The 288358-nt window shown below is 41.2% G+C and overlaps 5 protein-coding genes and 1 long non-coding RNA gene across 8 annotated transcripts in view; 3 read left to right on the top strand and 3 right to left on the bottom strand.

Annotated features, from left to right (window-relative positions):
• slc67a1 (solute carrier family 67 member 1) overlaps positions 1 to 14118 on the bottom strand; it is a 20888-nt gene extending 6770 nt beyond the window's left edge. The window contains exons 1-5 of one of the 2 annotated variants that reach the window (XM_083550936.1): positions 13434 to 14118; positions 7846 to 7943; positions 7603 to 7748; positions 7355 to 7487; positions 1650 to 1759 (exon numbers count right to left, since the gene is read on the bottom strand). In XM_083550936.1, coding sequence (XP_083407062.1) covers positions 1650 to 1759; positions 7355 to 7487; positions 7603 to 7748; positions 7846 to 7943; positions 13434 to 13541 — 595 coding nt within the window. In that variant the 5' untranslated portion in view covers positions 13542 to 14118. The remainder of the gene's footprint in view (positions 1 to 1649; positions 1760 to 7354; positions 7488 to 7602; positions 7749 to 7845; positions 7944 to 13433) is intronic. The other variant, XM_083550935.1, reaches the window with a different exon arrangement.
• A 2272-nt stretch (positions 14119 to 16390) lies between these two features.
• Positions 16391 to 32510, bottom strand: vstm2b (V-set and transmembrane domain containing 2B). The gene is made up of 6 exons (XM_083550969.1): positions 31876 to 32510; positions 31392 to 31558; positions 30891 to 30920; positions 30136 to 30481; positions 16602 to 17543; positions 16391 to 16458 (listed from the first exon to the last, which is right to left on the bottom strand). Exons 1-5 carry the CDS (start codon positions 31934 to 31936, stop codon positions 17473 to 17475), a joined length of 675 nt encoding a protein of 224 aa, XP_083407095.1. The 5' UTR covers positions 31937 to 32510; the 3' UTR covers positions 16391 to 16458; positions 16602 to 17472.
• A 32931-nt stretch (positions 32511 to 65441) lies between these two features.
• LOC310731403 lies at positions 65442 to 202431 on the top strand. Its single transcript, XR_014535193.1, has 2 exons — positions 65442 to 65555; positions 202170 to 202431. It is a non-coding gene; the product is annotated as an uncharacterized lncRNA (long non-coding RNA).
• LOC310731373 (uncharacterized protein) lies at positions 76516 to 214169 on the top strand. Of its 2 annotated transcripts, XM_083550979.1 has the most exons (4): positions 76516 to 77147; positions 77324 to 77414; positions 213672 to 213805; positions 213894 to 214169. In XM_083550979.1, the coding sequence occupies exons 1-2, from the start codon at positions 76584 to 76586 to the stop codon at positions 77336 to 77338; spliced, it is 579 nt and encodes a 192-aa protein (XP_083407105.1). In that variant the 5' UTR covers positions 76516 to 76583; the 3' UTR covers positions 77339 to 77414; positions 213672 to 213805; positions 213894 to 214169. The 2 variants fall into 2 exon arrangements, with proteins under 2 accessions (XP_083407105.1, XP_083407106.1); XM_083550980.1 differs by lacking the exons at positions 213672 to 213805; positions 213894 to 214169 and adding an exon at positions 84840 to 85061.
• uqcrfs1 (ubiquinol-cytochrome c reductase, Rieske iron-sulfur polypeptide 1) lies at positions 187829 to 189877 on the bottom strand. The gene is made up of 2 exons (XM_083550960.1): positions 189576 to 189877; positions 187829 to 188530 (listed from the first exon to the last, which is right to left on the bottom strand). Exons 1-2 carry the CDS (start codon positions 189784 to 189786, stop codon positions 187920 to 187922), a joined length of 822 nt encoding a protein of 273 aa, XP_083407086.1. The 5' UTR covers positions 189787 to 189877; the 3' UTR covers positions 187829 to 187919.
• On the top strand, positions 209632 to 210195 carry LOC310731382 (uncharacterized protein). The gene is made up of 2 exons (XM_083550993.1): positions 209632 to 209940; positions 210003 to 210195. The coding sequence occupies exons 1-2, from the start codon at positions 209764 to 209766 to the stop codon at positions 210129 to 210131; spliced, it is 306 nt and encodes a 101-aa protein (XP_083407119.1). The 5' UTR covers positions 209632 to 209763; the 3' UTR covers positions 210132 to 210195.
• Positions 214170 to 288358: the final 74189 nt, after the last annotated feature.

Genomic DNA, 288358 nt, shown 5'->3' with positions numbered 1-288358 from the left:
CTTTGCTTGTTGTTAACTTTGTAAACTAGTTTACATCGGTGATATGTGAAAGCCAGAAAATGATACACCAGTGGTAGATTGAAAAAGCCATGCAATGAAAGGAAATAGGTTAATGGGCTCAAACTGCATGCAATAAGAACATAAATATTAAGCTTTTCTCTTAGTTGTTAGTCTTAGTTGCAGTAGTGTATGCATAGGTTGCAGTTTCTATCCAATCATATTTCAGCTTGTTGCCAGTGTTTTCAAAATCTGCGTTGATGCCTTTAAAATCAACAGTGCAAGTGCCTGCAGCATAGCAGGCATACAATAATGTCAGCATTTCCATGTCTTTTAATTGGATGGCCAGACAGGACAGTCGGAGTACGAAAACTGCACAAGCTGAGATATCTTGATTGAATACAATTAATAGATGTTTTTCATTTAAAAAATAACTGACAGAGGAGAAGAAATTGATTTGGTCACAGATACACTTACAAGGCAATTTTCAAAACAGACTTTGAAAACGTGGACATTGTGAGGTAAAGATTGCCAAAACAGTAGTTAAACTTTTTTATGAACCATTTATACTTTTGCATTTCCTTTTGCACAAAAACACCCAATTTGCCTTTCAAATAACCATAATGCACATAACATTTCACAAAAATACACAGAAAACCCATTTCAAAGGTGTAATTACTGATGAAAGGAGTCTTGTAGAATTGAGTTAACTGGGTTTCATGCTTTTGTAATGGCATTCACTGGCCACTAACTCCTACTACAGTGGAACCCGGTTATGTCGCCAAAAAGCATCGAGGTAACCGATGATCGAGATAAACAAAAATCAAAATGGCGGCAGTATATTAACGTGCTTGAAATTTCTTTATGCACATGATGTGCGTTAATAAATGAGAATGTGCATGCACGTGTTTTTGAAGTTTTTTTTTACACAACAGCGTTGCCGCGATTTGTTAGATGAAGGCATGCTATAAAAATACATACAGTACATGTTTATCTGTCAGGAATCCACCTGCCACGCCCCCTTCAGCCCCCTTCAGCGTGTCAGGTGTTTTCTCGGCCGCTTTCTCTGAAGCTCCCGGCTTCAATCGCGCACATATGGTGCTCGTTTATCATCATCACCAGCTCCTATTTAAACTTCCACACTCTCGCTTATGCGTTTCCCGGTACGTGTCTTCCCACCGGCACTCTCTCAACGGCTTCTCTTTTCTTCCCAAAGCCGCGCCGCGCCGCGCCCCTACTAACACTACAAACACTAGCACTAACTAACAGCAGAGATTCACCAGTATACAATACAACATCTGTAAGGTTTGATTTTTCCGCCACTTCCGCGAGTTCTTCTGCGGCTGCACCGAGATAACCGACGTTAAATGGCAAATGTTTCCCCCCTTGTGCTCGAGATATCAGGGTTCGGCGATATAAAAAAAGTCGACATAACCGATAAAAAATGCTTAGAAAAAGCGAGAATTTGGCGGTTCCACTTCAAAAACGTCGACTTAATGGGGTTGTCGAGTTAACCGAGGGCGAGATAACCGGGTTACACTGTATATACAATATGCTGTACATGGATTAACTTGTTAATGATTGTTCATAATTAAATTTAAGTGTTAACAATTTAAATTGTAAATACATAATAATAAAAAGATTTATCCTACTGTTGTTCATCTTTTTGTGCTGCCTTTTTGTGTGCTTAGGAATAAATTTCAACACCAGCAATAAATTGACAGCACTTCCCACAGAAGCAACGTATGCTGCAAACTTTTCCCTGCAAAACACACAAACATTCATAAAGAAATGCCTCCATTATCACAGCTAGTAAAATTAAAATGGACACAATGGGTTATGCATATACATATAGCATCTTACAAAAGTGATTACACCTGTCACATTTTAGCAACAATTTTATTATTATGCTCTCAAGGTACGTACTATAGAAATGCAAAGTGAATATACATTAGAGTAGTCAATGTGCATCTTGTATAGCAACAAAGTCACCGAAAATAACGCAACATACAGCTACTATTGTCAAAATAACTGGCCACACAAGTGAGAATATCCTAAGTCTCGGTCTAGTTAAACATGCTCCTGAGGTTCCAGTGACCACTGTTCCTGCCCCTCTCCCCTCCGTGGATCTTCCCACTTCGTCCAGGCCTGCCTCTGGATGGTGTTCTCTTCGATTGGAGGCCACTCTGTGCAGCTTGGGACGGTTTCTCATCAACGGGCACTTTGAGGATGGATTGGACTGTAGTTAATGTCAACAGTCTCCTACACTGACTCAGGACTACATTTTGCTTCTGATCACCATCACTGTACCCCGCAACATCGCCACAGTCGCCACCGGCTCGCTCATCAGGGACAAACTTTCTTATAAAGAACATATTCACTTTTAATCACCACATTATCTGTGTAAAGCTGCTTTGAGACAATGTCCATTGTTAAATGCGCTATACAAATAAAAATTAATTGAATTTAATTAAGTAAACATGTCAAAACTGTGTCCAAAGTGTCAATATATTGTGTGACCACCATTGTTATCTAGCGCTGCCTTCCTTCTGAGATTATGGCCATGCAAACCAACTTGCAGTTGCAGTGAGCGTCGTATGGTCTGAGCACTGACAAGCGGACCTTCCACTTCTGCAACCATCTAAAGCAATGAGGACCCAAATTCTTTGAGCGACCCTTGAAGAAGTCAAAGAAGTTGAGTCCTCGTGCTGGGCGTCAGGTACAGAAGCTAGCTTTAAAAAACAGACGCATGAGTGCAGTAGCTATACTTTTTATATTATGATACTGTATATATATATATATATATATATTTTTTTTTTTTTTTAATTTTATTTTTATTTTTTTTAATGCACAGACAATGTACAAAGGGCATTTTACCAATGCAGATTTCTTCTTGTCTTATGACTATAAAAGGGCATTCACGCCAGGCGAATATCACACTGGTGAGAAGGTTGTTTATTCTGCTTTTCCATAATACTGTTATGAGCTATGTGGTATATTCAGAACTGCAATATGTGCATTCACCATGTTGGATTTAATACCTACCAGCACCTAATGTCTTGACATTGAACCATGACTTTAGTCATGACAGTCTTTAGCCTGCTCTTTTCTAATGAAGTAAATAAGTTCATGTCTGTTACAGTATAGCCTACAGAAATATTGTTGGAATCCTTCTATCTACTTGACACACCTTACTCTCAGCTTCCACAGCTGGTGAAATGCTAAAGTTAAGACTTCCTGCATTGTTGTCCAGGACACACCAGGCTTACTCCTACTCAACTGTCTATACACTGAATGAGTTTGTGTACACCTTAGCCCCATTGGTAGATTATAGGTGTTTAGCACAGTGCTTAGTAACCACAAAATAAAATATGCTACACAAATTCTGCCAGATTATTTTACATTAGATTAAATTCAACTATATTGTCATTGCACAAGTTACGGTACAAGGCAAACGGAAGAGATGAGATGCAACATGCCTAACAGGTGGGCATGCAACAATACAGCTAGCAAATTTTCTAGTTAAGAAGAGGGACTGGTTGGCACCATACAACAGGAACTACCTGAGATTAATCAAGATACTGTTCAGCAGCAACAATTATAAATTACTCAAAAATAATCTATGAATGAAATCAATAAACTCTCTAATGCAGTCAAGCTTTGTTTTTTTTTTAGTTTTGTTTAAATCTCGTATATTTGAGAAAATGTATACAGGGCCTAATGAGCAAAGCTAGTGCTTTGGTAAAAAGTCTTATTAGGGGTGCAAAGCTATTTAACTTGTCCAGTTTGATATATTACAAGATATACTGTTATTACAGTTAATGTCTTGCAAATGAACTTGTCTTACTTCCTTAGCAGTTTAATCCCAATTTCTGTAAAACCACAAAGAAATGCTGCACATTTACAAGCCCCAATTCATGAAAAAAAAAATTAAGAAGTACATATTCACATTAAGTCCATGCTAGCCAACAGGATTGTCACTGGGTATGCCAACGCATGCAATGTAAAAAAAACTGCAGTAAAAAAAAATCCACATTCTGAAAGTGACATGCTGTTTTTTCATTAAAAAAAGTAAAATCCCAGATAAAACAATGAATTCTAAGTAATTTTGTTAGTTTCTAGAAAGTATAAACAGTATACAGTATACACTGAGTTAACAGCGTTCAGAGTCGACACTCAGGGTTTGAAATCACATCCTACACTCTCACTAATCCCTACATTAGTCTACTAGTATAGTCCACTTGACAGAGTGAATGAAAACAAACGAGTGATTTCAGACACTAATGGACACTGCTGTTTACAAGCAGAATCACTGAAAGAAAATAACAAGAAATAAAACTACAACTGACATACAGCCACTGCCTCAGACAAGATCAACTGAATAAAAACAATGATTAAACAACGCCAAAAAAAACAGATTACCAGCTTCAATGATTACAGTTTGACTTTATTTCTATCCTATATCTACAAAATATTATTTGAGACTTAACAAATGTTTATATTTGATTGAAAGTGTTTTTGACCTCACCATTTTGGAGATCAGTGGTTGGTTTAGATAGACTTGTGGCCTTTGACTCTTTAACATTAGTTTTTCTCAGGCTGTTGTAAAAGTGTTTGTAAAGCACATTTGCTATGCAAAGTCAAGAGAAATTGTAAATAAGTGGTTTTGTTTAACTATAGATGATAATGTCATCATCATCTAATTATCTTATTTAGTAATCTTATTATATTACTATTAACAAAAAAACTTTCATGCTGCAATGCATGCTGGGTGCCAGAATAGTAAAGAAAGACCAGCATGCATTGTGGCATGAACAAATCATGCGGAAATATGTTCTTTAGTTGCTTTTATTTTGGTGTTTGTTGTAAATTTTCAGTAGACTTATTGTTGATGTTTAAAGTTGATCTGGTTTTCCAAATTTGATTGTCACCGATGTTGAGACTTATACACTGATTATTTTCTCTGTCTGTGTGTGTTTAAGTTCTGTCATAGTTCAAAGCTTTTATTTGTATGTGGTGTGTATATTTTTCAGATAACTGCTGTAGTAACTGTGGTGTAATTTATGTGTATTGCAGTAACCAAAGAGCCAAATGTCAAGTTTCAAGAGCCCAACTACAGCAAGCACTAAACAAATTATATTGGTTTTTAAAAAAACACCTCAAACCTTAATTATAGCTTTGTACACATATGACAGAAATAAGTTCACGCTAGTATTAAATTAAACTTTTAATGCTGTTTTGGGGTGTTCAATCATCCTCTGCTGTGATTGTAAGAGATTTAATGTGTTGATGAAATTTTTGGCTTTGGCTATAAGTTGTGTTTCTCTGCCCTTGTTTCTTTATTCCTGCAGTAATTATGCTTGTTCACAGATGTTCAACACTAACACTCAATTATCATTTAATTAGTCACTTCATTATCTCATTAATATCACTGCTTCAGTGTTACTTTAACACTCTGTAGTGTGGACAAATAAATTCTCTTTTAAACCTGAGGATTTTGCTGTGGGATTAAAGGGGTTAAATGTGTAAAAAAAAAAAAAAAAAATAAATAAATAAATAAATAAATAAATAAATAAATAAATAAATACACACTCTGAAATGTCTTTTAAATCAATATTCTATACATTAGATTTATGGAAGCAAACTGTAAAAAGCAGTAGATTACTGGCAACCCTGCTAATAGTTTACCATAAAATCAAGAAAAAAAAGAGCAAAATACTGTAAAACCTAACAGTCAAATTCCTGTTGTGTGTTTTGTGGGTTAACATTGTGTAGAAGAGTAGAGCCTGTGTTCAAGTCAAGGACGGACAGAGGACTACTGATGTTATGCTGCAAGTTGCTTTATCTAAAAGCAGTATCTGTGTAGTTACTGATGCAGTGAGAGTCTTTTTGCTAATTTCAATCACACATGAATGTGCAAGAGATTTTGCTTGAATTTATGCTTTTAAAGATTTTGTATAATTCATCTTTTCTTTGTGCGCTTAAGTAAAATATGTTCTCAGTACTTATATACTTATTACTTTATATTATAAATATTAGTTTATAAACAAATGTCAATTGGCCAATTTAAATGCAGTTGGTTTCTGCAAATAAAATGAGTTTACTCCTAATTTTCCTATTTTATTTATTTATTTGTTTATTTTATTCACACATACGTGTGTGTGTGTGTGTGTGTGTGTGTGTGTGTGTGTGTGTGTGTGTGTGTGTGTGTGCGCGTGCGCGTGTGTGTGTATGTGCTTGTGTGTACCGCTCTCCCTCACTCTCGTCATTAAAACCCGAGCGAGCTGTACTTCGGCTTCCGCCTCCTGTTGCACTCGCACCCTGACATATACAAACAAATGTCAGTAATTTTGTATTACATTTAGTAAACCATTATTCAATTGAGTCTGGCTAATTTAAATAAATATTTGTGGTCTTTTTCTTATAATCAAATTAAAAAGATAATCAAATTCAAATTAATTGATAACTGAATTGATAATCCAAAATAAAATAAACAATACCTTCCACTCTAATCTTTAACTGATACTATATTATAAACACTATGTAATAATTAATAAATAAAAAAATATATATAAAACTATTCGCATCTGGTATCAGTTAGACATGCATTACCATGCACTGTAATAGGAATCACTTTACATCTGATCATTTATATGGTTACCTACCAATCATATGATTGCAGGAGAATGTAGAAAAAAATGCATATAAAGGTTAGGTAAGTTTAGTTAATGCTCACATAAGTTCAGAATCAGAATAGTGAGAAAATATAGCTTGAGATAGATGATGATGAGAAATAGATGAGAAATAGTATACAGGTCTTCCTTCACAAGAGGTGTGTAGTTTTGTCTGGGGTTTAAAATGTAACCTTTCCTGTAAATGAGTATAAACACCCTGCTCAAACAGTAATCACTTCCAAATAGAATTAAGTATTAACTGTAAATGTTCTGATCTATGAGATCTATATTTTAAATGATTTCTGCAATTTGATGGTTCATTTTCTTGTACATCATACCTTTGTAAGTAGAGGTTTATATTATTACAGGCACAAAGTAAAGACACCCTTACTCCATGTAATCTCTAATGAGAACTGCAGAGTTATGGTTGTGGACTCATGACAGGCTAACAATTTACGCTTTTTATGTACTCACTTCTAAGTCATGAGGAACAGCATCTTTTTTTAAAAATGGAGTAAAATGTAGGATATTATGTGGTAATATTAGTTGTAGTGCAGCAAAAGCTTCCAAAAAAGAAAATACTCTGATAAAGTAAAGATATTTGAAAAAATTTACTTAAGTACAGTTAGTTAGAAAACAAACTTTGTTATGCTCTACCTGTGAGTTTTGTATAAATAATTTACCCAAAGCGTGTGCTCAGAGTGCCTCCTAATGATGACCCCGCGATCATGCCAATACCAAAACAAAGACCGAGCTTTGCCAGGGCATCTGCTCGCTTGTTGTTCTCTGATAGGTCTGTGATAACCATCTGTGATCCTGGGCAGGAACAAAAAATGTACAACAGTGTTGCTGGGTTATGGAAATCAAACGTATTAAACATTAGCAGTAAGTTTATGTATAATTATTTATGTACTTATAATAGAAGGCTGACCTGGCATGGAATGCATGAACACAGCAGGTAGTTTGTGCAGAAAAAGTAACAAAGTACTATCTGCTGCTGCTAGCAGCAAAAAATAAATGACTGATGCTAAGCAGGACAGTGAAAGAGCAGCACGCGCTCCAAAAATATCTGCAAATCTGAGCAAGACACACATTATCAATATATCATCTATTATCAATACATTATATTTATCCATTCAGTTTTTAACTTAGAAACACATTAAGGAAACCTCACCTTCCAAACACAGGGCCCCCCAGGAGCTGCATCACACCTACACTTGTCTGTAGATATCCAAACCAGAGTGTGTCAAATCCCAGCTTTTTTGCCAAATACTTTCATATGCAATGAAAAATAAAAGTAAATCATATAATTATACCAAATAATCACTTTATTAAGTACATTTGTAAAATTTATTCAAAAGCAGCAGAAATTAGTAAAAGAAAAAATTACTTTGACAGGTAAAGATTGTTAGTATTAGATGGTTGTGTGATGGCAATATGTCTTAAAAAACGTCTTACTGCAAACCGCCTCTAGATAATTTAAATAAACAAAAACATCAGTGGATATAATTTCTGCGGAAAAGCCTCATGTTATCCACACTGTAAAAGAAGCAAAACAGCAAGTGAATTAATCTACCAATAAACCTCTATCAATCCATATTGATACTAGCTAGTGGTACTCTACATTAGCCTTCATTCGGTCCTGTTGGTATAATAGGCCAGTGCCTGGTAGTTTCTTGGAAATAGATGGTTACAAAATTATGGGACAAAAAATAAATAAATTATGAGAAGAAAATGTGAAAATAAAAAAAAAAGGCTTTTAATAAAACAATGTATCAATTAATCAAATAAGGAGCTACATAAAAAACACGCACCAGGACACTCTTTTATCAGCTAGTATTGGGGAAGTGCTAACTCAGAGGTTAAGGCTCTAGGGTTTGGGGGTTCAAGTAACAGTATTGACAAGCTGCCACTGTTGGACCCTTGAGCAAGGCCCTTAACTCACCACAGCATCATAACAAGCTGGGATATGTGAAGAAAGTTTTTTAATGTGTAAGTCAATGTATATGTGACAGGTAAAAGCCTCTCTTCTTTTTAACAAGACAATGTGTATATATATATATATATATATATATATATATATATATATATATATATATATATATATATATATATATATAATAGTTTATGCAGTATCACAATTCACATATTTTCTTGGCTGACATTGGCCAGTTGATATGTTTTAGTATTGTTGTGTATTCTTGCTGACTATCCATTACTTCCAGTTGGCAAATACAACACCCAGTAAATCATGTCAGTTTATTTTAAACTTGGTTAAGCCAAAACGTCCCTTAGGTCCTCTAGTCACTGGTTACAGTAATACCAATCCAAGGTAAATCATGCCAAGAAGGCAATCCTGTAGCATTCCAGATTCCTAAGGATTACCACATGGAGCTGAAGGGCCCTTGTTGATGGTGGTCAATGGCAAAGGAAAAGTACACAGAACAGATTCTTGAGTTTCTTTGGTCATCTTCTGACAGTAAACAAAAAGTGGGTCCAGTGTCACAAGTCTATATCCTTTAGGCCTAAATGGCCTAAAATGTGCCCTGTGCCTTCACCCTGTTGCATAAATGTATTGGTTATCTTGACAGAAAAAAATTGTTTTAGAATTAACTCAAGGCTATGCTCAACATAAGATTATTTGATGAGACCTACAGTGATTGGAGCAGTTGGTCCAGTTTCTTTGAAAAAAAATGTAATACAGTGGCTAAACACAATAATACACCCACATAGTATGTGTTTTTAGGTAACATAATTTTTAGCAATAATTGGTAAGGGTTTTAATAGAGTTTCCTTGAGAGGGACAGGACTCACTGCAAACCTGAAGCAGTATGCAATTGAAGGATTAAAAGTACAGTATCCGGGCTTCAGTGTGGGTACGGCCAGGCATGTCCCCAAATTAGCAAGACAGCCACAATTGCAGCCTTTTGTGTTGAATTCTCGTGTCTGTTTTCTCTACTTCGTTCTGGACATTTGTCACAATGCTGACAAGGTTCTACCAACTTTTCTTCAGTCAGCCTAACCCATGGAATGCTACCAATTTTCTATTTGTTTTGCACATAATTAAGTTCACTTAATCATTATTTTTAAATTGTTATATACCATTTTCACCTCTATTAACTGTGAACTCTATAATGGCATTATTTAGTTTAGGTTCCTTTTAATATCATTAAAACTTCATTTTTAACAGTGGCAAACAGACTTTTTTTTTTTTTTCTTCTTCCAAATACAGTGGTATAGTGGTGTGAAAAAGTGTTTGCCCCCTTCCTGATTCCTTATTTTTTTGCATGTTTTTCACATTTTAATTTTCCAGATTAAATCAAACCAATTTAAATATTAGTACAAAATAACACAAGTGAACACAACATGCAGTTTTTAAATGAAGGTTTTTATTATTGAGGGAAAACAAAATCCAAAACTACATGGCCCTGTGTGAAAAAGTCTTTGCCTCCCTTTTAAAACTGTGGTTGGGCCACCCTTAGCAGCAACAACTGCAATCAAGCATTTGCGATTACTTGCAATGAGTCTGTTACAGCGCTGAATGAACACATATCACAAACAGATGGCTGGACATCCTCCTTCAGGATTTTTTTGGTAAGAAAGAGAATTCATGGTTTTATTTATCACAGCAAGTCTTCCAGGTCCTGAAGCAGCAAAACAGCCCCACCCCAGAGGTCTTTTGTGACCTCGTAGATGAGTCTTCGCTGTGCTCTTGGGGTAATTTTGGTCAGCCTGCCACTCGTAGGAGGGGTTTCCACTGTTACATGTTTTTACTATATGTGAATAATAATTGTTTCTGACTTTCTTTGGCTCTCGGCATGCTGGCTAGCTTTTGAGGCTCTTTTGGTCTACTTCACTTTGTCAGGCAGGTCCTATTTAAGAAATGTCTTGATTGTAAACAGGTGTGGCAGTAATCAGGCCTGGGTGTGGCTAGAGAAATTGAACTCAGGTGTGATAAACCACAGTTTTAACAGTGGTTTTATCACTTTTTCACACCGTTTGGGATTTTGTTTTCCCTTAATATTAAAAACCATTATTTAAAAACTGCATGTTGTGTTTACTCGTGTTGTCTTTTACGAATATTTGAATTAGTTTGATGATCTGGAACTTTAAAGTGTGACAAACATGCAAAAAAAAAAAAGAAATCAGGAAGGGGCAAACACTTTTTTACACCATGCTGCATTTCAAGAATCTAAACAATGTATAATACTATTTTATAATACTATTCAGACACTGACAATATCAAATTTTTATTCAGACAATTCAGACACTGCTGTTAACAAAGAGAATCACTGAAAGAAAGAAGAAACAAAACTACATACAGTTAAAGTCTGAGATGAAATCAACTGAATTAAAAAAGGAATGAATAAACAACTTCAAAAACAGAATTACAACCTTCACTTATAGTTTGACTTGATTTCTTTATTTTTAATACAAAACATCCTTTGAGACTTAACAGGGGTTTATATTTTATTTAATTTTGACCTCACCATTTTTGAGAACAGTGGAGACCCTCGACTCTGTAATATTAGTTTTTCTATGGCAGTTGAAGCTATATTTGTAAAGCACATTTTTTATGTCAGAAAAAAAAAGTCTTGAGAAATTATACTGTGGTTGTTTTTGTTAACTACTGATTGTAAGATATTCATTACTTATTGAGCTTATTTTTGTAAATGTAATATGTAAAAGTAATATGATTTCAAGTTAATTTGCTGAACTATTAAAACTTTTAGAGCTACAGCAACATTTAGACACACAAATGTTAAGAATCAGCACATGAAACTCAAAAATGGGGATTATTTACAAACTATCATGCCACAATGCATGCTGGGTGCCAGAATAGCACAAAACATCTAACATACAGAACTTTTTCATAGTGATCAAAGTTGATCGGGTTTGTTATATATATTTATTTTATTTATTTTTTTTTTTTAAAAGGTCAAGATTTAATAGAAACATTAAAGCAAACACCGATCTCCATTATGGTGACTTCAAATGAAAGTACACCTAAACACCTAAAATCTCAATTAGAGCTTTTAATAAGTGAAGCTGGTGATGCTGGGGGTTGTTTATCATCCTCTGCTGAAATCCTGAGAGATTTAATGTGTTATTATTATCAGTTGATTTCATCTTTGTCTTTGTCTGTAAGTTGTGCTTCTCTGCTCTTGTTTCTCTTCCCTTCAGTGATCCTGCTTGTTCACAGATGTCCATCAAAGTTTAATCCTCATTTAATTAGTCACTTCATTATCTCATTACCTTCATCACTGCTTCAGTGTTACTTCAACATGTAATGTGAACACACAATGTGGACACACATTAGTGCTCTTTTTTAAATGTGTGAAATGAAAAACACAATATGAAATGTATTTTAACAATAATATAATGTAAGTGTCATTTACAGAAACAAACTGTGGAAAAAAAACAGTAAATTACTGGCAACCCTGCTGCCAATAGTTTACCATATAATAAAGAAAAAAACAAAAACAAACAGCAAAATACTGTAAAACCCAACAGTCAAATTCCTGTTGTGTGTTTTGTGGGTTACCATTGTGTAGGAGATTAGAGCCTGTGCTCAAGTCAAAGACGGACAGAGTAACTTTGCTGTATGTTGCTTTATATAAAGACAGTTACTGTGTAGTTTTTGATGCAGTGGGAAGCTCATCACTAACTAAAGAGCTCTGACTTGAATTGACACTTTTATTTATTTATTTTACTTTGTCATGGACTTAAATAAAATACATTTTGAGTACTAATATGCTCACATTATTTAAATATTAAAAATATTAATTTATAAGCAAGTGGCCAGTAACCAATTTAAGTGCAGTCAGTTTCTGCAAACAAAATGAATTAACTAGATCTGACAATATTTTACCGTTCATTTACAGGACAATTTATTACAATATAAAGTACTAGTTTAACCACACAGCTGCCAGTTTTTTACAGTAGATTTTATAGGATTCTCTTTACAATGCATTTTTGCGCGGCTGTAAAAATGCAAAGAAAGTCTAAATAAAAAAAACATTAAGAGATAAGCCAACAGCTACCCAAAGATACATTTTATCATTAAAAGTTGTCCTTGTGATGTTAGCAAACAATCAGAGTAGCTAAGTATGTTCAGGCACTGTTTTTTTAAATTAAATGCAACAAAATTATGAGATAAAAATCTTAAATTATATGGGTAATGTACTTCAGATGTCAGGGTTGAATAAAAAATAATGCTAAATATAATATAAATGTATTTGTAAACATTTATGATTTTATTTAGCTAATACATGAGTATCATGTAACTAATGCAACAATAATAATAATAATAATAATAATAATGTAATGAAAAACGGCACAGTGAAGTAACACTAACATCACTATTAGGGTGATTTTTGTCATTCAAACACACACCAAATCTCTACTCTGCAGATCTGCAGGTAATGAATGGCACAGTATTGCCACACACTCATACAGTCACTGATTTCGAAGTAACAAAAAATGTCATAGTCAAAGATATATCCTGAAAAAATATTGTAGTATTTATTCATGGCTAAGAGTAAAGGGACCTGCTGCTAATTTTTTAAGTTTAACTATTACTTTTGGCACAAATGAATTAATGAAATATATCAAATAAATGATACTACATTACAATTTCGTCCGTACATTAGTAATAACTCAGAAATAAGCGAAATGCACTGTGAACAATACCAGCATGCATTTATTTATACTGTATGTAGATTTTTTGCATTGTCAGTGTTTAAACCCGACGAGACCTACCGGTGTTATCGAGAACTGGAGGAAGAGCCACGTTACGTCCAAAGCAGCAATCAGGTATGTAACATATAAAACTTTCTGCACTTTTGCAGCTGGCGGTGGATCCATCATGTAAAGTTTCACGGTTCTCAGTCAGTAGGCTTTTTCACACGGTTTCCGTGGAAAATGACAACAAAACAATTCTGTTAGTCTTCTATTGTTTCAGAAACCTGGCTGTAACATGGAAATGTACTTAAATATAACGTGTAAATCGCCAAAAGAAAAAGGGAGACCATGCAGTGCAGGATCAGTACAGAGATCAGTTCCGAGATCCTGCAGTACAGACCGAAAGACTGGACTTTGCCCGAATCCCCACCAAAACCGCAGAAATCCCGCTGCACGCGGAGATCTGAAGTTGGGACACACGAGCTATGAAACGAGCTTACATAGTGTGTTGTGTTTCGTTGTTATTGTTTTATCGGAAAATATAGAAAATGAAATGATAATAAGAAAACCAATCGAAACTCTGCCTTTGCTTTTCTACCGCATTGTTTCGTTTTAAGTGAACCTCAGGATCCGACTCGCATATGTGGTTCTGGTAACCAGCTTTTTTTTTTTCTTCCTAAAACCATGAAAAATGATTGTATATTGTTATTTATAAGGTGTATATTAATTAATCGATTTCAGTCGCGGTTATTAAAATGAAAGTAAATACTGTTTACATAGTTTTAAAAAATAAATACATTTTTAAATGTTGTCTTGTCTTGTTTGAGAACGGAGTCAAATGATCTGACTCACTAAAAAGATCCGGAATTCACATCAGCTAGAGAGGTCGAATTTTACTTCCTAGAAGGAAATTTCCTTGTATGGACTCTTATTTTTTTCCACTCTCTGACGTAATTAGGGGGCATGCTCTGAGGGAAGGAGGTGTGGTGTGTGAGCATTACGTCATTTAACTAATCCTGTCGACTCAGTAACACCACAGAAACCTGCAGCACTATGTAGGGCCAAAGTGCATTTTCTTAAATAATGAAGGAACTTTATCTATCTATCTATCTATCTATCTATCTATCTATCTATCTATCTATCTATCTATCTATCTATCTATCTATCTATCTATCTATCTATCTATCTTCCCTTTTTTTCGCTGCTCCCGTTAGGGGTCACCACAGCGGATCATTTGTCTCCACACTACTCTGTCCTCTACATCTGCCTCTTTCAAACCAACTACCTGCATGTCTTCCTTCACCACATCAATAAAGCTCCTCTTTGGCCTTTCTCTTTTCCTCCTTCCTGGAGGCTCCATCCTCAGCATTCACCTACCGATATACTCCATGTCCCTCCTCTGCACATGTCCAAACCATCTCAATCGCGCCTCCCTCACCTTGTCTCCAAAATGTCCCACTTGCGCGGTCCCTCTAATAAACTAATTTCTAATCCTGTCCATCTTCGTCACTCCAAATGAAAATCTCAGAATCTTCAGCTCTGCTACCTGAAGCTCCACCTGCTGTCTTTTACTCAATGCCACACTCTCCATTACTTTGCACTGTTGACCCCAGTTACCCAAACTCATCCACCTTCACCACCTCTTCTCCCTGCAACCACACCACTCCACTGCCCTCCCTCTCATTCACACACATGTACTCTGTCTTATTCCTACTGACTTTCATTCCTCTTCCCTTCAGCACGTACCCCCACCTCTTCTCTACTTCTCTTTTTTTCTCATCTATCTGACGATCCCAGTTCTGTTTTGCCAACCTCTTTCTCCTTATGCTGAGAAAGCTCCTGCACTTCCTGATTCCACCATCACGTCTCTTTGTCTTCCTTTCTTTTTCCAGATGCCACGCCGAATACCTTTCTAGCTGTCTCCCTTATCACTTCTGCAGTAGTTGCCCAATCATCCAGCACCTCTTCACCACCACCGAGCCCGTCTGACCACTTCCCTGAATCTTACACTACAGTCTTCCTCCTTCAGTTTCCACCATCTTATTCTTTTTTCAGTCCTCACTCTCCTTCTCTTCTTCTTTACCTCCAAAACCATCCTACAGACCACCATCCGATGCTGTCTAGACACACTGTCCCCTGCCAACACCTTACAGTCTCCAATATCCTTTAGCTATGGAGGTGAAGAAGAAGAGGAGGAGGAGAGAAAAGAGGTCAGACAAGGGCACTGTGGTGCTGTATGAGAAGTTGTACACTAAAAGAGGAGAAAAGGATTTGTACTGAGTGGCCAGGCAAAGGGACCGAGGTGGGAAGTAAATAAAGGATGCAAAGTTTATTAGAGGGACATTGCATGTGGGACGTTTTGGAGACAGAGTAAGAGAGGCACGATTGAGATGGTTTGGACATGTGCAGAGGAGGGGTATGGGGTATTAAGTGTGTTACCACTAATTAAGTGTTTTTGTCTCTTTTGGTCTTGCGCTATGTCCTGATGTAAGTGTTTATTTACTGACTGCTGCATGTAATCTCTGTAATACAGCAAAATGCTAAATGTTTTTTGTTGTAGAGTAAAAAATTAGTGTAAAAGAAAGAATTAAGATGAAATGTTTAGTGAAACAAACAAAATCCTATTATATAGTTTATACATCTTTAAAGGATTTAGATCCTATGTACTGTAGCTATAAATAAAGGAAGAGTTTATTTATTAACAGAGATTGTGTGCTTAGATAAATATTTAAAACCACAAAGTGCAGTAGCATTAATAAAACAAGAAGAGATGGCAACCATAACATTTTATTGATACCATGTGATTACCCCACAACACAGTCATGTCTCCCATCAGTATCCTGCCTCTTCACTAAGAAATGAGAAACACACAGTCCATTTGAATTATATTAATGATGCATGAGTATGTGTGATTGACTTGTGATTGATTATGCCTGTGTGTGTTACGGGTGTAATAATTACTATCTGGTCAATATGTCAAGGATGCATGTGACACATAATGAATGATTATTGAATAAATAAATTTGTATTATTAATTTGTTATTACATAATTAATATTAATTTTATTAATAGAACAAAAGTCCCAGAGGTACCAGATTTTGTTCTGGCATGCTACATCACAAATTGAGTACTTTAGGTCTGATTCGTAATTTGCTGTATTTGATTTGAGCGAGGTGATGTGCTGATATAGCCAATCATATTTTTTTAATCTTATTTTAAAATATTGAAAACTTATAAAAAATATACACAATAACATTATTATAAAGAAACAACTTTATTTGAACTTTGTATTTGCAACATGGCACTTTTTAATAAATGAATGACTCGATTACCATCTTAATAAAAATAAATGTTATCAAAGACAAACATCAACGATGAACATGTGCATTTAATTATTTAAAAAAATAGCACAATTTATACGGAGTGAAAATAAAACCTGGTAAAACACACAAACGCACGGATGCGCGCGCACACACACACACACACACACACACACACACACTTAAATATACACACAAATACAAAGAATTACAGACACGCATTCAGACAGACAGACAGACAGACACACACACACACACACACACACACACACACACACACACACACACACACACACACACACACACACACACACACACACACACACACACACAGGAACGAACCCATGAGAAACTGATCAACAGCTCATGCAAAAATTAAACATCGAAACACTTTGTAGAATTGTACTAAGCAAAAATTAATTATTAAAACAATAAATAAAAAAGGCAATAAAAATACTCTAAATTACAATATAAGGGGGATTCATTTATTTAATAATGTGTGAGGTGCATTCATTCTGAGTGTTTGTGTTTTTGTTTGACATGGATGTGAGTGCTATTTCACCTAGACTCGCATGTGCATGTGTGGGTTTTTTTTTTTCATGCGTCTCATATGGTCCAATTATCATCAAACTAGTTAAATCCTGAAAAGTAAATTTTTTGTTTCTCTTTTCTTTAATGGTTAGCGTGCTAAAGCAGTAAACTGCTCTGAGTTATTTGTGTGTTTGTGTGTTTCTTGATGTCCTGGTGTTTATTAGATAAAGGATTGACATTTGTTTTTTGTTTGATGTCATTTTCATTCAGAAGAACGTGTAAAAGATCAGCAGCATGATGCCCATCAGCGGCTCCACGGTCACCATGGCAACGGAACCTAAACAAAATAGATACAAATAAACATTTTAAAGATTGATTGCACTGAAATTAGAGCTTACACATCATGCGATGTATCATACAGAAACCTGATATTCTGCTGTCCTACAGTCCTTTATCCAAGACCCTGCAACATTGTTTTTAAATCTGAGCTGATGATAAGAACAGGTTCAGGGATCACATTTTAGACAGCGATGCTAAAAATATACAAGATTACAAGATTGAGTACAAACACCGGCACTACTTTACAACTAGTTTTACTGAATTGACACAAACTGGCCATCACTATCTACTATATATCTCTTTACTACTCCCCCTCAGCTCAGTGACTACTCCCCCTCAGCTCAGTCACTACTCCCCCTCAGCTCAGTCACTACCCCCCTCAGCTCAGTGAGTACTCCCCCTCAGCTCAGTGACTACTCCCCTCAGCTCAGTGACAACTACTCCTTAGCTCAGTGACTACGCCCCTCAGCTCTGTGACTACTACCCCTCAGCTCAGTGACTACTACCCCTCAGCTCAGTGACTACTACCCCTCAGCTCAGTGACTACTACCCCTCAGCTCAGTGAGTACTCCCCCTCAGCTCAGTGACTACTCCCCTCAGCTCAGTGACAACTACCCCTCAGCTCAGTGACTACTACCCCTCAGCTCAGTGACTACTCCCCTCAGCTCAGTGACTACTTCCCTTCAGCTCAGTGACTACTTCCCTTCAGCTCAGTGACTACTCCCTCTCAGCTCAGTGACTACTCCCTCTCAGCTCAGTGACTACTCCCTCTCAGCTCAGTGACTACTCCCTCTCAGCTCAGTGACTACTTCCCTTCAGCTCAGTGACTACTCCCTCTCAGCTCAGTGACTACTCCCTCTCAGCTCAGTGACTACCCCCCTCAGCTCAGTGAGTACTTCCCCTCAGCTCAGTGACTACTCCCTCTTAGCTCAGTGACTACTCCCCTAGCTCAGTGACTACTCCCCCAGCTCAGTGACTACATTTACATTTACATTTACATTTGCGGCATTTAGCAGACGCCCTTATCCAGAGCGACGTACAAAAGTCTCTAGTAATGAATAAATCTACACTGGTACGCAAGATTACAAGCTTAATATAAATATAAGTATATATAAATAAATATAAATATAAATATAATATAATATAATGACTACTCCCCCTCAGCTCAGTGACTACTCCCCCTCAGCTCATCCAGTGTCATCATCCAGTGGTGCTGTTTTCTCAGTTCACCCCTGATAATTATACGCCTGTTTGATTTTCTTTGCAATGAATCATCTATTTTAAAACCCATGTGATTAGTGAAGAGAAACAGCCAATAAAAGCTCAAGAAGAACTCAAATTTATCTGCTCTCATGTGCTGCAAGTTTCCTGAATCCAGTTTCCTGTTCCTAATTATGATTATCCATCTATTTGTGTCAAAAAGTGAGCCCAATCACAATGCTTTAGTATGAAATCCCAGTTTCTAAAACCCATACACAGAAAAGAACACGATTCCTATCCATTCCAATCTTTTTGAACAATATAGGAACAGACACATAAGAGATCAAATGTGCTTTGGCAGAGAATCTCTTTAGGTGAGGATCTCTCAGTCACAACATGTAAAATATTAAAGTCTTTACTGAAGTGCTCCACCCAGAAGCCCACTATACTGATGTGCTCTTTTTTGATTGAGCTCTTCAGGTCAACAAAACACATTATTTGGCTTTGTGGATAAATCTTGTGCTTTAAATGCGAATATCTGTACAGCGCACACTTTATTATTAAGGATAACATACAGTCTTCTTCTTCTTTCGGGTTCTTCAATTAGGGGTCGCCACAGCGGATCATCCATCTCCATACACCTCTGTCCTTTACATCTGCCTCTTTTAACGCAACTACCTGCATGTCTTCCCTCACCACATCCATAACCCTTCTCCTTGGTCTCCCTCTTTTACTCCTTCCTGGTGGCTCCATCCTCAGCATTCTTCTACCGATATACCCCATGTCCCTCCTCTGAACATGTCCAAACCATCTTAATCTCTCCTCCCTCACCCTTCGAACACAAATCACTCCTGCCACTCTTCTCCACTCACTCCACCCTGCCTGCACTCTTTTCTTCACTTCTCTAACACACTCTCTATTACTTTGCACTGTTGACCCCCAGGTACCTGAACTCCTTCACCTTCTTCACCTCTTCTCCCTGCAACCACACCACTTCACTGCCCTCCCTCTCATTCACACACATGTACTCTGTCTTACTCCTGACTTTCATTCCACTTCTCTCCAGCGCATACCTCCAGCTCTCCAGGCTCTTCTCAACCTGCTTTCTACTCTCACCACAAATAACAATATCTTCCGCAAACATCATAGTCCATGGAGACTCCTGTCTGACCTCGTCCGTCAACCTGTCCATCACCACTGCAAACAGAAAAGGGCTCAAAACCGATCCTTGAGGCAGTCCAACTTCCACCTTGAACCAGTATGTCATTCCTAACTGCACACTTTACTGCTGTCACACTGTCCTTATACATGTCCTGCACCACCCTCACATACTTCTCTGACACACCAGACTTCCTCATACAATACTCCTGCCTAAATCCAATTAAAACTATTTCCCTCCGTCACTGTCACTATGTCATATTGTGATACAGTACCAGTGCATTATACAAAATGTAGCTAGCACAATAATTTTTTGTATGACAATATATTCACCAGCTTGTGAATCTCTGAATCTGTGAGCTCTGTAAACATAAATATAAATATAAAATATGATTTAGTAATTTGATAGGGTTGATGAAAATGGCTTAATATTTGGTATTAAAATACTTTAGCGTTTTGTAGTTTTTAAATAATATAAAATACTTTGTAAGGAGTCTACATGATGACACCATAAACATGTTGCCTCTGATTTGTACCTACTCAGTAGTTGCCCAGACTTGTTGGATTCAGTATAGAAAATTGATCCATATGGAAGAAGGTTGTCAAGGTAAGAAACATGCAAGCTGCCAGTTTTCAAATAGGTGTCCAGTGATCAAAAATAAATATTTAATTGCCTAATTAAAACCCTAATTGAAGTAGCTGTTTAGTAGGATCATGATTTTGCATACCATTGCATGATTGACTGCCTGACACATAATATTAGATTCATTATAAACAAACAAATGATTAATTAGTTACTATAAATACAGGTGCCGTCAGTTGTCTTCTTATAAATGACTGGTTTGACACTGAGTCAGTGTTGCTGATGTAAAGTAGCCCTTTGTTACCAAACATCAATTAACTAAATTAGGATACAATAAGTCATTCGCAAACTTGGCTGGTTACTATTATAGGGATTATGTTCTGTTTGGGAATATTGGTCTCTTAACTGGTTGCATACAGTATCTAACAAAAGTGAGTACACCCCTCAAATTTTCAGCAAACATTTGAGCATTTTCTCTTAAGGGACAATGCTATATAAATGAAACTTGTATATATAATTAGAGTAGTCAATGTGCAGCTTGTATAGCAGTACAGATTAACTGTCCTCTGAAAATAAAATACAGCCATTATTGTCAAAATAGCTGGCAACAAAAGTCAATATACCCCAAGTGATAACAGCTGTACATAGTTAAACCATGCAACGCCACATGTCCTATTCATCATTATTATGTTTTTGTCTGCTTGACAGGACCATACAAATGTGTGTATCTTGCATTAAAGCAGTTAAAATGTGGTGCTGTGAGAACAATTCTTTCATACTGACCACAGGATGTTCAATATGGTACCTTATTGCAAAGAACTTTGAGAAATTAAGAATTATAATTGTTGTTCTCCACAAAGATGCCTAGGCTATGAGAAGACCGGTAACCCCTGAACCTGAGTTACAGTACAGTGGCCAGGGTCATACAAAGGTTTTCTAAGACGGGTTCTACTCGGAACAGACCTCACAAGGTTCAATCAAAGAAGTTGCATCATTGTGCTGTGCGTCAGGTGCAAAAGCTGCTTCAAATAACAGACGTATGAGTGCTGCCAGCTTTGCTTTAGAATGGCAGAAGTGCAACAAGTTGCTTTGGTATTTGGTATTTTATTTTAAAATACATTTTGATGTATCTTTGCCCAACCATGTCTATAACTGAATGCAGGCTATAAAATAGTTCTGCATTTAACCAAGTTCCATTACATCTGTAGAGTGTGAAATAATCATCATGCAAAATACAACTGTTTTGTTGCTCTGGCTATATTTTCTGTGTGGAGAATACTGTACCCACCAGGACTGTACAGTGTTTTCCCAACAACAAACCATGGATCAACCCTGATATAAAGACTCTCCTTAAAGAGAAGAAGAGGGTTTTTAAATCGGGAAACAAGGAAGAGCTGAAAACTGTCCAGAGAGAACTGAGAAAGATCAGGGGGAAAAAGCATGCTACAGGACAAGGATGGAGGCTCAGCTGCATTAGAACAACGGCAGTGGTGTGTGGAAAGGGCATCACTGGTCATTAGGAGCTCTCAGACTGAGAGTGACCAGAAGTGGTTGAATGATATGAATCTATGCTTTATTAGCTATCTGCTATCTGAATTGCAGTCTAACCACTGTGGTGCATTACAGATTAAACTGTCAATATGATCACATATTAAGTCTATATGATCACATATATTTAAGTTTTTTTTTTTTGCAGTTGTCAATGCTGCATCAGCAAACAGCAGCACTAGATAAAATAGTTATGATCAAAACACATACTGTACACTCATAATACATAAGCTTTCTTATATAAATCATCTGTTTCACAATTCAATAATAATAATAATAATAATAATAATAATAATAACAATGCCGTTAAAAGTTTACACTGCAATTTTTTTTGCCCTGACCGGATATCTCAGCAGGAATCAGGAGATATTGCTGTTCAGATTGCGACCTTAACCTTTATGTCTTTTGGTGTGTGTGTGTGTGCAGTGATGTTAAAATCTTTTGTCTAGACATAATTCATTGACAAGTTTGGAGGGTTGGAGGGAGTAAGAATAGATTGAACACACCCTCACACAAATAGACATATCTATAGCTAAATACTTACAGTTTTAGATAAATACACATTCACCAGTGGCAGGCTGCCAGAGCCAGCAAAGGCCTAAACACTGAATTGCTTATGTTTTAATAAATTTTCTTTACCATTAATGTGTATTAAATTATTCCCAATAGTCTATTTTCGGCATTTTTCCGCTATTCGTGCATGTGTGCAAGACCGAGGAATATGTCCTTATTATTTTCTGATGCTCATTTCTAAGTTTATTTGACTAACCCGTAACGCTGTTGCCAAGAAAAAAAAATAATCACGAGTTTTGGAAACCTGTCTGTGCTTATATGATTTCTGTCGAGCTCTCCCTTCACCCAGACTCAACGCGTTACAATGGCTTGTATCTAAACTGTAGCCTACCAAGAAAGTCATTGTTTACTGTCTTCCTCCTTCCTTTCACAACTATTTCTCTTGAGAGTTTATCTTTTGGCATCGTCGTGAGTTTAAAAATCAATACCGATGGAAGTTTTTCTCCCGATGCCGTGCAGCTCAGAACACAGATGAGGTGCGTTTTTTCGTTTCCGTTCGGAAATTTAAATTGGTCTTATGTTATGTCGCTCAGTTTTTTAGCTTAAAGTTTGTGAAACCAGGAAAAACCCAGAAAAAAATCCATAAATTAGCCACTTTGTTGTTTAAGCTGCGGGGTTCAAAATGTGGGAAAAAAGTAGCGGCTTATAGTCCGAAAAATACGGTACATACAATCACATTTTTAAAAAGATGCTTTTTTCATGAAAAACTGGATGTTGTGAGGAAATTTCGGCCCACACAATTCAGGCTTTTTCATATATACATAAAAAATTTTCTTTCCTGTAGCATTTGCACAGAAACACAATTTGCCTTCATTTTAAATCGCCAAGAAAACTGTAATGGACAGAAAAAATACACAGAAAGGCACAATAAACCTAGGGTCATTTTATAAGCTTAATATTGAGGCTTCTGCTAGAGATGTATTTGGGTGGTGCAACTGTGGCTGTGTAACTGGTATAAAAGGTACTTTGACTAGATTTTTGTTTCGAGTTTCCCTTTTATTTATATATTTCTGTTAATGTTTTTTTTTATTTTTTTTCTAAAATTATTATTATTTTTTAATTAATGTTATAATTTCCATATGTGTATATTCATGCTGAAGTAATGAATTTCACGAAATTTCGTTTGAATCATTTTTGTTTAAATATCTAAAAATGTAGAGGAACTTTTCTTTGAGTACTTGTTTGGGGAGGGAGAGTCATCAGCGGGGCACATCCGGGGTTTTTCATCGTGCGTTTTGCGTTGGCCTCAGGTTCACTGCATGAGGCTGGTGGATGCATGCACTGTGCGGTCCTCCCTATAAACAACATTGAGTGTATCAGAGTGGGAGGAGCTGCTACCCCATTTTGAACTGATGATTTCTCCTTATCAACAGATTAAAAAATACCAGATCTCATCGCTAAGTGGTTGTGTGGTCCTTGTGGGTGAGGTTGTCCGTTCCAGACATGCTACAGCTGCACTGAAAGGAGACTTGTTGAATTGTGTTTATTGTGTTTCTTGCTTTAGTAAAAGCATTCATTCTCACTGTGTGATATATCTGTCTGTGATGCAGCACTGTTATATTGTGTTATACTGTGATGGTCTATATATCCTTAATGTCATAATGACATCAAAAAGTGGTGGACTGACTCATATAGGACACCAAACTAGTTGTAAAAAGCATGCCCCGCCACTGATATACACACACCTTAGTCTGAGTGCACCTAAATACACAGTTCCAGCTTAACATACACACATTCAGCTGAAACACTAACTTATCAGACACTAACTTATCAGTGGCTAGCATTTCACTTTTGTTCGCTTCAACCCCATTGGTAGTCACATCGCTGAACACAGTCACATCTACATATACTATACACACACCCAGCCTACAGAAACAATTGTAGCAGCAGCAAACAGATTTAGCAAAAACACATTAATTCAGCTAAACACACACATCTTCGCACACAAACATATACAGCTAAACACACAGATGCAGACAGACACAGACATTCAGCTAAACAAGTATATAAAAAACAAAAAAACACATGACCTTACAGCACACACACACACACACACACACACACACACATGCAATGATTCTAAACACAGATGCAGACAGACACAGACATTCAGCTAAACAAGTATATAAAAAACAAAAAAACACATGACCTTACAGCACACACACACACACACACACACACGCAATGATTTTATTATTAGTCGCATGACACTATAATATAAAATCTTCAGTAGGCTTTGCTACTATTGCTTGCCAGAAGTAACTTATCAGCCGACTAGAGATAACTAGAGATAAGTGAATCCGGATTCATCTGGGTTAAAAAACTTTAAATCACTTGAGTCCTTGGATATCTTGCTACTAACAACTATAAATACAAATTGTAAATTACACCATTTAGTTCTTCTAAGTTGTGGTTAGCAAGTAACTGTAGCTGTAAAAGTAGCTGAATGAGTTGTTAAGGAAACTTCCTTTATGGTCGGAAACATAAGAGACTCAAAATCACGGATCCTATATGAGTCCTCTCTAACCCGTGGGATTCAGCAGATATGTCGGATTTATAGTGCGTAGTGAAATAGCAGGATCTGAGAGAATTCAGAAAGCCCCCTCTAGTGGAAGGACTATTGAAAAAGCAGGCAAAATCCTTATCACTATGACACAAACTGCAGCTAGTTCACTTTTCCAAGATTATAGCGCTCTCTAATCTGCTTTAAGATTACACCAGAATATTTGTCACATGTTGAATTTTTAAGTTGTGTCACATCAGATATTAAAAAACATTAATACTGTTGACTGCTTGCGAGTCTATTTCAGTAACTGCATGTTCTTGTGATTAAGTATTAAGAGAATATTTGCTACGTTGAATGTTACATAGTAAACACTTTAAATAAAGTTATCAGGCTATATAACAGTGGTGAAATTGTGAGGTGCATTTTTGTATGATCTGCAGTTCTGCTTTTTATATTAGCCAACACTCCTTATACAATCCACTATAGAAACAGCTGATAAAAATTTGGCTTTCACTCACATGGCTTAAGGCAAAGCAATGCAGAGTACCTCAACTAACCTAAGGATTAATACAAACTGTAAATTACATCATTCATTCGGTGAAAGTTGTTATTAGCAAGTAACTGAAGCATCAAGTAGCTGACTAAGTTGTTCAGTAAACAGAAACACAAGAGAGTACGTGTCCTGGCTGGGATTCAGCAGGTCGGTCAGTCATGTAATGAAACAGCTGAGGGATTTGTGAGTGGGATTAATGAGTCCACGGATTTAGAAAATTCTAAGGATTCTGTGAATGCCCTCTAGTGAAATTCCATGGCAAAAGAAGGCAGAATCCCTACTGACTCAAAGGACTCGTGAGACTCGTGAGCAGTGTTGGGCAGTGTAGTAACGCGTTACTGTAACGCCGTTACTTTTGACAGTAACTAATACTGTAACGCATTATTTTTTAAATACTGTTACCATATGGTGCATTGTCCGTTACTTTTATAAATTAATTAATTTTGGCTGAAGTGTAGCCTACAGTCTAACCTGTTTACAGCAGTGAAGCATTGTAGGATTGGTGGATGAACCACTGTAAACATGAAGAAGACGGTTAGGGTTAGGGTTAGGGTTAGGATGTTTCCGTTTATTCAGGTCTGTGCGGCAGTAATGGCGAGTCAAGGCGAGAGCAAAATGAGTTTCTCAAAGTGGAAAAATGCTCATTATTTCACTTTAGTTAAACATAAAGACAAAAACTTTGTTAAATATAAGCTGTGTCTTTCTGGTTCAAAGGTCGTATCTACTGCGATAGCAGCAACTCCAATCTCTTGAAGCACCTCCAGAAACTCCATGCCTCGACGAAGCTAGAAGATAACCCCAAGCAGAGGTGGACTTGCTGGTGTGTTTTGGATCATTCTCCTGCTGCAGAACCCAAGTTCGCATCAGCTTGAGGTCACAAACAGATGGGCAGACATTCTCCTTCAGGATTTTTTGGTAAACAGCAGAATTCATGGTTCCATTTATCACAGCAAGTTTTCCAGGTCCTGAAGCAGAAAAACAGTCCCAGACCATCACACTAACACCACCGTATTTTACTGTTGGTATGATGTTCTTTTTCTGAAATGCGGTGCTACTTTTACGCCAGACGTAATGGGACACACACCTTCCAAAAAGTTTAACTTTTGTCTCGTCAGGCCACAAAGTATTTTCCCAAAAGTCTTGGGGATCATCAATATGTTTTCTGGCAATATTTAGATGAGCCTTTATGTTATTTTTGCTCAGCAGCGGTTTTCCTCTTGGAACTCTGCCATGCAAAGTATTTTTGCCCAGTCTCTTTCTTATGGTGGAGTCGTGAACACTGACCTTAACTGAGGCAAGTGAGGTCTGCAGTTCTTTGGATGTTGTTGTGGGGTCTTTTGTGACCTCTTGGATAAGTTGTCGCTGTGCTTTTGGGGTGATTTTGGTCCGCTAAGAAATCAGGAAGCACTTTTTCACACCACTGTATTTTACAAACGAATGCGATCAACTAGCAGTCTGCTGTTTCAGATATTCTAAGGGACTTGCTAGGTTACCTGTCATTCCAACTGTTAATGCTGGAGCATGTTGTGGTGTACATGTCTGACATGTACAAATTGAGAGGAAGAAAGGAAAAGACGGTTTAATTTCAACATAATTTACAGTGCATTCATAAAGTATACAGTCAGACATTATGATGCCGGCTTATGGTAAACTGCTTTAAAATATTTTCACATCAATTTACACACGACACCACATAGTGACTAAGCAAAAACAGGATAACTATTCAGACCCTTTTTTACATTTAAATTTAAATGCATTCCATTACCCAGAATTATCATTTAAATGTCTCTAAATTTTGATTGTAGTCCGCATATGTCAAATTTATTTAATTGGACATTATATGGAAAAGCACAAACCAGTCGAAATAAGGTCAGCTGAAAAGGCATATACAAGCAAAACACAAGTAATGAGGTCAAAGTAACTTCTTGCAAAGATTAGAGAAAGGATTCTCTCAAGATAGATCTGGGAAGGCAACAAGACATTTTCTGCTGCACTGAAGGTTCCTGACAGCACAGTGGGTGCAATAATTCTTAAATAGAACACGTTTTGACTCTCAGACTTGATGTGTATGGAGCTGCATAGCAGCAGAGCAGTCAAAGTGGCTAACCCTTTACACTCAAAGCACTTCTAGCAGACTGGCATTAGCCTTAGCAAGGTTCTCCAGTCTGGGCTTCACCTGTAACAAGGCCAGTTGTGACATCTTGTCTAATCCCAGTCAAGTATTCTTGCATAATTATCTGTTCACTGCTAAAAGCACCTACAATAAGACCATCATAACTAGATCATGAAGGAATGGAAGAAAGTGGCCTGGTCTGATAAATCATGTTTTCTTTTACAACCAAAATAAAAAAATAAAAAAACAGAATGCAATGATTAGAAAATCTATTAAACCCATAATTTATTTACAACACGTTTAATGTTTGAAGTGAGTAAATGTAACATTTTGAAGGAATATATAAGGTAATTATGAAATTAATGGCTGCAACAGGTCTCAATCAAGTTGGAACAGGGCCATGTTTATCACTGTGTAGCATCTCCTCTTCTTTTAACAACAGTCTGTATACATATGGAACTGAGGAGACCAACTGCTTTAGTTTTGAGAGAGGAATGTTGTACCATTTGTGTCTGATGCAGGATTCCAGCAGCTCAGCAGTCTTGGGTAATCTTTGTTATATTTTTCATTCAAGTACTGAGAAAAAGAAATATTTTCATTTGGTGAGAAGTCTAGACTGCAGACAGGCCAGTTCAGAACCTGGACTAGTCTAATAGAAAGCCATGCTGTTGTAATAAACGCACTGTATGTTTTCCTGAAATATGCAAGGCCTTTTCTGAAAAAGACATTGTCCTAATGGAAGCATATGATGCTTTAAAACCTGTATATACATTTCACCATTGATAGTGCCTTTCCAGGTGAGCAAGCTTTACATTCCATATATAATAATGCACTCCCCTACCAACCGAGATGCAGGCTTATGAACTGAACACTGATAACAAGCCAGGCTCTTCTTTAGTCCAGAGGAGGCGTATATATATATATGTATATATATAGGCTATATATATATGTATATATATATATATAGTTTTCTTTATTTTCATGACAATAAAAATTGTAGAGTCACACTGAAGGCATCAAAACTATGAATAAACACATGTGGAATTATATACATAACAAAAAAGTGAAATTAAAATATGTCATATTGTAGGTTCTTCAAAATAGACATCAAGAGAATGCCAAGAGTGTGCAAAGCAGTAATCTAAGCAAAAGGTGGCTACTTTGAAGAACCTACAATATGACATATTTTCAGTTGTTTCACACTTTTTTGTTATGTATATAATTCCACATGTGTTAATTCATAGTTTTGATGCCTTCAGTGTGACTCTACAATTTTCATAGTCATGAAAATAAAGAAAACTCTTTGAATGAGAAGGTTTGTCCAAACTTTTGGTCTGTACTGTATATATATATATATATATATATATATATATATATATATATATATATATATATATATATATATATATACACACACACACACACACACACACACACACACACACACACACACACACAGTATTATATATTGAGGAACATTATTCTGAGATTTTCAGAGATTGGTGAACCTCTGCCCATCTTTACTTTAGAAATACTCTGCCTCTCTACTTACTTACTGTTCCAACCTTTTGTTCTCACTGTCCCACTGTCCCAACTTCAGACATGTTGCAGTCACCAAAATTAAAATGACCCCCCGCCCCCCCATAGTACATTTCCTCAGTTTCATTTTTAATATGTTTTCTATGTTCTATTGTAAATTAAATATGGGGTTATGAGATTTGCTTCTCATTGCATTCTGTTTGAATTTTTTTTTTTTTACTTAATTTTATATTTATTTATATATTTTTATATAATATTATTTTGACCACCTACATTAAGACACAGCCCAAGTTCATGACAATGGTATTCTCAAATGGCAGTGACCTTTTTCAGCAGGATAAAGATTCTTGCGCATCCACAATGCAAAAATTGCTCTGGAATGGTTTGAGAAACATGAAAAAGAGGTCTCCTAATCTCAATCTGTCTAAGTATCTGTGATATGTGCTGAACAGACAATAGATGCCAACATACAATACTCAAACGGTCTGCTACAAATGCCCTGGTGCCAGACACCACAGTGTACAATGAGAGGGCTAGTCGAGTCCAAGCTTTGTTTGGTCAGAGCTGTTGTTTTTTTGGCACAAGGCTGAATTACACAATATTAGGCAGCTGTTTTAATGTTATGGCTAATTGTTGTGTGAAGTTAGAGTACAGAAAATTCTGTATATATTTCTTTCCGTATCACTTTCCCTGTCATTGATGTCTTATTTCTCACTCACTCAGTCTCTCACTGTCTCACACTTTCTCTCTCTCTCTAAAATGATTCTCTTCTGTATGATCTTTCACCATGTGGTGGCACTGTTGCTCCATCACTCACCCGTCTCGTGCTGCTGTCTGTTGGAGGCATTAGCTGTGTGTGGTGAGGCTGTGGTAATGGTTGATAGCGATGATGATGGAGGAACTGCATGGTTTTTTCCCTGATCCGGTTCGTTAGTGGCTCGTGCTGCACTCTTTATTGTCCAGCGGTTTTGGATATGAGACACAGCCTCCTCAGCAAGCATGCTGTCCCGTGGGGTTACACGAAGAGTCGCCTGCACTTTAAAGTCCTGCGTGTCATCCGAGTATAAATCTGACACGCGACACTCATACACACCCTCATCCTCCTTCCTCACCTGCGACAGGCTGAGCTTGTGGGTAATGGCATTTCCCTGCACACGTACCGTCTGAGACCAACAGGACAAGAAACAGTAGAAAGAGTTCATCATTAACTATTCTTACACATGAACAAATTTAGTACTTATTGTACTTATTCCATAAAATAAGTACACCAACCACTAAAACTACACAAGGGAAATGTTCAGTGCACAGTGTGTTTTATACTGTTTAAACAATTCATTATTACACTCAAAGAAAATGAACCTTCATTGGTTATAATGCAAAAATAACGGAACAACTGCTTTGATGAATGACCCTGTACAGTTTTAAGAGTGTGTGATTTGTGAGACCTGCACATCTATCCTGTGTTTAGTATTTATTCAGTCCCCTAATGCAGAGCTGCATGATGACAAAATGGTGAAATAACCATAGTAACCCTAAAACCATCTTTGGCAGTCCATGTTTATTCACACTTACACTGATCTTAGTAGCGTCTTTTGCAGCAACCTGTAACATAACAACACAAATAGTGAGCATCTTCAACACAGCACAGACCATTATTATATTACACACACACACACACACACACACACACACACACACACACACACACACACACACACACACACACACAAACATAGTCCTTAGCTTTATAACAAACCATTAGGTAATGCTCAAATGCGCTTTTTCAAATATAAATATAATATAACGCCATATAAAAGTGTGTGTGTGTGTGTGTGTGTGTGTGTGTGTGTGTGTGTGTGTGTGTGTGTACATATGAAGTGATGAATGAATAGCAAAAGATGAATATAAAGCAAAATGTATTAATGCATGAGTGAAAGGGCTGATGAATGCATTAGTTCAGGACCCAAATATAAACAAATATGTACTCACAGTGAGTGTGTGTGTGTGTGTGTGTGTGTGTGTGTGTGTGTGTGTGTGTGTGTGTGTGTATGTGTGTGTGTGTGTGTGTGTTACCTTGGCTCGGTGTGTGTCATGTGTATCCCGTGGAGTCACCTCCTTTAGGTACCACCACTGAATCTCTAGAGCAAATGGAGACACGCCAACGGCACGAAAAGCACACGGCATTTCCACGTCCTCACCCTCACACACACTCACATCTGTGGGCACTTCTGTAAAGGCAGCTACGACGCACACACACACACACACACACACACACACACACACACACACACACACACACACACACACACAAATACAGTATGTCGATGTACAGCCCAAACATTTATTTTATTTAAATTAACCAAATGAGAACATTTCTAGGTGAGTGCGTGTGTGTAAGGTTGCACTAAATATATTTCTGGAGAAACCCATAAAACTACTATTAAAAGTGCAAAACACACCAGTGTGTGTGTGTGTGTGTGTGTGTGTGTGTGTGTGTGTGTGTGTGTGTGTGTGTGTGTGTGTGCGTGCGTGCGTGCGTGCGTGCGTGCGCTCTCACCCTCTCCGTACAGCAGTAACGGTGTGTTAAGGATGAGACAGTAAAGCCTCCGCAGCTCCATGTTAACAAGCGCGCCGCTGTTTTACTTCCTCATACCGATTATTTGTTTTGATCCTCGCGCTTTTGCATTCCGGTTTAAATCCCACACACTGACAGAGATCATTCAAACCAAAAATCACGAGAGGCCAAAAAATACCCACTATGTGCGCGTGCACTTGCTGGTGTAAAGCTCCGCACTGAGAGAATAATCCCGTGGTTCCCGTGAGAGGCTCCGTTATTTCCCACTGTACTTTATATCCGGTAGGAATCTCACTCCGCTGCGCGAGACTTTCTGTCCGCCCATCTCTTGTCTCTTCCACACACTCATACACACACGCACAAACACAAATACAACACAATAAAACACAGCAGTGCAACACACCACAGAATCCCGTGTGCGAATCCAGACAGTAAATAGCCAGACACACACGCACGCGCACCGCTTCGCCGCTCCGGGAGTCTCGCTTCCCACGTGCGCGCGTCAGAACTCGTCTCAGTGCGCGCGCTCCGAGTCTCCGCTTTCAGAGCTTCACTCGCGCTCCTCCCTCTCAGAAATGACGCTCAATGACGACAAAATGCAGCCGCAATCCTTCTCTAAAAAGATTATCTTCAATGTCTTGGATAAGTGTAAATTTCGACACGGGATCTCTCCAAAGTAAAGAGTACAAAGTGAGTAGTTCCAGAAGCGCTTGGATTTGAGTATGTTATAGTGCACAATATACACACTACACCTTTTCACCTTCATTTTACAAAGTATCTACAAAAAATAGTTTGAGTGTTAAAAAGTGTATTACCTAAGCTACATAAGGCTGGATAAACACACACCATGCCTGTCTTACAACAATTTTGCAATAGTTTTCTTTACAGTAATCCCTCGCCACATCGCGGTTCAGCTCTCGCGGTGTCACTGTAACGCGAGTTTTTACACGGAACAGATGTAATTTTGTTTCGCGGATTTTTCGCTGTATCGCGGGATTTTGCCGTATATAGGTAGCGATGTTGAGTTATTTTAATTCATTTTGCGGTAAAAACAAGCATTTTTTAGCCTGAAAAATTAAGCTTTCAGAAGAGCTGTAATGCTCTTCTTGGGTATGCACTACATTAATTACATCGTCATCATCTTCATCATCATTAGTACTGCACACTAAATTCATAATCATCTTTATCATTCAGGTTGTATCTTCACTGGCGAGTACCTATATTCATTTTTTTGTTAATATTACGTAGGTTTAAAAATATTGAATAAATAATATTATATTATAATAATTATTATTTTAAGGATCCAGGGGGAATGTTTGAAAGATCAACCCGTCGATCCACTGGCGACCAGTGATCTAAGGCAATGAATTCCATAATGTTTTGTGTTATGCCTTTTGCCTTGGCACCATCACTGGAAAACTTTCTCGCCTTTTCAAAAACGTCCACTACAGACGGAGTGCACATGCTCAGATTGACTTTACTTTTCTGAGCCGCATTCTTCTCATATTTAGAATGGCAATTGTGATGTTTGGATTTCAGGTGATATATTGAACCCGACGTGGAGAAACTCTTTGCAGATACACCCCCTCTTGAAATTTCAGCATTTCATGTTTTGCACATCGCTATCCGCACACCGCAGACATGTTGGCTCTTATCCAGATAACCGTGTGCTGGCTGCGCTTTTTAATTGCGTCATTACAATTGTGTTTCTTACGTGTTGTTTCGGTGATTTAGGTATTTCGGCTGAAAATTTTCGGTGGCCAAATTTCCGGTGCATCCCTGTAATTTATGATTGGCCTCACGCGGGCCGGACAGGGACGTACAAAGGGCCGGATGTGGCCCGCGGGCCGTAGTTTGCCCAGGTCTGCTGTACAGTATACATGTTAGGTTGCACCTTAGCAGATTTTCGCACATCGAAACGATTACTGTATTTCTTAATTTCTAACTGCTACCCTTCCTTCTACCCTTTTCTATTCCCTCTTTCAGTTGACCCATATTTTAGTTCCCCCTCTTTTAAATTTCTTTTAGCTACATTAGTAAAATGTGCCACTTATAAAAGCTACCACTATTGTACTTGCCTCTATCCCTAATACCTTTGTTAACCCCTGTTTTCACTCCTAGTTTGACTCCAGCTGTTCTTAACATAATAAATGATTCCGTGTGAACTGGTGTGTTACTGGTGTTTTATCATGCCTGATAAATAAAAATACAGATTCTAACTACCGTATTTTCCAGGCTATAAGCCGCGACTTTTTTCCCACGCTTTGAACCCCGCAGCTTAAACAATGAAGCGGCTAATTTATGGATTTTTCCTGGGTTTTTCCCGGTTTTCACAAGCTTCAAGCCAAAAAAACTGAGCCCCATAACATTAGACCAATCAAATTGCCGAACAGGTTAAGGTGAACCAATGAAACTCTTTATATTAAATCAGATGTGCTCCCACTGAATCGGGCGATGAGGTTTCTCTGACGTTTGACCTGCCGCTCACTCAGACTGTCAACAGGAAATGCGAATCATTCGTCACGCTGAAAACAACCGGGCATGAAAAAACGCACTTCACCTGTGTTCTGAGCTGCACGGCATCGGGAGAAAAGATTCACCGATGGTGATTTTTAAACGCACGACGATGCCAAAAGAAAAACTCTCAAGAGAATTAGTTGTGAAAGGAAGGAGGAAGACAGTGAACAATGACTTTCTTGGTAGGCTACTGTTTAGATACAAGCCATGTAACAGTCACTGTCTTTCATTAAAGCCTGTGTAAAGTTCATTAGTTTTAATGTAGGCACCTGCGGCTTATAGACAGGTGCGGCTTATTTATGATCAAAATAAAAATCTTTGTCAAATTCAGTGGGTGCGGCTTATATTTGGGTGCGTTTAATAGTCCGGAAATTACGGTATATTTATATCCTAACTCTGACCTTTTTTTTTCATCGTTGCTTCCCAGTAATGTAAACACCTTACTATCAATCTTTTTAAGCATTTTAAAAATCAGGTACTTTTAGTTACATAAAACAGAAACTGCTCTCAATAAACTCACAAATGATTTGTTAATAGCTTCTGATTTTGTATTTCTTTCGATTCTTCTCTTGCTTGATCTCAGTGCTGCTTTTTATTCTATCGAATATAAATTTTTCTGCTCCAAACATGACAATCTTTTGGGTGTCACGAAGTTGGTTTAGATCATCTCTCACTCTCACTCATAAGCAGAGTAAATTAATCCTGTCTGTTGTTTCACATGGTTTAATTTTGGCCCCTTTGATTTTTTTTAATCATTTATATTTATCCACTTGGTCAGCTTTTCAAATCTCCTAGTTTATTATTTTTATTAAGATGACAGACAAATCTATATCCATTTAAAATGGTCAAAATGTCTCAGTTTTCATCTTATTGGCCTCTATTTCTAAGATTAAAACTTTGATGTCTCATAATTTTTTATCGGAACTGTAATGAGAAGTAAGGTCTCGCTTCTGGGCTCTCCCCAAAATTCACATCTTGTTGGGATAAATAAGTCCACACATGATAAGTCCACACATGCTCTGATTACGTCCCGTCTCGACTACTGCAATTCACTCTTCTCTGGTCTATCAGCTCACTCAATCTCACGTTTACAGTACATACAAAACTCGGCTGAGAATGTTAACCTCCAATAAAAAATCTGCCCTATATTACCCCTATATTACCCCTATATTATTTGATCTTCACTGGCTTCCAGTCTCATCTCACATAAAATATAAAATCATACTGCTCACTTATAAAGCACTAAATGCCCCCCCCCCCCCCCCCCCCCCACTCCGGTCTTCAAATTCTGAACTTCTATGGGTTCCTAGATACCGTCTATCCTCTGGTGGCAGATCCTTTTCTGTCATTGCTCCAATACTATGGAACTCCCTACCAATTGCACTCAGAACCATCACCACTTTGACTGAATTTAAATCGAGGCTTAAGACCCACCTTTTCAACCTCTACTATCAGTCAATGCATATGTGTTAGGAGTCCTTAATTTTTCTGAAATGTGGTGTATGTTTCATGTACTATGTAGTGTTCTCTCTCTTGTCCTGTATGTTTTTGTGTCTGTGTTGTCTCTGCTATTAACTCATGCAGCTGCATGTGTTCCTTCGCCCTGGGCAAATGTCCGACGAATATGTTTATGTTTATGTATGTTCATTATATTTCATCTGTCTTGAAATATTGAAATATTGTACCCTGTAAAGCGTCCTTGAGCTTGGGAACGGCGCTATATAAATTAAACTTATTATTATGATAAAATATAGTTTGTGCAAAATTCAGTCGCTAGAAGAGGGAAATAGCTAGTGATCATAGTACGCATTACATTGGCTTTCTGTCCTTTTAGATTAGATTAGATTAGATTAGATTAAACTTTATTGTCATTACACATGTAAAAGTACAAGGCAACGAAATGCAGTGTGGGTCTAACCAGAGTGCAATAACAGCAAGTGCAGGATATACAGTTTTTTTACATGATTTACATAAGTTGAATAGAATGGTATTATAGGACTATAAACAGTAATTTACAGATGTATTTGTTGTACTATAAATATACAGATTAATATAAATGTACAATGAACAATAATATACAGATGAATGTACTATGAACATGATTTACAGATGAACAATTATATACAGATGAATATATATGTACTATAAGCATGATTTACAGATGCCTATTACTATAAACAGAAGTTTACAGAAGGATGTGAACGGTGAACATAATATATTGCTATTACTATAAACATAGAACGGGTATATATACAATGGTAATGGCATAGTTTTGTGTAACAGTCACAGTTTTGTGTAACAGTTTTGTGTAAGAAAAGTAGGTGTGCAAATGAGCATAGTTTTGTGTAACAGTCCATTAGTGCAATAACAAAGTGTGTGGAGGGAAATGAGCAAGTGTCCCGGTGAGCATACATTTTTATGTATACAGTCCATTAGCGAAATAACAAAGTGTGAGGTGTGGGGGGAAATGTGGTAGTGTATCAGCGAGGGGCAGAGTTCAGTAAAGAGACAGCTCTAGGAAAAAAGCTGTTCTTTGGTCGGCTGGTCCTGGTCCGGAGGCACCTGAAACGCCTGCCGGAGGGCAGAAGAGAGAACAGTCTATGGGCAGGATGAGAGGAGTCCTTAAGAATGCTGCGAGCTTGAAGCAGACAGCGTTTCTTTTTATTTCCTTTTAAATGAGTGAAGTCCCTGTGATGCGCTGGGCAGTTTTCACCACCCGCTGCAGTGCCTTGCGCTCTGCAACAGAGCAGCTCCTATAGCAGACTGTGACACAGCTGGTCAGGATGCTTTCTATTGTGCAGCGGTAGAAGTTCACCACGATATCCGAGGAGAGCTGATTTTTCTTTAGTGTCCTCGGGAAAAAGAGGCGCTGGTGAGCCTTCGTGAAGAGGGAGTAGAGGAAGGGGCTCAGCACACAGCCCTGTGGTACACCAGTGTTGAGTGTGATGGTGTTGGAGCAGATAGAGCCAGATTGAACCTGCTGGGGTCTGTTGGTCAGAAAGTCCAAGATCCAGTTGCAGGTGGAGGTGTTAATGCCCATATCTACTAAGTTTAGCTATTGACTTATATATGTGTATGAGTATGATGGTATTAAATGCTGAGCTGAAGTCAACAAACAGCATACGTGCGTAAGTGTTCTTATTGTCCAAGTGTGTGAGTGCAGAGTGCAGTGCCATGGAAACTGCATCTTCTGTGCTCCTATTTCTGCGGTAGGCAAACTGGTGAGGGTCTAATGTGGATGGCAGAGAGTCCTTCAGGTGTGCTAGGACCAGCCGCTCAAAGCACTTCATGACAATGGGTGTCAGTGCTACAGGGCGGTAGTCGTTAAGGCACATTGGGTTGGAGTGTTTTGGCACTAGCACAATGGAGGTGCATTTAAAGCAATTGGGAACAGCTGCTTGGGCAAGAGACAGGTTAAAGATGTCAGTAAAGACCCCAGCGAGCTGCTCAGCACATGCCCTGAGTACGCATCTGTTTGTTGACTTTACAATTATTAAATGGAAATTTAAAGCTCTACATCAGGGGTGTCAAACTCAGGCTGCGGGCTAAATCTGGCCCGCGGAGTAATTATTATTTATTATTATTTTTTATTTATTATTTTTGGACCGCGAGATCATATCAAATGTGTATTAGAGCTGCCCGCCAGTGTATAGCGCATACACCGCTAATACTACAAATCCCAGAATGCTTTGTTAGTGCGCGGGCGCGTCAGTCGAGACCGCTGAAAAACTCAGCGCTGAAAAACTCTGCGCACTCAGCGCTGAATTTATCCGGCGATTTACCGACTTTGAAACCTAGAAATGCAAATTTGAACTGCTCAGTAATCCGTTTGTGGTTGACATGGAAAGCGCACTAACCAACCTCCAAATGGAGCTGATTGAACTCCAGTGTAGAGACATGCTCAAGTCAAAGTACGACTTTGTGTGTGCTGCACAGTTGCCATGTTTCCTCCCCGACACACTGCTCCAACAATAGAATAATATATAATATATATATATAGAATAATAAGAATAATTCAAATACCACATTATTATTCAAATACCACATCACAGAGGAAGTCCAGACCCACTGTCAATAATACTGTACTCTCTTTTTTTTTGTTTCTATTCTCATAAATGCACCTACAAGAACTGATCAGGCAACATTAAAACCAGCAAGAGGCGAAGTGAATAAGTGAATGTTACAGTGGCAGCTTTAAAAGAGTGGGATAGATTATGCAGGAAATAAAATCAGTTCTGGAAGTTGACATGTTAGAAGCAGTAAAAAGGGCAGATGTAAGGTTCTAAGCAACGATGGCAAGGGCCAAATTATAATTCCTAGATGACGGTCAGAGAATGTCAGATAAGCAGAACTTACTGCAAGTTACCTGTATGCAGTGGTAAGTACCTACTAAAAGTGGTCCAAGGAAGGAGAACTGGTAAACCAGCAACAAGGTCATGGGTGTCCAAGACACAATGATGCATGTTTGGATTAAAGGCTGGATCGATCTTACAAAAGAGCTACTGTAGTACAAATTGCTTTAAAAGTTTCTGCTGAAGTGTTAAAATTCACAGTGCATTGCAGCCTACTGAGCAGTCAGAGTACCCATCCTGACCAGCTTGAGAACATCAAAGCTGGACCATAGGATAATAAAAAAAAGGTGGTAGCTTTCCTGTGAAAAGAGCTGATACCAGGATGAAGGCAGCTTGATTCTCTGGTCACTGTTCTGCTAAGAAACTTTGGGTCTTGGCCTTCATGCGTATGTTACTTTGACACGTACCACCTATCTAAACATTATGACAGACAATTATTAATTAAAGCAACGGAATTCCAAAAAAGGCAGCGATGTATTCACCCACTGCACAGGTATTACAGCTGAAACTGAACAACAAAAAATTATTGTGGATTGTGTTTCATTTAAATAATTATGCTTGAAGTGACCTGCACGGGATCCTGTCATGGGATTGCAGAAAAAAATGCAAGCAGCTTTTTATGGTCATGTGGCATGTTTTTTTTTATTTTATTTTTTTATGTAATTTTTTAAAATGTAAAACTAAACCCCTTTCCAAGTTAAATAAAAAAAAAGTTAAATTTTGAATGAATGTCTATCAAAAAAGTTGGAGATAAATTAATTGTTGCCATATTGCAACACCATACAGTAGGATTAGCAATGATCAGTAGTCAATAGTTTAGACCATAATGAACCACATGGATGTCTTTCTCCAGTTGTGGCAGATTGGCAGACCTTCTGATAAGCAACATATTTGTTAAGTCACCAGCAAGCCAATTTTTTATTTCCAATACAACAAGGGCCTCCTTCAGAAATGATGGGGTACATGCCCTAAATTTGAAACCAGACACAACAACAGTACTTGCTGTATCAGTCACAATTTACAACATATTTATTTTACAATTAGATATTTTTATGTGCCTTCTATCTGTGCAAGACCTGAAGCAGGTGGGGTGAAATTCACCTGGGAAGGATGTTCTTAGCAGAAAAGAGGACAAAGCAGTGTCTTTCTGAAGAACATGGGGCAGAGTGATGCTTATACGGGGCAGAGCAGTATACTCCATGGAACCGGTGGGTGATGTGTTTAGAGAACCAGTGTGAGGCCCATCTTAACACTAACAGTTTGGTAATTAGTTTATTAACATGATGAAATGAGAGTGTAATGTTACTGGAAAAATGTCTCTAGCTAAACCTATATCTAACAGAAAATCATTTTTCAGCTGAATTATTTCTAAACTCAGATACTGAATGTCTTAATTGCTGGTTTCGTTGCCTTCACTGCAGAGTCCATATGGATTCCATTAGTGGATCAATTTGGGCGTTCAAGGCTGATATTCCTAATACTTCAAATCTCTGTGCTTTGTATCCTCTCAGCTACATTGGGCACTAACATACTGACTGCATTCCCTCAGATTCACTAACTACTGTATTATATAGTAAATAGTGTCTAGTTTAGCAAATCTGGTAATTGACTAGCTTTTTAAACATTCACCATGAACTAAAACTATAACAGAAGTTCTCCTATTATGCATAAATTAGGTACAGTAAATGAAAAAATGAAACATTCAAAAAAATGAGTTGACTTTTAATTGATTTCTTCCAGCAAAATACTGTAAAGAAAATAATGCATATTGTCATTTCATCCCACAGATTACTGTAATTATTCTATACATTTTATATTCTATAAATTAAGTAATTTCCCCACTGTGGGATGAAAATAGGTAAATCTAATCGATTCACATGTGCCTATTTGTGCCAATAATCAAAATAACTGATGTACACACACACACACACACACACACACACACACACACACACACACACACACACACACAAATAAACACAATTTACTATACAATTAATTCAATATGCATGCTTCACATCCCACATTAAGGTTAATCTTTACATTAATTTAATTGTGTAGCACACACAAGCAAGCACATATACACACACACACTCCAACACACTCCCACACACACACACACACACACACACACACACACACACACACACACACACACACACACACACACACACACACACACCCCTTAACTCTCTCCAGCTGAATGTCTGCCAATAATGCAGCACTTGTTTTACCAGCACTGCTTTAATGGTTCTGAGAAAGAGAGAGAGAGAGAGAGAGAGAGAGAGAGAGAGAGTGTCAGGGATCCACCAGCCACGCCTTCTCCTAACCCTCATATCCACCCTAGCAGCTCACCTGATTACTAATCATCATCACCTGGGTCACATCAGTCACCACCATATATAAACCCCAGTCGTTCACAGTCTCACCGTCCGTTCTACAGCTTAGGCCTACGAACATTGTGGACTCTCTCACCCTTTGTGTTTACATCACGCTTCATGTGTGTTGGACGTTTCTTTTGTTTTCTGTATTTCTTTTGTGTTTTAGTTCATGCCTGCGTGTTGTTCTGCTTTGCTCTTTCATTTCTTGAGTGACTTAAGTAAACACGTTTCTTGTACATTCAACCTACGGTTTCCTGCGAGTTCTTGTGCCTGACAGAAGAACGGACCTTTAACAAAACCGAAGGGCAACAGGGAAAGGAGCTAAACCGCGTTACCTTGGTATGGAGGATCAGCCCGCAGCCGCGGCTGCGGATTTGGTTGACCGACCCGCGGTCGCGATTCCTCCCCGTTCAGCTTTCGGCAGCCCGGTTGCGCTCCCTTTTTCCGGAAACACGGCTGAGTGCCAGGGCTTCCTGCTTCAGGTATCCCTGTATATCGAGATGCAACCCCAGAACTTTCCCAGCGAACGAGCTAAGGTCGCGTTTTTGATATCCCTTCTCTCCGGAAGAGCGCTCGCGTGGGCGAGAGCGCTCTGGAGCGCAGCGAGCCCGGCGCTGACGTCATTTGCCGCTTTCACTGGGCATTTCGCCGAGGTCTTTAGCACCGCCCCCGGGGATACCTCAACGGCAGATCAGCTGCTGAACATCCAGCAGGGAACTGACAGCGTTTCGGGTTACAGCCTCCGCTTCCGTACTCTGGCGGCATCTGCTGGCTGGAACGAGAAGGCGCTGCTGGCTGTGTATCGCAGGGGGTTAAACCAAGAGCTCCGGCTGGCAATGGCCACCTTTGATGACACCCTAGGACTAGAGGCGTTTCTTCAGAGATCTATCCGCGTTTCTCAACACCTGACTGCTGGCCGTTTTCCCCTGCACGACCCAGCGCCCGCCATGGCGGCATCAGCAGCTCCATTGCCGGAACCCATGCAACTCGGCTCACAGCGACTATCTCAGCAGGAAAGGGAGCCCCGACGGGCGACTCAGGCCTGCCTCTACTGTGGAGAAGGAGGACATCGCGTGGCCCAATGCCCAGTTAGACCTCCCCGTCGGACGGTGAGTGGTGTCACTCTTACTTCTGACATTACTCATTTGTCCACACTCCAGGTCACCTTAAAAACCCCCGCTCACTCTTTATCTGTCGTTTCTCTGGTCGACTCAGGATCAGCGGGAAACTTCATCTCACAGGCGTGTCTAGAACGCCTCCAGCTACGCCGGCAGCGGGGATCTCAGGAACTAACCGTGCAGACTATCCAGGGACGTCCTTTAGGACGGGGTAAGGTGAAGCACTGCACGCCCCCTATCACCCTCCAGGTCGGAGTGTTACATCACGAGGAAATCCAGCTTCTCGTACTGGAGGATTTGACAGTGGACGTGATCCTAGGTCGTCCCTGGTTAGCCAAACACTCCCCTACTTGTTCCTGGGACCCGTGTGACATCTTGGAGTGGAGCCCCACCTGCCGGCAGACATGCTTACATCCACTCCCGACTCCACCCCGGACCACCTTGACCTTGGCAGCAACTCGAGTTGAAGGAGCAAGACAACCCTCTCAGGTGGAAGTCCCCCAGGTCTACCATGCTTTCTCGGACGTCTTCAGCGAGGAGGCTGCTACCAGGTTACCCCCACACCGGCCATGGGACTGTGCCATTGAACTGAAGCCCGAAGCTAAGCTACCGAAGGGACGGATATACCCCTTGGCAGCCCCGGAACACCAAGCGATGGAGGGTTATATCCAGCAGGCCCTCCGTCAGGGTTTCATTACACAGTCAACCTCTCCGGCGGCTTCCAGTTTCTTTTTTGTGGCCAAGAAGGATGGAGGTTTGCGGCCGTGCATCGACTACAGGGGCTTGAACGCACAGATCTCCCCGCTTCCGTATCCGCTCCCCCTGGTCCCGGCAGCCTTGGAGGAACTACGGGAGGCTCGCGTTTTCACCAAACTAGACCTCCAAAGTGCCTACAACCTGGTGCGCATCCGAGAGGGGGACGAATGGAAGACGGCCTTCATCACTCCCTCAGGCCATTACGAGTACAGGGTCATGCCGTACGGGCTCTCCATTGCTCCAGCCGTCTTTCAGACCTTCATGAACGAGGTTTTCCGTCCTTTTCTCCATCGGTTCGTGATCGTTTACATCGACGACATCCTGATCTACTCACGTACGCTACAAGAACACCATCAACACGTCACCCAAGTCCTAGAACGGCTGCGAGAACACCGACTGTACCTCAACCTCTCCAAGTGTGAGTTTCACCATTCGGAGACGCAGTTCCTAGGTTACGTCATCGACGCAGCAGGCATCAGGATGGATGAGAGAAAAGTGATGGCCGTACGAGATTGGCCGGCCTCCACCACGATCAAGGAGCTCCAAAGGTTTCTAGGGTTCGCTAACTTCTACCGCCGGTTCATAGGAGGTTTCAGCCTGGTTACCGCCCCGCTCACATCACTATTGCGTGGTAAGGCCAAGGTCCTTTCCTGGACCCCGGAGGCACAGAAGGCTTTCGGGGAACTACGCAAGAGGTTCTGTACCGCCCCAGTTCTTCGTCACCCTGACCCTCAGCTCCCGTTCGTCGTCGAGGTGGATGCATCCTCCACGGGAGTAGGGGCCGCCCTCTCCCAGCGTTCAGGGAACCCCCCGCGGCTCCATCCCTGTGCTTACTACTCAAAGAAGTTATCCTCCGCTGAACAGAACTACGACATAGGTAACCGGGAACTCCTGGCCATCAAGCTGGCCCTGGAAGAGTGGAGACACTGGCTGGAGGGGGCCGCTCATCCTTTCATAGTCATCACCGACCACAAGAATCTCCAGTACCTCCGCGAGGCCAAGCGTCTAAACCCCCGTCAGGCGCGTTGGGCTCTCTTCTTCACCAGGTTCAACTTTAGCATCACATATCGGCCAGGGTCAAAGAACGGCAAGGCTGATTCGCTCTCCAGGGTCTATGGGCCTGAAGAACCCGTCGAGTCAGGACCGATCTTGCCTCCCACGCTCATTTTGAGTCCCATTGTGTGGGACATGGACGGGGATATTCGCGCGGCCACACGGAGGGAACCCGCGCCCCCTGGTTGCCCCGGAAACCGAACCTATGTGCCACAAGAATGCCGACAGACCCTGCTCAGGTCTGTTCACGAAAACCCAGGCTCGGGGCACCCGGGTCGGAAACAAACCCTACGTCTGGTTCAGGGACGTTACTGGTGGCCCAGGATGAGCAATACGGTGGCGGAGTTCGTCCGGGGCTGCAACACCTGCGCCATGTCAAAGACCCCCCGGCATCTGCCAGTGGGTAAACTCATCCCCCTGCCTATTCCACAACGACCATGGTCGCACATCGGCGTGGACTTCGTCACTGACCTTCCTCGCTCGGGGGGTTATACATGCATCCTAGTGGTCGTCGATCGGTTCTCTAAAGCCTGCCGCTTTGTTCCCCTACAAGGCCTCCCCACAACCCTGGATACGGCAGAAGCCCTCTTCCATCACGTCTTCCGCAACTTTGGCCTTCCGGAGGAAGTGGTGTCTGCCCGAGGTCCCCAATTCACCTCACATGTCTGGAGAGCATTCTTTCGGCTACTGGGGATCGCGGTCAACCTGTCATCTGGGTATCACCCCCAGTCGAATGGCCAAACCGAACGGAGGATCCAAGACCTGGGAAGGTACCTACGGTCATACTGCCACCAGGATCAGGAGGAGTGGAGTCGGTTCTTGCCCTGGGCGGAGTACGCCCAGAATTCATTGCGCCAGGATACAACAGGACTCACGCCTTTTCAGTGTGTGTTAGGGTTTCAGCCCCCGCTGTTTCCTTGGACCGACGAGCCCGCCAATGTACCTGCAGTGGACCACTGGTTCCGGGAGAGTGTTAGGACGTGGGAGGCTGCACACACCCAACTGCGCCGGACAACCAGAGAAACCCAGCGTCATGCTGACGCACGCAGAAGGGAGGCCCCCCAGTACAGGCCCGGAGACTGGGTCTGGCTGTCCACTCGGGATCTGCGACTGCGGCTTCCTTGCAGGAAGCTGAGCCCCCGGTACATCGGGCCATTTCAGATCGAGAGGCAGGTCAACGAGGCAGCTTACCGGCTAGTACTCCCACCGCGGTACCGGATTCACCCCACCTTTCATGTGTCGCTCCTCAAACCTTACACCCCCGTGGACACACTGCGACCCAGGGAAATTGCACCCCCGCCACCGGAGGTGTTGGAGCAGCCCTCGGTCTACTCGGTGAGAGAGATACTGAACTCACGGCGTCGGGGCAGCAGCCTGGAGTATCTCGTGGACTGGGAGGGTTACGGCCCCGAGGAACGGTCGTGGGTGGCGCGGCGGGACGTACTGGACCCTGCGCTTCTGGAGGAGTACCACGCCGCTCATCCGTTGCGTCCTGCCCCCCGGGGTCGGGGTCGGCCGCGGCGCAGGGTCAGGGCTTCAGGAGCCGCCTCTGGGGGAGGAGGTACTGTCAGGGATCCACCAGCCACGCCTTCTCCTAACCCTCATATCCACCCTAGCAGCTCACCTGATTACTAATCATCATCACCTGGGTCACATCAGTCACCACCATATATAAACCCCAGTCGTTCACAGTCTCACCGTCCGTTCTACAGCTTAGGCCTACGAACATTGTGGACTCTCTCACCCTTTGTGTTTACATCACGCTTCATGTGTGTTGGACGTATCTTTTGTTTTCTGTATTTCTTTTGTGTTTTAGTTCATGCCTGCGTGTTGTTCTGCTTTGCTCTTTCATTTCTTGAGTGACTTAAGTAAACACGTTTCTTGTACATTCAACCTCCGGTTTCCTGCGAGTTCTTGTGCCTGACAGAGAGAGAGAGAGAGATCTGAATAATTTTAAAAGCATTTTTGTCAATAAATATATATCCTCCATATTCCTTAAAAAAACATTTTCTAAATAAAATCTAAAGCGCACAATGAAAGATCTTTTATTTTTACATTGATTTGGGCAAAAACAATCATTTCATTTCATTTACATTTACTAGAATGAACTCACAGTCCCAGACTCACCTGGTTACAGAAGCAGCAGCAGATAAAATTTCCACCTGTTTATTGCACTACACCCTCTTTCTCCTGTCATAGAGTCACATAATTAATTAATTAATTAATTTATTTATTGGAATGCAACCATGAGTCTGTACACACCATATACACATACCTTTTAACACATACACTTGCACACGCATGCACACTGTCAGATAAAATCATGTATATGAATATTACACTGAGGCAGCGTGCTTTAGCAAAATTATCACTGTTAGATGACAGAAACTCAGAAGCATTTTCACTGCAGTTGTTCACAGAAATAAAACCAAAGTCTGATGACAGTATAAATAGATCTAGAATGAGAAAATTCATCCTGATGCCCTACCTCTGGAGGGAGTTCTCTTTAATTGGAGACCACTCTGTGCAGCTGGGGATGGCTTTACTTTAACAGTCTAAAGATTCATGAAGTTACTGAGCAACTCAAACTACTTTGATGATGGATTTGGACTATAATTAACAGTCTGCTACAATGGCCCAGGTCCACAGGTTGCATAAACATTTTTGAATTTAAGCACCCATCATTGCACAGTACACCTCAGCAATGATGGATCTGTAATGAATGTATAAACTGTAAATATTTATATCTGTAAAGCTGCAATGACAATGTCTGCTGTTAAAGCACTATACAATATTATCCAGAAAACTGGATAATAGGGCTGAACAAGAAAGAATCCTGTTTTCTGATTCCTTCCAAAACTTCAGACGCTTTAAGGTGCAAATGCACTTTGATTAAGAGGTGTCATGGGTTAAATAAAATTATACTCAGAGACATTAGTATAATATTATAAACGTAAATTGAATTGATAATTGTTCATTTGGAATATTAGTAACCAGAATTATTATGCATGATGTGAACTGACTGTAATGAAACAAAAGAGAAAAAGGGTAAAAATATTTAATAAGAATTTGTCTTATTTATAGACGGTTAAATGCCATGCCCATTCAAACTTTTACCAATGGGTGCTTAACAATTACTTTTAAAAAAGGAAAAGCGGGAATGTAGCTGGCTGAAGAAGAAAAAAATGGACCCAACCTGAACAGTCTGGATAAGAAAAAAGCTTGGAACATGGTAAATGAGACTATTAAAGCCTCCTGCGCAGCTTCTTTGTGCACCACTGCAGAGAGAAAAGTGGTAGGGTTACGTTGAACTGAAAGGAAGTCGTCCATAAAAAGAAAACACAGCTAACTGCAGGCAAGTGAGATATCAGTATTTTCACTCATGATTAAATTTAACACCCATCCAAGAAGTTCATCTCTCTATTGATTTTGCCTCAGGTGGATGAGCACCTACCAAGTCTCTAAGAAAAGCTGATAAAATGGATCATTCTGTGATGTCTTGCAGCAGCACCATCACCAAAACACGTGTTACTGCTCTGTTACTGCTGATATGTTATCTTTAATCTGAGATAAAAAAAAAAAAAAAAGACATTCTCTTTACTGTAATATCACAGTATGGGGTTAAAAGGGTGGGTGAAAATTGGGTATTGGGCATGGAGGTGTGGTGTGATGTGGCGGTAAACGGTGAGGAGGTGCTTGCACATGGGAGTGAAACCTTTATAAATGAATGTAAATTTTTACATTTTTCATAAAGGTAAAGCATTTTTCTTTCTCCTAGGTCATTTTAGTCTTTGAAAAATAGATTAGCGGTGTATTATTGAACACAGATCATTTTAATGGTTTAAAATAACACTTCTGAGGGACATTTTCTCAGCAGCCACACTGATAATTATTGCAATTTTCTGAAAGACAGAATGAAAGAGAGAAAAATTATATTTGAAAACTTATCAGCTCTCAGACTAGTAAAACACATTGACCTTCAGCTGAACTGACTCTTACCCACAATGCATTGCTAAATGATGACATGCACTTGACCCCAACAAATCAGCACATCTTAATGGACTCTATTAGAAAAGTCATTAAAAATAAATGACATTTTTAACCAAAATGAAGTAATTTCATATTGTATTGTAGAATATTAGTATGTGCGATGTCTGTTTTACTCACAGCTGTCTCACTGAAGCGATTTACCAAACTCTAAATATACTTATTTCAATGTGTCTTTTTTGTCACACTTCAACAGAGTGAGTTCACTTTAAAGTAGTAGAGTAAAAGAAATCATGCAACAGACAGTGCACACAAGGGAGCAACATGACCCATGTGTTGTCATAACAACAACCTTGAAGTCTTAATTGTCACCAAGATCAGGGAGCGCACTTCAGTAAAAAGGGGCAATCACACTCTCATCAGCAGCATCAGCAGTTTTCATACACACACACGTTCCCTTTGGTCTATAAACACCATCACCAACCAGCAGCATCTCATACTCAATAGACTCAGTATATCATGATGAATGCCTTTTGCCTAGTCGATGCTCTGTTCTTCTACATCGTCTGCACATATTTTAGACTCCTTCTAAACTTTACAGTATGGTGTTGAAACACCTCCTTAACTTTACAGCATAGTGTTAAAACACCTTGTGAACTTCACAGCATGGTTTTGAAACTCCTTCTGATCTTTAAAACATGGTGTTGAAATTCCTCCTGAAGTTTACAGCATGCTTTGGAAACTCGTCCATGTGAATTTTCCAGCATTGTATTTGAAAAATCACAGTGATTACCATTCATCTCAGAAACAGCTTCAGTTATCAACAATGAATATTGATTGTCTTCTTCTTTTTTGACCTTTTTCAGATGCTCCTGATAGGGGTCATCACAGTGGACCATCTGTCTCCATACTACTCTTTCCTCTACATCTGCCTCTTTTAAACCATCCACCTGCATGTTTTCCCTCACCACATCCATAAACCTCCTCTTAGCCTTCCTTATTTCCTCCTGCCTGGTGGCTCCATCCTCAGCATTCTTTTATCAATATACTCAAACCATCTCAAGCCTCTCTCACCTTGACTCCAAAACATTTTACCTGCAAGATCCCTATAATTAACTAATTTCTAATACTGTCCATTCTCCTCACTCCCAATAAAAATCTCAACATCTTCAGCTCTGCCACCTCCAGATCCACCTCCTGTCTTTTAGTCAATGCCACTGTCTCTAAACCATACAACAGTCAAGTCAGGTCAAGTTTATTTTTATAGCGTGTTTCACAACAGACATTGCAGCTTTACAGAATTGAATGATGTGTATTTATGCCTGATGAACAGCCATGGTGACTGTGGCAAGGATAAACTCCCTTAGATGTTATGAGGAAGAAACCTTGAGAGGAACCAGACTCAAAAGCGGAACCCATCCTTATTTGGGTGCTATCAAGAGTGTAATTATAATCTTTAAACAATAGAGAACACTGGAGAGTGAGAACTAACATGAGCACTGGAATGTGTAATTATGAGTAATGTCCTTCCTACAGCCTTATACAGTCATTTGAGATTATGGAACCAGGAGCCACTGATAACTCATAAAATATCTCAAGATTTGTGATCATCATAGATCCAACACCAGATTTTCCATGCCAGAGCCCTTAAACACTCAAAGAGGTCCAATGTCCAAACTCCACATAAAGTGGGATCCAAAAAAACGCTGGTATGTCATTAGATGGTTTGGGATGTTTGCGGGTTCGGCATCTACCTCTTTAAAGGTTCACAATCTTCATGAAGTGGGACGTGACTGTAGCTGGCACAACCTTAGGATGCCTTCAGGATGGGGAGAGAAAGAGACGCAGTGGAGAGGAAATAGCATAGCTGCTATTTGTAATATTAACAAGCACAAGTTGATAATGTGCATGTGATCAAATGTACTAGAGCACAAGTTTATGATATGTCATGTGTGTTATGTGTAGGACTGGCTAAAAAGCTACATCTTTAATCTGCACTTTACTGTGAGTTTGTTTGAGCTCGGAACACTGTCAGTAAGACTAGTCCAAAGTTTAGGAGCTAACTGTGAGAATGCTCCACCACCTTTAGTGGACTTTGCTATTCTAGGAACTACTAGAAAACAAAACTAGAGTTTTGAGATCTCAAGGAGCGTGACAGATTGTAGCGTGTTAGAAGTCCTATGTACTTTCCCTTTCACTCCTGCAAATGCTATAAAATGCAATAATTAACATTGACTGTGTTATGTATTTGTCAGGAATCCACCTGCTACGCCCCCTTCGGCGGCTGTCATGCTGCGGCTATTTCTGCAGCTCACGGCTGCAATTACACACACCTGGGACTCATTAATCACTCCCCAGCACCATACATATACCCCTCACTCACACTCACTCTCTGTCCGTTATTGTGCGTATGTGTATGTATAACCCTATGCGTTCCTTCCCGTTCGGACTCCGCTATGCCCAAGCGCACCTCAGATCAGCTGCGCTTTTCCCCAAGCGCACCTCGGACTACTCCTTCCTCCCTTTTGCTTATTCCAGGACTGTGTAAACGTCGCCCCTCCAGGGCATACCACAGCTATTACTCTCTCTATATCTAAGGACTGCTGTTTATGTGTGTTTGTGTCACTCACTTAATTAAACCCAAGCAAGCTGCAATTCGCATGACAGAATAACGGACCTCAAAAAGACATGATCAGGTTGCTACTGTGGACTCCGCGTGATCCGATCTGTAACAGCAGGACCAACCGAAGCAGGAAGAAGAGGACTAGCGCTTCGGATTACACCCGGAAGCTCGCTGCCGCTTCTCGCGATTCTCGCTCACCGGCTCTGGAGTTCCTACAAGCCCGCCGCACCGTTCCGGGGTTTCGATAAGCGTGCCGACGGCGATGTCTCGCTCCCACAGCGGGCATCGTTCTGCTCCCGATCACCATAGAGGGCCTCGCTTGGCCTCTGTTCCCCGCTGAGGACGTCACTCTGCCTCAGGACTCAGCTGAAGGCATGGCTCTTCCTCAGGACTCCGTCGAAGGCACGGTCTCCGGTCAAGGATGTCGCTCAGCCTCTGGTCTTCACCAAGGGCTTCGCTCCGTTCCTGGCCTCCGCGGTGGACTGTGCTGCGTTCCAGACCTCCGCTGAGGGCGTTGTTCCGTTTCAGATCTCCAGAGCGGGCGTCGTTCGGTTCCGGCTCTCCGCAAGGGATGTCGCTCCGCCTCGGGTCCTTCTCGGCTCTCCCCGGTTCCGCGGCGATTCTAACCGAGTCTCCTTCGACCCTGGACGGATGGCGAGGCCCACCAGGCGTATGTGGGTCTGGGGCGCCAGGTGCCGCCCCTTTGGGGGGGGTAATGTCAGGAATCCACCTGCCTATATCTAAGGACTGCTGTTTGTGTGTTTGTGTCACTCACTCCATTAAACCCAAGCGAGCTGCACTCCGCCTTCTGCCTCCGTTCATTTTCATAAGTATTAAACTTAATTGTTTTACACTATAACAAATATTTATTTTCTACTGGGTTAAACATCTTATTAATTTACTGCTATTCCTGTTCCTGTTGGTGCCGCCATTGACGAGCATACATACGTGACATAGTGTAACTTTTTTTTATATCAGTCACTTTCTGCTTGTGCTTATGCTGTGTATGTATGCTTTGATTTGTCCTATGATTTGCAGTGTGTATGTTTTGTGTGTTGTAGATAATGGTTAGGTCTTTCCACCTGCATTTAAATAAATTCCACCAATGTATGAGGTCAAAATACACACACCATGAGTTACAAATCACCCCTGAATCACTTTGCCTAATGTTATGGCTCTACTGTCCTCTCATTGTGTGGAATTTTTTGATAGGCATCGATACAACCAAGTCTATACAACCAAGTCTATATTTAGAAAATAATTATCAGTTAAATTGTTTTAGTATCATTTAATGGACTTAGTATATATTAGCTTTAATAAACCTGCCTAACAGGTTGACCTTAAACCAATGTAACCAAAGCCTATTGCTTGCTTATAAAGAAACCACAACAGAGACCATTTAAAAAGACCACCATGTTTATTAAGGACGACACTCCCAGTGGGAACACTTAGGGAAAAGATGACAAGGACGACAAACCAGCCAGGGACTGTTAAGAGACAGACTATGGTAGGGCTCAGAAGACAGGGACCCACAGGGGTCAGGCCCAAAGCCAGACTCAGGCTCAGACTCAACCATGATGACACTGTCAGGAGATGCCCAAGGAGTAGGAGGAGAAGAGGGCCCATGAGGAGGATTGCAGGGAGAAGTAGGGGAATAGGAAGGAGAAGCACCTTGACGAAGATCAGGCGCACTAGGCCCTGAGTCAGGCCCAGAATCAGGTGCACTGTCAGTGTCAGAAGAGAGGGGAGCCCCAGGAGGAGAACTGACAGGCAGAATCAACACAGGGTCAGTCTGAGTGCCCACATCAACGGTAGAAGGAGAGGTGTGGGCAGAAGGGGAGGAAGTAGGACGATCAGGACCATCACAAGGGTCGACCAAATAGTTGTCCAAGTCATCAAGCAAACGGGAGATCTGAAAATGGCGATAGGGAAAAATGGGAGAAGTGCAAACTCTAGAGTAAGGGAGAGACCTCTTGCGTCTAGTGGTCTTGTAACGAGCTAGAAAAACACACAGAAAGAAGAGAACAAGACCAAGGTCAATGAATAGCATGGTGGCAACTAAATAGGAAGAACCAGTCTAGTACACTAGGTACTGAACTAGTGCACAGCCAAGCTTAAGAAAAATATCTAACACACAGCCATATAATCAACTATAACCATAGCATTAGCAGGAAAAGGTACATAAGAGCATTAAAATGAAGGTCTAAGGAGAAATATATAATCATAGAATAAGGTAAAATAAGAGAAGAAACTTACGCATAATCAAGAAGAAGAAAATAAGAAAATATCCAAAGGAACTGAAGGCTAGTCCAAAATAGTGTTGCTCAAACAAGCGTTAAGACAAGAATGAGGAAGATAGGACAAGTTTTAAAAAATAAAACCCCAAGAAGGCCCGAAAATAAGGGGATATAGGTAAGAGGGATCACGTGGAGGAAATGACGAAGGGAAGAGGAAGAACCAGGAGGGAACGAAAATAATGGGAATTAGGATTCACCACGTGATGCATAATAATGAGTAGGAAGGGCCCAAAAATTGGGTAGGTCAGAAATAATGGGATTTCGAGTAGAACCATGTAAATTAAGGTAGGAGGCGCCTAGAGGCGCCTGCACATAAATAAGAGACGCTCGCAGCAGAGAGTGTAGTCGTAGTCGAGTTTGAGTCTCTTCTAAGAGCAGTCTCTTTTTGAGCAGTAGGATTACCTTCAAGACCGGTCTGAAGACTTTCTTTTCGGAATTTTATTTGGTACTTTCATCTTTTGGTGAGCTCTGATTTTGGAAACTACCTAGAGGTTCAGGGTGGAAATCACCTTAGGTGATTCACCCCTTAGGTTTTGGGGACTTTCCTTTTTGAAGCGCTTGCAAGCATCTATTATTCTGAAAAGGAGTTCTTCTTCTGGATTATATCTGTTTTGGTGATTGATCTTCTCTGCAGAGAAAAGAAATAAACTTGTATTTTGCTGTCCTTCTCATCCAAGTCTCTGGGCCTTTTATTGGGAGTTCTGACCGAGTTAGTGTTAATTAAGAACCAGAAAGGTAAACTTGGAGCACTCCTGAGGTGTTTGGTCTCAGAGGGGATTCTGAGATCCGACAATTGGTTAGGCAACAGTTGAAACTGAGATATGAAACTTGATCATTATGTAGAATAACACTTGGTTTTTCATAGCAATTACACAACAAGACTATTTATAGATTGGAATATCACAATAACCACCCAACCATATCCTAAAAAACAGCTAGAGAAGCACAAAGTTAGACCATAATATCAATCAATTTAGATACTGTAGCATAGGGATGGTAAGTTTCACAGATTCACAACGGTGCTTCCTCATAAAAGTTAACAATGAGACGCATCAGATGCATTTAAAAATGTATGCTTTAGATACAAGTTAGCATTTTTATTAATGCATAATTTTTAACATAGTTGAATCGGTAAAAAATTATTAATTTAAATATAATTAGTTTTTCAAGCACTTTCTCTCAGCACCACTGTTGCTTATAGAGGTGAATCGTATTTCATCAGTAGATGCTTTATATGTATCTTTAATGTATTGTATCATTGGCTATGCATCGAGGTGCAAATTGCATCTGCCTCAGTTATGGTGATACACATTCCTATTTTAGCAGCATGCAATGTGAACAAAGACCTGAGTTTGTTTAAAAAAAACAACATACATTTTTTTTAAATAAAAGATTTCTAAGCCAGCCTTATGGGAGAAAATGAAATTGTTATACCACTAACTGAGCTAGCAAAATTGTTAGCTTTAATTATGGTTATACTGTAGTCACCTGCATCTCAGTTACCTAGAAACAGTGATCTCAACTCAGAGAGTTCACTTCCTATTTCACAAATTTACAAGTTTACAAGAGCATTCCCTCTACATCCTACACACACACACACGCACGCACACACACACACACACACACACACACACACACACACACACACACACACACACACACACACACACACAAATTAATATTCCCAGATTATTGAGTCCCCTTACTGAGCTAGTTGTGTATGACTGTGGGATACCAAATCACCAAATTTCAGTAATCAAGTTGTATGTGTCACTTTCTGTTGAAAACATATTATGGGCACACTCTTTTCAATGTGAAAAGTGTGTTGTAGGCATCTGTCATGCGGCGATGAACGGAGGCGAAGGCCGGAGTATAAATCGATATGCGTTTAATGAAGAGCAGTAGAGTTATACACAAAAACACACACATGGCAGTCCATAGAAAACCCAGAGAGAGAGATATCCGTGGTACGCCCTGGAGGGGCGAGGTCCACATAGTTCAGGAGCGAACGGACAGGAGGAAAAGGGGTAATCCGGGGTGCGCTTTGGGAGAAAGCGTGGCCGTAGAGAGAGTGTGGAGTCCGGAATGGAAGGAACGCATAGGGATACGCATGTTAGCATACACATACGTACATACAGTACATACATACAGACAATAATGGACCCTGAGTGAGTGCAGGAGAGGGGTTTATATGGGAGATGGGAGTGAGTGGTAGATAAGTCCCAGGTGTGTACAATTGAAGGCAGGAGCTTCAGAGAAAGCGAAGGCATGACAACCACCGAGGGAGGTATGGCAGGTGGATTCCTGACAGCATCAATGTATCATGTCCATTGTGTTGCTGAAAAAGAATAGAAAGTGTGTGTTGAAATGAACGCTTACTAAAGGCCATGTGTGATTTGCTATCGCTCAAAGCAGATTAATAGAAAAAATTACCCCTGTTGCCCCTGGCATGGGTTTCCATGGTGCTTTATTCCTCAGATTTGCACTTGGTAGCTTCCTGTTGATGATTTGTTTCACATGAATTTCCTGTTTGTGTTGGGGTTAAAATTTTTCTATCTCTCTTTACTTGAATTATTGTTCTGATTTTCTGTATTCTCTACTTTCCGTAGGCTGAGTTTCTCTTTTTTTTTTTTAGAACTGCCCTTTGTTCCCTGTTTTAAAGCAATCAGTGGAGCTATTCCCATTGGAACTGTGAACACACACTACAGTAACCACACCAAAATACAGCACGTAATTTCTCCTATACTACAAGTATCCAGCTCATTAAGTGCACAGAATATGGAATATACAGCCACTCTTTCTCTGTTGCTACCACAAATTTTATCTGTAAAGTGTAAGTTAGTTACCTCTTTGACAAAGAAGATCCCTGCATTAGAGAAGCACATTCAGAATCCAAAGAGAATTAATGAATGCGAGAGCTGTCCAGGTTCTGCAGGGGGAAGTCTGGATGCCTTAGGTGCAGTTAGCTTTACCCCGACTTAGTCATTAGAGCCCTCACAGCGGGGCAAGTGGGTGACAACTCAGCAGCATACTCGCAAAGCCAAAGTTAACGTTAAGGCTCGCCCATGGGAGCACCATTTCTTTCCGCTTCACGTGTCCAACAGGTTTGCTCTCCTCAGTGAAGCACCCGCTAAGAAACTGGTTATAGGAGACGCTGGGCACCAGCAGCACAGGTCAGGTGTACTCCAAAAGCCAGGACGCCAAACATAGCAGGTCAGTTTAGGTTTCTAGGAAAGCATAGGTTTTCTAAGATTTTCACACAGGAGCGAATGATATACACCTTCGACAGTCAGAAGTTTTAACATAATACGTGTGTAAATTAGCAAATGTCTGACAATGTCTGATGCAGTAATATGTTCTGGCCCCATCCCAATTCGGTGTGGCGATGTAGCTTACGGCAGGTTATGGTCTCTGCTATTAAGTTTAGATGAAGTTATATCTGAACTTGTTTAGCTTGCAAGCTCTTATTAGTGTGCCCTCTGACCATCCAATCAAAGAACAAAATAAAAAAAAAACCTGATTGGACACCTTCTTTATAGCCCCGGTGTTGACAACTTGAAATCTGATTTGTTAATGCAATAGCCTTCCAGCAATTTGTACATTTCCACAGGCATCTGCACACTTGGTTTTAAAGACCTCATGGAGGTTTCTATGGCAACATGTGATGTGATGGCTGAAATATAATTGTATAGAAACTCTTAACATAGACATGACTACTTGAAGCAGTACAATGGACAGAAAAGCTATGAAATAAAATAATAATAATATTGTGAATCATTTCATACATATTCATAGAAGGAAAATATATATTGAGTTTTATATTAAATGATATTAAAAACATATGAAGTAATTTATTTCTGATAGTGTTTAGGTCAGCATACTTTATAATAGACAGACACTGATTTTGACCTGTGATGTTAAAACTGCTCTTGAATTCTACACTGTGGTGTTTAAAATTACCCTTAACACTACTTCCTTATGTTGAAGCTTCACCTGAGCTCTACACCATTGTAACAGTTCTGTCTCTGTTACTATGATTTTGGTAGGGCGTAGTTCCGCTAGGGGCTCTTAGCTGTGAAGTTTCGCTAATTAAAGGTAAAGTAGTAGAGGAAAAACTTGTGTAATTGGGAGGAATGGGTTTCTTTTTTCTTTTTCTTTTCTATCTCTTCCAACACTTTAGAGTTTGGATTGGGAAACATTTATGTTTTGTAGCTCAATCAATTAGAATTATTTTATATTAGTAGTTTCTTGCTACTAATACACTGTATCAATTGGATGCTTAACTAAGCAACCTTAGCTTTACATATTATTGCGAACACTTTGGGAATGAACACTTGAGAACTAAATAGTTTTTGGGAAAACACAGTGGATGATGGGCTAACCTTATATCTTTTGGTGGATTGTGTATCATCATCATCATTGTTCCCTTTCAGGAACAGCTGCAGTGTAACACTTTGGAATTGCTTTTGCGTTGTCCACGCTCTGAATCACATGTGTAATCTCTCTATCAGACAGAGAGTCCGGGTTCTACAGCCAGTACTTCATAGTTCCCAAAAAGGACGGTGGGTTGTGTCCTATCCTAGATCTACGTCAGATGAACCACCAAGACATCTGCAACACTGCGGGCTGGTCCGCCCCACTGATCTTCAACAGGTTCTATAACCTCGACCTCAGTGCCACTCCTGGCCCCCTCCGTCCTTCAACCTAGCTGTGCCCATACACAGTAGTAAGGGACTGGTCAGTCTGGAGGACTGGACTCTCGTTCCCAAAGTGTTGCGATGCAGCTCGAGTTCCTGAAAGGGAACGTCTCTAGGTTACGTATGTAACCTTAGTTCCCTGAGGGAACAAAACGCTGTGTCTCCATGCCACACTGCCACTCCATGTGCTTTTTATAGCTTCCTGGTCATGACATCACGCCACCAGTGATGCCGCACCTTCCATGGAACAGATTACACACGTGATTTAGAGCGTGGACAATGCGGAAGCCTTCCCAAAACGGGAACTAGGGTTACATATGTAACCTAGAAACCTTATCATCAGTGTCCTCATCGGTGATATGTATAATAGACATTCATCAAAAGACCTTTTGTGTTTCTTATTGGACAATGACCACATTTTGTTGCCTGCCGCTATACTTACATTCACACTAGTTTCTGAACCTGCTAGATTCCTTTGCTGTTAATTGTACTTTGTATTTTTCACACTATAATAATAACGTTATGAACCGCATCTGTTTGTTTATTTGGAATGTGCATAATCTTTAGAGTTTCATTATTATTTAAGTTACACATATTAAGAGTGGTTGGTGGGCCCTTCCCTCATTATATTTGGCAGCAGCTCCTTCTTCAAGAGAAAGAAGGGACAGTGACACCATGGTGTCGTATCTCCTCATGAACTCTACACTGTGGTGTTAAAACTCCTCCTGAACTCAACGGCATAGTGTTTAAAATTGTAGACTTCTCTTGGATGCTGATTCTATATATAAAACAAATTTTTAAGGTTACATTTGCTTTTTATATAATAAATTTGACTCTAACTTGCTTCTATTTCACAAAAAAAACTGTTTCTTTCAGCTTCTCCCATTAGGGGTCGCCACAGCGGACCATCCGCATGTTTGATTTGGCACATGTTTTTACGCTGGATGCCCTTCCTAATGCAACCCTCCATTTCACAAATTAATTAAAATCAGCAGGCGGTCCCTCTTTCTGAATTCTGATGCCATTTCTGAGATAGGGTATGATATATAAGTACAAATAACCTTATAATGAATTTCATAATTAATTTTCATTCATTATGGAAATAATGAATGAATCACACCAAGAGTTTTATAGGCTAATTTTGGAATTACATTATGGAAAATCTTTGTTTGATTATTACTGATTAGAATTATATGGGAGGTGGTAGCTCAGTGGTTAAGGTATTGGACTTTAGATTGAAGGTTACAAAGCATCACTGAACCAAGCTGCCACTGCTGGGCCCTTGAGCAAGGCTCTTAATCCCCAACCTCTCAGGTATAAGTTGCTCTGGGTAAGAGCATCTTCCAAATACCATTATCCTCTGCATACTGCGTCTTTGCATGTAATGTCATTATGATGTTAATGCTATCTAAATGTGATGTCATTGTGATTTATGCGCAAAGTAAATTTGATGTAAATAAGGTGTAAACGTGATGTCTGTGATTTCAAAGTGATGTCAGTGTGATGTCAAAGTAATGCCAGGGTTATGTAAAAGCAGTGTCAGGGTAGGCCAAGGTTACTATATTGTCTGTCTTCCTTTTCCATTTAGGTACTTAATGATAAGAAAAAGTTGAAACACTGTTAATGAATAATTGATGCAAATTGTGAAACCACTTCACAGGCATTTCTTTACTCTGTGATACATTTTTAAAGAATTACAAACAGAATTTATTATTGGCGAAAATCATTCCTGAGCACCCAAGAGATTTATTTTGTTTTATATCAAAAATTCATTAGGCATGAACCAAGAGTGCTTTATGGGAAATGAAGAAATAATAAGCTAAGTATCACAATCAGGTAATAATAATAAAAAAAATTACTCATGCACATGTATGCACAAAGAGCACAAAGTCTCTTAAAGCTCTTACAAATTGCTGACAGATACATTGCTCTTTGTGTTTGGGTGTATGCATGTGGGTGTGTATGCATGTGTATCTGTGAGTTAAAGAGAGAGAGAGAGAGAGAGAGAGAGAGAGAGAAAGAGAGAGAGAGAGAGAGAGAGAGAGAGAGAGAGAGAGAAAGACCTGTATGTGTTTGCTGTTGAATATATGTTGTGGAGCATGTGTGCTCGGAGTGGTTTGTGGTGTGTGATGAGTGATGAGTGCGCTGCAAAGTGTGTGAGGTGAAGTGTGTGTTTTTCGGGGTGTGTATGCTGTGTTTCTCTGTGAAAACCAAAAAACCTCGAGTAACTAAACACTATGACAGAGCTGATTTCCTGATATCAGGCTGCTGTTGACAGAAATGTTAATAAAATCTGATTATACACTTCTGAAGCACTTTCCATCACAGCATGAGAAATGGATGAACTCATCACCTGCTGATGCTGAATCATTAAAGATCATCACTAACAGGAAGTGATGCTGCATCACTCCTCCAGAGAAACTCAAAGTTTAGCTCTCGTAATCTTTCTAAATCTCATGACCTTGTTTATTAAAGTTTGCTCTTTCACATATTTTGCCATGTTTGAGTTAATAAATGATATGCCTTAATGAATATGTTCATGTTTCAGGTATAAAATATAAAATAGTACAAAAGTAGTACACAATGAGTGGAGCCAATTCAATAGATACATTTATCATTGCTATAAAGTTAAAAATGTTCTAAGGAACAGAGAACATGTGTATGAACGCCTCTAGGTTACTAATGTAACCTTAGTTCCCTGAGGGAATGATACACTTCGTTGAAACGCTTTGGGAACCCGCCCGAGTGTTCACACTCTGAAATAATGTAATCAATGAAGTAGTGTAATCAGTAAAAAATTGATTGCTGGCCATCACTGGTGGGGTGACTTCACGACCAGGAAGTATAAAACACACATGGAGTGAGGCGAGCACCAGCTTCTGTAAAAGAGAAGGAAGCACTGCAGGGACACTGGCTCAGCGAGAGGGGGGCCAGGACCGCGAGAAGCGGTTCAAGGCAGCTTGAGTTCCCAAAGCGGTTCAAGGCAGCTCGAGTTCCTGAAAGGAAACCACAGCTAGAAAATACAGCTGTTGAGCCTATTGTCAATATAAATAACTCCTCGTTATCTTAAGGTCATGTCCCTGAACCCCCTCAAGTTGGCAGTTTTTGGCACACGTGATGAAAATGAATGAATTGGGTTTATTTTGTTACTCAAAGTGTAAGTTCGTCACAACAACTTCTTTTGGATGACAGTTCAAGTAAAACAGTCTATTGTGATGCTCATCCGTCTACATATAAATATAACACTGTCAGTGTCAGGAAGGAAAATATGTTCACTTACTATTACTTTATCCGATATGGAAGAATTCACACTGCATTCAGTCACAGCCACCGAAATCTCTTCACATAATTCCTAAAAATATATGAGAGAGATACAATAATTTACCAAGTGGACATCATAACCCATTCTAGTGCTCAGTCTGATGGATAAATAGGCAGAGAGTACCTCATGTCTGTTTGAAAACATTTCAACACATGATCATCTACATTAGAAAATGTGATTATATCAAATGTGTTTCACACTACCTCTGGAATGGCCGAAAGTTAAGATTGTGTTTACACCTGTATTTAGCACCATACACTTGTGATGGGATTGATACACAGCTAAATACAAGCTGAGTCAAATAACCAAACCAACACGTTTTATCAAGTGTGTAAAATATGACATTCCTAATAGGGCGATACACAGTCCTTACATTTCAGGTCACCGTCAGGACCATCCACGTGATGAAAATAAAGGAATTGGGTTTTTTTGTTACTCAAAGTGTAAGTTTGAGTCACAACTTCTTTAGGACAACAGTCCAAGTAATACAGTCTAGTGTGATGCTCATCCATCTACATATAACACTGTCAGTGTCAAAAAGAAAAATATGTTCACTTACTATTTCTTCCTCCGATGTTGAAGTATTCACACTGCATTCAGTCACAGCCATCGGGGTCTCTTCACATAATTCCTGAAAATATATTAGAGAGATACAATAATGAGGGAAAATGTTCACCAAGGGGACATTATAACTAGGGATGCACCGAATTGAACATTTTTGGCCGAAACCGAAAACCGAAAAAGAGGAAGGCAAGGCCGAAAAAACTAAAACCGAAACACTGAAATAAATGATGGCAATTATTATTAACATTGCATTTATGGCTATGACTGTGTACTAACCTTAGTAAAAATCAAGGCATTTCAATTGCATAAATTAATATTAAAGTTTCAAAGAATAAATCAATTACAAATTCTGAAAATATTTATTTACAGCACATTGCAACAATGCACAGGATAAAAGAAATACAAATTCAAACTTAAATGTTTAACTTAAATGCACTCATGTGTACCGGTACATTAAATAATAATGTACAGGGCCTCTGGCCTGCTGAAAGGTTGTAAAATTAAATATATTCTTTCATAAAAACAAAGTGCATTCAGAACAAGTGCAACTGCTTAAAGAATCTTTTAATGCCTTTAAAATGAATTATTATTATTTTTTTTTTTTCAAAAAAAGAAATTGGTAGAATTAAATCTTTTAATTTTTGAATGCATCAGAAATGGCTGCTGCTGTATGTGACCCTCGAAACTCTTGTGAATGGAGTAGAATCTTTTGCAGCTGGAAATCACTGTCGATCCATTGTGCGGTTAGACTGAGCATACTGGTAAGGCTGACGTCTGAGCTCCATATGTCTGTCGTGAAACTGATTGCTAAAATATCTGCAGTTATATGCTTATGGACGTAAGTTGCAACAACATTAAACAGCTCAGGTAAACACACCTCTGAAAAATGTTGTCTGCTTGGCATGGCATAACGGGGCTCAATGTGCTCGATCAGCCTACGAAACCCCACATCTTCTACGACAGAGAATGGCTGATCATCTAAGGCAATGAATTCCATAATCTTTTGTGTAATGACCTTTGCCTTGACACTATCACTGGGAAAATTCTTTGCCTTTTTAAAAACGTCCGCCACAGTGAGCGTGCTCAGAGGGGTTTTGCTTTTCTGTGCCGCGTTCCTTTCATATTCAGCATAGCGATCGGGATGTATGGATTTCAGGTGATAAATTAAACCCGACGTGGAGGACGCACCCCCTCTTGAAATTTCGGCATTACATGTTTTGCAAATCGCTATCTGTGGGTCTTTTTTCAGATATACTGAAATAAGTCCACACCACAGACATGTTTCTTCAGACAAGCACGTGCAGGGCGCGGTTTCTGTGTGCGTCATCACAACAAACTGTTTCGGCCGTGTTGTTTTGGTGATCAAAGTCTTTCGGCCGAAAATTTTTGGTGGCCGAATATTCGGTGCATCCCTAATTATAACCCATTCTAGTGTTCAGTCTGAAGCATAAATAAGTGGAGAGTACCTTATGTCTGTTTAAAAACATTCAAACACATGAATATATACATTAAAAAAAATTCACACTACCTCTGGAATGGCCGAAAGTGGACAAGTTAAACATTTTAGATTGTGTTTACACGTAAAACAGTCTAGTGTCTAGTCTAGCTTAAACCTTTACATAGAACACTGTCAGTGTCAGGAAGGGAATATGTTCACTTACTTTATCCAATGTGGAAGTATTCACACTGCATTCATTTACTTCACATAATTCCTGAAAATTAGAGCGAGAGCATGAAAGATGGCTGACATTTTGTAATAAAAACATTTTTAGAGAGAACATACTCACTCTTAAACGCCATGGCCAAGAGGAATCCTAATAGCTGTATGTAATCTCCTCATCTGGAAAGATATCCCTTATGCTAAAAAGGCAGAGGTGTGGTCCTTCAACAATTATTGTCTTCACTTTGCAGTTTGGATTTCTGTGATCGTTCACTAGTCGTCTAAGCGTCCCATCCTCTTTTGAAGCATCTATGCTGTATGAAACATTGTGCAGAAAACAAAGCAAAAAACCTTGAAACATTCCTGACTGAAACATAAGGTATTAACTGAATATCATATCTTCTGGGGCTGAACAATGCCTTTTTTAATATACTGTCAAATAGATGTGACATTATTTCTCTTCCAAATAATCAATTAGTTTTGCTAAGTAAATTCATGTAGGATGAACCACTCGAGGAGAAATCTTTTTTTTAATACCCTTTAGGAATGAACCAGCAACTTACCAGTAACGTGTTACATTCTATGTAAAGTCAAACAAGTAGTTGTTTTGAATATCTTCAACATGTTTACTTTGGGAGAGGATCCCATGGTATTCAACATCAAAGGTGGAAGTTTCAATATGTTCAAGTGCAGATGCACCTCTCCCTAACAGTTGAAAAAAGTCCACCTATTTGTTATACAAATTACCCAACTTATTTATTCATAGTTGAATTATGTGAAATTGTGGATGATAAAATTAGGTGGAGTAACAGACAATATGTATTCTTTTGCATCCTGCTCAGGTTTTATTCTCTTTTGTCTTACCATGTTGACTGAAAAAATAACAGATAACAAGGAGTATGTGGACTTTATACATTATATGTGTATCTGTACATTGTGGTCAAACTGTAGGAAAGTATGTGTCTAAATACATAATTTTGCACATAAATGGTAGTTGTTAATATAAATGTAAGTAATTTTATCCCAAATCAGTGTAATTATAATTAATTAATTATAATGCTGTAAATCCACTCACTCAACTCTGACAAGCCATAATGATAAAATAGTAAATTAGCATACATTTAGCATTAAAATTATTTATTAATGACAAAAACTTGTACATTTAAATAAGACTTTATTATATCTCAATGGACCACTCGTGAATTTTGTTTATACAAAAAAAAAAAAAAAAAACTCAATTAGACAAATAATCTTACTTTACTCACACATAGCACTTAAAACTAAATTAAATGGCAGACGCCATCTGAGTCTGGACACACAGCGCCATAAAAATATAACAAATAAACAAAATAACATACCTTCAGCTTGAGCCAATTAACTTCTGTTGTTATCACTTCCAAACTCGGATGAAATGAAGATAATTTGGCTTATTAAGCTAATCGGCAGCACACTTCTCGACGGCAAGTGATAGGAGCTCAGTAGCGCGTGCGTTGAGTTTGACGGACATAAAAGCCAGCCAATCGCTGATGAGGAGTCCGCCGCTCGACCAATCAAACGCGCACAGGGACCGTCAGAAATGTGTATGAGGCCGCAGTAGTGCCAAAGTGGCGATAGAATAAGATTATAAACTCTGAGCACACACTAGACACAACGTAAAAAGGGCACAACGGAATTATTAGGACTTCGCGAGAAAAAGCGGAAGGATGTTCGGGACACTATCGTGAGTTGCTCTACAGTGCTTAAAATGAAGACATCAACTCTGCGATCATAGTTATGGTGTGTCCTCAAAGTGTCGGTACGTAGTCAGGTGTTTTGTCCTTATAATCCTGCCGTACCAACGTGCACACACACACACACACACACACACACACACACACACACACACACACACAGACAATTACTTTTCAAGCATTTCTATTATAAAATAAATTGCCAATAAAACCTATAAAATCGTACAACACTGTATAGAGAGATATATTGTAACCTCACAGATGTAAAATAGCATTCCCATGCAGATCTCCAAGTCTCTGTTGTTACTCCGCCCTCAAGAATATTTTCCACATCACTGCTTTGTGTTTTTTTCTGTAAACAAAGCACAGTTATAACGAGCTGAAACAGCTGTTTGAGCAGAACTGAGAACTGCATTCACTTCCGGGTTTGTGTGCAAGTGTAACAAGTAAGAGTTTGTAAAGGGTAATGAAAATAAGACTCACCCACGTGGTGAATAAAAACCTCCCATATATTGTTAGAATCCTGCACTTATTAGCTACATTTTACATCAATCATTTTGTTTCCATAATGCTACTGGCTGGAAATAAAAGGTTTGAAACGATAGGTGGTGCAGAACAGACCCCTGCCAACAGAGAGGAGACTCAAGCCCGAGATTCCACCTCTTTTACTTTTTTGTGGTTTTTTTTGTGTGGTCTCATTTGTTTTGTAACACTATATTATACCAGCCATAGTTGATTTTTTACCAGCAAGATGTTTTTTTTTCATACGAAAGTTATTCGGAAATATATACGGAATACACCATCTGAAGTTCTGTGTAAACAAAATAATCTTTCTTTCGGCTTCTCCCATCAGGGGTCGCCACAGCGGATTATCCGCATGTTTGATTTGGCACATGTTTTTACGCTGGATGCCCTTTCTAACGCAACCCTCCCCATTTATCCGGGCTTGGGACCGGCACTAAGAGTGGCTGGGGTTGGTTCCTAACCATATAAATTACAACACTATTGTTTGGTTGGAGCAACAATGCTTTATTTCATGTTGTTCAGTGGACCCTTATCTTTCCTAATAAACCAGGATTTGCAGCAATGGATGTGTTTATTAAACTTTCTTTCGGCTTCTCCCGTTAGGGGTCGCCACAGCGGACCATCCGCATGTTTGATTTGGCACATGTTTTTACGCTGGATGCCCTTCCTAACGCAACCCTCCCCATTTATCCAGGCTTGGGACCGGCACTAAGGCTTGTGCAACCCTAATGGCTGGGGTTGGTTCCCTGACCAGGGATCGAACACGGGCCGCAGCGTTGAGAGCGCCGCATCCCAACCACTAGACCGTTTGTGACTTGTTATTACAATAATTGTGTAAGTAGTGCATTTTTTATGCATGTTTGTGCTTACTGCTTAGACAAATTCAGCAAATACATTTGTTATACGTTTTCCATTTAAAAACTGTGATCTGAAATCGCTGCTTAAGGCTTAGACCTTTAGAACCCCTCAGGGGCCACAGCCACAGCCTTCATAACTCCTGGGAGAAATTTCCCAAGGAGGTTCCTCAAGGAGGGCCACCAGGTCTGCAAACCATGGTCTGCCCCGCTACTAAGGGTCTACCAGGAGGAGACAGACTCTCCAGAACTTATGGGAGCATCACGATTGGGAAAAAGGCATACAGGCGCAGCATTGGGCCACGTCTGTACCATGGCGTCCAACCCCAAGGGGGCTGGGCAAGTGAGGGAAAACCAGAGTGGACAGTGTGATGTCTCTTAAATCACAAACAAATCCACCTGTGCTCTGTAAAACCTCCACCATATCTGCTCCACCACCTAGGGGTGGAGCTTCCATTTCCCCGGCCTTGGCCCTTGCCTCAAGAGGGCATCTGCTTCCTGATTTAGGTACCCAGGGATGTAAGCAGCCCTCAATGAGAGCAGTCTTCCTTTGGACCACAGGAGGATCTGCTGTGCCAGCCTGTATAGGGGGAGAGATCGCGGACCATGCTGATGATTAATATAAGAGACCACTGATGTGTTATCCGCACGGACCAGCACATGTCGATCCCTCAGGTCTGGGAGGCAGTTTATGTTCCAAGCGACCTTGGGCGGAGCAGCAACTCATGAGGGAAGCATCCGTCATTAGTATTACACGACAACAAGGAGCTCCCAGTTTGGGGCCTTGAGACAGGAACGCATGTTCTTTTCACACATCTAAGGCTCGAAGGGCTTGCCACAAGACCTTGCCAGTGCAGAGTGGGTTGCCCTTGCAGGAGAAACCTCTGTCTCTGAGCCACCACTGGAGGGGTTTTGGAGTGGAATCACAGTGGACACTGCTGCCATGAGCTCAAGCAGCCTCTGGAACTGTGAGTGACTGTCCTTCTTGCACTTTCTTGACAGCCATGAGGATAGACAATCCAAGCAGGGGACAGCTGTGCCCGCATGACGGTCGAGTCCCACACTAGGCCTAACAAGGTAGTTCCCTTTACTGGAGAAAGCACACTCTTCTTGGCGTTTAGTCTTAACCCCAGCTAATTCATACAGGTCAAAAAATGACATCTTGATTTTGGACTGCCAGAAGCTCTGATCGAGCTTATATCAACCAGTCGTCAATATAGTTCAGAATGCAGATGCCCTGGAGTCTCAGTGTGGTCAAGGCCGCATTCATGCATTTCGTGAAAGTGTGGGGTAAGAGCGCAAGGCCGAAAAGGAGGACCTGATATTGGTAAACTTCGCCCTTCGAGAAAACCTCAGGACTCTCCTGTGAGTCAGATGAATACATATGTGGAAGTATGCATCCTTTAGATCGATCATAACAAACCAGTCCTCGGACCTGATCTGAGACATGACCTGCTTGAGGGTAATTATCCTGTACCTGAGGTCTTAGGGGACAATGCTGCACCTGGGGACAGATAGCCGGCCAGCATCTCTTTGACCCGAGGCATCATCTCATAACCGTTCTGTTTCATCCCCACTACATTCACATACAGCTAAACATGTTGGGTGAAGAGGCGGGCCGCACATGGGCTGTCCCCGGATCTGGACACCTCAGTGTGCAGATCAGTGAAAAAAGGCAGACTCAACAGCAATAGCCGACTGTGCATGCTCTGCTCCCAAGCAAGCTACACACAAGCAAGCTACACACAGCAGGTCATGCTTGTCCTTCTTACTCATCTTTACTGTTCGTATATACACAAAGATTCACTTACTTTTTGTAGAGATGGAGTGCGTTCTGAACAAACAGAAGTTAGCATTGTCTCCACTGCATGCGAGTTTAATGACACTTATTTTATTAATACGTGATTAATGCTTCGCGCATTTCTGCTTGACAATTTTTTTATAAAAAACTTTTTCTTTCTTAACTCAAATATATGCATAAAAGATGAACTCCACCGAAAAATTATTTTAATCAGTAAACATTTGAATTTTATTGATGTGCCTAGTCTCAAATCAGCACCAAAATCCACCATAATGCACATAATTAACCCTACAAATAAAAGTAGACCCTTTACAGATTTGAATGATATATTACTTTTATCCATACGATCAAAAAAGACAGAGAAATTTAAGATTGTTTTGGTGCTATAAGAAAAAAAATGCCATAAAACACGCCAACATGTTTGTCTACCCCAAGAGACACGTTGGCGTGTTTTATGGCATTTATGGCAAAATCCTGTACTTTTGAAAAATAGACAGACAGATCTCTGCCGTCTCTGTCTCTGTCATCTCGCTTCACAGACATAAATAAAACAACCTAAATGTGAAACAGTGAATACTTGCATAACAGACATTAAAAATATATGAAGAGAACGTTTTTTTTTAAACAAATTCACAAAACAAATAGTCTTTTATGATTTGATCCTATTAAAGTTAGAAGTACAGTTTCACAGGTATCACCACACCTGATTTACTAATAAAAAAGATTTACTAATAAAAAGCATACATTTACATTAAGCATCCATTTTTTACCATGCCCATGTTGATTAGAGTATTGAAAACGTGAAAAGTATTAATTTAACTTACATTTAAAACAGATACAAATTTGCAATTAATTGTAAGTTAACTCATGACAATCATTAAATATTTTTATCGATTGACAGACTTAATATTAATATAAGTGAGGTCCAATTACCAACGTGACACTAAAACAGGTAGTATTATTGGCTACTTTTTTACTTAAGCACATTTCAGACCCCAAACCTCTTTACTTAAACTTGAGTAATATAGTATAGTCAGTATTTCCTAACTACTATAATCAGTTCTACTTAAGCAAAGGATGTTTGTACTTTTGCCCCATCTGTCTTGTGTCAGTTTTCATACAGGAGCACCTCCCCTCACCACATCTGACATGGCAAAAAAAAAAAAAAGGGTTCTCAAGTACTTTGACTGAATTAGAGCATCTGAACATATCTATCATCATTAGGACTGACCTCAGCCCTACTCACTGTACACAAAGACAGGAAAACAAACAAGCATGAGTGCCAAAACTGTCAGCTTTAACTAAGCCCACTAATGAATTACATTTTCACTAGGAAGTGGGAATGCGTATGGGGTGAAGACAAAGAGACAGAGAGGAATGAGGTTAGGTAGGAGCTCCCCCTGAGCAGTATCATAGACATAGACTATGACAGTCATATTTGATTACTAGAAATTCTATATAAATATGCCAATTAATTGAGTTAATTTAGATTTTAAATGCTTGGACATAAAATAAAGCAGGAATATAAAATAAAGCAGGTCTGTTTATGTTATGTTTAAATTTTATCTAAAAATCAGAAGCTCAAAGAGTTTAAGTGAAGCTTCAGTTCTATAGCACCAATTCTACTGTGCAGAATTAATGCATTTTTTGTGTTAGGATAGGACACGTGCCTGAATTCAAATACACAAATTTGGTTCTCACTGTAACAAAATGCCTTTGGATTTCATTTAGTAGGAAATCACCTGAAAGAACTTTTGAGCAGAGTCTATGTGATCTCTCCGCTCCTGCTCCTCGCAGTTTGCAAATATACCTCGCAGAGGTTTTGGAGACGGGCTTCCCCCTTTCTTCTCCCTCACCTGCTCGGTCCAGCTCCCATTCGCAGGCGGCAGAAGCACGCCTTTCGGCACTTTCTTCCCCCTGCCACCAGAGCATGCAGCTCTGCCTTTCTTCCTCTGAGAGCCCGGAAGCGAGGAGCTCCTGGAGGTTGTGACATGTGGCGTTCAGAAGCTGGATATAGTTTGGCCAGTTGGTGCGCATAAAGCCTCGGGCAAGCTTGATAAGCGTTTTTTGCTCCCGGCGTCATAGCTTCCGTGACGGGGCTTGCCATTTTTCCCTGACCTGCACACTGAGGTGTCCAGTTTATTCCAATGTCCTGGGGCTTAGGGATCATAGCTATGATGTCATGCCCCAGGTTAAAAAGACGCTGGCTCGCTATCTCTTCCCAGGTGTGGCATCTTCCCTTAAACCCCTGACGTTACCAACCAAGCCCCTGCGCACTACCTCAACGCTGGTGGGTAAGGCTTATGCCTCAGCGGGTCAGGCCGCTGGATGTCTGCACACCATTTTAGTGCTGCAGGTATACCAAGCTGACCTGCTGCGGGAGCTGGATATGGGAGACCCCTTGGGTGGCTACTTTTCTGAGATCCGCCTTATGGGGGATGCCACAAAAGAGACCGCTAAGGCCATTGGCCAGTCTATGGCCACCCTAATAGCCACTGAGAGACATCTGTGGCTTTTCCTGTCCGAAATACCTGACAGGGACAAGGTCGTGCTGCTGAACGGACCACTCTCTCCTTCGGGCTTGTTTGGCAACGACGTTGATTCGGTAGTCGACAGAGTCCAAGAGACAATCGGCGGCATTCCAGCGGTATCTCCTACGCCACTCAGCACAGCCCCAAACCTAACCCAGCACTTTGCACTGCCAAGTGCAGAGACAGAGCATTGTGATGTGCTCTCCCCCTGTGTGGGATCCCTTGTGTCGCCCTGGGTCAAAGCCCCATGAGGTGACAGATCTGAGGACTGTCATCTCCAGGAAGAGGGCTTTAGCCAAAAGGTCCTGGGATGACCGGAGGGCGCTTCTTCGGAGCTCGTTTCCCTTCGGCCCCTTTAAGAACCTGGTTCATTAACCTTGCCATGAAATGTGTTTCAGGGCACGGCCAGCTCCAATAAGCTCCCTCCTTGGGTTCTGCCCAGTGTCATTGCAAACCCTTAAGGGAGAACCTGGCAGCCTGGATGGCTAAAGTCAACGCATCCGACGTGCTCTGTCTGAGCCTCCCTTTAAGCCATTGGCTGAGATTTCATGGAGACACCTGTCCGTTAAGACTGTGTTCTTGTTCTTGCTGGATACCTGCTCTCTGAGGAGAGTAGGTGAGTTACAGGCCCTTTTTGTGGCCCCCTCTTTCCTGGAGTTGACTCCAGACATGGCCAGTGCCTTCCTGAACATTAGGGTGGGTTACGTCCCCAAGGTGCCCTTGGTCATCCCACGACCTGTTAGGCTCCAGGCATTTAATCCTCCTCCATTCCAGACCCCAGACCAGGAGAGATTCTGCTCTGGACTGCTATGTCCGGCGGACAAGTCCCTGGAGGAAGTTGGAACAATTGTTCATCTGCTACGGCCCTTTGTGGAGAGGAATTCCTGGTTATAAGCAGACACTCAGCAGATGGATTATTGATGCTATAGCATCTTCTTACGGGTCCTCTGGTCTACCTGCTCCATTTGGGGGCAGCCTCCAAGGCTTGGTCCTCTGGAGTGTCCCTCCAAGACCTCTGTGACGCTGCGGGCTGGTCTACCCCACTCACCTTTGCCAGGTTTTTCAATTCAATTTTAATTGAAATTTTTATAGCGCTTTTAACAATGAACATTGTCTCAAAGCAGCTTTACACAGAAAATGTGGTGATTGAAGGTGAATATGTTCTTTATAAGTAAGTTTGTCCCTGATGAGCAAGCCAGTGGTGACTGTGGCAAGGAAAAACTCCCTGAGATGGCATAAGGACTCAAGAGGGACCGCATCCTCATCTGGGTTGCATCCAGGAAGGTTTTACAACCTTGTAAACCCTGAGGGACCGAGATGCTGCATCTTTTGCCACAACCCCCCGTGTCCCGTCAGTGCTTCCTTCTTGGTTACAGAAGCTGAAGCCAGCTTCTCTCATTGGCGTTTTATACTTCCTGGTAATGACTCCACTCCGCCGGTGACAGCCTGCCTTTGATTTTGACTGATTAGACATTATTCAGAGCATGGACAACGCAGTCATGTGCCCAAAGCGTTCCAACGCAGTGTCTCATTCCCCTGAGGGAGCTAGTCCTAGAGACGTTCTAGTGCAGAAGCAATGGCAGGAAGGAAATCAGCAGCCTAAACCTGTCTCTGAGGTTAACCCTGGCATTCCCGTGTAGAAAGACGTTAACATTAACACAATCACAGAAACAGAAAAACACAGGGCCAAGGACTAGTAAGTGTCCTCGCCACATAAAGTGCATGTGTGCAACCTGGTACAAACAGTGCAAAGACAACACAAGACAGTGCAAGACAACACATGACAACCAGAGGTGGCAAAAGTACAAACATCCTTTACTTAAGTAGAAGTACAGATACTCATGTTTTAAAATACTCGGGTAAAAGTTGAAGTACTGATTATACTTTTTTACTCAAGTGAAAGTAAAGAAGTTTTGGCTCTGACATGTACTTAACTTATAAGTAGTTATTACTTCTACCTGTTTTAGTGTCACACTGGTAACTGGACCTTACATTATATTACATACCTTTATATTAGGGCTGTCAATCAAATTAAATATTTAATCACAACATAATAGCACATTTCTATCTGTTCTAAATGTACCATATATTAATAATTCCTGTTTTTAATACTTTAAGCAACATGAACATTGATATTGATGCAACATAGAGCATGAAGACAAAAAAATTCTTGTAAAAGTTTTAAAGTAAAAATGGTGGTTTAAATTACGTAAATCATCAGGACACCTAACAGAACCTTTGCTATGTTTCCACATGGACAGTTAATGAGGTGATTCCGGAGAAACACACATCGTTTTGTTGTTATTATAAGTGTATACAAATAAAATTAGTCATTTTACACATTCGAATGATGTATTGTTCTTATCTGTACGATCAAAAAAGAGTAATTTAAGTTCATTTTGCCATTATGAGGGAAAAACCCACAAAACGCCACCCAGAGGGTTAATTTTGTAAAACATGCCGGATTTGGTGTTTGATTTGAGACTTGGCGCATAAATAAATCAAATGTTAACTAATTACAAATATTTTTCGGTGGAGTTTATTTATTTTATATCTAAGTAAAGAAAGGACGCCGTGAATAAATGTATGGTGTGCTGAAAGTTTTAATTTCGCCTCTTTTATTTATGTATTTATATTTTTTATAAAAATGGTAAAAAAAAAGAAATGTGCGCTGAAAAACATTTTCGTGCAGTTTTAAAATAATTTGTGTTTGAATTTTGACAGCCTAATATATATATTAATACAACACGAATTAAAAATGTTGTTACCCAATGAATGTGTCCAGGCTGAACATCCACATATAGAACACAAGCAGAGAAAAGATGATGATGATGATGATGATGATGATGATCAGGAATGTCTCTAAAAACTAAAGTAACGAGCCGGTTTTGAAAATGTAAGAAGTAAAAAGTACAGATATTTGTGTAAAAATTTAATAAAAGTAAAAGTAAAAAGTCTGAAAAATAAATAGTGAAGTGCTCATACCAAAGAATTCTACTTAATTACAAACAAGTATTTGTATATCGTTACTTCCCACCTCTGAAGACAACACAGGACAGTGCAAGACAATACACTAAACACAAAATAGCTCTGCCAGTAAACCTGTCGTAACAGGATAAATTGAACAGTAGCAAAAATGTAAACAGAATATTGTGCAAAAGAGCAAATAGCAGCAATCCAGGAAGATGTGCAAAACAGCATGTAAACAATTTATGGTAATGAGGTGATGTAGTGTGAGTGGTGCTGAATCATGGGTGTGCGAAGTGAGTATGAGTGTGTGTTTAGTCCAGGTTGTACAGATCAGGCATACGGTTTTGTGTGTGTGTGTGTGTGTGTGTATGTGTGTGTGTGAGAGAGAGAGAGAGAGTTCAGTTCAGTACAGTTCTTTGTTAAGAAGCCTGATGGCCGGAGGGAAGAAACTGTTACACAGTCTGGATGTGGCGGCCCGAAGGCTTCTGAACCCCTTCCCTGATGGTAGGAGAGTGAAAAGTGTGTGTGACGGGTGTGTGGGGTCATCCGCAATGCTGTTAGCTTTGCGGATGCAGCGTGTGGTGTAAATGTCCATGATAGAGGGAAGAGAGACTCCTCACTATCCTCTGGAGGGTCTTGCGATCCGAGACGGTGCAGTTCCCAAAACAGGCAGCGATGGAGCTGCTCAAGATGCTCCCTCTGTGAACGTGGTCAAGATGGGGGAGGGAGATGGGCTTTTCTCAACCTTCTCAGGAAGTAGAGATGCTGCTGGGCTTTTTTGGTGATGGAGCTGGTGTTGAGTGACCAGGTGAGGTTATCTGCCAAGTGAACACCAAGGAATTTGGTGCTCTTGACGTGCTCCACTGAGGATCCATCAATGGTCAATGGAGAATGGTCACTCTGTGTTCTCCTGAAGTCAACAACCATCTGTTTAGTTTTGTCAATGTTCAGAGACAGGTTGTTAACCGTTGCACCTTTTCTCTGTATGCTCACTCAATTACACAATTGATCTTGCTGGTGAGACCCACTACGGTCATGTCATCGGTGAACTTGATGATGTGATTTGAGTTGTGCATTGCTACACAGTCGTAAGTCAGCAGACTGAACAGCAGAGGACTAAGCACACAGCCCTGAGGTGCCCCAGTGCTCAGTGTGGTGGTGCTGGAGATGCTGTTCCCGATCCGGACTGACTGAGGTCTCCCAGTAGGGAGTCCAGGATCCAGTTACAGAGGGAGGTGTTCAGGCCTAGTAAGCTCAGCTTCTCAATCAGGTGCTGAGGGATGATCATGTTGAATGCTGAGCTGAAGTCTATGAACAGCATCCATGTATAAGAGTCCTTGTTGTCTAGGTGGGTAAGGGCCAGATGGAGGGTTGTGGAGATGGCATTGTCCGTGGAGCGGTTTGGACAATAAGCGAACTGCATGGGGTCCAGTGTGGGTGGAAGCTGTTTCTTGATGTGCCTCATGATGAGCCTCTCAAAGCACTTCATCACAATGGGTGTGAGCGCGACGGGATGATAATCATTGAGGCAGGAGACAGTAGACTTCTTCGGCACGGGAATGATGGTCGTCGTCTTGAGTCACATGGGAACAATTCCCGGGGTAAATAAAAAGGTCTACATCTCACATCCATAAACTCCAAAAGTGATGTGCTGTACAATGAGATGTACAATGAATGAAAATTAAATGAACATTCCTGCACTTTACAGGGCACTATGAAGTATTGTAAGGTTTGGTTATATCAGGTCATCTCAGTTAGGATAAATGGAATCAATATGGTTGTTTTAATTTACAGATCTTGTATGTTCCCGAGCCCTCTTTTCTGAATTATCCTTATCTCACTAAGAGTTTAAATAATAAACTATGGAGAACACAGATATGGCAATGTTCTAAATCTGCACCTGCTTTAGGATGTTTTTGTACTTTCACAATTTAAAATACTTCTCCAGTCTAATGCTATTTTATCCTCAGACATTTCAGGTTCATCAGTACTCTCAGCACTCCAGCATTTTCTCTGCAGAATTACTCAAGGGCACTTTGTCATTGTTTGTTCTTTATTTATTGCCTTTTTATCTCTGTATCCTTGTGAATAAACTCTTCAGCAAGAAACAGGTATCTGCCAATTGCTGTTTGCTATTCATGCTATAGAAGTCTTATCTTTAGTGAACAGAAGATCGAGAACTTGACCAAACATTTACCCTTCAAACCCCACACCAGTGTCTCAGTTCATACAATCTGCTGTGGTATGCGGTCAGGAGTGAGCATTGTCCACAGCAAACACATGTCTAAGACTGAACAGAAACAAAACAATTTTCAGCAGCTTAAATGATTCTGTTTAAATCCGAGCAGAGTCATGCTTACTAGTCAAGTCAAGTCAAGTCAAGTCAAGTTTATTTGTATAGCGCTTTTCACAACAGACATTGTCTCAAAGCAGCTTTACACAAATCAACAGTTAAGGTAAATGGTGTGAATTTGTCCCTGATGAGCAGCCGTGGCGACTGTGGCAAGGAAAAACTCCCTTAGATGTTATGAGGAAGAAACCTTGAGAGGAACCAGACTCAAAAGGGGAACCCATCCTCATTTGGGTGACATCAAGAGTTTGATCATAAATCTTTCAACAATACAGAACACTGGAGAGTGAGAACTAGCATGATTACTGGAGTATAAGATTATAAGTGATGTTCTTTCTGCAGATCTCTCGGCGTCTTTCAAACAAACTTTGCTATCTATCTATCCGTTTTTCCTCTTTTAATAATCCTTAATTGTTTTTGTCTTCCTGACTTGTGCCTGTAGTTAGTTAACTCGACTATAACTAGTGTTGTTTATATTTATTTTCTCTCACTCACATCTCTGTATAATAAATCTGTTCGTGACGATAAGCACTATGCCGGTTGTTTGTCTGCATTCGAGCACAGGTGAGGACTCGTTCGAGTTGCAAACGGTGGCGTTGGAGATGGAGGCATTGGAGAAACAGATTCGCGAGCTGCATGTAAAGCATGACCAGCTGCGAGAGCGGAAAGCGGCGCTGGAAACATCCCGGGCGGACGCGCACTCATCCCAGGTAAACTCCCAGGTTGAACCTAACGCTCCCAGCACATCAACTCCGCGTGCTTCTATGCCCAGGCCCAGCGCACCTACAACTCCGGCACCGGTGCAACATGGACCCTGGATGCGACCGCGGCGGAAGAGACAAGCCAAGCCCCGATCGAGGACGTCTCCACCTCCACCACCGGCCTTCGAGATCTCGACCGAGAACCGCTTCGTCCCCCTCCGCGAGACGGAACGCGACACTGTTATTCTCGGAGATTCCATCGTCCGGCATGTCCGCGCTACCCGAGCTAAAGGTAAGGTGCACACTCGCTGTTTTCCTGGTGCTCGTGTTCTGGATGTCGCTGCGCAGGTACCCGCGATCCTGAACGAGAACTTCGGAGCGGTTGTTCTCCATGCCGGATCAAACGACACCAGGCTGCGGCAAACGGAGATCTTAAAGAGGGACTTCAGGATCCTGGTGGAGACGGTACGCAGCACATCACCCACAACGAGGATCATTGTGTCAGGACCTCTTCCCACTTACCAGCGAGGGGCTGAGAAGTTTAGTAGACTTTTAGCTCTAAATGAATGGTTACAGTCATGGTGTCGAGAACATAAACTTCTCTTTGTTAATAACTGGAACTGTTTCTGGGAGCGTCCTAGGTTCTTCCGCCCTGATGGCCTGCACCCCAGCAGAGTTGGAGCAGCAGTGCTATCAGATAACATCTCTAGGATACTACACACCATCTGACTGGTAAGACATCAAGAAATCTTCAACTATAAGAACACGCATACTACAGACCAAATAGTTACAAGTTCACACACAGCCCAGTTTATAGAAACCGTATCTATTCCTCGGGTAGTAAAACCAAGAATTACATACACAAGATCCAGAAATAATCTTATTGCAGTTAAAACTGAAAAATGCCAGATAAACAAACACAACAAAGTTCTAAAGTTCGGTCTTTTAAACATTAGATCACTTGCACCCAAAGCACTGATTGTAAATGAGATGATCATAGAGAATAATCTCGATGCACTCTGTCTCACTGAGACCTGGATTAAACCAGGTGATTATATGGGTCTAAACGAGTCGACACCGTCAGGATATGTTTATAAGCATGAGCCCCGTCAGACTGGTCGTGGGGGGGGTGTAGGAACCATTTATAGTGCTTCTCTTAATGTTAGTCAGAGATTAGGATTCAGCTTTAAATCATTTGAAGTGCTCGTTCTTAAAATTGCACTTTCAGAGATGCATAGAAAACTCGCTCTGGTCACCGTGTACAGACCCCCAGGACCCTACGCTGATTTTCTTCATGAGTTTGCTTGTTTTCTCTCAGACCTCCTGATCAGCTTTGATAAAGTGCTGCTTGTAGGAGATTTTAATATTCATGTAGATGATGAAAACGATGCCCTAGGATTATCATTTGTCGATTTACTAAACTCTTTTGGAGTTAAACAAAACGTCACCAGACCAACCCACCGTTTTAACCACACACTAGACTTAATAATATCCCACGGACCAGACGTCACTGATATAAATATTTTACCTCAGAATGATGACATCACAGACCATTATCTCCTACTGTACACACTACCGGTAGAGCAGATTAACCGTGTTTCACCACGGTATCGACTTGGTAGGACTATTATTCCAACCACTAAGGACAGATTCATAAATAACCTGCCTGATTTATCTCAGTTTCACATTAAACCCATAAATGCTGATCATCTTGATGAGATGGCGAACAACATAGACCTTATCCTCACTAGCACTTTAGACACTGTTGCCCCCATCCGGTTAAAAAAGGTTCGAGAACAAGCACCTGCACCTTGGTATAATAGTCATACGCATGCCCTAAAGAGAACAACACGTAATCTGGAGAGAAAATGGAGGAAAACTAAATTGGAGGTATTTAGAATTGCGTATAAAGACAGTATGCTTAGCTACAGACAGGCGCTAAAAGCTGCTAGAGCTAAACACCTGAGCAAACTCATAGAAAATAACAAAAACAATCCCAGGTTCCTTTTCAGTACAGTCGCTAAATTAACAACAAATCAGGGATCTGAAAAATGTGTTCCATCACAGTTTAGTAGTGAAGACTTTATGAATTTCTTCACTGAAAAAATAGATAACATTCGAAAAACAATTGTGGCAGTTCAACCTCTGACAGCATCTCCCGACACAATCGTACTTACAACCCCACAACTACACTGTTTTACATGTATAGGACAGGAAGAGCTGTATGATGCTATTATGAAAGCTAAATCAACAACATGTCAGTTAGATCCAATTCCCACTAAACTACTGAAGGAAGTGTTATATACAGCTGGTGAGCCTCTTTTAAATATTATTAACTCCTCACTATCGTTAGGTCATGTCCCTAAATCCCTCAAGTTAGCAGTTATTAAGCCCCTCATTAAAAAACCTAATCTGGATCCAAACACGCTATCGAATTACAGACCAATTTCAAATCTCCCATTTATGTCTAAGATTTTAGAAAAGATTGTCGCTGCCCAGTTATGTAACCACTTGCAGGAGAACAATATCTTTGAAGAGTTTCAGTCAGGTTTTAGGCCCCATCATAGCACAGAAACTGCTCTAGTTAAAATCACTAATGACCTGCTTTTAGCTTCAGACCAAGGCTACATCTCCCTATTAGTTTTACTAGATCTTAGTGCTGCGTTCGACACTATAGATCATGATCTTCTCCTCGATCGCTTACAGAATTACATCGGTATTCAGGGACAGGCATTAAGCTGGTTTAAATCCTACCTGTCCAATCGTTACCATTTCGTAGATTTAAATGGAGAGCTATCCAGGATAATGCTAGTAAATTATGGCGTGCCACAAGGGTCAGTTCTGGGACCCCTGCTTTTTACAATATACATGCTTCCATTAGGAAATATTATTAGAAGGCATGGAATTAGCTTCCATTGTTATGCTGATGATACCCAGCTATATATTTCATCCAAACCAGGCGATACAGCTCAATTAGCTCGCATAACTGAGTGTGTTGAAGAAATAAGAGATTGGATGACCCATAACTTTCTGCTATTAAATCCTGATAAAACGGAGATTTTGCTCATCGGCCCAAAAAATAGTACACAGAAGCTCCAGCATCTCAGCCTGCATTTAGACGGTTGTTCTGTAACTACTAGTTCAACGGTAAAAGACCTGGGAGTTATTTTAGACAGCAACTTATCTTTTAAAAATCACATCAATCAAGTTACAAAAACAGCCTTCTTTCACCTTAGAAATATTTCTAAGCTAAGAAATATGTTATCTATATCTGATGCAGAGAAGCTCGTCCATGCGTTTATGACCTCTAGAATAGACTACTGTAATGCATTACTAGGTGGATGTCCTGCATCATTAATAAACAAGCTTCAGTTAGTTCAGAATGCCGCAGCAAGAGTTCTTACTAGGTCAAGAAAATACGATCATATAACCCCAATCTTATCGTCCCTACATTGGCTTCCTATTAAGTTTCGAATAGACTACAAACTACTGCTACTCACTTATAAAGCACTAAATGGTTTGGCTCCCATGTATCTATCCAGTCTCTTAACACGCTACAATCCGTCACGCTCCCTGAGATCTCAAAACTCTGGGCTTCTAGTAGTTCCTAGAATAGCAAAGTCCACTAAAGGCGGTAGAGCATTTTCACATTTAGCTCCTAAACTCTGGAATAGTCTTCCTGACAGTGTTCGGGGTTCAGATACACTCTCCCAGTTTAAGTGTAGATTAAAAACATATCTTTTTAGCAAAGCCTACACATAACACACATCACGCACATCACATCACAACCTTGTGCTCCAGAACATCTGATCACATGCACATTATCAACTTGTGCTGTTAATATCATGAACAGCAGCTACGCTAATTCCTCTCCACTGCTTCTCTTTCTCTCCCCATCCCGAGGCTTCCTGAGGTTTGGCCAGCTCCAGTGTTTATACAGTCTATATGGTTAGTAGCTCCTAGTTTTATAAGCTCAGCATTTGTGATCATTACAGATCCAGCACCATTCTCTATGCCAGAGCCTTTAAACACTCCAGGAGGTCCAATGTCAAACTCCACACATGTAGCGGGATCCAAATGGCACTGGTACGTCTCTAGATGGTTCGAGATGTTTGCGACTACTAGCAACTAGACATGGAACAGGAAATCAACAACAGAGAAACTGTGAAACACTCAGTGACCAAAAACCTCCACAATACAGGGGTCGAGATAACATAATCCACCATTAAAAAAATTATTTGAGAGCAAAAATATAGCACCTATGCCACAATGTGCAAATCACTTATCAGCCATAAAAAAAATTAAAAAGTCCAGATTGAAATTTACAAAGAAATACAAAAATCTATATCTTCTGTGTAAAAATGTCTAAATAAATAAAAGTTGTAGAGCAGCTGGATTCTCTCAGATAAAACGTATAACATTTTACAACCTGCTGATCAATTGACCATACTCGTTAACATTTGGGCACTCTAAGGGTGTGTGTGTGTGAGTGTGAGTGAGAGAGTGTGAGTGGGGTTTCGTTGTGTGTCGATTACATACATAATAAAAAATGTAATAGTAAATAAATGAATACTATATACATTTTAAATATATAAATAGTTTTTTGTCATTAATATTATTATTATTACTAATATTATTACTACACATTTTCATTTCAAAAACACAAACACTGCACTGCACATTACATCACATTGTAACTTTGATAAATATTGACTTTGATAAAAATCAAAATAGCCAATGTGCCCTTTTGTGCTTCCGCTGCTCGAATGTGCCATTACAACTTTCGTGTACGTGACTTATGTACTTACGTGCTTGACGTCTCTTTGCCGCCATTGCACATTTCTGAGTGGGAATTGTACTTTCTTTCGCCACCCATGGACATGCAGTTAAAAAAATGCATTTCGGATTTTGGTAAAGAAACTTTTAAAAGTTTTTTATGTTGTATGTGTGGTTCAACAGTGTAATCTTCTTCTTTTTTTTTGGCTTTTCCCATCCGTCTCCATACCTTCTGTCCTCTACATCTGCCTCTTTCAAACCAACTACCTGCATGTCTTCCCTCACCACATCCATAAACCTCCTTTTTGGACTTACTCTTTTCCTCCTTCCTGGTGGCTCCATCCTCAGCATTCTCCTACCAATATACTTCATGTCCCTCCTCTGCACATGTCCAAACCATCTCAATCGTGCCTCCCTCACCTTGTCTCCAAAACGTTGCTGTCCCTCAAATAAACTCATTTCTAATCCTGTCTATCCTCGTCACTCAAAAAAACCTCAACATCTTCAACACATACCTCCACCTCTCCAGGCTCTTCTCAACCTACTCTCTACTCTCACCACAAATCACAATATCATCCACAAACATCATAGTCCATGGAGAATCCTTTCTGACCTCGACGGTCAACCTGTCCAATACCACTGCAAACAGGAAAGGGCTCAGAGCCGATCCAACCTCCACCTTAAACCAGTTTATCGTTCCTACTGCACACTTTACTGCTGTCACACTGTCATCATACATGTCCTGCACCACCCTCACGTACTTCTCTGACACACCTGACTTCCTCATACAATACCACAACTCCTCTCTTGGTACCCTGTCATATGCTTTTTCTAAATCCACAAACACACAATGCAACTCCTTCTGACCTTCTCTAGACTTCTCCATCAACATTCTCAAAGCAAATAATGCTAATGATGGTAGTGCATGAGAGCCTTTATGTGTGCTTTAGCTCTATCTTGAATCTACTCTCTTCTGGTAAGGTAGGATTAATCAAGGGTAATTTCAGTCTCACTTGAGGTGTAAATTGTGGGCAGGGCTTACTCACTTATATTGAAGGTGCTCTGCTGTAGGTACCTCCGTTGTAGGTAGCCCCCCTAAAGGCAGTAATGCTTAGTGTTTATTTAGAATTTCTTATTTGTACTTTTTTTCCTTTTTAAAACACATTAATCTCAAATTGAGAGATCAGTCATGTCCCTTAAACCCATCTCTGTAGTCATCTCTTACAGACACAGACGTTCCCATCCACAGAACAGATGTCACATTGCCAGTAACCTCATCTACCCTCCCCTGTTGTCTCAATCTTAAACAGTGATGGTAGGTGGGCTCTGGAATTGCAAGTCTGCTGTATGGAAAGCTGACTTTATCACAGCCTTGGCTTCCCACTACACCTTCAACTTTCTGGCACATACTGAGACCTGGATATCCCCACAAAACACTGCTACACCAGCTGCTCTGTCTGCTGCCTATGCTTTCTCTCACTCACCAAGAGAAACTGGTAGAGGTGGTGGTACGGGTCTACTTTTATCACGGAGATGGTGTTTCACACCTCTCCCTTTGTCTCATCTTACCATGTCTTCTTTTGAATTCCATGCAGTTTCAGTTACCTCTACAATCAACCTTTTCATCATTGTCATCTACCGCCTTCCTGGTCCCCTTGGAGACTTCCTAGAAGAGATGGACACACTCCTCAGTACTTTTCCCTCTGACAGCACCCCTCTGACAGTTATTGGTGACTTTAACCTCCTATCCGATAAACTTCAGTCATTTTGCCTCTTGCCTTTTCTGAATACCTTCTCCAAGTCAAGTCTAAGTCAAGTCAAGTTTATTTCTATAGCGCTTTTCACAACTGGCATTGTCTCAAAGCAGCTTTACAGAAATCAACAGTCAAGGTGAATTGTGTGCATTTATCCCCGATGAGCAAGCCATGGCGACTGTGGCAAGGAAAAACTCCCTTGGATGTTATGAGGAAGAAACCTTGAGAGGAACCAGACTCAAAAGGGGAACCCATCCTCATTTGGGTGACATCAAGAGTTTGAACATAAATCTTTCAACAATACAGAACACTGAAGAGTGACATTCTACTTGACATTTAACAGCTGCCCTCCAACACACAAGGGAGGAAATGTCCTGGACCTGGTTTTCACCCGCCCTACTCCAGCTACATACATGACTGCCACTCCACTTCCAATCTCTTATCATCACCTGGTTTCCGTTTTAATCACTCTTCCTATTCAACCTAAAAATAATTTACTCTTATCCGTCCTAACCTTCACTCTATCTCTCCCTCCTCTGTAGCTTCCTATACTCTTTCATCTCTTCCTGACCCTGACTCTTTTTCCTCTCTACCCTTGGACGTTGCTACTGACTCCTTCCTCTCATCTCTTTCCTCAACCATGGACCTCCTTTGCCTATTGACTACAAAACCCAAGAAGACTTCTTGCCCCACACCATGGCTGTCAGAAGTTTTGCGCAGCAATCGAAGAGAACTCAGATCTGCAATGAGGAAGTGGAAAAAATCACAACTCGATGTAGACCTCACGCGCACTCCTGAACAAATTTTCTTTGGAGGTGACTTCTGCCAAAACCGCCTTCTACAAGAAAAAGCTTGAGGCCTCTGCACAAGATCCTTGTAAGCTTCACAACATCTCTTTACTACTCAACCCCCCTGCTGCACCTGCTCCATCCTCCCTGACTGCTAATGACTTTGCCTCCTATGATGAGATGATTAAGAAAATCTGCCAGACCTTCACTTCCTCCCCAACAATGACTACACAACGCAACCGACAAGCCACTACCTCTCTGTCAAGCTTCTTAACCTTAACAGAAGATGAGAGACTGCAAGTCATCCAATCTTGCAATCCCATCACCTGTCCTCTGGATCCAATCCCTTCAACTGTGCTTCAGACCATCACACAAGACCTCCTACTCTTCATCTTCACAATCATCATCATTGGGTCATTAACATCTGGCTATGTATCAACTACCTTCAAGCAAGCAAGGGTCATTCCCATCTTGAAGAAAACTGCATGCTGCTCGGTCAGCCAAGCTGTCATCTGTTCTTATCTTCCTGTACCTTTCAGCAGCATTTGACACAGTCAACCACATGACACTTTTGTCAACCCTCATGAGCCTCGGTATCTGCAGAACAGCATGGGAATGGTTTGCTTTCTATCTGGAAGGTCGCTCATACTAGGTAACATGGAGGGGATCCACATCTGCCCTGTGCAGACTCACCACTGGTGTCCCACAAGGCTCAGTACTTGGTCCCCTCCTTTTCTCCCTCTATACCCACTCCATTAGTGAAGTCATATCTTCAGATGGGTTTTCTTATCACTGCTATACAGATGACACTCAACTAATCTTTTCTTTCCCTCCATCAGATACCACAGCTTCCGCTCGGATCTCAGCATGCTTGACAGACATATCTTCATGGATGAGTGCTCACCAACTAAAACTCAACCCCAGCAAAACAGAACTGCTGGTCATACCAGGTGATTCATCTCCAGGTCTAGATCTCCAAATAACACTTCATGACTTTCTGCTCTCCCCTTCAGCCACTGCATCGTAACCTTGGGGTAACTATGGACAATGAACTGTCCTTCTTTCCACATGTCGCTAATGATGCTCGTTCTTGTCGATTTCTTTTCTACAACATCCGAAGGATTCGACCATTTCTGTCCACACAGGCTGCCAGGTGCTTGTTTAGTCTCTTGTCATTTCAAGACTTGACTACTGCAACTCTCTGCTGGCAGGTCTTCCCCTGAATGCTATTCGTCCACTTCAAATGATCCAAAATGCAGCTGCACGACTTGTGTTCAATCTGCCCAAGTTCTCCCACACCACCTCACTGCTGCGCTCCCTTCACTGGCTTCCAGTAGCTGCATGTATCAGATTCAAAACACTAATGCTTGCCTACAAGGCCAAAAATGGACCAGCACCATCTTACCTCAGTGACCTCATCACATCTCGCACTGCACCATGCTGTCTGAGATCCTCCAGCACTGCTCGACTGGTACCACCTTCTCTCAGAATAAGGGGTAAGTACAGTGCCTTGCGAAAGTATTCGGCCCCCTTGAACATTGCGACCTTTGGGCGTGCAAAATTATTCAGCCCCTTTACTTTCAGTGCAGCAAACTCTCTCCAGAAGTTCAGTAAGGATCTCTGAATGATCCAACGTTGACCTGAATGACTAATGATGATAAATAGAATCCACCTGTGTGTAATCAAGTCTCCGTATAAATGCACCTGCACTGTGATAGTCTCAGAGGTCCATTTAAAGTGCAGAGAGCATCATGAAGAACAAGGAACACACCAGGCAGGTCCGAGATACTGTTGTGGAGAAGTTTAAAGCCGGATTTGGATACAAAAAGATTTCCCAAGCTTTAAACATCCCAAGGAGCACTGTGCAAGCAATAATATTGAAATGGAAGGAGTATCAGACCACTGCAAATCTACCAAGACCTGGCCGTTCCTCTAAACTTTCAGCTCATACAAGGAGAAGACTGATCATAGATGCAGCTAAGAGGCCCATGATCACTCTGGATGAACTGCAGAGATCTACAGCTGAGGTGGGAGACTCTGTCCATAGGACAACAATCAGTCGTATACTGCACAAATCTGGCCTTTATGGAAGAGTGGCAAGAAGAAAGCCATTTCTTAAAGATATCCATAAAAAGTGTCGTTTAAAGTTTGCCACAAGCCACCTGGGAGACACACCAAACATGTGGAAGAAGGTGCTCTGGTCAGATGAAACCAAAAACGAACTTTTTGGCAACAATGCAAAATGTTATGTTTGGCGTAAAAGCAACACAGCTCATCACCCTGAACACACCATCCCCACTGTCAAACATGGTGGTGGCAGCATCATGGTTTGGGCCTGCTTTTCTTCAGCAGGGACAGGGAAGATGGTTAAAATTGATGGGAAGATAGATGGAGCCGAATACAGGACCATTCTGGAAGAAAACCTGATGGAGTCTGCAAAAGACCTGAGACTGGGAAGGAGATTTGTCTTCCAACAAGACAATGATCCAAAACATAAAGCAAAATCTACAATGGAATGGTTCACAAATAAACATATCCAGGTGTTAGAATGGCCAAGTCAAAGTCCAGACCTGAATCCAATCGAGAATCTGTGGAAAGAATTGAAAACTGCTGTTCACAAATGCTCTCCATCCAACCTCACTGAGCTCGAGCTGTTTTGCAAGGAGGAATGGGCAAAAATTTCAGTCTTTCGATGTGCAAAACTGATAGAGACATACCCCAAGTGACTTACAGCTGTAATCGCAGCAAAAGGTGGTGCTACAAAGTATTAACTTAAGGGGGCTGAATAATTTTCACCGCCCAATTTTTAAGTTTTTTATTTGTTGAAAAAGTTTGAAATATCCAATAAATTTCATTCCACTTCATGATTGTGTCCCACTTGTTGATTCTTTACAAAAAATTACAGTTTTATATCTTTATGTTTGAAGCCTGAAATGTGGCAAAAGGTTGCAAAGTTCAAGGGGGCCGAATACTTTTGCAAGGCACTGTACACTTCAAGGCTCTTCTCTGTTCTGGCACCGAGGTGGTGGAATGAACTTCCCCTAGATGTCCGTATAGCAGAGTCCCTGACTATCTTCAAGCGACGATTGAAGACCTACCTCTTCCTGAAATACTTAAATTAGCACTTTCCAAGTTTGTAGAATTCAAGGGTTATATTTATATTAAGTTTATAATCTTGCGTACCAGTGTAGATTTATTCATTACTAAAGACTCAAAGCACTTTTGTACATTGCTCTGGATAAGGGCGTCTGCTAAATGGCGTAAATGTAAATGTAAATTTAATGTCTGACCTACTTCAATAGATGGACAGAAGACTTTTTCGTTTAACACAGAAATGCTTTCAGCTGCTTTGAGATTGGAATACTCTCTTGACTTGGCATGTGCATCTTTCAGATGTCATTTATGATGATTTATAAACTTACAAATTTATTATATTAAATTTCCAACTTGTCTATTCCCGAGACATAGCCACTGTTACGTGGTAGCAAACTGTGTTTATTTACAAAAAAGGCAGAGCCAACACAAAATACCGGCAGAGATAGGGAAAATCCGGTGGTGCGCTTCGGGAGTGCGGCCCACAAAGTCCTGAACTGGCAAAAGGCAGTTAGTAAATAATATCCACGGTGCGTTACGGAGGAAGCGCGGCACGGAGGCAGCGACGGAGAAGCGTCAGTGAGCGAGCTCCAGGTGTGCATGATTGAAGCCGAGAGCTCAGGAGCACGCAGAGGCAATAATAGCCGCCGAAGGGGGCGTGGCAGGTGGATTCCTGAAAGCCATCTTGTTCCGTAACTTTCCCGGTCTTTCTTATTTTACCCATAATTCACTTTAAGTCCTACAAAATGATGTCAGTGTAGTTTTTATGATCTTCAAGGTATATAGCCCTGTTCTATCTATTCGCATTCGGTGAATAACATGACCCGGCTTAACAAAGTATAAAGTTTTGGGGACCCAATATTGTTTTATTAAGTACATTTAAGAAAACATTAACAAATCAGAAAACAAAATAACAAATTAGAAAACAAAATAACAAATACAAAACAAATGAACAAATGCAAAAACAAATGAACAAATCTGGTACAAATTAACAAATCCCATAACAAAATAACAAATCCGCAAACACATTAACAAATCCGAAAACACAACGACAATTCAGACAAACCAAAAGAGGTAGGTATAGTTTGTAAATGGAACAATTACCGATCATTGGACGAGACACCTGTCATTGTCATTTTCATGCTTCTGAATTTTTATTTTGTTTTTGGATTTGTTGATTTGTTTTTGGATTTGTTAATTTGTTTTTGCATTTCTTCATTTGTTTTTGGATTTGGTATTTTGTTTTTGGATTTGGTATTTTGTTTTCAGCTTTGTTTAGTTGTTTTCGAATTTATTATTTTGTTTTCGGATTTGTTAATTAGTTTTTTGGAATTGTTATTTTGTTTTCGGATTTGTTAATTTTTTTTTCAGATTTGTTATTTTGTTTTCGGATTTGTTATTGTGTATTCTAATTTGTTAATTTGTTTTCTGAATTTCACCTGAGGGATGTGAGTTCAGATGCATTTACTTTAGGATGCAAAAAGATGCATGAAATACATGTACAGCCAGCACAGGAGAGTGCAAAGATTGCACACGAAATTTAGAAGGTATATTACCAGCTGAGTTGGCACAATGCCTGAGTGTTGATTTCAAAAAAGTATTTTACACTTGACAATCTCAATGAGTCAATCCAGAAATTTCTCTACGAATGGGCAGACAAGTGTAACCGTCCTCAAGCTATACCAAGGACATTCATGATGAAAAAAGAATCGGTGGAAATGCACATAAAAATTGGAGTCTGTTGTGATTGCTAAGGGTCAGTTGATTCCCACAGATGAGCCGGTTTGGCAGGTCATTTTTGACCTTAAAGATATTGTTGAGCTAGTTGTTGCACCAGTGCACACAACACAATCAATAGCTTTTCTTGAAGCCAAAATTTGTGACCACAGATGTAGGTTAGAAAAGGCCTTCCTGGTATTTAACTGTTACTAAAACATCATTTTGTGGAACATTATCCACAAATCGCCTTGTTTCACGTAAGAAATATTGCTAAAATTTTAAATATGATGTCATTGCAGGATGCAGAATAACTATTTGTAACATCTAGATTAGACTACTGTAACACTTTATTGTCTGGGTGTTTGAGTAAGTGCATAAATAAGCTTCAGTTAGTTCAGAATGCAGCAGCAAGAGTCCTCACTAGATCTAGAAAATATGATTACATCACCCCTGTTTTAATCGGTCTACAATGGCTCCCAATTAAATCTCGCATTGATTATAAAATACTACTACTGAAGTATAAAGCACTTAACAGTCTTGCAACGCAGTATCTGATTGAACTTCTGTACTGATCCTCCATGCCTACTTAGATCAAAAGGTGCAGGTACCCCAAAAGCGCTATATGTTACACACAAGGTCCACAAGTGTGTTGGGATGAAGGTATATGGTTCGTTTTATTTCAAACTCTTTTTAATCAGCAAAACAAAACCTCTCACTCAATGTGGATCAGGTGAAAAACCGCACTTCCACATTCCGCGCTCTCGCGCACTCTCTCTAACAACACCTGTCTATAGAGCTCTGGTTTTTTAAAGACACAGACATTAACATTTTCAATAAAGACAACATAAAAAAAAAAAAACAGAACCATTACAAAACCCAGAAAAAACATCAACATGAACAGTACATAGATTTACCAATTATCAGCAAAATAAGGAAAATAAGGAAAAATAAAACAAAACATTAATTTAATCTGGGGGGGGGGCTTATTCCCTTACATTCTCCCCTCCAAAAAAATGTCGTCCCGACATCCCCTGTTTGATCCCAATGTCTGAGACGTGTAGGTTGAGCCACAGGTGTCCTGTGTTTTTGTAATGCGTCTGTAGCTCACATCATTGTGCACCATGAAATCAGCTACATTGTCTATTATTAAAACATATACAAAATCCTTCTGCTGGTCATTTGTACCATCAACTTAAACAACCCTACTATATTAATCACCGGTATTAGACACTTTTTAATGCAATTTAGTAGAGATGAGCCGGATACTCGGCTGAAACGAGTATCCGGTACGGATAAAGCACTTCTGCCGAGTACGAGTATTATACGAGTAATACGAGTCAATATCTGTGCTCGGATTGAATGAAAATCATCATTGGGTAGCTGATTGTGTCAGCGTTCTGTGATAGGCTAGTCACAGCGCTCCTCCCCTACACACATACAGATGTGTGTTGCTGTGTCCCGCTCTGCTCACTCACAGTCACACACAGAACAGCTCTCTGTCTCTCCCTCAGTCACTGGGGTTCTCGACTCTTTTCCGTTCACGTTTAGGGTTTCTTCAGCTTTTTACTTCGGGTTGTAACGTAAATAATACGTACTTACTAACCAGTAGAGTTCTGGTAAACGTGGGTTCGTTTAGACGTGGTGCTTGCTTGGTAGAATGCGACTTGCATTGCGTCTCTGCCTGTCTGAGATTTTTTTTCTTTTTTAAACCTTCAGCTGTCTCTAACCAGTAACCTGACACGTTTTTGCTGTATTTCATAAAAAAATAAAGGTTGTAAGCTAGTGTTATAAATATTACAAATTAATTAAGCTACATACACACTAGGGATGAGCGAGTACAGCATTATCTGTATCTGTATCTGTATCGTGATCAAAACCATTGATCTGAAGCTCAATCCTGATGCTGTCCTGTAAATATTTTTCTAATCAGCAATAAATATAACAATTTCTGATCAACCCATATCAATTGCATGCTTAAAATAACATACCGGTTAAAGCCCCGCCCATTTCCCCGCCCACTTCCGGGTTAGGCCCCACCCACTCCGAATACAGATACAGATACGGATAATTCATATGGTTAACAGATACAGATACAGATACAGATAATGCTGTACTCACTCATCCCTACAATTTAGTCTCTTATGGCACTTCTTCCAAGTCTTTCTCTTGCACAAAACTGCCTATTGCCATACTCTTACCGGTATGCCATCATCATATCTGTTTAAACAGGGTCAACGGAAAATTCAACAATTTATTTTCTAACACATCAATTGCATCTGTAACTTAAAAAAATGGTATTCATCATATAACATAAAAATAAGTCAAATGAATGTTAGTTTTTTTCCTCTACATGTATCCCTTCCTGAAAATGTGTATGCATGTAATGCTTGTGATTTATACTATTTCAGTGTAGGTTGACCTAGTGTGTGGTAAGTAAATGTCTGGTTTTGCTTTTTTTTTCTAGAAGGATATGATTTCTATGGCAATGTAGGTTCTGGCCTCTGGACCCTATCTCCATCTAGCTCATAGACATCTTCATTTGATTCAGTCCTTGCCAGTTCTGGTTCCCTCTCAAATCTCTCCACTTCCTCTGTCTCTGAGGACTGTTCTTCTTCCGATACACTAATTCCTTCCTCTTCTCCCTCTTTCATCCCTTCCACATGATGCTCGGCTGATTCAGCAGATGAGCTGTCCTTTTCTGCAGGTTCATGCAGGTTGTTGACCAGCACTAAACGTTCCTTGAAATCCTATCCAGTCACCTTCATCCTCAGAACTACTTTCTCTAGCCTGCTGCTTAGTGTTATGTTTGCTGTTTTTCCATTTTACTGCCTTTTTCTGAATGACTTTGGCATCTTCTGCTGGCAGGAATTCACAAGGAAGGAGCATGTTACGGTGAAGGAACCGAACTTGCCCTTGTCCTGTTTCAGGACGCACCTCGTAGACTGGGCACTCTAATCTCTTTTTCTGGACCACGTGGACACGTTCCTCCCAATATGATGAAAGTTTTCCTGGGCCCCCTCTTTTTGTCATATTTCTAATGAGAACTCTGCAACCAGGCTGTAACTCTGCCCCATAGATCTTATTGTCATACCTGTTCTTGGCTTTAACACCCTCCACCTTTGATGCTTCCAAAGCCAGCTGATACGCCTGATCCATTCGTTTCCTAAATCGTTTCCTAATTTCCTAACATCTCCTACTGTTGTTAGTGTCCTCTCAAATGAATGCGGTCATCGGAGGGCTGCTTTCCTCCAAAAACCCTTGGTGGTAGGCTTTCCCTTGGTCTAAGATGGAGAACCAAGCGTTTCCACTAAGACTATCAAGCATGTCTTGGATATGAGGAATTGGATGACGGTCTGGTATGTTTATCTGATTCAATTCGCAATAGTCAGAACACAGTTGCAGACTTCCATCCTTCTTCTCACACAGACAATGGGCGAAGAATATTCAGATCTTGATTTTGTGATCCAGCCGCGGTTTAGGAGATCTTCCAGATACTCTTTGACTTCCTTATGAAGTGGTTTTGGCACAGACATGTACGTTCGCTTCACTGGTGTTGTGTCTTTAAGTCTTAATCATCTTTGGAGAAAGCAGCACATTCCTCTCTCAGCAGTTTCCTCACTTTCTCCTGTTGTTGAGGTGATAAGTGGTTAACTGGAACAGGTGGGTCCAAGAGATCTCCATTACACTGGGCCTTCGACCCTGAATTTAACTCTTGGGTTATTATCTGGTTTTCTACTGATGGTGGTTCCATCAGTAGATTGGATCTATTGCTTTTCTCAATACAAACCCAGCATGTGCTTCGACTGTGTGTTCAAACGTATTCGGACATTGTGGGTTTTTTTTCTCAATATTAACCCAGTGTGTGCTTCTGTTGTGTGTTTAAAAGTTTTCGGACACGTTGCTTCCCTGCCTGTTCTATCCTTCTCACCCTTTTCTTCTACTTAAACCCTGTGTGTGCCGCGACTGTGTTTTGTGCTGAAAGATTCGGACATTAAATATTTCCTGCCTGTGCAACCCTCCTCTCTCGATTCTTATTGTCTGGAGCATCCTGCATTTGGGTCCTATCATCCACTCACCTAGCCCCGCACCCGAGTTCCTAACAGAACAATCTGGCCAGCTATGGATCCCGCGGGTGCTCCCGATCTTTAGATCACCCTTAATGCTCTGGTCCAGGTCTCCGCCACCCATGAGCAAGGGCTCCAGGATATTACTTCTGGTCTTCAGCAGCTTATTCAGCGCCTCAAAAACCCTTCCGGGGGCAGGGCGGGCGGGCTCATTGTTGACGGAGGGGGCCACAGCGAGCCGCATCCTACCAGTCCTTTCCAAGCTCTTAGTCAAGATCCCCATCCGTTCCGGTACTTACTGGCGGCCTTTGTGGACTCTGGGGCGGACGCGGAATTCATGGATCTAGACCTTGCCCGTCAGCTGAGCCTGGACACGGAGCCATTACCGGAGACTCCCCAGGTCCGGGCCCTGGATGGGCACCCCCTAGACAAGGCCACTTAACGTACTAAACCCCTTCTGGTCACCGTCGGAGAGCGACACCAGGAGTGGCTCACCTTCTTGGTCATTTCTTCTCCTCATGCCCCGGTCATGCTTGGTTTCCCCTGGCTCCGCAAGCACAACCCCCACCTAGACTGATCCAGTGGTCGGGTTCTCGATTGGGGAACCTATTGCCAATCTCACTGCCTCACTCCATCTTCCCCCAGGCCGGTCTCATGCTATCCAGAGATTTCCCCTGACCTCAGTTCGGTTCCTTCTGTCTATCATGACCTCGGGGCAGTGTTTAGCAAGACTCGAGCCTCTTCCGTGCCCCCGCATCGGCCCTACGTTTGTGCCATTGATCTCCTACCGGGAACTATGCCACCCCGTGGCCGGCTTTACCATCTTTCAGCACCCGAGCAGGCGGCCATGACCTAATACATTCAGGACTCGCTGGATGCCGGCATTATCCGCCCATCCTCCTCTCCAGCAGGCACTGGGTTCTTCTTTGTAGAAAAAAAGGTCAAGAGCCTGTGTCATTGCATTGACTATCGGGGCCTAAATGCCATAAATGTCAAGAATTGGTACCCATTGCCCCTGATGTTTTCTGCGTTCGACTCTCTCCAGGGCTCTGTCATCTTTACCAAACTGGACCTCCGTAACGCCTACCACCTTGTCCGCATCCGGGAGGGGGATGAGTGGAAGACGGCGTTCAATACCCCCTCGGGGCATTATGAATACCTTGTTATGCTATTTGGGCTTACCAATGCGCCAGCTGTCTTCAAGGTGTTGGTAAATGATGTTCTTCGAGACATGCTTAACCACTACGTGTTCGTATACCTGGACGACATTCCTGTGTTCTCACACACATGTCCATCATGTGTGCTCGGTATTCGGGCGACTCCTTCAGAATGGATTATACGTTAAGGCGGAGAAATGCGATTTCCATGTGTCCAGCACCACCTTCCTTGAATTTGTCCTTTCAGCTGATCACGTCCAGATGGACCAAGCCAGAATTCAGGCTGTAAAGGACTGGCCCCAACCCACCACCCATAAGCAATTACAGAGGTTTTTGGGTTTTGCCAATTTCTATCAGCGGTTCATCAGGGGCTATAGCTCTGTCGCGGCCCCCCTTCACTCACTCACCTCTATACGTCAGGCCTTTAAACTGGAACCCAGAGGCTGAACGGGCATTTACCAAACTGAAGAGTCTCTTTACCTAGGCCCTGACCCTGGCCCTTCCGGATCCAACCCGTCAATTCGTGGTGGAGGTGGACGCCTCGGACACTTCTTCATGGCTTTCAAAATCACCCTGCGACTGTTATCCAACGACCAGGAACAACCAACACGGAGCCCTGAGACAGGAACCTGGGATCTCTTCAAACATCTAAGGCATGTATGCATCACCGCATGACCTTGATTGTACAGAGGGCATTGCCCTTCCGTGAGAACCCATGGGTTCTTTGCCACCACTGAAGGGGTCTCATGTACAGAAGGCCAAGTGGACTGCCATGAGCCCTAGCAGTTTCTGGAACTGCTTGACAGTGAGAGGCTGTCCTTCTCTAACGGCCGTAAGGATGGCAAAGTAGTTGAATCCCATATGGCACCGGGATAGGTGGTCCTCTATAATGGAGAAAGCACACTCTTCCCAGCGTTCAGCTGAAACCCCAAACCTTCATGTGAGCGAGAACGACATCTCTGATCAAGCCAATATCAACCAATGGCCAATATAGTTGAGGATGCAGATGCCCTGAAACATCATGCTGGTGCAGGGCAGATCTACGCCACACCCACCTGCTGCAGTGAGGTCTGGAAGACTGGACATTACTGTGATCATGGAGATGTTAATGCAGTGAAGAGATGATGAAGCGGGGTGTTCTGCTTTGCTATCTTTTCTCACACATTCCTGCTCTGCATGTGTGCGTGTGTGTGTATAAAGTGTGTGTGTTGATTGTGTGTCTGCTGTCATCTCTTCCTGTAGGCAAATCATCCATGACTCAACCACACTGTGTGTGTGTGTGTGTGTGTGTGTGTGTGGGAGGACCGCTGGGCTGTGGGATGCGAATGCATTGTATAGTACATTTAACAGAAGCTCTGTGTATGTGTGAGTGTGTGTGTGTGTGTGTGTGTGTGTGTGTGTGTGTGTGTGTGGGAGGACGGCTGGGCTGTGGGATGCGAATGCATTGTATAGTACGTTTAACAGAAGATGCTCCGTGTGTGTGTGTGTGTGTGTGTGTGTGTGTGTGTATAAAATGTGAAACAGTTTTATTCCTTTGCTAAAGAAAAAACACACACCCACATACACACCGTTATATGCACATTTTATTCAGACTAACAATGCAAAACAAAATAATGCAAGGAGCATCTCAAATCAACTGTGCAGGTGTCTTTCTCTCTAAAATCTCAAACTCTTCCGATTTGATATGCAGGAATTGGATCGCCATTCCGAACTTCACATAGAGCGCTTCATTAATTTGGTTCACATTCTAGACTTGCTCTCCATTTATGCTAAATTCACAGTTATTTGGATATCACAACTTTTACCTTCCAGTTACAGTTAGACACATTAGACTTTTTTAATCCAAAAATGTGCGTTATGGTGAACCAACAGGAAAGGTCCAGAACCAAGGATGTTGAATAAATAGGAGGAACCTTTCTTTACTCTCTCTCTCTCTCTCTCTCTCTCTCTCTCTCTCTCTCTCTCTCTCTCACACACACACACACACTCTGGGGGCACTGGCCTATTATACTGGACTTTATTGTATTCTGTTACATTTGGGGACACACTGGCACCCATGATCTACTATTTACCAGAAAACAGAACTGTATTAGATCTCAGTGTGTAAACCTGTAACACACACACACACACACACACACACACAAACACACACACACACACACACACACACACACACACACACACACACACACACACACCTTATCTTACTTACAAAGAGCACAAACATATGCAGGCTGCAAATTTCAGATAAAACTTCAGATTAATGTGTTTGTATATAGATTAGATGAATCTAAAAATTTTTTAAACACTTTGAGATTGAAAAGTTAATTATTAAGAATTAAGAATTTAATATTTTTGTACATTACACGGGACAATGGCATCTGCTAAATACCATAAATGTAAATGTAAATGACACATTTACATCAAAGTGTCTGCATGAGCTGTTTACAACAGATACTCATGTAATAAACTGCTAATATGCACACCTGTGTGTATTGCATTCATTTCACACAATTGAGTTTAACTTACATCCTGCGCAATGTAGTGGGATTTTAAACACTTAAAAGTGTAGTGACAATTTTTTAATCAATAAACCATATTGATAAAACTGCTGAAACATGGGAGGAGCATTAACTCAACCATGCAACTTGTATACCAAATATCCAGGGATTCCAGAAGTTCCAGTTTTGCTTGCGTTTTCCTTTCAGATATAGATGTTGTCTGCACTGAGGAGCTCGACAGCAGCAGCTCCAGTGCAGCAGGAACCCAGGCAGCAAGTAGTTAAACTTCACACTGGCTTTTTGATGTAAGTGCTCAATAGTCAGCACATGGTCACTGTCCACTACCTTCTCTTTCATTAATAAGAATCTGGTTGTTGCAGGAGATATACATTACATGCTGGGTAAATCCTTGTGTAAAGGCCTCATTGATGTTGATGAAAGGCTGGGAAGTGGAGTGTCCCCTGGTGGGAGCACTACTGTGCAGTAAATTTGATAGGCATAGCTTACCTACTGATCTAATACCTTCACTGGTACCAATACATAAATGCACACAAAAGAGAGAATATTCTTTGCTCTTTGACTATGTGTTATTTGTGTTCAGGTGTTACTACAGTGCTGTAAAAAAGTATTTGCCCCTTCCAGATTATTAATATATTTTGCACATTTCAATTCAATTCAATTCAATTATTTTTTTGTATAGCACTTTTACCAATGGACTTTGTTTCAAAGCAGCTTTACACAGGTAATGTGGTGATAAAAACCAATAAGATTTTCTTTATAAGTGAAGTTTGTCAGTAATTAGCAAGCTGGTTAGCAAGTGGGGACTGTGGCAAGGACAAACTACCTGAGATGGCATAAGGAGAAAACCTTGAGAGAAACCATACTAAAAAGGAAACACATCCTCATCTGGGTCACACCGAATGTCCAGTTATTACAGCTAAACGATGTTGAGGTGTGCAGTGATGGTGATCAAATGCAAACTGTAGTCCTGAGTCAGTGTAGCAGACTGTTGACATTAAGTACAGTCCAATTCCATCCTCAAAGCTCATGTTTTCCTATGTAAATTCATGGATCTCCAGGCAGTTGATGTGAAACATCCCCAGCTGCAAAGAGTGGCCTCCAATTGAAGAGAACACCATCCAGAGGCAGACCAGGACAAAGAGGGCAGATACAAGAAGAAGAAGAAGAAGAAGAAGAAGAAGGAGAGAGGGAGAGAGAGAAAGAGAGAGAGAGAGAGAGAGAGAGAGAGAGAGAGAGAGAGAGAGAAAAGAGGGATGACAAAATGAAAATAAACTTTAATGGATAAAAACATTAGGGGAAATAAGGGAAAAAAAACTGTCTGATCTTACCTGGTTCTATGTAAAAAAAAAAAAAAAAAGTAAATAACCACACCCCCCACTATCCACTATCACATTTTTGGTAAATGGAAAATTTGCTCAAGCAGAAATACATTTTGCAAATAAAAAAAATCAGCAAAATAAAATTTATTATTTTCCTTATCTTGTCTGTACAGTTATATTAATAATGCTGGTGTAAAAGGTTGCTAACTCTGTAGTGCAGTTAAGTGAAGGAAATTGTACTGCAGTAACTGCAGCATTCTTATCCCTGAAACTAGTGTGCTGGCCTGATGAGTGAAGTGAAAAAAGGCTAAGAATTTTTCTGGCCCAGATCCATCTCGGAGTGATGCCCTTCGTAAACCTGCTAACCTTCACACAGTGCAGAAATGGGTGTTTCACACTCTTCCTCCTTACAGCTTTATTAATCAGGAGGGAAATCAGGGCCTAGAGCACGTCTTTGGTTTAAAAACTATCTTTAAAACATCGTAAAGGTTTTAACTGTCCTTTCACTACTCAGCAGTTATAGGGGGAAATCACTCAGGGACAGCAGGAGGATGCTCATGCAGACACAGACACAGAGACACACACACGCACGCACGCACGCACTTATGTTGGCACCTGTTTTTAAATGAAACATGGATGATACTTCATGGCTGCAAGAATTTGATCTCTAATTTAAAGTTACTTATTTCAGCTTATTTCAGATGAAGCTTCAATGATTACCTTGATTACTAAATCAAGTTTATATAGATTATGCAGGGTACATCGATTATATAGATTAAATACATTATATAGCTTGTACAGATTGTTTTAATTAGAAGTGTAATTTTTACTGTAGCACTAAAAGTTTGTTGTAGTGCCCACTCAGCTTGCTGAATAAAGTGAATGCTGCTTAATATTTGTCCTACAAGTGCTTTTTCTTTATGTTTTGCTATGTGACTATTTGTTTGTCATGTCTCCATTCTATCCTTTGTTTATCATCACATTGCATGGTTTATTCATCTCTTAGTCTAATAGACTTTTAGCTAACCATTTTACCTTGTCTGTTTATAGTTCGGTAATGTACATCAATGTCACGTTTTACTGGAATGGGAATTTTTCTGATTTAATGTAGCCTGCATGTGATTTGACCCCAACCTTGAGCTTTCATGGTGATTTTGGGATTCCCTATACAAATCGCAGGCTGTCCTGTCTCATCTGCTCCATTCAGAAGCATTCTGTATATACCCTGTTTTGAACACATATACTGTATACTACACATCCCATACTTTAAATTATTCTTATTTTATTTACTGAAAGAAGCTGTGCTTATGGAGAGCTGTGACCATTTGCCTACATTCACAGTAAGCACGGCTCCATGTTCGTGCAATATAATGGTTTGATCAAGCTTCGGATTTGTGGGGGATTTTTTACATTTTCATTTGCAGCAATTCAGACAAGATTAAGTGTCTCTTCTTCCTCTTCTTTCGGCTTTTCCTATTAGGGGTTGCCACAGCAGATCATCCGTCTCCATACCCCCCTGTGCTCTACATCTGCCTCTTTCAAACCAACTAACTGCATGTCTTCCCTCACCACATCCATTAACCTAATCCTTGGCCTTCCTGGCAACTCCATCCTCAGCATTCTTTTACCGATATAACCCATGTCCCTCCTCTACACATGTCCAAACCATCTTAATCGTGCCTCCCTCACCTTGTCTCCAAAATGTCCTACATGTGCGGTCCCTCTAATAAACTCGTATTTAATCTTGTCCATCCTTGTCATCTCTGCTACCTCCAGCTTCACCTCCTGTCTATTATACAATGCCACTGTTTCTAAACCATACAACATTGCAGGTCTCACCACAGTCCTATAAACTTTCTCTTTCACTATTGCAGATAGCCTTCTATCAGAAATCATTCCTGCCACTCTTCTCCACCCATTCCACCCTGCCTGCACTCTTTTCTTTACTTCTCTAACACACTCTCTATTACTTTGCACTGTTGACCCTAGGTATCTAAACTCAACCACCTTCACCACCTCTTCTCCCTGCAACCGCACCACTCTCTCTCATTCACACACGTACTCTGTCTTACTCCTACTGACTTTCATTCCCCTTCTCTCCAGCGCATACCGCCACTTCTCCAGGCTCTTCTCAACCTGCTCCCTACTCTCATCACAAATAACAATATCATCCGCAAACATCATAGTCAATGGACACTCCTGTCTGTCCTCGTCTGTCAACCTGTCCATCACCACTGCAAACAGGAAAGGGCTCAGCCGATCCTTGATGCAATCCAACCTCCACCTTGAACCAGTCTGTCGTTTTTACTGCACACTTCACTGCTGACACACTGTCCTCATTTATGTCCTGCACCACCCTCACATACTTCTCTGCCATGCCTGACTTCCTCATACAATACCACACCTCCTCTCTTGGCACCCTGTTGTACGCTTTCTCTAGATCCACAAACACACAATGCAACTTCTTCTGACCTTCTCTATATTTCTCTATCAACATTCTCGAAGCAAACATTGCATCTGTAGCCCCCTTCCTCGGCATGAAACCATACTGGTCATACCATACAGTGCAGATGTTCACCTCTTATCTCAGCCTGGCTTCAATTACTCTTTCCCATATCTTCAAGGTGTGACTGATCAACTTTATTTCCCTGTAGTTCCCTTTCAGGAACTCGAGCTGCATCGAAACACTTTGGGAATGGGCACTAGTGTTTACTCTCTGAAATAATGTGTGTAATCAGTCAAAGATTGGACGCTGGCGGTCACCAGTGGGGTGGCGTCATGACCAGGAAGTATAAAACGCACATGGAGTGAAGCAGTGCCAGCTTCTGTTTGTTCACAAAGTGCTCTGTGTGTTGTGTTGTTCTGTCAATTGTTTGTCTAAAAAAAAAAGAATAAAAAAAATTAAATAAATGAAAGCAAGCACACTTTCCAGCTTGTGTATGGCTTGCTTGGGAGCGGAGCACTCTAAGTCAGTTCTCAAGGAAGCCAACTGCGCTCTTTGCTCTCGCTTCACTCCAGCTGAGCACTCTTTGAGGAGAGGGCCCTAACTCCTAGCGGTTCTGGTCCTGCATTTGCCGAGGCAAAGTGTCGTGCCAGCTCTTGAGGGTTCACAGATAAACCTTGCAGAGGGATTTGAGACTGGCTTGTCCCTATCTCTGACCTCACCTGCCTATTCGCTCGCAGGCTTTGGAAGCACGCCTTTTGGCAGATTCTTCCTACTGCAACAAGTGCATGCAGCTCCGCCTCTCTTTCTCAAGGGGGAGCGAAGGGTCGCGCTCTGTGATACTGAAGACGAGGAGCTTATGTGCTTGACAGTGTATTCTCACTTCATGGGGTGGAAAGAACAAGGTACGGAGCGATGTCACAGGTTGAAGAGAGGCTTGCCAGCTATCTCTTTCCCGGAACCTTAAGACCCCTACACTACCCAAGAAGCCCCTACATAATACGTTGGTGCTCGTGAGTAAAGCTTATGCTTCAGCAGGTCAAGCCGCTGTGTCCCTTCACACCATGGCGGTGTTACAGGCGTATCAAGAGGCTTTTTTTTTATTGTCATTTCTACTATACACAGTGGTACACAATACACAGTAAAAACGAGACAACGTTCCTCCAGAACCCTGGTGCTTCACTTTACAACATAGAGCCACAACACAAAGCTTACATAAAGTGCATCGAGTGCAACCTAGTGCAAACCGTGCAGATTTGCAAGACAAATCACAAAACCCAAGATAGCGCCGACCAGTAAACCTACTGTATACTTTGATTATACAGTACTGTGCAAAGAGAACTATAAAAACTATAACTGGGAGTATATATATATATAAGCAATTTGATGATGTGGTTTGAGCTGTGCATTGCTACACAGTCATGAGTCAGCAGAGTAACCAGCAGTGGGTTGAGCACACAGCCCTGAGGGGCCCCAGTGCTCAGTGTGGTTGTGCTGGAGATGCTGTTCCTGATCCGGACTGACTAAGGTCTCCCAGTCAGGTAGTCCGGGATCCATTTGCAGAGGGAGGTGTTCAGGCCCAGTAGGCTCAACTTCTCAATCAGGTGCTCAGGGATGATTGTGTTGAATGCTGAGCTGTTTGGACGATAGGCAAACTGCATGAGGTCCAGTGAGGGTGGAACCTGGGTCTTGATGTGCCTCATGAGGAGCCTCTCAAAGCACTTCATCACGATGGGTGTGTTTGTGTAAACAAGATCCAGGGTGTTCGCGCCTCTCGTTGCTAGGTCTACATGCTGATGGAGTGTCGGGAGCACAGTCCTGAGATCCGCATGGTTGAAATCTCCGGCGATAATAAAAAATCTGTCGGGGTGAGCATTCTGCAGGTTGCTAATATTGCCCTAGAGTTCACACAGTGCCTCCTTAGCATTAGCACTGGGGGGAATGTACACTCCAACAATGAAAACAGTGGTGAATTCCCGTGGTAAATAAAACGATCTGCATCTAACAGTCCTGAACTCCACTAGCGATGAGCAATAGCGTGAGACAAAGTTCTTGCACCATTCCGTGTTGATATAAACACACACGCCACCACAGCGAGTTTTACCGCACAGAGCTGCGTTTCTGTCGACAAGAAACACAGTTAGCCCGTCTAGCTGAATGGAGGCTTCCAGAATTCTGTCGCTTAGCCACGTCTCCATGAAAACACAAATGCAGCAGTCTCTGAACTCTCGTGGCATGGTCCGCTGGAGTCTGATGTAATTCAGTTTATTGTCCAGGAAGCAGACAAATTAGAAAAAAGAATGGATGAGAGAGCCGGCCGGCTATGGTAAGCATTTAGCCTAGCACGTGTTTCCGTCATTACCTCTCCCGGCCACCGACATCAGGTGACACAGAGGGCTGGGGGCCTGGTCTTTGTAGCTGAGGTCGCAGCAAGCCGAAGTCGTGAAGATTATTTATAACGTCATAATGCAGACTATTGGTTGCATGATTCCAGTACCGTAACAGTGTCTGGTCATACACATGAACACAACAGACTCTGGTTTCCATCTATTGTAAAAATTCGGGCTAAATATGGTAAAAGCACCATTTTGAATCCGGAAAGGCCACTGCTAGCTACTGCCATGCCGCCATCTTGGAAATTAAAACTCAGGCTGACCTGCTGCATGAGCTGGATGTGGGAGGTGCCCCAGGTGGTCATGTTCATGAGCTCAGAGCCACTAAAGAGACCGCTCGGTCAATTGGCAGCCTTGGTGTCTACAGAAAGGCACCTGTGGCTCACTCTGTCAGATATGTCTGATAGAGACAGGGCTGTACTGCTGGACGCCCCTCTAAACTTTTGGCCTCTTCGGCAGTTCGGTGGCACGGTGGTCAAGAGGTTTTTTGAAGAATAAGAAACAGGCGGCGCCATTCCAGCTGTACCTCCCACGCTGCTCAGAGATGGAGCGTCACGACTCGCACTTTTCCTGTGATGGATCCTGGTACACGATGCTGACCCATAAGCAGGCGTTTCTCAAAACAGATCCGAGGACTGGTTTGTCATGGTAGATCTAAAGGATGTGTACTTTCATGTATCCATCCTGCTTTCTCACAAAAAATTCCTGAGGTTTGCTTTCCTGAGGTTTGCTTTCAGGGCCGAAGCCTACCAATATTGGGTTCTTCCTTTTGGCCTTGCCCTCTTGCTCCGTACCTTCACAAAATGTTTGCGTGCACAGATTTCCCCTGCCCGCATTGTGGCCATCCTTACGACCATCAGGAAGGTCAGAGAAGGACAGCTGCCATAAACCTAAAACAGGGTTTATGGCAGCTGCTTCCAGTGTTATTCCACTTGGCCTGCTGTACATGAGACCCATTCAGTGGTGGCTCAGGACCCATGGGGGTCTCACAAAAGGGCAATCCCGTCAGCACCATTGAGGTCATGCAGCGATGCCTATGTGCCTTGTATGTTTGGAGAGATCTCAGGTTCCTATCTCTAGGCCTATGTGCTGGGAGTCACCGGTCATCCTCACGGGGTGGGGAGTGATCATGAGTGGTCGCTCCACCACAGGTCTATGGGAAGGGCCCCATCTACTTTGGCATATCAACTGCCTGGAGATGCTGGCCGTGCCTCTAGCATTGAAGCATTTCCTCTTAGACCTTAAAGATCACCATGTGCTGATCCATACGGACAACACCGCAGTGGTCTTCTACATCAACCATCAAGAAGGTCTGCACTCATGCCACTTGTACAGAGATGGAGTCTGCCTCCTCATGGTAGCTCCCAGGTGGCCGAGCAAACCATGGTTCACAGACCTGGTAGCTCTCCTTGAGTAGCCTCCATGGGAGATTTCTATGAGGAGGGATCTGCTTTCCCAGCTTGGGGGCACTATATTTCACCCCCCGCCCGCAGTTGTGGAGGCTGTGGCCCCTGAGGGTTTTGGCCTCTCCAGTGAGGTAGTAGAGACCATTCCCCACTCCAGAGCTCCCTCCATGAGAGGTCGTATGCCGCCAGGTGTCGTCTGTTCTGTTTGTAGTGTGCCCACCACCACCAGCTAAATTCCAGTCCACTGCCCGGTTGGCTCATTGCTGGATTTTCTCCAGGGACAGTTCGCCAAAGGGTTGGCTCTGTTCACCAAGAAAATCTATGCATCCGCCCTTTCGACTTTTCACGCCCCCTTAGCAGGGCAATCTCTGGGCAGAGACCCACTGGTAACACATTTTCTTCATGCCACCCGGAGGCTGAGGCCTCCAGTATGACCTAGAGTGCCTGGGTGGGACCTCCCCACCCTTTGAGCCTCTAACCGAGGCATCTTGGGGGCATCTTTCCATCAAGACGCGTTCTTGTTGGCCATCTGCTTTATTAATTTAGTAAACATTACTGCAGGTCTGCACATCTCCCTTTTTCCTTAACAAAATAAAGTGTCTCTAATCACTTAAATTCCAGTAGCTTTCTCTAATTTGTATTTTAAAAGTGCAGAGACTCCCAGAAGCTGAGAGAAGGTGGAGCAGAGAAAAAAGGAACTGGAGAGATGCCAAGAAGACATTTGTGTATCCACTACAGAGCTGCAGCTCTCTGACAGTAAACCTAAGAGCAGAGAACATATTGCATACAGTAAGACAGCAGGAAAATACAAAGCAGGGTGGAAAAGCATTAGAAATGGAACTGAAAACAAAATGCTTTCTGCTCAAATGGATAAAATAGTGAGCTGGATATAATCAGTGAGCTGATACATCTGTCATACATAAACATTTCTCTTAGATGTGTTGGTGAAATAGCACTGACCACTGATTCAGTTCGCTTCAATTTAATTGAATAGCTTGTTTAACAATGGTTGTTGATGCAAAGAAGCATTAATTACAGTTACAGATAACAGTGTTTAGCAGATGTCATTATTCACTATAGAAGAGCTCTGGAATCTCAATCAAAAACACATCCTCATCAATTGTTCTGGGACTAAGAGATTTGTCTAGAACATTTCATGAAATCCATTTTTGGACATTAATTAGATAATACAAAAATAACAAAATAAAGTCAATATAGAAAATGATTTAACAGATTTCTGAAAGCACCAAACTGATCACAGCTGGAATGTGATGAATTTTTGAGAACTGTTCAAATACCAGATTTTTCACACACACCCTCACTGAAATTTCAGATTTGGCCCAGTTGGTAGAATACAGGATTTAGGCACCATTTGGGACTTAGTACAAATCATACCTCAAATTAAGGCACAAAAAAGTCTGACTGCACAGAGACTGCCAGGAGTCACAGTCAATCAGAGAGATGGAGTAAGGATAAGTAATCAATAGCAGTGAGCGTAATATATATAGAGAGATTACTGTAAAATAAAGGAAAATTACTTTCAAGTGCAATGGAACTTCTATGTTCTGCAATTTTGCCCTATTGTGTACATTAATTGCACTGTGCTTTGATTAGTAGAGTAACAGCTCATGCTTCATTGTTTTTTGACATGTTTAGGAACTAAATACACAAAACTGAATGCTGCATAATAAAGAATTATTGTTAAAGAAACACCAGTGAAACTGAGTCATTAACATTTGGGCTCTGTCCCAAACTGCACATTATTGTATTAACTACTGTATTAACTACTCACAACACCACCAGAGTCTTTACAGTTTAGACTCTGTTCAGTTTATAACAATGACAAAAGAAAATATTTTATTTCTGTGTCTGAACAGATGGTGAAAATCCTCTTATCTCCAACCAAATAAAAATAGTCTGGTTTAATAAAATTATGTCTAGACTGGTTCATAAAGATACAGTACATACGTACTGAACATCTGCAGTGAGTGTGTACAGCACCTGTCAAATGTTTGGAACACCTGGTCTTTCATCATTTTTGGGACGCACGCATGTGTCTTTTTTATATGCAACAAACTCTGAATTATAATGGTATAACAAATATATAAATTGACATATGTTAAACTTTATTTTCACTGAAAAATCACTTAGCATGAATAATTTGGACTCATCTGTCCACAGCACTTTCTTCCTATTATTTACTGTCCAATTCTTGTATGTGTTTGCATTTTTTCTATAGTTTGTTGCATATTAATAAAATAAACATGAATGTGTTTCAAAAACAATAAAAGATTATTTGTAATGTGAAATGGTAATTCTAATAGTGTTTTCTCTTTTCTCTGTATGTAAGGTGTGCTGTGTTTAATGTGGTCTCCATGTCTAACGTGAAGTGAGTGTAATGTTTGTTTTGTGTCCATGATTCATTCATTATTGAGTTTTAAACTATCTTAGCACTATTAATAAGAGAATTCCTTTCAGAACTAAGTAAAGAACTTTAATGGCCTGTAGTCTTACACGCACGCACACACACACACACACACACACACACACACACACACACACACACACACACACAATGAGACGTGCTATTGAGGTGCTGAAGTTGGTGTGTGTGTGTGTGTGTGTGTGTGTGTGCATGTGTGCGTGCGTGAGAGAAAGACTAAAATAGCCTGCAGGCTCTTAATTTTGTGTGTGTGTGTGTGTGTGTGTGTGTGTGTGTGTGTGTGTCCATTTCTCCTAATATAAATGCTGTGCAGCTCAGCTGTACCCCCCAGGAGATGTGCTTTAGAGGCTCAGCCCATATATATTTGTGATGCTTCTACACCTGCTACATTAAAACACACACACACACGCTTTCATTTCAGCACACACAGTTTCATTGTATATGTGAAGAATATAAGCACAGCCAGAAAATGCTGAAGGGCTAGTGTGTATGTATGTGTGTGTGTGCGTGCGAGAGAGAGAGAGAGAGAGAGAGAGAGAGAGAGAGAGAGAGAGAGAGAGAGAACGCAAGAGAGCTCACCTCTCTGGCCCAACAATCTATTAAAGAGTAACATCAGTGGTGTTTTGCCCTATTTTTTGTTCCAAACACCACCTGTAAGGGGGCAGGGCAGGGTAGTTATTTATAGAGAAGAGTATTATTTTTCAATTAATAAATTTTTCAATACACATTCCAAACTCTCAACAAAAACTGTCTTTAATTGCTGAAGTGACTTTAGTTGTTCCAGTGTTTTAACTAAAGAAAGTCAGTCTCATCTGTACTGTAACACATTCATATCCACTATGTGCAGGTTTAAATCTGAGTAGATATATGAATAAGTAAAATAAACAATAAAACAAGCAGGTGTTATCTTAATGGCATTAGCATTGGACTTTGAATACAAAGGTCATGAGTTCAAATTCCAGCCATGTCAAGCTGCCCCTCCTAAACAAGGCCCTTTAACCCATATCTGTTTAGTAGTATTTAAAAAAGGGTGTCTGCCAAATGCTGTAAATATTAAAGGTAAAATAACCACAGCTGCTATAAAAGCACCAAACACAAAGATCATTTAATCTAAAAAAAGTTTTTGTAGAGTGATTACTTATTAATCTGATTATCCATTATAGAGATAATGTACACTATATTGCCATATGTATGAAGATATGTGGTCATTACATCCATGTACTTATACTAAATCCCTAGACATAACCACATTTGCTGTTATAATAACCTCGATTTAACGCTATTCTTCTAGGATCCAGGACTAGATTTTTGGGCTCCATAAAGTAAGCTTTTAAAGCTTAGTTTGTGCACAGCAGAGATGAAAAACTAAAATATTCTACTCAAGTGAAAGTACTATTTCTTTGATGAAATTTTACTGATATAAATCTTAAACTAGTTGTTTTTAATTATAAGGAATACCTTTATAAATGAAAACCTGTTGACATACAACATTTAAGATATTTAGGAAGGTATAATGTACAATTCCAATGCTGATTATCCCATGAAATGTAGTCTATCCTTATAAATGTACCTATGAAATATAATGGAAGGTACTGTATGCCTATACTATAGTTATGCTAAAGTCATATTTTTATTAGAGGCATAGTTTAGTTTGTTTGAAGTGCAGTTCTATAAGGTACTTATACTTAGTGTATTACCTTTACCAGACCGTGCTCAGCACTGTCACTGTTTGTAGAAGAGGGATACCCTACTGAGTATAGTGGCAGCAACACAGCAACACAACAATACAAAACATATTTTATCCTCATAAAATAAATCCCACTTGTTGCTGTGTTGTTATGCCTGTGCTCAGCAATGTATCCCTCTTGTGTAACTTGTTCTGTCCCTGCACTGCATTCTTCTTCTGCAAACTGGAAGAGTGCTGAACACTCGGGGTATACAGCATAGTCAATACATGTATCTGTAGCCATCTAAAAATGATCTGTATTTGTATCTGTATTCAGAAAAAATTGTGTCTGGTGGAAGTTCATTCAATGTGACGATGGGCCTCCACTTCAGGTGCCAAGAGGGGCAAGCGCTCCGAACGTAACCATCAGCAGGGTGCGGAAGGAGCACGCTGAGGCGGCGCAGCCCGGCGCAGCAAACGAGGAGGCGTGGTGTCCTTACGAGACACGGCTAGAGATCAATTGGAGTGGCAGCTCATTACTGTCTTCAAAGCCGGCAGGGCGTATAAAAGGCAGCCGGGAGGACAGTAAGTTGGAGAACCTCGGGCTCCCGATTAATGGCAGCTCTCACCCCCGGAACCGTGCAATACCTAGTCAGTGAGGGATGACTCCTAAACCACGCGGCAGGAAGACCCTGACCCCTACAAGCCGATGGTGATGGCAGGCAGAGTCAGCCGTCCGATGGGACCTGAGGCATAGAAGCGCGGTGAGAACCCTCCGCTGCTTCTCCTGCTCCAGCCACTCCTCACTTCTTTTCCTGGGAACCAGAACACTATTCCTCTGCAACACTCTCCCCCTTTCCCTTTACCCTCACTTAAGGTCCCAATAAAGACACTTTTTTTCCGCAATTTAAGATTTCCCGTGTCTGCGTTTAGCCCGACGTGGCGGCAGGTCGCCATACCAATTACAAGAAAGGTCCATTTAAAATTCTTATACCTTCCCGGGTTTATTAAAAATGTACCTTATATTACGAAAATTTTTTATTGTAACACTTCTTTAAATGTCTTCTAAAAAAAAAAAAGAAGTAAAAACTGAGCTGAATGTGGCTGTTTTAAAAAAGAAAATGCTACTGTAAGTCAGAAACCTAATCCCTCCCTGACATTTTAATGTGACTGTACTATATATTAAGTCATATCCATATTTACATTCAAAAAGCATGTCGTTTTAATGGAACATCATATACATTTGCACAATTCATAACTAGTTAACAGCATGTCATGCAACAATGTATTTTGGCTAACTGGAGCAAAACCTCTGACTTCTTATTCTTTTTCTTCTTGTAAATACAACAAGCTGACTAGCCTAGGACTTCAAGGTTCTTTTGTACTCAACACAAAATGTCAGTGAATAAAAGTCTTGAATCCAAAGTACTTCGTTTGACTGTTTAAATATGAATCTCGAAACATAAAAAATAAACTAAGGATCTTTACTTTTCTTACAAATTAACTGTGCAGTTCTGTCAAATGACTGTGTTGCTCCAAAGTCCAGTGGCTTCTGACTGTTTTGCAGGGTTCTACTACTTTCATACTAAATCTAACAGCCAATCAAATTATATTATACTAGATCCCTGGCTAACTGTTTACATTCCAATTTCTACATTTCATTTGCAACACAGGTTTTTCTCAGATTTTACAAAATAAACTCAAAATATTATTACTTCCATAGAAATGGCTTCAACAATTCTTTTTCTTCTTCATTCGGCTTCTGACTAAACTAAGAAAACTATTATTTTACTAACAACACCAGCACTATAGTTATTATATAACTGATCTCTAGATGCTTGCACAGGTTTCATGTTGGATTTTTAAAAATGGCTAATGTAGATCGGTCTCTTGCCAAACACAGATTACACTGCGTAATAAAGCTGTTTGCCCATACTCTTCAGGGAGACGTGCTCATACAAGGAATTCCACCCTTCATGATCTCATGTAAAGTCGCTCGAAAAAAGTACTCGAAATAAAAAATTACTTTTTGAAATGTAAACAAACCTGGAAGAATTGTGTTGAGCACTGAAATACTAGATAATACAGCTACATATTTTTTTTTTTTTTTTTACTTTGGAAATGTTTATGAATCCAACTCTTGAACAGTGTAAATAACTCAGACCCCCAGAAGTTTGGAGGACCATATATGGGGGTAATGAATTTTAGCCAACACTTCTGATGAACACAGCAAGAGATTATTTTTGCAAATGGAGTGTAGATAGTGTATGCAGGTGGTCCTGTGGAGGCGGAACAGAAATATTCGTAAGGTTCAGAGATAGCACTAGTTAAATTAGAATTAGAAGAGTTATATGGATGAAGAATCATGCTTGATAGACTATGCTGCTGTGACAACCAATCAGCACACAGAAGTTTCATGGCTGAAATATCACTTACTAGATATTTACACACTTACCCTGACAAACACTCTTACAGATCATTCAGTATCTAAGTTGTGATTTCTCAAGCGGTTAGCCTAAGATTTCACTACAGCCTCAACTCCCAATTTCTTTCTAAGCTAAAACAGAAATAGTTTCCAAACCAAATAGTGCCTTTATTCCCTTCCTTGCTTCCTTCCTTGCTTCCTTCCTTCCTTCTCTCCATTCATCACACACACACACACACACACACGCACACACACACAAACATACACAAACACACACATATACATTCAGTGTTCAGCTCAATGGGAGTAAGTATCAGCTGATGAGTTGTTTTCCACGAAGAGTTCCCAGACATGAGATCAGAGCAAAAACGTGTCTGAAGGTTGAAAGGAGAAAAAACAGGAACACAAGTTACAACTCTTAGTCAGACAGTGAATATAGAGGCTACAACCACAACGAGAGAGTGGGTATAGAGGATACAGCCTCAGTGAGATAGTGGGTGTGGAGGATACATCCTCAGTGAGGGAGTGGATATAGAGGCAGAGGTGGCAAAAGTACACACATCCTTTACTTAAGTAGAAGTACAGATGTACTCATGTTTGAAAAATACTCAGGTAAAAGTTAAAGTATTGATTATACTTTTTTACTCAAGTAAAAGTAAAGAAGTTTTGGCTCTGACATGTAACTAAGTAAAAAGTAGTTATTACTTTTACCTGTTTTAGTGTCATGTTGGTAACTGGACATCACATCATATTAATATTAGGGCTGTCAATCAAATTAAACATTTAATTGCAACTTTATCTGTTCTAAATGTACCATATATTAATACTTCTTGTTTTTACTACTTTAAGCAACATGGACATGGAAAAATATGGATGCAACATAGAGCATGAGTACAAAAAATATTTGTTGAATGTTTCAAAGTAATAATGGTGGTTTAAATTACGTAAATTATCAGCACACCAAACGGAACCTTTGCTATGTTTCCACACGAACAGTTAATAAGGTGATCCCGGAGAAATAGCACCTTTTCAAGTCAAGTCAAGAAGCTTTTATCATAATCATACCGATTTATGGTATGGTATGGTTTTATGGGATTTACGGTATAAATCCTACTGATTTATATAATCATATCGATTACATAATCAGATCATATTTTTATTCGATGTGAATGTGGTTTATTTAAAAAACATGTTGAGCTTTCTATACATATATTCATTATGTCTGTGAGGCAAATATTCACTGAAATTAAGGTTGTTTTATTTATGTGTTTGTGAAGGGATTCACAGCGTTTTGTTATAACAAGTGTATACAAATAAAATAAGACATTTTACAGATTCAAATGATGTATTGTTCTTATCTGCACGATCAAAAAAGACAGTAATTTAAGTTTGTTTCACTTTTATGAGGGGAATAAAACACAAAACGCCACCCAGAGGTAAATTGCGTGAATCATGGTGGATTTGGCGTTTGATTTAAGACTTGGCATAATTAAAACAAATGTTTACTGATTAAAAGTATTTTTTGGTAGGGTTTATTTATTTGTTTTATATCTAAGTAAAGAAAAGATTGTATTTTGTGCTGAAGGTTTTAATTTCGCCTCTTTTATATTTAGCCTCTTTTAATTTTTTATAAACATGGTAAAACAGAAATGTGCGCTAAAATAATAGCATGTTAATAAAATGTAGTGGCATTTAAAAAATGTTGAATTTTGACAGCCTTATATATATATATATATACACACACACACATACACAGTGGGTACGGAAAGTATTTAGACCCCCTTAAATTTTTCACTCTGTTATATTGCAGCCATTTGCTAAAATCATTTAGGTTCATTCTTCTTCCTCATGGATAGCACCCCATACTGACAGAAAAACACAGAATTGTTGACATTGTTGCAGATTTATTAAAAAAGAAAAACTGAAATATCACATGGTCCTAAGTATTCAGACCCTTTGCTCAGTATTTAGTAGAAGCCCCCTTTTGATCTGATACAGCCAGGAGTCTTTTTGGGAAAGATGCAACAAGTCTTTCACACCTGGATTTGGGGATCCTCTGCCATTCCTCCTTGCAGGTCCTCTCCAGTTCTGTCAGGTTGGATGGTAAACGTTGGTGGACAGCCATTTTTAGGTCTCTCCAGAGATGCTCAATTGGGTTTAAGTCAGGGCTCTGGCTGGGCCATTCAAGAACAGTCACGGAGTTGTTGTGAAGCCACTCCTTCGTTATTTTAGCTGTGTGCTTAGGGTCATTGTCATGTTGGAAGGTAAACCTTCGGCCCAGTCTGAGGTCCAGAGCACTCTGGAGAAGGTTTTTGTCCAGGATATCCCTGTACTTGGCCGCATTCATCTTTCCCTCGATTGCAACCAGTCGTCCTGTCCCTGCAGCTGAAAAACACCCCACAGCATGATGCTGCCACCACCATGCTTCACTGTTGGGACTGTATTGGACAGGTGATGAGCAGTGCCTGGTTTTCTCCACACATACCGCTTAGAATTAAGGCCAAAAAGTTTTGGTCTCATCAGACCAGAGAATCTTATTTCTCACCATCTTGGAGTCCTTCAGGTGTTTTTTAGCAAACTCCATGCAGGCTTTCATGTGTCTTACACTGAGGAGAGGCTTCCGTCGGGCCACTCAACCATAAAGCCCAGACTGGTGGAGGGCTGCAGTGATGGTTGACTTTCTACAACTTTCTCCCATCTCCTGACTGCATCTCTGGAGCTCAGCCACAGTGATCTTTGGGTTCTTCTTTACTTCTCTCACCAAGGCTCTTCTCCCCCGATAGCTCAGTTTGGCCGGACGGCCAGCTCTAGGAAGGGTTCTGGTCGTCCCAAACGTCTTCCATTTAAGGATTATGGAGGCCACTGTGCTCTCAGGAACCTTAAGTGCAGCAGAAATCTTTTTGAAACCTTGGCCAGATCTGTGCCTTGCCACAATTCTGTCTCTGAGCTCTTCAGGCAGTTCCTTTGACCTCATGATTCTCATTTGCTCTGACATGCATTGTGATCTGGAAGGTCTTATATAGACAGGTGTGTGGCTTTCCTAATCAAGTCCAATCAGTATAATCAAACACAGCTGGACTCAAATGAAGGTGTAGAACCATCTCAAGGATGATCAGAAGAAATGGAAAGCACCTGAGTTAAATATGTGAGTGTCACAGCAAAGGGTCTGAATACTTAGGACCATGTGATATTTCAGTTTTTCTTTTTTAATAAATCTGCAACAATGTCAACAATTCTGTGTTTTTCTGTCAATATGGGGAGCTGTGTTTACATTCATGAGGAACTGGAGAGGACCTGCAAGGAGGAATGGCAGAGGATCCCCAAATTCAGGTGTGAAAGACTTGTTGCATCTTTCCCAAAAAGACTCCTGGCTGTATTAGATCAAAAGGGGGCTTCTACTAAATACTGAGCAAAGGGTCTGAATACTTAGGACCATGTGATATTTCAGTTTTTCTTTTTTAATAAATCTGCAACAATGTCAACAATTCTGTGTTTTTCTGTCAGTATGGGGTGCTATCCATGAGGAAGAAAAATGACCCTAAATGATTTTAGCAAATGGCTGCAATATAACAGAGTGAAAAATTTAAGGGGGTCTGAATACTTTCCGTACCCACTGTGTATGTGTGTGTATATATATATATATATATATATATATATATATATATATATATATATATATATATATATATATATATATATACATATATATATATATATATATATATATATATATATATATATACATATATATATATATATATATATACATACATACACTGTTGCAGATTTATTAAAAAAGAAAAAATGAAATATCACATGGTCCTAAGTATTCAGACCATTTGCTGTGACACTCATTACCTAATGAATGTGTCCAGGCTGAATATCCACATATAGAACACACGCAGAGAAAAGATAATGATGATGATGATGATGATGATCAGGTGATCAGGAACGTCTCTGTTCTCAGTCATGTTTACATTACTGACTCCCTCTGTCTCATCCACTTTAACTTTACTTCTTGTTGCTTTCTGCTCTGCTGATTCTTAGCTTCGTAAACTAGTCTACATCTGTGGTGAGTGAGAGCCAGGACATTATACACCAGTGGATTGAAAAAGATGCGCAATGACAGGAAATCGGTTGGTGGTCTGAAATCGGCATGCAGGGAAAATAAAAAATATTGACATTTCACCAAATCAGTGGATTAAAAATCAAGTAATCATAATCATTACCACAAAAATGTTTATATGCCATTTTTGCTCATCTGTTCACTTTATCTCTGTTGCGTTCACTTTATCTCTGTTGTTGCTATATGTTTAATTGCAAAATATTGTTTAAATTTTTCTGCTACTGTGCACCTTATTTTTTTTTAGGACAGGTTTACTGGCGGAGCAATTTTGTGTTTTGCGTATTGTCCTGCACTGTCTTATTTTGTCTTTTTGCACTCTTTGCACCAGTTGAACACATGCACTTTATGTGGCAAGGATCTTTCTACTAGTTCTTGGCCCTGTTTTTTTTTTTTCTTTCTGTTTCTGTGACTGTTGTTTTATGTTGTTGTATGTAGCACCTGGGTTCTGGAGGAACGTTGTTCCATTTCACTATGTACTGCATCAGCTATATATGGTTAAAATGACAATAAAAGCTTCTTGACTTGACTTGAAGTAACGAGCAGGTTTTGAAAATGTAAGAAGTAGAAAGTACAGATATTTGTGTAAAAAATTGAATGAGAAAGTAAAAAGTTACTTACTGAAGTAAAGTACTAATACCAAAAAAAAGTACAGTAATGAAGTACTTGTACTTCATATCCCCTATACAGAGGTGGGAAGTAACGAACTCTGTGAGAAAGTGGGTATAGAGGATATATCTTGAGTGAGAGAGTGGATATAAAGGATACAGCCTCAGTGAGAGAGTAGCTCGAGCTGTGCCGGAACGCTTTGGGAACGAGTCTGCGTTGTCCATGCCCTGAATCAGTCAAAATTTAAGGCAGCCTGTCACTGGCAGGGTGATGTCACGACCAGGAAGTATAAAACACACATGGAGATAAGCTGGCTTTAGCTTCTGTTTGTTCATGAAGCGCTCTGTGCAAATTTAATGTTGTTTGTCTGTTTGTCAAAAAAAAATTAAATCATCGAAAAAAAAAAAACAAGCACACTTTTCAGCCATGTGCTTCTCCCTGCCCTGTTTTATTGCGGGAAGGGATACGCACAGCCTTTGTGTGATCTGTTTGGGAGATGGGCACTCTGTGAGGAGGGAGCCCCTACTTCTCGTGGTTTTGGTCTCGCTCTTGCTGAGGCAGAGCGGTGTTCCGGTTCCTGGAGTTTGCTTATGGACCTTCAGACGGTAGGAGACGGGCTTGTCCCTTTCTCCTACCTCCTCTGCCTCTCTTCCTTCAAAAATGAGGGGGGCTCTTGCAAACCTGATAGTGAGGAGCTCCTGGAGGTTGTGACAAGTGGCATCCAGAACCTGGATGTAGCTTGGCCGGCCAGTGAGCATAAAATCCCTCCATCCGGTAAGCTCGACGAGCGCTTTTTGCTCCCGGGGTCACAGCCTCCGCATCGGGGCTTCACATTTTTCTTTAGGGATTATAGCTATGGTGTCAAGGGTTGAAGAGACGCTAGCATGCTATCTTTCCCCGGGTGTGGCATTTTTTCTTCTGCCCCCAACACTACCCACCAAGCCCCTGTGCACTACCTCGGTGCTGTTGGGGAAGGCTTATGCCTCAGCAGGTCAGGCCGCTGGATGTCTGCATACCATGATGTGGGAGACATCATGGGCAAACAGTTTTTTAGAGATCCGCCGTATGACGGACTCGGACGGACTTGGCCTTATGGCCCTCTAAAGAGACCGCTATAGCCATTGGTCGATGGCCACCCTGATAGCCACAGAGAGACCTGGGCCAAAGTGCCATGGAGTGACAGTTCTGAGTCACCACATGTGGGGTGGGGGATACCGGAGGGTGTGTAGCACCGTTTCTCTCCGGCCCCTTCAGGGACTGGGCTTGTTAACCCTGCCACAAAATGTGCTTTAGGACATGGCCTGCTCCAGTGAGCTCCCTCCTTGGTTTCCGCCCGGCATCGTTGCGGACCAGGAGGTCTTATCTCTAGAGCCACATCAGGGCACTGCCCCGGATTTAGACACACCAGAGGTCAGTTTCGAGACTGATACCCTTAAGGGAGCAGTGGCAACCTGGATAGCTCTGCCAGACATCTCCCGGTGGGTCCTGCACACTGTAGAGCGGGGTTCAATGGCTCGATTATTAAAATAAGCTCGGTTAGAGCAGTTAGCAGTCCAGCATGGGGATGACCTTCTCGATCACATGAAGGAACGGGGGTTTCGGCTGAATGCCGGGAAGAGTGTGCTTTCTCCATCACAGAGAACCACCTATCTTGGCGTCATATTGGATTTGGAAGCCAGCTTCTCTCCATGTGCGTTTAAACTTCCTTTATACCTCCTTCACCCCACCAGTGACAGCCTGCCTTCAATTTTTACTGATTACACTAATTATTCAGCGCATGGACAACACTGTTGCGTTACCAAAGCGTTTCCGACGCAGCGTCTCCCTTCCTTAGGGAACTAGGTTTACATACGTAATCTAGAGACGTTCCTGTGGATTGTCCTGGTTTGAAAATAGATTTATTCTTCCCACCGTGGGTAAATTTCTTTGTTACAGCAGCAAAGGAAACAAATAAAAATAAATATAATATATATTATAAATATATATTATATATATATATAATATATATAAAAATATATATATAAAATATATAATAAAAAATATATATAAAAAAAAAAACACACATACTATAATACAGTATATACACAGTACAATGTATAAATACAAATTAGGGAACAGAAAAAAAAAGTATGCATTGCAGGTAGTATTTCACACAGTGATATTGCACGTATTGCAGGTAATATTGAACATATTGCAGGTAATATTGCACATGTTGCATGTAATATTGCACACAGGTAGTGTTATTACACAGCTAAAAAGTAATAATGTGTAATTTTGGTGACTGGTTTTTACTGGGAGCAGCTTTGATTGTAAAGTAATAGCAGCAGGGAGAAAAGACCTTCTGTAACGCTCCTTCAGACACTTAGGGTGTAACAGTCTGTCACTGAAGGAGCTGCTCAATGATGTAACGGTTACATACAGGGGGTGAGAGGCGTTCTCCAGCAATGATGATAGTTTTGCTACCATCCTCCTTTCTCCCACCTCCTGTACAGTGTCCAGGGGAATCCCTAGGACTGAGCTGGACTTCCTGATCAGCTTGTCCAGTCTCTTCCTGTCTGCAATAGAGATACTGTTGCCTCAGCATACCACTCCATAGAATATGGCTGAGGCCACCACAGAGTCAAAAAAGGTCTTCAGTAGCTCTCCTTGCACTCCAAAAGACCTTAGTCTCCTCAGCAGAAAGAGTCTGCTCTGCCCTTTCTTGTACATTGCCTCAGTGTTGTCTGTTTAGTCCAGTTTGTTGTTTAGGTGAACACCCAGGTATTTGTAGGAGTCCACTCTCACAATGTCCTTTCCCTGAAGTCTTGAAAGTTACTTTTGTTTAGATTTAATTTAGAATTTCCAAATGTGGAGAAGTGACTCGGTAGGTAGTTGCAGATGTCTCAGGTATCTAGTGTGGTCTTTCAGGATAGGTATAATCATTACTGTCAGATATTATGGTGTCATTACTAATGGAAGAGATTAAAAGTGGAATGCGTTTTTTATTTTTCTCTTGCTAACTGTCTCTCTCTCTGTCTCTCAAAAGTCACTCGTATTGACAGCCATTTTCTTCAATCCACTTAATCTTAAGTGTGTAATTAGTTGTGTTTTATTGGCTCTGTGTGAATTGATCATGTCCATCAGTATCAGTGCTGTAATTGGATGAGGTCAGCACATGAGGAAAAGCATAATGGAAACCAGAAGTCAGAGGAGAACATGGATACAATATGAGAGATAAAACAGATCCTCTGAAGGTTATTTCATTATGCAGTAGATAATAATCTAAAGTGACAGTGGCATTCTGAAGGAAGCACACGCTTTACCAAGTGGAAACATTAATCTCTGTTTTATTTTAGGCTGAATCTTCAATAGTGCAGGCAATAGTGCAGGTAAAATAGTAGAAAAAGTTGATCATAGTGGAGGTATTCTGTGCTCAAGCTTGAAGTCATATTATTAGTACAATGAGAAAGCCTCACCAAAATCACCAAAATCTACAAGTCTAAAACAATCACAAAGAAAATAATTAGATTTTACAGAATCACACATGCCTCAGAAGGTGGATATTAACTACATGATTGTAGTAGATTCACTCATTTCAGAAATATCACATTTTAACAGTTTTTCTTCATAGATTATTATATTTATTATTTATTTCAAGGCTCTGATCCAAATGCTTAACTACACAGTGACCAAAATGGCCAAAAGATGGCCAAAAAGGACTCCATGCATGCTCCTTAGTGTGTTTTAAATTTACACCTAACAAGATTAATGTGAATTAATATAATTAGTTTAAACTTTCACTTAATTATCTAGAATGCCTATATCTGGAATATAGATATAGAAAAATATAGATAATATAGATAAATCTGTGTAGTGAAAACTTTTTTATTAAGCTTACAGTGTTCAGAGTGACTACAGAAGAGCTCTGGAGTCTCAATCAAGAAACATGCTCATGCAGGTTCACTAGGTCAGGGACTAAGAGCTCCTTCTAGAACATTTAATGAAATCCAGTCTTTTTATTACACTGATATTAATTAAATAACATGAAAAATTAACAGAAGTGCCAACATAAAGTCAATATAGAAAATGACTCAGTAGCTTTCTGAAAGCACCAAAATGAACACAACTGTAATGAGTCATGAGGACTGTACAAATACCATGTACTTCCTTTTATACCCTCACTAAAGTGCAGACTTGGCAGAGTTGATAGAATACAGGATTTAGGCAACATTTGGGACTCAGTCAATTTCAATGCAATTCATTTTTATTTGTATAGCACTTTTAAAATTGGACATTGTCTCAAAGCAGCTCTCCACAGATAAAGCAGTTTGTATAAAGTTTAAAGTTGTATAAAAGAACATAAGTTTAGCACCTATAAGGTTGTTCCTTAAAATTGAAAGTTTATGCCTAATGAGCAAGCTAGTAGCAACTGTGGCAACAATGGAAAAACAGCTGAGGTTGCCAGAAATCCACGCCCCCCTTGGTAGCTGTCAGGGATCCCCCTGCCACGCCCTCCTCGGTAGCAGTCATGCTGCCTTGTTTTGCGCTGGCTTTGATTCCTGATAGCTGTGGCTAGGAGATGACGTTAAGGAAATGACTATATAAACTCACTTTCTGGAGTCACAGGCTGTCGGTTTTTGAATGTCATGCTCCGTCTCTGTGTTGGATTACTCTTTGCCATCGGAGTTTACTTTAGTTTTCCAGGCATCGCTTTTCATGCAGGATTACTGGTCCCGAGCGGATAACTCTCAATTGATGGCTCTCCATGACTTGTGTGTTTTGTGTTAAATAAACTATGATTGTGTTACTTCCGCTTCCTTGTCGTTAACACCATTCTGACAGAAAAAAACGACCTAAACCGAAAGTGGATTCGCCCTACTGTGATCTCAACCGCGATGGATTGGCAGCCGAATCCAGCTTCCAATTTCCCCTGGAAGCTCCGTGCCACTCGCGGTTCGGACTCACCAAAGCCGGATCATGCGAGCATGGCTGCACCCCGCCCATCCGACAGCACGAGGGGATTCCCGGCTTGTTTCTCCGGTGAGAGCATTAAATTGGGCAGACTTCTACGGAGCATCTGCGAGTATGTGGCCAGCACGCTATGGAACGCCAACAGAGGCGATTTTGGCTCATGCACCAGCTTTATCGGGCTTCCCTTGGAAGCCCCCTCGAGTATGAGAGCGCTCCGTCCCAGAGTTTCCGTGAGCATGCGGCTCTGCTCCAGGGTTCTTCAGAATGCACAGCTCAGTTCCAGGGTACTTCAGAGCGCGTGTCTCCGCTCCAGGGTCTCGTCGAGCGCAAGCCTCCGTTCCAAAACTTCGACGAGGGTGCCGCTCCGTCTCAGAGTTCCTACGAGGTGCGCCGCGCTGTTTCAAGGTTACTGCGGGCACTCTGCTCTGCTCCAGAGTTACCCCAAGCGCGCCGCCCGGTTCCGTGGTTCCCGTGGATGATCCCATGGTTCCCAGGAGACCTCCGCTTCGCCCCAGGGTTTCCGGGAGACCTCCGCTTCGCCCCAGGGTTTCCGGGAGACCTCCGCTTCGCCCCAGGGTTTCCGGGAGACCTCCGCTTCGCCCCAGGGTTTCCGGGAGACCTCCGCTTCGCTCCAGGGTTTCCACGAGCGCTATGCTCCGCTTCTGGGCTCCTCAGAGCGCTCCCCTTGGGTCCAGGGTCCCGCCGAGGGTCCCGTCGTACCGCCGCCTGGCCGTGAAGGGGACGTCGAACCGCTGCCAGACCGCAAGAAAAAGGTCGTACCACCACCAGGTCGTGACTTGGACAAAATATCACCACCAGACCCTTCCGGAAGGCCTGTCTTGCCCACAAGTCACGCTGGAGGTGACATCAAGCCTCCAGGTGCATGTAAAGATAGCGTGGCGTTCTTGATAAAGGCAACTTCACTCTGCTGGATCTCTCTGAGGGTTAAGCAATGGGTAAAGACCCTGTGGGAAGCTCCATAGCTCCCCAAGGCCCCTCTGACAGCCCAAGGTCGCGTCCAGAGCCATCCAGCAGTGATGTCACGGTCCCAGACTCTTCTGAGGGCGACACCACAGCCCCAAGCTCCTCTGAAGGTAATGTCTCGCCCCCGAGCTCCTCCGTCGGCGACGTCTCACCCCATTAATCATATTTATAGAAAACCACCCATTAAATTTAAAGCACCTTCAAAAGTTAACCAAAATTACCGAATCACAAGTTTTCTTGACTTTTTCTATTATAACAAATGTGCTTTACAAACACAATGTCAGGAATCCACCTGCCACGCCTCCTTCAGAGGCTGTCATTGCCATTGCTCCCAAGATCGCAGCGCAAATCATGCACAGCTGAAGCGCGTTACTCAATCACTCCCGGCTCCCATATAAACCGCTCACTCACCCACACTCGCGGTCCGTTATTGTATGTGTTCATGCGTGGTCGTGTGTATGCTGCACCCGCTACATACCTTCTCCTCCCGGACTCCTCGCTCACTCCACGGCTGCGTTTTCCTTCCCCAGCGCACCTCGGACTTCCGACGCTTCCCCGTCGCTTCCTCCGTGCCGCGCTTCCTCGATAACGCACCGTGGATGTTATTATTGGACTGCCGTTTGACGGATTATCCCGATTGACGCGGGTATTTTGTGTTGGCTCTGCCTTTGTTAAATAAAGTTTCTGTTTGCCGTTACTCCGCCTTCCGCCTCCGCACCACGCCTAACACACAATCACAACAGCCAGAGAAAAGCTAAAAAGAGCTAAAAAGAGTCAAGGGTCAAGAGCCCAACTAAAGCAACCACTGATCTAAAACATGGTGAGGTCAAAAACATATTTAATAAAATATAAACCCTTGTTAAGTCTCAAAGAATGTTGTCTAGAAATTATACAGAAATAAAGACAAACTATAAAAAATTTAACCGGTAATTCTGTTTTTGGAGTTGTTCATTCCTTTTATAAATTTAGTTGATTTAATCTAAGGCTGTAACTATGTGTACTTTAGTTTCTTGTTCTTTCCTTCAGTGATTCTGTTTGTTACCAGCAGTGTTCATCAGCGTCTGAATTCACTCATTTGTTTTCATTCACTCTGTCAAGTGGACTATACTTGTAAACTAATGTAGGGAATATTTTTACAAAGATATAATGCAAACAGTATTAAGTTTACTTGTATTTACATTAACAGTATTTAACTGTTGAATAGTTATTTCATGTTTTATTATTTACAGGATTTTACCAACAATATTTACATTCGTTAATTGTTAAAACTATGGAAATTTTTTTACAGTGAAGAAAAAACAGATTGCATGAGGAAGAAACATTTATGGGAACCAGACTCAAAAAAGAACCCATCCTCATCTGGGTGGCACCGAATATCCATTAATTATAGTTCCAACATTGTTAAGGTGTACTGTTCAATGATGGATGCATAAATGCAGAACTGTTCATGCAGCCTGTGATCCTGAGCCATTGTAGTAGACTGCCATTAATAAAACCAGTGCAAATCCATCCTCAAAGTTGGTCGGTAACTTCATGGATCTTTTCAATTCAATTAAATGTTTTATTGTATAGCGCATTTAACAATGAATATTGTCTCAAAGCAGCTTTACACAGTTAATATGTTCTTTATAAGTGTAAGTTTGTTCCTAATGAGCAAGCCGGTGGCGACTGTGGCAAAGAAAAACTCCCAGAGATCGCATTTTTTTTTTTTATATAGAACCATCCCCAGCTGGACAGAGTGGTCTCCAACTGAAAAAAACTCCCCCCAGAGGTAGGGTGTCAAGATGAATTGGTCAGATCCGAGAAGAAGTCACCATCATGCCTTAACATTAGGCAGACATTATCTCACAAAAAGTGAGTACACCCCTCACATTTCAGCAACCATTTTAGTATATCTTATCAAGGGACAATACATTTGAAATTTGAAATGTAACATTTTAGAGTAGTCAATGTGCAGCTTGTATAGCAGTACAGATTTACTTTCATTTTTAAAATAACATACAGCTATTAATGTCTAAATAGCTGCTAACAAAAGTGAGTACACCCCGAACTTCACATTACTCTGCTTATTACTTTCAAACACCATGACAATACAACAGTCTTTACTTTTTCTTCTTCTTTCGGCTGCTCCCATTAGGTGTCGCCACAGCGGATCATCCATCTCCATACCACCCTGTCCTCTACATCTGCTTCTTTTACACCAACTACCTGCATGTCTTCCCTTACCACATCCATGAACCTCCTCCTTGGCCTTCCTCTTTTGCTCCTTCCTGGTGGCTCCATCCTCAGCATTCTTCTAACAATATAATTCATGTCCCTCCTCTACACATGTCCAAACCATCTCAATCTCACTTCCCTCACCTTGTCACCAAAACGTCCTACATGCGCTGTCCCTCTAATAAACTCATTTCTAATCTTGTCCACCCTCATCACTCCCAACGAAAACCTTAACAACTTTAGCTCTGCTACCTCCAGCTCCGCCTCCTCTCTTTAACTTAATGCCACTGCCTCTAATCCATACAACATCACAGGTCTCACCACAGTCCTATAAACTTTCTCTTTCATTCTTGCAGATACCCTACTATCACAAATCACTCCTGTCACTCTTCTCCACCCACTACACCCTGCCTGCACTCTTTTCTTCACTTCCCTAACACACTCTCCATTACTTTGCACTGTTGACCCCAGGTACCTAAACCCCTCCACCTTCTCCACCTCTTCTCCCTGCAACCGCACCACTCCACTGCCTTTCCTCTCATTCACACACATGTACTCTGTCTTTCTGACTTTCATTCCCCTTCTCTCCAGTGCATACCTCCACCTCTCCAGGCTCTTCTCAACCTGATTACTACTCTCACCACAAATCACAATATCATCTGCAAACATCATAGTCCAGGGAGACTCCTGTCTGACCTCGTCCGTCAACCTGTCCATCACCACCGCAAACAGGAAAGGGCTCAGGGCCGATCCTTGATGTAGTCTGACCTTCACCTTGAACCAGTCTTTCTGTCGTTCCTACTGCAACACAACAGTCTGTACTGTTTAGGCATATTCTACTTGTATGCACAACACAGATTGGAAAACAGCCAAAAAATGTTGACTTACAGCGATCACAGTTTGTGAGATCGGGAATGGTGCACTAGAACCCACAATTACTTTATTTGTCTGTCTTTCTTTGTTTTAACATTTTATCTTTGTCTCGGTGTCTCCATTCTGTCTGTCTCTGTATGGTGTGTCCGTTATTCTTTGTCTTTGTCATTACACTGATCAAAGTTTGATCTTCATTAATAGCGAAATGCTTTTCATCGATCTCCCCCACACACAGAAACTATTGATTGTGAGAGAGAGAGAGAGAGAGAGAGAGAGAGAGAGAGAGAGAGAGAGAGAGAGAGAGAGAGAGAGAGGAAAGCATGCTCTCAGTACACACAAACAAAGAGACATGCCGAAGTTCCTCAGAATGTTCACGTCCTTCATTAATTAGCTAAGAGGGTCAGTGGCACGTGTGCACACACAAACACACACATATACTCTGCATTTTGAATACACAGATGTTAGATGGGTTTGTATGAGAGAGAGGGCATAGTGGTAATGATACAATATGATAATAAATATCCTGGTTTGATAATTGAGTACATCAGAAGAAAAACACTAGTGGTATAAAAATGGGCAGCAGTGCAGCAAGGTCATTATTAATTAACCAGTCAGAACACACCTAAATGGAGCTTTTAATATTAAGTGAGTTGCTCCTTCTTACGAAATCAGCATTACCCCCAACAGAAACCCCCATGGGCACTTCATTAATTCTTTTAAGGGAAAATGATGGACACTCCTGAGACTCTTTACCCTGTGTTTACTCTAAATTGTAAACAGCTTTAGAAGATTGAAAGTAAATGTATTTCTACCTCAATGTTAGTAACAATATCTTCCACATTTAATATTTCATACATTATAATATAAATATAATGTTAGGAAATTCGTGCTATGTGTGTTGGAATCGATCCATTTTGTGGAGAACTTTAGTCAGCGCTGAGAGAAAAGAAAGCACAGACCAAAAGTCTTTACATGCTGCAAAATGATGTTGGCAGCATCTGATTTGTGTAAGCATTATAGTCTAAAGTGCATGGGCAAATAATAGCATAACATAGAAACTTTGTGCGTCAGCAAAAGTGTAGGCATTAGGTAGTAGGCAGTTGGTTCTCGAAACCAGAGATTGTAACACAGTGCCCTTGGACACTATCAAATATATATAGACTATCATCTTGTTAAGACCCTGGACTGTTTTTGGACTTTGTTTTGCCTTACTCTTATTAAAGCCTGTTTTCTTCATACCCCTGTTGCATCCTGCATTTGGGTCCTTACTCACCTAGCCCTGCACCCATGCTCACTGACAGATCTAGGTAAAATATATCTTTAGGTGAAACATCAGAACTTGTGTGGTTAATTTAGTGAGTCCATTCAAACCCTATACAGCATAATGAGGAATATACACTCATGCCATCACAGCACCAGGGTCTCAAAAACATATCCTGTACCCTATATAGCACAAATCCTTTAAAACAGCATTACGATCTCTTAATCATTACATTATCACAAACTATTCTGCTCCATAGGTGAATGGAGGATACACTGTGCATGCTGATAGTTCTGTTTCTTTATCTTGTATTGTTAAATAAGTGTAAAACGCAATTAAGAATACGATTCGTGTTCTTGTGTCAGAAGTATTTCAGATAAGTGAGAAAATTTCACATCCCTCACAGGCCACAGAGAACTAGTTCCCTTGATAAACGGTTAGGATTAAAATAAACTGGCAATCAGGTGCCAGAGAGATAGCAGAACATGCACTTGGGAAAGCACTCACATTAGCACACACTTTGTCCAGAAGCAGACTCAAAATTGCAGATGGGAAAAGAGCTGATCAGATATATGATATGTGCATCAGCCTATACATCGGCCAGAGATGATTTTTATTTTTTAAATTGGAAACTATCAGAGTTAGATGGCATAATTACAGTAGGAAACAATCATCATACCCAAATGACTTTAGCAAGATGTCCTTAATCAATTTCATACAGAGTTAGGTTCTAATTGCTTCTTGCATTCCAACCAACACCAGTTATGATTGCAGAGCAAGTAGTAGCCATACTTAAAGCAGCATTTGCCCACTTTAATGTCCCAAATCTAGAAGTTTTAGATAACAGCCCATTGATTATAAAGGACATTCAAGACTTACACAAGATTTTCATTTCAACCATGTTACATGCAGCAGATAGAGAAGAGCCTTTATTTGTCACATTAAACTTTTCTTTACATATCCCAGTGATGTTAGGAAGCTGGGGTCAGCCATGATACAGCTAGCTAGAGCACAAAGGATTAAGAGCCTTGCTAAAAGGCCCAAGAGTGGCAGCTTGGCAATACCGGCGCTTGAACCACCAACCTTACGAGCAGTAACCCAGAGACTTAACTGCTGAGCTACAACATCTCCCAGACAGGCAGACTGTACAGTACAAACAGCTAAAATATACATTTATAAAAACACAGACCCACTGCTCACTTTACTGTGTTTTAGAATTACATCAACTATGTTGAGAGGTGTGAGGCTCTCTGACCTTTTAATATGAATAAGATTGCATAAAACTCTGCCAGCCTTGAAGAGCAACTCGATGAACATGTGGCCTATCAGCTTACTTATACAACACAAAGAGATGGCAAAACAACAAAACACCAATACACTTTCCACGGTAGACATAAAATCATTAATTTACAGCTAGGGACTCCTGTTTTTGTGAAGTTCAACAATAAATAAATAAATGTGAACGTGCACATCATCTGTGGTGGGATAATGCACGTTGCACAATGTTGTGTACTTTTGATTTGAAAAAAAAGAAGAGAAACCATTGCCTCTAGATTATTTCAGCGAATGCAAGAGCAGTTGGTTTGGAACATGCACACAGTAAAACCTGGAGTTAAAACAAGCCAATATTTCACCAAGGCCTACCAAGACCATGGCAGGACTAAAAGTAAAAAGGTCAGGTTAAGTAAAAAATGACTCCTTGTCACCTGCTGCTGGTGATGATGACACACTTGTGTCTAAAGATCACCATGGGTGTATTGTGGATGAACACTGATGATTTCTGTGAATGTTCTTCCTTGGGTGACTGTGGGACAGTTTATTATCAAGTATTAGTCACTGATTATGTAAAAATGTTGTTAATGATCAAGTTTCACACTGCTTGACCATATACAGTAATAGACAGTGAATTATGTGTGACCCAGAAAATGTTTAATTACCTTTTGAGTCTGGTTCCTCTCAAGGTTTCTTTCTTACATCTATATCTATTGTATAACCAGAGTATATGCATAATTTTGTAAGGATTCTGTTAGGATTTGTGCTTCATCATAGAACAAATATAGTGCTGGTTAAAGTGTTAAATGACCTGCAATTGGCCTCTGATAAGGGTTGTGTCTCCTTACTTGTGTTTCTTAAGCAACATAAACATGGTATTACCTTCCACTGCTATGCTGACGATGCACAGTTGTATGTTTCAGCAAAGCCAGATGAAAGAGACCAGCATAAAATTGTTGAGGAGTGTGTAAAGGACAGTGGATGCTTGCTAACTTACATCTGCTTTAGACTGAAGTGCTTTTACTAGGACCACATGCAGCTAGAAGTAAGCTTTCAGATTATGTAGCATTACTGGATGGTCTTTCTGTCTCAGTATGTACAGCAGTCAAAGTCCTTGGTGTGATTATTGACTCTTGTCTTTCCTTTGAGGCTTCAGGAACACCTTCTTTCACCTTAGAAATATTGCTAAAAAAAGAAATATGATGTCATTACAGGATGCCAAAAAAATAATTTATGCTTTTGTTATATCGAGATTAGAACACTATAACTCTTTACTGGCTGGGTGTTCTAGTAAGTGCATAAATGAGCTTCAGTTAGTTCAGAATGTAGCAGTAAGAGTCCTAACCAAAACCAAAAAATATGACCACATAATTTCTGTTTTAATCAATCTACATTGGCTTCCAATCAAATCTCACACCTAATATAAAATACTACTACTGACAGTATTTAAGCAAACGATAGATAGATAGATAGATAGATAGATAAGTCAAGTCTAGATTAAAAAAACTTTGTCAAGCATTTTGTCAGTAGGTTTTCCTTATGTCTTAGATTTTTTCTCCATGGAGCCTCAACTTGCACCCTGATCACACTTTATAATGTCCTTAAACATTCAAACAACCTTTATTTTCTTTGTTCCTGTCACACCTCTCTCTCTCTCTCTCTCTCTCTCTCATACACACACACACACACACACTCTCGCTCTCTCCTTTCTTTCTTTCTTTCTTTCTTTCTTTCTTTCTTTCTTTCTTTCTTTCTTTCTCTCTCTCTCTCTCTCATTAACATGCTCCTGAGTTTCACCAGTTCCTTTTTTCTTTAGATCTACCTGGTCTGTCCTGACGTCCTACATCTGGTTGGGGTCACTCTCAATTAAGACCACTCTGTGCAGCTGGGGAAAGATCCATTATGCTGATGAGCAACTCAAGAACATTGAGGACTGATTCTAAATTAATTCATATCAACAGTCTACTACAGTGGCTCAGGACAGTTTGCATGAATAAAGCTGCATTTATGCATCTATTACTATACACCTCAACAATGTAATTACAATGAATGGATAATTGGTGCCACCCAGTTGAGGATGGGCTCCCTTTTGAGCCTGATAACACTCATCAGGAATAAACAATTATAAGAAACTAACTTATAAGCAATATTGTTTATTTTATTAACACTATCTGTGTAAAGCTGCATGTCAATTGTAAAAAGCACTATACAAAAAGCGCTAAAAACATTTGGTATTTCACAAGTGCTAATGATTCCCATTTTGGTAAGAATTGTAAGAATATGATCATCATATGATCAGCGTAATGTACCCTATGCTCCAAACATGTGGCATTTATGAAATCATTGTGAATTTTGGGAAACTGCTATGTTGATTGTGTGTGTGTGTGTATGTCTGCACCCCCAGCTGTTTCTTTCACAATGCTGCTGATTTGTGGAGCGGTTACCGTCTGGGATTTCCTATCGTTTTCTCTGTCAGTCATTTTTTCCTCATTGTGTCTCTGCAGGGGTGGCAACCTTTGAGCCATCTCCATAACAATATCAAATTGGTCTCCATAATGACCCCAGCTGGACACCATCATTAATCCTTAATACTGAAACACTCCTGATGTGTAAAGTTGAGCTGTGTGTTTTAACGAGTCATTTCAGTCACATATACAGACACACACACACACACACACACACACACACACACACACACACACACAGTAAAATGTTTAGTTTTAACAGTAAAAGAATGTAAAATAGCAATGGGAAAATCCTGTAAATTATAAAGCATGAAAACTTTATTTAACAGTTAAATACTGTTAATGTAAATACAAGTAAACTCAATACTGTTTGCATTATTGCTTTATAAAACTATTTCCTATCAGTTTCTAGTATAGAGCACTTGACAGAGTGAATGAAAACAAATGAGTAAATACAGACACTAGTAAACACTGCTGTTAACAAGCAGAATCACTGAAGGTAACAAAACTACACACTGCCTTAGATGAAATAAACTGAATTAAAAAAAAGGGATGAATAAACTCTATAAACAAAATTACCAGCTTCACTTATCATAGTTTGACTTTATTTTTGTCTATTTTTAGAAAACATTCTTTGACACTTAAAAGGGGTGTATTTTATTGAAAATGTTCTTGACCCAACCATTTTGTGAGATCAGTAGCTGCTTTAGTTGGGCTCTTGACCCTTGGGTTCTTAGCATTAGTTTTTTCCCTGGCTGTTATAACTGTTTGTAAAGCACATTTGTTATGACAAGAAAAGTCAAGGGAAATTGTAATTTGGTTGTCTTGATTAACTATTGATGATGATACAATTATCACCTTGTGAACTTATCTTTGATCTTAATGGGGTCTTTCTAATTAATTCCCTAGTCTTTTTTATAGTAATATGACTTGACAAACTAATAAGGAGTTTAAAAATATTTCATGCACAAAACCTTTAAAGCTACAGCACCATTTAGACACACAGACATCAAGAATCAGCACATAAAACTCAAGATTGGTGATTATTAACAAACTTTCATGCTGCATTGCATGCTGGGTGCCAGAATAGTACAAAACTCCCAAAATGCATTGCATCATTAATAAATTATCCACTATTTTCTTAATCTGGTCTTTTATGTTATTTGATTTGTTGACTTTTGACTAGACTGTTTTATGTGATCAGAATTGATCTGTGTTTAAAACTAATTTTAAAAGGTCAAGGCTCAAAAGCAACACCAAAGCATTGATTGGAATACTTTAAATGAAAGTACACCTAAACACCTAGAATCTCAATTAGAGCTTTTAATAATTGAAGCTGGTAATGCTGTTTTGGGGGTTGTTCATCATCCTCTGCTAAAATCTTGAGATATTTAATGTTTTATTTTCAGGTGATTTCATCCTTGGCCTTGGCTCTAAGATGTGTTTGTCAGTAAACACGATGCATGGCCAAATTATTCTGTTAGGCACTGCGGGTGACTAGGTGAGTGAGGACCCAAATGCAGGATGCGAGCAGGAGTTGGGTGAAAACAGGCTTTAATGAAATAGCACACTGAGCAATGGGGCAAAGGCAAAAACACAGTCCAAAAACAGTCCAGGGTCAGAAACACAGGCAAACAGGGCGATGCAGGGAGGACCAAAACCAAAATACAAAACAGTCCAAAAAATCCAAAAGCCAACAAACAGAACAATATAAGCAGGGCAGAAACACAAACCAATCCAGAGTTCAAAACCAGAGCACAGCAGAACAGGGGTCAGGAACAGGAGTAGGAGCAGGAGCAGGCTGGGTGGCAAGAATAATCTTTAGGGATTTTGGAAGCTGGTGAGATAATCTGGCCCCGAGCTAAAGTCTTTGGTGTCCTTAAATACAGGGAAGCGTGGAACCGGAAGTGCACACCGTGTGCCTGGAAGATCCTGACAGTGTTTCTCTGCTCTTGTTTCTCTTCCCTTTAGTGATACTGCTTGTTCACAGGTTTCCATCAAAGTTCCATCCTCATTTAACTAGTCACTTCATTATCTTCTTAACTTCATCACTGCTGCAGCATTACTTTAACACTCTGTTGTCTCTACACACAAGTGCTCTTTTAAAACTGGGGATTTTGCTGTGGGATTAAAGGATTTTAATGAAAAAACATTACAAAATGTATTTTAATATACTGTAAGTTTAATTTACGGAAGCAAACTGTAAAAAAACAGTAGAGCCAGTGTTAAGTCAAGGACGGACAGAGAAATGTTGATGTTATGCTTTATATTAAGGCAGAAACTATGCAGTTACTGATGCAGGGAGAATCCCATTACTAATTTCAATTGCTCATGAATGTGTGCTGCTATTATCTACAAGAGACCTGACTCAAATTGATATTATTAATAATTTTGTATAATTCTATATGCGTTTTGTCATAGCCTTAAATAAAACACATTTTAAATATAATATGCACGCATAAACATTGTAAAAAAGTTTTTTAAACAAATGGCCATTGGCCAATTTAAGTGCACTCGGTTTCTGCAAACAAAATGAGTTACTCGAGCTGACAGTATTTTACCATTTATTTACAGGACAATTTTTTTACAATGTAAATTACCAATTCAAAAATTTTTTATTTATATTGTGCTTTTAACAATGTGTGTTGTCTCAAATCAGCTTTACACAGATAATGTGGTAATAAAGAATAAATAAGATGTTCTTTATAAGTGTGAGTTTGTCCTTGATGAGCAAGCCGCTGACAACTTTGGCAAGGAAAAACTCCTAGAGATGGCATAAGGAAGAAACCGTGAGGGAACCCATTGTCAAGGAACCACCGACCACGCCTTCCCTCAGCACACAGCACGCTCGCAGCACCTCACCTTCGTACTAATCACCCCCTGCATTGTACAGGTACACAGCAACAAAATGCAGTTTGGCATCGACCAGAATTGCAAAAAGTAGCAATCGTGCAAATAATGAAGATAAATATGTAGCATATGTACAGCATGTGAATAAATATAAAGGCTATAGCAGTGCAGATGTGTGGACATCATTAAGAAGTACAGATAGATGTTCTAAGTTTATGGCATTGAAGAGGATATGTGCAGAAGTGGAAAGTTATAATATGGCATTTAAGAAATGTGCAAGTTGAATAAACAAGTCTACTATATATATATATATATATATATATATATATATATATATATATATATATATATACATACATACATATATATACACACACACACACACACACACACACACACACACACACACACACACACACACACACACACACAGTGAGGAAAATAAGTATTTGAACACCCTGCTATTTTGCAAGTTCTCCCACTTAGAAATCATGGAGGGGTCTGAAATTGTCATCGTAGGTGCATGTCCACTGTGAGAGACATAATCTAAAAAAAAAAAAATCCAGAAATCACAATATATGATTTTTAAACGATTTATTTGTATGATACAGCGGCAAATAAGTATTTGAACACCTGAGAAAGTCAATGTTAATATTTGGTACAGTAGCCTTTGTTTGCAATTACAGAGGTCAAACGTTTCCTGTAGATTTTCACCAGGATTGCACACACTGCAGGAGGGATTTTGGCCCACTCCTCCACACAGATCTTCTCTAGATCAGTCAGGTTTCTGGCCTGTCGCTGAGAAACACGGCGTTTGAGCTCCCTACAAAGATTCTCTATTGGGTTTAGGTCTGGAGACTGGCTAGGCCACGCCAGAACCTTAATATGCTTCTTACAGAGCCACTCCTTGGTTATCCTGGCTGTGTGCTTCGGGTCATTGTCATGTTGGAAGACCCAGCCTCGACCCATCTTCAATGCTCTAACTGAGGGAAGAAGGTTGTTCCCCAAAATCTCGCAATACATGGCCCCAGTCATCCTCTCCTTAATACAGTGCAGTCGCCCTGTCCAATGTGCAGAAAAACACCCCCAAAGCATGATGCTACCACCCCCATGCTTCACAGTAGGGATGGTGTTCTTGGGATGGTACTCATCATTCTTCTTCCTCCAAACACGTTTAGTGGAATTATGACCCAAAAATTCTATTTTGGTCTCATCTGACCACATGACTTTCTCCCATGACTCCTCTGGATCATCCAAATGGTCATTGGCAAACTTAAGACGTGCCTGGACATGTGCTGGTTTAAGCAGGGGAACCTTCCGTGCCATGCATGATTTCAAACCATGACGTCTTAGTGTATTACCAACAGTAACCTTGGAAACAGTGGTCCCAGCTCTTTTCAGGTCATTGACCAGCTCCTCCCGTGTAGTTCTGGGCTGATTTCTCACCTTCCTTAGGATCATTGAGACCCCACGAGGTGAGATCTTGCATGGAGCCCCAGTCCGAGGGAGATAAACAGTCATGTTTAGCTTCTTCCATTTTCTAATGATTGCTCCAACAGTGGACCTTTTTACACCAAGCTGCTTGGCAATTTTCCCATAGCCCTTTCCAGCCTTGTGGAGGTGTACAATTTTGTCTCTAGTGTCTTTGGACAGCTCTTTGGTCTTGGCCATGTTAGTGGTTGGATTCTTACTGATTGTATGGGGTGGACAGGTGTCTTTATGCAGCTAACGACCTCAAACAGGTGCATCTAATTTAGGATAATAAATGTAGTGGAGGTGGACATTTTAAAGGCAGACTAACAGGTCTTTGAGGGTCAGAATTCTAGCTGATAGACAGGTGTTCAAATACTTATTTGCAGCTGTATCATACAAATAAATAGTTTAAAAATCATATATTGTGATTTCTGGATTTTTTTTTTTAGATTATGTCTCTTACAGTGGACATGCACCTACGATGACAATTTCAGACCCCTCCATGATTTCTAAATGGGAGAATTTGCAAAATAGCAGGGTGTTCAAATACTTACTTTCCTCACACTAATATATATATATATATATATATATATATATATATATATATATATATATATACACACACATACACACACATACACACACACACACATATACACACATACACACGCACACACATTATATACACGCATACATGAATGTGAAATGTTGGGCAGAATGTACAGTAAGGATATAAATATATAAAGAGACATATACATAAAAATAGTGCAGATGTAATGAGGAGTAAAAAGATATACTATGTAATATGTACATTGTATGTATAAAGGTTGTCAATCAAATTAAATATTTAATTGCAACTTAATCACACATTTCTATCTGTTCTAAATGTACCATATATTATTACTTCCTATTTTTAACCCAAAAGGTTACAATTTTATATTTTCAAACGTAAGTCAGAAAACCTGGATTCCCGGCAGTTGAATGGTGAATTGGCCGGAAGTATTCTTCTACTTAAACCAGTCTCTTATTACGATAAAGAAACCCCAATGAATGAAACACCAGAGAACAAATTCAAATTAGTAAATTAACAAACCATATTTATTTTTCTTATTCCGGAGTTTTACTGTTATTTTAGTTTTGCTGTAGTTTAAACAAAAATGTATGAAACCAGTAAACAACTGTAAAAGTGTTAAATATTTAGAAAATAAAATATTGGTATCAAAAGTAAAATTAAAGACCTCAAAACACAAAGAGATACAAAAAAAAAAATACAATATAACAAAAACCCAATTGCACAATATTACACAGTCTATCAGAAAAAAATCAGTCCTGTATGCAATATATATGAACCATCAACTCAGTCACATACACTAGCAGTGGTTTCGTTGGGGCCCAGTTGGTGCAAATTCACAGTGTGAAGAGTTAAAGAAATACTCTTAAGCACAAACTTGGAAAAATCACTTACATCCATCCAAGGAAACCAAGATGAACAGAGAATAGCACCAACTCACTGTTAGCGTAATGAATAATTCCCTCTGCGTGGAGAGTCAGGTCGATCCGAGCACAGTGTAACCCTGCGATCTTTACAGCAGCAGCAACAACAACAACGCAACACGTCCAGTCGCAAAGTCCCAGGTCCAACTGGATCCCGTCTGCATGCACTGTTCACACACGTTGCTAATGCGATAAAGACTTGATCACACGTGATGGCGGAGATGGTGTCTTGTAAACAGGCGGTGGCAAAGAATAATCGCAACCTTTACGAAAATCACTGAAGAAAACCCGAATACGGTTCCGGTACAATTTGGGCCGTAATATTTTCAGGAATATACTCGGTCTCCAAAAGATTTTACCCTCTGTCTCCTGTAGCACGCACACACGCCCTGTACGTTGCTCCTCTCTCCCGCGTTGTAACTCTCATGACCTTTAACCTTTTTGTCAACAGTCATTGGACAACAATAAAACATTTACATTTAACAAATTAATTTTCTGGATATAAAACAAACCCATATCTGAACAAAAAACAAACAATGTCATGTAATATTACATTTGAAAATAGAAATAAAGTAAATAAATTGCCATAAAACATTGGAAACAAAGCACATTTTTAAAGGTTAATACATATGTATTTATATTTTTTATAAAAATGGTAAAAAGAGAAATGCGTGCTGAATTGATAGCATGTTAATAAAATTTATTAACATTATTTATATATATATATATATATATATATATATATATATATATATATATATATATATATATATATATATATATATACATACAAAACGAATTAAAAATGTTGTTACCTAATGAATGTGTCCAGGCTGAAGATTCACATATAGAACACAAGCAGAGAAAAGATGATAATAATGATGATGATGATGATGATGATGATGATCAGGAATGTCTCTATTCTCAGTCATGTTTACATCGCTGACTCCCTCCGTCTAATCCACTTTAGCTTTACTTCTTGTTGCTTTCTGCCTGCTGATTCTTAGCTTCGTAAAATAATCTACGTCTGTGGTGAGTGAGAAACAGGACATTATACACCAGTGGATTGAAAAAGACGCACAAAGACAGGAAATCGGTTGGTGGGCTGAAATCGGCGCAGTGAAAATACCAAAAACACCAAATCAATGGATTAAAACTAAAGTAACGAGCCGGTTTGTAATGTAAGAAGTAAAAAGTACAGATATTTGTGTAAAAATGTAATGAGTAAAAGTAAAAAGTTTTGAAAAATAAATAGTGAAGTAAAGTACTGATACCAAAAAAATCTACTTAAGTACAGTAACAAAGTATTTGTTCTTTGTTACTTCCCACCTCTGAGCCTGACAACCATCCTCGTCTGGGTGGCACCAAATGTCCATTTATTACAGATAAACAATGTTGAGGTTTGCAGTGATGGTGATCAGATGCAAACTGTAGTCCTGCATCAGTGTAGCAGACTGTTGACATTAACTACAGTTACAATCGAAATCCTCAGAGTTCCTGTTCCTACTTTGTAATTTCATGGATCCCCAGAGCGAAGATGAGAAACCTTGCTGCACAAAATGGCCTCTAATCGAAGAGAACACCATCCAATGGCAGTCCAGGACAAAGTGGGCAGATGCTAGGAGGCAAGAGGGGCAGGAACAGTGATCACTGGAACCTCAGGAGCATGTTTAAGGGGTGACAGGAAGAGAAGAATATGGATTATCATGTATCCTCATTGTTGTATGAAAGTTAAGGACACTGTGCAATTGGGGACTCCGGCAAGACTCACTATGGCAGCATAACTAAAAAAGAGAGCTAGAAGAATATTTACAAATATCCCAGTTCACCGAACACTTTATGTCCATGATCCCTCCAGATCTGCTCCTTTACCTAAGAAGAATCTACTGATAAAAGACTTATATAAATATGGTTTTAGCCTCGATTTGAACACTGAGACTGTGTCTAGGTCTGGAACGTTGATTGGAAAGCTATTCTATAACCGTGGGGCTAAGAGAAAAATCTGCCCCCCTCATTATTTGAGGAACCAACAAATAGCCTGTATTTTTTTATATAAGTAGGAGTGGGGGATCATATTGGTACAGAAGTTAAATCAGATACTGTGATGCGAAACCCTTAAGTGCTTTATATGTCAGTCATTGAATTTTATAATCAATGTAAGATTTAATTGGAAGCCAGTGTAGACTGATTAAAACAGGGGTAATGTGGTCATATTTTCTATATATGGTAAAGACTCTTGCTGCTGCATTCTGAACTAACTGAAGCTTATTTATGCACTTACTCCAACACCCATACAGTAAAGTATTACCTAGATGTAACAAAAGCATGAACTAGTTTTTCTGCATCCTATAACGACATCATATTTCTAATTTTAGCAATATTTCTAAGGTAAAAGAAGCCGATCCTGGTAATATTATTCATGTGAGCCTCAAAAGAAAGACTAGAGTCAACTATCGCACCAATTGCTGTTCACACTGAGACAGAAACACCATCCAGAGATGCTACATAATCAGAAAGTTTACTTCTAGCTGCATGTGGCCCTAGTAAAAGTACTTGCATCTTATGCGAGTTGAGCAGAAGGAAGTTATCAAGCATCCACTGTCTAATGTCCTTTACACATTCCTGAAAATCTTTAAGCTGATCTCTATCATCTGGCTTTGCTGAAATATACAACTGTGTATCATCAGCATAGGAAGCAAAGCAAATATCATGTTTATGTATAATTTTACCCAGATGCAGCATATACAGTATAAAGAGAAAAGCATTAGGCATAAGACAGATCCTTGGGGAACACCAAACTTTACCTCAAAGAGTGTAAAGAACTTATTTACATCAACAAACTGATAGCGTTCAGTCAAATAAGACCAAAGCCAGTAGTGTGTTTAACCGTATTTTTAACAGTTTACTAGTTTTACCAGTTTAATCGTATTCTCCATGGTAGATTTCTGGTGGATTTTATTACAGTGTACACACAGTGAAGTCATCACAATCATGTACATTCCATGCTCATCACCTGCCCATAGAGACATACAATCACTCTTCTCTCTCTCTCACTCTATTTCCAGTGTTGGGCAGTAACGCGTTACAGTAACTCCGTTACCGTATAGTGCGTTACCCGTTACTTTTATAAATGAATACATTTCGGCTAAAGTGTAGACTACAGCCTAACTTGCTTACAGCAGCGCCGCATTGTAGGATTGGTGGATAAACCACTGTAAACACGAAGAAGACGCACTGTAGGATTGGTTAATAAACCACTGTAAACAGGAAGAAGACGCACTGTAGGATTGGTGGATAAACCACTGTAAACAGGAAGAAGACGCATTGTTGCATTGTAGGATTGGTGGATGAACCACTGTAAACAGGAAGAAGACGCATTGTAGGATTGGTGGATGAACCACTGTAAACACGAAGAAGACGCGCTGTGGGCGTGTCTCCGTTTATTCAGGTCTGTGCGGCAGTAATGGCGTTTCTCAAAGTGGAAATATGCTCATTATTTCACTTTAGTTTAGTATATAGAGAAAAACGTTTAAGTCAAATGTAAGTTGTGTCTTTCTGTTTCGAAGCTCGTATCTACTGCGATAAACAGCAACTCCAATCTGTTGAAGCTGCTCTAGGACCTCCATGCCTGAGGAGCTAGTAGCTAGAAGCTAACCCGGTGTTCTGTTCTACATTGTTGATAGTTTTCATACTTCAGCTTTGAAAGGAACATTTTTAACAGCTCAACACATAAGCAGAAGCCACTTTAGTTTTTGATTGTGAATATATTATTCAGCTTGTTTTGTTGTTTATTTCAGAAATCCTTGTGATATATTCAGTTTGTGTTGGTCTGACTTTCATAAAATAGTGTTTAAAAATGACTTTGTGTTTAAGTCAGTTTTGTGTTTGTATAGATCATAACGCATAAAAGGGCATTAATGGGAACATTAAAAAAGGTTTTTTAAAAAGTAACTAAAAAGTTACTTTTAACAGTAACGCATTACTTTTTGGTGTAAGTAATCAACAAAGTAACGGAGTTACTTTTTGAATGAAGTAACGAGTAACTGTAACTAGTTACTATTTTTTAGTAACGAGCACAACACTGTCTATTACACACACACACACACACACACACACACACACACACACACACACACACACACACACACACACCCTGTTTAAGCCTGAGTTAATTTAGTGAAACTCTGACTGATGGATGTTCCACCACACACACTTTTCTTTTCTAAATAATACAGTGTGAAATCTTAGACTAGGGAAAGTAAAAGTGGTTTCTGCTAAAATATTAATTAAAATTGTGTGTGTGTGTGTGTGTGTGTGTGTGTGTGTGTGTGTGTGTGTGTGTGTGTGTGTGTGTGTATTTTTGTCACTGTTGACATTTCTCTCCAGGGAGATATGAACAGCAGGTGAGCAGGTGTTCAGGTAGATGGATTACGAGGTCATTCCTAATTAAACAAGAAACCCTACCCCTTCTTCTGCTAATGCAGCAGGTCAATGTGTGTGTGTGTGTGTGTGTGTGTTATTGGTGCAAACAAAATAAGCTGGAAAAGTTCACACAGATCAGAAGTGGCACCATTAGCAGCAAGTTCAGTGGATGCTACCCCACTGGGATCTTGAGTAAAGCCCTTAACCTGAAAAAAAAATTGAGATTTAGGCTCTGGATAAGGGTGTGTGCCAAATAAATGTAATCTCTCTCAGTCCAACTCTGTTACCTCCATGAACGTCATAAAATGATCTGGCTACTAAAGACCTAGCCAAACCCCAGCCTCCTGCTCTCTCTAGCCAAGGTGTTCATCAAACAGTGATCAGCAACTCTGGGTCTTTGTAAATAACCAGAATGTCCTGTTGGCGATCAGTAACCTCACGCAACAGTGAAGTTACATTTTTGCCCAGATCTTGATCCCCAGTTTAGCCAGTTCCTTTACCAACCCTGTCTTAACTCTTGCATGAAACCTATTCTAGTGGTCTGACCTTTTCCACTGGAGGTTTCCTTCCTCATCGGGCTGCTCAGAGGGTTGTGCTTTGGCATTGGCTATGGCAGATGGGTAACAGCAGCTGTCCATGTATGCATACTTCTCCTCATTTCCTTGCTGTCTGCCTACTCTAGCCAAAAGGGAATAGAATGCTTTCTGCGAACCAAGACCTGGAGATCATGCTTCAGTATATCACATCTAAGAACCCATTGTCCTGGAGCAGCCAGCTTGCCTGGATTGAATTTGCCCACAGTCTCTATTCTGCACCTCAACAGGTGCGCCCCCTTCAAAATGTTTGCTGGGTTGTCTACATCCACTTGAGATATTCTTGATTGGCAGGATGTCTAATTACAACCAGAGATAAATAGCAGGCAAAGATCCTGACCAAGTGCAAGCTGAGTAAGTACAGTCTTGCCATGGAAAACACAAAAGAAACATAGCTGGAAGGTGAAACACAGATGACAGTGGAACACAAGATAGGGGAAGAATCTGTATACAGACGAACAGTATCTGTGCAGTCACTCGGTTTTCTCTTCCCCTAACAAATTTCAACACGAAATACCATCATTGTATGAATTACTCACAAATTAATGCCAAATATAATTTTAGGAAATAGACACATTGTAGGCTGAGGTACATAGAGGCTGAGTGTCTCACACACACTCTGAAAATCAGCTATGGAATATATTTTTTTGTTGTTTGTTGTTATATAGTTGTGTTAATTGTTGTATTAAAAAACACAGAGGCATATACTCTGTAAATGTATAATATTTGTTTTAATCTATTTGCTTTGGCAGCCATATCATTTCTAGGCTTCTAGTTGTGTTTCTAAGTATAAAATTGTTTTATAATTAGCTAAGTATACATTTATAAACTTAGACATAACTATACTTACCTAATAAGTATAAAATAGTATATTGTAAATTATACAATATATAATATTGTATAATTTGAAAGTGTATTAGCCTGTATATTAGCCTGTATATTAGAAAGTGATATTAATTTTCTCATTGTAATCAGTGACATCGTGTCACTAATGCATTTTTTGTCATGTCTTTGGCAGGGTTCAACATCACCATGTTATTTAGCCCCAAAGTCTCTTAGCTTAATGCATTTATGACTAATTAAAGTGGTTTCAGAGCCCATTTTTCCATCTGTCACCTGAAGCTTTTAATAACGCTTTAACGCTTACGGCTGGACGGAGACACAATATGCTTGCCATACACAAATGAAGTTACACATTGGAATGACACAACGATCAACACAACGATCTGTTGTACATCAGTCTGCCCAGAAGATTGCTTTAATAGTTATATAGTGAAGTAACAACAGGGAGAAAGCAAACAGTCAATAAGATTAAAGGGGAAATGCAGAACTCAGTGTTATGACTGTTATGTGTTATGCGGTGAATGAACGGAGGTGGAAGCCGGAGTACAGTTCGGGTTGGTTTATAGGCAGATCAATAAACACTCACAACCGTGGTATTAGTCAGAGATGGTAATATTTTTACATTTACATTTAGCATGCGCCCTTATCCAGAGCGATGAATAAATCTACACTAGTACACCAGATTACAAACTTAATATAAATATAACTTGAATTCTACAAACTTGGAAAGTGCTAATTTAGGGTTTAGTAAGAGGTAGGTCTTCAGTCGTCACTTGAAGATAGTCAGGGACTCCACTGTACGAACATCTAGGGGAAGTTCATTCCACCACCTCGGTGCCAGAACAGAGAAGAGCCTTGAAGTGTATTTACCTCTCATTCTGAGAGAAGGTGGTACCAGTCGAGCAGTGCTAAAGGATCTCAGACAGCGTGGCGCAGTGTGAGATGTGATTAGGTCACTGAGGTAAGATGGCGCTAGTCCATTTTTGGCCTTGTAGGCAAGCATCAGTGTTTTGAATGGTAATATCCGTGGTACGCCCAGGAGGGGTGAGGTCCACAAAGTCCAGAGGAGACAATGAAGGATAGAATGGTATCCGAGGTGCGCTTCGGAGAAAGCACAGCTGTGGAGAATAGGTAGAGTCGAACCGGAGACATAGCATACGGTTAATAATAACGGACGGTGAGTGAGAGTGAGTAAGGGGTTTATGTAGCTGCCGGGAATGAGTGGATAAAGAGTCCCAGGTGTGTGTGATTAAGCCGGGAGCAGCAGAGATAGCTGTCATCTCACGCCAAAGGGTGAGTCCAGAGGCTGAGTGACTTCCTTCGGCGGAGACCAGAGGCTGAACAAAGCGGAGGTCAGGGGGGGAGCGACGACCACTGCGGAAGTCTGGAGCAGAGCCAAGTCCACCATGGTCTGGAACAGAGCGATATCCACCACGGAGACCTGGAATGGAGCGACGCCCTCGGCAGAGACCGGAGGCTGAGCAACGCCCACTGCGGAGGTCTGGAGCAGAGCGACACCCACCACGGAGGACTGGAGCAGAGCGACATCCTCTGCAAAGGGGCTGGAGCAGAGCGACGTCCTCTGTGGAGGTCTGGAGCAGAGCGCCACCCACCACGACGGTCTGGAACGGAGTTACGTCCACCACGGAGACCCAGAATGGCACGACATCCTTGGCGATGACCAGAGGCTGGGTAAAGCCCTTAGCGGAGCTTACAGGCTGGATGACCCCCTGCTTAAGGAGACAATGGTAAAAAGGGCCATAAGAACAGACTTTGCAGGCCCTGGGCTGATTAGATTGACATGGCAGCACAGGCTGAAATCTGACTGGACAAAATATCGAACAGCCACATACATGTACTGGAAGCAGTGCAGCCAAGAGAAACGATACGAAATGAAGAGAATAAACTGTTGGGAATAAAAGAAATACAATTTCATGGAACAAATTTAGGTTGTAAGTGTCAGAAAAGGCTTTGCTGGCTGTGACCGCCCGCCGAGTTGTGGTTGTAGGTGTGTTTCTGTATGTGTACTGTAGGTGGAGTTGTGGATGTAAGTGTGTTTCTGTAAGTGTGTTGTAGATGGAGTTGTAGGTGTAGGCGTGTTACTGTAAGCGTAACTGTAAGTGATGTTGTAGATGTAGAAGTGTTTCTGTAAGCGTAGCTGTAGGAGGAGTTTTAGGTGTAAGCGTGTTAGTGTAAGTGCAACCCAGCCATTATGGATGCACAAGCCAGTGCACTCTTAGTGCCGGTCCCAAGCCCAGGTAAATGGGGAGGGTTGCGTTAGGAAGGGCATCCAGCGTAAAACATGTGCCAAATCAAATTTGCGGATCACAAATGAGAATTTCATACCGGATCGGTCGAGGTCCGGGTTAACAACGACCGCCACAGGTATCGGTGGAAATTGGGCTACTGTTGGCTGAAGAAGGAGAAGGAGAGGAGGAAGACGTCTACAGAGACGGCAGGGAAAGGAGCAGTGCAGGAGAGTGGAGGTTCGGGTTGGTACTTTAAATGTTGGTACTATGACGGGTAAAGGGATAGAGGTAGCTGATATGATGGAGAAGAGAAATATAGATATGCTGTGTGTTCAGGAGACCAAGTGGAAAGGGAGTAAGGCCAGGAACATTGGAGGTGGATTTAAACTGTTTTTTCATGGTGTGGATGGAAAGAGAAATGGTGTTGGGGTGATTCTGAAGGAAGAGTACAGTATGAGTGTAGTGGAGGTGAAGAGAGTTTCTGATAGGGTGATGCTCGTGAAGGTGGAAGTTGAAGGGATGATGATAAATGTCATCAGTGCCTATGCTCCAAAAGTGGGTTGTGAGATGGAGGAGAAGGAAAGATTCTGGAGTGAATTAGATGTAGTGGTAGAAGGTGTACCTCGGAATGAAAGATTGGTGATTGGGGCAGATTTCAATGGGCATGTAGGTGAAGGGAACAGAGGTGATGAGGAGGTGATGGGTAGGTATGGCTTTAAGGAGAGGCATGTGAAAGGTCAGATGGTGGTAGATTTTGCTAAAAGGATGGAAATGGCATTGGTGAACATTTATTTTAAGAAGAAGGAGGATCATAGGGTGATGCATAAGAGTGGAGGAAGGTGCACACTATGTAGGAGATGCAACCTGAAGGAGATTGAAGACTGTAAGGGGACGGTGTAGCTAAACAGCGTGGTCTGTAGGATTTTTTGGGAGGTGAAGAAGAAGAGAAGGAGAGTGAAAACTGAAAGAAGAATAAGATGGTGGAAACTGAAGGCGGAAAACTGTAGTGTACGATTCGGGGAAGAGGTCAGACAGGGGCTTGGTGGAGGTGAAGAGGTGCTGGATGATTCGGCAACTACCGCAGAAGTGATAAGGGAGACTGTTAGAAAGGTACTTGGTGTGACATCTGGAAAAGAAAGGAAGACAAAGAGACGTGGTGGTGGAATGAGGAAGTGCAGGAGATCATTAGAGAGAGAGGTTGGCAAAACAGAATTGGGATCGACAGAGTGATGAGAGAAGTAGAAAGGGGTACAAGGAGATGCGGCAGCAGCTAAAGAGGGATGTGGCAAAAGCCAAGAAAAAGGCATATGAGGAGCTGTATAAGAAGTTGGACACTAAGGAAGGAGAAAAGGATTTGTACCGATTGGCCAGGCTGAGGGACCTAGCTGGGAAGGATGTACTGCAAGTTAGAGCAATAAAGAATGGAGATGGAAATGTGTTGACTAGTGAGGAGAGTGTGGTGAGAAGATGGAGGGAGTATTTTGAGCAGCTGATGAACGAGGAAAATGAGAGAGAGGGAAGGTTGGATGGTGTGGAATTAGTGAAGCAGGAAGTGGATAGGATTAGTAAGGAGGAAGTGAAAGCAGCAATTAAGAGGATGAAGAGTGGAAAGTCGGTTGGACCAGATGAGTTTTTAGACTTTCCACTCTTCACTTACCAGTAGACGCATGGAGATGTTTAGGTGAGATGGCAATGGAGTTTTTAACAAGATTGTTTAACAGGATTTTGGAAGGTCAGAGGATGCCTGAGAAATGGAGAAGGAGTGTGCTGGTACTGATCTTTAAGAACAAGGGAGATGTGCAGACCTGCAGTAACTACCGGGGAATTAAGTTGATCAGTAACACCATCAAGTTATTGGAAAGAGTAGTGGAAGACAGGCTGGAGTGGTGCGGTTGCAGGGAGAAGAGGTGGAGAAGGTGGTGGAGTTCAGGTACCTGAGGTCAACAGTGCAAAGTAATGGAGAGTGTGTTGGAGAAGTGAAGAAAAGAGTGCAGGCAGGGTGGAGTGGGTGGAGAAGAGTGGCAGGAGTAATTGTGATAGAAGAGTATCTGCAAGAGTGAATGGGAAAGTTTATATGACCGAGGTGAGACTTGCGATGCTGTATGGTTTATAGATAGTGACACTGAGTAAAAGACTGTGAGGAGAGGTCGGCCAACCCCGAAGCTAGCTAGCTTGTCTCAGCATGAGAAATAGTTTGTTTACCACTTCCAGACCAGTGTCTACGTGCTGTACCACTGGCTTACAGCCTCTGAGGAGTGGTGCAACTTATGAGTATGCTTTTCTGGTGAGTAGGTTGTATTTTATTTAAATTTGTAATGTTTTTGTCATGTTATTAGACAAATATGAATTCTGAACTGCTCCAGATGATGTATGTGGCGCAGTTGCGGTTGTAGTGTAGCAGTTTGAAGTTGTCTTAACTGGGTTTCTTGCTTTAGTAAAATGGTTTTCACCCTCCATATGTAAAATGCCTCTCTCTGTAATGTCACGCGTTGTTATATTTTGTTTTTGTATAGTATCGATGGTTTCTATAATTGCGAAGTGATATTGGGGGTATTAAGAGGTGGATTAAGTCTGATAAGTCCCCATTAAAGGCCCAGGTACCAAATGCACGGCCTGCCACTGACACACACACAGAGACAGATAGATAGACAGTTGCAGACTGACAGAAATCTCTCTCTCTTTCTTACTTACACACACACACACACACACACACACACACACACACACACACACACACACACACACACACACACACACACACACACACACACACACACACACATATACACACAAAGAGATCAATGTAAATGTGATTGTGGAGTGCTGACACACTCTAATTTGATCAGACTGAGATAACTTCGAAGAGGAAACAGCAATGTAAATGCTCCTAAAGAACAAGGCAAGGTCTACACAGTCCAGTTCAACCTGTAAGTTTTTGTGATATCTAGCTATCTATCAAGATTTTTTTGGAAATTAGTTTGTACCCCTCTATTACCTTTTAACAGTGAGATTCTACACAAGCTTTGTATACCATTGCAGAAACGAGGAAACTCGGAGAATAAGAGAACTGGGAAACCGGAAAATCACAGCCACAACATCCACTAACTGATATTGCACCAACACTTAAGTGCAAAAACAAAGACAAGCACAGAGAGAGACAGAGACAGAGAGACAGACAGAATCAGACAGTTGGAGATGATCACAGTTTTAAGAGTGAGTGCTAGAAAAAGCTTATTGTAAAGGTCAGAGAATGTCACCATAAATAACATTATATATATATATATATATATATATATATATATATATATATATATATATATATATATATATATATATATATATATAATTAGGCCTTCTCTGCTGGCCTAAACACTATTAGAAGCACTGACCTACATTTACAACCTAAATTTTAATATTTGTTATATCAAATTGAATCAATTTATTCCCAACTGTTTATTCTTCTACTTTCGTAGAGTATCTAATGGCTGCACTACTTCCAGTACGTGTAAAGATGTTGCCATTTCAAACTAATCTGCCCAGGGCCTGCAAAGTCCGTTCTGCAGGACATTTTTACCATTGTCTCCTTAAGAAATAGCTCTGTTTCTTTAACCAATCAGATTTCATATTCACTTCACAGGGCAGCTAGCTGGGCCAGACTAGCGTCAGCATTTTTTCATCCTCTGATTGGTCAGAGGGAAACTGTTACAGCCAAGTTCGACTGGCGAAACACTTGTGTAGCGCTCTGCACACATGAATACACCTGAGTTAGACTTTTTTTAGGCCTACGGAGAAAGAAAAATGTATTTGGCCATACGTAAAATCCATTTTAAAGAAAAGCTAGACATCCTGAGGAGAGGTCGGCCAACCCCAAGCTAGCTAGCTTGTCTCAGCCCAGGAAAGGGTTTGTTCACCACTTCCAGACCAGTGAATACGAGCGGTACCACTGGCTTACAGCCTTTAGGGAGCGCTGCAAATTATGAGTATGCATCTCTGGTGAGTAGGTAGTAATTTCATTTACATTTATAAATACAATTACAAATATTGATTCTGAACTGCTCCAGATGATGTGGGTGCACAGTTGCGGTGGTAGTGTAAAGGTTTGGTCTTAACTGGGTTGCTTGCTTTAGTAAAATGGTATTCACACTCCATATGTGAAATGCCTCTCTCTCTATCTGTAATGCTAATTGTTATATTGCGTGTTTGCATTGTATTGATGGTCTCTTTAATTGCGATAGTGGTGGTATTAAGAGGTGGATTAAGTCGGGAAAGTCCCCACTCAAGGCCCAGGTACCAAATGCAGGCCTGCAACTGATTGATTGATTTATTTATTTATTTGAGGTCTTTGAAATAATAAATTTGAATAAAAGTAAAACTCTTTTGTAATGAAGTTACAACTACAGTTAAAACCAGATATTTACAAACACTTCAGAAAAAATCACAAAAACATTTATTTCTTTGCTGTCATACATTAAATCAGAGTAAACTTGTTCTGTTTTAAATCAATAAATATTAACATATTTTTTGCATTTGTTGTCAGAATCAAGCGAGGGAAAATTTTTATGTATTTTTATTATCACTTTCATCAAAGTCAGAAGTATACATACACTTTTAAAAGGCACTTTATCGTGCCTTTAAAAAATAAAAAAAAAACTCCAGATGATTCCATTCTGAGCTTAAGAAGCCTCTGATAGGTTAATTGATTCCATTTGAGTTAATTGGTGGCACACCTGTGGATTCATATAAAGGCACACCTCAAACACAGAGCCTCTTTCTTTGACATCATGGGAAAATCAAGAGAAATCCACCAAGACATCAGAAAAAGAATTGTTGACCTCCACAAGTATGGCTCATCCTTAGGTGCAATTTCCAGATGCCTGAAGGTCCCACGTTCATCCGTTCAGACAATAATATGCAAGTATAAAAAACATGGGAATGTACAACCATCATATTGCTCAGGAAGGAGACGGATTCTGAGTCCCAGAAAGGAAAGTTTTTTGTTGCGAAATGTGCAAATCAACCCCAGGACAACAGCAAAAGATCTTGTGAAGATGCTGGCTGAAACTGGTAAGACAGTGTCATTATCCACAGTAAAACGAATACTGTACCACCATGAGCTGAAAGGTTACTCTGGGAGGAGAAAGCCATTACTTCAAAACCACCATAAAAAAGCCAGACTACAGTTTGCAACTGCACATGAGGAAAACATTTTTTATTTCTGGAGACATGTCCTGTGGTCTGACGAAACAAAAATTTAACTGTTCGGCCATAATGATAAACGGTATATTTGGAGGAAAAAGGGCGACGCTTTGAAGCCTCAAAACACCATCCCAACTGTCAAGTATGGGGGTGGTAGTATAATGTTGTGGGGCTGCTTTGCTGCAGAAGGGACTGGTGCACTTTACAAAATAGATGGCATCATGAGAAAAGAAAATTATGTGGAAATATTAAAGCAACATCTGAAGACATCAGCCAGGAAGTTAAAGCTTGGGCGCAAATGGGTCTTCCAAATGGACAATGACCCCAAGCATACCTCCAAATTAGTTACAAAGTGTCTTAAGGACAACAAAGTGGAGGTATTGGAGTGGCCATCACAAAGCCCTGATCTTAATCCCATAGAAAATTTGTGGGCGGCACTGAAAAGGCGAGTGCAAGCAAGAAGGCCTAAAAACCTGACCCAGTTACACCAGTTCTGTCAAGAGGAGTGGGCCGAAATTCCAGCAAATTATTGTAGAAAGCTTGTGGAAGGATACCCAAAACGTTTGGCCCAAGTGAAACAGTCTCGGGACAATTCCACCAAATACTAAGGAAGTGTATGTTTACTTCTGACTTTGATGAAAGTGATAATAAAAATACATTAAAATTCTCCCTCGCTCGATTCTGACATTTAACAAATGCAAAAAATGTTAATATTTATTAATTTAAAACAGAACAAGTTTACTCTGATTTAATGTATGACAGTAAAGAAATAAAAGTTTTGTGTTTTTTTTCTGGTGTATGTAAATATCTGGTTTCAACTTTATCTGGTTTCAACTGTAAGCATGAAAATACATGTTTTAGTTAATGTACAAAATTTGTTTTAACATACACTTAATTAAATGTATATGAAAGTTATCTACATTTACAGGTTTGATTTTGTTTGTGCAAAGTTTTGGCATATTTGCAAAAGGTATTCCTAGCAAAGAAAAATCATACACACGTAATTTGCTTTAATATGATGCATAAAGGCGATTATATATCTTACAATAATTAAAGTTACAAATATGACAAAATTGTTGTAATAGGAAATCCTATAAATGATTATATTTTGAAAACATTCATGTTTGTTTAAAAGTTAGCACATGGAAAATGTAAAAAAAAAAAAAAAAAAAAAAAAAAAAACTTAATTTTTAAAACATGATGCATGTCAGTTGACAGTACATCTAATAATGATCAAAATTACTCAATATTTGTAAAAAATACATTTATAGAGGGTATAGTTAATATTACCATAAATGTAGTCACGGCAATACTAAGATTTTTATAAAATCAAGAGCGATTAAATAAAAAAAAATTTGACGTTTAAGTGTAAATCATTTATAAACATAGAAAATATATATATATTTTTTTTATCCAAATCTTCCTTGTCGCTGAGTCAGTTTTGCAGGGAGTATTAAAAGAAGTATTCACCCACAACTTGCCACTATTAAATTTATTACGGACCTTTGAAGAAGTAGATGCCGAACTCGCAAACATCCCGAACCATCTAGAGACGTACCAGTGCCACTTGGATCCCGCTACATGTGTGGAGTTTGACATTGGACCTCCTGGAGTGTTTAAAGGCTCTGGCATGGAGAAGCTGATGCGGGATCTGTGATGATCACAAATGCTGAGCTTATAAAACTAGGAGCTACTGACCATATAGACTGTATAAGACTGCAGAAAGAACATCACTTATAATCTTATACTTCAGTAATCATGTTAGTTCTCACTCTTCAGTGTTCTGTATTGTTGAAAGGTTCATGATCAAACTCTTGATGTCACCCAAATGAGGATGGGTTTCCCTTTTGAGTCTGGTTCCTCTCAATGTTTCTTCCTCATAACATCTAAGGGAGTTTTTCCTTGCCACAGTCGCCACGGCTGCTCATCAGGGACAAATTCACACCATTCACCTTAACTGTTGATTTGCGTAAAGCTGCTTTGAGACAATGTCTGTTGTGAAAAGCGCTATACAAATAAACTTGACTTGACGACTAATCCAGCACCTCAACTACTGAGCTACCACTGCCCTACAATTGTTGAATTTGTCACACACAGTTGAATTAGTCACCCATAATTGTCAAATTCCACAATAACATCTACAGATTGTGACAATAGTTTCACATAGTTACAAATTCCATAACTCAAAATCAGGTATCTCATATATTATGTTGTACGTATTATTGTAGTACACAATACATTAAAGTATATGTATCTTACATATGTATAGAAACATTAGATAGTAAGTTAAAAAAACATGTTTTCCACATGTTTGTACATATATGTATATGCATTATTTATATACAGTGAGGAAAATAAGTATTTGAACACCCTGCTATTTTGCAAGTTCTCCCACTTAGAAATCATGGAGGGGTCTGAAATTGTCATAGTAGGTGCATGTCCACTGTGAGAGACATAATCAAAAAAAAAAAAAATCCAGAAATCACAATATATGATTTTTAAACTATTTATTTGTATTATACAGCTGCAAATAAGTATTTGAACACCTGAGAAAGTCAATGTTAATATTTGGTACAGTAGCCTTTGTTTGCAATTACAGAGGTCAAACGTTTCCTGTAGTTTTTTACCGGGTTTGCACACACTGCAGGAGGGATTTTGGCCCACTCCTCAACACAGATCTTTTCTAGATCATTCAGGTTTCTGGCCTGTCGCTGAGAAACACGGAGTTTGAGCTCCCTCCAAGGATTCTCTATTGGGTTTAGGTCTGGAGACTGGCTAGGCCACGCCAGAACCTTGATATGCTTCTTACAGAGCCACTCCTTGGTTATCCTGGCTGTGTGCTTCGGGTCATTGTCATGTTGGAAGACCCAGCCTCGACCCATCTTCAATGCTCTAACTGAGGGAAGGAGGTTGTTCCCCAAAATCTCGCAATACATGGCCCCGGTCATCCTCTCCTTAATACAGTGCAGTCGCCCTGTCCCATGTGCAGAAAAACACCCCCAAAGCATGATGCTACCACCCCCATGCTTCATAGTAGGGATGGTGTTCTTGGGATGGTACTCATCATTCTTCTTCCTCCGAACACGTTTAGTGGAATTATGACCCAAAAGTTCTATTTTGGTCTCGTCTGACCACATGACTTTCTCCCATGACTCCTCTGGATCATCCAAATGGTCATTGGCAAACTTAAGACGTGCCTGGACATGTGCTGGTTTAAGCAGGGGAACCTTCCGTGCCATGCATGATTTCAAACCATGACGTCTTAGTGTATTACCAACAGTAACCTTGGAAACGGTGGTCCCAGCTCTTTTCAGGTCATTGACCAGCTCCTCCCGTGTAGTTCTGGGCTGATTTCTCACCTTCCTTAGGATCATTGAGACCCCACGAGGTGAGATCTTGCATGGAGCCCCAGTCCGAGGGAGATAAACAGTCATGTTTAGCTTCTTCCATTTTCTAATGATTGCTCAGTGGACCTTTTTTCACCAATCTGCTTGGCAATTACCCCGTAGCCCTTTCCAGTCTTGTGGAGGTGTACAATTTTGTCTCTAGTGTCTTTGGACAGCTCTTTGGTCTTGGCCATGTTGGTAGTTGGATTCTTACTCATTGTATGGGGTGGACAGGTGTCTTTATGCAGCTAACGACCTTAAACAGGTGCATCTAATTTAGGATAATAAATGTAGTGGAGGTGGACATTTTTGAGGGTCAGAATTCTAGCTGATAGACAGGTGTTCAAATACTTATTTGCAGCTGTATCATACAAATAAATAGTTTAAAAATCATATATTGTGATTTCTGGATTTTTTTTTTAGATTATGTCTCTCACAGTGGACATGCACCTACGATGACAATTTCAGACCCCTCCATGATTTCTAAGTGGGAGAACTTGCAAAATAGCAGGGTGTTCAAATACTTATTTTCCTCACTGTGTATATATATATCTTACAGTGGGAAACACACAAATAAGAGACAGAAAGCTATTAGCAGAGATGATAATACTTTACTTTTGCCATTTCTTCTCTTTCCATCTTCCCATATGTTTCATTTTGTCTTTCTGTCTCTGTTTCTCTGTCTCTTGTCTGTAGTCAGTTTTAACTCTACTTTGCAGCTCTGTGGGTTCTGTAATTAAATCTCCTCTTGAGAATTCATATTAAACTCTGTCTGACTGTCTGTAGAGTATGGACGACCCCACTCTGTCTCCGTGTCAATCATGGCATGGCGAGTTAATTCACTATAATGGGGGGCGCTAATAGAATTGCAGCTAGTTAGAATCACCATTCATTACGCAGAGAAACATCAAAGGAAAAGAAAATGGCGATGATGGATACCTGTGCGTCCTCTATCATCCATTATTTAACAGGTCATTGAGCACAAATCTGTCACGGAGATGCAAGCATACTCCTGCAGAGACACTAAAATTAAACCTGATTCATCTGCAGAGAATGCGGGGTCGCACAGAGTTTAACTGCCTCTAAATCCCCCCCCCCACACACACACACACACACACACACACTCACACACACAATCTCACATACACACAGGACTGTGTCTCTAACCACACACTGTGACCTGATTCTTGAAGTGCTGAATGACTATGTAGTCATTTAGAGCAGATGTGTAAGTGCGTGGTCGATTCATGCAGAGAGACTCAGTGATCACTACACTGAACATTTTGAAACTGTAGAAGATTTCCGGAGTTCATTAATCAATTAGAGCTGAGGACCGAGCAGAAGTGACACATAAAGCTCCATAAAACAGTAATGGAGCTGTTCTCTACAGTGCATCCAAAAAGCATTCACACCCAAGTAGTTATTGCTCTGTTTACTATATTGCAATATAACATTATAAAGTGCATTTGGAGAGTATTAAGACCCCCTTAACTTTTTTATTTTTTATTGTGTTATATTGCAGCCTGATATCTACTCTTAGTAATTCATAATTACAAAATGATAACAGAATTCCAGAAAATTCCAGAAATGTCACATATCACATGTACATAAGAGTTCAGACCCTTTATTCAGTTCTTGGTTAAAGCATATTTGGCAACAATTACAGCCTCAAGTCGTTTTCAGTATGAAGCAAAAAGCTTTACAAACTTGGATTGGGGGAATTTCTGCTATTCTTTATTTTTAATCCTCTCAAGCTCGGTCAGGTTGGATGGGAACCGTCGGTCAACAGTCACTTTTAAGCCTCACCAAAGATATTCAATAGAGTTCAAGTCAGGGCTCTGGCTTGGGCCACTCTAAAACATTTACAGAGTTGTCCCTAAACAACTCCTGTGTTGTTTTTGCAGTGTGCTTAGGTCCTGAACGTTATGGAAGAGTTTTTTTCTGAGGTTATCTCTGTACTTTGCTTCATTCAGCTTTCCCTTAACCCAGATTGGTGGAGGGCTGCAGTGATGGTTGTCCTTTTGGAATGTTGTCCTATCTCCATACAGGATCTCCAGAACTCAGTCAGAGCGACCATGGTTCTTGGTTAACTTTCTAACTAAGGCATTTCTTCACTGTTTGCTCAGTTTCGACAGGTGACCAGGATTTGGAAAAGCCACTACTTCAATTTGAGAATTATAAAGAAGCCACCAGAGATCCAGAGATTACAGACTGCCTCAACCCAGATTCCACCCTACCCTATATCAAATTAAGCTCATCCGCAAAATGGCTTAAATTTCACAAAAGTATTTATGTAGTTTGACATAGAATTTCAGTTGTATCAATCCTAATCATAGTCTAGATTGAATCAGTCTGGGAGAGACAGCAAGCCATCAAGGACCATCTCTAACCAAAAGGTGTCTGAGACCATAATTATCATTTGAACAATACCCTATTCTGACCTGCCGGGGGGGCCGGCACCAGCAAAGGTGTCAACAACAGTGACCTCCGCTTGATCACCCAGCCAGTTGTTCCTTCATGCATGTCCTACATCTAATATACATTTAAAGGATAACTCCGGTCTATACTTCAAAGGGAAGAACAATATACTGTAAAATATCTGAGCAAAGTTTGTTCTGGGTTCTTTCTGACTCCGATGAACTCAAAATGCTTCGTGTATTTTGTCACTGCTACGCTGTTATAAACTTCTTCATTAAGATCTTCGTTGTCCTCATCATTTTTTCTTACAGTGCTCTTGTGAATCTTCAGTGCAGCAGAAATTTTTTGTCGCTTTGTCTGATCTGTGACTTTAAATAATCCTCTCTCTGAGCTTTGCAGGCATCATGTCCAATCAATAAATCTTTACACAGGTAGACTCCAGTCAAGGTGTAGAACCGTGCCGGGCCGTGCATTTGGTACCTGGGCCTTCAGTGGGGACTTATCACTGAATCCACCTTTTAATACCACCACTATCACGTCGCAATTATAGAAAACATCGATACTATACAAAAATGCAATATAACAGCGCTTGGCATTACAGAGAGAGAGGCATTTCACATATGAAAAGTGCACACCCAGGATCTAGAACTGGTCCATTCTCTCCATCATCACACTTTTTCTCTGCACATATTTTTATTTTTATTTTCGCACTACGACACTTTAATCTCTGGACTGTCACTTTAACTCTGGACTTGCACAGCACAGTGCACTTTATACTTTATACCACACCATACAGCACACGGACACTTTAAGGACAATCACATCAGCCACCTTAAATTTTTACTGTTTACTGTCATAAGCATACCATGTATATACGTACACTTTTTTTTATCATATATATCTTTATATATTTTATATAGTGTATACTTTATTTATCTGCTTTATTTTTCTTGGTTTATTTTTCTCCCCATCCTATTCCTCTAATGCCGGACCATCGTAAAAAGCATTTCACTGCATGTCAGTCATAGACCGTATGTATGTGTATGTGACAAATAAAATTTGATTTGATATCACCCAAATGAGGATGGGTTCCCCTTTTTGAGTCTGGTTTCTCTCAAGGTTTCTTTCTCATAACATCTAAGGGATCTTTTTTTGATTGCCACAGTCACCACAGTCTTGCTCATCAGGGGTAAATACACCTTGTTCACCTTAACTGTTAAATTCTGTAAAGCTGCTTTGAGACAATGTCTGTTGTGAAAAGCGCTATAGAAATAAACTTGACTTGACTTGACTCAGGACTACAGTTTGCTTCTGATCACCATCACTGTACCCCGCAATGTGATTTATCTGTAATAAATAGACATTCGATGCAACCCAAATAAGGATGGGTTCTCTTCTGAGTCTGGTTCCTCTCAAGGTTTCTTCCTTATGCTATCTCGGGGAGTTTTTCCTTGCCACAGTCACCACCAGCTTGCTCATCATGGACAAACGTACACTTATAAAGAACATTTTATTCAATCTTTTCACCACATTATCTGTGTAAAGCTGCTTTGAGACAATGTGCATTGTTAAAAGTGCTATACAAATAAAAATAAATTGAATTAAATTTCATATGTTTAAGGACTTTCTAAGGACTTTTTAAGATGTATGCACGTTTATACAGTAACTATGAGTCTATTAAAATGCCTTGCATTGAATGACTATTCATACACACACTTATCTGTCTTATTGTGTACCAAAACCTCACCATAATGGCCAATCTGTTTTACTTCTTTGTGAAACACAATTAATCTATACAAATGCAAGTCTTGTGAATAATAGCAATAGGCAACACTCCCCATGTGCATCAATGATCCTTGGCCACCCATGACCCTGTTGCTGGTTTACCACTGTTTCTTCCACTGTAAGAAATGATTCTGTGGTCATGTAGATTTGAATTAATGTTTTTGGTTAAAATATATTCAATATAATTGTGTTTTTGATTTTGAGGCAAATATTTAATAAAATTTCAAATTAAAATTTTGGAATAAAATCTACCTATTGCAGTTAAATAAAACTTAAGCGTTATATTTATCTAATCTTGAATTCAAATTAATGTAATCAGGCAAATTTTAATTTAAAAAAGCACTTCCTGTCAAAATGCGCCTTTTAAAAAAAAATAAAAAAAAATGCAGCAGGCCTACAAGACATTCGAAGAGAGTAGGCTACAGACAATGAATATTTTCTTCCACATTGCTCATCTTGCAAAATTTAACTGGTTGAAAACGTATTTTGTTATCACTGGGCTAGTAAGAAGAACGCATGTAGTGTTATATTAAGTCAAGTCAAGTCAAGAGGCTTTTATTGTCATTTCTACTATACACAGTGGTACACAGTACACAGTAAAAACGAGACAACGTTTCTCCAGAACCCTGGTGCTACACTAAACAACAACAAACAAAACAACATAGAGCTACAACACAAGTTACATAAAGTGCATCGAGTGCAACCTGGTGCAAAAAGTGCAGACCGACAGTGCAGACAGACGACACAAGACAAGACACAAAACCCTATATAGCGCCGACCAGTAAACCTACTGTATACTTGATTATAGAGTACTGTACAAGAAGACTATAAAAACTATACAAACTAAAAACTATATCCCAGAAGTGAGTATAAACAGTACAATGTAGTGCAAAAAATACAGCAGCAGTCGAAGTTGCAAAAAACAGCATGTAAACAGTATAATACAATGATAATGATAAATGTGCAAAAACAGCAGTTATGAGTGGGGTACAGTTGAGAATAATAAATAATAAATAAATGAATGGTGGTGGAATGGATTGAGATGAGTGATGAGTGAGTGTTAAGTGTTAAGTCCAGAAATTTTTTTACAGTTCGTTACACACATTTGAGTGCGTGTGTGTGTGTGTGTGTGTGTGTGTGTGTGTGTGTGTGTGTGTGAGAGTTCCGTTTCATTTCTGTGTATTAAGTAGCCTGATGGCTTGAGGAAAGAAACTGTTGCACAGTCTTGTTGTGGCGGCCCGAATGCTTCGGAACCGTTTTCCTGATGGTAGGAGTGTAAAAAGTGTGTGTGACGGGTGTGTGTGATTGTCCACAATGCTGTGTGCTTTGCGGATGCAGCGTGTAGTGTAAATGTCCATGATAGAGGGGAGAGAGATTCCGATGATCTTCTCAGCTGTCCTCACTATCCTCTGTAGGGTCTTGCGGTCCGAGACGGTGCAGTTCCCAAACCAGGCAGTGATGCAGCTGCTCAGGATGCTCTCAATGGTCCCTCTGTAGAACATGGACAGGATGGGGGGAGGGAGGTGGGTTTTCCTCAGCCTTCTCAGAAAGTAGAGACGCTGCTGGGCTTTCTTGGTGATGGAGCTGGTGTTGAGTGACCAGGTGAGCTTGTCCGCCAGATGAACACCAAGGAATTTGGTGCTTTTGACGAGCTCCACTGAGTATCCAGCGATGATCAGTGGAAAATGGTCGCTCTGTGCTCTCCTGAAGTCAACAACCATCTCTTTCGTTTATATTACAATATAAAATGAGTTATCACAGAAAAAGAGACTCAGCAGCAACACAAAGTTAGCTTGTGTTGGAAGGCTATAGTGTGGTGTTGTGCTATATTATGAACACAGCATCATACATTTTGGAAGAATTCTTATGTTTCGAAGTCAAACTTTTATTTTGAAGGATGTGGGTTAGCATTTTCACTATCATGGTTCCTAGGTCTTTTGTGTATTAATATCATATCCTCAGTATGTTTTTATGAAATTGCGTAAATGAGTACATTGGGTTTTATTTTAAGGTTCCATAAAGAGCAATATTTGGGGGTACAGTTGTTGCATTGCTCCCCAGTGCACTCTTCGATTGAGAGGACCAGAGAGGTTGTTATTCGGTGTCTTATAGAATACCTTGAAGAACAAGGGGGACATCTTATCGAAGAATTCAACGTAGGTGAACTTAATTTACATTAACTCAATTCAAGGACCATATTTCCTTAATTCTTCAAGTAGGTGCTTGATCTAGATATGTGACCTTTATCCGTAAAATAAATTAATGATGATTTTTTTTTCAGAATTTCTTATATCTGAATATTTTTGGGTAATGCATCGTGTAGGTCTTAAATGAACATCATTATGGTCTTAAATTGTCTTAAAAAGGTCTTAAATTTGACTTATTGTAACCTGCATGAACCCTGTACAAAAACATCAAAATAGAGAAGAAAACAAAACAAAGAACAATTTGACATCAAGGCCTGCAAGAAAATAAAATCTAATAAAATAGATTTGTAAGCTACGAAAACAATAATAAATGTATTTTCTAGTAATGTGATATGCTTGCAATATATTTCTGACAGTTTTATACTAAGACAATAACAATTTCATGTTGCAGGACCCTGGGAACTTAGAGGAACTTGAACAAGTCATAATGGCCATTACTGTGACTCCAAAGCCTGGAGCTTCTACAAGCAACAACCCAAAGAACATTGGGATCGTCATAGAGGGCGTGGAAGTCATCACAGGACTTGAAAATATTGCAAGGGCTTGCTCTGTCCTCCTTGCTTGACCTACGCGCTGAATCTCGATTATCCCAGACAGCTGAAGTACACCTTTGAGGTGTTCCAAAAACTTTTCTTGGAACTGGATGATTCAAAGCTTTCAAACAAAGTCCAGTCCTTTAAGAGCAAACTTCAGGCTTGAAATGAGACTGTATTGCAGTGCAGACTTTTGTGCTACACAATGTTCATCTTCTACAGAGCTTGAGAATTGCACATTTGAAAGTGCTATGTTTGTAAGTTGGCACTGTTTTGTCCTACGAATGTCGTGACATTTTAATTGTTGTACGTTCAAAGTACAAATGTATTTTACTCTGTTCAATTTGCACGTTTATTATTTATGTTTTGGCACATGCCATTATGGAGTATCAGCATTTTGTCCTTTTCAAAGTTCTGGTTTGAAATGCGTGAGCAAACTTCTGGCTTGAAAATGAGACTGTAGTTGCAGTGTACATGTTTTGCTACACAATGTTTAGCATTTACAGAGCTTTGGAATTGCACATCTGAAAGTGCTATGTTTGTAAGTTAGCACTGATTTGGACTCTTATCCCACGAATGTCAGTGAGATTTCTAGTTCAAAGTACGAAATGTTTTTTATTCCGTTCAAATGTCACTTTTCTGCTTTTGTTTTGGTACATGCACCTCTGGAGGATTTTTCTTTAATATCATTATTGACCCAATTTAGTGGATAAGTGAGGTGACAAAGCATTGAATCATGCTTTGGAACCGTATGCCATGATGAAGAGATAATCAGTGTTATTCACTTTACCTGTCAGTGGTCATAATGTTATGCCTGATCAATGTATGTTGAAGTTGGTTCCAATTAGCCTCGGTCCAGAAGTATAGAATATTTCAGTATTTCAGCTGGAATAATTTCTTACCTTCCCTGCTCCAAAACAACCCAAACCATTACTCTTTTACATCTATGTTTGTCTGTTGTTTTCAGGCAGTCTGCTAACAGCTTCTCTCTAGTTATCTGTCTTACATAAGTTCTTCTGTTCTCTCTGATCGAAAATTGTTGGTCCACAGCACTTTTTCCCAGTCATTCACAGTCCAATTCTTGTGTACTTTTGCCTTTTACCTAGTCTGTTGCATATAAACCAAAGAATAATGCATGTATTTTCGAAAACTATAAAAGACTAGGTGTTTCCAAACTTCTGACAGGCACTATAAGTCCCAAATAAATCGAATGATCATGTGATTATTAGTGGACAGAGATTAATATGGTGTTGTTTTACAAGTGATTTAGAGTCGACTATTATTTTATTGTGTTATAATCAGTTTACTATAGCACTGTCCATTTCATGTCATTCCCGCTCTGTTATTCTAGATCCAAACCAAACAGTGTCAGTACACACAATTACATATTGCAAATATTCAATATTCATAAAAACATTTTATTAAGGGAGCTGATAAATGTGGACACCAAACATAAGCTGGCTAATGACCAAGGCTAAGGTCTTACATAGAAATGGGCACAGTAAGGACACAGTAACCATGGAAACAAGATAGAAACATCTGAAATAGCTACATTTCTTAGATGTGCTCGTAAATGTCTATGAAATTACACTTCACATGGACTATTAAGATGAGTTTCTGTAAATTTAAAAAAAAATTCTGTCCACATTTTCAGTGTGGACAAAACAAATTGGCTCTCAATTGAGAATTTTCCTAGCACAAAATTATGACTGTCTCTCTCTCTCTCTCTCTCTCTCTCTCTCTCTCTCTCTCTCTCTCTCTCTCTCTCCTTTTGCTTGCTGATGTTCTGAGTGAATGTGTCCTGACAGCAGTGATGAGTCTCAGAGGAAACACAGATTAGTGAGGAGACTTTCTGACCTTTCAGCATGTCAGGGTTCGATATAAACACTGCTGAGGGATGTGGTGTTGTTTTTCCGCTCCTGCGCCGGTGGAGTGGATAATTACTCACCCTCAACATCACGGTTATTACATTTGCCTCCACATGATTAACACACACACAGTGACCGTGTGGCTGAGACACACTTAAGTTTGGAATCACAAAATCATTTATGCTAAGAAAGCTCATTTAATTCTCTATACGTTTCCAAACCTGTGTGTGTGTACAATAAACTAACAGCACATAAATACACTTCACACAAACACAGTGAAAGAAGAGGGCAAGAACCTGCAAGAAGTAACTCAATAATTTTTTTATATATAATCTATCTATCTATCTATCTATCTATCTATCTATCTATCTATCTATCTATCTATCTATCTATCTATCTATCTATCTATCTATCTATCTATCTATCTATCTAAAAACATATTAAATTTAATTGGTTGTGTTGTTTGTCTGAAATAATTGTGTAACATGATGGCAGTGAGGTTTCCTGCACCATCTCTCTCACTCTGGCTTTCACTGTAAATATAAAGAACAGATTTAATTAGCCCAGGCTTCGTTTATTTCATTAGCGTTATGCTGAGCATGAACGCGAGGTTTCTCTGATTTACATTCCGCTCTAAAACTTTTCATTTATTTGACTTTTAAATTGTAACTGATTTTCTTCAGAAGAGATGGAGAGGGGAAAAAAAAATCACCTGTTAGTTTAACATGATTGCTTTTCTTCACAGCTGAGCAACTCTCAGACACAGAAAGCCAGAGTGAGAAAGATAACCAAATCTAATAGAATTAATGGCTTTATTTGTCTGATAAACCCTGCTGTGTTTATTTTTATACACTTTGCTGTGGTCTCTCACTCTCTTACACACACACACACACACACACACACACACACACACACACACACACACACACACACACACACACACACACACACACACACACACACACACACACATACATACATACATACATACATACATATTAGGTCATTCAGCATCTGACCTGAAAAGTGCACCAAACACACATCAGAAGGGTAAAAGAACACCTGGAACCCAGGGACACACTCGTGTGTACGGATGTATGTGTGTGTTTTCAGAGTCACGTCTCTTATAGTGCACATTAAGGATGACAGCTGTGTTCCCATGGTGACTGTCTCCATGGTAATGTGATGGCAATGATCTCTTTAAGGCAGATCTTTATGGATCTGTGCAGCCTGCAAAAAGGCCAAAGGTCATGTGAAGACTGAAGATGATGAAGGTGTGTAGGAAGTCTGTGTATGTGTGTACACACTTTTTTAAAGAATATACAGGAAGTGCTCATTCTTCTCTATCATCTATGGCTGAAACAAAACACATCAAAGACTCACATCTCCATCAAACACGTCCATCGCATGAACATGATGATGATATTGTGTTTCACTCGTGTTGTGACTCTGTAGCCAACCACACACACACACACACACACACACACACACACACACACACACACACACACACACACACACACACACACGTTGACATTTTTGTGTATGTTGCTTATGTGTTTGTGGTGTATATGATGCATGCTATGTAAGTTGCGTGTGTCGTATATTGTGTGTGCAGTGTATGTTATGTGCATGTTGTGTATGTTATGTTTGTGGTGTATGTTGCATGTTGTGTTTGTGGTGTATGTTGTGTATGTTATGTTTGTGTTGTGGTGTGGTGTGCGCGTGTGCATGGGCGTGTGTGTGTGTGTGTGTGTGTGTGTTTGGTGTTTTTAATGTGGCACTGACACCAAGACTGCAGTGGTAATGACACCTTTACATCAACGGTTTGTCTAGAGAAAAGCGACTGTTCTGAATTATTACAGTGCTTAAAAATAAATAAATGATGCATAGCGTAACTCCTCACAGGTATACTCAACATTAAGCATATGGATAGGTATATCTTAGTTTGTGCCTGACTCATGTCCTCCCACAGTTTTTTTCCCTATGTCACTGTCAGTTCAGTTCTTAATCCTGAGCCATCCATTCCTTCTGCTAGGTGTGCTCTCATTGTAGGATATATTTTCTCTCAATGCTATATGTTATTTCTTTTTTCACTCATCCTCGTCACTGGTACAGTTTGACCATGTGAATGTTGTTACTGCATCCAAATGGCTTATTTAAATGTTTGTGGGTTTGATTCAAAAAGTGAATCTTTGGAACAGTTTATTGGAACAGCTCATTCTATTCTGCAATTGTAATCATAAACACTTCATCCTTCATACTCTTCACTGACAAGCTGGTCTTCTGAAGAATATTCATATTTCATCTGCAAAAGCACAAAAGCAAGAAACAGTGTACAAAGTAAGTCCATGAGAGAGTTTGTGTGCTTCATGGTCTTATTTTTTCAAGTGGATTGCAGAAAGTTCCATTGAACAACCTAGTAACGCATGTGTTTTGTGTGTGTGTGTGTGTGTGTGTGCGTGTGTGTGTGTGTGTGTGCATGTGTGTGTGCATGTCATTGCACACTTTAGGAAGAGATGCATTACTATTATTATCTCAGAAGACAGGAGTAGCTGTGGGGTGCCTATAATATTAAAATGGGAATTTGTGCAGAATTTTAATTAATTACTTACAAATATATATTAAAACAAAACTTTACACCTTTCCTAATTTTGATGAATCATGATGATCATGATTACATGTCATAATCTATAAAAATATAAATGTTTTTATGGCTCAGTAATGCTTTATTGATTTTACTGCCAGTAATCATGATGTAGTTTGTCTGCAGCCTGTACATTTTGCATCATTTCTGTATATAATTGTAAATTCATTGCATATTTTAGATGCTCTTCTGCTGTATATCTCTATACCATCTGTATATACACTTGTTGTTTGTACCTTTGTACATACAATGTACATATATACATATTGTAAATATGTATATATGTATATGTCTCCTATCTCTCTATATATATTCTGCATTACACACATCTTGCCCATATTCTAAATGTTTATTTTCACTTTCAGATTATTATATGCATATATTCTCATATATTCTAACTAAGTGGCGTGGCTGTGCATTTCACAGTAGGTCTTCACTTGTGTGCTACCTGAATCAATTCACCTCTTAAGACCATCGTTATGACACCACAGCTATCGAAACCATCAATATTTTACAGAAACGCAGTCTGACAGAATCTATCATATCTGCATCACAAATTGATATCTCATACAGCAAGAATGAATGCTAATACTAAAACAAAAAACCCAATAAGCACAATTCAGCAAGTCTCATTTCACTGCAGCCACAGTTGCACTTTCCACATACATCATCTCTAGCAGAAGCATCAATATTAACCTCAAAAAATGACAATTTATCTATTTCATTTTTTACATACTAAAATATATACAGTGCCTTGCGACATTTCAGGCTTCAAACATAAAGATATAAAACTATAATTTTTTGTGAAGAATCAACAACAAGTGGGACACAATCATGAAGTGGAACGAAATTTATTGGATATTTCAAACCTTTTTAACAAATAAAAAACTGAAAAATTGGGTGTGCAAAATTATTCAGCCCCCTTAAGTTAATACTTTGTAGCGCCACCTTTTGCTGCAATTACAGCTGTAAGTCGCTTGGGGTATGTCTCTATCAGTTTTGCACATCGAGAGACTGAAATTTTTGCCCATTCCTCCTTGCAAAACAGCTCGAGCTCAGTGAGGTTGGATGGAGAGCATTTGTGAACAGCAGTTTTCAGTTCTTTCCACAGATTCTCGATTGGATTCAGGTCTGGACTTTGACTTGGCCATTCTAACACCTGGATATGTTTATTTGTGAACCATTCCATTGTAGATTTTGCTTTATGTTTTGGATCATTGTCTTGTTGGAAGAAAAATCTCCGTCCCAGTGTCAGGTCTTTTGCAGACTCCATCAGGTTTTCTTCCAGAATGGTCCTGTATTTGGCTCCATCCATCTTCCCATCAATTTTAACCATCTTCCCTGTCCCTGCTGAAGAAAAGCAGGCCCAAACCATGATGCTGCCACCACCATGTTTGACAGTGGGGATGGCAGCTCATATCTTGTAAAAATGTAAAGCTCTTTTCTGAGCTGCAGGAATATAAGTAAATGTCCTGCTGTCCAATCACAACACTTAAATATTTATTACAGAAATAGAATATAAAAATATTTACTCTGACAGATGGAGGAAAGTTGTTTGTTAATCTTCTGTTTAAACAGATTTCACATCTGTTTCACTTTCACCTTCTATACAGCAATGATTAAGCGTGTGTATTACGGGATGAATAGATGGAGAGATGAATAGATTGTAGAATGGATGGATTAATATGCGATGGATGGAGTAATGAATAAATGAATAGATTATTAAATAGAGTGATGAATGTATAAGCAGTTAAATTGTTGTATGGATGATTCAAAGTGATCTCTTATCCAAACTTTATGAACCTACAAGCGCACGCACGCACGCACGCGCGCACACACACACACACACACACACACACACACACACACACACAGTATTAGGTGTTTTGTGTAGTGAATAATTAATGTGCACACACACACACACACACACACACACACACACACACACACACACACACACACGCACACACACACACACACACGCACACACACACACACTGAGTCATTAATTAAGGTGCCAGGTTTGTGCTGGTGATTTATTGAGCTGTGTTTTTAATTGTCAATGATAAAAAGTTGTTTACACTCCGAATCTTTTTTGTGCTCTGCCCTGAAGATGTTCTTTTGCTGCATAACATTTTTCATCCTGTCACTTTCTTTGAGGGGAAAAACGTAAGCATGTGATATTGTTCAACTTCTTGTGCGTCTCAGTTGTAATGAAATGAGGAAATAACACCCGTTCAGGACAAAAGGCTCTGATTTATTATAAAATGATAAAAAAATATTTATTTCCACTACATTCAAGAATCACAAATTAATTTTAACTTTGCTTTGTAGCTAATGTATTTTTAATTTCTACATAAAAAAATATTAATTTAATTGTGCATTTATAAAATTTTATTAGTTTAAACCAATAATAAAAGGAAGTTTCAATTATTTAGTTTAATATTATTTAATTCGTGCTTGAAATAAATTAACCATTTAAGAATATTCATATATTAATCCCCATTAGTTTATACCCAGTAAATGAGCCAGTGGCAAGGAAAAACTCCCTAAGACATTATAAAAAAGAAACTTTAAGAGGAATTAGACTCAAAGTGAAACCCACTCTCACCTGCAGGACACCAAATATCCATTCATTATAATTTCCTAATTGTTAAGGTTATCAACTGTTTTACTGAGTCCCTGGTGGTCTAGTGGTTAGGATGCGGCGCTCTTAACGTTGCGCCTGGGTTCGATCCCCGGTCCGGGAACCAACCCCAGCCACTCTTAGTGCCGGTCCCAAGCCCGGATAAATGGGGAGGGTTGTGTTGGAAGGGCATCCAGCGGAAAAAAATATGTGCCAAATCAAACATGCGGATGATCCACTGTGGCGACCCCTAACGGTTGAAGCCTAAAGAAAGAATCAACTGTTTTACTGAGGGACACTTAATTTTATTTGTATTTTTTTAATTTAAAAATGTTCATATTGAATGCAATCCAAAGCTTTCTTTATTTGTCTAAGTGGTACCAGCCAGGGCAATCGCAAGTGTTCTTTCAGCTGTTCATGTAAAGGCCATTCGAAAACCTATTCACATAAGGCTTGACTAAACAAATTTTTTTAGCCCAGACTTTTACTCCAAAACACTAATCGGGAGACGATTTCATAATTCTGGGGCTTTGTAAAATAAAGCCCTGCCAACAAATAGCCTGCATTTTTTTTATTTATTTAAGTGTGGCAGACCATAATAGACCAAAAGTTCACTCAGTTAATGTTGTTAGACAGTCTGTGCTTTATATGGTTTAGTATTTCATAATCAGTGCAAAACTTGATTGGGATCCAGTCCAGCATGGATAAAATAGAGGTGAGGTGTGAGGGTTCTAGTAAAGGCTCGTGCTGCTGCATTTTAGGATTAATAGGAGCTTGTTTATGCACTTGCTATGATATCCAGACAGTAAGGCATTACAATAATCCAATTTTTAATTAACTAAATGAACAGGTTTTTTACTAGTTTTGTGTTACTAGTTTTGTGTTACATAAAAGAAGGCTATCCTAGTTGTCATACTACCTGTATTATAGTCAATAATCACACCACGGTATCTTACTAGTTTACAAGATAAAACAGGAAGAATATCTTAATCAGGGCTGAGGGCCAAGGAATGCCCCAGCTGGTAATATTAAATGATAAGAACCTCAACGTGATGGCTAAACACTCACTGCTGCTATATATTGTATTCCTCACTTAGAGCTTCTGGTTAAAGCACAGCACTGGGAATTCCTTTCCACCATTTGGGAAAAAGGCAATAGTGCCCCTATTAAAAATGCTTTTACCTATTAGGAAGCCTGCTTGCATGACCATCCACTGGACCAGTTCCCTTTTCAGTGGGGACAGTCAGTAGGCTAGTAAGGACCAGAAAAGTGCTGCTTAATGATCATTTTGGTTAGGGTCTCAGGATAAAATCACTGGAGTCTTATCTAGGGCTTAGGGTTAGTTTTTCTGGTTTATTTTTTTTATTTTTTTGTGTCTGTTTAGGTAACTGGTTTAGGCAGTAACCCCCAGCCAGTCTCAGTGTAGGGCTGTATGATGTTTGTACTTCTGGGTGGAGGTGAAAAACACATCCATGTCAAATTCTCCATGCAATCTGCTACAGCAATTGTGCTGTATGGGACTGTGAGAGGGGGTCTCCACAGGGCACCAGGATAAATTAGGCTGCACTTTTTACATTCGGTTCTGGCTTCTCCCTCTTCAGAACAACCTTTACCTCAGCTACAGGCTATCAACTTTTCTAATTTGCTGTGTGAGTGTTTGTATTTTGCTAAAAATTTAGAGCTAGACATGTAGTAGTATTTTATCTTCCAGTGCAAACATATTATACAGCCAGGATTTCCCTTTTTCCTGTATTTTTTTTTTTTATATTTTAATTGATGTACTGTATGGGAGGTCCCCTGGTGGTCTGGTGGTTAAGATGCAGCGCTCCCACCGCTGCGACCCGGGTTCGATTCCCGGTCAGGGAACCATCCCCAGCCACTCTTAGTGCCGGTCCCAAGCCCGGATAAATTGGGGAGGGTTGCGTTAGGAAGGGCATCCAGCGTAAAACATGTGCCAAATCAAACGTGCGGAGGATCCGCTGTGGCGACCCCTAACGGGAGAAGCCGAAAAGAAAGTTAATTGATGTACTGTATGGATTTTTGCACTTAGCTCAAATATCTATTGAATTTGGTCTTAGCTATAAGAAGGTACTTTATTCATTCATTCATTCATTTTCTTCCGCTTATCCGTAATTCGGGTCGCGGGGGCAGCAGTTTAAGCAGGCCCCCGCCTTCGACTGCTGCCCAATCCTCACAGCACCGTCCCTTACGGTCCCTCCTGCAGGTAGTGAGCCCACGGGAAGAGAAGGTACTTTAAATATTTTCTAATGCCATCTAAGCCACTGCAAGGCATTATTTGTCAAATGGGGAAAATAATTAGGCCTTAAGACATTAATCTTACTTTTGCATGTCATTGTGACCACACAATCATGTTTTCAGCATCTAGTTAAAATGTTTGACCTGCGGATTTGGGTCTATGGATGGTAAACACTGCTGCAAATCAACTCTAGTGTCTGTGAAATGAACACAGTGCCCTGGAAAGTCAGGATCTCTTTTCGAATCATAATTCCAGAAGCTACATTTTACATATTTAGCTAATACATTAAGTTACAATTGTAACAACGTTGTCATATATTTTTTACAAGTGCTAATAAGCTCTTTAAGGTTTTATTGTGGAAAAGGTTCTGAAATAAACTAAACAATAAACACAAGCTGTGTAGCTACTAATGAAAACCATCATTACGTCAACGTCCATCCATCCATCCATCTTCTCCCGCTTATCCGATGCCGGGTCGCGGGGGCAGCAGTCTAAGCAAAGATGCCCAGACTTCCCTCTCCCTAGACACTTCTTCCAGCTCTTCCGGGGGGACACCAAGGCGTTCCCAGGCCAGCCGGGAGACATAGTCTCTCCAGCGTGTCCTAGGTCTTCCCCGGGGTCTCCTCCCAGTGGGACGCGCCCGGAACACCTTCCCAGGAAGGCGTCCAGGAGGCATCCGGAACAGATGCCCGAGCCACCTCAGCTGACCCCTCTCGATGTGGAGGAGCAGCGGATCTACTCTGAGCTCCTCCCGAGTGACTAAGCTTCTCACCCTATCTCTAAGGGATCGCCCAGCCACCCTGCGGAGGAAGCACATTTCGGCCGCCTGTATCCGGGATCTTGTCCTTTCGGTCATGACCCAGAGCTCATGACCATAGGTGAGAGTAGGAACGTAGATTAACCGGTAAATCGAAAGTTTCGCCTTGCGGCTCAGCTCCTTCTTCACCACGACAGGCCGGTACATCGACCGCATTACTGCAGAAGCTGCACCGATCCGTCTGTCAATCTCCCGTTCCACCCTTCCCTCACTCGTGAACAAAACCCCAAGATACTTAAACTCCTCCACTTGCGGCAGGAACTCCCCACCAACCTGAAGTGGGCAAGCCACCCTTTTCCGACTGAGGACCATGGCCTCGGATTTGGAGGTGCTGATTCTCATCCCAGCCGCTTCACACTCGGCTGCAAACCGTCCCAGTGCATGCTGAAGGTCCTGGTCTGATGAAGCCAACACGACAACATCATCTGCAAAGAGCAAAGACGAAATCGTGTCGTCACCAAACCGGACACCCTCCGACCCCTGGCTGCGCCTAGAAATTCTGTCCATAAAAATTATGAACAGAACCGGTGACAAAGGGCAGCCCTGCCGGAGTCCAACATGCACCGGGAACAAGTCTGACTTACTGCCGGCAATGCGAACCAAGCTCCTGCTTCGGTCATACAGGGACCGGACAGCCCTTAGTAAAGGGCCCCCGATCCCATACTCCCGGAGCACCCTCCACAGGCCGCCGCGAGGGACACAGTCGAATGCCTTTTTCAAATCCACAAAGCACATGTGGACTGGTTGGGAAAACTCCCATGAACCCTCCAGCACCCTGTAGAGGGTATAGAGCTGGTCCAGTGTTCCACGGCCTGGACGAAAACCACATTGTTCCTCCTGAATCCGAGGTTCTACTATCGGCCGTATTCTCCTCTCCAGTACCCTGGCATAGACTTTCCCAGGTAGGCTGAGAAGTGTGATCCCCCTATAGTTGGAACACACCCTCCGGTCCCCCTTCTTAAAAAGAGGGACCACCACCCCGGTCTGCCATTCCAGAGGCACTGTCCCCGACCGCCACGCGATGCTGCAGAGGCGTGTCAGCCAAGACAGCCCCACAACATCCAGAGACTTGAGGTACTCAGGGCGGATCTCATCCACCCCCGGTGCCCTGCCACCGAGGAGTTTCTTTACTACCTCGGTGACTTCAGCTTGGGTGATGGACGAGTCCGCCTCTGAGCCCTCAGCCTCTGCTTCCTCAATGGAAGACGTGACGGCGGGATTGAGGAGATCCTCGAAGTATTCCTTCCACCGTCCAACGACATCCCCAGTTGAGGTCAACAGCTCCCCACCTCTACTGTAAACAGAATTGGTGGGGCACTGCTTTCCCCTCCTGAGGCGCCGGACGGTTTGCCAGAATCTCTTCGAGGCCAGCCGATAGTCCTTCTCCATGGCCTCACCGAACTCCTCCCAGGCCCGAGTTTTTGCCTCGATAACCACCCGGGCTGCAGTTCGCTTGGCCTGCCGGTACCCGTCAGCTGCCTCAGGAGTCCCACAAGCCAACCAGGCCAGGTAGGACTCCTTCTTCAGCTTGACGGCATCCCTTACTTCCGGTTTCCACCACCGGGTTCGGGGATTGCCGCCTCGACAGGCACCGGAGACCTTACTGCCACAGCTCCGAGCGGCCGCTTCGACAATGGAGGTGGAGAACATGGTCCACTCGGACTCAATATCTCCGGCCTCCCTCGGGATCTGGTCAAAGCTCCACCGGAGGTGGGAGTTGAAGATCTCTCTGACAGGAGGCTCGGCCAAACGTTCCCAGCAGACCCTCACAGTACGCTTGGGTCTGCCGAGTCTGTCCAGCTTCCTCCCTGGACATTCCACGTCCCTAGAGCTAGCTTCCGTGTCCAGGGATCGGGTTGTCGAGGCCTCCACCTTCGACTGCTGCCTGATCCTCTTAGCACCGGCCCCTTACGGTCCCTCCTGCAGGTGGTGAGCCCACTGGAAGGCGGCCCCACGTCGCTCCTTCGGGCTGAGCCCGGCCGGACCCTGTGGGGGAAGGCCCGGCCACCAGGCGCTCGCATACGAGCCCCAACCCCGGGCCTGGCTCCAGGGTGGGGCCCCGGCTGCGCCATACCGGGCGACGTCACGGTCCCTGATGTAGTATCTCTCATAAGGGGTTTTGAACCGCTCTTAGTCTGACCCGTCGCCCAGGACCTGTTTGCCTTGGGAGACCCTACCAGGGGCATATAGCCCCGGACAACATAGCTCCTAGGGTCATTCGGGTACTCAAACCCCTCCACCACGTTAAGGTGGCAGTTCAAGGAGAGGACGTCAACGTCATATTTATTATATATAAACAGTGTTTAATAATTTAATAATACAAATAATATACAAACCCGATTCCAAAAAAGTTGGGACACTGTACAAATTGTGAATAAAAACAGAATGCAATGATGTGGAAGTTTCAAATTTCAATATTTTATTCAGAATACAACATAGATGACATATCAAATGTTTAAACTGAGAAAATTTATAATTTAAAGCGAAAAATAAGTTGATTTTAAATTTCATGGCATCAACACATCTCAAAAAAGTTGGGACAAGGCCATGTTTACCACTGTGTAGCATTCCCTCTTCTTTTTATAACAGTCTGCAAATGTCTGGGGACTGAGGAGACAAGATGCTCAAGTTTAGGAATATGAATGTTGTCCCATTCTTGTCTAATACAGGCTTTTAGTTGCCCAACTGTCTTAGGTCTTCTTTGTCGCATCTTCCTCTTTATAATGCGGCAAATGTTTTCTATAGGTGACAGATCTGGACTGCAGGCTGGCCATTTTAGTACCCAAATCCTTCTTCTATGCAGCCATGATGTTGTAATTGATGCAGTATGTGGTCTGGCATTGTCATTCTGGAAAATGCAAGGTCTACCCTGAAAGAGACGACGTCTGGGTGGGAGCATATGTTGTTCTAGAACTTGGATATACCCTTCAGCATTGATGGTGCCTTTCCAAATGTGTAAGCTGCCCATGCCACCCCATACCATCAGAGATGCAGGCTGTTTAACTGAGCGCTGATAACAACTTGGGTTGTACTTATCCTCTTTAGTCTGGATGACATAGCGTCCCAGTTTTCCAAAAAGAACAAATTTTGATTCGTCTCACCACAGAACAATTTTCCACTTTGCCACAGTCCATTTTAAATGCAATCGAGAATGGCACGGTGGATTGTGTTCACCGACAATGTTTTCTGGAAGTATTCCTGAGCCCATGTTGTGATTTCCATTACAGTAGCATTCCTGAATGTGATGCAGTGCCATCTAAGGGCCCGAAGATCACAGGCATCCAGTATGGTTTTCCGGCCTTGACCCTTACACAAAGAGATTGTTCCAGATTCTCTGAATCTTTGGATGATATTATGCCTTGTAGATGATGATAGCATCAAACTCGTTGCAATTTTTCTCTAAGGAACTCCTTTCTGATATTGCTCCACTATTTTTCACCGCAGCATTGGGGGAATTGGTGATCCTCTGCCCATCTTGACCTTTGAGAGACACTGCCACTCTGAGAGGCTCTTTTTATACCCAATCATGTTGCTAATTGACCTAATAAGTTGCAAATTGGTCCTTCCTTATATGTACATTTAACTTTTTTGGCCTCTTATTGCTACCTGTCCCAACTTTTTTGGAATGTGTAGCTCTCATTAAATACAAAATAAGCCAATATTTGGCATGACATTTCAAAATGTCTCACTTTCAACATTTGATGTGTCATCTATATTCTATTGTGAATAAAATATTTATGAATATGAATAAAAAGTTTGAGATTTGTAAATTATTGCATCTCTTTTTTATTCACAATTTGTATAGTGTCCATACTTTTCAGGAATCGGGTTTTTATTTTATCATGCCATGTCTCAGGAACCCGTTCAACTGAGCAGCAAGCAGGAGCAGAACTCCAACAAACCTACCCAATGTTTTTATTAAAGATAACCTAAATATTGCATTCCATCCATCAAAAATCACATCACCAGAGCCTCAGAGTACCACACTTCAAAGATCTTGAGTGGTGTGACAGAAAAATTGAGAACTGAAAAATCATTTATGTTCAAAACCATCCACATATCTCCATCTTGCTGCAAGGCAACAACTAAGCATGAGAATTCAGCAGCTCTCTGGAAATGTACGGATCTTTCAAAGACATCCATATGTGGTCTAATGGAATAAGTAAACCTTATTCCTTTTTTAACCTATACATTGTGCTGTGTTGTGTTGTGTTAGGAAAAACTATGTGACTCCAGAAAGGCCTTTGCAGCTTTGCTTGGTCTGTGGAAATGCACTGCAGCAATCAAGCTCAGTTCTGAAAGATCTGCCTGAAGTGTGTGTTTTGGTGAGGAAAGTGATGAAAGATGCTAAACCAATTCAGTCTTACATGTCTTACGTGTTCAGCTGTGGTTTAGTGTGTGTGTGTGTGTGTGTGTGTGTGTGTGTGTGTGTGTGATTATAGCACTACTGAAAAGATTATTTAAATCACCTTTGGTATAACTGTTGTGTAATGTGTAGTGTGCGTGTGTGTGTGTGTGTGCGCACATGTGGATTGATGATTGAGGTTTGATGTGTTGATTAAGTGCGGTGAAACAGGGTGTCTCCACATCAAATGAGTTGATGGTCATCTCGTCTCACTGACACTCAAAACCCTCACACGCCAATTTTTTCCCATCTTAAAATAAAACGATTTCTCGTCCAGCGATTGTAATGTAGGAAATGCAGCCGCCTTGATCCGCAGCACATTTTCATTTACATCCGTGCACATCAGACAGATAGGGGGTCAGAGGGCACTCCGCTGTATCTGAGCTGCCATTACGGCCATAAATAAACCAATTTAAAACAGATTTGCATTTCAGTGATGGTAAGTGGTACATTTGGATGGTAAATTTAACTTCATTCCTGTTTATAAAACAAACCATCATCACTGTGGGAAAGAGACATACAGTGGGTACGGAAAGTATTCAGACCCCCTTAAATTTTTCACTATTTTTTATTTTGCAGCCATTTGCTAAAATCATTTAAGTTCATTTCTTTTCCTCATGAATGTACACATAGCACCCTATATTGGCAGAAAAACACAGAATTGTTGACACTGTTGCAGATTTATTAAAAAAGAAAAACTAAAATATCACATGGTCCTAAGTATTCAGACCCTTTGCTCAGTATTTGGTAGAAGCCCCCTTTTGATCTAATACAGCCAGGAGTCTTTTTGGGAAAGATGCAACAAGTCTTTCACACCTGGATTTGGGGATCCTCTGCCATTCCTCCTTGCAGATCCTCTCCAGTTCTGTCAGGTTGGACGGTAAACGTTGGTGGAAAGCTATTTTTAGGTCTCTCCAGAGATGCTCAATTGGGTTTAAGTCATTGCTCTGGCTGGGCCATTCAAGAACAGTCACAGAGTTGTTGTGAAGCCACTCCATCGTTATTTTAGCTGTGTGCTTAGGGTCATTGTCATGTTGGAAGGTAAACCGTCAGCCCAGTCTGAGGTCCAAAGCACTCTGTAGAAGGTTTTCGTCCAGGATATCCCTGTGCTTGGCTGCATTCATCTTTCCCTTGATTGCAACCAGTTGTCCTGTCCCTGCAGCTGAAAAACACCCCCACAGCATGATGCTGCCACCACCATGCTTCATTGTTGAGACTGTACTGAACAGGTGATGAGCAGTGCCTGGTTTTATCCACACATACCGCTTAGAATTAAGGCCAAAAAGTTCTATCTTGGTCTCATCAGACCAGAGAATCTTATTTCTCACCATCTTGGAGAACTCCATGTGGGTTTTCATGTGTCCTGCACTGAGGAGAGGCTTCCGTCGGGCCACTCTGCTATAAAGCCCCACTGGTGAAGGGCTGCAGTGATGGTCGACTTTCTACAACTTTCTCCCATCTCCCGACTGCATCTCTGGAGCTCAGCCACAGTGATCTTTGGGTTCTTCTTTACCTCTCTCACCAAGGCTCTTCTCCCCCGATAGCTCAGTTTGGCCGGTCGGCCAGCTCTAGGAATGGTTCTGGTCGTCCCAAACGTCTTCCATTTGAGGATTATGGAGGCCACTGTGCTCTTAGGAACCTTAAGTGCAGCAGAAATTTTTTTGGAACCTTGGCCAGATCTGTGCCTTGCCACAATTCTGTCTCTGAGCTCTTCAGGCAGTTCCTTTGACCTTAATGATTCTCATTTGCTCTGACATGCATTGTGATCTGTAAGGTCTTATATAGACAGGTGTGTGGCTTTCCTAATCAAGTCCAATCAGTATAATCAAAAATTTCTGGACTCAAATGAAGGTGTAGAACCATCTCAAGGATGATCAGAAGAAATGGAGAGCACCTGAGTGTCACAGCAAAGGGTCTGAATACTTAGGACCATGTGATATTTCAGTTTTTCTTTTTTAATAAATCTGCAAAAAGGTCAACAATTCTGTGTTTTTCTGTCAGTATGGGGAGCTGTGTGTACATTCATGAGGAAGAAGAATGAACTTAAATGATTTTAGCAAATGGCTGCAATATAACAAAGAGTGAAAAATTTAAGGGGGTCTGAATACTTTCCGTACCCACTGTATGTGTGTGACACACAGTAAGAGAGATTGAAGCTCACAGAGACAGATCTGCACAGATAAAGATAAAATGAATTCAACAAAAAAGCAATCAATCATCAGTAGAAAGTGTTGAGTCAGTGGTCATCCAGCTGAACTGCTTAAAAAAACTAAATAAAACTGAGAATCCTTCTCTATAAAATCTTGAATATCTTTCAGATATAGCTACGAGAGATAATCCCACAGAGTTTTAGCATGCAGGATCACCATCTCGGCTTCCTTCTTCAACGGTTCCGCTCACAAACTGCTTATGTCTGTAAATCCCATCTTTATATGGAGGAGATCTGAACCCAGCCATTAGGGGGGCACAAGCCAGTGCACTCTTAGTGCCGGTCCCAAGCCCGGGTAAATGGGGAGGGTTGCGTTAGGAAGGGCATCCAGCGTAAAACATGTGCCAAATCAAATATGCGGATCACAAATGAGAATTTCATACCGGATCGGTCGAGGCCCGGGTTAACCAGATGTAGAGGACAGGGTGGTATGGAGACGGATGATCCGCTGTGGCGACCCCTAATGGGAGCAGCTGAAAGAAGAAGATATGGAGGAGATCTGAAGAGAAGTTTGTAGCTTATATAACTTTCTTTCGGCTTCTCCCATTAGGGGTCGCCACAGCGGATCATCCGCATGTTTGATTTGGCACGTTTTTACGCTGAATGCACTTCCTAACGCAACCCTCCCCATTTATCTGGGCTTGGGACCACTAAGGCTTGTGCAACCCTAAAGGCTGTGGTAAGTGCACTGACCGGGGATCGAACCCGGGCCACAGCGGTGAGAGCGCCGCATCCTAACCACTAGACCACCAGGAAACCAGGTTTGTAGCTTATATGATGAACATTATTTGGAGACTCATCACTATCCACCATATCCACACCTGTTTCTGTTTAACATTAAAATGTTAAAAAGTTGTGCCATAGGTCAGGAATGTAGAAATATGGTGTTGTGTGTGCTTTTATGTATCTGAAAAGTTGGTTTGTTGTTACAGCAGCTTAATTACTAAATAACTGGAATTAGCGACAAAGTAAATAAGTGATGAAGTGCATACTTTGTATATTTGGAGTTTTGTGAAAGCAGAAAATGACAGAAGTGGAGCTGAGAAGGAATCAGCAGCACAGCATAAATCCACCAAGTGTGAAGAATTCACAACACAAAATTATTAACATGTTAACTGTTGACATTTAAACTGTTACAGCTGTGTGTGTGTATATATACTGTTATTATTACAATGAAAGTGTACAAAGTGACCAGTTTGTCATCTGTCTAAATAGGAACAGAAATGATTTACATGTGGTGTGATTACTCCATCACATGGGCCTTATAAATGTATGTGCCATATAATTATAAAGGTTATTGACATTAATAATGACTCAGTGTGATCAAGTCACATGATTGCAGTAACTCATAAGACTTTGTTTTAAATTTGGATTTAACCTTTTACACAGTTTATTTCCTTTACTTTCATTTGTCCTTCATCTTTCCTTTTCCTCAGCCAGACAAGCTTTACACCACTAAGCAGCATAGTTCTTTTTCAGAGGTGAAGCGCTTCCTTTGAGTGTGTGTGTTTGTGTGTGTGTGTGTGTGTGTGTGTGTGTGTGTGTGTGTGTGTGTGTGTGTGTGTGTGTGTGTGTGTTTGTGTGTGTGTGTGTGTGTGTGTGTGTGTGTGTGTGTGTGTGTGTGTGTGTGTGTGATAAGCATCTCTGCTAAGTGTGAAATCAAAATGAAGTTTAATTTTCTATGTGAGTGATATTTTAATTAAGCGAGCACATCTGTCACAGATGTGTATGTTAATCTCATTCAACAACAGCACCACTTCACTGTCTATAAGTTTGTGCACCCTGATTACCTGTCCAGAACAAAAAACTGTTAGATTAATTTGCTTTCAAATGTTTAACTGTATAAATCCAATTCAACAATTTCAATTGGAAGAAATGACAGTCATAAAACAGCAAGAAAAATGACAGAAAAAAACACTGCACTGTATTCTAATCATCTATTTTCACTGTTATAGAAGAACACAGATCAGATCTTCCTGACAAGGAGCAAATAAATAAATTCAGTTTTTATTATCTAATTGTGTCCAGCTCTGTCCAGTCATGCAAACACTATCTATATTCTATATACAGTGAGGAAAATAAGTATTTGAACACCCTGCTATTTTGCAAGTTCTCCCACTTAGAAATCATGGAGGGGTCTGAAATTGTCATCGTAGGTGCATGTCCACTGTGAGAGACAAAATCTAAAAAAAAAAAAAAAAAAAAAACAGAAATCACAATGTATGATTTTTTTAACTATTTATTTGTATGATACAGCTGCAAATAAGTATTTGAACACCTGAGAAAGTCAATGTTAATATTTGGTACAGTAGCCTTTGTTTGCAATTACAGAGGTCAAACGTTTCCTGTAGTTTTTCACCAGGTTTGCACACACTGCAGGAGGGATTTTGGCCCACTCCTCCACACAGATCTTCTCTAGATCAGTCAGTTTTCTGGCCTGTCACTGAGAAACACGGAGTTTGAGCTCCCTCCAAAGATTCTCTATTGGGTTTAGGTCTGGAGACTGGATAGGCAATGCCATAACCTTGATATGCTTCTTACAGAGCCACTCCTTGGTTATCCTGGCTGTGTGCTTCGGGTCATTGTCATGTTGGAAGACCCAGCCTCGACCCATCTTCAATGCTCTAACTGAGGGAAGGAGGTTTTTCCCCAAAATCTCGCAATGCATGGCCCCGGTCATCCTCTCCTTAATACAGTGCAGTCGCCCTGTCCCATGTGCAGAAAAACACCCCCAAGCATGATGCTACCACCCCCATGCTTCACAGTAGGGATGGTGTTCTTGGGATGGTACTCATCATTCTTCTTCCTTCAAACACGTTTAGTGGAATTATGACCCAAAAGTTCTATTTTGGTCTCATCTGACCACATGACTTTCTCCCATGACTCCTCTGGATCATCCAAATGGTCATTGGCAAACTTAAGACATGCCTGGACATGTGCTGGTTTAAGCAGGGGAACCTTCCGTGCCATGCATGCTGTCAAACCATGACGTCTTAGTGTATTTCCAACAGTAACCTTGGAAACGGTGGTCCCAGCTCTTTTCAGGTCATTGACCAGCTCCTCCTGTGTAGTTCTAGGCTGATTTCTCACCTTTCTTAGGATCATTGAGACCCCACGAGGTGAGATCTTGTATGGAGCCCCAGTCCGAGGGAGATTGACAGTCATGTTTAGCTTCTTCCATTTTCTAATGATTGCTCCAACAGTGGACCCTTTTACACCAAGCTGCTTGGCAATTACCCCGTAGCCCTTTCCAGCCTTGTGGAGGTGTACAATTTTGTCTCTAGTGTCTTTGGACAGCTCTTTGGTCCTGGCCATGTTAGTAGTTGGATTCTTACTGATTGTATGGGGTGGACATTTTAAAGGCAGACTAACAGGTCTTTGAGGGTCAGAATTCTAGCTGATAGACATGTGTTCAAATACTTATTTGCAGCTGTATCATACAAATAAATAGTTTAAAAATCATATATTGTGATTTCTGGATTTTATTTTGTCTCTCACAGTGGACATGCACCTACGATGACAATTTCAGACCCCTCCATGATTTCTAAGTGGGAGAACTTGCAAAATAGCAGGGTGTTCAAATACTTATTTTCCTTACTGTATTAGATAACTATCTGTTATCTATATTCTATTGTGAATAAAATATATCAAATGTTGAAAGTGAGACATTTTGAAATTTCATGAGAGCTACAAATTCCAAAAAATTTCTCAGGGAAAAATGTTGAAGTTTAAAGTTATCATCATCTACAGTGCATTTCATCATCCAAAGATTCAGAGAAACTGGAACGATATCTGTCCGCAAGGGTTAAGGCCGGAAAACCATACTGAATGCCCGTGATCTTCGGGCACTTAGACGGCACTGCATCACATACAGGAATGCTATTGTAATGGAAATCACAACATAGGCTCAGGAATATTGCCAGAAAACATTGTCATTTGTCGTTGCCGGCTAAAACTCTATAGGTCAAAAATGAAGCCATATCTAAACATGATCCAGAAGCGCAGGCGTTTTTCTCTGGGCCAAGGCTCATTTAAAATTGATTGTGGCAAAGTGGAAAACTGTTCTGTGGTCAGACAAATCAAAATTCAAAGTTCTTTTTGGAAAACTCAGACTAAAGAGGATCAGGACAACCCAAGTTGTTATCAGCGCTCAATTTAAAAGCCTGCATCTCTGATGGTATAGGGTTGCATGAAGGCGAGTGGCATGGGCAGCTTACACATTTGGAAAGGCACCATCAATGCTAAAAGGTATATCCAAGTTCTAGAACAACATATGCTCTCATCCAGATGTCGTCTCTTTCAGGGAAGACCTTGCATTTCCCAACATGACAACGCCAGACCACATACTGCATCAAATACTACCTGTGTGCAATATTACCTGCAATACGTGCAATATTACCTGTGTGCAATATTACCTGCAATACGTGCGTAACCAATTACTAGTGGTCACTCTTTTTTTCCTTATTTGTATTTATACATTGTGTTGTGTATATATACACTATATACTATAGTATGTGTCTATTCTTTTATATATTTGCATTTATTTTTTCTTTGCTGCTGTAACAGAGAAATTTCCCCACTGTGGGATGAATAAAGGTATATCTTATCTTATCTCTTAATTACAACATCATGGCTGCATAGAAAAAGGATCCACGTACTAAAATGGCTAGCCTGCAGTCCAGATCTTTCACCCATAGAAAACATTTGGCGCATTATAAAGAGGAAGATGCGACAAAGAAGACCTAAGACAGTTGAACAACTAGAAGCCTGTATTAGACAAGAATGGGACAACATTCCTATTCCTAATTTTGAGCATCTTGTCTCCTCAGTCCCCAGACATTTGCAGACTGTTATAAAAAGAAGAGGGGATGCCACACAGTGGTTAACATGGCCTGTCCCAACTTTTTTGAGACGTGTTGTCATGAAATTTAAAATCAAATTATTTTTTCCTTAAAATGATACATTTTCTCATTTTAAACATTTGTTATGTCATCTATTTTGTATTCTGAATAAAATATTGAAATTTAAAACTTCCACATCATTGCATTCTGTTTTTATTCACAATTTGTACAGTGTCCCAACTTTTTTGAAATCGGGTTTGTAATTCCAAATGCTTACTCTTGATTGGTTAACACAACACACAGATGGCATTAGGAATATTTACCTGTTTCTGTTTAAGCTCACTACACTCTGAGCAGAGGGATGTGGAGGTCTGGAAATTTTCTAAATGAAGGATAATGAAGAGTAGAGTTTCATTAAAAAAATTGTGTCCCAGTGGTTACAGATCTGGGTTAGTGATCAGAAGGACAGAGGTTTTAGCAAGACTCTTAACCCTGTCTGCTTCAGGGGCCCCGCATCACAGCTGAACCTGACCTCTGACCTCAATTTCACATTCTACAGTTTCAGCTGGTGGTGTTTGTTGTAGATACTGCTCCACTGTGAATCAGCAGCTTTCTGACTTCTATAATCACTAATCGCAAGAACTGTGTGAAGCTTATGTCAGCGTGTGAACACACACAGGACAAGAATACATAAATTAATGTAAATTGCACACAGAGGGTATATCAGATCCAGAGAAATGAGCAGGGCAGTAAACAGCAAACCCAGATGATAAGGGTGCTAATGCTAATGCTGAGGTTAATTAGCTACGTAAGCGGGTCTGATCACTGACAAGAATGCAAATTTTGTGTGTAAAAATAAACATACGAACTCTAAGCAGTGAGGAGAAAAAAAATATATTAATATACAGACATTAAAAAATTTGTTGGCACTCCTCCACAATAAGAACCACAAGCATCTCTGAAACCATTTAAAACAGATAAAAGTAATTAGCATTTATATCAACAGAATATAAAAAAAAATAAAACAAATTAAAAAAAGCATGAACAAATAATAATGGAACCTTTCGCCTAATATTTAGTTGTACAGTCTTTAGAGGCCATTCCTGCAAACATGAGATTTCTTTAGCGCTCAGTGAAACTTCTGCACCTGTCTTTAGGTAGTGAATCTTACCATCCCTGTTGTACACAATTATGCAATTATAAAGAGGGGGACTTTGGCTCCATAGGTTATGAGTTCAAATCCCAGTCACACTACCTCCCACTCTTGGGCCCCTGAGCAAGGCCCTTAAGCACATAGCTGCTCAGTTGTATGAATCAGCTAAATGTATATTGCTCATAAGGGCATCTGCCAATTACTGTTAAAGTGAATGAGTGTATTATTAAAATATTAATTAAAGACATCACAATAATTTAATTACTTTTTTGTAATTAAAACAGTATTTCTGTTTGTTGCCAGAAGATACTATTTAAGTATTTCAGAGACTGCTCATCTTCATGGATTAGAGGTCTCTAAAGTTTACATAGAATGGTGAACAAAAAACAATGAAAGGTTAGATGGGAATGGCCAGATTGGCTTGAGATACCAGAGGGGTATAATAACTGGAAACAATTTTTAACTGTTGTGAACAGAAAAGCATCTCACCATGCAGCTCTCATGAGGTCAATGAGCTACAACAGGAGAAGACCACATCAGGTTCCACATCGGTCAGCCAAGAACAGGAATCTAAGGTTATCAGCCATAAGGCACAATCTCACCCAAACTAGAATCTCATCTTTTCATAATTACACACATTCTTATTCTCCCTAAACCAGACACACTTCTGAAAAATAGTGCAGAAATCTAAGGGGTGTAAACTTTTGAACTGGAGTCAGACAGTGTGTATGAATGTGTAGGAGTGTGTTTTCAACATGAAAGAGGGGTTGTTCGCATGAGGACTGTGCTCAGGATGGCTCTGCATGGTGTGTGTGTGTGGTGCTCTGAACCATCCAGTTGCAGTCAGATATGAAAAGCAGGTTCAATTTACCTTAATGGGACGAATGAATCCATAATATTCACCTATTCGCACGTGCAAGATTAGGGAGGAGCAGAGAATAATCATACATCCCTCGGTTCTTGTTTTACCATTTGAAACTAGTCTGCATCATTTGATACCAGCCCAGCCATCTCTCACACTCACACACACACACACACACACACACACACACACACACACACACACACACACACACACACACACACACACACACACAGTTGTCTCTCTCCAAATAACAAATCACCCTGTCCTGTCCTCCACTGCACATATCTGGTAATATGGTGGACTTTATTTACAATGCATTATTAACATGTATGGAAGGAGTCTCCAGTGTTAGCGTATTGTTGCAGCAGAGATAAATTTTAGAGTTGAGGCGGTTATGCGTTGTGCTTTCTCTGTCACATGACAAGCTGTGGGGAAAAAGTAGAACGGTGAGAGAGCACTGGCTGAAACAATAACATGAAATGGTGAAAAAGGGACAGCGCTTCTACACAATTATTAGGCAAGTGATTATTTTTTACCATATCATCATTCTATCCATAATTTTTCAAGTCCAAGCTGAATAAACTTGAATGCTTAATGGATTTAATGCATATCAGGTGATGTGTATTTGTTTAATGATGGAGGGTGTGGCCGAAGGAGATTAACACCCTACATCAAGGTGTGCATAATTATTAGGCAGATTCTTCTCCTCAGGAAAAATAGGCCCAAGAAACGAATGAGATGAAAAGACTCAAATTAACCGCCAAAGATTTAAGAAGAATTAAACATAAAGCTACCAGGAACCCATTATCCTCCAGTGCTGCCATATTCCACAACTGCAAACGACCTGGAGTGTCAAGAAGTACGAGGTGTTCTGTTCTCAGAGACATGGCCAAGGTAAGAAAGGCTGAAACCCGACCACCTCTGAACAAGACACATAAGTTGAAACGTCAAGAATGGGCCAAGAAATATCTGAAGACAGATTTTTTTTAAAGGTTTTGTGGACTGATGAGATGAGAGTGACTCTGGACAGACCAGATGGATGGGCCCGTGGTTGGATCAGTAACGGGCACAGAGCTCCACTTCGACTCTGACACTTCGATGCCAGCAAGGTGGAGGTGGGGTACTGGTATGGGCAGGTACAACCCCTGGCAAAAAGTATGGAATCACCCCTCTCAGAAGATGTTCATTCAAATGTTTAATTGTGTAGAAAAAAAAAAAGCACATATATGCCACAAAACAATTTTCACTCAACAATCCAAACTTCTGGCTGTATAAAACACTTAAAAAACAAAACAAAGAAAGATAACTATAGTCAATTACAACTGTTTTTACAGATCAAACAGAGGAAAAAAATATGGAATCACACAAATCTGAGGAAAATTATATGGAATCACCATGCACTTTGCATTTCTAAAACAAACACCTGTATCTGATTACAACTGCTAATTATTCTGCAGTTAAAAAAGAGTGCTTGCACACATTAGTGACGTGTTGAACCAAGATGATTGACATAACTCATGGCTCCAACACGAGAGATGTCAGTTGAAACAAAGGAGAGGATTATCAAACTTCTCGAAGAAGGTAAATCTTCACGGAATGTTGCAAAAGATGTTGGTTGTTCCCAGTCAGCTGTGTCTAAAATCTGGACCAAGTACAAATCAAATGGAAAGGTTGTAAAAGGGAAGCGTACTGGTAGACCAAGAAAGACATCAAACCACCAAGACAGAAAACTTAAAGCAATATGCCTTGAAAACAGAAAATGCACAACAAAACAAATGAGGAACAAATGGGCAGAAAGTGGAGTCAATGTCTGTGACCGGACTGTAAGAAATCGCCTAAAAGGAATAGGATTTACATACAGAAAAGCCAAACGAAAACCATCATTAACATCTAAACAGAAAAAAACAAGGTTTCAGTGGGCTAAATAAAGACAATCTTGGACTGTGGATGACTGGATGAGAGTTATATTCAGTGATGAATCACGAATCTGCATTGGGCAGGGTGATTATGCTGGAACTTTTGTTTGGTGCCGTTCCAATGAAATTTATAAAGACAACTGCCTGAAGAAAACATGCAAATTTCCACAATCATTATTGATATGGGGTTGTATGTCAGGTAAAGGTATGGGAGAGATGACAGTCATTACATCTTCTATAAATGCACAAGTTTATGTTGAGATTTTGGACACTTTTCTTATTCCATCAATTGAAAGGATGTTTGGTGATGGTGGCATCATTTTTCAGGATGATAATGCATCGTGCCATAGGGCAAAATCTGTGAAAACATTCCTACAGGAAAGACATATAATGTCAATGGCATGGCCTGCAAATAGTCCGGACCTCAATCCAATTGAAAATCTGTGGTGGAAATTAAAGAAAATGGTCCACGACAAGGCTCCAACCTGCAAGGCTGATCTGGCAACTGCAATAAGACAAAGCTAGAGACAGATTGATGAAGTATACTGTTTGTCATTAGTTAAATCCATGCCTCAGAGAATTCAAGCTGTTATAATAGCCAGAGGTGGTGCAACAAAGTACTAATAGTGTTTTTATTTGGTGATTCCATATAATTTTCCTTAGATTTGTGTGATTCCATATTTTTTTCCTATGTTTTATCTGTAAAAATACAGATGTTTTATACAGCCAGAAGTTTGGATTGTTGAGTGAAAATTGTTTTGTGGCATATATGTGCTTGTTTTTTTTTCTACACAATTAAACATTTGAATGAACATCTTCTGAGAGGGGTGATTCCATACTTTTTGCCAGGGGTTGTATTATGAAAGATGAGCTATTTGGACCTTTTCAGGTTGAAATGGACTCAAAATCAACTCTCAGACCTACTGCCAATTTTTTTAGAAGACACTTTCTTTAAGCAGTGGTACAGGAAAAAGTCTGCATCTTTCAGGAAGACTTTGCAAGACAACGCTCCATCACATGCATCAAAGTACTCCACTGCGTGACCAGTAAAGGCCTTAAAGATAAAAAAAATAAATAATGACATAGCCCCCTTCTTCACCTGAATTAAACCCTATTGAGAACATTTGGGCCCTTCTTAAGCAGGAAATGTACAGTGAAGGTAAACAGTACACCTCTCTGAACAGTGTCTGGGAGGCCGTGGTTGCGGCTGCACAAAAGGTTGATTCTGACCAGATCAAGAAACTGACTGACTCTGTGAATGGAAGGCTTGTGACTGTTATGGAAAAGAAGGGTGGCTTTATTGGTCACTGATGTTTTCTTTTTGAAATTTCTAAAATGTTCTTTTGTAAATTTTGAGTTTGCTTATTATTCTCACTTTAACAGGTGAAAGTAAACAAGTGAGATGGAAAAATCTTTGTTTTTCATTTAGTTGCATAATAATTCTGCACACTTATAGTTGCCTAATAATGGTGTACATGTAGATATTCTCTTAAGAAAGCCCAAACTTTTACTACCTAAATGTTCAGGTTTGAGGGTTTGTTAACATTTTGGATTGACCAAGAGCACTGTAGTTGTACAATAACAAAATTTATCCTCAAAAATGCAACTTGCCTAATAATTGTGCACAGTGTTGAGAGTCAATTCAAATGATATTTCAAAACACCTACACAACAGTCAATCTCAGGTTTACACGTCTTCTGGTGCATCAACTGCAGCTGTTATCAAAAGATAAAATAATCTTTTGGTATATTTTTGCCTCAAAACATTAAAGCAAAGAGCTCGTACATGTTTATTTCATACACATTACCTTGCACTCCCATGCTTTTGAAGCACACATGATTATGTTTATCAGTGAACCCTCTCTGTGCCTGGAATATCTTGAACACTCAATAATGATGGTTGCTATAGTAACCTGACTTACGTTTCAAACATGTCTAATACCAGTGAAGTGGCTGCAGGATCGCACACTGATATCTTTATCTTCTCACAGAAGATACAGCATGCACTTGGTTACATCTGTTCAGTTTTGTTAATATTTTGATGTATGCGTCTCTCTCTTTCATCATTTTATCTCTAGCTTCCCAAAAAGGATTAAATAATAAGCAAATTTCAAAATGTGAATTCCATGTAAATTATTTTCATGGTTATAGCTATGTATCAAATATGAATACATTCCCCTAGGAGATTAAAAGCAATTTTTTTTTCATTTTATGTTTTTGCTCCTTTTTGTCAAGCTTGCTGTACTTTGGTGTAGTTCTATCAGCATTAAAGGTGGATTTGTTTGCACTGAACAAGTTCACACATACTGTTGACACGCTAATCAGGAAACGAGCAGCTCAGAAGACTATGATGAACTACAAGTACTGTAACCAAGTTGATCTTACCTGCAATGTTAAAAACCAAATGTCTTCATAAAAGATAGTGAAATACAATTTAATTCAATTCATTTTTATTTGTATAGCGCATTTAACAATGAACATTGTCTCAACGCAGTTTAACACAAATAATGCTATAGATAAAGGGTTATAGAATGAACAAGAATTACTTTATAAGTGTAAGTTTGTCCCTAATGTGCAAGCCGATGGTGACTGTGGCCTGGAAAAAAAAAAAACAAGACGGCATAAGGAAGAAACTTGAAGAGGAACCAGACACAAGAAGGAACCCATCCTCATATGGGTAAACAGTCAACTCACCCAACATCACCCACCTCACTAAAGTCCATGTAGCTGAACTATCACAAATGCCCACCCCACACCCCTAATTCGAGTAGACAAACTTCCTTCAAAAACAGTGGCGCTTATTATTACACCAAAGATTTAATCAGGAATGTGAAGTTTACCAAGCACAAAGGGGTGTGATAGTCAGGGGTGTACATTCTTTTGGATATACTGTGTACAGCACAACTCAGTCAGACATGCGAGGTAAAATCCATCCTTGTAGCACCTCGTGAGCACAAAACAGAACAAGCGTTAACCCTGAGTGAAATGCAAAAGGCAGCGTCCCTTCAGCTGTGAGGACGTCACTGTTTCTGAACTCGCTACAAACCTTTCTGAAATCTCTCCAGGATCCGGTCCTCAGCCTGCTCACAGCATGTCTCAGTAAGAGCTCACAGCACGTCTCAGGATGGTATCAGATTCATCCTTCACCATTTTGTATGTTTTACTGATTTAGCACGACTACAGATGTAAGATGTTATATGTAACATTTAACAAACGGAGTCAGAAGCAAAGTTATTTACAATATTATTATTATTATTACACAGGAAAAGCAGAAATGTCCACATGCGTGTAGGTGTTTTTGTGTGTGTCTAAGATGTGAGAGGCTCATTTACAGGAAATACTAAAGAATAACCAGTATAAGGAGTCTCCGTGTGAAATAAAATATAGGTTTATTACTTACAGTTATCACATGAACAGAGTGGCGAGCATGATACACACACAAGTACACACAAACTTAATGTCATCAGCCCACCACCACTGTGTCTTCATCAGGAAACTCATAATATGGAACCTCCAGGTTGAGCGGCGCCGGACCTTTCCTGATGCGACCCGAGGCGTCGTAGTGCGAGCCGTGACATGGGCAGTAGTACCCTCCATAGTCACCTGCGTTGGCAATTGGAACACAGCCCAGGTGAGTGCACACTCCAATGACGATGACCCACGACGGTTTCTGAACACGGTCCTGGTCGTGCTGAGGGTCACGCAGCTGAGACAGATCCACGTCAGCCTCGGTAGCAATCTCTTTCTCTGTGCGGTGGCGCACGAACAGCGGCTTCCCTCTCCATTTAAACGTCATGTTCTTGCCCTCGGGAATGTCCGACAGCTTGATCTCGATCTGGGACAGGGCCAGAACATCTGCCGAAGCACTCATGGAGGACACGAACTGTGTGACAGCCGTTTTGGCAGCATAAACGCCCATGACAGCTGTGGAACCTGTGATCAGGTAGGAGAATGTTCTCCTGGCATCACCGCTCTCTTGAGATGACTTCTTTGGGTCCATCACTTCAGGACGACGATAATCAGAGAAATCAGGAACCTTGATGTCTGTGTGAGCGAAACGCACACTGCCACTTGCTACAACACAAAACACACAGATCTACCATTACTACGTTTATACTATAGTTTAATATCACTACCAAATGACAGTAATCCCCCATTTATCGTGGTGGTTACGTTCCAAAACCACGGTAAACCCCAAATGCTATTTTATGCATACAGTATTGTACTGTATTAACATTTTACTTAATTTTATAATGAATATTTGTTTATTAATAAATTTCATTGTTTCAACATAATCGCACTATCCGCGAGTGACTGTGAAAATCAGCCGAACAAATTAGTTACGACAAATGCAATTCCTCAATAAAGCGGGTGATTACTGTACTTTCAAAGGTTAGATGGTTTTAATGATCATTTATTTCCAACTTGTACAAACCTTTTCTATGTATTAAATACCAAACATTATTTTATCCATTATGTAACTACGATTACTCATCTTTTATTTTCAGATTTTTCATTTTTTTTGTTTTGAGTCACTCTAAATCTGCCTCTGTATTAATGAATGAACAGTGCGAAACAAATATTGTTCACCTGCTACAGTACAACAGCAATATCAATAGCACACTACATTTTTAATTTTGAAAAATGTTACCATTAAGAAACTTAATAAAAAAGTTAATATTTCCCGAACTAATTTAAATAAAATAGGAAAAGCAGTGTCAGGATTATACCTGCCGTGCGCATGCGCAGAAGTGGGGTCAGCTAAAAGACAGTACTGTATATAACTTATATAACGCGCTAGCGTTACCATGCTAGTAGCAGACACAGCTTCTAAAGAGAAAAATAATTATTTACAATTATTGCCGGGCGAACAAAAAATACTTCTTGAATAGATAAAAACATGTATAAACAAAAAACGTAAACGAAAACATAAGAATGGTAAAAAAATAATAAGTAATTCTGCGTGTCCTTGAGTAACAGTAGTTAGCTTAGCCAGGACGCGGAGACGGTGGTCGAAATCACAGTGTGCGGATTTAATAGTGCACTATATCAAGTGTAAAGCCTCAAACTACTTTCAAATATTGTGACTGCAGGGATGTAGGGTAAATTTAGGACTCACCGTTCAGGCTGACGAATACAGCGGGCCCTGTCCTGGGGCTCTGTCCGCTCAAAGACTCGCGGCAGAGGAACGGCTTCTTTACATCCAGCAAAATCTTTTCACTTTTCATCACCAGTCCGGGCGCGAGAGCCTTCAGCGGCCCGGGAACGGTGAAGCTCGTGGCCTGTAAATAGGGCGATAACGGCCCCGCGCGCGCAACCACAGACATCATCTTTCTTTACCCTAACGTGTTCCAGCGGCTGAAGGGCGGGGCTTCTTCTCCTCAGAAAACAACTTCCGCTCAACGTCATAGCAGCGTGGTGACGTCATGCAGAACGCGCGCGTGCGCACACACGCACGCCACATTCTGTGGAGATTGTTCATTAATTCGCCATGGCTCTGATGGCTAAAACCATCAACCATTCTCTTGACAACAACCTACACCTTACATTCTGAATTACCTTACACACCTGAAGTACACCTGAGCGCTGACTTACACACCTGAAGTACACCTTGCACAGCTGAACACCGACTTACACATTACACTCCTAAACCCTGAACTACACACAACTAGACTGTGCAACAGTCTAACATTTCTTCCCTCAAGCAATCAGGCTTCTCAACACAGAACTGCACTAAAACTCATGCACACACACACACACACACTCAACTGTGCGACTGATCTGTACAACCCGGAATCAAACATTCAATCTTACTCACTTCACACATCCATGCCCATATTATATCACTTCATTACTACATTGAATTCTGCTATTGTTTTTTTGCACAAACTATCTTGTTTGCATTTTTTTTATGTTTACTCCTGTACTCAATACTCTTTTACACACTGCACTGTGTAATATACAGCAGGTTTATTGGTGGTGCTATTTCGTGTTTTGTGTATTTGTCCTACACTGTCTTGTGTTTTCTTGCACTGTCTTGTGTTGTCTTTGCACTGTCTGTCTTGCACTGTTTGCACCAGGTTGCACACAATGCACTTTATGTGGTGACACTTATAAGTCCTTAGCCCTGTGTTTTCTGTTATGTAATAGTGCACTATATTAAGTGTAAAGCCTCAAACTACTTCCAAACATTGTGAATGTAGGGATGTAGGGTGTAGGGTAAATTTAGGACTCAGCGTTCGGGCTGGCGGATACAGCGGGCCCTGTCCTGGGGCTCTGTCAGCTCAAAGACTCGCAGCAGAGGAACGGCTTCCTCACATCCATTATGATTTCCATCCTTCACATCCACTACTGTTATGCAGCACTGTTAACCAGGCTTCTGAAGGAATGTTGTTTCATTTTACTGTGTACAGCGTCAGCTATATATGGTTGAAATGACAATAAAAGCTTGTTGACTTTACTTGACTTGACACTTTACACACCTGAACACCAACCTACACCTTAAAACACCTAATCACTGAACATACACCATAAAACACCTAAACACGAACCTACACCGAAACACCAACCTACACCTTAAAATATCTAAACACTGAACTACACCTGAACACGTACCCACACCTAAACACTGACCTACATGGTAAAACACCTAAACACTGACCTACACCTTACACACCTGAACACCAACCTACATTTCAAAACACCTAATCACTGACCTACACCTAAACACTGATGACACCTTAGATAACTGGACAATGACCTACACCTTAAACGCCTGAACACTGACCTACACCGTAAAACACATAAACACTGACCTACACCTGAACACCAACCTACACCTTAAAACACCAACACACTGAACAACACATGAACACTGACCTACACCTTAAAATACCTAAACACTGACTGAAACCTTACATACCTGAATGCTGACCTGCACCTTACACACCTGAACACTGATGACACCTTGCAAAACTGAACTACACCTTACAGACAACACACACCTGACTACCGACCTACACCATACACACTTACTTTAGTTTGAATCTATTTGGTGACATGATCAATATTTTTTTCTTCTCATTGCATGGTGTTTTCACCCCATCAATCTATTTCTTGTCATTGCGTGGCTTTTTCAACCTACAATTGGTCTATCATTTCCTGGTTCTCACACAACCACAGATGTAGGCTAGTTTACGGAGCTAACAATGAGCAAGGCAGAAGGCAACAAGAAGTATGGGGCTAATGTGAATGAGACAGACAGAGTCAGCAATGTTAACATGACTGAGCACAGAGACATTCTTGATTACCATCATCTTTTCTCTGCTTGTGTTCTATATGGTGGATATTTAGACTGAATACATTCGTTAGGTAACAAAATATGAAATTGTTTTATATTAATATATTAATATGTTAATATATGTGAGGTATAATTACCAGAGTGACACTAAAATAGGTAGTAGGTTACTTTTTACCTTAATACATGTCAAAGGCCAAACATCTTTACTTTAATTCGAGTACAAAAGTGTAGTCACTACTTAAACATTTATCAGTCTTTTAAAACATTAGTATCTGTACTTAGACTTGAGCGGAGGATGTCAAGTCAAGTCAAGTTTATTTATATAGCGCTTTTCACAAGAGACATTGTCTCAAAGCAGCTTTACAGAAACCAACATTTAAGGTGAATGGTGTGAATTTATCCCTGATGAGCAAGCCGTGGCGACAATGGCAAGGAAAAACTCCCTAAGATGTTATGAGAAAGAAACCTTGAGAGGAACCAGACTCAAAACAGGGAACCTATCCTCATTTGGGTGACATCAAGAGTTTGATCATAAATCTTTCAACAATAGAGAACACTGGAGAGTGAGAACTAACATGAGCACTGAAATGTGTGATTATAAGTAATGTTCTTTCTACAGTCTTTTACAGTCTTTATGGTTATAAAACTAGGAGCTACTGACCAACTTATAAAATAGCTCAACATATATGATCATTACAGATCCAACACCAGCTTCTCCATGCCAGAGCCTTTAATCACTCCAGGATGTGTGCATTTTTGCCACCTCTGCACCTTACATACTGAGCTGCACCTTACATACCTGACCACTGTACTACATCTAAACACCTGAGCACTGACCTACACCTTACACATCTTTCTACCGATAGCTGATTAGCCCATTGAATTAATTAAGTAATAATAATAAGTACAAAAGGTACTTTTCCTTAAATTATTTCTGAAATTAAATTTCAATACTAAATATACAAGAAAAAATAAGACAGGTCTTTTAAAATTAAATATATATTTTTTCCTTTTTATAAAAATTAAAATTTTTATTGCTAAAATTCAATCTGTGAAAACTAAACTAAATGCAAAAACAAATATATAAATAAATCATCATAAATAAAAATATTAATATCAATTTCAAATGACTTGAAAAAGGTAAACGTACTGTAATGTATTTTCTTACATTTTTTGTCTGAAATGATCCAAAACTTGGAAACTTTCTGTTGTGTTCTTTTGCCTGTCTTCGACTCGTCCCTCATTGTTTTTTCAACGTTTCTCCATTTTCACTGTGCGTACGCACAGTGTGAAAACACAGAATGCGAAATTGGTGACAGGTAGCACGCATAAACAAATAATTTGCCTCAATGCTTTTTTGTATTCAAATTACTCTATTTGTGGGAATCGTTTCAGCCCTACACTGAACTACACCTTACACACCTGAACACTAATTTAGACTTTACACACCTGAACACTGAACAACACATTAAACACCTGAACACTGACCTACACCTTACATACCTGAATACTAAACTACACTTTACACATCTGAACACTGAACAACACTTTACACACATGAACACTGAACTACACTTTACACACCTAAACACTGACCTACACCATACACACCTGAACACTGAACTACACTTTACACACCTAAACAACGAACAACACTTTACACACCTAACCACTGAACTACACTTTACCCACCTGAACACTGACCTATACTTTACACACCTGAACACCAAACAACACTTCACACACCTGAACACTCAATTACACTTTACACACCTGAAAACTAAACTACACCTCACACACTTGAATACTGAACTAAACTTTACCAACCGGAACAACACTTTACCCACCTGAACTCTGACCTACACCTTACCCAATTGAACACTGAACTAAAACGTACCCACATGAACACTGACCTATACTTTACACACCAGAACACTGAACTAAACCTTACCCGCTTTAACACTGAACTACACATTACCCACCTGAACACAGAACAACACTTTACCCACCTGAACACTGACCTATACCTTATCCACCTGAACGCTGACCTACACATAGACACTTGTACATGTAACCCTAGTTCCCTAAAGGGAACGAGATGCTGCATCAGCAACATTTTGAGAACGCTTCCGCACTGTCCATGCTCTGAATTACATGTGTAATCTGTCCAAAAGTAAGCGCGTCATCACCAACACGGTGATGTCACAAACAGGAAGTTATAAAAAACACTTAACTTGAAGCTTTTGCCAGCTTCTGTAAGAAGACAGGGACACTGGCAGTGTGGCATTGAGATGCAGCATCTCATTCCCTCGAGAACTAAGATTACATACGTAACCTAGAGACGTTCCCTTTCAGGAAATTGAGAGGGGCTCAAAGGGGGGTTTGGTTAGTGCCTCCAGCACAGTGGCCAGGTCCCACCAATGCACTCTAGGTTGCACTGGAGGGCTCAGCCTTCGAGTACCACAAAGAAAATGAGTCACTAGCAGGTCTCCGTCCAGTGATTTACCCGCCAGGGGGCATGATATGCCGAGATTGCGGAAGCGTAGACTTTGAGGGTGGATGGCGCCAACCCTTAGGTGAACTGTTCTTGAAAAAATTTCAGCACTGACCCAACTGCGCAGTTAACTGGATCCAATCGGTGCTGCTCGCACCACACACTAAACAGGCACCATCTTGAGGCTCTGAAATGGAGCAGGACAGGTCTACTTGAGCCCTCCCAGATCTGCTTCACCACATGAGGGGTGGAGCCACCAACCTGTGTCTCGACAGGGCGTTTGCTGCTTTGTTTAGGCGGCCTGGGATGTATGTATCTCTATCAAAGAGAGCAGCTTCCCTTGGGTCTACAGGAGTATCTGGCATGCCAGCCTGTACAGGAGGCGTAGGCACAGATCCCCCTGGATGTATAAGACCACCGAGGTATGCTTCAATGCTAGAATCACAGCCAGCATCTCTAGGCAATGAATGTGCCACAACAGATGGGGCCCTTCCCATAGATCTTGGGTGGAGTGGACACTCATGACCGCTCCCCACCCTGTGAGGGACACATCCGTCGTAAGCATTGAGCGACATTTATTTACATTTACGGCATATAGCTGACACCCTTATCCAGAGCGACATACAAAAGTGCATTCGGGAACTCCAAACGGGGCCCTGAGATAGGAACCCGAGATCTCTCCTAACATCTAAGGCACATAGGGCTCGCTGCGTGACCTTGATAGTACGGAGGTGATTGCCCCTCTGTGAGAACCCTTTGGTCCTGAGCCACCGCTAAAGGGGTCTCATGTGCAGGAGGTCAAGTGGAATCACATCGGGCACTGCTTGACTGTGAGTGACTGCCCTTCCCTGACCCTCCTGATGGCGGTAAGGATGGACGCAATTAATCCTCTGGAGTCTGAGGGTTTTTGGCACCTTGAGAGATTTTGACATGCTCTTACATTTGGTTCTTTTAAGTTGCTTTTAAAATATATTATTGACAAAAGACTTATTACACTGTATTTAGCACAAACTGGGCTACTATAATATGTAAACAACTTATATGTGTGTGTTTGTTTTTTTGACAAAATAATGTTTATGCGTGGTTTTTGAAAAAGCAAAAAAAAAAAAAACTTACTAAAATAAGGCCACAAAACCTATAGTAAACATGTTTTCCCAAGACTTTTTGAGAACAGAGCTTCTAATGTAGGTTTTTTTTTTTTTTTATCATGTAAAAATCATCCTGCCTGCTTATTCACATTGAACAGTACTTTGATTTAAAATTTAAAAGACACTTTCTACTTTGAAAGGCCATATGCGAAGAGGCGTCGACATGCTGTGACTGACAGTTTCGTAGACAATGGGTTGCATAATGAGCTGTCGATTACATAATGAGCTGTGGATCACTGAGCCAGGATCACAGTGAGAAGTACAGTACTACAACAAGGAATGTGTTTCCTTTGTGGTTTATTTAAAACACACATTAGCAAGGACAGCATTAAAAAGGGAATTGTGTAACAATAAAACAATACAGTACAGTATGTATAAAAAAATAAAGAGTGCAACAAAAACAATAACATTACACTACAGTAGGGTTGCTCAAATCCTAGCCTGTAGGGCTACAATACTATGCATTAAATAATAATAGTGTATCCATTTGAGGAATCGGCAAGAACAAACAACTTGAACCCCCACTTTGTTGGCTTGGCTGTCATGTACTGTGTCCTCCCAGTGTTAGCTTTGCATGCTACCATCCGCTCATTCATGGCTAAATGTCTTCTATGATGATAAATTGCTTTGCATGTCTTACGGCTTGTGTCCATAAGCGGTTTCACTCTAAACAGACGGTCATGTTCAGAAGTGCCCCTCTTTCTGTCTTTTTCTTTGTCTGCATCTGGGTGACTCATGTGTACATTCCACTAAATTGTCCTGTATCTGTCCCTTGACATAATTGTTGCTGGAAAGGGAACTGTGAAAATTCTGCTCTGTCACCAGTAGTCTATGATGAAGGGCAACTTTACCATTGCCATGTAAAATAAAGGCCCAATGTAGCGATACATCTCACTTACGGTTACATCTCTCCATCTGTATTTGCGTCCCTTGGCTATTGACTTGGCAGCTTGAGCATTTGTGTTGTGGCACAGAGTTGAAAAACGAGAAAAACATTTTATATAGACTACATGGAGAATGAGAGTCAGAAGACCTCAGTTGAGGTCCAGGTTCACGTGCGGGCAGGAATCGCGGAGTCTGTGGCGTTATCTGTCTGATCCTTCCATGACATGGTGGACTGTGTGTGCTGCCTTTGCCCTTTTTGGAGCAGGTGCTTGATCACATCCGTTTATGAAACACACACACACACACACACACACACACACACACACACACACACACACACACACATTACTAATTGTGCCATTGGTAAAGTTGTTTGCAAATGACATACAATGCAATAATGATTCAAACTAAATATAATTTAAGAAAATATAAAATATGTACTTACTCAGGATGATTCTCGGTCGAACTCAAAATGGAGCGACACCTGCGTGGCCTGGTGTGAGTTTCCAGTGACGACAAAGAGTGATGCAGCCACATTCCTAAAAATAACCAAACAATATATTTTTCAGTATTTTTGATGAATACACTTGAACAATATATTTTTTAGCATGCATTGTACATATAGCATTTACACCTTAGCATTCCGGAACATCTCTGCTAGCTAACACTACATAACAGCCTTTCAGGATGATCAGTGACACTAACCAAAACTGAACTGAGGCTAAAATATAACTATATAACGTCAACAATATTTAGGGAATACAATTACAAACAGTTAATGTTACAAATGAGCAGATATTGGCGGATTTTTGTTGTAACATTAAAAGGCAATGCTGACAAAAGCTAGGCAGAGATGTCTACAAACAATATTAGTTTCATTAGACTTAATAACTTACTCATCGTAGCAACTTGCTGGAAAGTCCTCGAATGGGTCGATTCGCTCTTCAAAATGCAAACGCTCCTCGTCGGAATCACAATCTTCTTCAGATGAAAAGGTTAATTCTCTGGCATTGTTTTATGTCACTGTCTGGGGGGCGTGTGTGTGTGACTCAACGTGTGAACTGTTTTACCTGTGAATAGCGGAGGGGGGGTGTCCGGTTGGAAAATCTGTGCCTCCACTTGGTTTCACATGATTTATATTCATTGGAAACATATGTTTTTTATTTCACCGACTTATTCTAAAACTACACACTTTAAGCTGTCTAAATATATATTTTTTATTTCCTTGTGTGTGTTAGATATTGGCCGAGTTTCAGCGCTTTTTGATGACGTGTTTCTAAACGAAGTTTACACAGACAAAGGAAACAGATGGCGCACCCTGACAATTTTATTCATTTAAAAAAAATACAACGTTTTGTTTATATAGTAAGCATACACAAATGAAAGTAGACCCTTTACAGATTTAAATGATGTATTACTTTGACATTTATGATCAAATATGACCGAGCAGTATAAGCTCTTTTTGCTGGCATCTGAAAAAAAAGCACGTTTGGGTGCCGGCGGCAATTCAGACTCCAGAGGGTTAAGGGCAGGGGAAAGCTGCGCACACATAAGGGTTAAATCCCATACAACGCCTAAATAAGTAATTCTCTGTAATGGAGAAAGCACATTCTTTTTGGCTTCCAGCTAAAACCCCAGCTCCATGTGAGCGAGAACGACATATCGATGCCGGACCACTAACTGCTCTGATTAAGCTGATATCAACCAATCGTCAATATAGTTTAAGATGCGGATGCCATGAAGCCTCAGGGGAACCAGAGCCGCATCCACACACTTCGTGAAGGCACGGGTGAGAGGGCATGACCAAACAGAGGGACCTGATATTGGTACGCTTTAGGCCTAAAAGCCAACTTCCTATGAAAAGAGAGAATAGATATATGAAAGTATGCATCATTTGGATCTAGTCAAGTCAAGTCAAGTTTATTTGTATAGCGCTTTTCACAACCGACATTGTCTCAAAGCAGCTTTACACAAATCAACAGTGAAGGTGAATGAGCAAGCCGTAGATGTTATGAGGAAGAAACCTTGAGAGGAACCAGACTCAAAAGGGGAACCCATCCTCATTTGGGTGACATCAACAGTTTGATCATAAATCTTTCAACAATACAGAACACTGGAGAGTGAGAACTAACATGATTACTAGAGTATAAGATTATAAGTGATGTTCTTTCTGCATCTTATACAGTCTATATGGTTAGTAGCTCCTAGTTTTATAAGCTCAGCATTTGTGATCATCACAGATCCAGCATCAGCTTCTCCATGCCAGAGCCTTTAAACACTCCAGGAGGTCCAATGTCAAACTCCACACATGTAGCGGGATCAAAATGGCACTGGTCATCTCTAGATGGTTCGGGATGTTTGCGAGTTCGGCATCTACTTCTTCAAAGGTCCGTAATCATCACGAGGTGGGAGGTGACTGGAGCTGGCCAAACCTCAGGGTGTCTCGGGATGTGGAGAGAAAGAGAAGCAGTGGAGAGGAATTAGCGTAGCTGCTGTTCATGATATTAACAGCACAAGTTGATAATGTGCATGTGATCAGATGTTCTGGAGCACAAAGTTATGATATGTGTATTTGTTATGTGTAGGCTTTGCTAAAAAGATATGTTTTTAATCTGCACTTAAACTGGGTGAGTGTGTCTGAGCCCCGAACACTGTCAGGAAGACTATTCCAGAGTTTAGGCACTAAATGTGAAAATGCTCTACCACCTTTAGTGGACTTTGCTACTCTAGGAACTACTAGAAGCCCAGAGTTTTGAGATCTCATGGAGCGTGGCGGATTGTAGCGTGTTAAAAGACTGGATAGATACATAGGTGCCAAACCATTTAGTGCTTTATAAGTGGATCTACTGTGACATACCAGTCCTCAGATCTGATCTGAGAGATGACCTGCTTGAGGGTCAGCATTTTAAACCTGAGTCTCATAAGTAAGTGGTTCAGCTAAAGTGGATCAAGGATAGGACGCAGCCCTCCATCCTTTTTGGGAACTATGAGGTCCGGCTGTAGAACCCAGGCCCTCTGTCTGATGGAGGGACCACCTCGATGGCCTCCTTCCACAGAAAAGTGTCTTCTTGTTCCATGACGAGCCTACTCGGGTCCCACCAGTGTGGCACACACACTGTGGATCCGGGGTGGATGAGACCCAAGTTAAATTGTGTAGTCTCTGTCTACAGTTTGCAAGACCCACTGAGACACATCTAGCAGAGCTTCCCAGCCTGCCAGGTAGTCTTTTAAGAGTTTCAGTCTCTCACTGGAGATGGCCGTGCCTTGAATTACTGAATGTGGCAGGTGTGAGGATGGTCAGATCTGTTCATGGTACCAGACCCTGAGAACTGCCATGCAACTCCATGAGGCCAGACCATGAGAACTAACATGCAACAAAACAATAAACCTTCTAATCTGAGGAGAGGATCTCTTTGATCTGAAGAGAGAAAGCCATTTGTTCAGCTGCCTAGTCACCCATCCTTGAGCCCCCCTCTTTCCCTCCTGGGGAGATAGCCGGATCATGGAAAGGTGACTGAGAAGGTCCTGGAATTCAATTTACTTTACTTGCGTCATATAATAATTACAATTTAGGAATGTATACATTTTACCTTCACATTAGTATCATTTTAAAGGTCTCAGTGTGATTGGAAATATGATCTCAGTCCCACATCAGTAGAACAGACCCCAGGTTTGGGGAAATTCTGTCCTACTGACATAAGGGTTGCCCCAGAGAAGATCCTTACCAGGTGGTCTAGGTGACATTTGGATTTTAGGTCACATCCTGTCCCAAGAAAGGGTGTGAAAGGCTTTTATCACTTTGAATTTACAAGTGTTTATGATGGTAGTGCAAATGACAGTATTGTGTGTCAGGTATGATAGAGACTTTACTATAAAACTTTGTACAGTGTATAGCAGCCATAGTGTGTGCAACATATACAGATAATGTGATGACTGACAGTTCTGTGCGGTACTTAGATAAATATGAGCAGGGAATATAATTATGGTCAGTTGTTAGTGAGGGTGATTGCTTGGGGAAAGAAACTGTTCCTGTGTCTGGCAGTTTTGGTGAACAAAGTTCTGTAGCGCCTGCCAGAAGGAAGGAAGCTGGAAGATGTGTCCAGGATGTGAAGGGTCATTAATGATTTTTTTCTGCCCGGTTTCTGGTTTTTGTATGGTACAAGTCCTGGAGAGTGTGCAGGGGATCACCAATGATTTTTTCTGCTGTTTTAACTGTTTTCTGCAGTCTGTTTCTGTCCTGTTTTGTTGCTGCTCCAAACCAGATGGATACCAGTGTAGATTCCAAACCAGATACCAGTGTAGAACTGCATCAACAGCTTCTGTTGCAGACTGTACTTCCCTAACTGGCGTAGAAAGTATATCCTCTGCTGGGCCTTTTCCAGAATCGAGTTTATGTTGAATTCCCATTTCAGGTCTTTGGAAATGGTAGTGCCCAGAAACTTGTAGTTCTCCACAGATGACACAGGGATGTTGCATATTGTGAGGGGGAGTAGTGTTGAAGGGTGTTTCCTAAAGTCCACTATCATCTCCACATTTTTGAGTGTGTTTAGCTCAAGGTTGTTCTGACTGCACCATAGCACCAACTGCTTTATCTCCTGCTCATATGCAGACTCGTCACCATCTTGGATGAGTCCGATGAGCGTGGTGTCATCTGCAAATTTCAGGAGTTTGACAGTTGGGTCACTTGATATGTTGTCATTCGTATAAAGGGAGAATAGCAGTGGGGAAAGGACACATCCCTGAGAAGCACCAGTGCTGACTGTCCGAATACCAGCGGTAACACCTCCCAGTCTCACCTGTTGTTTCCTGCCTGTCATGAAGCTGGTGATCCATTGACACATGGCAGGGGGTATAGTGAGGTTTAGGAGTTTTGACTGGAGAATTCCCAGAATTATTGTATTGAAAGCCAAACTAAAGTCAACAAATAGAATCCGGGCATATGTTCCTGGGCAGTCAAGGTGTTGTAGAATGTAGTTTAGCCCCATGTTGACTGCATCATCCAAACTGCAAATATGCAAACTGTAGGGGATCCAGCAGCTGTTTTGTCACCTTCTTTAGATGGGCCAATACCAGCTTTTTCTCAGGTCTTCATGACGACAGATGTCAGAGCGACAGGCCTGTAGTCATTCAGTCCAGTAATGGAGGGTTTTTTGGGGATGATTGTGGAGAGTTTAAAGCAGGAGGGGACCTCACACAACTCCAGTGATCTGTTGAAGATAGAGGTGAAGATGGGAGCCAGTTGTTCAGCACATGCTTTGAGACAGGAGGGGGAGACACCATCTGGGCCAGGGGCTTTCCTTGTCTTCTGTCTCTGAAAGAGCCAATACACATCCTCTTCACAAATCGTGAGCGCAACTTGAGTGCTGGGAGGAGTTGTAAGAGGGGTTCCCAGAGGTGTGATGGGGCAGACATTGGGCTGGATTGGATGAGAGGTGTGAAGATATTGTTCTCAAACCTGCAGTAGAAGGTGTTGCGGTCATCAGCCAGGTCTTTGTTTGCTTCAGTGGGGAGGGGTGGTCTCCTGTAGTTTGTGATATTTTGCAGGCCTTTCCACACTGATGCAGGGTCATTAGCTGAAAACCTGATTTTCAGCTTTTCAGAGTAGCTTCTTTTGGCTATTCTGATCTCTTTTGTCAGTTGGTTCCTGGCCTGCTTGTACAGTGCTTTGTCCTCCCCTCTGTAGGCATCTTCCTTGGCATGTCGAAGTTTTTTCAGTTTGGCTGTGAACCATGGCTTGTTGTTACTGAACTTGCAGAAGGTTTTGGTTGGCACACACATGTCTTCACAAAAACTGATGTAGGATGTCACAGTGTCAGTCAGCTCATCCAGGCTGTCAGTTCCAGCCTCAAAGACACTCCAATCAGTGCAGTCAAAGCAGTATTGTAGTCCCTGCTTTGCCTCACTGGTCCATCTCTTCACTGTTTTGACTACAGGTTTAACAGATTTTAGTTTCTGCCTGTATGTTGGAATAAGATGAACCAAGCAGTGATCCGAGGTCCCTAAAGCTGCCTGGGGTACAGAGCAATATGCGTCCTTAAGAACGGTGTAGCAATGATCCAGTGTGTTTTTCTCTCTTGTCGGACAATTAATATGTTGCCTGTATTTTAGAAGTTCAAGTGTTAGTTTTGCGCTGTTAAAGTCTCCAAGGGATAATTAAAAGAGAATCCAGATGTTTTTGCTCCATGCCGGATATTTGGTTTGCCAGGTTTTGCAGTGCATCACTCACGTTGGCCTGCGGTGGGATGTAAACTCTGGTCAGAATGAATGAGGAAAAAATTCCCGTGGTGAGTAATACAGTTTATTACCAGTGATTCCAAGTTTGGGCTGCAGTATTTTATCCAGCACTGTGACATCTGTACACCAACGTTCGTTAATGTAAAAGCAGATTCTGCCGCCTTTTGTTTTGCCCGATAGCTCCGTTACGCGATCCGCTCGGTGTAAGTGAAAGCCCGAGAGAAGTAATCTGCTGTCTGGGGTTGAGTGACTGAGCCAAGTTTCAGTAAAACAGAGAGCAGCGGAGCATGCAAAATCTTTGCTTGTTCCATTGAGAAGAGTTAGTTCGTCCATTTTGTTCGGCAGTGAGCGGAGGTTCGCCAGGTGAATCGACGGGAGCGCAGTTCTAAATCCCCTCTGTCGTAGCTTCGCTTCCCCCGCCGGCGTCTCCTCCATGTGCCATAGAGAGTAGCTGCTGCTCCAACTAAGATCTCCAAATAACTTTCTGGGTAAAAAAGTGTCTGGAGTGAACTCGCCGATGTTAAGCAGTTCTTCTTTAGTGTAAGTTATTAGGGTAGGGTAACTAAACACACAGACAATAAACAAAAAGAAAGAAAGTACTAGAGAGAGTCGTGGCTACCGTCCGCGGCACCATCTTGACTTTAAATGTGAACTTTTACCCCTACACTCCACTCTAGATCGTTCCTTATATAACATCCCAGTTAAAGAGACAGAGAAATATTTTGGCGTTTCTATTTCCAAAGATTAAAAAATTTGAATGATTTTTGCTGAATTAAAGAAATTGCTGGTTGCAGAGAGACATACATTTTGGGAGGATTCTTCTAACCAAAGCTGAATACTTATCTAGACTGATCTATCCAACTTTTGCTTTAGCCCCCTGTTCAGCTATTATAAAAACAAGCAATCAAAAAATTTATGATTTTATTTGGAGGCACAAATCTCATCATATTAGAAAATCTGATATTATTATAATGTAATAGTATAGTAATAGTATAGTAATATTTGGTCAGTATTGAATCTAATGGATGAGAGTGGTAATATGGTAGACTTTATTTTGTTCACTTTAAAACACAGATTTGCCTTTTTATCCTAAGCAATTCATTACTGTTATTAATGCAACACCTTCAGATATAAAAATGTTAGAGATGTTACCTTTCTTACTCCAACATATGGCTGTCCCTCTTTTGTTATATGTTGGTTATATTAAAATAGAAGATAAACTTTGCACTAACAAATATAAGACAATATATCATCCAGTCGAGCTACGTCAAATATGAATAAATAAATTAGATCACATATTTGTAAAAATACTGTTAAATATTTCAGAACGTCCTATCAAAAGTTTCCTGTTCTCCCCAAGGCAAAATAAATACAGTTTAAAATATTAAATTATATAAATACCACCAAAAGATTTCTGCAAAATTACATTTTGAAAATGTGCCTTATATCTATGCAAATATTCATATAAGAAGATACAGAACCTATATTTTTAACATGTAATATGGTTTAGTCTTTTTGGAAAGCATTGCAGGACTGGATGGTTGAGAGGCGTGTGGTTGCTGATAGTTTCACCCTAACCTTACAAGATATAATGTACAGGATAGCCAAAAAGTGCTGTGTTTTGTATGATTTGATTAATAATATTATATTACTAGCAAAATACTTTATACATAAATGTTGATATTTTAAATCTCCTCCCTTGTTTATTGTTTTTAAAAAATGATCTAAAATGTTTCTTAGATGCCCTGAGTAAAATGAGATATCCAATGTTTCTTGGAATATTTTATGTATCTTGTCCAGAAATTAATACGCTTCTTTGGTGTTGAGCCTTAGATACCAGATTCTTTGTTGTATACTAACTAATGCCATTTTGTTGTACTCAGACTTTGTACTCAATAAAAAAATAAAAAAATAAAATAAAAAAATTCTGGTGCTTGGCCGCAGCTACAGTTAAAAGTGTCCTCGAGGCTCAAAGTGCCTGGGATGCTAGAGGGATCATATTCCCTTGTCACACATTCTGGCTGTATTGGGATACAGAAATTTTAGAAAAGTCTCACTGCCGCTTTGATTCCAGTATCTGTGGATGTAAAAGCATGGGAATCATTCCCTTTAGCTTTATCTGCTTTTTTGACTTCCGCTTGACCTGGATTTGTGACCGATAAAATGTGAAGAATGCCTCAGTTTGAATGATAGTAAAATGAGTTGTACACTCTGTACTCCTGAGAGCAACCATCAATCCCACAGACCACATGAAAGTCCAGGCTGGAACTATGCACAGTGTTTATGTGACTCAGCAAAGCTCTTAAAGACAATGCCACAAACAGGCAGCAAATGACACAACGCAAATAGAGAATAGAATAGAATAGAATAGAATAGAATAGAATAGCCTTTATTCGTCACATATACATTACAGCACAGTGAAATTTGTTCTTAGCATACCCCAGCTTGCATAGAGGCTGGTGTCAGAGTGCAGGGTCGGCCTTGATATGGTGCCCCTGGAGCACAGTGTGTTAAGGGCCTACTCAGGGGACCAAAAGTGGCAGCTTGGCGATACCGGGCCTTGACCCCCCCGACCTTCCGATCAGTAACCCAGCACCTTAACCACTGAGCTACCACTCCCCCAAAATCATTGTACGTAGAAAATCAGAAGAAAGTAAGTGATTAAAACTTTTAGTTCAATCAAGGTAGCAGAATATTATATCATACATGAAATATGGAAGCATTATTCCTTTAAAAAATCTTAAGTTGTAGAACACTTACAGAAAGTAGTACTAAAAGGAAATATTAGCAAATTTAAATAAATTATACTTTGAAATGCTATGATTATAATTTTAACAGGTTTTATGCAAAACCCTACGGATGTAGTGTTTTGGATCTGTCCTTAAATTTATGTCACTGGAACAAACGACCGTTCCGGTCACACCAGTTTTTTACGGTTTTTACCATTTTGATGAGACCAAGTGGAAAGGGAGTAAGGCCAAGAACATTGGAGGTAGGTTTGAACTGTTTTATCATGGTGTGGATGGAAAGAGAAATGTTGTGGGGGTGATTCTGAAGGAAGAGTACAGTAAGAGTGTATTGGAGGTGAAGAGAGTTTCTGATAGGGTGATGATCGTGAAGGTGGAAGTTGAAGGGATGATGATAAATGTCATCAGTGCCTATGCTCCACAAGTTGGCTGTGAGATGGAGAAGAAGGAAAGATTCTGGAGTGAATTAGATGGAGTGGTAGATGGTGTACCTAGGAAAGAACGATTGGTGATTGGGGCAGACTTTAATGAGCATGTAGGTGAAGGGAACAGAGGTGATGAGTAGGTGATGGGTAGGTATGGTTTTAAGGAGAGGAATGTGGAAGGGCAGATGGTGGTAGATTTTGCTAAAAGGATGGAAATGGCAGTGGTGAACACTTACTTGAAGAAGAAGGAGGATCATAGGGTGACGTATAAGAGTGGAGGAAGGTGCACACAGGTGGACTATGTGCTATGCAGGAGATGCAACCTGAAGGAGATTGGAGACTGTAAAGTGTTGGCAGGGGACAGTGTAGCTAGACAGCATCGGATGGTGGTCTGTAGGATGGTTTTGGAGGCGAAGAAGAAGAGGAGAAGAGTGAGGACTGAAAGAAAAATGAGATAGTGGAAACTGAAGGAGGAAGAGTGTAGTGTGAGGTTCAGGGAAGAGGTCAGACAGGGGCTTGGTGGTGGTGAAGAGGTGCTGGATGATTGGGCAACTACTGCAGGAATGATGAGGGAGGCAGCTAGAAAAGTAATTGTGACATCTGGAAATAGAAAGCAAGACAAGGAGACGTGGTGGTGGAGTGAGAAAGTGCAGGAGAGCATAAGGAGAAAGAGGTTGGCAAAACAGAAGTGGGATCGACAGAGTGATGAGAAAAGTAGGCAGGAGTACAAGGAGATGCGGCAGCAGGTAAAGAGGGATGTGGCAAAAGCCAAGGAAAAGGCATATGAGGAGCTGTATGAGAGGTTGGACACTAAGGAAGGAGAAAAGGATTTATACCAATTGGCCAGGCAGAGGGACCGAGCTGGGAAGGATGTGCTGCAAGTTAGAGCAATAAAGGTTGGAGAGGGAAATGTGTTGATAGTGAGGAGAGTGTGTTGAGAAGGTGGAGGGAGTATTTTAAGCAGCTGATGAATGAGGAAAATCAGAGAGAGAGAAGGTTGGATGATGTGGAGTTGGTAAAGCAGGATGTAGATAGGATTAGTAAGGAGGAAGTGAGAGCAGCGATTAAAAGGATGAAGAGTGGAAAGTCGGTTGGACCAGATGACATACCTGTAGAAGCATGGAGATGTTTAGGAGAGATGGCAATGGAGTTTTTAACCAGATTGTTTAACAAGATTCTGGAAGGTGGGAGGATGCCTGAGGAATGGAGAAGAAGTGTGCTGGTACCAATCTTTAAGCATAAGGGAGATGTGCAGACCTGCAGTAACTACAGGGGAATTCAGTTGATCAGTCACACCATGAAGTTATGGGAAAGAGTAGTGCAAGCCAGGCTGAGAGAAGAGGTGACCATCTGTGAGCAACAGTATGGTTTCATGCCGAGGAAGAGCACCACAGATGCCTTATTTGCTTTGAGGATGTTGATGGAGAAGTATAGAGAAAAACAGAAGGAATTGCATTGTGTAATTTTGGATTTAGAGAAAGCGTACGACAGGGTGTCGAAAGAGGAGCTGTGGTACTGTATGAGGAAGTCAGGTGTGTCAGAGAAGTATGTGAGCGTGGTGCAGGACATGTATGAGGACAGTGTGACAGCAGTGAAGTGTGCAGTAGGAATGACAGACTGGTTCAGGGTGAGGGTTGGGCTACATCAAGGATCGGCCCTAAACCCTTTCCTGTTTGCAGTGGTGATGGACAGGTTGACAGACGAGGTCAGACAGGAGTCTCCCTGGACTATGATGTTTGCGGATGATATTGTGATTTGTGGTGAGAGTAGTGAGCAGGTTGAGAAGAGCCTGGGGAGGTGGAGATATGCGCTGGAGAGAAGGGGAATGAAAGTCAGTAGGAGTAAGACAGAGTACATGTGTGTGAATGAGAGGGAGGGCAGTGGAGTGGTGCGGTTGCAGGGAGAAAAGGTGGAGAAGGTGGAGGAGATCAGGTACCTGGGGTCAACAGTGCAAAGTAATGGAGAGTGTGTTAGAGAAGTAAAGAAAAGAGTGCAGGCAGGGTGGAGTGGGTAGAGAAGAGTGGCAGAAGTGATTTGTGATAGTAGGTTATCTGCAAGAATGAAAGGGAAAGTTTATAGGACTGTGGTGAGACCTGCAATGTTGTATGGATTAGAGACAGTGGCATTGAGTAGGAGACAGGAGGTGGAGCTGGAGGTAGCAGAGCTGAAGATGTTAAGGTTTTTGTTGGGAGTAACGAGGATGGACAAGATTAGAAATTAGTTTATTAGAGGGACAGCGCATGTAGGATGTTTTGGTGACAAGGTGAGGGAGGCGAGATTGAGATGGTTTGGACATGTGCAGAGGGGGGACATGAATTATATTGGTAGAAGAATGCTGAGGATGGAGCCACCAGGTCGGAGGAAAATAGGAAGGCCAAGGAGGAGGTTAATGGATGTGGTGAGGGAAGACATGCAGGTAGTTGGTGTAAAAGAGGCAGATGTAGAGGACAGGGTGTTATGGAGAAGGATGATCCGCTGTGGCGACCCCTAATGGGAGCAGCCGAAAGAAGAAGAAGAAGAAAAAATATTGGTTTTTTGAAAGTTTTTTTCAAGTTAAGCAAATTATTTAGTTTACATGGATGTTTGCATCTTCAAATACTTCGAAAGAAATATTAGAAAACTACAGGTTACTATGTTTATTTCTTTCATTTCGCTAATTGATATCTTAACCAAGGAAAAGTAACCTGTGGTCTTTCTTATTTTTATATTTTTATTCAAATAGCATTTATGGACTTCCAAAATTAAATGTTTTATATGTAAATAAGTTTCATTACTTTGGATATAGTTAAGTGCATTTATAAAAAAGGCTTAGGCATGTTTGGTCTTCATCAAAAATGCTTTATTGAGGCAGTCACTAATATCAGTTTACACTTACAAACCTTTTGTGAAATTTTGTAAGTAAAAATAACCAAATTAATTTCTGGAAATGTAAACTGATATTTAAAAGTGGATCTTTCGTGATCTTTTCCTGGGACCAGAACATATCTTTATGACTAAAAAAAACTATATGGGAGACGTTTCATAAAGACAAGGAAGTAGAGCTTTACTAAATTTTTTAAACAACAGTATTAATTTTATATAATTCAGTATTTAATTAACACAGTGGTGTGAAAAGTGTCTTATTTTTTGTCCATGTTTGTCACACATTAATGTTTCTTTAAACTAATTTAAATATTAGTAAAAGACACAAGTGAACACAACATGCAGTTTTTAAATGAAGGTTTGCCCCCTGTTAAAACTGTGGTTTATCACACCTGAGTCCAATTTCTCTAGCCACACAAATTGGACCTGCCTGACAAAGTGAAGTAGACCAAAATATCCTCAAAAGCTAGACATCATGCCGAGATCCAAAGAAATTCAGAAACAAATGAGTCTGAAAAAGATTATTAATCATTTCTAAAGCTTTGGGACTACAGCGAACCACAGTGAGAACCATTAGTCACAAATGACAAAAACATGGAACAGTGGAGAACCTTCCCAGGAGTGGCCGGCCGACCAAAATTACCCCAAGAGCACAGTGATGACTCATTCAAGAGGTCACAAAAGACCCCACAACAACATCCAAAGAACGGCAGGCCTCACTTGCCTCAGTTAAGGTCAGTGGTCATGAATCCACCATAAGAAAGAGACGGAGCAAAAATGGTATGCATGGCAAAGTGCATGGAAAACCGCTGCTGAGCAAAAAGAACATAAAGGCTCATCTCAGTTTTGCCAGAAAACATCTTGATGATCCCTAAGACTTTTAGAAAAATGGCCAGACATTCTCCTTCAGGATTTTTTGGTAAACAGCAGAATTCATGGTTCCATTTATCACAGCAAGTCTTACACTTCCGGTGACGTTGTTTCCTGTGTTTGACTTGTTTGCCGCGAGTCCGTGTTTGTATTTCTCTCGGCGTTTTCAAACTTTACTATTTACCTATCTATCCATTTTTTCTCTTTTAATAATCCTAAATTGTTGTTGTCTTCCTGACTTGTGCCTGTAGTCAGTTAACTCGACTATCACTAGTGTTGTCTATATTCATTGCGTCTCACTCATATCTCTGTTTCTTAACTCTGTTCGTGATTATAAGCACTATGCCGGCTATGTGTCTGACTCTGAGCGCAAGTGAGGACTCTTTCGAGTTGCAAATGGTGGCGTTGGAGATGGAAGTTTTAGAGAAACAAATTCGCGAGCTGCATGCAAAGCATGCCCAGCTGCGAGAGCGGAAAGCAGCGCTGGAATCATCCCGGGCGGACGCGCACTCGTCCCAGGTAAATTCTCGGGTTAAATCTAACTCTCCCATCACCTCAACTCCGCGTGTTTCTCTGCCCAGGTCCAGCGCACCTACAACGCGGCCCGCCCAGGTATCGTTCACTCCGGCACCAGTGCACCACGGACCTTGGATGTGGCAGCAGCGGAAGCCGCTTCGCCCCTCTCCGTGAGACGAAGCGCGATACTGTGATTCTCAGAGATTCCATCGTCCGGCATGTCCGCGCTACCGGTAAGGTGCACACTCGCTGTTTTCCTGGTGCCCGTGTTCTCGATGTCGCTGCGCAGGTACCCGCAATCCTGAACGAGAACTTCGGAGCTGTTGTAGGAAGCATTTATAGTGCCTCTCTTAATGTTAGTCAGAGATTAGGATTCAGCTTTAAATCATTTGAAGTGCTCGTCCTTAAAATTGTACTTTCAGACATGCATAGAAAACTCGCTCTGGTCACCGTGTACAGACCCCCAGGGCCCTACGGTGATTTTCTTCGAGTTTGCTTGTTTTCTTTCAGACCTCTTGATCGATTTTGATAAAGTGCTGCTTGTAGGAGATTTTAATATTCATGTAGATGATGTAAACGATGCTCTAGGATTATCATTTGTCGACTTTTTAAACTCTTTTGTGGTTAAACAAAACGTCACCAGACCAACTCAATGTTTTAACCACACATTAGACTTAATAATATCCCACGGCACAGACATCACTGATATAGATATTTTACCTCAGAGTGATGACATCACAGACAATTATCTTATACTGTACACACTACCGGTAGAGCAGATTAGCCGTGTTGCACCACGCTATCGACCTGGTAGGACTATTGTTCCGACCACTAAGGACAGATTCATAAATAACCTGCCTGATTTATCTCAGTTTCTCACTAAACCCATAACTACTAATGATCTTGATAAAATGGCTAAAAACATAGATGCTATCCTCACTAGCACATTAGACACCGTTGCCCCCATCCGGTTAAAAAAGGTTAGAGAACAAGCACCTGCACCTTGGTATAATAGTCATACGCATGCCCTCAAGAGAACAGTCCGTAATCTGGAGAGAAAATGGAGGAAAACTAAATTGGAGGTATTTGGAATTGCGTATAAAGACAGTATGCTCAGCTACAGACAGGCGCTAAAAGCTGCTAGAGCTAAACATCTGAGCGAACTCATAGAAAACAACAAAAACAATCCCAGGTTCCGTTTTTCTACAGTAGCTAAACTAACCACAAATCAGGGATCTGAAAATTGTGTTCCATCACAGTTTAGTAGTGAGGACTTTATGAATTTCTTCATTGAAAAAATAGATAACATTAGAAAAACAATTGTGGCAGTTCAACCTCTGAGACCATCTCCTGAGACAGTGTTACCTTCAACTCCACAACTCCACTATTTGACATGTATAGGACAGGAAGAGCTGTATGATGTTATTATCAAAGCTAAATCAACAACATGTCAGTTAGATCTCATTCCAACAAATCTACTAAAGGAAGTGTTATATACAGCTGGTGAGTCTATTCTGAATATTATTAACTCCTCACTATCGTTAGGTCACGTTCCTAAATCCCTCAAGCTAGCAGTTATTAAGCCCCTCATTAAAAAACCTAATCTGGATCCAAACACGCTATCGAATTATAGACTAATTTCAAATCTGCCATTTATGTCTAAGATTTTAGAAAAGATTGTCGCTGCCCAGTTATGTTCCCACTTGCAAGAGAACAATATTTTTGAGGAGTTTCAGTCAGGTTTTAGGCCCCATCATAGTACAGAAACTGCCCTAGTTAAAATCACTAATGACCTGTTTTTAGCTTCAGACTAAGAATTCCTCTCGCTGTTAGTTTTACTAGATCTTAGTGCTGCGTTTGACACTATAGATCATGATCTTCTCTTAGATCGCTTACAGAATTACATTGGCATTCCGGGACAGGCATTAAGCTGGTTTGAATCCTACCTGTCTGATCGTTACCATTTCGTAGATTTAAATGGAGAGCTATCCAGGCTAATGCTAGTGAACTATGGCATGCCACAAGGTTCAGTTCTAGGACCCCTGCTCTTCACAATATACATGCTTCCCTTAGGAAATATTATTAGAAGGCATGAAATTAGCTTCCAATGTTATGCCGATGATACTCAGCTATATATCTCATCTAAACCAGGCGATATAGCTCAATTAACCCAGATAACTGAGTGTGTTAAGGAAATAAGAGACTGGATGACCCATAACTTTCTACTTTTAAATTCTGATAAGACAGACATTTTGCTCATCGGCCCAAAAACTAGTATACAGAAGCACCTGCATCTCAACCTGCATTTAAACAGATGCTCTGTAACCACTAGTTCAACAGTAAAAGACCCGGGAGTTGATTACATATTTATATTATTTTAATATTATAATAGAAAGCAGTTATTTTAAATGGTCAAATATTAAATAATATTACTGATTTTGCTGTATTTTGGATCAAATAAATGCAGGCTTGGTAAACTGAAGAGACTACTTTAAAAAATATAAAGAATTTTACTGTTCAAACATTTTTGACTTGTAGTGTGTGTGTATGTGTGTGAACCATCTGATAAATTAATTTAAATGTTTCTGTTTGTACAACCTTGTATCATATTCTGTATTCAAGCAATTAATGAAAAGACTCCACAACATAAGAACCGCAAAGAAGAACCAGGGTCTAACACCACAAAGTCAAAAGAAAAGGCGCCTTGATTTTGAGGACTATGATGGTGATCCAAGTACTTGCACATTAGATTCAGCAGAAAGCAGCAGTGCTTCAGCTGTAATGTTGGGCACAGGGGTTTACAGCACATCAAAATTAGATAGCACAAAATTCCCTGCTGGTAAGTGTACCAAAATATTAAGAATTAACTTTTAAAAAGATTTGTAAATTAAAAGGTTCATACTGGTTTCTTTTATAACAAGGAGGATCAGCTGACCAAGATAGACCGTTCAGTCAGGCTGACCACAGAATAGATGAAGAACCATTTTGACACTTATGGACAACAAAGCCAGGCAAGATATTATTATACTCTCTATAAAAGACCAAAGCCTAACAAGGAGACAGTTGCTCATCTACTTGACCTTGAGTTTGAATCTCGGAGAGCCTTACTTTGAAGAATCAGGACAGACAGTCAAAAATACTGCAAGCATTTCCATGTTTTAAAGAACTAGATCATGTAAGTAAAATATGTCAATATAGTTTAGCTCCTATTGACTCCAATTGTTTTACAAATGTGTGTGTATACGATTATTTGAGGTGATGGAGGAACTTGGCCGGATTCTTGACAATAGAAACCCCAAATTTATCCCAAAACTAAAGGCTCGTTGGGAGAACTTCTACAGCAAAGCTCAATTATATGTTGTTTACAAAAATGTTTTGTAGCCACTAATGACAATGAATGGAAGTAAACTACCTGCCTTTGCTACTTAAAGACTTTAAATATGCAAAATCAACCAATAGTTTACTTTAACTTGTTTGCTGTCAGTGTCGTATTTGAAATCAGTAAAAGACTGAAGCAGATTATTATGAAAAGTTTGAGTTTAATTCATAGATTAGAACTACTATATTAGAGTTAATGGCTGTTTTCATGGTCTTTTTTATTGTTGGTTTTGACATTGCTTTGTTCATTCCTTACAAACTTATTATTCTATAAAAAAAAAAAAAAATGTCCTTTAAACTAAAAACAAGAGGAGTGGCTATGTACTGCTCAATTATTTTTGCCTTTGTGTTTTTAGTCAACAGAAAACCCAGATTCCTGCCTCAAGGCGAGACCACTCTCCTGTCCCGTCCCGTGTCTAAGAAAACAACTGCATGCAGGCTGTTGGTACGAGTCCTGTTACAAATTTTCCAAACGAAGACCTCCATAAAGGTGTGCTCTACCTTATGTCATATTATTATGCATTTCATCTTATGTACCCAAAGTGTGTTGCAACTATTCCTGTCTGTGCTTCTGACAGAAGTGATTTCAGATCCATGGACGTAATGCAACTTCCTCCTACAAGAAAGCCATTTCAGAGTGGAAAAAATTCATTGGGGAGTAGTGAAAAAGTTCTAAATCAGACTTGGGTCTTGAGAAATAATGGTTCATAGCAGTTGTTTTCATCAGATTCTAATAGACTTTCATCTGGCTTTTACAGACAGCAGTTGCAATAATTCTAAACTAGAACAAAAATGCTGTTTTGTCTTATTTTTTCTTTTCTTTTTATATATAGTACAGTACTGTTTTAGTGATCTATAAATCAACCAGGCTTTGTTTTTATAGGCCTTCTAATTGCTGTAATGTAGGTCCCCTGGTGGTCTAGTGGTTAAGATGCAGCGCTCCCACCGCTGCGACCCGGGTTCGATTCCCGGTCAGGGAACCATCCCCAGCCACTCTTAGTGCCGGTCCCAAGCCCGGATAAATTGGGGAGGGTTGCGTTAGGAAGGGCATCCAGCGTAAAACATGTGCCAAATCAAACGTGCGGAGGATCCGCTGTGGCGACCCCTAACGGGAGAAGCCGAAAAGAAACTTTTAATTGCTGTAATGTGATGCATTGGATTGCAGTTTTGGACAGTCATTTGTATTACATTTGTGTTAAAGCAATGTAGAGCATATTTGTTGTACATGATTATTGCTTTTGTCTCTTTTTTAATTTATCAGCTTCTTTTTAGCACTAGATTGAAAGAAAAAGAAAACTTATTTTAAGACTTTACTTATTTTAAACTGAAACTTTCTCTTAAAATAAGCCAGACACTTTAAGAATGTTTCTTTATATTTATTCTATGCTGGCCGAGAAGTGCAACACACATTAACAAATCCGAAAACAAAATAACAAATGCAAAACCAAAATAACATCTGAAAACAAAACAACAAATGCAAAAACAAATTAACAAATTCAAAAACAAAATTACAAATCCGAAAACACAACGACAATTCAGACAAATCGGAAAAGGTAGGTATAGTTTTTGAACGGAACACTTACAGATCATTGGACGAGACACCTGTCATTCAAGATATAAACTTTCTTTTGGCTTCTCCCATTAGGGGTCGCCACAGCAGATCATCCGCATGTTTGATGTGCCACCTGTCATTCAAGATATATAGGTATGAAATCTTATAACTTGTTTCTTGTACAGGTCTCCGTTTACTTTAAACTATTTTTATTTCGATTAGTGCACCTTTTAATATGAGAAAGTAAACATTGGCAAGAAAGGAGAAACTATTACCGTATTATTCTCATATAAAGACATTCTTACCAAGATTATTTAAGGCCAACCAAAAATAAAAAGATAAAAATGCTAGATTTTTACTATTTTTTTTTGCATTGTTTTCAAGACATATGTACTGCTTGAATCTAGTTAAACTATCAAAATGTGCTTTTTTTTAAGACTGTAAGAACCTTCTTTGTCACATTTGTCTTGTTTCAAGACATATTACCAAGTAAAAAGTTTTCACCCCATTGGCAGATAATTTTGCTTTATTTAATTTTTTTTCTTCTTAATTTGTTTTATTTTCTTATTTTTAAATGTTGATTTTCTGCAGTGTACACTTTACACACCTGAACACTGAACTACACCTTACACACCTGAACACTGACCTACACTTTACCCACCTTAACATTGAACAACACTTTACTTACCTGAACACTGACCTACACTTTACTCACTTGAACATTGACCTACACTTTACCCACCTGAACACTGACCAACAGCTTACACACTTGAACACTGAACAACACCTTTCACAACAAAATCCGACCTACACCACACGCACCTGAACATAAATGTGTACATTTCTTGTACACTTTTTTCAATTTTTGGATTAAAAATATTAGAAGACAGAGAGAAGGAAAGACAGACAGGCAGATAGACAGATAAATGGGAGTGATGTCAGTGTGATCCTGCTCCATGTGTTCTTATGTATAATAGAGAAGTGTGGATGGGTGTATCAGATCCACAAACTGGGCTGTTATTATTGTGAAGCTTTTACACACACACACACACACACACACACACACACACACACACACACACACACACACACACACACACACACACACACTTTGAGGGGGTTTTAATTATCTCTTGTCATCTGCTTGTGTTAAAATGCAAATCCTGTTGTGTTCCCAGATTGCTGAAGGGCAATAAAGTGTGTATTTATGTTTGTGTCTGTGTATATGTGTGTGTGTGTTTGTGTTTGTTCCTCCCCTTCAATCAGCCATCTCTCTGAGCCCCAGTAACACATTAGTGTGCGCTTAACGCCACCCTGAACACGCCTGTGTAATTGATAAGGAGGCTGAGTGACTTATCTAAATGGAAATCTGAGGCAGCACACAAACACACAAACACACACACTGTCAGCTGCTGTACAGGGTTAGAGAGAGAGAAAAACACCTTTTAGTGGAAAAGTAAGTGTTTACTTTCCTGTTGTTATTATTATTGTTGTTTATTTCTTGAATACTGGTGCACGATATTTTATAGTCTCTGTATTTTCTGATATAGGGATTTTCTGATTAGGGTTTAAAGTCCAGAGCACAGAGGAAATTATAATGTCATTGTTTTTTTCTCATTTATCTCAAGTCAAGTCAAGAAGCTTTTATTGTCATTTCAACCATTTATAGCTGACGCAGTACATAGCAAAATGAAACAACGTTCCTTCAGAACTCTGGTGCTACATAGACAACATAAAGCTACAAAAACAAAACACAGAGCTAAGGACTAATAAGTGTCCTCGCCACATAAAGTGCATCGTGTGCAACCAGGTGCAAAAAGTGCAAGACAACACAAGACAGTGTAGGATAAATACACAAAACACAAAATAGTGCCACCAGTAAACCTGCTGTATATTATAGAGTCCGGTGTGTAAAAGAGTACTAAGTACAGTAGTGTGCCTTGTAATTGTCCGGGTTGTACAGATCAATCACACATTTGAGTGTGTGTGTGTGTGTGTGTGTGCATGAATTTAAGTTCAGTTCTGTGTTGAGAAGCCTAATGGCTTGATGGAAGATACTGGTCTGGATGTGACGGCCCGAATGCTTCGGAACCGCTTCCCTGATGGCAGGAGGGTGGAGTGTGTGTGAGGGGTGTGTGGGGTTGTCCACAATGCTGTTGGCTTTGCAGATGCAGTGTGTGGTGTAAATGTTCGTGATAGAGGGGAGAGAGACTGTGATGATATATCCTCTCCAGGGTCTTGCAATCTGAGACGGTGCAGTTCCAAACCAGGCAGTGATGCAGCTGCTCAGAATGCTTTTAATGGTCCCTCTGTAGAACGTGGTCAGGAGGGGCAGTAGGAGATGGGCTTTCCTCAGACTTCTCAGGAAGTAGAGATGCTGCTGGGCTTTCTTGGTGATGGAGCTGGTGTTGAGTGACCAAGTAAAGTTCTCTGCCAGATGAACACCAAGGAATTTGGTGCTCTTTACGATCTCAAGTCAAGTCAAGTCAAGAAGCTTTTATTTTTATTTCAACCATATATAGCTGATGCGGTACACAGTGAAATGAAACAACGTTCCTCCAGAACCATGATGCTACATACAACAACAGTCACAAAAACTGAAAACATAGGGCTAAAGACTAGTAAGTGTCCTCGCCACATAAAGTGCATGTGTGCAACCTGGTGCAAACAGTGCAAGAAAACACAAGACATTGCAAGGAGGATCTATCGATGATCAGTGGTCGGTCACTTTGTGGTCTCCTGAAGTCAGTAACCATCTCTTTAGTTTTATTAATGTTCAGAGTCAGGTTATTTGATCCACACCAGGCTGTTAACCGTTGCGCCTCCTCTCCGTATGCTTATCGTTCTTGCTGATTAAACCCACCAAAGTTGTGTCATTTGTGAACGTGATGTGATTTGAGCTGTGCATTGCTACACAGTCTTAAGTCAGCAGAGTATACAGCAGTGGACTGAGCACACAGCCCTGAGGTGCCCCAGTGCTCAGTGTGGTGATGCTGGTGATGCTGTTTCCGATCCGGACTGACTGAGGTCTTCCAGTCAGGAAGTCCAGGATTCAGTTACAAAGGGTGTTCAGGCCCAGTAGGCTCAGCTTCTCAATCAGGTGCTAGGGGATTATAGTGTTGAATGTTAAGCTGAACAGCATTCATACATATGAGTCCTTGTTGTCCAGGTGGGTGAGGGCCAGATGAAGACTCGTAGAGATGGCATCGTCCGTGGAGCAGGTTTGGACGATACGCGAACTGCATGGAGTCCAGTGAGGGTGGAAGCTGGGTCTTGATTTGCCTTATGATGAGCCTCTCCAAGCACTTCATAATGATGGGTGTGAGCGGGACGGGACAATAGTCATTGAGGCAGGAGACTGTAGACTTCTTCAGCATGGGAACGATGGTCGTCGTCTTGAGGCATGTCGGAACAACGGCACTGCTCAGGGAGATGTTGAAGATGTTGGTAAAGACATCCGCTAGCTGTTCTGCACATTCCCTGAGCACTCTGCCAGAAATGTTGTCTGGTCCAGCAGCTGCCTAGAGTTTTCCTCACTTCAGATGTGGTTAGACAGAGCACCTGATCACTGCGTGGAGGGGTGGTCTTCCTCGCCACCATGTTGTTCTGCACCTCGAACCGGGCATAGAAGTCGTTCAGCGCATCTGGGAGGGATGCATCACGGTCACAAGCAGGTGAAGTTGTCTTGTAGTTTGTGATCGCCTGGATGCCCTGCCACGTGCGCCGGGTGTCTCCGCTGTCCTGTAAGTGGCTGTGGATTCTCTTGCCATGTGCATGCTTCGCTTCTCTGATGGCACGGGACAGTTTGGCCCTTGCTGTCTTTAAGGCATCTTATCCCCTGCTCTGAAGGCTAGCAAGGCATTAATGCACTTGCTGATGTAGCTGGTCACTGTTGAGCACAGTGCACAGTGCACTGTTAAGCACAGTCCTGAGATTTGCATGGTTGAAATCTCTGGTGACAATAAACAATCCGGCAGGGTGTGTGTTTTGTAGTTCGCTAATGGTCCCGAAGAGTACGCTGAGTGCTTCCTTATCATTAGCACTAAATGGAATGTACACTCCGAGCACAATAGCAGTGGTGAATTTCCAGGTTAAATAAAACGGTCTACATCTCACAACCATAAACTCCACCGGCCATGAGCAGTAGGTGGAAACGAGTTCTTACACCGTTCCATGTTGATGTAAACACAAAGAATGCCGCGGCGAGTCTTACCGTACAGAGCTGCATTTCTGTCGGCACAAAATGCAGCTAGCCTGTCCAGCTGAATAGCGCCGTCCGGAACTCTGTCGTTTAGCCACGTCTCAGTGAACACAAAGATGCAGCAGTGTCTATACTCACGCCAAGTAACTTGTTGGAGTCTGATGTAGTCCAATTTATTGTCCAGGGAGCAGACATTTGCCAGCAGAAGAGATCGTAGAGCTGTTCCAGCTAACCCTAGACGGCCTAGCTTTTAGCCTAGCACTAGCCACTGCTTGCTTTCCGCGCTTCTGCTTCCGCGAGCAGCGCTTTCGATTACCCTTCCTCCATCCGTCTACAGAAAGCAGATTTTGAATACGATAATTTGTGTTCATTAGAGAAATTACTCAGTAAAGACATGGGAAATGTTCCAATTATATCAAACAGATCAATTTGCTCATTCTAACTTAAACAGAACACAATGTGTCCTATCTAAGATTCACTTCAGGGTTGATGATTTTGTTTCAGGATAAAAGACCTTTACACAGTGTGTGTGTGTGTGTGTGTGTGTGTGTGTGTGTGTGTGTGTGTGTGTGTGTGTGTGTGTTGGGTGGTGTATCGGCTCCAGTCATTTTGTCTTATTTGGAAAAAGCTGGGACTTTATAAAGCAGTATAAGAAAGCTGAAGTAGCCTAAGGAAAGCGTCTGAGTTTGTTTATAAAGACACAAGGCTGTAAAATGTCACGTCTGGGTCACGCCAGGTTCTATTCAGTCTGAATATATGAATATGTTGAGAGATTATACAGAGTGTAAGAGAGGATTTATCCTCATGTGTTTGTGTATAAAAGGTGAACTGAAGTTAAATCCTCAGTTTTGGAGGTCTCTGTAACACACTGCGGGTGTTTCTTGTGTTTGAGTAATCCTCCAACACACACTATACCTAATAAACATGCCACTGCTTAACAAAACACAGATTTTTAATGAGCAAGAAAGGTTTAAAAATTATGACAAGGCAGAACTGCAGTTAATCACACTCAGTCAATCACAAACCTCATCATGTAACATCATGCGTCTTTTAGTTTTTCCTAATCATTCTCATTTTGTTCCATATATATCTGTGGTAGATTTTGAATCAGTGATGTGCTTAGGTAATTGTACATAGTTGTAATTTTAAAATCTTATTACTAACAAATTACATTAGACACATACACATGCTGATGTATTTTCTATGGATGTGGTGTGATTGTAATTGTCCTCTTCCGGATATATGTAGTAATTTTCTGTCTGTTTGTATTACTTTACTGAGACTCGAATCGAGGTGCTTTAGTCTTTAACAAAATTGTCACGTAAGACAAGAGAAGCTCAGGAAAGCGGATGCAAGTGCAGTATAGACAATCTATATTAAGTAGGCAGGATAATCCAAATCGAAAATCAAAGTCATGATCAAATTCAGGCAAAGGTCAGGCGATGTATGGACAGGATCCAGTGGGGCAAGACGAAGACACAAAAAAAGGGACAAACTGAATTAACAAAATATCAATACAGAGGGCTAAACAGCTCTGTATGTCTAAGGCAGTGGTGTCCAATTATTTTCTTATGAAAGGCCCAAAATCAAGGAATGTGAACTGATGTTCCATTGAAGTAAATATTCTCATCTTAGAGAAAGCTGAAGAATGCATGTACATTAAAAAATAAAGTACAATTTACATATATACATTAATTACAGTTTACACATGATGCAGAACAAGAGTTTGTGTATGAACCTGGATGTCAGGGCAATCAAAGGCTAACCTAAACTATATCAGTATCACTGAAGAAAAAAAAAGCAGCAGCTCCTCACCCTCCCTTAGCAGAGAAGAGGATATAAAAGGAGTCTCGGAAGACAGCGAGGAGGAGAAAGTTTGGCTCCCGAGTAATGTTGCTTCACTTTCTCTTTCTCTTTTCACTAAGCAGCGATGGCAGCAGCGGTTTTTCGCAGTTTTTCACCAAAACCAAAGGGTCTCTCTATCCCTGTGCTCGAGAGCACCTACCTTGCCGGGCAAGCCAGACTCTCCCTTAATACAGAGTCCCTCTCTCCACTGCACGATTCGGATCGTGGATGACACATCTTTGTCTCTCTCTTGCACTCAAACTGACGAAAACCCCCGCACCCTAAAAAACGCCACCACACGTCTTTACTTCTCCCTTACCCCACTCGCGTTCTGTTTGCTTTAAATAAAGTGGGGGTCCAAAACCAGAAGTACTCCAAGGGCTCAGATGAAAGACTTACTACAGACCACAAAGAAGGGGCTCCAACCAGAGAGACAATCAGCCATGGAAATAACTGAGAGGTAGCTATGGATACGTTTATATGGGCACTATTACTTAAGGAGCGAAAGGCCCCAAAGAGGTAGTGGAAGAGCTTGAGTGTGCTCTTTCTATGCTGGAAAAGGGAAGGGCAGAAAAGAAAGAAACACGCTACCAGTCACACTCAAAACAATCACCCAAACGACAAGAGTGGATCAGCGGCAGGCAAAGACAAAATGCCAACAAAACTAACCTCTGGTTTTCCTCACCTATAGACAAACCTATGCCCTCTGATCCAGGGGTGAGGTCAGTGACACAGTTAAAAATATGGCTGGCAGCGTGCACTATGCACTCAATAATCCAGATACTAGTTCCAGGGTGCAACTAGACGGCAAAAACACAGAGGGACTGCTAGACTCAGGTAGCAGCATTATATTGCCCAGACCCTTGATCATAGCCCGTGATGCCAAGACAACGGAACTATCCCAGTAGTGTGTGTACATGGAGATGTACGGGAGGCGTCCACCTCCAGGGTCTGGGTAGCAAGCAGCGAAGGTGAGTGGCTGTTGATAATAGGTTTGATCCTACTGGTCAGGGTTTTCTTCTCAATGACTTACCACCCAGAGGAGCGCCAGGAACAAGGTACGCCAGAAACAACCACACCAGAGAATAACCCACAAGGAGAACACAGAGGACACAGGAGTGGAGGGTAAGTTAAATCATGACACTAACCCCTAATCACATCTAATGTGTGTCACCAAGCGTGCAGGGAGGGCAACTTCGGGCAGAAACAGCAAGAACATGACCCTGTACCTAGGTGTTACAAGTTAACCATGGGGGTGGTAGCATCATGCTTTGGGGGTGTTTTTCTGCACATGGGACAGGGCGACTGCACTGTATTAAGGAGAGGATGACCAGGGCCATGTATTGCGAGATTTTGGGGAACAACCTCCTTCCCTCAGTTAGAGCATTGAAGATGGGTCGAGGCTGGGTCTTCCAACATGACAATGACCCGAAGCACACAGCCAGGATAACCAAGGAGTGGCTCTGTTAGAAGCATATCAAGGTTCTGGCTTGGCCTAGCCAGTCTCCAGACCTAAACCCAATAGAGAATCCTTGGAGGGAGCTCAAACTCCGTGTTTCTCAGTGACAGGCCAAAAACCTGACTGATCTAGAGAAGATCTGTGTGGAGGAGTGGGCCAAAATCCCTCCTGCAGTGTGTGCAAACCTGGTGAAAAACTACAGGAAACGTTTGACCTCTGTAATTGCAAACAAAGGCTACTGTACCAAATATTAACATTGACTTGCTCAGGTGTTCAAATACTTATTTGCTGCTGTATTATACAAATAAATAGTTTAAAAAATCATACATTGTGGTTTCTGGATTATTTTTTTTTTATTATGTCTCTCACAGTGGACATGCACCTACGATGACAATTTCAGACCCCTCCATGATTTCTAAGTGGGAGAACTTGCAAAATAGCAGGGTGTTCAAATACTTATTTTCCTCACTGTATATATATATATATATATATATATATATATATATATATATATATATATATATATATATATATATATATATATATATAAAATGTCCATGAATGTGTATTAAATTATCCCCAGTGGTCCAATCTTCATTTCAAAGGGTTTCTCTCTGGTTTGTCTCAGCTGTCACATCATCTACTGCCAGAAGGTACGGGACACTTGTTGGATGCAAATTTATGTTGCTTAAAGTTGTTGCTTTAACCAATTAGACTGTGATCCAATCACTCCAAGGCTGGCTTCAAGGAAAAGAAAGAACTTAGCATTTTCACATCCTTTGGTGGTCAGAGAGTGGACTACTGCAACCTGCAAGTGTACATCTGTGTTACTCCTACTGAATTTCATTCCCCTTCTCTCCAGCGCATATCTCCACCTCTCCAGGCTCTTCTCAATCTGCTTACATCTCTCACCACAAATCACAATATCATCTGCAAACACTATAGTCCAGGGAGACTCCTGTCTGACCTTGTCTGTCAACCTGTCCATCACCACTGCAAACAGGAAAGGGCTCAGGGCCGATTCCTTGATGCAGTCAAACCTTCACCCTGAACCAGTCTGTCATTCCTACTGCACACTTCACTGCTGTCACACTGTTCTCATACATGTCCTGCACCACCCTCACATACTTCTCTGACACACCTGACATCCTCATACAACACCACAACTCCTCTCTTGGCACTCTGTCGTAAGCTTTCTCTAAATCCACAAATACACAATGCAATTCCTTCTGTCCTTCTCTATACTTCCCCATTAACATTCTTAAAGCAAATAAGGCATCTGTAGTGCTTTTCCTCGGCATAAAACCATATTGTTGCTCACAGATGGTCACCTCTTCTCTCAGCCTGGCTTCCACTGCTCGTTCCCATAACTTCATGGTGTGACTGATCAACTTAATTCCCCTGTAGTGACTGCAGGTCTGCACATTTCCGTTATGCTTAAAGATTGGTACCAGCACACTCCTTCTCCATTCCTCAGGCATCCTCCCACCTTCCAGAATCTTGTTAAACAATCTGGTTAAAAACTCCACTGTCATCTCACTGTCATCTCTCCTGAACATCTCCACGCTTCTACCGGTAGGTCATCTGGTCCAACCGACTTTCCACTCTTCATCCTCTTAATCGCTGCTCTCACTTACTCCTTACTAATCCTATCCACATCTTGCTTCACTAACTCCACATCATCCAACCTTCTCTCTCTCTCATTTTCCTCATTCATCAGCTGCACAAAATACTCCCTCCACCTTCTCAACACACTCTCCTCACTAGTCAACACATTTCCATCTCCATCCTTTATTGCTCTAACCTGCAGCACATCCTTCCCAGCTCTGTCCCTCTGTCTGGCCAATCGGTACAAATCCTTTTCTCCTCTCTTAGTGTCCAACCTCTCAAACAGCTCCTCATATGCATTTACTTGGCTTTCGCCACATCCCTCTTTACCTGCTGCTGCATCTCCTTGTACTCCTACCTACTTTTCTCATCACTCTGTCGATCCCACTTCTGTTTTGCCAACCTCTTTCTCCTTATGCTCTCCTGCACTTCCTAATTCCACCACCATGTCTCTTTGTCTTTCTTTCGAATTTCCAGATGTCACACCAAGTACTTTTCTAGCTGCCACCCTCATCACTCCTGCAGTAGTTACCCAATAATCCAGCACCTCTTCACCACCACCGAACCCCTGTCTGACCTCTTCCCTGAAGCTTACACTACACTCTTCCTCCTTCAGCTTCCACCATCTTATTCTTTTCTTAGTCTTCACTCTCCTCCTCTTCTTCTTCGACTCCGAAACAAGCCTACAGACCACCATCCGATGCTGTCTAGCTACACTGTCCCCCGCCAACACCTTACGGTCTTCTCCTTCAGGTTGCATCTCCTGCATAGAACATAGTCCACCTGTGTGCACCTTCCTCCACTCTTATAGGTCACCCTATGATCATCCTTCTTCTTAAAATATGTATTCACCACTGCCATTTCCATCATTTTAGCAAAATCTACCACCATCTGCCCTTCCACATTCCTCTCCTTAGGGCCATACCTTCCCATCACCTCCTCATCACCTCTGTTCCCTTGCCCATTAAAGTCTGCCCCAATCACCAATCGTTCTTTCCTAGGTACACCATCTACCACTTCATCTAATTCACTCCAGAATTTTTCCTTCTCCTCCTACCTTTCTCCTCATATCAGCTACCTCTCTCCCTTTACCAGTCATAGTACCAACATTTAAAGTACCAACCCTATCTCCACTCTTCTACACGTCTCCTTTTCCTGCTGTCTCTGTAGACATCTTCCTCCTCTCCTTTTCCTCCTTCGGCCAACAGTAGCCCAATTTCCACCGGTACCCTGTCGGCTAATGATACCTTTGGCGGTCGCTGTTAACCCGGGCCTCGACTGATCCCGTACGAAATTCTTATTTGTGATCCGCATTTTCGATTTGGCACGTTTTTACGCTGGATGCCCTTCCTAACATAACCCTGCCCATTTACAAAACAGAGCATGGCTATATTTCAGTAAGAATGCATGAATTTAGGAACGGGAATCTAATATAGCACATGGAGTGGAACTAGCGCAAAGGGGAGGAAGCGCTGCAGGGATGCAGGCAGTGTGGCTTGGAAATGCAGTGTCTCATTTCAACCATGGTAACCTGGAGACATTCCCCTTCAGGAACTCGAGCTGTATCAACAATGCTTCAGGAACGAGTGTCCAATAACTCCTGGATCGGCACAACTAGGTTGAAGGACAGGTTACACTATCGTGACAAACAAGTCCTCTTTCCTGACTTGAGACACGACCTGGTTCAGGGTCAGCATCCTGAACCTGAGTCTCAAAAGTGAGCGGTTCAGCTGACCTAGTCTCTTAAGGGAATCAGTCTCTCAGGACTGATCTCCGGTGTGCCTAAAACTGAAGCTACACCCTGGTGCAGCTCTAGGGTCCTCCAGAGAGGCAGCGAACCCCCCAAATTTGCTACAGGGCCAGGTGGAAATCGAGGAGGGCATTTGCTGGAGATGGATGTGCCCTAAAGCACTGGTTTTGAAAGGGTTAACAGACCATTTACAGTGGGACACCATATACTGAGGTGCACAGAGCTCCTTCCTGGCAGGGTCCCCAGATGGTGGGCAGTGCCAGGGTCTTTAGGGACAATGCAGCACCCAGGGGAGAGATAGCTAGCCAGCATTTCTTCAACTCGGGGCATCATTTCACAGTCTTTCAATTAATCCAACTATATTGGAATATAGAGTGACCTTTGGACTAAAGAGGCGGGCGGAGTAAGGCTTAGCCCAGGATCTGGGAAGGTCTTTTCGTGTAGGTCCGGGAAAAAAGCCAGGTGGAGGCAGTGACAAGGAAAGCGCTCTTCGAGCTTAATGGATGGGGGAGCTTTCTGCTGATCGGCCGGCCACTCGATGTTGGGTTTGGTGACAGCTCAGGTCAATACCTCCAATAGCTCCTTGAAGAAGACTGGCTGATGGGGTATGTGTCTAAATACTCGCAGACATCAATTTCCCTCCCCTTCTTAAAGGCTGCACACTCTCATTGCAAAGGGAAGAAACCGCCAAATGGCATACTGCCAAAGCTTGCGAGAGAACGCTGGAAAAAGCAGGTGAGAAAGGAGAAAGGGACAAGCCCGTCTCCAGACCCTCTTCTAGGTCCACCTGCGAGCCCAGGTCCTCGAAAGACGCTTTGCCTCAGCGTAAGCAGGGCCAGAGCGACGAGGAGTGGGGGCGCTATCGAGCTTGTCATGGAGTAGGACGTGGTGTTAGGGGGCTCCGGTGGATTAATGTTGTAATTGTTATTATTTCGAGCTTTTCGCTTTTCGATGATATCGCTGTAATGCAATGTGACATACACCGTCTTACTGCTGAGTACAATAAGCTGGAGACCAAATGTGAAGACCTGGAAGCTAGATCGCGGCGCAATAATGTCCGGATAATCGGTGTTCCTGAGGGACCCAATAGCTCCACTACCGCGAGTGTTGCCGTGCTGCTGAAAGGTCACATCGCACATTACAGCCTGTACCAAAACCTGGTGAACGACCACGAGCCATTGTGGCCAGATTTCACTATCACAGCGAATGTCTGGATGTCTTACGGCGTGCCAAAGAACTGCAGCGAATTCAGTTTAAGGGTCTGAACATTTCTATTTTTCTAGACCATACGGTAAAAACCGCAAAAGCACGGGCTGCTTTTAACCAGGTGCGGCGGCAGCTCCGTGGCATTGAAGGTGTGCGGTATGGGTTATTTTATCCAGCGCGGCTATGTATCACACACAATGGTGTTGGGAAAGATTTTCTTTCACCTGACAAGGCCAGCGTACTGACGAGGCCTGTATATAAAAACTTTCCAAAGTGTGTCTAAAGTGTGAACATATTCCTTGACGCGGTTGGTCGTGATGTTTGCTCCTTGTTTTTCATGTCACTGCACTATTTACAAACTCCGCGTGGTGATGCTGGTCTTTAACTTTATATTTATTTATTATTATTTTTTGTTTGTTTGTTTGCTCTTTTTTAAGTGTTATTTTTACGGAAATTAAAGTGTAAGTGATCCTGAAAACTTAATGTTTGTCGATTTATGTTGGGAACTTATTTTCCTGTAGAAACTTTGTTTATATGTTTATGTAGACCGGGAATGGGCAGCAGTGAACTAGAAATAGTTGCACGTAAATTATGTTGTGTTTAATCTGCTGGAGCCTTCTCTTTGCTTATTATGGGCTTGTTCTCCGTGTCGTTAGCACATTTATTTGTGTGGGTGGCAATAGGTTTCTTTTTTGATAGTTCATGTTGCTGTCCCCTGGGGTTATTGTTAGGATGGGGACTCTACTTGTGTGTTGGGTATGTGTTTGTGTTTGAGTGTCTGATGCGCGCGCACTGGGGTGGGGATCCCCCTGGCTTCACCGGTCCTGTTTTCTTTTTTTTGTGTAGTTGTTTTGCATGAATGGCTGACAATAATACAGACTCACGTTTAGCTGGCAGTGGTGCACCTGTCCGGTTCCTTAGCTGGAATATTAGGGGTATGGGTAATCCTATTAAACGGTCTAGGGTTTTTACCCACCTGAAACTCTTACGCGCCGACATAGTATGTTTACAGGAAACACACCTCAGAGTCAGAGATCATCATAGGCTTCACCGTCCTTGGGTGGGTCAAAGTTTCCACTCCAATTTCAATTCTATTATAAAAAAAATTATAATTTTCCTCCCCGGTGCATCATTCATATTCCAGAATTGATTATTTTTGTATTGATAGCCGTCTTAATCGCTCCGTTGTATCTACAGATTATTTGGCCATTGTGATCTCTGATCATGCTCCTCTTCCGTTGGATATCCAATTCTCAACCCATAGACCTACACAATCTTCCGGCGGGTTAATTCGAATCTCCTAGCAGACAAGGATTTCTGTGCGTCTATTTCTAAAGCTATTGATGAATTCTTGTTGTTTAATCGTCTTGACTCTACTCCAAGCTCATTATTATAAGAGACTCTGAAAGCCTATCTCAGGGGGCAAATCATTTTGTACTCTGCTTTCACATATCGGGAGCACAGAGCTAAACTCAGGGAAATTTCATCGGCTATCAGCCAACTCGATCAGAGCTACACGTCCAACCCTACTCCAGAGCTATACAAACAACGTGTTGAGTTGCAGGCAGAATTCGATCTCCTCTCCACTAGGGAAACTGAATGCATGTTATTACGAACTCGTGGATCGTATTATGAATACGGTGACAAACCAAGCAGATTGTTGGCTCATCAGCTGAGACGGCAGGCTGCATCACGCCTAATACCGCAGATTAATAATGATTTAAATGTCACCGTTACCGGTCCCATAGAGGTCAATGCAGTCTTTAAGTCATATTACTCTGCTCTTTATAAATCTGAATGCCTTACTGATAGTAAGAGACTGGATGATTTCCTTCAAGGTGTCGATCTTCCTGTTGTTGATACGGTCTCTGTAAGGGACTTGGACTCTCCACTATCTCTTGACGAAGTCAGAGCTTCAATAAAGGCGATGCAGTCTAATAAAGCCCTAGGCCCAGATGGTTTTCCAGTTGAGTTTTTAAAAAAAGTTTATCGCTAAATTGGCGCCGCTGCTCCTTGGTGTGTTCCATGAATCTCTGGGTCGGGGCGTGCTACCACCTACTTTTAATCAGGCCTCAATAGCCATTCTCTTGAAGAAGGGCAAGGATCCCAACCTGTGAGGATCATACAGACCGCTGTCGCTGCTGAATGCCGACGTGAAAGTGCTGGCGAAAGTGATCGCATCCTGGTTAGAAAATGTACTACCACGTATCATATCTGTGGAGCAGACTGGATTTATAAAAGGGCGACACTCATTTTTTAACACTCGTACACTTTTCAACATAATTTACTCTAAGCAGTCATCTCCTTTGCCTGAGGTGGTAGTCTCATTGGATGGTCGAGTGGGAATACCTGTTTGCAATATTGAAGAAATTTGAGTTTGGTGATACATTTGTCTCCTGGATCCGACTCCTTTCTAAATCTCCACAAGCCAGTGTCCGTACAAATAATATAAGCTCTGATTATTTTAGTCTCGGGTGGGGAACCCGGCAGGGGTGCCCACTGTCACCAATGCTATTCGCCCTTGCCATGGGTATAACTCGCAAGGGGGCGGAATATAAGGTGTCCTTATATGCTGATGATTTGTTGTTATATGTGACGGATCCTGCAGCCTCTGTTCCTGTCATTTTATCTATCTCGGATGATTTTGGCTCTTTTTCGGGATACAAACTGAATTTCCATAAGAGTGAGTGTTATCCGGTAAACAATACCACTCTACAACTTCAGCGTCTGAATCTGCCATTCAGAATCAACTGTTCAGGCTTTAAATACCTTGGTATCACGGTCCAATGCCAATCTCGCTCCCCTTGTGGCGGACATGAAGTCGGATTTTCAGAGGTGGAGCAGTCTACCTCTGTCTTTAACAGGAAAAATCAATGCAGTTAAAATGAATGTTCTGCCCAAGATTCTTTATTTTTTTCAATCGCTTCCACTATTTTTACCCAAGTATTTTTTTGATTCTTTAGATAGAATCATTAATTCTTTTTTTTGGAGTGGAAAACCACCCAGAATCCGTAAGAATTTATTGCAGAGATGTAGGCTCAGTGGTGGGCTTGCTTTGCCCAATTTTCAAATATACTACTGGGCTGCACATATCCAAAAACTGAACTTCTGATCCAATTCAACAGAATCCACTTGGTGCAATCTAGAGCTACTGTCTTGTAAATTATCCTCTGTATCTGCTCTGCTTTGCTCACCTTTTCCGGTCAAACCATCCTAATATACTGACAATCCAGTCGTACTGAACACACTTAAGATTTGGTTTCAGTTTAGGTGTCACTTTAAATTTAGGGCTTTATCAGCACTGAGTCCCTTGAATAGAAATCATTTGTTTCCCCCATCACTTTTGTATTCAGCTTTCTCACTATGGCACAAATGCCTTTCCAATTTTCCCTCTGTACCCCCCAAGCAACCTTGGGAGAGTTTAGTCATGTTTACTCCACACCAGCGTAGTTTGATTTCCCGGATATACAGTTTTATTTTATCTCTTAATAGCTGTAATACAGATAAAATCAGGACCGCATGGGAGGAGGAGTTGGGGCTACAGTTTGGCGATAAACGGTGGGAGAAGGCCGTAGATAGGATACGGTCTACCACTTCCTGTGCCCGCCTCAGTCTCATTCAGTTTAAGGTTTTGTACAGAATTCATCTTTCCAAATCGAAACAGGCAAAAATCTATCCTGGGGTTGAGGACAGATGTGACAGATGTCATGCTTCCCCCTGTCATTTAAGTCATATGTTCTTTCTGTGCCCGAAATTACATGCATTCTGGACAGGTTTTTTCAGCATTATGTCCTCCATATTTGGAGTGCAATTGACGCCATGCCCACTGATCGCTATATTTGGGGTTACCAACGAGTCAGTATCACCGAGTTCTGCACACAAAGATGTTTTAGCTTTCTCATCTTTATTGGCCAGACGTTGCATACTTATACACTGAAAAACAATAGGATGTCCTTCCATCTCTCAGTGGTTTTAAAGACTTAATGTTTTTTCTTAAGTTGGAGAAAATAAAATATACACTGAGGGGTTCTACTGGCACTTTTTTTTGCAAGTGGCAACCTGTTATTATTTATTTTAGGAGACTACGGGTGCTACCTGATTAAAGATCTACATTGGTCAAAATTGGACTGTATGCATGACCTTTACTTTGTTTCTTCAGTTGTTTAAGCAGGGGGATGTGGGGTGTGTGCGTGCGCATGTCAAGTCAAGTCAAGTCAAGTTTATTTGTATAGCGCTTTTCACAACAGACATTGTCTCAAAGCAGCTTTACAGAAAACAACAGTGAAGGTGAATGGTGTGCGTTTGTCCCTGATGAGCAGCCGTGGCGACAGTGGCAAGGAAAAACTCCCTTAGATGATATGAGGAAGAAACCTTGAGAGGAACCAGACTCAAAGGGGAACCCATCCTCATATGGGTGACATCAAAAGTTTGGTCATAAATCTTTCAACAATACAGAACAATTTGTGATCATCATAGATCCAGCATCAGCTTCTCCATGCCAGGGCCTTTAAACACTCGGCATCTACTTCTCCATGATCATCCATAGGTCCATAATCTTCACGAGGTGGGACGTGACTGGAGCTGGCCAAACCTCAGGAAGCCTCGGGATGGGGAGAGAAAGAGAAGCAGTGGAGAGGAATTAGCGTAGCTGCTGTTCATGATATTAACAGCACAAGTTGATAATGTGCATGTGATCAGATGTTCTGGAGCACAAGGTTGTGATGTGATGTGCGTGTGTCTTTGTCTGGGGGTTTGTTTGTGTTTTGGGGGGTGGGGCTGTTTTTTCTTTGTTTGTTAAAAAAGGAAAAATTGAGAATTTCTGTTTACATTTTTGTATTTGTAATTGTTGATTTTTCAATAAAAAAAAAAAATAAAATAAAGAACAACGAGGAGTGGGAGCACCCTCCTCGAAGAGTGCTCTCCAGGAGCAGGGCGTTTGCATGCGAGCACAATCTCCGCATTCGCTCCCTTCAGAACCGACCCAGCATGCTCGGCTCCCAAGCAAGCGACACAGCCTATGATAAAATTATCTATATATATAAAGCTCAAATACCACTGACTGACTCACTTACTTATCATGAAATCTCAAAAATCACTGAACGGATTGCAATGAAATTTGGAACATACCTTCCTCTTGGGTCTTAGGTGCTCAGTAAGAAAGGGTTTTGAAAAATTCGGCCTGGATCGCGGCTAACACGCGAAAAACACGATTTCTCACGCATTGTAAATTCTTCGAAATAACATTACGGATCCTAATGAAACTTAGTACATTGTTTCTTATTAGATGTTAGATGCACGATAAAAATGATTTTTAAAGTAGTTCGCCCTGTATCGGTACTACAAAGGGGTAGTACGTTATTTGTTGACGTTACGTTCTTATCTCTGATCATCCAGTCCTGCTCAGTGCTTACTGCTTATTGCCATATTGCTTAGCGTTCTGCCTTCCGTAGCGAAGGACGGGTACTTTCAGCTAGTATATATATATATATATATATATATATATATATATATATATATATATATATATATATATATATATATATTTTACTACTTACCAAAGGACATACACCCAAAGCATTTCCTGAATAAACAAAAGCTAGCACCAGTTCCATTCTTGCTTTTATAGCATCCTGGTCGTGAAGTCACCCCGCCGGTGATAGCATGCTTTTCATTGGACTTATTACACATGTGATTTAGTGCGTGGACAACGCAGAACCGTTTCTAAAATATTGTTAATGCAGCTTCCTGAAAGGGCAACCCAAAGTGTGGGAGCATGAAGAACCCAAAATGTGTATGTGTGTTTTTTTTTTTTAAAATGATGAAATAATCATGAAATGGACTAAAATAAACTGCGAGCACTAAGGAGAAACTTTAGCTCAAGATAGAATTCTGAATATAGTCTGTCACGACATCAGACCTAAAGAACTTTAGTAATATCTAAAAATATTTACACACACACACACACACACACACACACACACACACACACACACACACACACAAAATCATCCAGGATTATATCTTTAATCATAAAGAATTTTTTACATTGATTTGCTTTGGAGTTTTTAACTTGTTGGGATGACTACCTCTTCTCGCTCTTTTTCTCTCTCTCTCTCTCACACACACACACACACACACACACACACACACACACACACACACACACACACACACACAGCAGATGCCTGAGCTAAACAGACCCAGTACGGGATTTATTTGAGTCTTTCTCACAGCGTGAGTGGGAGTTTGCTGTCTGGAAGCCGTATGGCTGAAATATGGCACACATACTGACACACTTACAGACACACACATTGACCAAAAAATACATGCAATCTGTACTTCATTCTGGTCAGTGTGTGTGTGTGTGTGTGTGTGTGTGTGTGTGTGTGTGTGTACTGCAATTGAGTTTCACATCCTAATCGCATGGACCAGATGGAGGTTGTGATGATGTCAGAGGTCAGATTACCCTTCAGGCCGAGCGGTTCTGGAGCAAGATTTAAGCTAAAATGAAGATGGATGTGTCTTGTTTTGTTTCAGTCCGAGACTTCAGGAGCGATGTGAGAGCACAAACCCATGACCAAACACGATTGTCGATGGATGGAACGACAGAGGAGAGAAGACCAGTGGCAGTCTGTCTCACTGTTTTTCAGTCTGCCTGTCACTCTCATACTATGCCTGTCTGTCTGTTTATCTCTCTCTCTCTGTGTTTCACTGTCTTTCTATCTTATTGTCTGTCTCTCTGTCTGTCCCACTCTCACACTATCCTTATGTCCGTATATTTTTCTCTCTCTATTCATCAGCCTATCTGCTTTTCTGTCCTTTATGGTCTTGTCTTTCTGTCAGTCTGTCTCAGCTTTGCTCTGAGAGACAGTGTAATTACAGTTTTTCTTAGTTGCTTTGAAACTTTTCTCAGATCAGAAATGAAATTCTTAAAACTCTTTGTTCAACCTCCATGTCATTTAGTCACTTGTTCACATCATAAAAACAATTCCCTTTCAGGAACTCTAGCTGCATCAAAATGCTTTGGGAACGCTCCTGAGTCTTCACGCTCTGAAATAATGTGTGTAATCAGTCAAAAATTTGATGATGGCCATCACCGGTGGGGTGACGTCACGACCAGGAGAGTAAAACCCATATGAGTGAGGGAAGCGGCAGCTTCTGTCTGTTCACAAGGTGCTCTGTGTGTTTGTGTTGTCTGTCAGATTGTTTGTCAAAAAAATAAAAAAAATAAAAAAATAAATAAATGAAAGCAAGCAAAAAATGTAAGCACACTTTCCAGCTGTGTGCTCCTCCCTGCCCCCTCTATATTACGGGGGGAATACGCACAGCTTGTGTGTCGCTTACTTGGGAGCGGAGCATGCAAAGTCAGTTCACGAGAGCATGCAGCCTCTCTTCCTCCGAGGGGGGGTACGGGGCCGCGCTTTGCGATACGGAAGCCTCGGAGCTTACAGGGGTTGTAATGCATGCCGTTGCCGAGCTTGATATAACTTGGCCGGCTCATGAGCAGAAACTTCTTTTATCTAGTAAATTAGATGAGTGCTTTCTGACACCCAGGTCACAACCTCCACGTCGGGGTCTTCCCTTTTTTCCCGACCTGCACACAGAGTTGTCCAGGTAATGGGTTAAGCCTTTTTCAGCCCACCACTACACCCCCAGTTCTACTGTATATTCCCACATTTTGGGGCGAAAAGGACATGGTTATAAAATGATGACGCAGGTTGAAGAGACACTTGCCACCTATCTCTCTCCCGGAATCGCCTCCTCTCTTAAGACCCCAACATTACCCACGAAGCCCCTATGCAATACATCAGCGCTCATGGGTTGTGGGTTACAGAAGCTGTCGCTGCCCTCACCCATATGCATTTTTTACTCCTGGTCATGTCGTCACCCCACCAGTGATGGCCAGCATTCAGGTTTTGACTGATTCAGAGCGTGAACTCTCGGGCGTTTTCCCAAAGCGTTTCAATGCAGTGTTCTGTTCCCTCAGGGAACTAGGGTTACATACGTAACCTAGAGACATTCTCGTTGCTTTGATCAAATTGTGACTGTTTTAGTACATTCATTTAATTGTTTGTGTACAATTGTCTGCTGTTTCCTATATTATCAGTTATTTGTCATTTTGATCAAAACATATTATACTAGTTTCACCCCAGAACATTTTAGCATCAGTTAATGGTATATATCATTAAATGCAAAATGGTTAAAGCAGATGTCATCATCTGTCAAGCTAAAATTTCTATTACAGTTTTGTTTTTGTAAATGTGTCTTAAATTAATGAATTGTGCAAATGAATCTTGAATGTTACTAATGAAGGGTAGTGTACATATCAGATCAACCAATGATCAACTAGTTCTCTAAAATAGGTCAAAGTTCGTGTGAACCTTCAATTGGCAAGCATATACAGACAAAGCAAAACACAGAATTTGAATTTCTGAAAATGAATGAACAACCAAGAAAGAACGAACACTATTATAGTACAGTAAAAGTGTGAATCCTGTCCAGTCTCATGCAATCAATATACAAACCTGATTCCAAAAAAGTTGGGACATTGTACAAATTGTGAATAAAAACAGAATGCAATGATGTGGAAGTTTCAAATTTCATTATTTTATTCAGAATACAACATAGATGACATATCAAATGTTTAAACTGAAAAAATCTATAATTTTAAGGGAAAAATAAGTTCATGGCATCAACACATCTCAAAAAAGTTGGGACAAGGCCATGTTTACCACTGTGTGGCATCCCCTATTCTTTTTATAACAGTCTGCAAACATTTGGGGACTGAGGAGACAATTTGCTCAAGTTTAGGAATAGGAATGTTGTCCCATTCTTGTCTAATATAGGCTTCTAGTTGCTCAACTGTCTTAGGTCTTCTTTGTTGCATCTTCCTCTTTATGATGCGCCAAATGTTTTCTATGGGTGACAGACGTCTGGATGGGAGCATATGTTGTTCTAGAACTTGGATATACCCTTCAGCATTGATGGTGCCTTTCCAGATGTGTAAGCTGCCCATGCCACACGCACTCATGCAACCCCATACCATCAGAGATGCAGGCTTCTGAACTAAGCGCTGATAACAACTTGGGTTGTCCCTATCCTCTTTAGTCTGGATGACAAGGCGTCCCAGTTTTCCAAAAAGAACTTCAGATTTTGATTCGTCTGTCCACAGAACAGTTTTCCACTATGCCACAGTCCATTTTAAATGAGCCTTGGCCCAGAGAAAACACCTTTGTGACCTATAGAGTTTTAGCCACAGTGGATTGTGTTCACCGACAATTTTTTTTAAAAAGTATTTCTGAGCCATAACAGTAACATTCCTGTATGTGATGCAGTGCCGTCTAAGGGCCCGAAGATCACAGGCATCCAGTATGGTTTCCGGCCTTGACACTTACGCACAGAGATTGTTTCTGAATCTTTGGATAATACTATGCACTGTAGATGATGATAACTTCAAACTCTCTGCAATTTTTCTCTGAGAAACACCTTTCTAATATTGCTCCACTATTTTTCACCCCAGCATTGGGGGAATTGGTAATCTTTTGCCCATCTTGACTTCTGGGAGACACTGCCACTCTGAGATCACTCAATCTATATTTTTATTGTAAATAAAATATAAGTTTATGAGATTTGTAAACTATTGCTTCCTTTTTTAGTTACAGTTTGTACAGTGTCCCAACTTTTTTGGAATCGGGTTTGTAAATCAAATATGCAATCAAATAAATAAATTTGTGCTGCTGAAATAAATATATAACATCCAGAAGCAATTCAATGTAATCCAAATGGTAGTTTGTAACAGGAAATATTAAAACTGTGTAGCATCATACTGACAACATGACTAAACATTTTGATGATCTTGTTTGTGAACAATGATAAAAGGACTTGTTTTTCTGGTGGCAATGAGATGGTTATTGACAGAAATACTTGCTTTTGAGAGATGAACTAATGATTTTGAGAAAAGTACAGGCTTTCGCAAGAAATCCAATGTTTTTGCTTCAAGAATGCATTTACTGGTTTGCAAATATTAAGGATGATTTGAGAAATGCTTTGAAGCACTGAGGAAAAACTGTAATATCTCTAATCAACTCCGAATAAGTTGCTGGACATCACATGAATATGACATTCTAATGTGATATGAGGGTTGAGGGAATGAGAGAGAGACATAGAGCATAAACACACAGTGAGAAGGATAAGCAGAACAACAGCACACTGTACACATCTGTACAAAGATAACACAGTACATATAGAGAACAAAGTGCAGAGAGAACACAGAGTGCAGCAAGAGAATGTAAAGAACGAAGAGAACCCAGGCTGACACTCTGACACCATGAAGAAGTCTGGTTCACTCTGTGAGCTTCAGTGGCTCTGTCAGAGCTGAACACTGATCAGTCAGAAGACAGAATAGTAAGGAATCACAGTTATTAGCACACAGAAAATAATTATTTTTCTGGATCTTCACAATCCAAGGTGTTTTATTCCTCTTATATCACAGCAATTTATCAAATATTATACTGTTACATATTACACTGTTACAGCTGCATCTGCTCTGACTTTCTCTTCTCCCTGTCTCTTACAGGAGACAGTTACTGAAAGATTTACCACCTAAATTGCAACATCATAAAATCAGTGTATTACCAGTGACGCATCTATGTAAACGTTCCTGAGAATGAGCTGCTGCTATGGAAACATATAAGAATGAGTGCATTACTGTAAACTTGTTAATCAACACCTGACAATTCACAATCTGATACTGAACATGCTGCAGTTTTCTCACATAGTATTAAATCTTAGAAATATCAATTTCACATTTTAATGGTGATCTTTGTACTCTGATGTTTGTGTCCTCAAACCCAGCGGTGTTTATAGTAAAATTCTTATATCAGTGAAATACAGTGCACAGAACGTAGCAGCTTCACATAGGACTCAACACAAGCAAATCCCACCGCTGTGTTTTATTCACTTAAAAGGGTCGCTGTGCTCTTCTCTCATTATGCTATAATTTACACACACATACAAACGCATGCACACACACAGGGGAAATCACACTCCTCACTACACACTCTTAGAGGAAATCTGCGGCTTCACTTTATTTTGAAGTAATGACATGTGTGTTTCATTTTATATTCATGAACAAAGTTCTCTACAGACTTGAATTAAACACTGCAAAAGGCATCATAAGGTTGTTCAGATCTTAGAGACATGATTGAACCCTTATTTAATTAATAAATTTTTATTAACTTGAATAATTTTATAATAATAATAATAATAATAATAATAATAATAAAATATTATTTTTATTATTATTATTATTATTATTATTATTATTATTATTATTATTATTAATACAGCATGACACAGAATCAGTATAAAACTACACCTAGATGTGGCATTCCTGACAGCGATCTCCTTGTCACAGTAGTGATGTCCAGGCTTTAACCCAAAGCAGTAAAGCTTAAATCGTGTACAATTTGTGTACGATTGTGTACAAGTGTCTGTTGTTTCCTACATAATCAGTTGTTTATGTTAATGTTGATCAAAATATAGTATACTGGTTTCACCTTTATAGTCTTAACCCCCAAAACATCTCAGCAACAGTTCCTTGCATACGTCATGAATGCAAAATGGTTAAACCTAAATGGTCTAAAATTTTTATTAAACTTTTTTTGTAAATGTGACTTGAATTGATAAATTGTGCAAATGAACCTTGAATGTCACTAATAAAGGTAAGTGTACGGCATCAGATCAACCAATCAACTAGTTCTCACAGGTTAAAGGTGAATCTTGTGAACCTTCAATTGGAGAGTGTATACAGACAGGGAAAAACAAAGAATTATAAATTTAAGAACTAAGAAACAAACACTTGTATAGTACAGTAAAAGTGTGAAGACTGTCTGGTCTCTTGCAATCAATATAAAATAAATATGTAAATAAATAAAATAATTTGTGCTACTGAAATTCATAGATGCCGTACAGAAGGAAGTCAGATTTTGTGCATTTTCAGTCACTGTGATCCAAACCATAGTTTAAATCAAGAAATCCTGAAACTGTGCGCCATCATACTGACATCACTAAACATTTTGATGATTTAGTTTGTGAATAATGACAAAGGTTGCAATAAATCCAATGTTTTGTGCTGTTTGTACAAATTGTTTTGAGAATGCACTTACTGATTTGCAAACATTAAGGATAATTTGAGAAATGCTTTAAAGCAGCTGAGGAAAACTGCATTATCTGCAAACTAGTAAGGGCATTCTCAAAGCAATTTGTACAAACAGCACAACACATTGGATTTCTTGCAAAAGTCACGAGATTCACCTTGACCTATTTTAGAGAACTAGTTGATCATTGGTTGATCTGATGCTATACACTTGCATTTATTAGTGACTTTTAAGATTCATCTGCACAGTTCATCAATTCAAGACACACACAAAAAAGTTGAATAGAAATTATTATGACAGATTATGACAACTCATTTAACAATTTTGCATTCAATGACATATGCCATGAACTGATGCTGAGATGTTTTGGGGGTTAAGACTATTTAGGTGAAACCAGTAAAATATTTTGATCAATGAGACAAACAACTGATAATGTGGAAAACAGACTTGAATTGTACACAATCAATTAAATGAATGTACTAAAGCATTCCCAATTTGTTCAGAGAAACAAGAATTGTTTTTATGATGTGCATAAGTGACAAAATGACGTGGAGGTTAAACAAGGAGTTTTTGAGAATTTAATTTCTGATCTGAGAAACGCTCCAAAGCAACTAAGAAAAATATTCCTCATATCTTTCTATTCCCCATCTATCTTCTTTTTATGTTTTATATTGTTTACATTATTATTATTATTATTATTATTATTAATAGCAGTACTAGTATTACTAGTAAATGAACTGTAATTAAGAGTGAGTGAGACTATTGAGACTGAAGGTGATGAATAAAATGAATAAATGCAATATATGCACATTAAATGTGTTGTCTTTCATTGTTTCTGTGTGTACATGTAATTGCACATTGTTCACGAATATAATTGCTCATTTCTAATCAGATTTCTACTATTTTTATCTCTTGTTGAACATATAATTTTATGATTTCATTAAATAACTTTTAAACAGATATGTTTTTATTTTCTCAATTGTTATGTTGAATGTTTTTGGGGAGGGAATGTTCACTTTATGAAATAAAAACTGACTGCAAATCAGCATTAAACAAGTGAAGCTTTCATCGGAGTTGTTTTTTAATCTGAAACCACAGAGCCAACTGCAGCTCCACAGTCTAATAATCCACAAAGCTCACACTATTTATCCACAATTGAATTAGTTTCTTAGAATGTCAATAGCAGCAAATTAATTATAGACCACTGAGCAATCTAAAGCTACAAATGGAGTGTATTGACAAACAGAGAGAGACAGGATGTGTGTCTGTGTGTGTGTGTGTGTGTGTGTGTGTGTGTGTGTGTGTGTGTGTGTGTGTGGTGGGGGGGTAGATCTCTTAGCTACAGTATTAATGACACTGAGCCACAAACGGCTGAAGACTGAAACAGTGCTACAGCATTCCTGACTAAGGTGGTTAAGTGTTGCTGTAAAGAAATATGTAAATATCATGGTCTGCACACTCACAAGTGGGCCTTCCACTTCTGCAACCTCTAAAGCAGTGGTTCGGTGAGTCAGTCTCAGGGATTCGGTGGAGGTCAAGACACACACCCGACTCATATGATTCGTGATGACACGCCCCGCTTAAGAAGGGTTCGGTGGATGTGCATATAAAACTGGTGGGGGTCAGTACCTCCAACAAGGTTAAGAACCACTGCTCTAAAGCAATGCTAGCAGCAGTCATGAGTATGATTTTTTTAAGCCAGCTTCTGCACCTGATGCACAGCACTAGGGCTCAATGGACCCTTGCAAGGCCTTTTCTGAGTGGAACCCGTCTTTGAAAACCTCTGCATAACCCTGGCCACTGTGCTGTAATTCAGTTTCAGGGTGTTACCGATCTTCTTGTAGCCTCGGCCATCTTTGAAGAGAGCAATTATTCTAATTCTTAAATTTTTTTGAGAAAGTTCTTTGCTATGAGGTGCCATGTTAAACATCCAGTGGTCAATATGAATTATACTCAAAGCACCAAATTTTAACTGCTCTATTACAAGACACACAAATGAGTATGTTCCAGTCAAGCAATCAAAAACAATCATGATGAATAGGACAAGTGGCTTTGCATGGCTAATCGACGTACAACTGTTATCAACTGTTATCACTTAGGGCAGGGGTGGCCAACCAGTCAGAGACCGAGAGCCACATTTTTTTACTGTGTTACCGCAAAGAGCCACATCATACACATGGGCACACATGAACATCACCCATCCCTTTATATAACACACGCACGCACGCACACACACACACACACACACACACACACACACACACACACACACACCTCTGCTCAGCCAGATTTATTGTAAATGTCACACACCAACATAATGACAGAAATTGACTCATACAGTTCTAAGACCACAGGCCAGTCATTTTCAACAATGAACATTGTGTGCACTGTCTCACACACACACAAACTCTCAGTTCAAGCAAGTCCACAAACAAAAATATAATAATTTACAATAGCGTTTTTCTTTTACTATGCATGTTACTTAGTGGGACTTTTGGCATTCCTTGCTTTGAAAAATCTGGCTCTTATTCCGTTGTTGCCACTCGAAGCAATTCTTTCAAATGGGTGTCAGTCAAAACAGATCGATGCTTTGATTTCACAGGGTAGAAAACACAGACTTTGTTTGTGTTTTTTTTTTATGTGCGTGTTCACTTCGCTTGAGTTCAATACGGTATTTTCGTCAAATGCGCATGTGCGTGAGATGAATATGCCGCAAAGTTTCCCGGTAGAGGCAAGATCATTTAAGTCTTAAAAACACCATATTGAACCTTAAGCTAAGCGAACACGCACATTAAAAAAAACACAAACACAAACTTCGATATGAACGTAAGAGCCGCACGAAATCAGCCAAAGAGCCACATGCGGCTTGCGAGCTGCGGGTTGGCCACCCCTGACTTAGGGTGTACTTTTTTTTTGCCAGCTATTTTGACAATAATGTATATTGAGTTATATTCAGAGGACAGTAAATCTGTACCTCTATACAAGCTGCACATTGACTACTGAAAAAAATATCTCCAAGTTTCATTTCTATAATATTGTCCCTTAGGAAAAGATGTACTATTTACTATTCCCATGTTGCTGAAATGTGAGGGTCTCCCTGTGTACTCAGGGGTGTACTTTTGTGAGATACACACTGTCAAAATGAAAGCATTAATTACACGTTAACACAAATTCATCTTAACGGCACTAATTTTATTAACGCACGATTAATGCACCATTTTTATTACAAATATAAATATAAAAGAGGCAATTTAGAGGCAAGAGGCATTAAAACCTTCAACACAAAACACCTTTTTTTTTAACAAAGTCCTTTCTTTCCTTAGATATAAAAAATGTAAATCTGCAGCAAAAAGTAATTTTTAATCACTGAACATTTGTTTTACTGATCCTGCAAGTCTCGAATCAAGCACCAAAATCTGCCATGAAGCACACATCTGGCAATTAAAACTGTCCGTTTGGAAACAGCTGGTACCATAAATTGCGAGTAATGCGCTTTACATATGCCTTACAGGACAAGCAAAATTCTTTATTTAAATGTAGCTTGCATTACGAGTAATAACTTGCAATGCGAACTTCAAGCATTACATTAACAACACATGAATGAACACATGAACCCTGACAACCAGAGAGCCTCAACTTTAGAAGGACAGTGTACACCTCATTAGGGCACACCCACCTCCAGCGGGTGTCTCTCTTAACCTCCGCCGGGTCTCATAGCGGATGGAGGAGACCTGCCGCCTCTTAGGAGGCTCCAACGGCTCAGTGGGTCCTTGCGCACGGTAAAGAAGGGCTTCCCAAATAAGTTCGAGCGGGCTCTGGTCCTGGAACAGGAAGTGTGCACTCTCCTAAGGAAAGAAGCCATCGAGGTGGTTCCTCCCATTGTCAGAGAGTCCAGCATTTACAGCCAGTACTTCATGGTTACAAAGAAGGATGGGGTGTAGCATTCAGTTTATATATTTACCCTCCTGGCACCACTCGCTTATGGTTCAGGATGCTCACCACTCACTCAGGTTCAGGATGCTCACTCCTAAGCCGGTCGGGTCTCAGATCAGGTTCGAGAACCAGTTTGTCACAATAAATCTAAAGGACGCATGCTTCCACATATCCATCCTGCTCACAGGAGGTCCTTGATGTTTGCTTTCAGGTGCGAAGCCAATACCAATACCGGGTCCTCCCGTTCGGCCTAGTGCTCTCACCCCGCACCTTAAAAAAATACAAGGATGCGGTTTTGACCCAGTCCAGGCTTCGGGGCATCCGCAATCAGAACTATTTTGACGATTGGTTTTTATTAGCTTGATCAAAACTTTTGGGAGTCCGGCATTGAGATGTCGTTCTTGCATATATAAAGGAACTGGGGTTAAGACTATACACCAAGAAGAGCGTGCTTTTTCCAGTACAGAGGACCACCTTCTTGGCGTAGTGTGGGATTCGACCGTAATGTGGGCACAACTGTCTCCTGCTCGGCTCGAAGCTATCCTCACAAAAGTCAGGGGAGTAAAAGAAGGCCAGTCACTCACTGTGTTTCAAAGGCTGCTGGGTCTCATGGCGGCAACATCCAATGTGGTTCCACTTGGCCTAATGCTAACGACGGATGCGCCCCTTACAGGTGGGGAGCGGGTCATGAGTGCCCGCTCCGCCTAAGGTCAGTGGAACAAGCTCCATCCCACGTGGCACATAAACTGCATGGAGATGATGGCCGTATTTCTGCCAGAAACACTTCCTCCCAGACCTGAGGGATCGCCATGTGCTGGTCCATACGGACACCACATCGGTGGTCTCTTACATCGACCACCATCTAGAAAGGATTTGTTTGCGATTTAAGAGACATTGCACTGTCCCCTCTGGTTCTCCCTCATTTATGCCATTGTACAGACGTGGCCAAGGCTACGCCTGTACACCTTTTTTCCTATCGCGCTGCTCCTAGGTGTTCTGGAGAGAGTTCGCTGGGAAGGAGTCCGTCTTCTCCTTCTCCCTCGATAACAGGGCAGACCATGGTTTACAGAACTGGTATCCCTCCTTAAGGAACCTCCTTTCTCTGGTGGGGGGTACCCCCACCCAGAGTATAGAGGGTCTCTCTAGAGAGGTAGCAGGGACCATCCTCCAATCCAGAGCTCCCTGTACGAGGAGGTTGGTTGCCGCTAAAGGGCACTTGTTCGCTGCATGGTGTGAGCACCACCAATTGGACCCAGTTAACTGCCCAGTTGGTTGAGTGCTAGAGTTCCTGCAGGAACAGTTTGCCGCAGGGTTGGCTCTTTAAAACCCTGAAAGGTTACGTGTCCACTTATTGTACCCCACTTGCTGGGCAGTCGCAGGGTGACACAAAGTGTCTGTCTGGGACTTGGCCGTCGTGTTGGCGGCTCTGTCTGAGCCCCTCCTCCGAGCCATTGGCCGAGGTGGCCCTTGGGTTACCCCAACCATGACCTGTCATGCTGCAGGCATTCTACTCTCCTCCTCTTTAGCCCCTGACCAAGAGAAACAACCGACAAGTCCGTGGAGAAGTCAGGGCAGCTGTTTGTCTGCTGTGGCCCCTATAGGCAACAAGCAGACTCTCAGTAGGTGGATTGTGGATGCTATTTTATCTTCATATGAGCCCTATGGTCTCCCCACTCCTTTGGGGTTAAGGCTCACCCCACTTGGAGTGTGGCGGCTTCTACGGCCGGGTCCGCTGGAGTCCCACTCTAGGACATTTGCAACGCTGCGGGCTGGTCCACCCCCCTGACCTTTGTCAGGTTCTTACCTTGACCTTAGAGCCACTCCCTGCCCCTATGTCGCTGCGCTTTGATTTGTGCTCTCACACACTAGGCAAGGACTGGTCAGTGTGACATGATTGGACACTCGTTCCCAAAGCATTGTAAGGCAGCTCGAGTTTCCAAAAGGAAATGTCTCTAGGTTACATATGTAACATTAGTTCCCTGAGGGAACGAGACGCTGTTTCTCAGAGCCACACTCCATGCATCCCTGCCGCACTACCCTTCTCATTTTTTAGAATCATCCTGGTCGTGACTTCACCCACCCGCCGGTGACGTCGCGCCTTGCCGTTGGCTGGATTTCACATGTGATTCAGAGCGTGAGCAAAACAGAGGCATTCTAAAAGGCGTTGTGACGCAGCGTTTCGTACCCTCAGGGAACTAAGGTTACATACGTAACCTAGAGACGGCCTCACCAAATAGGGATTTGGTGAGGCCGTCTCTAGGTTACATACGTAACCTAGAGGCGGCCTCACCAAATTCCTATTAACTTTCCCTTTCAGTCTTACAGATACCCTTCTATCACAAATCACTCATGGCACTCTTCTCCACCCACTCCACCCTGCCTGCACTCTTTTCTTCACTTCTCTAACACACTCTTCATTACTTTGCACTATTGACCCCAGGAACCTAATCTCATCCATCTTCACCACCTCTTCTCTCGGCAGCCGCACCTCTCCACTGCTCTCCCTCTCATTCACACACATGTGCTCTGTCTTACTCCTACTGACTTTCATTCCTCTTCTCTCTAGCACATACCTCCAGCTCTCCAGGCTATTCTCAACCTGCTCTCTACTTTAACCACAAATCACAATATCATCACAAACATCATAGTCCACGGAGACTCCTGTCTGACCTCGTCCGTCAACCTGTCCATCTAACATATATGCACCTTCCTCCACTCTTATATGTCACCCTATGATCCTCCCTCCTCTTAAAATAAGTATTTATCTTTGCCATTTCCATCCTTTTAGCAAAATCTACCAACATCTGCCCTTCCACATTTCTCTCCTTAAGGCCATACCTACTCATCACCTCCTCATCACCTCTGTTTCCTTCACCTACATGCCCATTAAAGTTTGCCCTGATCACCAATCATTTTTTCCTAGATACACTCTCCACCACTTCATCTAACTCACTCCAGAATTTTTCCTTCTCCTCCATCTCACAACCCACTTGTGGAGCATAGGCACTGATGACATTTATCATCACTCCTTCAACTTCCAGCTTCATGTTCATAACCCTATCAGAAACCTTTTATCACCTTCACTATACTCTTAATAAAAATACACTTGGTCTCCTGAACACACAACATATCTGCTACCTCTCTCGTTTACTATGCTTTATCTAGCCTCCACTCTCTCACCTCCTTTTCCTGCTGTCTCTGTAGATTACTTCCTTCTCTCCTTCTCCTCCTTTGGCCAACAGTAGCCCAATTTCCACTGGTACCCTGTTGGCTAACAATACCTGTGGCGGTTGTTGGTAACCCGGGCCTCGACCGATCCGGTATGAATTTCTGATTCCTAATCTGCATATTTGATTTGGCACGTTTTACGCTGGATGCCCTTCCTAACACAACCTTTCCTATTTATTCAGTTTTGGGACCGGCACTAAGAGTGCACTGGCTTGTGCAACCCTAATGGCTGGGGTTGGTTCCCTGACCGGGGATCGATCCCCATCTGTATCCCCACCTGCACACATTTATAATTTTTCTCATTTGCTTTGAAGCTTTTCTCAAATCAACCTTTGATTTTCCCAACCAGTAAGTGCATCTAAACAATTTGTACAAACAGCACAACACATTGGATATCTTGCATAAGCCTGTACTTTTCTCAAAATCCTTAGTTTATCTCTCAAATGTAAGTATTTGGGTCAATGAACATCTCATTCTTATCAGAATGACAAGTTTTTTTGTTATTGTTGACAAACAAGAAAGTCAAAATGTTTATTAATGTTGTCAGCATGATGCTACACATTTTCTGCATAGTATTTTCTGATATAAATTATGGTTTGAATTACAATGATTGAAAATACACAAGGCTGAATTTCTTTTGTATGGCATAATTTATTTATTTGAATGCCTATTTGATTTATATTAATTGCAAGAGACCGGACAGGATTTACACTTTTACTGTACTGTAATACATGGTTGTTCAGCCATTTTCAGAAATTGTAATTCTGTGTTTTGCTCTGTTTGTCAACAATTGAAGGCTAACAAGATTTACCTTTGACCTATTTTAGAGAACTAGTTTGATCATTGGCAGAGGTGGGTAGTAACGAGTTACATTTACTCTGTTACATTTACTTAAGTAAGTTTTTACTTCTAGGAGTAGTTTTAATTCACTATACTTTTTACTCTTACTTGAGTAGATTTGTGAAGAAGAAACTGTACTCTTACTCTGCTACATTAGGCTACAACGAGCTCGTTACTTTTCTTTTTTTTCTTTGGTATTCTACGCATCAATTTTAATGTTTTATTTTGACAGAGAGAGAAACTTCCGCTAAGGCTTTACCACGTGACTGTGTTTCACCAATCAAACGTAGTTGTGCAGTCTCGTCACATTACTATACTTAATCTCAGCGGTGGGATGGTTTAGTTAGCAACACAAACATGTCAGAATCAACCATCGGCAAGGCAGACGAGGAGGAAAACCCGCACCCCTGGCCTCGTATTGAAAGCATGTTTACCTTAGTAAAAGTGCGAGAGAGCAGCTACATGATGAGGTGTCTTCTGTGTCTGCCAAAGCAAACAGACATTTTAGCATTTAAAAACTCAACATCTAACTTGAGGAAACATGTAGCGGTAAGTTTCCTAAATGTTTTATTTTTTTTGCTATAGATAGGCGCATGTTTGTCTTTTAGGTTACATATGACAGAGCTCTCAAGTCTTCACCGTGAAACATGCATTTCAGTCAGTTCACACGCTTACACCTTGTATTTCTTACGCTGAGAAGTAAGGGAGAACTTTCCCTGCTATATACAAATGAATTAATGGACAAAGCACAGGCATACACAGAGCAGCTTTGTCGAGTTCAGCTGTTTCGAGTTTTTTTTTATGTGCTCAACTTTACTCAGCACCGCAAAAGCCGACAAACAGATGACATCAGACGTGTCGTTTCTTGCAAACACATATTTAAAGGGATAGTTCACTCAATTAAGAAATTTTCAAGATGGCGCCGTTGAGGTCAGCTGCCATCACGACTGCACTCACCTTTTGCCGTTTTTAAACCCGGACCAATGCTGGCCGAGCGAGATCCTGCGGGAGAACAAAGGACGCGACCCGTAACGGCGTCCACGAGGGAAACGAGCCGGCGTCAGGAACAGGCTGAGGGCACGCGCACACCGCGCTCCCTTACCTAGTATCCTGTTAGCCAACGTCCAGTCACTGGAGAATAAGCTCGACGACCTCAGGGCAAGGGTCAAGTTTCAGAGAGACATTCGGGACTGCAACCTTCTCTGCTTCACCGAGACATGGCTGAACCCAGCGGTACCGGACCACGCCATCCAGCCGGCCGAGTTCTTCTCGGTTTACCGCATGGACAGAACACTGGAGTCGGGGAAGTCAAGAGGAGGTGGAGTGTGTCTGATGGTGAACAACCACTGGTGCGACAGCGAGAGCATAGTTCCTCTTTCACGCTTCTGCACACCAAACCTGGAACTACTGACTATCAAATGTCGGCCCTTTTATCTACCTTCGGGAATTCAGCTCGGTCATAGTCAGTGCCGTTCATATTCCACCTCAAGCGGACACGGACACTGCAGTATGGGATTTACATGAGACAATAACACTTCACCAAACACAGCATCGGGACGCTGCGCTCATTGTGGTAGGAGATTTTAACAGTGCCAACCTCAAGCGCGCACTACCAAACTTTCATCAGCACATCACCTGCTCCACCAGGGGGCAAAAGGACACTGGACCACTGTTACACAACATTCAAGACAAGCTAGAAGGCACACTCACATCGGACCATGCCGCCATCCTTCTCATGCCTGTTTACAAACAAAGGCTGAAACAGGAAGCTCCGGTTCAGATGGAGGTCGCGTGCTGGACTGACCAATCGGTGGCTGCTCTGCAGGACGCTTTGGATGACGCAGACTGGGACATGTTTAGGTGCAGCTCTGATGATGTCAACATGTTTACGGAAGCGGTTGTGGGATTTATCGGGAAACTAGTGGATGATACGGTGCAAAAAAACACCATCAGAACATTTCCCAACCAGAAGCCGTGGGTGGATAAAACCATCCGCGATGGGCTAAGATCCCGTTTCGCTGCCTACAACACGGGGCTCGCCACTGGGGACATGGACGAGTACAAGGCTGCGTCTTACAGTGTTCGCAGAGCGGTGAAGGATGCAAAGCGGTGCTACGGGAGAAAACTTGTTAACTGTTGTTTACTGTTATACCGCTTACTGCCACAAACATATTTTGTATATACCGTATTTTTCGGACTATAAGCCGCTACTTTTTTTCCCACATTTTAAACCCCGCGGCTTAAACAACGAAGCGGCTAATTTATGGATTTTCCCTGTGTTTTTCCCGGTTTTACAAACTTCAAGCCAAAAAACTGAGTGACATAGACCAATTAGACCAATGAAATTTCCGAACAGAAACGAAAAAACGCACTTCACCTGTGTTCTGAGCTGCACGGCATGGGGAGAAAAACTTTCACCAGTGTGGATTTTTAAACCCACGATGATGACAAAAAATAAACTCCCCAGAGAAATAGTAGTTGTGAAAGGAAGGAGGAAGACAGTGAACAATGACTTTCTTGGTAGGCTACTGTTTAGATACAAGCCGTTGTAACGCGTTGAGTCTGGGTTAAGGGAGAGCTCACTAACTCCAGTTGCAACAGAAATCCTTTAAGCACAGAAAGTTTTCCAAAACTCGTGCTTTTTTATTTTTCTTGGCAACAGCGTTATGGTTTAGTCAAAGAAACTTAGAAATGAGCAGCAGAAAATAATGAGCACATAATCCACAGTCTCACACGCACACACGCAGTAATACCGGAAGAATGCTATTCCCAAAATGCAAAAATTCTGCTCTTAAAGGAGCCACAACATATTTTTCTTTCGGTAAAGCCTGTAAAGTTCATTAGTTTCAGTGTAGACACCTGCGGCTTATACACAGGTGTGGCTTATTTATGTTAAAAATAAAAATATTTGTAAAATTCAGTGGGTGCGGCTAATATAAGGGTGCGCTTTATAGTCCGGAAATTAAGGTACATCTTTTTCTCTCATATATAACTTTATATTTTATATAGATTTTACACTTTATTTATCTGCCTTCTTTTTCTTGGACCGTCGTAAAAAGCATTTCACCGCATGTCGTACCCTGTATGTATGTGTATGTGACAAATAAAATTTGATTTGATTTGATTTTAAATAATCTTAAACTTTAAATAACTTAAAATATTTTTCTCTCCATAAAAATATCTCTTGTCAAATACCAGATGTCTCACACCATCATCATGCAGCGCTTCAGAAACTCTCCCTGGGTAAATAACCAACTGATGTGCCTCTGATTATGGGATCTGTAATTTGTGTTATCAGCGCTACATATCGCTGGGACATTAATAACAATAATAATAGATCTACATAAAATTATCTCGCCGGTTCAGATGTAATTGTACATTGGGCCAGATGTGGCCCGCGGGCCTTGAGTTTGACACATGTGCCATACACTCTATTATATTATTGACATTCAAAATTCATCTGAACAATTCATGAATTCAAGACACATTTACCAAAAAAGTTTAATAGGATTTAAGCTTGACAGAACTTGTTTAAGATGTATAATATTTTAAATATAAATACTTTTACTGAATTGTGTTCAATAAAAGTATTTATATTTAAACTATTATACAACTTGTTTAAGATGTATAATATTTCAAATACAAATATACTTTTACTGAACACAATTCCATAAACCTTTCTCTCTCTCTTCCACCTACTCTCTCTCTCTTTAACTTCTCTCTTTCTCTTTCCCTTTCAGGAACTCGAGCAGGCATCACAGCACTTTGGGAACGTGGTCTGCTCTGAAATAATGTGTGCAATCAGTCAAAATTGGAGGCAGGCTGTCACCGTGATGTCATGACCAGGAAGTATAAAACGCACATGCAAAGCCGGCACCAGCTTTTGTTTGTTCATGAAATGCTCTGTGTAAAAATGTAATGTTGAATAAGTCTTTTGTCTCTCAAAAAAAAAAACTTTAATGAAGCATAGAGAAAAACTAAGCACACTTTTAGGCTGTGTGTCCCTCCCTGACCTCGGTATATCATGGGTGGATAGACACAGCCATTGTGTGGCTTGTTTGTGCAGCTTCTAGAGAACCCGAGAGCAAGGAGCTTCTGGAGGTTGTGACACATACTGTGGAGAAGCTATATATAGCTTGGCCAGCCGATGAGCATAAAGCCCCTCTGTCCAGCAAGCTCGACGAGCACTTTTTGCTCCCAGCGTCGCATCCTCCACATCAGGGTCTACCATTTTTCCCTGAGCTGCCTGCCTCTTTAGCCTCAAGTCCGTGGTCTATTCCAACATCATGGGGCTCAGGTATCATGGCTAGAGAGTCATGCAAAGGGTTGAAGAGATGCTAGATGCTAACTTTTCCTGGGTGTGGAATCCTCCCTTAAGACCCTGACACTACCCACAGGCATACCAAGGCATACCAAGCCGACCTGCTGCGGGAGCTGGATGTGGGAAGCATCATGGTTGGCCATGTGCAAGAGCCACCTATCTTGGCATCATATGGGATTCGAAGACTATGAGCACACAGCTTTCTTCTGCCCGCATTGCGTTCATCCTTACAGCTGTCAGGAAGATCAGAGAAGGGCAGTCACTCACTGTCAAGTAATTTTAGAGACTGCTCGGGCTCATGGCAGCAGCGTCCAATGTCATTCGACTTGGCCTCCTGTACATGAGACCCCTTTAGTGGTGGCTCAGGTTCCATGGGTTCTTACATAAGCGCAATCTGCTCCGTATGATCAAGGTCATGTGGCGATGCCTATGTGTCTTAGATGTTTGAAGAGATCCCGGTTCCTATCTCAAGGCCTAATGATGAGAGTCCTCGATCGTCGCATAGTGCTAACGACAACTGTGCCCCTCATGGGGTGGGGAGCAGTCATGAGTGGCCACTCTGCGCAAGGTTTATAGGAGAATCCCCATCTACTATTTAACATCAATTTCCTAGAGATGCTGGCTGTACTTCTGGCTCTGAAACGTTTACTTCCGGACCTCAGAGACCATCACGTGTTGATCTGCACGGACAACACCTTGGTGGTTTAGTACATCAACCACCAGGGGGGTCTGTGCTTCCACCCCCCTATACAGGCGGGAACGCCAGATCATCATGTTAGCCCAGGGGAAACTCCTCTCCCTGAGAGCAGCTTATATACCAGGCCAGTTGAATGGAGCAGCAGACACCCTGTTGAGGCAGGGTTGAGACCGGGGAATGACGCAGATTGGGAGAAGTTAAGTAAAGCCCAGGTAGAGCTGTTCACGTCTCGAGAGACGTCGCACTGTCCCCTGTGGTTCTCTCTATATTCCCCGTACGCCTTTCCCCCGTCGTGCTGCATCCGGGAGTTCTGGAGAAAGTTCGCTGAGACGGAGTCTGTCTCCTCCTGGTAGCCCAATTGTGGCCGGGCTGACCATGGTTTGCGGACCTGGTGGCCCTCTTCGCGCCCCCTAATAGGAGATTCTTTTGAAGAGGGATCTCCTCTCTCAATCGGGGGGCACAATAGTTCACCCTGACCAGAGCTATGGAGGCTGTGGCCCCTAAGGGGGCACATCTCTGAGGTTTCGGTCTCTCCACTAAGGTAATAGAAACCATTCTTCAGCCTAGAGCTCCCTCTCCAAGGAGTTCATATACTGTGAGATAAAGTCTGTTCACAGTATGGTTCGCTCAGCACCAATTTGACCCAGTCCACTGCCCAGTTGGTTCAGTGCTGTAGTTCCTGCAGGAACAGTTTGCAAAAGGGTTGGCTCCTTCCAATCTTAAAGTCTGTGCGTCCGTCATTTCTGCGTATCATGCCCCGTTTAGGGGCATTCACTGGGCAAAGACCCTTTCCTGACGCGCTTTCTCCACGGCACCTTGAGGTTGAGGCCTCCGGTATGACCTAGAGTGCCTGGGTGGGACCTGGACCTTGTGCTGGAGGCTCTCTCTAAACCCTACTTCGAGCCTTTGGCTGAGGCTTAATAGAGGCATTTGTCTATTTAGACTGTGTTCTTGCTGGCTCTCTGCTCTGTGAGGAGAGTAGGGGATCCACAGGCCCTCTCTGTGGCACCCTTCTTTCTGGAGTTCACTTCCACTCTTAAAGTCTGTGTGTCCGTCATTCCGTCGTTCAGTAAAGGCCATTGGCCATTGTGTTTCTGCACCCTAGAGCTGGTTACATCCCCAAGGTACCCTCGGTTGTCCCATGACCTGTTAGTGTCCAGGAATTTAATCCTTCTCCATTTCAGACCCCAGACCAGGAGAAGCTGAACCGACAAGTCCCTGGAGGAAGTTGGAACAATTATCATAATTGCTCATAAGCAGACCTTAAGCAAATGGATAATCTTTGCTATCACATCTTACTACGTTTTTCTCATTCGGGGTCAGAGCGCACACTTGACCCAGAATGTCCCTACAAGACCTCTGTGAAGTTGCGAGCTGGTCCACCACTCTGATCTGTGTTAGGTTGTACAACCTCGACCACTGCACCACTCTTGTTACCTCTGTTCTTCATCCTAGCTGTGCTCTTTCAAACTAGTCAGGGACTGGTCAGTGTGGCGGTATTGGACTATCATTCCCAAAGCGTTGCAATGCAGCTTGAGTTCCTAAAAAGGTCGTCTCTAGGTTACGTATGTAACCCTAGCTCCCTGATTAAATGAGACGCTGCGTCTCTATGCCACACTGCTTCACTCCATGTGCGTTTTATACACACATTATATAAGAGCATGGACATCGCGGCTGTGTTCCCAAAGCATTGCGACACAGTGTCTCGTTCCCTCAGGAAACTAAGGTTAACCTACAGATGTTCTCTTTCTTTCTCTCTCTCTCTCTCTCTCTCTCTCTCTCTCTCTCTCTCTCTCTCTCTCTCTCTCTCTGGTGCAGTTCCACTGATCTCATGCAGTATTAAAGCTTTTTTACATTTCTCATCTGAAGCTTTAGGATTAAAGAATTTTTCTTCTCTCAGACATATCACAGGTTCACTGCTCCTGACCTGGCTCACTCACTTCCCCTGTTTTTCTCTGTCTTTTTTCTATCTTTAATCTGATGGCTATTCAAATGAGTCATGGCCTTTTGGTACTGTCATCCATGGTGAATGTCTAGTTATATGAAAATATAATATAGAGACAAATGAGTAACAAAAAGAAAATAAAAATGATGGATGGAAATGATGTGGGTTTTTTACTTGATCAGGGTCAAAGTGCTTACAAGAAGTTAAAAAGAACCATAGATGGATGGATACAATGGGCTACATCCTCTTGCCGGGAAGGCTTAATTACAGATTTATTAAAAAAAATCCAGTAGGTGTTACAGTAGGTGTCATTACACTTATTACAGCTACACTGGCCTAACACTCCTAGCCCTCTATTCCTTAACTCTGCTATTCCCAAATCACTCTATCCATCCCTCCAGCACACAAAGAGATGCACTAATATTCTGACATTCCTTTTGTCTTGTTTCTTCTCCTAAGAAACTTTTAATATTAATGCATTAATCAGAAATATGCTAAAGTCATGCATATGGAGGAGTTCACATATATAATATATCCTTATATTTAATACAAGCAACATGAAAGTAACAAAGTAATAAACAATTTGCACTGGCCTGCGTTCCACTCTGCAATAGGGTCTCTAAGTGGGGAGATTTTTTTTCAGTGTTTGTGGTATTGAAAAACAGCTCAAATTCAGGGTCCTTATTTTACACAAATTGGAACAAGCATGTGTCCTTCCCTAAAAAGAAGGTCATTGCACATCTTGACTGGTTAATTTGTTTTGTTGGTTCTCAGTTTCGTAATTCTATTAGTACAGGGATTGTAATGTGTTTTTATCTTCCCTAGATTCCATCTCACAACATTAATATAATGTCCGTAAACTTAGTTTATAAGTGACTAGTTCACACTTGTTCCCATGTATTGTTTTTAGATGTTCTCTATTCTTTTTATTTTTTATTTTTTTGTTCTAACAGGTATCTATTTCCCTAGCAGTATTGCCTACATTCCCTATATTCCAGTTGCTTAATCTTTTGATTATTTTGCTTCTAATGTCTGCAGTTTCCAAGGTTCCTTGTTTAAAGTTGACAGAAATCTTCAGTCTCCATCTTCAGTTTCCCCAGTCTCTGTCCTCATTACTGTCAGTGTCCCTTCTTTGTTGAACACCTGGTGTAAATCATGCAAATCAGCAAAATATCAGATTCATGAAAAGATTTTTTGGGACTATTTTTGTGGCTTTCAGGCAGGAAGTGAACCTGTGTTGAGGTTCTTTCCCTTTTTAATCATTCTTATGATCAATGTTCTTAATTAAACCTGGAATTATGAGTTGTAATAAATTATGTGGTGCAATAAATCAAAGGTGTATGAGTCACTGTGATGATTCAATTATAACGCTGTTTTGTCCATGCTTCAATGTATATTTTATCATCACTTACTTCTGCTCTTGTCTAATCAAATTGAACAAATGTGATCTGCTTGTCTGTTTCCCTTTCCTTCGAATAGGATTTTAGATGTTGAATTAGAATTAGATGAATTAGATGTTGTGACAATGCTTTCATTTAAACTGTCTAAAAAATGTCTCTCTCTCACACACTCACTCACTCACTCACTCACTCACTCACACACACACACACACACACACACACACACACAGTTTGAAAATAATGTTTTGTAAAATTAAAAATGTTAAGTGTTTTACTATCTGCTGCAGCCTGCATCAACAGCTACAACAACAAGAAGCATACACAGTTTATCCTGTATAAATAGGCAAGCATTCTACAGTCGCTGACAAAAGTCTCGTCGCTTGTGTACAAATTGACCTGAAGTGCCGCTGAAATATATTTCTAATTTCTATTTATTTATTTTTTTTACAAGAAATGGCTCATTTTAATCCCAACAGCTTTTTTTGATAATGTTTCAGTGCAAAACAAATCTGTCAAAAAGTATTCTAATATTCACAGCTTGGTAAAGCCCATTGAGTCCATTTTTGCAAAGACATAAGTGTTGTTGCCTTGTCATATGAGCTTCACCTGTGACTAATAATCGATCAATTAGGTCTCAGGTGTGTATAAAAAGAACCCCAGTACACTAGACCTTCACGTCAACTGCAACTAGACCTCTGCAAACATGTCTAAGATTTACCCTGAGACTAAAGTTTTGATTATCAAGAGGCTGATCCACTGCTGATGTGGCAGACACCTTCAATGTGTCTCAACGTCAAGTACAGAGGATAAAAAAAAGATTTGAAGAGACTGAAGACGTTATTGACAAGCCCAGGTCAGGCAGACTGCGCGAGACAACTGCTCGAGAGGACCGTTTGTTGGTTTAAAAAACCAAGGCCAGCCCATTTTCCACTGCAGCAGAGCTCCACGAGAGCTGGTAACCTGAAGTCCCTGTGTCAACCAGAACAGTTTGTCGGATTGTGTCTCGAAATGGCCTCCACGGTTTCAAGCAGTGTCCAGAAGCCAGCACTAAACAAAAGACAATTGAAAAACCGTGTGGCATTTGCCAAGGCCCACAGCCTGCTAAAAGGATGGACGCTGGAAAAGTGGCAGAAGGTGGATTTTTCAGATGAATCTTCTGTTGAATTACACCACAGTCGGCGCAAATATTGCAGGAGACCTACTGTAGCCCACATGGATCCGAGATTCACCCAGAAAACAGTAAAGTTTGGTGGCGAAAAAAATCATGGTCTGGGGTTATATCCAGTATGGGGGTGTGCGAAAGATCTGCAGGGTGGAAGGCAACATCAGTAGTCTAAAATACCAAGAAATCTTAGCTACCTCTTATATTCCCAACCATAAAAGAGGCCAAATTCTGCAGCAGGATGGTGCTTCATCGCATACTTCCATCTCCACATCAAAGTTCCTCAAGGCAAAGAAGATCAAGATGCTCCAGGATTGGCCAGCCCAGTCACCAGACATAAACATCATTGAGCATATGTGGGGTAGGATGAAAGAGGAAGCATGGTAGACAAAACCAAAGTATATTGATGAACTTTGGCAGGCATGCAAGACTGCTTTCTTTGCTATTCCTGATGACTTCATCAATAAATTGTATGAATTCTTGCCAAACCGAATGGATGCAGTCCTTCAAGCTCATGAAAATCATACAAGATATTAAATTTGGATTTCACAGCACCACTACTTAATTTGCTTAATTTTTGTATTTGCAGTACATTTGTTCAATTTCTTTATAGGCGACAAAACCTTTGTCTTGCCAAAATTTTACCTTTCTGTCTTGATTAAATGATAAATCTTTTTCAGTGAAACTAATTTATTTCAGTGCATTAAACATCATTTATGGGGGTTTAAGCTTTTCATATTAACTATTTCTAACATAGAAATCAACTTTCAGTTGATTCTAGAGTGTTTGTCTGTGTTTATTAGTTCTGTCAGGTGAATAATAAAGAATAGTTTCAGTCTCACTTGAGGTGTAAATTGTGGGCAGGGCTTTACTCACTTATATTGAAGGTGCTCCACTACAGACATAGTAGGTAGCCCCCCTAAGGCCAGTAACGCTTAGTGTTTATTTAGAATTTCTTATTTTTATTTTTTCTTTTAAAACATATTGATCTCAAATTGGGAAATCAGTCATTTGCCTCAAACCCATCTCTGTAGTCATCTCTTACAGACACAAACGTTCCCATCCACAGAACAGGTGTCATATTGCAAGTAACCTCATCTACCCTCCCCTGTTGTCTCAATCTCAATCAGTGGTGGTAGGTGGTCTCTGGAAATGCCAGTCTGCTGTGAGGAAAGCTGACTTTATCACAGGCTTGGCTTCCCACTACACCTTCGACTTTCTGGCACTTACTGAGACCTGGATATCTCCACAGAACACTGCTAGACCAGCTGCTCTGTCTTCTGCCTATGCTTTCTCTCACTCATTAAGAGAAACCGGTAGAGGTGGTGGAACAGGTCTACTTTTATCATGGAGATGGTGTTTCACACCTCTCCCTTTGACTGCAGTTTCAGTTACCTCTCCAATCAACCTCTTCATCATTGTCATCTACCACCCTCCTGGTCCCCTTGGAGACATCCTAAAAGAGATGGACACACTCCTCAGTACTTTCCCTTCTGACAGCACCCCTCTGACAGTTCTTGGTGACTTCAACCTCCCATCTGACAAACTTGTCATCTTGCCTCTTGCCTTTTCTAAATACCTTCTCCTTGACATTTAACAGCTACCCTCCAACACAGAAGGGAGGAAATGTCCTGGACCTGGTTTTCACTTGCCCTACCCCAGCTACACACATGACTGACACTCCACTTCCAATCTCTGATCATCACCACCTTGTTTTCTTTTCAATCACTCTCCCTATTCAACCTAAAAATAATGTACATGTGTCTCTCTTATCCGTCCTAACCTTCATTCCATCTCTTCCTCCTCTGTAGCTTCCTGTACACTTTCATCTCTTCCTGACCATGACTCCTTTTCCTCTCTACCCTTGGACGTTGCTACTGACTCCTTCCTCTCATCTCTTTCCTCAACCATGGACCTCTTTTGCCCCTTGACTACAAAACCCAAGAAGACATTTTTGTCCCACATCGTGGCTGTCAGAAGTTTTACGCAGCAATCGACGAGAACTCAGATCTGCAAAGAGGAAGTGGAAAAAATCACAACTTGATGTAGACCACGCATCTTACCGCGCACTCCTGACCAAATTTTCTTTGGATGTGACGTCTGCTAAAACTGCCTTCTACAAGGAAAAGGCTTGAGGCCTCTGCACAAGATCCTTGTAAGCTCCACAACATCTTCTCTTCACTACTCACACCTGCTCCATCCTCCCTGACTGCTAATGACTTTGTCTCCTGTCTTCTTTGTCTCTCCTTTCTTTCTAAATCTCTGGAATGCACTGTTTTTAACCAACTGTCTGTCTCACAGAACAACCTCCATGATCTGAACCAGTCTGGGTTCAAAGCAGCACATTCCACAGAGACAACCTTTTTGGCTGTTTCTGAGAAACTGCATGCTGCTCAGTCAGCCAAGCTGTCATCTGTATTTATCTTCCTGGACCCCTCAGCAGCATTTGATAGAGTCAACCACAAGACTCTTTTTGTCAAAGCTCAAGAGCCTCGGTATCCACGGAACAGCATGGGAATGGTTTGCTTCCTACCTGGAAGGTCGCTCATACCAGGTAACATGGAGGGGATCCACATCTGCCCTATGCAGACTCACCACTGGTGTCCCACAAGGCTCGGTACTTGGTCTCCTCCTTTTCTCCCTCTATACCCACTCCATTGGCAAAGTCATATCCTCACATGGGTTTTCTTACCACTGCTATGCAGATGATACTCAACTAATCTTTGCTTTACCTCCATCAGATACCATAGCTTCTGCTCGGATCTCGGCATGCTTGACAGACATATCTTCATGGATGAGTGCTCACCAACTAAAACTCAACCCCAGCAAAACAGAACTGATGGTCATCCCAGGTGATTCATCTCCAGGTCAAGATCTCCAAATAAGACTTTGTGACTCTCTGCTCTCCCCTTCAGCCACTGCTTGCAACCTTGGGGTAACTATGGACATTGAACTGTCCTTCTTCCCACATGTCGCTAATGTGGCTCGCCCCTGCCGATTTCTTCTCTACAACATCCGAAGGATTCAACCATTTCTGTCCACACAGGCTGCCCAGGTGCTTGTTCAGTTTTTTGTCATTTCAAGACTCAACTATCGCAACTTTATCTTCAAGCGACGACTGAAGACCTACCTCTTCCTGAAATACTTAAATAAGCACTTTCCAAGTTTGCTTTGTAGAATTCAAGAGTTATATTTATATTACGTTTATAATCTGCCGTACCAGTGTAGAATTATTCATGGCTAGAGATTTAAAGCACTTTTGTACGTCACTCTGGTTAAGGGCACCTGTTAAATGCCGCAAAGTAAATGTAAATGTAAGTTGGTGTCTAAAATAAATTTTAGGTCTTTTACTGTTGAACTAGTAGTTACAGAACATCCGCCAAAATGCAGGTTGAAATTCTGCCGCTTCTGTGTACTGGTTTTTGGGCCGATGAGCAAAATCTCGGTCTTATCAGAATTTAATAATAGAAAGTTATGAGTCATCCAGTCTTTTATTTCTTAACACACTCAATTATCCGAGCCAATTGAGCTCTATCGTCTGGTTTTGATGAGATATATAGCTGGGTATCATCAGCATAGCAGTGGAAGCTAATCCCATGCCTTTTAATAATATTTTCTAAGGGAAGCATGTATATTGTGAAAAGCAGGGGTCCTATAATTTACTTGCATTAACCTGGATAGCTCTCCATTTCATTACCACTACAAAATGGTAATGATCAGACAGGTAGGATTTAAACCAGCTTAATGCCTGTCCCTGAATGCCGATGTAATTTTGTAAGCAATCTAGGAGAAGATCATGATCTATAGTGTTGAATGCAGCACTAAGATCTAGTAAGACTAACAGAGATGTAGCCTTGGTCTGTAGCTAAAAACAGGTTATTAGTGACTTTAACTAGAGCAGTTTCTGTGCTATGATGGGGCCTATAACCTGACTAAAACGCTTCAAAGATATTGTTCTCTTGTGAGTAGGAACATAACTGGGCAGAGACAATCTTTTCCAAAATCTTAGACATAAATTGGAGATTTGAAATGGGTCTGTAATATGATAGTGTGTTTGGATCTTAATGAGGGGCTTAATAACTGCTAACTTGAGGGGTTTAGGGACATGACCCAAAAATAGTGAGGAATTAATAATATTCAGAAGAGGCTCACCAGTTGTATGTAACACTTCTTTCAATAGTTTAGTTGGAATGGGATCTAACAGACATGATGTTGATTTAGCTTTAGTAATAACATCATACAGCTCTTCCTGTCCTATACATGTGAAGCAGTGTAGTTGTGGCGTTTTAGGTGAGATTGGTTCAGGAGATGCTGTCAGAGGTTGCACCGCCACAATTGTTTTTCTAATACTAGAATTTTTTTCTAGTAAGTCCTCACTACTAAACAGTGATGGAATACATTCAGATACCTGATTTGTTGTTAATTTAGCTACTGTACTAAAAAGGAACTGGGATTGTTTTTGTTGTTTTCTATGAGTTCGCTCAGGTGCTCAGCTTTAGCAGCTTTTAACGCCTGTCTGTAGCTGAGCATGGCTGTTCTCTTGATGGCATGCATATTACTATTATACCATGGTGCAGGTGTTTTTCTCTAAACTTTTTTAACCGGATGGGGGAACAGTGTCTAATGTGCTAGGGAGGATAGTGTCTATGTTGTTAGCCATTTCATTAAGGTTACTAGCATTTATGGGTTTAGTGAGAAATTGAGATAAATCAAGCAGGTTATTTATGAATCTGTCCTTAGTGGTCAGAACAATAGTCCTACCAGGTCGATAATGTTGTGAAACACGGCTAATATACTCTACCAGTAGTCTGTACAATATGAGGTAATGGTCTTTGATTTCATCACTCTGAGGTAAAATATCTATATCAGTGACGTCTGCTCCGTGGGATATTATTAAGCCTAGTGTGTGATTAAAACGAGTTGGTCTGGTGATGTTTTGTTTAACCCCAAGGAGTTTAATAAGTCCACAAATAATAGTCCTAGGGCATCATTTACATCATCTACATGAATATTAAAATCTCCTACAAGCAGCACTTTATCAAAATTGATCAAGAGGTCTGAAAGAAAATGAACAAACTCTTGAAGAAAATCACTGTAGGGCCGTGGGGGTCTGTACACGGTGGCCAGAGCGAGGGATATTAGGGGTTTCCTATGTTAGTCTGAAAGTACAACTTTAAGAACAAGCACTTCAACTGATTTAAACCTGAATCCTAAATTTTGACTAACATTAAGAATGGGATTATAAAATGCTGCTACACCACCCCTACAACATAAGCATATCATTAAATGTCATTAGGGCTAATGCTCCACAAGTGGGTTGTAAGATGGAGGAGAAGGAAAAATTCTGGAGTGAATTGAATGAAGTGGTAGACGGTGTACCCAGGAATGAAAGATTGATGATTGGGGCAGATTTTAAAGGGCATGTAGATAACGGGAACAGAGGTGATGAGGAGGTGATGGGTAGGTATGGCTTTAAGGAGAGGAATTTGAAAGGGCAGATGGGGGTAGATTTTGTAAAAGGATGGAAATGGCAGTGGTGAACACTTATTTTAAGAAGAAGGAGGATCATATAAGAGTGGAGGAAGGTGCACACAGGTGGATTATGTTCTATGTAGGAGATGAAACCTGAAGGAGATTGAAGACTGTAAGGTGTTGGCAGGGGACAGTGTAGCTAAACAGCATCAGATGGTGGTCTGTAGAATGGTTTTGGAGGTGAAGAAGAAGAGAAGGAGAATGAGGACTGAAAGAAGAATAAGATGGTGGAAACTGAAGGTGGAAGACTCTAGTGTGAGATTCAGGGAAGAGGTCAGACAGGGGCTCAGTGGTGTTGAGGAAGTGCTGGATGATTGGGCAACTACTGCAGAACTGATAAGGGAGACAGTTAAAAGGTACTTGGTGTGACATCTGGAAATAGAAAGGAAGACAAAGAAACGTGGTGGTGGAATGAGGAAGTGCAGGAGAGCATAAGGAGAAAGAGGTTGGCAAAACAGAATTGGGATCGACAGAGTGATGAGAAAAGTAGGCAGGAGTACAAGGAGATGTGACAGCAGGTGAAGGTTGGATGATATGGAGTTGGTGAAGCAGGAAGTGGATAGGATTAGTAAGGAGGAAGTGGGAGCAGTAGTTAAGAAGATGAAGAGTGGAAAGTCGGTTGAAGCATGGAGATGTTTAGGTGAGATGACAGTGGAGTATTTAACAAGATTGTTTTACAGGATTTTGGAAGGTGAGAGGATGCCTGAGGAATGGAGAAGGAGTGTGCTGGTACGGATCTTTAGATGTGCAGATGTGCACACCTGCAGTAACTACAGGGGAATTAAGTTGATCAGTCACACCATGAAGTTATAGGAAAGTAGTGGAAGCGAGGCTGAGAGAAGAGGTGACCACATGTGAGCAGCAGTATGGTTTTCTGCCAAGGAAGAGCACCACAGATGCATTATTTGCTTTGACAATGTTGATGGAGAAGTATAGAGAAGGTCAGAAGGAGTTGCATTGTGTGTTTGTGAATTTAGAGAAAGCATACAACAGGGTGCCAAGAGAGGAATTGTGGTACTGTATGAGGAAGTCAGGTGTGTCAGAAAAGTATGTGAGAGTGGTGCAGGACATGTATGAGGACAGTGTGACAGCAGTGAAGTGTACAGTAAGAATGACAGACTGGTTTAAGGTGGAGGTTGGACTGCATCAAGGATCGTCTCTGAGCCCTTTCCTGTTTGCAGTGGTGATAAACAGGTTGACGGACGAGGTCAGACAGGAGTCTCCATGGACTATGATGTTTGCGGATGATATTGTTATTTGTGGTGAGAGTAGTGAGCAGGTTGAGAAGAGCCTAGAGGGGTGGAGCTATGCGCTGGAGTGAAGAGGACTGAAAGTCAGTAGGAGTAAGACAGAGTATATGTGTGTGAATGAGAGGGAGGGCAGTGGAGTGGTGTGGTTGCAGGGAGAAGAGGTGGAGAAGGTGGAGGAGTTCAGGTACCTGGGGTCAACAGTGCAAAGTAATGGAGAGTGTGTTGGAGAAGTGGAGAAAAGGGTGCAGGCAGGGAGAAGAAGAGTGGCAGGAGTGATTTGTGATGGATGGGTATCTGTGAGAGTGAAAGGTGAAGTTTATAGGACTGTGATGTTGTATGGATTGGAGACAGTGGCATGGAGTAAAAGACAGGAAATGGAGCTGGAGGTAGCAGAGCTGAAGATGTTAAGGTTTTCGTTGGGAGAGACGAGGATAGACAGGATTAGAAACAAGTTTATTAGAGAGACAGAGCATGTAGGACGTTTTGGAGACAAGGTGAGGGAGACGAGATTGAGATGGTTTGGACATGTGCAGAGGAGGGACATGGGGTATATCTGTAGAAGAATGCTGAGGATGGAGCCACCAGGAAGGAGAAAGAGAAGAAGACCAAGGAGTAGGTTTATGGATGTGGTGAAGGAAGACATGCAGATAGTAGGGTTAAAAGAGTCAGATGTAGGGGACAAAGGGGTATAGAGACAGATGATCCGCTGTCCGACCCCCTAATGGGAGAAGCCAAAAGAAGAAGAAGAAGAAGTGTATTTATTTCTTGGTTTTACTACACGAGGAATAGACACAGTTTCTATAAAGTGGACTGTGTGTGTACTTGTAACTATTTGTTTTGTTGTATAAATGTTGTCATAGTCGTAAATTGCATAATGTCTTACCAGTCAGGGGAAGAGGTTGTTCGTGCTGTTGCATCGAAATGGGCGTAGAAGCTGTTCAGCACATCTGGAAAGGGAGTCGTCACTGTTTTAGGCAGGTGATCATGTCCTGTATTTGGTGATGGCTTGGATGCCCTGCCACAAGCGCTGTGTTACCACTGTCTGTGAAGTGTGCACTCTGGGCATGTGCACACTTTGCCCTTCTGATGGTCCAGGACAGTTTGAGTCTTGGGTCTACAGGAGTGCACGCACCTCTCCAGTTGTCCACAGATTCTGTTTGCGGCGTAAGATGATGTTCTTGGAGATGGTGACATCATTAATGAACTTGCTGATGTAGCTGGTCATTGATGATGTGTACTCCTCCATGTCGGCAAAGTCACTGTTTGTTGCAGCCTCCCTAAACTTGTCCTGGTCAGTGCATTCAAAGCAGTAATAAAAAGCAGAGATGGCTTCTGCTGGCCAGGTTCTCACCTGCTTTTGAACTGGTCTTAAAGACCTGTTGAGTGATCTGTATGCTGGGATTAGCATAACAGAGATGCATAGTTACCTTGCCCAGGCTCTTGATTCTTACCATCCTTCCCCTACACGCAGTTCCCCACCTCGTGCTTCGGGTCCCAGCACCCGCTCTCTCTCTCAGCCGCAGGCCATGGAGATAGCAGGACCTGACCCACACAAAGGGCAAATAGCTGCATCCTGCTCGGTAAAAGGCATGGCACGTCGGTGAAGGAGGGAGCACCCATGAGCCCCTCTTCCCCTGCTCCCTCCAAACCCACCATCTTGGTCCACCTTCAGGCAGACCCCGGAGGCATTGGCTGCTTTTGTAGATTCTGGAGCCGACGCAAAGTTCTTCGACCTTGAGCTTGCCAAGCAGCTACAAGTTCCCATTTAACCCCTACCCGAAGCTCTGCTAATCAGAGCCCTGGATGGCAGCCTTTTAGACCGGGCCACTCACTGCACCAAGCCTCTACTCATGTCATTGCGGGAATGTCATTAGGAGTGGCTTTCCTTCCTTTCTTTCCTTTCCTTCATCTCCTTGCCCCAAGCTCCTATCATGCTTGAGTTCCCTTGGCTGAGGATACACAACCTTGCCATGGACTTCGTTACTGGGCTGCCCTCTTCCAATGGCAACACCGTCGTTATGACTGTCATTGATCGGTTTTCAAAGATGGGACACTTTATCGCACTACCCAAACTGCCGTCCACCAAAGAAACTGCCAAGCTGGCCCTCCAGCACATATTCCACCTCCATGGATTTCCCAGAGATATTGTCTCTGACATGGACCTCAATTCTCGGCTCAGTTATGGAGAGAGTTCTGCCACCTTCTGGGCATCTCGACCAGCCTCTCATCCGGATTCCACCCCCAGAAGAATGGACAATCCGAGAGGCTCAACCAGGATCTGGAATCTGGTCTCCACCTACTTTGCAGTCAGGAACCCGCCTCCTGATCCTGGTACGCTCATAACACCCTTCCCCTCTGCCACCCTTTTCTTCTGACGCTGCCATCACGGCTGGAGAACCTCCCGAGGTGCCCTGCTCAAAAACGTCATCAGACTTTGCCAGGGGGCCAACTGTAAGCGGCACCTAGCCCCTCATTACCGTATCGGACAGAGAGTATGGCTATCTACTCGGGACCTTCCCCTTAAGGCTACCTGTTGGAAGCTTGGTCCATGCTTCATCGGCCCATTCCCCATTTCGAAAGTCATCAATCTTGTGGGCCTCCGACTCAGGCTCCCCAGATCACTCTAGGTCTACCCTACATTTTATGTCTCCATGGTTCAACTGGTCTAGGCCTGCTTCCTAGTGCCCTCCACCAGACCCCCTCTGGACTTCAAAGACACTTCAATTTGTGCGGGTAAAACTGTTTCGTAGTTTCTGATTTGTTTTACTGATCTATCTCTTCACTGTTTTGACTACAGGCTTAGCAGATTTTAGTTTCTGCCTGTGGGAATAAGATGAATCAAGCTGTGATCAGAGTTCTGGGAGTCCAAAATTCTGGAAAGGAAAACAGATGAACCATTTCTCATTGAAATGTGATTGATTTCCCTGCGTGTGGTTCTGGTTTTGCCCTCTATCACATTGAGATGCTCTGACAGTTAAACTCAGAGGACAAGCTGGTAAATACTGTGCTATCACACCTTCTTATCTCTGGGTTATTTGACAGAAAGCATTTTGCTGTGTTTGTTGAGAAATTCCCTTACCTTGTTACTGCATTGCTCAAAATCTCATGTTATGAGAATTGGAGAGTTCAGGCACTTTGGATTAGCTGTCTAAAGCTAATGGGTTTATGGGAATAAATTTACCTGAGCTGTATTACAGTTGTGTGTTTGTCACAGATTTGATTCTCAGCTTCATTTTTCATCATTTTTGATCTCACTGTAGTTTTCCCCCCATAAGGAGTGGTTTTATTCCTGTTGCAGTGCTGTCATTCACATAAAACAAAATGGAGAGCAGTTTGCACCAGATGCTGCTCGCTCTAATTCGAATTCAGCTCTGAATTCAGCTCTTTTGTATTTGTAAAAAAGTGTAGGAAATCTTGCCAAAGTGTTAAATATGTATTATATAGTACAATGTAACATATAGTAAATGAGTCTAATAAAGAAGTGCACATTTTTGTTTTACAACATAACCTCCTGATTACACACAACATCCCATTTAAACCAAACCAAATCAATCAATCCATATGTAAATAACTATGTAAATATACAAAGAAACAAACAAATAAATAAATAAATAAGATTTTAGGTTTGTGTGAAAGTAGAATTTAGACTTGATGGAGCTGAGTCATAGCATCCAGGTCAGTGCTGAATATGGAGGTTATAGCAACACACTTTGATAAAAATATTTATTATAACTATAAAGCAGTTGATATCATGTCAAGAAAGTTGGGCGTTGTAATCACCACGTACATCATACTGGCTTCTGGAACTTCTTCGTAAATCTAGAGTTCTGTGATTGGCTGATTACCTAAAAAGAAATAATCAGGAGGTCTGTGATTGGCTGATAAACTGAGAAAAAAATTATCAGGAGGTCTGTGATTAGCTGATGATTTGAGAAGAAATAATCAGGAGGTCTGAGGTTGACAAATGAACTGTGTGCTGAATGCTCTAATGCCTCTGTCTGATTCAGGCATATTTTTGACAAATGAACTGTGTGCTGAATGCTCTAATGCCTCTGTCTGATTCAGGCATATTTTTCTGACACAACTGTGTTTATACACACACACACACACACACACACACACACACACACACACACACACACACACAAACTCACATATATGCAAAAACACATAGAGAGACAGACAGACACAAACAGATGGTGCACTAAAGGTGAGTGTGACACAGATAAACTCCAAAATCTCCTCCATCAGCAATGGAGTGAAGTTCCCACTGATGAAAATCAGAATGTTTTTCTCACATTGATAATGAATGATTAGGACATGTTTATAATTATGCTGTAATTGGTGTTCATGTCTTCCATTTAGATAAAATCACCAGAGCAGTAAAGCTGCTCATGGACAAACTGAACACTTAGCTTTACAGTTTTTCTCAGATGCTTTGGAAATTTATCAGATTAGAAGTGAAATTCTTAAAACTACTTGTTCATCATCCACATCATGTAGTGACTTGTGCACATCATAAAAGTACAAGTCATTGAATGCAGAATGGTTAAACCATTTGCTATTATCGGTCAAGATTGAACTTCTATTAAAATTTTTATTTGTAAATGTGTCTTAAATTGATGAATTGTCCAGATGCATCTTGAATGTCACTAATGTAGGTGAATGTACGGCATCAGATCAACCAATGATCATCTAGTTCTCTAAAACAGGTCAAAGGTGAATCTCATGAATCTTCAATTGGCAACAAACACAGAATTACAATTTAAAAAAATGAATAAACAATCAAGAAACAAACAAACACTAGTTTGGTACAGTAAAAGTGTGAATCCTGTCCAGCTTTATGTAATCAATATTAATCAAATATACAATACATTTGTGCTAAATCAGGGGTGCGTACAGAAGAAATTCAGCCTTGTGCAATTTCAATCATTGTAATCCAAACCGTAGTTTATATCAGCAAATAATGAAACAGTACTTATTATTTTGACAATCTCGTTTGTGAACGATGACAAAAGGAATTATATATATGATATGTTCATTGCCACAAATAGTTACTTTTGAGAGAATTAACTAATGGTGTTAAGAGAAGTATAGTAGGCTTTTGCAAGAAATCCAATGTGTTGTGCTGTTTGCATAAATTGTTTTGCGAATGCACTTACTGGTTTGCAAATATCAAGTATGATTCTTAAAAATGCTCCAAAGCAACTGAGAAAAACTGTAATGCAGAAAATAAAGATGAATAATTCTATAAAGCATGGATGCTTCAGACTCATTTTAACTGTCGGTGTTCTCTTCATCACTGTTTATTCTCCTGTTTATATCCTCATCTTTAATCCATCTCACTTAATTTAGAATGAAACACACAGCTTATTTTACATATAATGTATAACTTCCACACACTTACTACATACACTCTCAAACAACAACCCCGTCACACCCCTTTAACCCATGCCACCCTACACATACTCACCCCATGCACACCCACTTACGCACAAAATACACCCCCTTACACTCACTCACCCATGCCCCCCTACACCTACTCACACCAAATACACCCACTCAATCATGCTCCTACACACTTTTACCCAAACCACCCAACCACGAGACACACAAATGAAATTTGAATATTTAAATATTGTGTGTGTGTGTGTGTGTGTGTGTGTGTGTGTGTGTGTGTGTGTAGCTGTGGGTATGTCTCTTTATTTCTGCCAGTGTGTTCCTGATGGTTTTAATTAAAACATTTCTCCACTGTTGCTCATAAATCAGTCCTGAAATGAATTTAACCCTGATTGTGAAGTATTAATACCAACTACGTTTTTATTGTTATTAATGACTATTACCATGGTAGCATTATGAGCAAATTTCAGATCGTATTTACTTTAGCCATCAGCCAATCAGAGGAGATAAATCTCTATTTGTAATCTGTTATCTGGGTAAAAGTGCAGAAATGGCTATAGTACCTGCTGACATACACACAGTGACAAGCAAAAGCTTGATATTACAAGAAATTTGTAATAACTTGTTATATCAAAACATGATATTTTTAGTGAACCAGAGATGATGATGATGAAGATGAAGACATTAATGATGATGATGCCTTAATGTCAATGATGATGATAATAACAATGCTTCATCAGCCGCAAAACAGGTTCAGGTTTAAACTCAGCCACTTTCCTTTGTCTGCTTGCAGTGCTTAATGTTTCATTGCTACAGCGAGGTCACTTCATGTTCACAGCCCACTAACCATCTCCTCTCCATTCTGCTCCACAACTTTGTGTTTGATAAAAAACAGGATCAGACTCATAAAAGCTCTTCACTCAGAATGTCCTCAGGCAGCAGCATAGGTCATGTGGGGACACAAAGAGTAAAAACTTTTATTTTTACGTCAATCAAACTAATTACTCACAAAGAATTATTATTAGAAATATTAGAATGCCATTTCTCTGTATTCATTTCTTTTTATCTTTTATTTCACTGTCAGTGAATGAAGCGCTGTTATGTTGAAAAAAAAAAGCAAATGCTCACTGCTGAGTAGTTGTTAGCTAAAAGAAATGTGTTAGTTCATATTTATTTACTGTTATATAATCAAACATTTCCATTCATTTATTAGTGCTGGGTTGCTTTTCTACACCATGGTGATTATACACGCTTATCAGGCTGACCTGCTGTAAGATTTAATTCAATTAAATTTATTTTTATTTGTAAAGCACTTTTAACAATATACATTGTCTCTAAGCACCTTTACACAGATAACGTGGTGATTAAAAGTCAATATGTTCTTTATAAGTAAGAGCTAGATGTTGGAGGCATTTCAGACAGCCAAGTTCAGGAGTTCCGCCGTATGGCGGGCCTGGCTCTCAGAGCCACTAAAGAGACTGTTAATGCCATTGTCCAGTCTATTCAGCGACTCCATTAAGTCGGTAGTCAATCATTTTGAGGAGGCGAAGGGCGGCGGCATTCAAGCGTCCTCCCACGCCGCTCTCATGGTTGGAGGTGTTGGGTTGACGTTGGGGCTGCACCCACCGAGCAGCCCCAACGTCAACCCAGCACCTCCAACCATGAGGCACAGAAACGCTCTGGGTTGAAGCCCCGGGAAGTGACAGATTTAAGGACTCTAATTTTCAATAGGAGAGCTTTGACCAAAAAGTCCTGGCATAGGATGTTCTGGGGACTTGGACAGAAAAAGGCGCAATTGCACCACATCATACGGTGCCTGCCCAGCCCCAGCACCCCAGGGACCTGGTACGTTAACCCTGTCACTGAATGTGCTTTTGTCATCATAGCGGACCAAGAGAGCTCACCGCCTTTTTTGAGGCCTCTAGAGCTGCACCAGGGCGTAGTCCCGGCTCTAAGCATACCGGAGGTCAGTCTCGAGCGACTGATACCCTTAAGAGACTACCTGGCAGCATGAGAAGTTCTGCCAGATGTGTCTCGGTGGGTCCTGCGCACTGTAGATCGAGGCTATACAATTCAGTTCAGGTCTTGTCTGTCCAGTTTCCACGGTGTTCATCCCACCCTGGTGTCAAGAATCAAGAAGCTTTTATTGTCATTCACAGTGAGCTGAAACAACGTATCTCCAGAACCCTGATGCTACATAAAACAACATAAAACAACAATCACAGAAACAGAAAACACAGGGCTAAGGACTAGTAAGTGTCATTGCCACATAAATTGCATGTGTGCAACCTGGTGCAAACAGTGCAAAAAAGACAACACGAGACAGTGCAAGACAATACACAAAAACACAAAATAGCTCCGCCAGTAAACCTGTCATAACGAGATAAAGTGAACAATAGCAAAAATGTAAACAGAATATTGTGCATGTCAGGGATCCACCTGCCACGCCCTCCTTTGGCGGCTGTCATGTCATTGTTCCTCCGAGCACGCCGCTCTGTTCCAGTGTTCCTACGAGGTTTCCGCGCCACTCCAGTGTTCCGCCAAGGGTGCCACTCCGCTCCAGAGTTCCGAAAGGGAATGTTGAAAGGGACGTCATACCAGCACCAAAATGGCTTCTTACTGCTGCCCGGCCGCAAAGAGAACCGTTGTACCACCGCCCTGCCACAAAAGGACGTCGTAACGTGGCCGCCAAGGGATCGCCTTACCACCACCAGGCCGCAAAAAGGACGTCGTACCACCGCCGGATTGTGACAAGACCAGAACATCGCCTCCAAGTCCCTCTGACGGCGACATATTACCTCCATGACCTCAATATTCCTACACAGGCACCAAAGCACTTTGGTTCCTTCTGGTGTGCTGTCACGCTACGAGAGCGCCGTCTCACCCCAAAGTCTCTCCAAGGGCGACGACGTTGATAAAGACCTCTCTAGAGGCGACATAGCGCTCCCAAGCAGTCTGGTAAATGACGTCACAGTCCCAAGGTTCTCCAAGAGTGCCGTTGCGCCTCAAGACTATGCCGAAGGCAACGCCGCGCCTCAAAGCTCCACTTAAAGCAACGTCACACTCTCAAGCCCCTCAGAAAGCACCGTCACGCTTCAAAGCTCCTCTGAGGGTGACAACACGATCCGGGATTCCTCCCAGGATGCTGGCACGCCTCAGATAGCCCTAGAGGGCGCTATCACACCCGGTAGTCCTGCCAAAGGCATCACTGTGTCACGCCATACCCAAGGATCTGCTCCAAACACCCGCCCTGCTCCTGTCCTCTGAAACCCCGCAGAGGGCTCCAGACCTCCGCTGAGGGCGTTCCCCAGCCTCTGAACCCCGTCGAGGGCGTGGCACGGCCTCTGGACTACGCCGAGGACGTCGTTCTGCTCCTGATCTCTCCACGAGGGACATCATAGGTGGGTTTGGGGCGTCGGGTGCCACCCCTGGGGGGGTAATGTCAGGGATCCACCTGACACTCCCCCCTCAGCGGCTGTCATGCTGCTGCTCTCTCTGCCACTCCCGGCTTTAACTACAGACACCTGTCACTCGTTACGAGTTCGCTTATATAAACTCATGTTCCAGAGTCACAGGCTGTCGGTTCTAGAATGTCATGCTCGTGATCCCCTGCCAGCATTTCCCGCTGGTCCATGCCCGGATCATCTACGTCCCGTAGATTACCCCCGTTCCGTAGATTTTACACGCCGTGCAGATCTTACCTGTCTTCCGGGTTTCCCCGCTTTACGGTTCATAACTCATCCTGACTCTGGCATTGCTTCTCGTATCATTCAAATATGATAGAGTTACTCCCGCTTCTGATTCACAGTCACAACCCTGACAGTGCAAAAGAGCAAATAGCAGCAATCCTGGAAAATGTGCAAGGATATGGTCATGGAACAAGAAGCAAACACTCTCCTGAGGAAAGAGGCCAATGAGGTGGTCCCTCCATCAGGTAGAATGTCCGGGTTCTACAGTTGGTACTTCATAGCTCCCAAAAAGGATGGAGGGTTGTGTCCTATTTGAGATCTACGTCAGCAGAACCGCTTACTAATGAAATTTAGGTTTAAAATGCTGACCATCAAGCAGGTCGTGTCTCAGATCAGATCCAAGCACTGGTTTGTCACGGTAGGTCTGAAGGATGCATACTTTCATGTATTCATCCTCCCTTCTCACAAGAAGTTCCTGAAAGCAAACCTCAGGAACTTCTTGTGAGAAGGGAGGATGAATACATGAAAGTATGCATCCTTCAGACCTACCGTGACAAACCAGTGCTTGGATCTGATTAACCAATCGTCAAAATAGTTCAGGATGCGGATGGCCTAAAGTTTAGGGGAACCAGAGCCTCATCCAAATGCTTTGGTTCCCCTAAACTTTAGGCCATCCGCATCCTGAACTATTTTGACGATTGGTTAATATTAGCTTGATCAGCACAGTTAGAGGTCTGGCATCGAGATTTACAGAGCGACGTACAAAAGTGCTTTAAGTCTCTAGAGATGTTGTTCTATCTCACATGAAGGCACTGGGGTTTTGGCTGAACACCAAGAAGAGTATGCTTTCTCCATTACAGAGACCCACTTATCTAGGTTTTATATGGGATTCTACATTTATGCATGCACAACTTTCCCTGCCCGCATTGCGTCCATTCTTACAACCATCAGGTTGGGTCAGAGAAGGGCAGTCACTCACTGTCAAGCAGACTTCTTCTGACTATCTGCTCTCTGAGGAAAGTAGGGATCTACAGGCACTCTCTTCTCTGGAGTTCACTCCAGGCATGGCCAGTGCCTTCTTTCACCCTAGAGCAGGTTATATCCCCAAGGTGCTCTCTGTATCCTCCTCTGTTTTAGGCCCCAGACCAAGAGAAGTTGAACCCGCTGTGTCCGGTATGAGCACTGGACACTTACGTCCACAAGACGAGTCCTTGGAGGAAGTCAGAACGACTGCTCATCTGCTACGGACCTACGAGGAGAGGCCTCTCTGCTAATAAGCAGATGGATTATTGACAATATCGCGTTCTCCAGCGAGTCCTCTGTTCACCCCGCTCCATTCATGGTTTGAATGCCACACTTCACTCCATGTGGGTTTTATAGCTACCTGGCCACGCCTTCCGTTGGACAGATTACACACAAGATTCAGAGCATGGACAATGAGGAAGCGTTCCCAAAGTATTGCAATGCAGCGTCATGTTCCTCTTAGGGAATTAGGGTTACATACGTAACCTAGAGACATTTCTCTTACATGAGAACCAGGTTCCTCAATCACAGGATTCTGAGCAGAACCAGGAGTTTAAAAGCCTTTATTTATCCTCTGAACCTTTAAAGAACACTAAACTCTTGATCACATTACATCATCCTGCATTTAATATTTCAGTTGTGTAAGAGCAGAGTGATGTCCAGAGGGGTGTTTGTGTGTGTGTGTGTGTGTGTGTGTGTGTGTGTGTGTGTGTGTGTGTGTGTGTGTGTGTGTCTTGATGATTCATAGAACAATTCATCTGAGAGCTAGAAGAGAAAATCCATCAGTCAGAAAGTTTTCTATACAAGGTCTTTTTGCTTAACCCACTATTGGGCAAGACTGACTCAGAGTCTCTTGCTTTGTCTCATGCACACACACACACACACACACACACACACACACACACACACACACACACACACACACACACTCTCTCTTTTAGTTTTTGAGTCTTTTAAAGATGTACTGTGGAGGGCATAATATAACTCAGTGGTGGTCTGTGTATTTCACAACTTGTCCTTTAGTGGTGTCATACAATTCAACAAGTCTCCTTTTAATGCAGCTACAGCTGCACCACCCACATACCTCTAGTAGAAGCTGCAATATAAACCCTATAAAATAACCCTGGGTTTTCTCTGCATTATGTTATTCCTAGATATTTGAAACAAAGGCAAATTGTGTGTTTTTGTGTAAATTCTAGGGGAAAGAAAACTCAAAATTACAACAGTTTTGGCTGACCTTTCCTCATGATGTCCACCTTTTTCTCAAAAGTCCATCTTGTAAATGTGCTTGTAGGTATGTCTACAACCACATCAATTTCTTGATAAATTTTCTCTGTCAGCCGTTGTAGATTAAAAAAAAAAACAGCTCTGAAATCCACACATATATTTGCGCTTGTGCACTTTGTAGTAGATGCAATTTGAGAGCTCTGACTAATGTACTCTCTGACTTTTCAGTGAAAATGACATCAAAATTCTGACGTGTCTGGATGTCAGGCTGCAGACGCGGAAGCAGATAAAGTCCAATCATGTTCTTTATTGCGGTGCAAAAAACAAAACACTCATACACCAATGAAAACAAAAGCAAACCCAGACATCCGCTCGTAACGAAGTATCCACTATGAGCGCGAATGTCAAACGCCCAATCCCAATGCAAGTAAAGCTTTCGGCAATGAGTACTTCAATAAGGAAATGGAGTTCGGAGAAATAGCCAGCGGTGAATCCCGGCGTTTGAGCAGCCACGCGATTTACCTGCATGACAATACAACGACCGACAGCCTGTGACTCAAGAACGTGAGTTTATGTAGTCTGATCTTTCATGAGCCACAGCTGTCGGTAATCTTGGGAAGCAGCGTGACTGCTATCGAGGGGGGCGTGGCAGGGTGAATCTCTGACAGCTACAGACGGGGGCGTGGCAGGGTGAATCCCTGACAGCTACAGAGGGGGGCGTGGCAGGGTGAATCCCTGACAGTACCCCCCCCTCCAGGGGCGACACCTGACGCCCCAAAACCCACCTATGCCAGGCGGGCCAGGGCACTCCGAGGAAGGCCTCCTTAGACGCCTGGGAGCAACGGAGGCCTGGTAAGCATCCTCTGCGGAGAGCCGGCATGGAACACCTTGCAGGAGGATCCGGAACGGAGCCACGCCCTCGGTGCTGACGGGAGGCTGAGTAAAGCCCCTGGCGGGGATCGAAGCCGGAGCGATCTCCATGGCGGGGAACCGGAACTGGACGCCAACCATGACAATGACCGGGGAGTGGAGGACGTCCCGGGCGGAGACCAGGAACGTCGTACCACCCTCAGAGGGACCTGGAGGACCGACGTCGCCGTCAGAGGGACCTGGAGGACCGACGTCGCCGTCAGAGGGACCTGGAGGACCGACGTCGCCGTCAGAGGGACCTGGAGGACCGACGTCGCCGTGCGGGGAGCCTGGATGCGATCCTTCGCCCTGAAGAGGACCCGGGGGCGATCCTTCGCCTTCTGTGGAGCCCGGGGGCGATCCTTCGCCTTCTGTGGAGCCCGGGGGCGATCCTTCGCCTTCTGTGGAGCCCGGGGGCGAGACGTCGCCTTCTGTGGAGCCCGGGGGCGAGACGTCGCCTTCTGCGGGCGCTGGAGACGAGCCGTCGCCTTCTGCGGGCGCTGGAGACGAGCCGGCGCCTTCTGCGGGCGCTGGAGACGAGCCGGCGCCTTCTGCGGGCGCTGGAGACGAGCCGTCGCCTTCTGCGGGACTGTGGGGTGAGCCGTCGCCTTCTGCGGGACTGTGGGGTGAGCCGTCGCCGTCGGTGGAACCCGGGGGCAGCGGTTCAACTTCCCTTTTGCAGTCCTGGAGCCGGGGTGAGTGCACAAGGAAACCCCTGGGCGTAGGGGCGCTCCTTGGGACCCTTAGGAGCAGATCGGAGCCCACTGAGCAGCCTGGAAATGAGGTGAAGCCTGCCTGGAGATCCACGAGCGGAGAAGGGCTCGCCTGGAGGTCCACGACATCAGTGGAGCTCTCTTTGGGACACTGAAGCGGAGACGAGCTCGTGGGGTCGCTCGGAGGCGGAGACGAGCTCTCGGGAGGAGCCTGGAGCGGAGTCGTGCCCTCTGGAGGGACCTGGAGCTGGGCGGAGCTCTCTGGAGGGACCTGGAGCTGGGCGGAGCTCTCTGGAGGGACCTGGAGCTGGGCGGAGCTCTCTGGAGGGACCTGGAGCTGGGCGGAGCTCTCTGGAGGGACCTGGAGCTGGGCGGAGCTCTCTGGAGGGACCTGGAGCTGGGCGGAGCTCTCTGGGAGATCCTGAGGCGGAGCCGAGCTTTTCGTGGGCATGTCGCCTTGAAAGGGGCTCTGGGATGTGGTGTCGTCTGGAGAGGGACTCGGAGAAGTCACTTCGCCTTCTGTGACCGGAGGTGGCGGCGCGGCGCTCTCGTGAAGACTCTGTGGCGGCGCGGCGCTCTCGTGAAGACTCTGTGGCGGCGCGGCGCTCTCGTGAAGACTCTGTGGCGGCGCGGCGCTCTCGTGAAGACTCTGTGGCGGCGCGGCGCTCTCGTGAAGACTCTGTGACGGCATGGTGTGCTCGCCGACGCTCGGAGATGGTGTGGTGAGCCCACGAGAACCCCGGAACACAGCGGCACGCCTGTAGAAGCTCTGTGACGGCATGGTGTGCTCGCCGACGCTCGGAGATGGTGTGCTGCGTCCACGAGAACCCCGGAACACAGCAGCACGCTGGTAGAGATCCTGAGATGAAGCAGCCCTTTCATTAAAACATTGGGGCTGAGCTGCAGGCTCATGGGAAATCCGGCACGGAGCCACGTGCTCTTGAGAACCTTGGAATGGAGCACATTCCTCCTCAAGGGAACTGTAGTGGAGATCCACCACCTCAATCCCCAACTTCCCCAGAAGCAGCCCGCTGAATTCGGCGAGTGAGCCGAATTTGCCCCCTTTGGCGCTTCATAGTGAGCTGGCTTTGGCAAGAACTTCACCAGACAGGAGGGAAATACAGAGGGCAATCTTGGCTCGTTCGGAAGGAAACCGGGAAATGTTAACAGCCACATACTCGCCGATGCCTTGCAGAAATCCGCCCAATTCGTCTTTTTTCCCCAAGTAACGAGCCGGTAATCCCCTCGCGCTCTCTGAGGGGCGTGGCGCAGCCGCACTCTCATGATCCGGCTTCTGTGGATCTGATCCGCGAGGAGCGGCACCGAGCTTCCGGAGGAAATCCGAAGCCGGGTTCAGCTGCCGATCCGTCGCGGTCGGAATCGCGGAATGGCGAATCCGCGTTCGGTATAGGTCGGTCGTTCTGTCAGGCTGCAGACGCGGAAGCAGATAAAGTCCAATCATGTTCTTTATTGCGGTGCAAAAAACAAAACACTCATACACCAATGAAAACAAAAGCAAACCCAGACATCCGCTCGTAACGAAGTATCCACTATGAGCGCGAATGTCAAACGCCTAATCCCAATGCAAGTAAAGCTTTCGGCAATGAGTACTTCAATAAGGAAATGGAGTTCGGAGAAATAGCCAGCGGTGAATCCCGGCGTTTGAGCAGCCACGCGATTTACCTGCATGACAATACAACGACCGACAGCCTGTGACTCAAGAACGTGAGTTTATGTAGTCTGATCTTTCATGAGCCACAGCTGTCGGTAATCTTGGGAAGCAGCGTGACTGCTATCGAGGGGGGCGTGGCAGGGTGAATCTCTGACAGCTACAGACGGGGGCGTGGCAGGGTGAATCCCTGACAGCTACAGAGGGGGGCGTGGCAGGGTGAATCCCTGACACTGGATGCCTTTTAGCATGCCTTGGAGTAATAAGTCATTTAATTGGTTAAACCAACAGTTTCAAGCAACATTAGGTTTATGGTAAAAAAAAGCCTGCAGTGTTCACAGTACTGGTCTTACGACAGATTTCTTTAAAGATAGCAACACGTAATGTGACACGTAACGTGAACTCCAACGTATAAGACACTCAGATGCACTGCTTCCTGCGTGCCCAAGAGAATCGACTATTGGGAATAATGTAATCCATATTCATGGACAAAAATAATCTAAACTATCTCCTTCCTATCTATCAGACCTATTTTTAACATATACTCCTTCTCAAACGCTTAGATTGATGTGCTCCTTGTCCTTTTTGTTCCCCCGTATGTTTCTGCCATCTATGGGATCTCGAGCTTTTAGCTACGCTCTTTATTTGTTGAATCTAGTTCCTCATGATATTCGCAACAGTGATTTTTTTTTACTTTCAAATCTTTTTAGGCAGTGATACTGTATATATACTTCCTATTGGGCGGAGATTGTTTAATTATTTTAAATTGTTGTTGTAATTGTTTTGTGTTTTAACTGTATGTAAGGTGTCCTTGAGTGTTATGTAAGGCACCCATAAATAAAATTTATTATTATTATTATTACTATTATTACTATTATTATTATTATTACTATTATTATTATTATTATCAAAAAAAATATTAAAACGTAAGTCAGTGATTCTGATTAAGCGATCCTAAGTTTAGGCCAACAGAGAAGGCCATGCTGGTTACAAGACTGTTCAGCTGATAGGTTCATTGTGTCTGTAGATGCATACACAGCTTCAGAGTAACAACATTTATGGCAGAGCAAGGTACATGCAGAGCATTTATAATCAGCAGTTGCTGTTTAAGGTCCTTGATCAAGGGCCCAGCAGCTTGACGGTGTTGGAATTTGACCCCACAAACTTCTGCTCTGATATCTCAACCCCGAGCCCTATAATTATCCTTACAACAGCATATCGTGTGTAAATAAAGAAAGAAAGATGCAGGATTTATTATATATATTTTTTCTTTTACTTTATTTGAATCCCATTCCGACACAGATTTGCATAAAAACTCGAGCAATTCTGAGATTCTGTCGTCCCTCAGCGCCATGTCGGGCTTTTTATACACAATCTGAATTTCCATTTTCGTTAATCAGAAACTGAGGATTTGGTTTCAGTTTCATTTTAGCATGTAAAGTCAAATTTCTGTTCTCTGCGATCACACACACACCAAACAACTCTGTTTTTATACAAGTGTTTTGTGTGCGTGTGTGCACGCGCATATTTTACATTTTAAACAGAAGTGCAGAGAATCACTTTCAGAAGAAATCAGTGTGAAGGTAAACAAATGCAAAGCGAACACCAATATCCCTCAGGGTCACTCACTTACACATACACACACACACACACACACACACACACACACACACACACACACACACACACACACACACACACACACACACACACAATAGCATTAATAAAACAGAAAGAGAGAAGTTGGTGATGTGTTACAAATGAATGCAAAATCGTCCACCATCACACAGGCAGGATGAAAGAGAATGAGGAGACGTTCATGAAATACTAAACTACTCAGAGTTGTGTCTGTGTGTGTGTGTGTGTGTGTGTGTGTGTGCGCACTGTGTTTTATTTATAAAGCAGGTTAACATCATTCCTGAATAAAAAGTGCCTTTTGAGCAGTTAAAAGAGAGCTCAGATTGAAAAGATAAAATATTTATCAGAAACTCAAAAACATGAGAGAGATAGAGAGAGAGATAGAAAGCGTAGAATTGACAGACACTTAGACAGACAGTGGGACACTGTTACTATAGAAACGTTAATGTATTAGAATGAGTGCATTAATATGAAGTCGTGTGTAGCCGGTAACGCTATCAATATGTTAGGATACACGGTTATGGACCAGATCGCTAGGTTCGCTAGGGAGGGCAAGGAAAGAGAATGTACCTTAATAGACCACTTCCGGTGACGTAGTTTCCTGTGTTTGACTTGTTTGCCGCGAGTTCCGTGTTTGTATTTCTCTCGCCATTTTCAAACAAACTTTACTATCTACCTATCTATCCATTTTTTCTCTTTTAATAATCCTAAATTGTTTTTGTCTTTGATGTATATTTCGGGTTGTGCAGGAGAGTAGCTGTTGCTTAGAAGAAATCTCTGTAGACACCGTCTTTCTTGCAAACCAGGTTTATTTACAGAAGGTTCAGCATCTTGATACGAGCACCCAGGATTTGCTCGGAGGGGTTCAGAGCCAAACAAACCGTCCTCCCGATCTAACGTTCTGTCTCGTCTATATATATCTGAGCCGTTGCTATTGTCCGCATCTCAAAACATGCGAGATGTAAGTGAGCTCATTTCTCCAGAATGTTTAGCATAAGGAACATCACCACGTACGGACAGTAAGCATGTCTTGTTATACAGTCAGCTCGTAAGGGCTTTCAGAAGCTGCACGTACGCCCTCCAACATAAACATTTTGGCCCAGACTCTAATATAAACACTATGGGTCTTTCAAACATGCCTTATAGGGAAAAGATCTGGTCTGCTTCCAGCAATACAGAATAAAGTCAAATACAGATATTACATATTTCAGATACTACATATTTAAGATATTACATATTTAAGATACTATATCTTCCTGACTTGTGCCTGTAGTCAGTTAACTTGACTATCATTAGTGTTGTCTATATTCATTGCCTCTCACTCAAATCTCTGTTTCTTAACTCTGTTTGTGATTATAAGCACTATGCCGGCTGTGTGTCTGCCTTTGAGCGCAGGTGAGGACTCTTTCGAGTTGCAAACGGTGGCGTTGGAGATGGAGGCTTTGGAGAAACAAATTCGCGAGCCGCATGCAAAGCATGCCCAGCTGCGAGAGCGGAAAGCGGCGCTGGAAACATCCCGGGCGGACGCGCACTCGTCCCAGGTAAATTGTCGGGTTGAATCTAACGCTCCCAGCACATCAACTCCGCGTGTTTCTCTGCTCAGGCCCAGCGCACCTACAAGGCGGCCCGCCCAGGTATCGTTCACTCCTTGGATACGGCAGCAGCGGAAGCCGCGAGCCAAGCCCCGGTTGAGGACGTCTCTCCCCCGCCATCACCGGCCTTCGAGATCTCGACCGAGAACCGCTTCGCCCCTCTCCGCGAGACGGAACGCGATACCGTGATTCTTAGAGATTCCATCGTCCGGCATGTCTGTGCTACCGGAGCTAAAGGTAAGGTGCACACTCGCTGTTTTCCTGGTGCCTGTGTTCTCGATGTTGCTGCTCAGGTAACCGCGATCCTGAACGAGAACTTCGGAGCTGTTGTTCTCCATGCCGGAACAAACGACACCAGGCTGAGGCAAACGGAAAGGGATTTCAGGATCCTGGTGGAGACGGTACGCAGCACATCCCCCACAACGAGGATCATTGTGTAAGGACCTCTTCCCAATAACCAGCGAGGGGCTGAGAAGTTTAGTAGACTTTTAGCACTAAATGAATGGTTACAGTCATGGTGTCGAGAGCACAACTTGTTAATAACTGGAACTGTTTCTGGGAGTGTCCTAGGTTTTTCCGCCCTGATGGCCTGCACCCCAGCAGAGATGGAGCAGTGCTATCAGATAACATCTCTAGGATACTTCACACCATCTGACTGGTAAGACATCAGGAAATCTTCAACTATGAGAACACGCATACAACAGACCAAATAGTTACAAGTGAGCACACAGCCCAGTTTATTGAAACCGTATCTATTCCTTGTGCAGCAAAACCAAGAATTAAATACACAAGATCCAGAAATAATCTTATTACAGTTAAAACTGAAAAATGCCAGATAAACAAACACAACAAAGTTCTAAAGTTTGGTCTTTTAAACATTAGATCACTTGCACCCAAAGCACTGATTGTAAATGAGATAATCACAGATAATAATCTCGATGCACTCTGTCTCACTGAGACCTGGATTAAACCAGGTGATTATATGGGTCTAAACCAGTCGACACCGTCAGGATATGTTTATAAGCATGAGCCCCGTCAGACTGGCCGTGGGGGGTGTAGGAACCATTTATAGTGCCTCTCTTAATGTTAGTCAGAGATTAGGATTCAGTTTTAAATCATTTGAAGTGCTTGTTCTTAAAATTGTTCTTTCAGACATGCATAGAAAACTCGCTCTGGTCACCCCCAGGGCCCTACGCTGATTTTCTTCAAGAGTTTGCTTGTTTTCTTTCAGACCTCTTGATCAATTTTGATAAAGTGCTGCTTGTAGGAGATTTTAATATTCATGTAGATGATGCAAACGATGCTCTAGGATTATCATTTGTTGATTTATTAAACTCTTTTGGGGTTAAACAAAACGTCACCAGACCAACTCAACGTTTTAACCACACACTAGATTTAATAATATCCCACGGAGCAGACGTCACTGATATAGATATTTTACCTTAGAGTGATGACATCACAGACCATTATCTTATACTGTACACACTACCGGTAGAGCAGATTAGCTGTGTTTCACTACGTTATCGACCTGGTAGGACTATTGTTCCAACCACTAAGGACAGATTCATAAATAACCTGCCTGATTTATCTCAGTTTCTCACTAAACCCATAACTGCTAATAATCTTGATGAAATGGCTAACAACATAGACCTTATTCTCACTAGCACAATAGACACCATCCAGTTAAAAAAAGGTTAGAGAATAAGCACCTGCACAATGGTATAATAGTCATATGCATGCCCTCAAGAGAACAGCACGTAATCTGGAGAGAAAATGGAGGAAAACAAAATTGGAGGGGAATTTAGAATTGCGTATAAGGACAGTATGCTCAGCTACAGACAGGCGCTAAAAGCTGCTACAGCTGAACACCCGAGTAAACTCATAGAAAATAACAACAATTCCAGGGTTCTTTTTACTACAGTAGCTAAACTAACTACAAATCAGGGATCTGAAAAATGTGTTCCATCACAGTTTAGTAGTAAATACTTTGAGTTTCTTCACTGGAAAAATAGATAACATTAGAAAAACAATTGTGGCAGTTCAACCGCTGAGACCATCTCCTGACACAGTGTTACCTTCAACTCCACAACTACACTGTTTTACATGTATAGGACAGGAAGAGCTGTATGATGTTATTATCAAAGCTAAATCAACAACATGTCAGTTAGATCCGATTCCAACAAATCTACTAAAGGAAGTGTTATATACAGCTGGTGAGCCTCTTCTGAATATTATTAACTCCTCACTATCTTTAGGTCATGTCCCTAAATCCCTCAAGCTAGCAGTTATTAAGTCCTTCATTAAAAAACCTAATCTGGATCCAAACACGCTATCGAATTACAGACCAATTTCAAATCTGCCATTTATGTCTAAGATTTTAGAAAAGATTGTCGCTGCCCAGTTATGTTCGCACTTGCAAGAGAACAATATCTTTGAAGAGTTTCAGTCAGGTTATAGGCCCCATCATAGTACAGACACCTGTCAGAAATCCCCCTGCCACGCCCCCTTCGGCGGCTGTCAAGCTCGGTGCTTCGGAAAATGCCCTGCTCCTTCTAGCGTGCGCGCCCCGCCCACAAGGAGCTTCTTTCCTTCGCACTAACAACACACATCTGTGTTGACACAACAAGACTCTCATCTGCACACTAATCACGCCGCCTATATGAACACTCACTGCACACACACTCGTGGTCCTTTATTACTCATGGTCCGACGTGGATGTATGCTGGTGGTGTTCCTGCGTGCTCATTTTGGGATGTGTGTGCACTTGGCGGTGTGTTCGTTTAAGCTCTTCCCCGCTATGTACCGTCTCTCCTCACGCAGCCCGTGCCTCTTTTCAGGCGCGCCTAGGGTTTTACCTACCCGACTCGTGTTCCGACCCGGCCAAAGTGGACCGCGTCTCTTTCCGGACGCACCTGGGATTTACTTTTCCTTTGTTTCACGGATCCTGGTATGTTGGATTTGCTCACAGACACTGAACGGTTGTGATTCGCGCAGTGAGCGCGCCACAAGACATTTCCTGACTGCAGCAGGCATTAGTGTTGGCTCCGCCTATTTTTGGTCTGTGTTGTCTTTTTGTTCAATAAAGTTTTCTTTCTTTGCTGCTACTTCGGCTTCCGCCTCAGTGTCCGCATGACACTGCCCTAGTTAAAATCACTAATGACCTGTTTTTAGACCAGACCAAGGCTTCATATCGCTGTTAGTTTTACTAGATCTTAGTGCTGCATTTGACACTATAGACCATGATCTTCTCCTAGATCGCTTACAGAATTACATCGGCATTCAGGGACAGGCATTAAGCTGGTTTAAATCCTACCTGTCCAATCGTTACCATTTCGTAGATTTAAATGGAGAGCTATCCAGGCTAATGCTAGTAAACTATGGTGTGCCACAAGGTTCAGTTCTAGGACCCCTGCTCTTCACAATATACATGCTTCCCTTAGAAAATATTAGAAGGCATGGAATTAGCTTCCATTGTATGCTGATGATACCCAACTATATATCTCATCTAAACCAGGCGATACAGCTCAATTAACTCGGATAACTGAGTGTGTTAAGGAAATAAGAGATTGGATGACCCATAACTTTCTACTTTTGAATTCTGATAAGATGGAGATTTTGCTCATTTTGCTCACCAAAAACTAGTATACAGAAGCTCCAGCATCTCAACCTGCATTTAAACCGATGTTCTGTAACTACTAGTTCAACAGTAAAAGACCTGGGAGTTATTTTAGACAGCAACTTATCTTTTAAAAATCATATCAACCAAGTTACAAAAACAGCCTTCTTTCACCTTGGAAATATTTCTAAGCTAAGAAATATGTTGTCTATATCCGATGCAGAGAAGCTCGTCCATGCATTTATGACCTCCAGAATAGACTACTGTAATGCATTACTAGGTGGATGTCCTGCGTCATTAATAAACAAGCTTCAGTTAGTTCAGAATGCGGCAGCAAGAGTTCTTACTAGGTCAAGAAAATATGATCACATAACCCCAATCTTATCGTCCCTGCACTGGCTTCCTGTTAAGTTTTGAATAGACTACAAACTACTGCTACTTACTTATAAAGCACTAAATGGTTTGGCTCCCATGTATCTCTCCAGTCTTTTAACACGCTAGAATCCATCACGCTCCCTAAGATCTCAAAACTCTGGGCTTCTAGTAGTTACTAATAGCAAAGTCCATTAAAGGCGGTAGAGCATTTTCACATTTAGCTCCCAAACTTTGGAATAGTCTTCCTAAAAGTGTTCGGGGTTCAGACACACTCTCCCAGTTTAAGCGCAGCTTAAAAACATATCTTTTTAGCAAAGCCTACACATAACATACGTCTCACATCATAACCTTGTGCTCCAGAACATCTGATCACATGCATATCAACTTGTGCTGTTAATATCATGAACAGCAGCTACGCTAATTGCTCTCCACTGCTTCTCTTTCTCTCCCCATCCCGTGGCTTCCTGAGGTTTGGCCAGCTCCAGTCACGTCCCCCCTCGTCAAGATTATGGACTTTAAAGAAGTAGATGCCGAACTCGCAAACATCCTGAACCATCTAGAGACGTACCAGTGCCAATTGGATCCCACTACATGTGTGGAGTTTTGACTTTGGACCTCCTGGAGTGTTTAAAGGTTTTGGCATGGAGAAGCTGTTGCTGGATCTGTGATGATCACAAATGTTGAGCTCAGTAGCTCCTACTTTTATACCAAAGACTGTAGAAAGAACATTTACTTATAATCCTATACTCCAGTACTCATGTTAGTTCTCACTCTCCAGTGTTCTGTATTGTTGAAAGATTTATGATCAAACTCTTGATGTCACCCAAATTAGGATGGGTTCCCCTTTTGAGTCTGGTTCCTCTCAAGGTTTCTTCCTCATAACATCTAAGGGAGTTTTTCTTGCCACAGTCGCCATGGCATACTCATCAGGGATAAATGCACACCATTCACCTTGACTGTTGATTTCTGTAAAACTGCTTTGAGACAATGTCTGTTGTGAAAAGCGCTTTATAAATAAACTTGACTTGGCTTGTTTTGACCCTAATAATCAGACAGACCAGGAAAATTACTTTCACCAAGATGGTTTGATTTACTTTTATAGAAAAAGTTTAATTGGATGTACATGTGAAATATTGAAACAATTAAATAAAATGGCAATGAAACAATAAATATAATGCAAAAATAGTTTTCCCCTTCTTTCCTTTTAAAGAAACTTTAAATATGTTGAGCTCCTTTGTAGTTATTTGATCTAATTATATTATGTTTTGTTTCTATTTGTATTATATTTGCTATCTTTGTTATCAATTTGTATTTAATTTAATTCAACTTGCTTTATAATCTCCAATTTTGAAGCTTTGTTTTCTATGAAGTTGTTTAATTTCTTTAACCCACAAAGAAATATACAATTTCAGATACTTAAAACATTACATCAAGGAAAATAAATATATACATGAAAATAATTCAAAACTGGTCCAAATGTACCATAAATAAATAGTTCTCAGCTCATGGAACAAGTATATATATGTGTAGGAAAATAGTCCTTTGAATCTAAATAAATGCAAAAGTCTTGGAATGATGTGTGCGATTTATTTGAGGTGGAAGTGTTCAAAAGTGCAACAATAAGTCCTGTGCAATGAGGTAATTAGTGAGAAATATCAACAAAGCTGGATGAATTCCACTTGTGAGAGCAGATAAGGCACAAATCACTTGATGAATCCTAAATTCTCTTCTCTTTTGTCTGTTTTTAGGGTTTTCAAACCATCTCAGGATCATAGCTTTTCTAGCTCTCGAAAAAACCTGACCTGTTCGTATGAACAGCGCCATGAACATTTTAGACAATTAATGTCTTTTAAACTCAACATATCGTAAATATATTAACTAAACTAGGTGATAAATACTATTTTAACTCAGTGTACATGAGCAATCATTTACATAAATGATAATTATTTGAAAAGCATTTTAAAGCTCTTCAGAAATGCAATGCACACGGCCACAATACATTACACATTTCAACCAGACAAATAAAAGGATATAAACTCACAAAAAACACTTTTAAACATGAATAACTGAATCACTTTATATTTCATAGAACTAAACATCATATTATTTTGAAACTCACCGAATCCGGGGGTTTCAACACAATTAATCAATCACATCGGGTGCTACTGGATCCACAATCTACTATCATCCACTTCAATATCATTGTAACAGACTTTATTGAATTTTGTTACGCTGTTCTAATTCTGGATCGACTGGTGCTCATTGGGGCTTGCCATAGATAGGTAAGATAAGATAAGATAAGATAAGATAAGATAAGATAAGATAAGATAAGATAAGATAAGATAAGATAAGATAAGATAAGATAAACCTTTATTCGTCCCACAGTTGGGAAATTTCTTTGTTACAGCAGCATGAAAAAAATTAAAAATAAACTCTATAAATATAAAATATATATAATATAAAAGACTAGACAAAAGACATACTATAGTATACAAGTATACACACAACACAATGTATAAATACAAATGAGGAAAAAGTACGTATTGCAGGTAGTATTGCACACAGGTGGTATTGGACATATTGCAGGTAATATTGCACATAGGTAGTATTTTACACAGTAAACAGTAACAACAGTAACTATTACACCATTGAATAGTAATAACAGTGTGTTTAATGGTTATTGGTTCACTGGGAGCAGCTTTGATTGTAAAGTCTAATAGCAGCAGGGAGAAAAGACCTTCTATAACGCAGACCGATGATGGCAGAGTCATCAGAGAACTTCTGTAGGTGACAGGTTGCTGAGCTAAACATGAAGTCTGCAGTGTAGATGGTGAAGAGAATGGGGCTAGAACCGTTCCCTGCGGGGCTCCAGTGTTGCAGACAATCATGTCAGACTCATAGTCACGAGTCCTCACATACTGTGTTCGGTCTGTGAGGTAGTCCAGTATCCAGGCAGACAGATGATGGTTTACTCCCATGTACACCATCTTATCCCTCAGGATTGCAGGTTGGATGGTGTTAAAGAAGTCAGAGAAGTCAAAAAACATGACTCTCACAGTGCTCCCAGCCTTTTCCAGGTGTGAAGTAGCCCGATTTAGGAGGAAG

The sequence above is a fragment of the Silurus aristotelis genome (genome assembly GCF_946808225.1).
Source record: "Silurus aristotelis genome assembly, chromosome: 9".
Classification (NCBI taxonomy): domain Eukaryota; kingdom Metazoa; phylum Chordata; class Actinopteri; order Siluriformes; family Siluridae; genus Silurus; species Silurus aristotelis.
The sequence above is the reverse complement of the archived record's forward strand: the minus strand, read 5'-3'. Positions and strand labels throughout refer to the sequence as shown.

Bases quoted from the DNA above. Each gene is read 5' to 3' on its own strand.
- LOC310731382 (XM_083550993.1), top strand. From the start codon at position 209,764: ATGCCGGCTATGTGTCTGACTCTGAGCGCAAGTGAGGACTCTTTCGAG. The intron at 209,941-210,002 runs GTAAATTCTCGG...TTCTCTGCCCAG, and splicing joins CGGACGCGCACTCGTCCCAG to GTCCAGCGCACCTACAACGC.
- uqcrfs1 (XM_083550960.1), bottom strand. From the start codon at position 189,786: ATGATGTCTGTGGTTGCGCGCGCGGGGCCGTTATCGCCCTATTTACAG. The intron at 188,531-189,575 runs GTGAGTCCTAAA...TTTGTGTTGTAG, and splicing joins TGTATTCGTCAGCCTGAACG to CAAGTGGCAGTGTGCGTTTC.
- LOC310731373 (XM_083550979.1), top strand. From the start codon at position 76,584: ATGGAGGCATTGGAGAAACAGATTCGCGAGCTGCATGTAAAGCATGAC.
- vstm2b (XM_083550969.1), bottom strand. From the start codon at position 31,936: ATGGAGCTGCGGAGGCTTTACTGTCTCATCCTTAACACACCGTTACTG. The intron at 31,559-31,875 runs GTGAGAGCGCAC...TGTGCGTCGTAG, and splicing joins GTTACTGCTGTACGGAGAGG to CTGCCTTTACAGAAGTGCCC. The intron at 17,544-30,135 runs GTGAGTGATGGA...TATTTTGTTTAG, and splicing joins CAGACAGCAGCACGAGACGG to GTTCCGTTGCCATGGTGACC.